Source organism: Macaca thibetana, chromosome 1 (genome assembly GCF_024542745.1).
Source record: "Macaca thibetana thibetana isolate TM-01 chromosome 1, ASM2454274v1, whole genome shotgun sequence".
NCBI classification, from domain to species: domain Eukaryota; kingdom Metazoa; phylum Chordata; class Mammalia; order Primates; family Cercopithecidae; genus Macaca; species Macaca thibetana.
Genome location: NC_065578.1, coordinates 41,749,345 through 41,974,479, shown reverse-complemented (window position 1 = coordinate 41,974,479; position 225,135 = coordinate 41,749,345). Strand labels below are relative to the sequence as shown.

Here is a 225,135-nt window from a genome sequence, read left to right as displayed (position 1 = left end):
CAGAGGTGCAGGAAAAAATGCCACGGAGAGAAGAAAGTCTCCAGATGCACTTTGTAACAATTTGAAGCATTTGAGAAGCCTCCTGACCAGAACTTGGGGGAGGGTGTGAATCCTGCTTGCAGACTCCACGGGTTTGGGAAGAACTCAAGCCCTTGTCTTTCACACCTGGGAGGCAGGTAGCCTGGGGCAAGTTCCCAGCCCTGCTTACCCATTGCCTGGAAACAGACTCAGTGCCATTAGCGGGGCATAGTGGGAGTGAGACCGGCCCTTTGGATTGTGTGGGAGCTGGATGAGGCTTGTGACTGCGCTTTCCCCCACTTCCTGGACAACCTGCGTGACTCAGCAGAGGCAGCCATAATCCTCCTAGGAATATAGCTCCATTGACCTGGGAACCTCACTCCCATCCCCCACAGAAGCCACAGCAAAGCCCACCCAAGGAGAGTCTGAGCTCAGACATCCCTAGCCCTGCCTGCACCTGATGGTCCTTCCCTACCCACCCTGGTAGCTGAAGACAAAGGACATATACTCTTGAGAGTTCTAGGGCCCCACCCACCACCAGTTCCTCTTCATACTACCACAGCTGATGCTCTCTAGAAAGCACTACCTCCCAGCAGAAGGCCAGCCAGCACAAAAATAGAGCATTAAGCCACAAAAGCTAAGAACCCTCACAGTCTATTTCACCACCCTGCCACCTCCACTGGAACAGGAGCTGTATCCAGAGCTGAGAGACCCAAAGATGGTTCACATCACAGGACTCTGTGAAGACAACTCCTGGTATTACCACAGAGCCTGGTAGACTTGCTGGGTGACTAGACCCAGAAGAGAGATGACAATCACTACAGCTCGGCTCTCAGGAAACCACATCCATACGGAAGCGGGGAGAGTACTACATCAAAGGAACACCCCATTGGACAAAAGAATCTGAACAACTGCCTCTAGCCCTAGACCTTCCCTTTGACAGAGCCTACCCAAATGAGAAGGAACCATAAAAGCAACCCTGATAATATGACAAAACAAGACTCTTAAACACCCCCCAAAAGTCACACTAGCTCACCAGCAATGAATCCAAACCAAAAAGAAATCCTTGATTTACCTGAAAAAGAATTCAGGAGGTTAGTTATTAAGCTAATCAGGGAGGCACCAGAGAAAGGTGAAGCCCTATGCAAGGAAATCCAAAAAAACGATACAAGAAATGAAGACAGAAATATTCAAGAAAATAGATAGCATAAAGAAAAAACAATCAAAACTTCAGGAAACACTGGACACACTTAGAGAAATGCAAAATGCTCTGTAAAGTCTCAGCAATAAAATTGAACAAGTAGAAGAAAGAAATTCAGAGCTCAAAGACAAGTTCTTCAAATTAATCCAATCCAACAAAGACAAAGAAAAAAGAATAAGAAAACATGAATAAAGCCTTCAAGAAGTCTGGGATTATGTTAAACCACCAAACCTAAGAATAGTTGGTGTTCCTGAGGAAGAAGAGAAATCTAAAAGTTTGGAAAACATATTTGGCGGAATAATCAAGGAAAACTTCCCCAGCCTTGCTAAAGACCTAGACATCCAAATACAGGAAGTGCAAAGAACAACTGGGAAGTTCATTGCAAAAATATCGTCACCTGGGCACATTGTCATCAGGTTATCTAAAGTTAAGATGAAGGAAAAAATCCTAAGAGCTGTGAGACAAAAGCACCAGGTAACCTATAAAGGAAAACTTATCAGATTAACAGCAGATTTCTCAGCAGAAACCCTATAAGTTAGAAAGGATTGGGGCCCTATCTTCAGCCTCCTCAAACAAAACACTTATCAGCCAAGAATTTTGCATCCAGCAAAACTAAGCACCATACAGAAGGACAGATACAGTCTTTTTTAGACAAATGCTGAGAGAATTTGCCATTACCAAGCCACCACTACAAGAACTGCTCAAAGGAGCTCTAAATCTTGAAAAAAATCCTGGAAACACATGAAAACAAAACCTCTTTAAAGCATAAATCTCACAGGACCTATAAAACAACAACAAGAAGGTACACAGGCAACAAATAGCATGATGAATGGAATGGTACCTCACATCGCAATACTAATATTGAATGTAAATGGCCTAAATGCTCCACTTAAAAGATACAGAACTGCAGAATGGATAAGAATTAACCAACCAAGTATCTGCTACCTTCAAGAGACTCACCTAACATATAAGGACTCACATAAACTTAAAGTAAATGGGTGGAAAAAGGCATTTCATGCAAATGGACACCAAAAGCGAGCAGGGGTAGCTATTCTTATGTCAGACAAAACAAACTTTAAAGCAACAGCAGTTTAAAAAAGACAAAGAGAGACATTATATAATGGTAAAAAGCCTTATCCAACAGGAAAATATCACAATTCTAAACATATATGCACCTAACACTGGGGCTCCCAAATTTGTAAAACAATTACTAATAGACCTAAGAAATGACATAGACACCAACACAATAATAGTAGGGGCCTTCAATACTCCACTGACAGCACTAGATAGGTCAAGACAGAAAGTCAACAAAAAATCAATGAATTTAAACTATACCTTGGAACAAATGTACTTAACAGATATATACAGAATATTCCATCCAACAACCCCAGAATACACATCCTATACAACAGTGCATGGACCTTTCTTCAAGATAGACCATATAATAGGCCACAAAAGGAGCCTCAATAAATTTAAGAAAATTGAAATTATATTAAGCACTCTCTCAGACCACAGTGGAATAAAACTGGAAATCATTTCCTAAAGAAACCCTCAAAACCATGCAAATACATTGAAATTAAATACACTGCTCCTGAATGATCACTGGGTCAGAAACAAAATCAAGATGGAAATTTAAAAATTCTTTGAACTGGGCCGGGCGCGGTGGCTCAAGCCTGTAATCCCAGCACTTTGGGAGGCCGAGACGGGCGGATCACGAGGTCAGGAGATCGAGACCATCCTGGCTAACACGGTGAAACCCCCTCTCTACTAAAAAATACAAAAAACTAGCTGGGCGAGGTGGTGGGCGCCTGTAGTCCCAGCTACTCAGGAGGCTGAGGCAGGAGAATGGCGTAAACCCAGGAGGCGGAGCTTGCAGTGAGCTGAGATCCGGCCACTGCACTCCAGCCTGGGCGACAGAGCGAGACTCCATCTCAAAAAAAAAAAAAAAAAATTCTTTGAACTGAACAACAATAATGACACAACCTATTAAAACCTCTGGGATACAGTAAAGGCAGTGCTAAGAGGAAAGTTCATAGCCCTAAATGCCTACATCAAAAAGACTGAAAGAGCACAAACTGACATTCTAAGGTCACACTTCAAGGAACTAGAGAAACAAGAACAAACCAAACCCAAATTCAGTAGAAGAAAGGAAATAACCAAGATCAGAGCAGAATTAAATGAAATTGAAACAAAAAAAATACAAAAAATAAATGAAACAAGAAAATGGTTCTTTGAAAAGATAAATAAAATTGACAGATCATTAGTAAGATTAACCAAGAAAAGAAGAGAGAAAATCCAAACAACCTCAATAAGAAATGAAATGGGAGATACTACAACTGACACCACAGAAATACAAAAGATCATTCAAGGCTACTATGAACACCTTTATGCACATAAACTAGAAAACCTAGAAGAGATGGATAAATTCCTGGAAAAATACAACCCTCCTAGCTAAATCAGAAAGAATTAGATACCCTGAACAGACCAATCACAAGCAGCAAGATTAAAGTGGTAATTAGAAAGTTACCAACAACGAGGAGTGGAGCAAGATGGCTGAATAGGAACAGCTCCAGTCTCCAGCTCCCAGCGGCAGCAACAGAGAAGACGGGTGATTTCTGCATTTTCAACTGAGGTACCAGGTTCATCTCACTAGGGAGTGCTGGACAATCGGTGCTGGTCAGCTGCTGCAGCCCGACCAGTGAGAGCTGAAGCAGGGCGAGGCATCGCTTCACCTGGGAAGTGCAAGGGGGAAGGGAATCCCTTTTCCTAGCCAGGGGAACTGAGACACACAACACCTGGAAAATCGGGTAACTCCCATCCCAATACTGTGCTTTTCCAAGGGTCTTAGCAAACAGCACACCAGGAGATTATATCCCACACCTGGCCGGGAGGGTCCCATGCCCATGGAGCCTCCCTTGTTGCTAGCACAGTAGTCTGCTATCTAAAGGCAAGGCAACAGTGAGGCTGGGGGAGGGGCGCCCACCATTGCTGAGGCTTAAGTAGGTAAACAAAGCCCCTGGGAAGCTCAAACTGGGTGAAGCCCACAGCAGCTCAAGGAGGCCTGCCTGTCTCTGTGGACTCCACCTCTGGGGACAGGGCACAGCTAAACAAACAAACAAAAAAAGCAGCAGAAACCTCTGCAGACGCAAACGACCCTGTCTGACAGCTTTGAAGAGAGCAGTGGATCTCCCAATTTGGAGACTGAGATCTGAGAATGGACAGACTGCCTGCTCAAGTGGGTCCCTGACCCCTGAGTAGCCTAACTGGGAGACATCCCCCACTAGGGGCAGACCGATACCCCACACCTCACACAGCGGGGTACACCCCTGAGATGAAGCTTCCAAAGCAAAAATCAGACAGGTACACTCGCTATTCAGCAATATTCTATCTTCTGCAGCCTCTGCTGCTGATACCCAGGCAAACAGGGTCTGGAGTGGACCTCAAGCAATCTCCAACAGACCTACAGCTGAGGGTCCTGACTGTTAGAAGGAAAACTAACAAACAGGAAGGACACCCACACCAAAACCCCATCAGTACGTCACCATCATGAAAGACGAAAGGCAGATAAAACCACAAAGATGGGGAAAAAGCAGGGCAGAAAAGCTGGAAATACAAAAAATAAGAGCACATCTCCCCCTCCAAAGGAACGCAGCTCATTGCCAGCAATGGATCAAAGCTGGACAGAGAATGACTTCAATGAGTTGAGAGAAGAAGGCTTCAGTCCATCAAACTTCTCAGAGCTAAAGGAGGAATTACATATCCAGCGCAAAGAAACTAAAAATCTTGAAAAAAGAATGGAAGAATGGATAACTAGAATAATCAATGCAGAGAAGGCCATAAACGAACTGACAGATAAAAACCATGACACGAGAAATACGTGACAAATGCACAAGCTTCAGTAACCGACTCGATCAACTGGAAGAAAGAGTATCAGCGATTGAGGATCAAATGAATGAAATGAAGTGAGAAGAGAAGTCTAAAGAAAAAAGAGGAAAAAGAAATGAACAAAGCCTTCAAGAAGTATGGGATTATGTGAAAAGACCAAATCTACGTCTGATTGGGGTGCCTGGAAGTGAGGGGGAAAATGGAACCAAGTTGGAAAACACTCTTCAGGATATCATCCAGGAGAACTTCCCCAACCTAGTAAGGCAGGCCAACATTCAAATTCAGGAAATACAGAGAACGCCACAAAGATACTCCTCAAGAAGAGTAACTCCAAGACACATAATTATCAGATTCACCAAAGTTGAAATGAAGGAAAAACTGTTAAGGGCAGCCAGAGAGAAAGGTCGGGTTACCCACAAAGGGAAGCCCATCAGACTAAGAGCAGCTCTCTCAGCAGAAACTCTACAAGCCAGAAGAGAGTGGGGCCCAATATTCAACATTCTTAAAGAAAAGAATTTTCAACCCAGAATTTCATATCCAGCCAAACTAAGTTTCATAAGTGAAGGAGAAATAAAATCCTTTACAGATAAGCAAATGCTTAGAGATTTTGTCACCACCAGGCCTGCCTTACAAGAGACCCTGAAGGAAGCACTAAACATGGAAAGGAACAACCAGTACCAGCCATTGCAAAAACATGCCAAAATGTAGAGACCACCAATGCTAGGAAGAAACTGCATCAACTAACGAGCAAAATAACCAGTTAATATCATAATGACAGGATCAAGTTCACACATAACAATATTAACCTTAAATGTAAATGGACTAAATGGTCCAATTAAAAGACACAGACTGGCAAACTGGATAAAGAGTCAAGACCCATCAGTTTGCTGTATTCAGGAGACCCATCTCACATGCAGAGACACACACAGGCTCAAAATAAAGGGATGGAGGAAGATCTACTATGCAAATGGAGAACAAAAAAAGCAGGGCTTGCAATCCTAGTCTCTGATAAAACAGACTTTAAACCATCAAAGATCAAAAGAGACAGAACGCCATTACATAATGGTAAAGGGATCAATTCAACAGGAAGAGCTAACTCTCCTAAATATATATGCACCCAATACAGGAGCACCCAGATTCACAAAGCAAGTCCTTAAAGACTTACAAAGAGACTTAGACTCCCATACAATAATAATGGGAGACTTCAACACCCCACTGTCAACATTAGACAGATCAACGAGACAGAAAGTTAACAAGGATATCCAGGAATTGAACTCATCTCTGCACCAAGCAGACCTAATAGACATCTACAGAACTCTCCACCCCAAATCAACAGAATATACATTCTTCTCAGCACCACATCACATTTATTCCAAAATTGACCACATAATTGGAAGTAAAGCACTCCTCAGCAAATGTACAAGAACAGAAATTATAACAAACTGTCTCTCAGACCACAGTGCAATCAAACTAGAACTCAGGACTAAGAAACTCAATCAAAACCGCTCAACTACATGGAAACTGAACAACCTGCTCCTGAATGACTACTGGGTACATAACGAAATGAAGACAGAAATAAAGATGTTCTTTGAAACCAATGAGAACAAAGACACAACATACCAGAATCTCTGGGACACATTTAAAGTGGTGTGTAGAGGGAAATTTATAGCACTAAATGCCCACAAGAGAAAGCAGGAAAGATCTAAAATTGACACTCTAACATCACAATTAAAAGAACTAGAGGGCCGGGCGCGGTGGCTCAAGCCTGTAATCCCAGCACTTTGGGAGGCCGAGGCGGGCGGATCACAAGGTCAGGAGATCGAGACCACAGTGAAACCCCGTCTCTACTAAAAATACAAAAAATTAGCCGGGCGCGGTGGCGGGCGCCTGTAGTCCCAGCTACTCAGGAGGCTGAGGCAGGAGAATGGCGGGAACCCGGGAGGCGGAGCTTGCAGTGAGCCGAGATCGCGCCACTGCACTCCAGCCTGGGCAACAGCGTGAGACTCCATCTCAAAAAAAAAAAAAAAAAAAAAAAAAAAGAACTAGAGAAGCAAGAGCAAACACATGCAAAAGCTAGCAGAAGGCAAGAAATAACTAAGATCAGAGCAGAACTGAAGGAGATAGAGACACAAAAAACCCTCCAAACAATCAATGAATCCAGGAGTTGGTTTTTTGAAAAGATCAACAAAATTGATAGACCGCTAGGAAGACTAATAAAGAAGAAAAGGGAGAAGAATCAAATAGACGCAATAAAAAATGATAAAGGGGATATCACCACTGACCCCACAGAAATACAAACTACCATCAGAGAATACTATAAACACCTCTACACAAATAAACTAGAAAATCTAGAAAAAATGGATAATTTCCTGGACACTTACACTCTCCCAAGACTAAACCAGGAAGAAGTTGAATCCCTGAATAGACCAATAGCAGGCTCTGAAATTGAGGCAATAATTAATAGCCTACCAACCAAAAAAAGTCCAGGACCAGATGGATTCACAGCTGAATTCTACCAAAGGTACAAGGATGAGCTGGTACCATTCCTTCCGAAACTATTCCAATCAATAGAAAAAGAGGGGATCCTCCCTAACTCATTTTATGAGGCCAACATCATCCTGATACCAAAGCCTGGCAGAGACACAACAAAAAAAGAGAATTTTAGACCAATATCCCTGATGAACATCAATGCAAAAATCCTCAATAAAATACTGGCAAACCAAATTGAGCAGCACATCAAAAAGCTTATCCACCATGATCAAGTGGGCTTCATCCCTGGGATGCAAGGCTGGTTCAACATACGCAAATCAATAAACGTAATCCAGCATATAAACAGAACCAAAGACAAAAACAACATGATTATCTCAATAGATGCAGAAAAGGCCTTCCACAAAATTCAACAGCCCATTCATGCTAGAAACTCTCAATAAATTCGGTATTGATGGAACGTATCTCTAAATAATAAGAGCTATTTATGACAAACCCACAGCCAATATCATACTGAATGGGCAAAAACTGGAAGCATTCCCTCTGAAAACTGGCACAAGACAAGGATGCCCTCTCTCACCACTCCTATTCAACATAGTGTTGGAAGTTCTGGCTAGGGCAATCAGGCAAGAGAAAGAAATCAAGGGTATTCAGTTAGGAAAAGAAGAAGTCAAATTGTCCCTGTTTGCAGATGACATGATTGTATATTTAGAAAACCCTATCATCTCAGCCCAAAATCTCCTTAAGCTGATAAGCAACTTCAGCAAAGTCTCAGGATACAAAATTAATGTGCAAAAATCACGAGCATTCTTATACACCAGTAACAGACAAACAGAGAGCCAAATCATGAATGAACTTCCATTCACAATTGCTTCAAAGAGAATAAAATACCTAGGAATCCAACTTACAAGGGATGTAAAGGACCTCTTCAAGGAGAACTACACACCACTGCTCAGTGAAATAAAAGAGGACACAAACAAATGGAAGAACATACCATACTCATGGATAGAAAGAATCAATATCGTGAAAATGGCCATACTGCCCAAAGTAATTTATAGATTCAATGCCATCCCCATCAAGCTACCAATGAGTTTCTTCACAGAATTGGAAAAAACTGCTTTAAAGTTCATATGGAACCAAAAAAGAGCCCACATTGCCAAGACAATCCTAAGTCAAAAGAACAAAGATGGAGGCATCATGCTACCTGACTTCAAACTATACTACAAGGCTACAGTAACCAAAACAGCATGGTACTGGTACCAAAACAGAGATATAGACCAATGGAATAGAACAGAGTCCTCAGAAATAATACCACACATCTACAGCCATCTGATCTTTGACAAACCTGACAAAAACAAGAAATGGGGAAAGGATTCCCTATTTAATAAATGGTGCTGGGAAAATTGGCTAGCCATAAGTAGAAAGCTGAAACTGGATCCTTTCCTTACTCCTTATATGAAAATTAATTCAAGATGGATTAGAGACTTAAATGTTAGACCTAATACCATAAAAACCCTAGAAGAAAACCTAGGTAAATACCATTCAGGACATAGGCATGGGCAAGGACTTCATGTCTAAAACACCAAAAGCAATGGCAACAAAAGCCAAAATTGATAAATGGGATCTAATTAAACTAAAGAGCTTCTGCACAGCAAAAGAAACTACCATCAGAGTGAACAGGCAACCTACAGAATGGGAGAAAATTTTTGCTATCTACTCATCTGACAAAGGGCTAATATCCAGAACCTACAAAGAACTCAAACAAATTTACAAGAAAAAAACAAACAACCCCATCAAAAAGTGGGCAAGGGATATGAACAGACATTTCTCAAAAGAAGACATGCATACAGCCAACAGACACATGAAAAAATACTCATCATCACTGGCCATCAGAGAAATGCAAATAAAACCACAATGAGATACCATCTCACACCAGTTAGAATGGCAATCATTAAAAAGTCAGGAAACAACAGGTGCTGGAGAGGATGTGGAGAAATAGGAACACTTTTACACTGTTGGTGGGATTGTAAACTAGTTCAACCATTATGGAAAACAGTATGGTGATTCCTCAAGGATCTAGAACTAGAAGTACCATATGACCCAGCCATCCCACTACTGGGTATATACCCAAAGGATTATAAATCATGCTGCTATAAAGACACATGCACACATATGTTCATTGCAGCACTATTCACAATAGCAAAGACTTGGAATCAACCCAAATGTCCCTCAGTGACAGACTGGATTAAGAAAATGTGGCACATATACACCATGGAATACTATGCAGCCATAAAAAAGGATGAGTTTGTGTCCTTTGTAGGGACATGGATGCAGCTGGAAACCATCATTCTCAGCAAACTATTGCAAGAACAGAAAACCAAACACCGCATATTCTCACTCATAGGTGGGAACTGAACAATGAGATCACTTGGACTCGGGAAGGGGAACATCACACACCAGGGCCTATTATGGGGAGCGGGGAGAGGGGAGGGATTGCATTGGGAGTTATACCAGATGTAAAGGACGAGTTGATGGGTGCTGACGAGTTGATGGGTGCAGCACACCAACATGCCACAAGTATACATATGTAACAAACCTGCACGTTATGCACATGTACCCTAGAACTTAAAGTAAAAAAAAAAAAAAAAAAAAAGTTAACAACAACAAAAAAGTACAAGACCAGACAAATTCACAGCAGAATTCTACCAGACATTTAAAGAAGAATTGATACCAATCCTTTTGACACTATTCCACAAGATAGAGAAAGAAGGAACCCTCCCTAATTCTTTCTATGCAGCCCGCATCACCCTAATACCAAGACCAAGAAAGGACATAACCAAAAAAGAAAACTGCAGACTGATATCCCTGATTAACATATACGCTAAAATCCTTAACAAAATACTAGCTAACTGAATCCAACCACATATCAAAAAGATAATCCACCATGATCAGGTGGGTTTCATATCAGGGATGCAAGGATGGTTTAACATAGGGAGGTCAATAAATGTGATACATCACATAAACAGAATTAAAAACAAAAATCACATGATCATCTCAATAGAGGCAGAAAAAGCATTTGACAAAATCCAGGATCCATTTATGATTAAAACTCTCAGCAAATCCATTTATGATTAAAAAATCAGCATACAAGGGACATACCTCAACGTAATAAAAACCATCTATGACAAACCCACAGCCAACATAATACTGAATGGGGAAAAGTTGAAAGCATTCCCTCTGAGAACTGGAATAAGATAAGGATGCCCACTCTCACTATTTCTCTTCAACATAGTACTGGTAGTCCTAGCCAGAACAATCAGACAAGAGAAAGAAGAAAGAAAGGGCATCCAAATTGGTAAAGAGGAAGTCAAACTGTCACCATTTGCTGACGATATGATTGTTTACCTCAAGAACCCAAAGACCCCTGCAGAAAGCTCCTTGAACTCATTAAAGAATTCAGCAAAGTTTCCGGATACAAGGTTAATGTACACAAATCAGTACCTCCTCTATACACCAACAGCAACCAAGCAGAGAACCAAATCAAGAACTCAATTCCTTTTACAATAGCTGCAAAAATAAATAAATAAATAAAATACTTAGGAATATACATAACCAAGGAAGCAAAAGACCTCTACAAGGAAAACTACAAACACTGCTAAAAGAAATCATAAATAACACAAACAAGTGGAAACACATCCCATGCTCATGGATGGGTAGAATCAATATTGTGAAAATGACCATACTGCCAAAAGGAATCTACAAATTCTATGCAATTCCCATCAAAATACCACCATCATTCTTCACAGAATTATAAAAAAAATTCTAAAATTAATGTGGAACCAATAAAGAGCCCACATTAGACAAAGCAAGACTAAGCAAAAAGAACAAATCTGGAGGCATCACACTCCCTGATTTCAAACTATACTATAAGGCCATAGTCACCAAAATAGCATAGTACTGGTATAAAAATAGGCACATAGACCAATGGAACAGAATAGAGAACTCAAAAATAAACCCAAATACTTACAGCCAACTGATCTTCAACAAAGCAAACAAACACATAAAGTGGGAAAAGGATACCCTTTTCAACACATGGCATGGGGATAACTAGCTAGCCACAAGCAGGAGAATGAAACTGGATCTTCATATCTCTCCTTATACAAAAATCAACCCACGATGGATTAAGGACTTAAATCTAAGACCTGACACTAGAAAAATACTAGAAGATAACATTGGAAAAACCCTTCTGAACATCGGCTTAGGCAAGGATTTCATGACCAAGAACCCAAAAGCAAATGCAATAAAAACAAAGATAAATAGCTGGAACTGAATTAAACTAACGAGCTTTTGCATGGCAAAAGGAACAGTCAGCAGAATAAACAGACAACCCACAGAGTGGGAAAAAATTTTAACAATCTATGCATTTGACAAAGGACTAATATCCAGAATCTACAACGAACTCAAACAAATCAGCAAGAAATAAAACAAACAATCCCATCAAAAAGTGGGCTAAGGACATGAATAGACAATTCTCAAAAGAAGATATACAAATGCCCAACAAACATGAAAAAATGCTTGACATCACTAACAATCAGGGTAATGCAAATCAAAACCACAAGGTGATATCACCTTACTCCTGCAAGAATGGCCATAATCAAAAAATAAAAAACAGTAGATGTTGGCATGGATGAGATGATCAGGGAACATTTCTACACTGCTAGTGGGAATGTAAACTAGTACAACCACTACGGAAAACAGTATGGAAATTCCTTAAAGAACTAAAAGCAGAACTACCATTTGATCCAGCAATCCCACTACTGGTTATTTACACAGAGGAAAAGAAGTCATTACATGAAAAAGATAACTTGCACACACATGTTTATAGCAGCACAATTCACAATTGCGAAATCGTGGAACAAACCCAAATGCCCATCAATCGATGAGTGAATAAAGAAACTGTGGCATATATATGCAATGGAATACTACTCACCCATAAAAAGGAATGAATTAACAGCATTTGCAGCGATCTGGATGAGATTGGAGACTGTTATTCTAAGTGAAATAACTTAGGAATGGAAAACCAAACATTGTATGCTCTCACTGATATGTGGGAGCTAAGCTGTGAGGATGCAAAGGCATAAGAATGATACAATGGACTTTGGGGACTTGGGGAGAAGGGTGGGAGGGGGCAAGGGATAAAAGACAACAAATAGGGTGCAGTGTATACTGCTCGGGTGATGGGTGCACCAAAATCTCACAAATCATCATTAAAGAACTTACTCATGTAACCAAACACCACCTGTACCCCAATAACCTATGGAACAAATTTTTTAAAATTATAAATTTAAAAAAAGCAAAAAATTTCCATCCCTGATAAGCAAATCCTTCCCAAGTACTCAACTAAAAATTATTATGTATATTAAACATGCAAATTTATTAGGTCTAATTGTCAAATATTCTAATACTATTTATAACCCTAATTAAATTTTCATACACCTCACAGGTCTAATTGATCAAATTAAGTTAATCTATTGGATTCTTCAATATGCCATATTATATTAAAATTACACTTTAAGTACCATACTCCCACACATATGAACTTATTATAAACACAAAATTATTAACATAATAGGTTTGATTTATTTATCATCTCTATTTTTAATTCTAAGCCTTTTCAGGTTTGAAAAGTCACTTACTGAGTTCTAGCATCTCCAGGGAGTTCAGATTACTAGGTCAAGAATTCACAACCATGATAGAGTTACCAACTCAGGGGGCCAAGCTGAGGTGACTGGCTCAACAGTTCATGGCTGTGAGATAGTTACCTTGTCAGGAAAACTGAGGTTGACATCTTAAACAAGTTGAAGCTATAGAGTTGAAAATTTGTTAACACAATAAGGTGATTATTGGTTAGAGATTTGACATTGGGGAGCAGGATCTGAGCTTTGCAGGCTTCCAGAATGATTCTACCTGAGCTACATCTGGATACAGTGAGCCGTTTTCATAGTCACCATGACAACAGGGGCCTTCTAGTCCATATCCTTCTACAGGATTCAAATTATACCCTTCTGTAATTCATCTGGTCAAAGTTTGCAACCTAACTCAGGTTGCAAGAATAGAAACTTCTACCACAATTTGAGTAGATATGTGAGCCTCTTACGATTTTTTTTTTTTAATTTTTATTTTTTTGAGACAAAGTCTCACTCTGTTGCCCAGGATGGAATGCTTTCAGCTCAGTGCAACCTCCACCTCCTGGGTTCAAGTGATTCTTCTGCCTCAGCCTCCCAAGTAGCTGGGTTTACGGATGCATGCCACCTAACCCAGTTAATTTTTGTATTTTTAGTAGAGATGGGTTTTCGCCATGTTGGCCAGGCTGGTCTCGATCTCCTGACCTCAGGTGATTCGCCTGCCTCGGCCTCCCAAAGGACTGGGATTACAGGCGTGAGCCACCGTGCCTGGCCATCTTATGATATTTTAATGTAGTTTTTTTTTTAACAACTACGTGGGTGACCTTTCCACCCATCTCCCAAAATTCTGCTGTAATTGGTCTGGGTACAGTCTAGGCATCAGGAGTTTTCAAATCTCCTCTGGTGGCTCTAATATACAGCCAAGGTTGAGAATCACTGATATGCCTTCTCCTTCAGCTCTAAAGACATATTAATTTTATTCCATCAGAGCTTGAATATCTCTCATACCTTGCTTTGTCTGCCACAAAATTGTGTTGATGACAGTAAGTTATAATATGGGATAGTGGTTGAAACTTCAGGCCCTAGAAACAAACCATTTAGGTTTGATCTTGAGTGAATTTCTTACCTTCTCTGTGCCTTAGTGTCACTAATTGTAAAATGGGAATAATGATTGTACTATCATAAACAGTAATGGTGAATGCTGCAGCTCCCAGAACAACAGCCACAATATCAGGAGCAGAAGCGGCAGTGAGGGCACGTCACCTGCAGATATTTTATGCATGGGGTTTGTAAGAAAGAGATAACTGTCACTACTCGCTTGACCTTTCTGACAGTCCGTATGGTGTAGTGTGCAATTATTTTCAGCAAGGGTACTATATTTATGGAGACCACTGCAGATATGAACATAGCAAGCCTCTGAAACAGGAAGAAGCAACTGCTACAGAGCTAACTACAATGTCATCCCTTGCTGCTTCCTCAAGTCTCTCATCGATAGTTGGACCACTTGTTGAAAAGAATACAGGCAAAGCTGAGTCAAGAAATTCAAACTTTGCAACTGTATGAGCAGGTTCAGAGGACTGGGTGAATACTATTGAGTTTGTTCCTGGGCAACTCTACTGTGGCTGTACTGCGCCTTCCTGCACTGAAGCTCCCCTGCAGGGCTCAGTGACCAAGAAAGAATCAGAGAAAAAGCAGACTGCCCCGTGGAAACAAAGAAGCAGCTGTGCCTCTATGCTGCAAATGCTGTTAGAGAACTTAGCTCTACCTTAGGAGGAGGACTGGGGAGGCATTTTCAAGCGATTCAAGCAGAAGACAAAGAGATAATGTCATAAAAGAAAAGATTATCTTGAGTTTCTACAGTCAAGAAAGTTTCTAGGTTTTAGATCTGTTGAACAGTTGTTTCTCCTGTCAACTTTAGCCAAGTCAGTTTAGGTTAATAAATCATGCGGTTGGGCTGGGCTCGGTGGCTCATGCCTGTAATCCCAGCACTTTGGGAGGCCGAGGCAGGCGGATCACCTGAGGTCAGGAGTTCAAGACCAGCCTGGCCCACATGGCGAAACCCCGTCTCTACTAAAAGTACAAAGAAATTAGCTGGGCATGGTGATGTGTGCCTGTAATCCCAGCTACTCCGGAGGCTGAGGTGGGAGAATTGCTTGAACCCGGGAGGCGGAGGTTGCAGTGAGCCGAGATCATGCCACTGCACTGCAGCTTGAGCGACAGAGCAGGACTCTGTCTCAAAAATAAATGAATAAATAAATAAATAAATAAATCATGGAGTTACACATCTATTTTATCTCTGTGTTGAAATCAATAGCCTTGTTGTCTGGAATGAACCCAAATGTTCATTCCCCTAGTCCTCTGTATAATTTGGCTTGGATCAGAGTAATTGTAGTGGCTGATTGCTTACATTGTTTTCGTTGCCTGTGCCATTGCCTCAGATGAAGTAATGAGACTAGGCTGGGAAGCCAAAAGCACTGATGGAGTTTCTAATTTTGAAAAATCCTTATGTTTCTGGAATAAGCTATACTTTGACTGTGAATGCATTATTTTTAAATTTAATACTGGACTTAAAAATTAATACTTTATTAAAATTTTTGCATCCACATCATAAATAAGATTGTCCATTTTATTGCCCTTAAATGTTTTTGGTATCAATATTATTTCAACCTCTTAAAAATGTGCTGAAAATTTTTTTCCCCTTTGGAACGACATGTATAAGATAAGAATCATCAGTTCCTTTGAAAGTTTAGCAAAAGCTCACTAGTAAAATGGTCTGGCTTGTGGGTGGATCATGAGGTCAGGAGTTCAAGACCAGCCTAGCCAACGTAGTGAAACCCCATCTGTACTAAAAATACAAAAAATTAGCCGGGCGTGGTGGTGGGCGCCTTTAATCCCAGCTACTCAGGAGGCTGAGGCAGGAGAATGGCTTGAACCCGGGAAGCGGATGTTGCAGTGAGCCGAGATCATACCATTGCACTCCAGCCTGGGTGACAGAGCGAGACTCCGTCTCAAAAAAAAAAAAAAGATCTGGCTGTAGTGCCTTTAATGATAATAAATAATTTGCAGCATTCCCCTAAAAAGAATACAATAAAATTCATACTCTATAAAACTATAGAGCAGTAAAAATCAAAGAATACATGTGACAACATAGATAAATCTCAAAACTGTAATATTGGACATTTCAGTTTTTTCCAGTTACTTTTGTTATTTTTTGTTTGTTTTGTCATTATGCACAATGCCACTATACACAGTCTTCTACATGTTTCTTGGTGCCCACATGCAAGAGTTTCCCTAGGGAATGTACCTTGTAGTAGAATTGCTACATTGTAGGGTACAAGCATGTTCAACTTTTTTTTTTTTTTTTTTTTTTTTTTTTTTTGAGACGGAGTCTCGCTCTGTCACCCAGGCTGGAGTGCAGTGGCCGGATCTCAGCTCACTGCAAGCTCCGCCTCCCGGGTTCACACCATTCTCCTGCCTCAGCCTCCCGAGTAGCTGGGACTACAGGCGCCTGCCATCTCGCCCGGCTAAGTTTTTGTATTTTTAGTAGAGACGGGGTTTCACTGTGTTACCCAGGATGGTCTCGATCTCCTGACCTCGTAATCCGCCCGTCTCGGCCTCCCAAAGTGCTGGGATTACAGGCTTGAGCCACCATGCCCGGCCGCATGTTGAACTTTTTAAGGTAATGCCATACGATTTCCTATAGGAATTTTCCAATTTATACCAATATTAGGAACATATGAAAGTTCCTATTATGCCATATTCTAGTTAACGTTTGGTATTATCCAACTTTTATATTTGGCGGTTGTGAAATTGGATTTTACTGTGGTCTCCACACACATTTCCCTGACTTTGAATGAACCTGAACATTTTAAAATATGTTTACATATTGTTTATGCTTTTTCTTGAGTGGAAATACTACTACTTTTTGTCCATTTTGCTAACTGAATTGTCTCTTCTTATTGACTTACAGAAATTATTTACATATTCTACATATCACATCTTACTTAGCTTTATGTGTTGCAATTATTCTCTCATTTTGTAGCTTATCTTTTTACTCTTTTTTTCTTTCTTTCTTTCTTTTTTTTTTTTTTGAGACAGAGTCTTGCCCTGTTGCCCAGGCTGGAGTGCAATGGCATAATCTCGGCTCACTGCAACCTCCACCTCCCAGGTTCAAGTGATTCTCCTGCCTCAGCCTCCTGAGTAGCTGGGATTACAGACGTGTGCCACCATGCCTGGCTAATTTTTGTACTTTTAGTAGAGGCAGGGTTTCATGATGTCATCCAGGCTGGTCTCGAACTCTTGACCTCAGGTTATCTGCCCACCTCAGCCTCCCAAAGTGCTGGGATTACAGGTGTGAGCCACTGCGCCCGGCCCTTTTCACTCTTTTTATGTGAAATGTTTAATGTTAATGTAGTCAAATTTATTGATTTTCTTTCTTTTAGTTTGTCCATTTTGACCAAATTAAGAAATATTTTCCTATCCAGTAGTCAAAAAGATAATCTTCTACATTGTCTTGTATAATCATTTTTCTGTTTATATATAGGTTTCAAATACTCTAGGAATTGACTTTTGTGTATGTTGTAAGATAGGGATCCGTTTTATCTTTCCCCTTATAATCAAACATCCACACGCCATTTACTTTAGAAGGTCTGTCAATTGTCTCTTGTAAAATTTTTAATTTTGAAATAATTTTAGGTTCACAGGTGGTTGCAAAGATAGTACAAGGAGTCCCTGTATACCCTTCAACCAGTTTCCCCCAATGGTTGCATCTGACATAATTAAGGTACACTATCAAAACCAGGAATAACACATGGATACAATGTATGTCTGTAGTTCTATATCATTTCATCACATGTGTATATTTGTGTAACCACCACAACAATCAAGATACAGAACACTCATATTATTATAAAGATCTCCCTGTGCTACTGTTTATATTCACACATACCCAATTGTCTTTTTATTCTGTTAGAAGTATCTTTCAAAGACCAGAAGTTTTGAATTGAAAAAGAAAACAAACAACCCAATAAAAAATGGAAAAAAATAGGTAAACAGACACTTCACCAAATAAGATATATGGATGCAAATAACCACATAAAAATATTTTCAACATCATTGGCCACTAGGGAAACAAACATGAAAACCACAATGGTATACTTTGGAAAACAGTTTGATGGTTTTTTAAAAAGGTAAGCATATACTTATCACTTGAGCCAGTCATTTCTAGTTAATTACCTACCCAAGAGAAATGAAAGCATATTGATGGCAACTGCAGCCCATCTAGAGTGGCCACTGCAAAGTCGCTGGCTTTGCAATGGAGGAGACCCAGCTGGAACTGCATGCCCCAAAGAGCTGGGAGCTGGAAACAGGCGGGAGCCCCACCTTTTTCCAAGCTGGCAGGGTGGGAGCCCTGCCATCCCAGGCACAGCTGCAGCCACCCAACTGTGGCTATGGATCCAGGCATCCCTGCACTCTCGGGGCCCAGGAAGCCTCCCTACCCCTGCAGGCTTGGAAGCACCTGCTCCCCCTGCCTGGCCTCTCCCTGCATTCACTGCCTGCTCTGACTTTGGAACAAAGTTGAGGCCAAGCCTGGGCACTGTCACAACCCAGCAGGGTGTGGGAGTGCACTCAGGGTGCTGTTGACATACCAGCGCCCTGCTGCCTCGGCCACCTCCAGACTTTGAGGTTGAGGGAGTTCTGAGGGCATCTAGGCAGAGGTCTGCAGGCACCCCTCAGCACAAACAGCCTGGGCACTGTGGATGACATGACTGATGGTGGCAGGAGACTGACAGGCTCCTGGGCAGGCCCCTGGTGAAGCCTCATCTTCATGCCAGAAACGTCCTAAAGCATGGGAACTGGGCTGTCAGTTCTGGATGGAGTCTGCGGCCTGGAGTGAGAACTTATGGTGCTTTTTCTGGGCCCACCCATGGCCACCCATGGATCAATAAGCACACACTTTCTCCCTTCTGAAGCCCATAAAAAACCCAGCCTCAGCCAGGCTCAGACTCATGCAGATGTTGGGACAATCTGCCTGCAGATAGGAGCTACCCACTCTGGGTCTCCTCTCCTCTGAGGGCTGCAGACTTGACAGGACAAACTGCCTGTGGATAGGAGCTACCTACTTTGGGTCTCCTGAGAGCTATACTGTTGGTCAGTAAAGCACCTTTTCACCTTGCTCACCTTCCAGTTGTCTGCATACCTCATTCTTCCTGGATGCAGGACAAGAACTTGGGACCTGCAAAATGGTGGGGCTGAAAAAGCTGTAACACAAACAGGGTTGAAACACATCCTACCCCCTCCCACTGGCTTGCCACATTGCAAGTGATGAGAAGGAGAGAAGAGCTGCGATCCTTCAGGGAGTCCAAACCTAAGGGCTCTCCGAGTCAGGGCTGTGACACCCTCTTTGGGGCTCTGTGGTTCCTGGCATCTCCAAGCTTCCTGGAGCCACCGCATTCCCTGGAGCCCATAGTGGAAGTCGCTTGCAGTATGCCTGGTTCAGCCACAGCCTCACATGGAACCGGCACCTGTGCCAGCGCCTGGAGCTGCCCACCCACAGCAGCTGGCATGCCTGGCTGTGTGCAGTGGCTGGACCCCATGCACTTCTCTCATGCACCTCTCATGCACCTGGCTCGCCCTTGGCAGGCATGGGATCTGGGCCAGTAGCACGAACTGAGCACAGCCTGTCAAGTTGAGTGGACAGAATGAACCTAGCAAAACTTGGGCAAAGGTGCCACTGGCCACAGAGGCTTCTGACTGGAAAAGTGACACCCTAGGGATCCTGTGACAATTTGGCTATACAAAGAATTGTACAGAAATATTCATAGCAGCTTTATTTGTAATAATCCCAAACTGGACACACTCAAAATGTCCATCAAGAGGTGAATGGATAAACATATAAATGTATGGCCATCCAATGAAATAAAATTCAACAATAAAAATGGATATTTATATACACTAAATCATGCATGAATCTCAAAATAATGCTGAGTGAAAGAAGGTAGACCAATCGAAACAAGAATACGTACTGCATGATCCCATTTATATAAAATTCTAGAAAATGTAAGCTAATCTACAGTGACAAAAGCAGATTCAATGTTCACCTGGAAGCCAGTGGACAGTGAAGAGGGATGAGGGAAAGGGATCACAAAGGGCATGAAGAAACTTTTGGGTGTGATGGATGTGTTCATTATCCTGATGTGGTGATGGCTTTTATAGGTGCAAACCTATGTCAAAACTTATCAAATTGTGTCAGCTGTGCCTCAATAAAGCTGTCATAAAAGAACCCATCAACGATTTCTTTCTTTTTTTTTTGAGACGGAGTCTTGCTCTGTCGCCCAGGCTGGAGTGCAGTGGCGCAATCTCGGCTCACTGCACGCTCTGCCTCCCGGGTTCACGCCATTCTCCTGCCTCAGCCTCCCGAGTAGCTGGGACTACAGGCGCCCACCACCTCGCCCAGCTAATTTTTTGTATTCTTAGTAGAGACGGGGTTTCACTGTGTTAGCCAGGATGGTCTCGATCTCCTGACCTCGTGATCCACCTGCCTCGGCCTCCCAAAGTGCTGGGATTACAGGCGTGAGCCATGGAGCCTGGCCAAAGATTTATTTCCTGCTAATGACACATATCCATCATGAATTGGCTAGGAGTATTGTCCTCATCCTCAGTCTGGGACCTGGGCTGATGGAGAAGGTACTACCTAGAACAATCCTGGTTGCCATAGCAGTGGAAAAAGAGCACTGTTGCAAAATACACACTGATTCTTAGAGCTTCCACTCAAAGAAACAAGGCTACACCTAACTTTTGAGGTGCTTATAACTTTGGAAATATATATTACTAGTGAATTGTAACTCCTCATTATGTGGCCATTTTTGTCCCTAATAATGCTTTTTTCCTTATAGTCTATATTTTCTACACACTAAATTTCTTTTAATTGGTAATTCCTTGGGATTTTAAAAATTATTGTACTTTCAACCTTTCTGTGTGCTTACATTTTAGGTTTACTTCTTATAAATAACATATAACAGGATTTGAGGGGTTTTTTTCTTTCTTTCATTCTTTTTTTCTGTAGCGACAGGGTCTCACTCTGTTGCCCAGGTTGAAGTGCAGTGGCATGATTATAGCATACCGCAGCCTCAAACTCCTGTAAGATGATCCTCCTGCCTCAGCTTCCTGAGTAGCTCAGATTACAAGGGATGTTGCCCAGGTTGGCCTGGAACTCCTGGCCTCAATAAATCCTCCTGCCCCAGTTTCCCAAAGTGCTGGGGTTACAGGAGTAAGCCACAGGGGTTTTCTCAACTAATCTGAAAAAGTTTTGTCTTTTAACTGGTTAGTTCATTTCATTTCACATTTATTTGGACAAATATTTCTATTTGTCCTATTTTTCTTTGGTATTGATTTGTTTTTATTAATTCAGGTTTTCCCCTTTGCTAACTGGAATTCAATTTATTGCTTTAGTGCCTTCCTTACCATTTTCACAGGCATGCTTAATCTCAAAAATTAATATATTAATATTATCATATTAATATTATATATTATATTAATATTATATATTATTATAGTAATATTATTTCCCTTTACCTGAATAATTTCAGAATTTTAAATGCCTTACTGCAAACATCTTCTTCTAATTATTTCAATACATAAACCAGATCAATACCATTCAATACAAGCCCACAAAAGCAAGCAAAGTGTTTTGGTTTTCTTTTTCTCCTAGATCACTTTTTCACTAAGGTGTAGCTCATTGAGGATATCATCTTTGTCCAGAGATCTCAGTTACAAAGGACATGAACAGACACTTCAAAAGAAGACATACATGTGGCCAAAAAGCATACGAAAAAATGCTCAACATCATTAATCGTTAGAGAAATGTAAATCAAAACCACAATGAGATACCATCTCACACCAGTCAGAATAGCTATTATTAAAAAGCAATAATAATAATAATAATAATAATAATAGATGCTGGGAAGGCTGCAGACAAAAGGGAATGCTTACACACTGCTGTTGGGAATGTAAATTGGGTCAGCCACTGTGGAAAGTGGTTTGGCTATTTCTCAAAGAACTTAAAACAGAAGTACCATTTGACCTAGCAATCCTATTAATGAATATATAATCAAAGGAATATATTGTTCAACCATAAAATACACATGCATGCATATGTTCATCACAGCACTATTCATAATAACAAAGACCTGGAATTAACCTAAGTGCCCACCCATGGTAGACTGGATTTCTTTATGTGGTATATATACACCACGGAATACTACTGAGGCATAAAAAAGAACAAGATCGTGTCTTTTCCAGCAACATGGATAGAGGTGGAGGCCATTATCCTTAGCAAACCAAGCAGGAATAGAAAACCAAATACCACATGTTCACATGTTCTCACTAATAAGTGGGAGCTAAATATTGAGTACACATGGACACAAAGAAGGAAACAATAGACACACCAGGGCCTGCTTGAGAGTAGCGGGTGGGAGGAAGATGATGATTGAAAAACCACCTACTGAGTACTATGCTTATTACCTGAATGATGAAATAATCCATACAGCAAACCCCTACAACACACAATTTACCTATATAACAAACCTGCACATGTACCCCATAACTACAAGTTTTTTTTTTAAGTTCTTTATAAACTGGAAAGTTCTATGCCAATAATAGGCATTATAATTAGATTTAGCCACAAAATACATGCACATTGTTTTCATTAAAATTTACTTGTATCATCAAAAAATAAATAAATACAAACTGAATCTCTGTAAACTAAAGAAAAAAAGTTGCATGCACCTAAGTGGATATTTGCTGTGTTTTATGTAGCAATTGCACAACTGTAGGTGCTTTATAAACAGTTTTTTAGTCCACGGAATTACCAGAATTGGAAATTCATTTTTGTTTTTCTCCTTCTTCTTCCTCTACATAGAAATATGTTTTTCTATGTTTAATTTTTTTGTCTATAGCTAGTTTGATTTTTCTCTTTTCTTTTTTCTGACCACAAAGATCCAGAAGATATCTGCAACTGGTTTGAAAGTTATATTTTTATACTTTTGGAGGTTTCCCCTAACTTACCTACACTCACATTTATACTTCTTTTTCTTCTGGTTGCCTAAAGCTCATGGTATCTAAATCTTTACTCCAGACACATTAAGAATCTTGGCATGCATTTACCTCTCTCTGTGTCTGTCTCTTCATTACCTCCCTGACACTTTGAAATCATTGGAAGCTTTAACTCTAGATTGTTAGGGATGTATCTTTTTAAAATAGCATTTAATTATTTAGATAACAAAGAACATTTCTAATTTCCTTATACCATTTATCCCATCTATCTATTCTTCAGTTTAATGGCTGCTATCTGGAGGACAACTGAAACAATAGCACTGGGTAAAAAAGCAATATCCTTGGTCTAATCCAAGACACAGACTTATTTCCCATTACATAACTGAGAAGTGTAAAGGGTGCTTTTCAAAAGTTTTGGGCAGTCTTGGTTTTGCTCTTTGAGACTCCTGAACCCCTATCATCTCTTTCTTTCCAAATCTGTGCATTCTAGGGCATAAACAGTCAAGCCAATTACTGCCTTAGCTCATTTCTTTATTTTTATTTTTTTGTGGTAAAAAAATACATAAAATAAATTTACCCTCTCAATTTTTTTTTTTTTTTTTTGAGATGGATTTTCATTCTTTTCGCCCAGGCTGGAGTGCAGTGGCACAATCTCGGCTCATTGCAACCTCTGCCTCCTGGGTTCAAGTGATTATCCTGCCTCGGCCTCCCAAGTAGCTGGGATTACAAGCGCCCACCACCATGCCCAGCTAATTTTTGCATTTTTAGTAGAGACAGGGTTTCGCCATGTTGGCCAGGCTGGTCTCGAACTCCTGACCTCAGGTGATCCACCTGCCTCAACCTCCCAAAGTGCTGGGATTATAGGCGTGAGCCACCGCACCCGGTCTACCCTCTCAATTTTTAAGTGTACACTACAGTCTTGTTAACTATGTGCACATTGTTATATGACAGATCTTCAGAACATGCTCACCTCATATGTCTGAAACTCTATACCCATGGAATAATAACTTCCTATTTCCCTCACCCTATAGACTCTCAACTACCATTCTGCTTTCTGTTTCTATGAGTTTGATTGTGTTAGATACCTCATTTGAGTAAAATCATGCAGTGTTGCAGCGTTTGCTTTTTGTGATTGGCTTATTTCCCTTAGCATAATGTCCCAAAATTTCATCCACGTTGCAGTATATGACAGGATTTCATTCTTTTCAAAGGCTGCATAATCTTCTATTGTATGTGTATTAGAGTTCTCTAGAGGGACAGAACTAATAGGATAGATGTATATATAAAGGGGAGTTTATTAAGGAATATTAGCTCACACAATCACAAGGTCCCACAATAGGCCATCTGCAAGCTGAGGAGCAAGGAAGCCAGTCTGAGTCCCAAAGCTGAAGAACTTGGAGTCTGATGTTCAAGGGCAGGAAGCATCCAGCATAGGAAAAAGATGTAGGCTGGGAGGCTAAGCCAGTCTAGTCTGTTCATGTTCTGCCTGCTTTTTATTCCAGCCATGCTGGCATCTGATTAGATTGTGCCCACCCAGATTAAGGGTGGATCTGCCTTTCCCAGTCAACTGACTCAAATGTTAATCTCCTTTGGCAACACCCTCACAGACACACCCAGGAACAATATTTTGCATCCTTCAGTCCAATAAAGTTGACACTCAGTATTAACCATCACAAATCCGTCCCTTGTCAACTTGAACCCATACACATCTCCTGAGATCATACATAATCTTCAAATAAATAAAAAAAAACCATAATCTTCAAATAAAGATATAATTACACCTAACATAATACAACTGTCCTTTGGGCACCAATCCCCAACCCAAATGCTATTACATAAAATTAACAAAACTTAAATGCTGATATGAAGTAAATAAATCTTGTATCACATGATAAAGGAAAAAAGGGAATAAAAATGAAGAATATTTTCTTAGTACAAGTGTATACATGCACAAACATGTTTTTAACAAAATAAGAAGTACTCATGACAACTACAGTCATTTCTGTAGCTGGTCGCATGGTCATAGCTGGTATTGATGACTACCTTCTTCTACTACCCATTCCTTATTCCCTTTGCCTTCAGCATGCACCTTAGCAGGTCATAGTTTTTTGCCTGGTGGAGTAACCCAAATCTTCATTCCTGAAGAGTCTGGGCCATTTGTAGTCCTGCCTGGATTGGGCTGTTGTAGTTTCCCATTGACCTGAGTCACAGGGCATGGTAATACTAAGAGACACCCTGATGGATTTCCTGTATTTCATGCATACTCTTCCTTACTTCCATGGTAGAGTAGCAGACTGATTTCATCTTGATAGTCTGGGTCAATCACCCCAGCCAACACTGTAACTCTCTTCTTAGCCTGTCGGCTTAAATGTAGGAGGAACCCAAAGTATTCAGGGGGCAATCTTAATTTCCAGTTTAATGGAACTGTTGTTGTGTCTCCTGCCGGCAGCATTCCTCCCTCTGGAACTAAGACTGCTAGGCTTGTAGAACATAATGTCACAGGAACAGAAAGCAACAATTTTGCTAGTGGGTCACTAGGGGTGATGATAAGTTGTGCCACTTCCACTTCCACCCCTTGGTTCCTGGACTCATGATCCTGGCTATGGGAGAAACAGTACCATATATTGAACACTGATTCAGAGCACACACAGCCTTGCAAAGTATAGTCACCTAGTTGGTGTTGTAATTGTGACTTCAAAAGGCCATTCCACTGTTCTGTCAATCCAGCTGATTCAGTATGATGGAGAACATGGTAAGACGAGTGAATTCAATGAGCATGAGCCCACTGCCGCACATCTTTAGCTGTAAAGTGAGTGCTTTGGTCAGAGGCAATGCTATGTGGAATACCATAATGGTGAATAAAGCATTCCGTGAGTCCATGAATGGTAGTCTGGGCAGAAGCATTGCATGCAAGACAGGCAAACCCATATCTGGAATAAGTGTCTATTCCAGTGAGGACAAATCTCTGCCCTTTCCGTGATGGAAGAGGTCCAATATAATCAACCTGCCCCCAGGTAGCTGGCTGATCACCCCAAGGAATGGTGCCATATCAAGGGCTCAGTGTTGGTCTCTGCTGCTGGCAATTGGGCACTCAGCAGTGGCTGTAGCCAAGTTAGCCTTGGTAAGTGGAAGTCCATGTTGCTGAGCCTATGTGTAACCTCCATCCCTACCACCATGGCCACTTTGTTCATGGGCCCATTGGACAATGACAGGGGTGGCTGGGGAAAGAGGCTGAGTATGTCCTCAGAACAGGTCATCGTATCCACTTATGAAAATCCTCCTCTGCTGAGGTCACCCATTGGTGAGCACTCACATGGGATACAAATATCTTCACAGTTTTTGACTACTCAGAGAAGTCCTCCACATACCTCTTCCCCAAATTTCTTTATCACCGGTTTTCCAATCATGCTTTTTCCAAGTCCCTGACCATCCAACCAAACCATTGGCTACAGTCCATGAATCAGTACATAGTCGCATATCTGGCCATTTTTCCTTCCATGCAAAGTGCACAACCAGATGCACTGCTCAAAGTTATGCCCACTGGGAAGATTTTCCTTCACCGCTGCCCTTCAGGAATGTCTTAGAAAGGGGCTGTACTGCTGCAGCTATCCACTTTCAGGTGGTGTCTGTGTATCATGCAGAACCATCTGTGAACCAAGCCCCAGTCTTCTCTTCCTCTGTCAACTGATCATAGGGAACTCCCCATAAGGCCATCAGTGCAGGCTGGGGGAAAGAAGGCAGGGTGGCAGAAGTGGAGACCATGGGCATTTGAGACACTTCTTCATGTAACTTACTGGTACCTTCAGGACCTGCGCGACCTTGATCACATATATACTACTTCCATTTGATGATGGAATGCTGCTGTGCATGCCCCCACTTTATGCCTAGACAGGTCAGAAAGCACCCAGTTCATGATAGGTAGTTCAGGTTGCATGGTGACTTGACCCATAGTCAAATGTTCAGTTTCCACCAAAGCCCAGTAACAGGACAAGAGCTGTCTCTCAAAAGGACAGAAGTTATCTGCAGAAGATGGCAGGGCCTTGCTCCAAAATCGTAGAGGTCTCCACTGTGATTCACCTATGGGCTCCTGCCAAAGGCTCCAAATAGCATCTCTATCTGCCACTGACATCTCAAGCACCATTGGATCTGCTGGGTCTTATGGTCCAAGTGGCAGAGCAGCTTGTACAGCAGCCTGGATCTGTTGCAGAACCTTCTCTGTTCTGGACCCCAATATAAACTGGCAGCCTTTTGGGTCACTGAATAAATGGACCAGAGTAACACACCCATGTGAGGAATGTGTTGCCTCCATAATCCAAATAGGCCCAGTAGGCATTGTGCCTCTTTCTTAGTTGCAGGAGGGACCAAATGCAGCAACTTATTCTTCACCTTAGAAGGAATATCTTGACAGGCTTCACACCACTGAACCCCTAGAAATCTTACTGAGATAGAAGGTCCCCGAATTTTAGTCAGATTTATTTCCCATCCTCTGGCACACAAATGTCTCACCAATAAGGCCAGTGTGTTTGCTACTTCTCACTCACTGGATCCAATCAGCATAATGATATCAATGTAATGGACTAGTGTGATATCTTGTGGAAAAGAAAATCGATCAAAGTCTCTCCAAACAAGATTATGACACGAAGCCGGAGACTTGATATACCACTGAGGTAGGACACTAAAGGTATGTTGCTGGCCCTGCCAACTGAAGGCAAATTGTTTCTCATGGGCCTTATGGACAGGTATGGAGAAAAAGCATTTGCCAAATCAATGGCTGCATATCAGGTACCAGGAGACATGTTAATTTGCTCAAGCAATGAAACCATATCTGGTATAGCAGCTGCAATTGGAGTCATAACTTGGTTAAGCTTATGATAATCCACTGTCATTCTCCAAGATCCATCTGTCCTCTGCACAAGTCAAATAAGAGAGTTAAACGAGGATGTGGTGGGAATCACCACTCCTGCATCTTTCAAGTCCTTGATGGTGAAACTAATCTCTACAGATTAGTTTCTAATCTGTGGAGCTCGAATGGCTTCCATTAGAATCCACAGATTCCATTTCTAATCTGTGGAGCTCTAATGGCTCTAATGGCAGCTCTAATGGCTTCCATTTGGCCTTTCCCACCATAATAGCCCTCACCCTACCAGTCAGGGAGCAAATGTGGGGGTTCTGCCAGCTGCTAAGTATGTCTATGCCAATTATGCATTCTGGCACTGGAGAAACAACCACAGGCTACATCTTTCTTCTATGTTGGATGCTTCCTGCCCTCAAACACTGGACCCAGGTTCTTCAGTTTTAGGACTTGGACTGGCTCTCCTCGCTCCTCAGCTTGCAGACAGCCTATTGTGGGACCTTGTGATTATGTATGTAAAAAGTATAAATGTGAGTGTAGGTAAGTTAGGGGAAACCTCCAGAAGCATAAAATAGAACTTTCAAACCAACTGTAGATACCTTCTGGATCTTTGTGGTCAGAAAAAAGAAAAGAGAAAAAAAAAAAGAGAGAAAAATCAAACCAGCTACAGATAAAAGTTAATAGATAAAGTTAAACATAGAAAAACATATTTCTATGTAAAGGAAGAAGGAAAAAAATAGAAAAATGAATTTCCAGTTCTGATATTACCTTGTTGATTTTCTGTCCAGATGATCTGTCTAATGTTGACAGTGGGGTGTTGGAGTCCCCATCTATTATTGTATTGTGGTCTCTCTTTAGCTCTAATACACTTTACATATCTGGGTGTTCTGGTGTTGCATGCATATATATTCACAATCTTCTTTCTGAATTGATCCCTTTAACATTATATAATGACCTTTGTCTCTGTTTTTTACTTAAAGTGTATTTTGTCTGATAAAAGTATACCTATTCTCACGTGCTTTTGGTTTCCGTTTGTGTAGAATATCTTTTCCCATCCCTTCACTTTCAGTCTATTACATGTTTAAAGGTGAAGTGACTTTCTTGTAAGCAGCATATAGTTCGGTCTTTTTTTTTTTTCTAATCCATCCAGCTTTTCTATATGTTTTAACTGAAGAATTTGAAACATTTATATTCAGGGTTGCTATTGATAGGTGAGGATTTACTCTCATCATTTTGTAATTGTTTTCTGATTGTTTTATATATCATTTGCTCCTTTCTTATTGTTTATTCTTGCAATTTGGTGGTTTTCTGCAGTGATAATGTTTGAATCTTTTTTTTATTTGTATATTAACTCTACCAGTGAGTTTTATACCTTTCTGTGTTTTCGTAAGTGTTGATACCATCTTTTTGCTTGCAGATGTAGGAGTCCCTTAAGCATTTCTTTTAGGACCAGTCTAGTGGTGATGAAGCCCCTCAATTTTTGCTTACCTGAGAAAAACTTTATTTCTCCATTTCTGAAGGATACCTTTGGTGGGTATTCTTGTCTAGTAGTTTTGTTTTATTTTTTTTCCTTTAGCACTTTGAATATATGCGTCCTTTCTCTCCTGGTTTGTAAGGTTTATGCTGTTGTTACTGTGATGGGAATTCCCTTATATATACTACTTAATGCTTTTCTCTTGTTGTTTTTAGAATTCTCTTTGTCTTTGACTTTTGACAGTTTTATAATATGTCTCAGAAAGGACATTTTGTGGTTGAATCTATCTGGAGACTTTTGAGCTTTCCATATCTGGTTGTTCATATTTCTCTCTCAAGACTTGAGACATTTCCAGTGATTATTTCATTAAGTAGGTTTTCTATGCCTTTGCCAGCTCTTCTTCTGGAATACCAAAAACACAAATGTTTATTTTCTTGATGGTATCCTATATGTCATATAGGCTCCTTTCTCTTTCTTTCTTTCTCTTCTTTCTTTTCTTTCTTTCTTTCTTTCTTTCTTTCTTTCTTTCTTTCTTTCTTTCTTTCTTTCTTTCTTTCTCTTTCTTTCTTTCTTTCTTTCTTTCTCTTTCTTTCTTTTTCTTTCTGTCTCTCTCTCTCTCTCGCCTTTCTTTCTTTCTTTTTTTTTTTTTTGATTGAGTCTCACTCTGTCACCCAGGCTGGAGTGCAGTGGCACACGATCTTAGCTCACTGTTACCTCTGCTTCCTGGATTCAAGCAATTCTTGTGCCTCAGCCTCTCAAGTAGCTGGGATTACAGGCATGCACCATCATGCCCAGCTAATTTTTTTGTATTTTTAGTAGAGATGAGGTTTCGCCATGTTGGCCAGGCAGGTCTCGAACTTTTGGCCTCAAGTGATCCACCCACGTTGGCCTCCCAAAGTACTGGGATTACAGGCATGAGCCACTGCGCCCGGCTTCCTGAGTTTCCTTAACATCATTATTTTGAATCCCTTTTAAGGCATTTCATAGACTTCCTTTTCTTTGGGGTCTATTATTGAATAATTATTGTGTTCCTTTGGAGGTGTCATGTTTCCTTGTCTTTTTTGTTTGTTTGTTTCTTGTGTCTCTATGTTGATATCTATGCATCTAGTATAATAGTCACTTCTTCCAATTTTATGAAGTAGCTTTCATAGGGGAAGACTTTTTCCTGTAGATGTATCTATAGTATCAATTGGGTAGGGTTTTTCAGTTTTGGTTCTGAGTGAGCATTATAGTGTAGTGTCTGTATGATTCCTACAGCTGTAATCAGTGTCACCAGTATTTCCAAGTTCCTCATTGACTTAGGCTGCAGTTGTTTGTGAAGGCTGTGGTGAAGCTTTGCTGTAGATATGGATTCTGGGTGGGCCAGTCCTCAGATACCCAGGCAGTGCATGCGAGTATCAGTAGTGGCAGCAGTGACCCTAAACGGATTGTCCTCTGGTCCCTGGACAGCATGCACAGGTGTTGGTGGGCCGGTCCTTGGCCCCAAGATGGCATGTGCACTGGCACCAACGGTGGCAGTGGTAGCAGCAGCCCCAAGCAGTTCAGTCCTTGGGCCCCCAGGCAGTGTATGGCCCCTCTGCTAAAGGGGGCAGAGTTGCTGTCAGTGATGGTGGCCCTGGGCAGGCAGCTCTCAGACTCTCAGTGGCATGAACTTTGGCTCCTTATGTCCTGGGGGCAATCTACCTGATGTGCTGGGCTGTCTGTTCCCTGGGGTGTAGGGTACTGAGTGGTCTCAGGTGCCAGGAACATGGCCACATCACTGGTTCTAGCTGGTGTCAGGACACTGCAGTCCTCTGAGACTTATTCCAGAGGAAAGTCTCAGCTGGCTGGAATTCAAGAAGGAGCTAAAATGAAATGGGCTTAGCTTAACAGAAAACCAGGAAGGACAGACTAGTTCCTTTCACTGCTAAGAAAGAGAAAGACCCTTCTCAGAAAAGGAATGGAGTGAAAGTCCTAAATGAAACAAGGAGCTCTACAGAATTACAAGTACCAGTCCCTTGGGAGCTCTCCAAATGTTCCAGAAGTTCATCAGTTACAGTTTAGGTTTTCCTACCCTGGCACTGGTTTCCACACAGGTTTCTGTTCTGGTATGTTGTGATTCTCTGTATCTACCTGTCTCTCCAGTTTCAGGGGCAATGATTTGCCCTGTGACCTCACATCTTTTATGGATCTTATGGATCTAAGTAGAGCTGTTGATCTTTTAGTTTGTTCAGCTTTTACTTATTGCTAAAACAGAGGGGTGACTTCTAAGCTCCTTACACGTGGAACTAGAAACCAGAATTATTTTTATTCATTCAGCTGCACTATGTCTTTTAATTGCAGAGATTAATCCACTTAAATTTAAAGTAATTACTGATAGGAAAGAACTTATCATTGCCACTTTATTATTATTTCTGTCTGTCTCGTAGTTACTTTGTCTCTCTTTTCTTCTCTTGGTGCCCTTCCTTTTGTGTTTCACTGATTTTTGTGTGTGTTGACTTGCTTTGATTCTTTTCTCATTTTTTTCTGTGCATCTTCTATGGATATTTTCTTCATGGCTACCATGAGGTTTACATAAATATCTTATAGTTATAACAATCTCTTTTAAGCTAATAACAATTTCAATTACATTAAACTTTACTCCTTTACCTCTCCCCCACTTTATCAATGTCACAAATTACATCTTTTTATATTTTGTATGCATCAAAAGCAGTTTGAGTTTTTGTGTTTTTCTCTCTTAAATTATATACCAGTTATTAAGGGATTTACATACCAACATTACAGTATTACAGTATTCTGTATTTATCTATGGATATACCTTTACTAGTGAGTTGTGTATTTTTGTACATGTTTGTGTTGCTGTCTAGCATCCTTTAGTTTAAATCTGAGGACTCATCCTAACATTTCCTGTAAGGCAGGTGTTGTGGGGATGAATTCCCTAAGCTTTTGCTTATCTTAGTAAGCTTTTCTTTTTTTTTTTTTTTTTTTTTTTTTTTTTTTTTTTTTTTTAGCATTGTCTTGCCATCACCCAGGTTGGAAGGCAGTAGCATGATCATAGCTCACTCTAACCTCAAATTCCTGGGCTTACGTGATCTTCCCACCTCAAACTCTTGAGTAGCTAGGAATACAGGCTCATGCCATCACACCAGCTGTGTGTGTGGGGGTGTGTGTGTGTGTAGAGATAGGGTCTTGCTATGTTGTCCAGGTTATTCTCAAACTCCTGACTTCAAGCAATCCTCCTGCCTTAGCCTCCCAAAGTGCTAGGATTATAGGCATGAGTAACCATACCCGCCTCTCTTTCATTTTTGAAGGACAGTTTTGCTGGATGTAGTATTCTTGTTTGGCAGGGTGTGTGTGTGTGTGTGTTTGTTTCTTTCAGCACTTTAACTACACCATCACATTCCCTCTTGCCTATAAGGTTTCTGCTGAGAAACTCCCTGATAATTTTATAAAGTTACCTTGTATGCGATGACTTGCTTTTTTCTTGCTAGCTTCAAGACTTTGTCTTTAACTGCTGACAGTTTGATTGTAATGTGTGTTCTTTATTGTGGGCCTCTTTGGTTCATCTTAATTGGAGTTCTTTGAGTTTCTTGGGATTGGATGTCCATTTCATTCCTCAGATTTTGGAAATTTGGGTCATTATTTCTTCAATTACATTCTCAATCCCTTTCTCTCCCTCTTCTTCTGGAACTCACATAATGTGTATACTGATCCACTAGATGGTATCCCATAAATCCCTTGGGATTTTAAAATTTTTCTTCATTCTTTTTTTTCTTTTTGTTCCTCTGACTCACTAAGTTCAATCTGTCTTCAAGTTACCTGATTCTTCCTTCTGCTTAAGTCTGCTGTTGAACCCCTGTAGTGAATTTTTCAATTCAGTTATTGTATTCTTCGGTTTCAGAATTTGTTTGGTTCTTTGTTTCTGTCTCTATTGACATTCTCATTTCATTCACATATTGTTTTTCTGATTTTTCACAGACTGGCTTCATACAGAGAAAGACCTTCAATAAGGTCTTGGCTTCAATAAGTAGCCAAGGTAGATTCTGGGAACCTCCAAATCCTTTCGGTGGGGATGTTACTTCTCTGGGCTCATGCTTGTAATTTCTCAATTACAGACCTTTGCCAGTTTGTTGTTACTTTCAGAAGTGCATAATTTCCTGTTCTTTCTAGTGTCTGTCTGAGGTACTGCAGGTTCTCTGGTAGTACTGCAGCAAGTCCCCCTGCTCTCCTTTGTGCTCAGTGGCCCCCAGGCATTCAAATTATGTTGGCTCCCCATTAGCATCCCAAATTAGGTGACAAATACCAGTCCCTTAGGCAGTTCTCCCAAAAGGCAGAATACTAACACATATTCTGCTCTTCTCCTTCCTTCCCAAGAGAGAAGCCACAAATTGGGAGCCTTCTCTCAATTGTGCTGAGTGTGTTGACCTCTGTCTCTGGCACTACAGGCCCTCCAGTTGTTGCAGCAAGATGTACTTCCCAACCCTATTCTCCCTTGCTTTCAGTGGCCCCCAGGCATCTAGAGTATTCCAGTTCCGTTAGTACATCAAGTTACACAAGAAAAGAAACCAGTCCACTGGCAGCCCTCCAAAAGGCCAGAACATTAGATGTATGTTCTGCTCTTCTCTTCCTCCCAAGGAAGAACCTGTGACCCAAGCTGAGCTGTGCTGGTTTGAGGAAGGGACAATCATAGATAAAGTGAAATGGCTCCTTACCTGTTTCAGTGTGGTTCTTTTTGGCTTCGTGCTTGCCTGGGGTAGTAAAACCTAATTGGTTTTTAGAATTCTACCAAAATAAAGGTATTTGGGTCTGTATATTAAGTCAGTGTTTCTGTGGGGGAAATGGAGGCTGACACCTACCTCCTATTTCCCCATCTTGCTGATATCACCATCTCATCTCTTTCTTACGTGACATTTCATTTAATCCAAAACATTAATTGTAAGACACACTGCAATTTTGGAGTAATTATTGCAATGTGGAAGAAAAAGATCTATGGTGATGGTAAGACACCATCTATATAGTAAGATGCAGGCTGGGCACAGTGGCTCGTGCCTGTAATCCCAGCACTTTGGAAGACTGAGGCAGGAGGATCTCCTGAGCCCAGGAGTTCAACACCAGCCTGGGCACCACAGTGAGTGTTACATGCAGCCATGTGAAGAGACCATCAAACAGGCTTTGTGTGAGCAACGAGGCTGTTTATTAACTTGGATGCAAGTGGGTTGAGTCAGCAAAGGGAGATGGGGTGGGGAAGTTTTACAGGATTTGGGTAGGTAGTGGAAAATTACAGTTAAAGGTGGTTATCTCTTGTGGGCAGGAGCAGGGGTCACAAAGTGCTTGGTGGGGAGCTCCTGAGACTCATTGTCCAGGGCAGGAATGTCACAAGGTTGATTCATTAGTTAGGGTGGGGCAGGAACAAATTGCAATGGTGGAATGTCATCTGTTAAGGCAGGAACTGGTTGTTTCACTTCTTTTGTGATTTTTCAGTTGCTCCAGGCCATCTGGATGTATACGTGCAGGTCACAGAGGTTATGATGGCTTAGTTTGGGCTCAGAGGCCTGACATTCCTGTCTTCCTCCACTGTAAGAGTTACCCAAAGCTCGGCGTCCGTGATGGTCCAGGGTGCTTTTGAGATGATCAGGCAGCATCACTCTTCAGCTGTTAAGCCAAGGAGACCTGGGAAGGAGTCAGCCAGACAGCCTTGGGTTTTTGCTCCAGCAGGTCTAGGAGCAGCTGTAATCTGAGTTGGATAGTCTGACTTCCAGTGGGGTCCCGCACAGACAGGACAAGGCTTAGGAGGAATCCTGGGCTGCAGGCCTTCCAAGGCCCAGTGGCCAGGCTTCTGTCATTTGAAGCAAGGTCCATAAGGAGGTTTTGAAGGAGTGCCTGGGGGCTGCAGTTTTGTTGTTTTGAGGTTTTTGTGTACTGTAGGCATGGCTGGGGTTTGTCTTACAGTGAAGGCAAACAGTTGCAGCTCTGAAATATGTTGTCGTCGCTTGGCTGTCTCTTCTCTATTGTAAAACACCTTGAAGGTGAGGTTAATTAAGTCTTGTTGTGGGGTTTGAGGGCTGGAATCTAGTTTTTGGGGTTTTTTCCTGTCAGGAGCGGACTGGGTAATAAAATGCATATTAAGAGTAAGCTGGCCGGGCACGGTGGTTCATGCCTGTAATCCCAGCACTTTGGGAGGCCGAGGTGAGTGGATCACGAGGTCAGGTGATCGAGACCATCCTGGTTAACACAGTGAAACCCCGTCTCTACTAAAAATACAAAAAATTAGCCAGGCGTGGTGGTGGGCACCTGTAGTCCCAGCTACTTAGGAGGCTGAGGCAGAAGAATGGCGGGAACCTGGGAGGTTGAGCTTGCAGTGAGCCAAGATTGCGCCACTGCACTCCAGCCTGGGTGACAGAGTGAGACTCCGTCTCAAAAAAAAAAAAGAGTAAGATGGCCTTCTGGCCCTTCTGGGTCCAGGGCTGTAAAGCGTCTGCGGGTAGCCACCAAGCGGGCCATGAACTGAGCTGGGTTTTCATCCTTACCTTGAGTGGCTTAAGTTTGTCATAATTAACAACTTTGTATGCTGTCCTTTTTAAGCCCCTCAACTAGGCAAGAGACCATGTAATCTTGTCTAGATATATCTTGGGAGCCCGTTTGGTATCCCCATTGGGGATCCTCCTGGGGAACTGCCCTGGTGCCTTCTTGGAGGCCTGGCTAATGATGCCGGCAGTTGTCAGCATGAGATTGGGCTAGGGTATAAACTCTTTCTCACTCATCTGGGGAAAGGGTAGAAGTCACTCCAGGTTAAATTGTAGGACAGAGTTAAATATTAGAATTCCTGTAATATTTAGTGGGGTCTGATGAGAAAGAGCCTAAATGCTGGCTGATCTGGGAGAGGTCCAATAGGGAAAAAGGCACATGTACCCTGACTATGCCTTCAGCTCCAGTCACCTCTCCAAGAGGAAATTGTTGGGCAGGTGGGGGAGAGCTAGTCGCAGAATGAACCTGTAAGCTGACCAGGTGTGAGGAGGGGTGGTAATAGAAGGGTTATAGGGTTGGGGAGCAGAGGCTGCGGAAGAATTGTAACCCAATTCAGCCTGGTGAGGAGCAGCCAGGGAAGGAGGAGAGACGTCAGAGGGGTCACTGGAAAAGGAGAATTTGGAGGACTCTGAACTTGGGATGGAGACTGAAGAAGCAGATGGGAGAGAAAGAAGGAAAATCTGGGACAAGTTGCATTGGGAGCAGAGACTAGGGAGGGAGGGAAGTGTAAAACAGGCCTGGACGTAAGGCATCTCAGACCATTTGCCCAATTTTCGACAAAAATTATCTAGGTCTTTTTTTTTTTTTTTTGAGGCGGAGTCTCGCTCTGTCGCCCAGGCTGGAGTGCAGTGGCGCAATCTCGGCTCACTGCAAGCTCCGCCTCCCGGGTTCCCGCCATTCTCCTGCCTCAGCCTCCCGAGTAGCTGGGACTACAGGCGCCGCCACCACGCCCGGCTAATTTTTTTGTATTTTTAGTGGAGACAGGGTTTCATTGTGTTAGCCAGGATGGTCTCGATCTCCTGACCTCGTGATCCGCCCGTCTCGGCCTCCCAAAGTGCTGGGATTACAGGCTTGAGCCACCGCGCCCGGCCCTAGGTCTTAAAGGATAGACAGATTGAAAGTGCCATTCTCTGGCCACTTGCAACTATTGTCAAGTTTGTATTGGGGTCAAGCAGTATTACAGAAGAAAATAAGATGTTTAGGTTTTAGGTCACGTGTTAGTCAAAGGGGCTTTAGGTTTTTAAGAACACAGGCTAAGGGGGAAGAGGGAGGAATGGATGGCGGAAGGTTGCCCATAGTGGAGAAGGTAACTTTAAAGAGGAAGGTAGAGACACGGAGAAATGGAGGTGGGCACCTACCAGGCTTCCAGTAGGCATCCCTGACTGAGTCCTGGGCTGTAATGTGAGTGAGCAGGGAAAGCAGGCGTCCCTGCAGTTGACCTGCTACCAAGGGAGTGTGGGTGAATGATCAAGGAAGGTGTCCCCGTGGAGATCAGACACCAGTGGAATGTGGGTGAATGATCAAGGCAGGCGTCCCCGCTATGATCAGACACCAAGGGAAGACTGTCTTCCCAAATCCATGACCGACATCAGAGTTTTTGAGTTCATGGATGAAATGTGTCTCCTTTGTCTCTACTAGAGAGGAAAAAGAACTGGAATTGGAAGGATAGGGAGATTTAAGGGTAGCAAGAGAAGCTGGAGAAGAGAGTGAAGAAGACAGCTTACCCAATTTGAAACTGGTGAGATGTTCCTTGGGCTGGTCTCAGGACCCGAGGTCATAAGTGGATCTCCTCATTGAGGGAGGGTGAGGACAGGGGGGCAGTCTCCCAAAGGAGCTCTCGACCCGGGTTTTTCGGCATCAAATGTTATGCACGTCAGTGTGAAGAGACCACCTAACCAGGCTTTGTATGAGCAACAAGGCTGTTTATTTTCACTTGGGTGCAAGTGGGCTGAGTCCAAAAAGAGAATTAGCAAAGGGAGATAGGGGTGGGGTAGTTTTACAGGATTTGGGTAGGTAGTGGAAAATTACAGTTAAAGGTGGTTATCTCTTGTGGGCAGGGGTGGGGGTCACAAGGTGCTCAGTGGGGAGCTCCTGAGACTCACTGTCCAGGGCAGGACTGTCACAAGGTTGATTCATTAGTTAGGGTGGGGCAGGAACAAATCACAATGGTGGAATGTTATCAGTTAAGGCAGGAACTGACTGCTTCAATTCTTTTGTGATTTTTCAGTTGCTCCAGGCCATCTGGATGTAAACGTGCAGGTCACAGGGGTTATGATGGCTTAGCTTGGGCTCAGAGGCCTGACAGTGAGACCCCCATCTCTAACAAAAATAATTAGCCAGGTGCAGCGGCATACATCTGTGGTCCCAGCTACTGGGGTGGTTGAGGTAGGAGGATTGCTTGAGCTCAGGAAGCGGAGGCTGCAGTGAGCTGTGATCACACTACTGCACTCCAGCCTGGGCAAGAGGGAGACCTTATCTCAGAATATCAAACAACAAACAATGATGCACCATAGTCTTATTGTGGCAATCCAGAGAGAGGGTGGGGAGGTGAGCAGAAATGACAGAATAGGAAGCTACTGACATGTCTTAATGTAACTCCTCACTAAGATTCTCAATCTCTTGCAAGGATTCTAAACTTACCAAAAGAGCTGACTTCTGTGACAGGACTAATGGGGACAAAATAGAAAAGGTTTATACAGATCACAGGAATCTCAGGCAAGAGACTATGAGGTCATAAACCCCAGGAATCTGCAGAAATGGTGTGGAAGGTTTGAAATTTCCCATTCTGTGGAATTGGCAATGCTCTGAGGCAATCATACAGAACTCTCTGTGGATCAGGAGGGTCCTAATTGGCACCTGGTTTACACACTGAGCATGTTTCCAAATCACTCATCCCTCTTTAGTTTATCCTCCACACTAGCCCAAGTGCTTTTCCTAAATAAATGATGAATGTTATCATGTCATTCCCAAGCTTTAAAATTCCTTATTGTACACAGTCCAAAATTTCTTAACCTGGCATCCAACACAAGGACCTCCTCTCCTCCTCACACAGGGCACACTATCAAACATTTCATTATTTCCTAAAACACTAAGCCTTCCCTTCCATCTGAAATAACCTTTACCTTTCCTCTCTTTTCTCTGCTATAAACAACTATTCATTCAGACCAAATTCAATCATATCCTTTCAGATGAAAGGAGTGCAGTGGCGCCACTTCAGTTCACTGCAAGCTTCGCCTCCCGGGTTCACACCATTCTCCTGTCTCAACCTCCCCAGTAGCTGGGACTACAGGTGCCTGCCACCACACCTGGCTAACTTTTCATATTTTTAGTAGAGATGGGGTTTCACCGTATTAGCCAGGATGGTCTCGATCTCCTAACTTTATGATCTGCCCGCCTCGGCTTCCCAAGTGCTGGGATTACAGGAGTGAGCCACCGTGCCCAGCCAGGAAGGACTATGTCTTACCCACTTCTGGGCCCCACTGTCCACTACAGGCCAGGTTAAGGTACTCCCCCGGCTTCTACAGCATCCTGGGTACGACTGTAATGACACCTATCATCCTGCATTGCAACTCTGGATTTGTGTGGCAATCTCCTGCACTAGAAATCAGGGGCCACATTGTCTTCAGTGTCAGTATTACAAGTGACTAAGAGGGAAGTAGGAAAAGAGGGAGAGGAAGAGAAGAAAGAATAGATGGAGTGAGGGAGAAAGGGAAAAAATAAGGGCAATGAAGGAGAAAATAAAGTTTAAAAGGAAGTTAGACAGTGAATAAATGGACTAGTCAGGACTCAAAAGCATTGACTCACACAAAAAAATCTTAGCATATAAGTTACGGTCAAAAAAGGGCAAGTGAGCTGGGCACAGTGGCTCACATCTGTAATCCCAGCACTTTGGGAGGCTGAGGCAAGTGGATCACCTGAGGTCAGGACCAGCCTGGCCAACATGGCAAAACCCCGTCTCTATTAAAAATACAAAAATTAGCCAGGTGTTGTGGCACATACCTGTAATCCCAGCTACTCGGGAGGTTGAGGCAGGAGAATTGCTTGAATCCGGGAGGCAGAGGCTGCAGTGAGCCAAGATCACACCACTGTCCGCCAGCCTGGGAAACAGAGTGAGACTCCATCTCAAAAAAAAAAAAAAAAAAAAAAAAGGGACAAGTGAAATCGGCTGGGGAGTTATGTTCCAAGATCAAAGCAGGGGCCTGGTACATTGGTCATAGGCCCAAATGGCAGCAGACACTCTTATAAAATCACAGCGGGGACTGGGCACGGTGGCTCACGCCTGTAATCCCAGCACTTTGGGAGGCCGAGACGGGCGGATCACCTGAGGTCGGGAGTTTGAGATCAGCCTGACCAACATAGGGAAACCCCACCTCTACTAAAAATACAAAATTAGCCAGGTGTGGTGGCACATGCCTGTAATCTCAGCTACTCGGGAGGCTGAGGCAGGAGAATTGTTTGAACCTGGGAAGTGGAGGTTGCGGTAAGCTGAGAACGCGCCATTGCACTCCAGCTTCGGCAGTAAGAACAAAACTCTGTCTCAAAAACAAAAAACAAAAAACGTCACAGTGGTCGTCACAAAGTCTCCAAGTCAGAAAGGAGTCAGACCAAGCTTCCCAGACTGAGAGGGGATCTGTAGACCTAGCTTGATGGTGGGTATAATGAAGAGCTTGGCTTTGGGATCAGACATACCTGAATTAAGTCCAACTCTGCCAATAGGTCTGGTCATTTAACCTCACAGAATTTTCTTGCCTTGAACATGGGGACATTACTACCTTAAAGGATAGTATGAAGATTAGAGATAAGAGGTGTACAATAATTGGCACTTAGTAGGGTTTAGAAGATAGTGATCTTTATTATTAGGGTGGGTGCCAACTCACGTTTGGGTGACTATATGTTTAAAATATATTGTGTGGAGATTTTCAAGGAATCGGAAAACGTGTATGAAATAAAAGTGCTTGGTAAACAATAAAGTACCCTATAAATATAAAGGAATCATTTGGGAAGTCTTTTGTAGTTGGACAAAATACAGGACTTGAATTTGGGCAGCAGTTCAGGTCCTACACTCTACATTTACTTGCTCTGTAACCTTGGGCAAGTCACTTTCTCCATCAGCCTAGTTCTACATATGGCAAATGCAGGTCATTGTTAGTTGCTGTGAGAATTCAATGAGTGTAAAGTTCCTAGCACATCTCTTCCTGGTGAATGGCAGGGTCCCCATGTTAGGCAAGGTTATGGGTGATGTCAGTTCCAAGCCTGGTGCCAGAATCACACTCTGCCAACTGGCTACAAATGAAGAGGGCCCCTCACTCTGGAAGAGTAGGGCCCCAAATTCACAAGAGAGGTAGACAGAGGTCTTTTGTATTTGTTAGAGGAAGGGTTCTTTTGTATTTGTTAGAGGAAAACTGGGTGAACACTAAACTTCGATGTAGAAAACACTGAAATCTGCCATGTGGAGCCGGGCCTAAACCAGGAGGACAGGAAACCAGACAGAATCCGTGCTAAGCTGTTTCAGCCTTGGGGACTAAACTATTGCTACTAAAAGCAAAGACTCTCATTATGGGTTTTAAGATTTCTCTCACCTTATCCCACCCTTCACCCCCTACTCCCTGTCACTGCCATTCTTCCTACGCACAGAGTAAGTGCTCAATCAATAACATTGAGGGCCAGGTGTGGTGGTGTGCACCTGCAGTCCCAGCTACTCGGGACACTGAGGTGGGAGGATCACTTGAGCCCAGGAGATCAAGGCTGCAGTGAGCTGTCATCACACCACTGCACTCCAGCCCAGGCAACAGAGCAAGATCCTGTCTCAAGATAAAATAAAGTTGACCTCAAAATAAAGTTGAAAAGGTTCTCATGCTTGGTACTGACTTGCCATAGAGCAAATGGTCCAAGGCCATACTAAGAGGCCACACTGGCTCCTACCTCCAGGCAAGTCTCCTAAGTGGCTCCTCCTTCAGAAGCTAAAAGGTAAATCTGGTGAAAAGAGCAACAGCTGGCAGTCAGGGAGGCCCAAGTTTGAACTCTGCTCCACAACATACTTGCTGTTATGACTTCACAGCAAGTGACTTTATCTTTACTCACTTCCATGTCCTCTTCTTATTCCTTTGAGGGTTGCTGTAACAACTACATGAGATAAAGAATCTAAATGTGACTGATGGAAACAATTGCATGTAGTGGATGCTCAATTAATGTTAGTTCCTTTCCTTTCCCCCTTCTCTTCAAAGGCCCCAGAAACTCAGTCGGCTTTCTTTTGCTTTCCAGAGCATCTACCCATCTGTCTTTCTTAGAATTCAACTCCCTTGCAGAGTGGGTTCAGTGGGACAATCTCCCCAGCTCCCCACTTCCCCAAATAAGTACACGGGTCCTTTTCATTGAAGGGTTTTACTGCTAATCACTCTGGGGAAAACAGAGGCAGGTTGGGGAGGTTGGGGGAGGGATAACAAGTAACAAACACTGGGGAGTGTGAAGGTCCCTGGGTCATGGCTCCCTGAGGGTTTCCCTTTCATTTCTAAGGCAGGACCTCAGATCTCTTCTCCAGACCAAGGAGGCCCCTTCCATTGAGAAGGTCACTCCTCCCAGCCCAGAGATCTAGAAGCAAAGTTGGGGCACAATAGGTGGGAACTAGCAGGACACTGCAGTGCACTCCTACCTAAGCAAGTTCACAGACAATTTGGAGAACCTTCAGATAGTGACACCCATCTCATAGGTACTTCCTCAAAGGCCAGGGGACTGCTGCCTTAATGACACGAGCATGTTCTGAGCCTACCCTATTTCTCTTTCACCCCAAGAAAGTGAAGCCAAGACTGGGTCCTCTGACTTTTCAGCACGAGAAATTGGCCCGGAAAGAGGCAAGGGTTTTTACTCCAGAGTCCCTTATCAGGACTTCCTGAGATCCTGACTTCAGAGGCAATACAAAACCATTCTCCAAAGTGGGATGAAGGGCTTGAGGTCAAGGTAGCAGCAGCAGATGCTCAAGATCTTCCTCCAATAGGTTGGGGTCTCTCGCTCTCTCTCCTTCACTCTAAATGGGGCTCTCCTTCAGCTGGAATCTTTCCCAGCCTGCTCGCCCAAGTGAGTTTTCTGGTGGCGGATGAGATTCGAGCTCCGGGAGAAGTGTTTCCCGCACACAGTACACCGGTAGGGCTTCTCCCCTCTGTGGGTCCTCTGGTGAGCTCCAAAGTTGGAGATATCACTGAAGGTCCGCCCGCACTCAGTGCACTCATAAGGTCTCTCACCTGTGTGGGTGCGGTGATGCACGCCAAAGCTGGAGCTGTTGCTGAAGCTCTTCCCACACTCACAGCAGATGTAGGGCGCTGGCTCCAGGTGGGTCCGGTGATGCACAGCTAGTGTGGCGCTCTGGCTGAAGCTCTTGCCACAGATGTCACAGCGGTATGGCCGCTTGCCTAGGTGATCTTGCTGGTGTGTGGTGAGGTCTGAGCGCCGCCGAAAGCTCTCCTGACACTTGGGGCATTTGTAGTGTTTCTCTTCCAGGTGGATCCGCTCGTGCCGGATGCGGTTGGAGCTTCTCGAGAAGCTCTTGCCACATTCAGAACACTTGTAAGGCTTCTCACCAGTGTGGATCCGCTGGTGTGTTCTCAGGTTGGAGGTATTATTGAAGGTTTTGCCACACTGGGCACATATAAAGGGTTTCTCATCTGCCTCATGCCTTGGATGAGCAATGGGATCCCCTGGCTCTCGAGCCGGGACAGTGACTTTCTGCCATGGTTTTTTTGGATGAGTTTCTTGCAGTTCATCCGACAGGCTCTCTTGCCCATGCTCCTTCTCCCCAGGTGGGATCCAAGAACCCTCTGAGTCATCCACTCTCCAAGGCTTACCCCCTTCCCCTTCCTCAGGCAGGTGTGGTTCTGGACTCTGCTCCTTCTCACTGCCCATCTCTGAACCCTGAGAATGAACACAAATGGCCAACACCTTTATTCTTTGGGTTGGGCCAGATCATAGGGAATCTTTTGTTCAGTTTGAAGGGTATACACCTTCCCCATGGGACCATCCACTAGAAATAACTTCAATCAACTGGAATACTTGGATAGAACACCTTTACTTGCTACCTTTTAAGTGACAAACTTTCAGAGATATTTAAAGCTACCCACCAGAGCAAAAAGAAGGTACCGGCTTTGTCCACCACCACCAGATGATATTTTGTGCCATTTGAATAATGTCACTCTTGATATCACTAAGCAACGACAATCCAGACTATAATTCATGGGCAAGTAAAAGAGCTTTCATTTTGGGATAAGTGCAATTTTTCTGCCTAACTGTAAGTTAACTCTAACTCTTTTTATGTTTAATCCTTTTTGAAAAGCCTTCCTTACAAGTATCCATCTATTTGCCAGATTTCAAAATGAACAAAACAAAACCTCTAAATCTTGAGGCTCTCCTAGGTGACAAGCCCAGCTTTGCCTTTTCTTGAGATTTCTGCCACTGTACCCCTCTCCAGACCACAGCAGAATCTAGCAAGTAAACATCTGGGTTAATACCTGGGACCTCCAGGACCTACTGTGGGGCCTGGGCTGTGTTTCTTCTGATCAGTCAGTGCCCTCCACTACATTCTCAAACACCACACAAAGCCCCACCCACTGCCCCCCCCGCACACGCATGCATGCACACAAGCAAGCAGAATCACACATACACACTCACACCATACACAAAGCCACATTCTCATGTGACACAGTCATACTCACATACCAGACACACTCACATTCTCATACCACACACAACAGCCACACAACTACACACCACACACCTACACACCACACACAACCATACATTATCACACCACACACACACTACACACACATTTAGCCACATGCCACAGCCACACACATAGTTACATATATGTCTACACACATATACCCACACACCACACACAAGCACACACTCACATACCAAGTACACACAAAGATAAACACAGACACAGACACACAAACCACACTCCCCACACTCCACCCCAAAACTAAACACATAAGAGTGCCCAGTATAGGCCTTGATTTGTGCAAACATCAGTAAATGTGTGCTAAGCCTCACAGACTCCTTTAGGTTCCTACAGCCAAGGACAGGGAAAGAGTTGGGGTGAAAAGTACCTCTGATGAGAGTGATAGCATTTCCTCCAGGCCTTGAAGAAATAACGACATTTCAGCAGAGTGGGCTGGTGAACAGAGTGACATGAACAAAGGGATGAGGGAGGGAAGCACAAACTATCACAGGACACTGATGATAGAAAATGAAAGACTGATAATTCCTTCAAGTCTGCAAGTATTTCTGGAAAAAAACACAGAATGAAGAAAGAGGTACTGACTACATTTAGGGCTGGATTACAACTGTGACACATACTAACTCTACTACTCTCTGCAAATTATTCAACCACTCTGAGCTTAAACTCCCTCATCACTAAAATTGTGATACCTACCCACACTACAAGACTTTATATTAGAAAAAAATGCCTGTAATACTCAGCAGAGTGTGTGACACATGCTGTCAATCAGCAAATAGCAGCTGCTGTTACAACTGTTGAAGACATTATATCCAGGCCCTGTGAAGAACACAAGAAAAAGATCTTTTAAACGATCTCATTAAGAAAAAACTTTTAACTTAAAAATAGCATAAAACTGTATATAACCTTCTAAAATGTGAAATACAGACAGACCCTCAACTCTTTAAGAACCAGAGATTGACAAGCTTTTTCTGTAAAAGGCCAGATAATATTTAGTAAATATTTATGGCCATGGGATATTTATGGCCATGGGATATTTATGGCCATGTAACTATTCAATTCTGCCACTGTATCACGAATCATTAAAGCAGCCATAGATAAGACATAAAGGAGTGTGGCTGTGTTCCAATAAAACTTTATTTAAAACAGGAAGTGAGCTGTAATTTACCAATCCCTGTTAGTGCTCCTTGAAGAATTTAGATAATCAATATGAAAAATAATTGACTTGCTTTACTTCCAAAAACGCAAGTAAACATGAGAAACTATTCCGTGATACTTAGACACTGTTTCCTGACCATCCTTTAAAAAATTTAAGTCACTCCCACACTCCCAGTCCCCCTGCCCCATAGCATATCTTACCTTCTGACATTTTCTTTATGTCAATTATTTATTGTCTGCTTCCCTAAAACATAAGTTCCATGAGAGCTGATGTCTTTGTGTTTTTTTGGGGGGTTTTTTTTTTTTTTTCAATTTACCAATGTAACCAAAACTCCTAGAGTAGTGGCAGCCATACACAGTAGATCCTTCATAAGTATTTGTTGAATGAGCTGAATAAAACACCAGCTCTGTCTTCAGAACCCAATTCATGGTTACTTGTGTCTATTCTCACCCACTTTTCCTCAGCAATCTCCTGATTCCTGCCTTTCTCCTTTATGCACTCACAGAATCTTGTGCTTGCCTTATAGTGGTTTGCAATTACTTACTTACATGTCTGTTTCTACTAGCAGTTTATAAGCAACTTGAGGAAAGGGACTGGGTCATATTAGTAATCTCCTTCTGCAGCATAAAGCTGGGTGCTCAAATGTCTTTGAATGTATAAGTGACAGAATGTGATCTTAATTTATGCCACCATCCCATCCCCCACCCCCTGCCCTGCTCCCATCTGACCCACGGCTACAGTATCTCTATGCTATGAGCTATTTGGCCTCCATTCCAAAATTGCTATTCTGAGAACCTATAATTTACCAAGCTCCAGCTCTACCCAGGGCTGGATGCTAGGTCAATGTAAGAGCAAAAGGATTTAGGATTATGATTACCACTCACAGTTTGTGATACAGTGTAGTGACACAGACCATGAACTGCAGAAATTGTCTTACAATGCAGAAGGTTAAGTTCAGGGGACAGGGGCAGGAACTGGGCCTTAGTCACCTTTGTACCCACTCCTCAGTGTCTAACACAGCACTGGCACATTATTAACATTTTTCAAAGCTCATATCAAGTGCTAAGCTGTGAACTAAGCACCATACATGAATCATCTAATTTCACTTCACATCATCCTTATTTTAGAGATGAGAAAGCTGAGGCTCAGAGAAATTAAGTACCTTGACCAAGGGCCCACAGCAAGTAAGTGGCAGAACTGGGGCCTATGCCCATCACTTCAAAGCCAGTGCTTTTAACCATTATACCAGTACTGAAGGAGAAAAGGAGAGAAGACGGGAAGGAAGGAAATAAATAAAAACAGTACCGCTGAAGTTCACATGACACAGGTGTATCTCCCTGATGAGATCAGGGTTGAGCAGTTTCATGGAATAGTAGGTATTTGATCTAAGACTTGCAGGATGGGTAAGACTGGGACGCGCAGAGATAGAAAGCCAATTGCCTACTGAGACGAGAATGAAGCTGAAGTACAGAGGCACTGTCACATCACACTGCAGAGATTTTGGGGGAAAAGAGGTCTATTGGGCTTTGTCTTCCCGGGGGCTCAGCTGCACAGGGAGAAGCATAGGTGGAAGGGGCTGAGAAGTGGAGAAGGGGCCAGGTCTAAGAAGTAAGAGCCAAGAAGATGGGGCTAGTGATCACAGATGATGACGGTGAAGGGGCTAGGTTAAAGGGAAGGAGCTAAGCCATAGTGCGGTATGGAGGGCCAAAGTTACAGGTCTTTGGGGCCAAGTCAAGGGCTGCGGGGAGGAAGGGGAGAGAGGAGTTGTGAAAGACCAAGGGCAAAGTGTTGACGAACAGGGTAATTGTACAGGGAAGCTAGATAACGGGTCAAAGATAGAGGAGGACCAAGGAAGCCAGAGGGTAGCAGGAGCTGGTCAGGGAAGAGGGAGCAAAGACTGCCAGAAGTGTCATAGGGCCAGGGCCCAAGAGGCTGGGTTGTGTGTTGTGGGGCGGGGAGAAGCCAATGGCGGAGGCCCAAGGGGACAAGGGCTGCTTTCAGAGATTGCCGGCGGGCTTGGGGCCGGAGGGGTGGGAGAGGAGGAAGGGCTGATTCTAAACGTATGGTCAGTGGCAAGAGTGCCGTATACTCAAACCCAACAGAAGGGCCGGGGAATAGGGTGGGGACAGCCACCTGGCTGCGTCGTCCGGGGACCAGGGCCGAGGGTCGGGGCGGAGGGACCACAAGGCCCCTTGGCTTCCCACTCGGTCCAGGGAGCAAAGCAGCAGCCTCCAACTTCTCGGTGAGAGTGAAGTGGCCGTGTACAGAGTTTCCCGCGAAGTCGTGTCCGCCTCCCCCCCGCGACCTCGGGCCCAACCCGGACCCACCTCACTCCCGCTGCTCGGTCAGGGACAGCACCGCCTCCGTAGGCAAGGGAAGGCGCTGGGGCCGGAGCCGGAACCCAGGAAGGATCCTCCCTACTACTCCAGGATTGGTTTCTTAAGATAATCCTTTATTTCCATTGGCTACTATAACTGCCACAACGCAAGCGACCTAGCGGGACCGCCAATAAGCTTTGACCTCCGGCGTGGCATGCTGGGAGTTGTAGTCCTAAGGAAGCGCGTAGACTCGGAGAAAACTTGCGAAGTTTAGAACGCAGCTGAAGAGATTGGGTTCTGTCCTAAGGTGGGATTTCTTTCCGTGCTCGCGCGTTCAACCCCAAGTCTCAGGGCCACTCGTCTGGGAAGTTGTAGAATCTGTATAGCTAACCTACACAACCTCCAAGGGGGCACGTACTCAGAGTTCCTTCTTTACTTTGAGTTGGTAACCCTTGACCGTCCTGTAGACATCCAACGAAGCCAAGAGTATGGCACCGCACTCAAGGTTTAATAACTTAAAATCAAAGGAGGGTAGAGCTGGAAGGGAGTTTAAAGATAAAATAACCCATTCTCCTTATCGGAGAAGCGAAAAGTACCCGTCCAAGGAGCAACCTCCAGGTCTGCCAGCGTCCCTAAGTAGGGATTTTCCCGCGTTCTGCATGCATCCCTAATTAAGCCTGACACTTATTCATCAATCCAGACACAACAAGATCACCAAAGTATCCAGGACTATGTCATTTTTTTCAGGTTTTATTTTTTTAAATAATAAAAGGCTAATGGAATACGTAGACTAACTGCAGGCTTCTCATAGCTGCACAATGTTTCAGTGCACAGAACAAGGAGCATTGCCTTCAGAGCTAGATAAATCAAGTATAAAACCCCGCTCTACCACTTAGCCATTTGGAGTACCAACTTCCTCCCCCATAAAATCCCTGGCAGAATTACTGTAAGGATATTTTATATACATACATATATACTCATGCATGTGTATGTGTGTATACATATACACATACATATATATGTATATATGTTGTATATAGTTGTAAGGTTATATGTACGTATAATACATATATTGAGGTTATTTCTTGATGACATTAACATTCAAATCAGTAGACTGATATGTATATATATATACATGTATAATACACATACGTATGTGTATATACATATACACATATACACATTAATATATACATGTGTATATACATGCATACATGTGAATATGTATACATACATATGTGTATCTGTGCATACATATACACATGCATACATGTTACATATATACATATGCACCTATATAATAGATATGTATATATCCACATACATATATACATGTGTATATGTATGTATGTAAGTATTCTGCCTCCACAAGCTGACAATGTGAGTTAGTTTTAAGACTGGGATATTCAGGAACGCATGTTTGGAACTGAATGTGGGTGAGTGAAATATGTGTACCTGATGAACACTATTTGTTTATAAATTGATAAAATAAAATACTAGAGAGCAGACTCGGGAATAAAACTATGGCTTTAGTGTGAATGGTGGCTAAACCTTGCCTTGGGGGACTCAAAGCTCTTTGAAAACCAATCTCTTACCTTCCCCACAACTCTTCATTCGCAATGAAAATAACAGCATACCAAAACACAAATACCAAACTTTTATTTTAAAACTGTAGAAAAGCAAACAATTCCACTGAGTCACTGTGATAGTTAATCTTATGTACCAACTTAACTGGGTCACAAGATGCCCAGTTATTTGGTCAAACATTATTCTGAGTGTTCCTGTGAGGGTGTTTCTCAATGACATTAACATTCAAATCAGTAGACTGAGTAATGCAGACTGTCCTCCCAAATGTGGGTGGGCCTCATGGAATCAGTTAAAGGCCTGAATAGAACAAAAGAGCTAACTCTGCCCTGACTAAGAGAATTCTTCCTGCCTAATAGCCTTTGGACAGGGCCATCAGCATTTTTTCCCTGCCTTCAGACTTGAATTAAACATCAGCTCTTCCTTGGTGTCAAGCCTGCTGCCATCAGACTGGAACTAAACCATCAGCTCTCATGGGACTCCATCTTGCTGACTTACCCTGCAGATCTTGGGATTTAACCACCTCCATAATCATGTGAGCCAATTCCTTATAATAACCACCGCCCCCCTGCCCCAATATATATTGATTCTGTTTCTCTGGAAAACCTTGACTAATACAGGAACTAACAGAGAACTTCTGACAAACAGAAAGATACAGTTTCTGTTGGATAGAACTCTGTATTCATCTGCAAACTGATAACCAACATCTCCACAATTAGGCCACAGATCTCATTATGTGGTGTGACTTAAAAGTGACTAGGCTTCTGCAATACGCACCCAAAAATCAAGGTCATTATTCCATCCTCACACCTAGTCTACCAACTTCCTATTTGAAGTCAATACTCTCCAACCTAAGAGGCTGTTTGCTACACAGTCAAGTATTCCAGTACAATGGTCTTGTGGGGAAAAAGAAAGCTTCTACGTTGGTGGTTAAAACTGCCACTTTTTCTAGTTGGGCCTCTCTGAATCTCAGAAAGGGCTGGCACAACAGATTGATTCATGAGACAGTCACAACAGACTCAACAGACTGAGCCTCTGAAGGTCTGGGCCAAAGTCGGAGGGCAGAGGTCTGAGCTCTCTGCAGCTGTGCTTCCCAGTAACCTGATTGCTCCTGAGGCTTTTCAGGATTATAGCAACTGTGTTTAAAGTCCCTGTACCTAGTTATCATCAACAGGCAGATTAGCTTTTGAAATCATGTACATTAGCTCTGGATATCACCAAACTACGTTATAAACAGCATTGAGAGAGTAGAAAAGGATGTGTTTTACTCCTCCCCCAACTCATTCCTGAAGAAAGAGGGAAAGAGTGAGTGGTCTAAAACATGCTTGCTTTTAGAAAGCTGACTTTGGGGGCCAGAGGCCAGAAATGAGAGAGAGAAAGAGAGAAAAGCAGCCCTTGATGGGATAAGAAGTCAGGGACTGGGGGCCATAACTTCTTGACTAAAGCTTGAGGGCAGGATGAGGCAGAGAAAGTGTCTTCTAAATAACCCCTGGAGTAGAGAACTCTTTCCCCTGAACCTGTGCTATATCTTGGTAACACATATTCAACATCTCCACCTACACCTAAACTGATTGGTTTCCAGGAATCCTCCCTTCAGGTCACTGGAAACTTCAATTCCTTAGAAGAAAGGCAAGCTTCAGAACTGAGTTCTGGGAGAAAAGTGGTACAAATAGAAACCACAAAAGGGTCTGGATTGGGTTAAGGAGAAGAGACGTTCCAGAATCATGGGGTTGGACCAGGCGACTGAAGTCCAGGGTGCTGGGCTGGATGGTGATGGGAGCAGGTAATGTGGCATATCCCTAAAAAGAAGGAACCTTGAGCCCCTGAAGGGCTGGGCCAAGGTCAGAGGGCAAGGACAGGATTATATCCTTTGGCTCTGGGCCCTTCGGGGGTAGTAAGGAAGAGTTCACCTTCAGGGACACATCTCCATTAGCATGGCCTTTCCCTTCTGGCTTGGGGACAATTGATTCCTCTGATTTGTGTAGTTCTGAACAAATGACTAGAGGTGCCGTGTTTTTTCCTCCATCGTGAAGGCAAGGTTCAAAGAAAGGGCGAAGGGGGCCAGAGAAACTGTGGGTGAAAGTAAAGATGTGGGACTTGTCGGTCACATTATAGAAAGAGATGACTCCTGCTTCATAGTCCAGGAAAATCCCCACACACCGTGGAGGCTCTTTAAGGCGGAAGGAGGTCTGCGGCGATGTGAGAGCTTCATACTCATTCCCACGACTCCGTCGCAGAAGCCAGTGTCCGTTGGCAGGTGAGGCAGTAACCTTCCCCTTCCTGCTCACTGACTCACTACATACCCCAAGAATCCATTTGGTCTTGTCTCCCACATACACCTCCCAGTAGTGGCAGCCAGTTGTGAAGTACTCAGAGCCTAGGATGCTGACGACGAAATCAAATCTCTGGGGGTTGTCAGGTACAGGCTGCCTTCTGTCTCCAAGCCGTACACATCTTTGGTCATCAGAAAGGATGAGTTTGGGATGTGCTGTTTCTGGGTCCAGGGTCACTGCCACTGCAAGAGACATAGACAGGTGAGGCTTGGAAGCCTAGGTCTTAAGGGATGTGGGGATAGCTTTGGAGGGAAAAAAAATATTTAGGTCTGCCATCACTGTCATTAGCCCATTTTAGTTCACGGATTCCCGCCCCCACCGTGTGTACTGGAATCAAATAATTTTCTCTTTCAAAGAACAGGTCTCCTGGTCGATTACTAGGTAATAGAAGAAAAAGTTCTTCTTCATCTGTCTGTGAAGCTGCCTTAATCCTTAGGGAATAACTACCTGCTGTGAGTTAAGTGTGTCCCTCAGAAGTTCATGTGTTGGAACCTTAATCCCTCATTGCTGCAGTGTTCAGAGGTAGGGCTTAGTGGGAGGTGTTTGGGTCCCTCACAAAGGGATTAATACAGTTTTCACAAGGCTGGGTTTATTTCTCTGGAGAGTGGGTTGTGATAAAGCAGATCAGGCACTTTGTCTCCTCTCTGCTTTTGCAGGCACTCACTGCCCTTCTGTTTTTCCAGAAGCAGCTATCACCATACTATGAAGTAGCACAAGGCCTTCACCAGATGCAGTCACCCAATCTTGGACCATCCAGCCCCGAGAACCATAGGCTAAATAAACCTCTTTCCTAGGTAAATTAGCCAGTCTCAAGTATTCTGTTACAGCAACAGAAAATAGAGTAAGACACTACCTTTGTCTTTGATGTTCCAAAAGAATCAAATGTGTGATGATAAATATAGGGTTTGATGTTAGGTCCTATAGCCACATAGCATATTTGAATCCCAGCTCTGCCACATGCTAGTTATGTGACCTTGGGCTTGTTATTCATCTCTGAACCTTAGTTTCCTCATCTGTAAAATGGAAATAGTAACAGAACCTGTGTTGTAGAGCTATTGCGCAGACTTGATGAACTAATGAGATAGTGCCTCATTCCTACAGTGAGTACATGATGTTCATTTTGTCACTTAAAATTATTACTTATAATTATCTGCTTTATTTTTATTTTATTTTATTTTATTTTATTTTATTTTAGGCAGGGTCTCACTATGTTGCCCAGGATGGAATGCAGTAGGTATTCATGGGCCTGCAGTCATAACACACTACAGCATTGAATTCCTGGCCTCAGGTGAACCTCCCACTGCAGCCTCCCAAATAGGTAAGACTAAATTATTATTTTTAAATGTTAATATAGAGAGAAGGATTCTTCCTTAAAATTGTGGATTATGAGTGTCACAGTGAGTCTCCTTCCTTCCCGAAATACAGCAAACAGGCTCTTTTTGGAGAGTTAAGTCCATACGCAGTTGAGGTGGTGGCAATAAGCCAGACTGTAAATGTGAGACAGAAGGGTTTGTATGTTCCCAGAATGCCAGCCAAGGTGACCTGGAGTTCTTTCCAGTGGCCAACTCATAATTCGTTGTACTGTGCCTGAAGGAAGATGGTGTGAACAAGAGAAGGATAAAAGCCTAGAAAATTGATAAAGATCCCAAAGCAGTGAAAAAAAAACAGATCCCATTTGAACAGCAGCAAAAAATGCAAACTATTTAGGAATAAATTGAAAGAGAGGTGCAAATCTTTTCATAATGTATATTGTTGGGGCATCTGCTCAACCCATTCCCTTCTTCTCTGAGAATCTTAATCACCACCCCTAAGCAAATTGGTCTGCAGAGAAAGAAGAAAAAGCATATGTGTAGAAAGTGGTGGAAGCAGTGGCTATTTATCTGGTTGTGGGACAGGAAGGACTTCCCAAACCTGAAAGCATGTACACAGGAAAAGATGAATGCATTTGACTACGTAAAAATAAAACACTCATGCATCAGAAAAATACTATAAGGAAATGCAAATGAAAAATAATTGGTGACAAATATGACAGAGAGCTAATATACTTTATCTAGAAAGAGTCCTCACAAATAAAAAAATAGCCCAAATAGAACAGGAACAGAAAGTCACACAAAGAAGAAATACAAATAACCGATAAACATAGGAAAAATCTCAAAAATCACAGAAAACCCTTAAGAAGACCAAACCTAATATTTATCAGCGCTCTAAAAGAGGGGATACTTTCTAAATCTAAGTACGACCTAAAATCGGTCACAAAGATTTTTTTAATTTGATAGGCAGATATACAGATTTGATTTAAAAAATGTTAAATTACATGCATTCCAGAGGAATGAAACAAAATCTAAGGTTACAAAGCCATAGGGAGGATGTGCTCTGAAATGTGGATCTATTTGATTGGTATAACTTACCAAAATGCAACCGGGCTCTTCTCCAGCCTGAAAAATGAGAAAAGGGGATCATTAAAACACTGGAGACATTAAGAACTCCTATAGGGTGGTGGTCAAACGTGGAGGAAGTGCATCTCACCTGAGTTTGCTGCAGCTCTTTTCAGCTCTATGAAAGAAGAAACAAGGGGAATGAGCTATCACTGGAAATATTAGGGCAACAAGAGATAAGTTGGTACGGAAGTTATAAGAACATGGGAAACTTACTCAGTTCACTCCGGAGTTTCTCTAAAGAATGAAAACAATTTGGCAAATCAGAAGGAGGGCCTCTATATAGAGGCCCTCCCATAATGCTACAGTCCCATCCCCACCACGGGCAGATAGATACTCAATAGCCATACCCTGGAACTTCCCCAGAAGATTTGCAAGAGCAATAGATCCCAGCTGTGGACCATGGGAGTATCCCCAGAGATACTGCAGAGGATCAGCAAATTCCTATGTGAGCCAAACCTTATCTGCAGGCTAAATAAGTAACACATCTCACACCTACAGGTAATGACAACATAAATTTATGTAGATGTTGTAGGAAATATTACTTCATTTAAGACTATCACTGAGTATTGGACTTTGTGAGCATGTATATTTTCTCAATATAATAATGCATAGATATGTCACATGTCTACAGATTTATTTTTATTTTTATTTTTATTTTTATTTTGAGACAGAGTTTCACTCTCGTTGCTCAGACTGGAATGCAATGGTGCAATCTCGGCTCACTGCAACCTCTGCCTCCTGGGTTCAAGTGATTCTCCTGCCCCAGCCTCCCAAGTAGCTGGGATTACAGGCGTGCACCACCACATTCAGCCAATTTTGTATTTTTAATAGAGACAGGGTTTCACCATGTTGTCAAGCTGGTCTCTAACTCCTGACCTCAAGTGGTCCACCTGCCTTGGCCTCCCAAAGTGTTGGGATTACAGGCGTGAGCCACTGCACCTGGCCAGATTTTTTTTTAATGCTAAAAAGAGGTCCTCACACATGAAATGATGGAGAAGTACTGCTCCACCATATTCAGTTTAATGAGGATCCCGTCCTCTTGGACCCCATCTAAGGAAATTTCATGCCTGGGTGATAAAAGGGACTTCCAGATGGCTTCACCTATGGGAGGTGCATCTATCTCTTCTTGGTGAAACATTTTTCAATTTAAAGACTAAATAACAGTTGTGTAGGAAAGAGGAACAGAGAACACTTGAGAAAAGAGACCTTGGAGAGCCAAGAAAGCCCCAGTCCCCATGGCTTGAATTACCCTTACCCCCTCCCTTCTGCCCCAGGAAGTGAAACTGAGATGCTCATCCTAAAGCAAAGGTGTCAGCAGAAGGAGCTTGTGCCATAGATGAGGAGCAGAACTTACTGAGAGCTTTATGGAGTTTTCCTAAAAACCAGAAAGAGAGAGAGGAGTGAGTGATCAGATCCTGCCTCTTTTTCCTCGGGCTGTGGAAGCCTCATCACTCCACCCCAGAAGATTAAAATGATGGTGACGCTTCTATGTCCCTAGTCCCAGCTCCGTGTCCCAGAGTTCAGACCCAGAAATCTGATGGTGCTGGTGACACTCCCCCAGTGACCCAGCCTGCCCGGGACTTTGGTTCCTCCTTCCCCTTCCCCTCCTTTTCATCTGTCTGGTTTCATTTCTGCTGTCTGCATGAGTGTTTCTATAGGTTTGTAACTGGTACATGAGTGTATGCACTGCTGTCCTTTTATAGCCCACCGTTTCTGGTATCTAAATGTAAAACTGGCCAAAGGCCTAGCATGAACTTGTTAATATGGCTTTATTATTCTCTACAGTAACTCCCCTGTGGTTATAAATTTCACAAATTGGAGGTCCCAGAGGATTTGGGGATATATGTGTATGAGACATATGTTTCCGGGGAGTACTTGCGGCTTCTCTGGAGGGCCACATGGCCCACATTTCCCCCTACCCTGCCGGACAATTGAAGTTATACATCCTGAGTCCACCACCAGTTCCCGTGCTAAGGGCCCGGCATGTATTAGGCATTAGGCATTAGGCATTGGAGAAATGCAGCCGAATATGACACGGCTCCTAAGTAGCTTATGGTTTATTGTCACTATGTCCACTACTAACAGCTTCCACTTACTGTCTTCTGTGCTTATACTGAAGTAGGCACTCAATCCTCAACAATGTGAGGTGCCTAGAATTATTATTGCCATTTTATAGGGGGGTGGTCTGAGGCTCAAAGGGACACAAAATTTGCCCAAGGTCTTTCAACTAGTAAGTGACCAAGGAGGTGGGATTCAATCTAAGTCTGTCTGACTTCTGAGTCGGAGGCCCTCGCCCTCACCCCACATTGTTCCCTCCCTACTTGAGCAGAACAGCCAGTGTCTGCCAGATACATGCCACACTTGTACCGGGTTGGAGGAGATGTAAGGAGGGAAGAGAGGAGATGCTGAAATAATTGAATCTGGAGTCATCTGAGCCAGTGACTTGTCTTCCCAGATAGACTTCAACAAGGTGTCCAACTTTGACCCTCAGTGGCCCACAGTAAATGTCCAATTAATGAAGACAAAATGGCAATAAGGAAAAGGAGTTCCAGGCACTGTGACAGATTTCTTTTTTTTTTTTTTTTTTTTAAGGTTGCCTGTTTTAACACTGAAAACAATCAAGTAAGAGGAAGTTATCTGCATTTTGATGATGAGGAAACCAAAACCCAGAGCAGTAAAGTGACTTATTCAAGGCCAGTAAGTGGCAAACCAATGATCTGAGGTGTCACTGACCCCAGAGCCTGCAACCCTTCCTCTGTATCATACCACCTCTCTCTGTGCAAAGGTTGTGTGGATTCTTGAAATTCCCATACATCCCATATGACCACATTAATATACTTTTCAATAATAAGTAGACTTCTTTTTAAAATGATTGGCGGAAAGGCTAATGAAGGGAGTTTATGGTAATTTAGGCCTATGAATTTTGACCCGGACACCTTCTCACCCACTGCCACCAGCTCCACAGCCCCTTGAGATTGCAAACTAAATTCCAGTAATATCAATGGAGGGTATATGTGTGCATGTGTGTATAGTATTATAGTAATAGAGTTATAATAATGACTGTCAACATTTACATAGAAAATAAAGAATGTGTTTTTTGTTCCCTACCCCTTACTCTTTATATATCGTTACCTTTTTCTTTAGCATGCTCTGAAAGAAGATTGTCTAGAGGAAGAAAGGAAAAGATAATGAGATTTTTTGCCACTGCCTTGAGGGTCCCTGGTTCCTGTTGCATTTACCTGCCCTTGGACGTGTCCACCTCTATCTTCACCTCCACCTCCCTGATCTGGTCTCTAATCAACTCTCATCTGCACAACAGAAATGGCAGCCCAAATTGTCTCCCACATCCTGTCTTACTCCCACTGGTCTCTACTAAACACTGCAGCCAGGGAGAATTGTTCAGTTTTTTGTTTTTTTTTTGAGATGGAGTCTCACTCTGTCGCCCAGGCTGGAGTGCAGTGGCACCATCTCGGCTCACTGCAAGCTCTGCCTCCCAGGTTCACCATTCTCCTGCCTCAGCCTCCCAAGTAGCTGGGACTACAGGTGTCCGCCACCATGCCCGGCTAATTTTTTTGTATTTTTAGTAGAGACAAGGTTTCACCATGTTAGCCAGGATGGTCTCAATCTCCTGACCTCGTGATCTGCCCGTCTCGGCCTCCCAAAGTGCTGGGATTACAGGCGTGAGCCACTGTGCCCAGCCAGTTAAAAAAAAAAACCCAGAGTCTTCCTCTGCGGCCCAGGCTGGAATGCAGTGGCACGATCTCAACTCACTGCAACCTCCGTCTCTGGGGTTCAAGCAATTCTCCTGTCTCAGTCTCCTGAGTAGCTGGGATTACAGGCATGTACCACCTTGCTCCACTAATTTTTGTATTTTTAATAGAGACAGGTTTCGCCATGTTAGTCAGGCCGGGCCTGAACTCCTGACCACAGTCGATCCACGCTCTTCAGCCTCCCAAAGTGCTGAGATTACAGACATGAGCCACCGCACCCAGCCAAGTTTTTCAAAGCACAATTCCATCTGGATATCCCCATTCGTTGCTTTACCACTGCTCTTCTGAGAATGACTAAAATCCTGAATGTGGCCCACCAGGCCTTAGGAGGCCCAGCCCCGCCTAGCTCCCCAGCCTCACCCCTGCCACTTTCCCCTCCCTCCTACACCTCCTCAGCTCCCCAGTGAGTGCTGCTTTCCCCGACCATGCTTCTCTCTGAAGCTGTTCTTTCTGCGGTGGATGGTTTTCCACTCCCTCTTCACTCATGACTTCTAGTCATTCAGGACAAACTTCACACCCTCAACCCTCAAGCTTGGTTAGCTCGTTCTGGTCATAGCCTTCACAGAACCAGGAGCTTTCTTGTGTAGCATTTGTACACATTATTTGTGTAACTATTTAATTCATCTCATCTCCCTGACTACACTGAAAGCTCCAGGAGGGCAAAAACTCTGTCTGCTTTTACTCACTATTTTATCCCCAGAATCTAGTATTGTCCAGGGCATTTAGCAGATAATTATCAAGTATTTGTTGAACAAATAAAAGCTTCCCTCATGTTCAACCTACTCAACTCCCACAGAATAAGATCAAGCAATGAGCTCACAGGCAAAATTCATTAAACATACAGGAAGGCAAGCTATTACAAGTAAGAGGCAGTAAACACTCAAGCCTGTAATCCCAGCACTTTGGGAGGCTGAGACGGGCGGATCACAAGGTCAGGAGATCGAGACCATCCTGGCTAACACGGTGAAACCCCGTCTCTACTAAAAAATACAAAAAGCTAGCCGGGCGAGGTGGCGGGCGCCTGTAGTCCCAGCTACTCGGGAGGCTGAGGCAGGAGAATGGTGTGAACCCGGGAGGCGGAGCTTGCAGTGAGCTGAGATCCGGCCACTGCACTCCAGCCCGGGTGACAGAGCGAGACTCCGTCAAAAAAAAAAAAAAAAAAAAAAAAAAAAAGAGGCAGTAAACACTGGAAGCAATGGATTTAGACATTGCCACCATCACCAAGGATAGCAGATAATGGAATTTTCAGGAACAGAATCCAGGTTAGTGAGTATGGGGGTACAGAAATTAACAACAAAATAAACATTTCCCCTGCCCCCAGCCAAGAACACTTACCCACCTCCGTCACATGTTCATAGAGAAGTTTCTCTAAAAGGGAGAGAGAAATGTCAGTTCAGCTTAGGAAGGCCTTTTTCTAACAGGCACAAGTGTCCCAAGATGCACCAAGCTGCCTGAGTAGGACTGACTCCTTGTCACTACAGGTAAGCCGGCATTTGAAAGGATTACAGAGTCTTCAAACCATCAGATAAGGGGAGGAGTGTTGGATTATGTGACTGTGACTTTCAAAGTCCCTTGCAGCCCTGAGAGCCTGTGAAATGTGACCATTTTTTATGAGAGTCTTATCCAATGGATATAATTGGATTTCTTTATTAAAAGGCTGTAATTAATTTCTTAATCAGAAGGCTGGCATAGTCGGTTATTTTCTAATTTTTCAAAGGATGAGAATTTACAGCTCTGCCCAGGGGCCTTTCTGCAGTTTATTGAACTCCCTTTGCAATGTGTGTCCCCAGGGCACGGCTCTACCAGCTTTCTCCCAGCCAGCTTGCAGGGTCCCCAACCTATGGACAAGTGTCATGTCTACATCTACTTCCGTCTGGCCCTTTCCCAGAGCAGTCACAGTCCCACTTCCCACCAGCCTGAGCTCCCTTACCACTTAATTACCTTTTGATCTTCTTTGCTTCCAGATAAGGCAAAGGCACGCAATGATGAGAAGTACCAGGACAGGCAGGATCACAGCCAGAGCCACTGCTGAGGGGGAGAGACTCCCCACAGATGGGGCTGAAACAGAAACCACCAACGACTGACATCGGGGAGATGTCCAAGAGTTTCTGGCACGTCTCAGATGGCAGGCGGCTCCGGCACATCCCAACTGTCTCCATCACCTCTAGGGAGAGACCTCCAGCCAAGAGGCTCTTTGCTTCTCGTGATAACTCAAGCCCTGGATGGCATTAAAGATAACTGAGGCTGGGAATGGTGGCTCACACTTGTAATACCAGCACTTTGGGAGGCAGAGGCAGGAGGATCATCTGAGATCAGGAGTTCAAGACTAGCTGGCCAATGTGGGGAAACTCCGTGTCTACTAAAAATACAAAAATTAGCCAGGTGTGGGGACCAGGTGTGGTGGCTCATGCCTGTAATCCCAGCACTTTGGGAGGCCAAGGCGGGCAGATCACAAGGTCATGAGATCCTGGCTAACACAGTGAAACCCCGTCTCTACTAAAAATACAAAAAATTAGCCAGGCATGGTGGCGGGCGCCTGTAGTCCCAGCTACTTGGGAGGCTGAGGCAGGAGAATGGTGTGAATCCGGGAGGCGGAGCTTGCAGTGAGCCGAGATGGCGCCACTGTACTCCAGCCTGGGCGACAGAGCAAGACTCTGTCTCAAAAAGAGAAAAAATTAGCCAGGTGTGGTGGCGGGCGCCTGTAGTCCCAGCTACTTGGGAGGCTGAGGCAGGAGAATGGTGTGAATCCGGGAGGCGGAGCTTGCAGTGAGCCGAGATGGCACCACTGTACTCCAGCCTGGGCGACAGAGCAAGACTCTGTCTCAAAAAAAGAAAAAATTAGCCAGGTGTGGTGGCGGGCGCCTGTAATCCCAGCTACTCAGGAGGCTGAGGCAGGAGAATCCCTTGAACCCGGGAGGCAGAGGTTGCAGTGAGCCAAGGTCACGCCATTGCACTCCAGCCTGGGTGACAAGAGTGAATTTCCGTCTCAAGAAAAAAAAAAAGATAACTGAGATGTTCATCTCTCGGGAATGGTTTCGATGGTCCTGCCTCAAGATGATGACTTAAACAAACTTCTTGACCACAATCTCGTCCTGCCCTATAATTCCATGGAAAAAGAAGCCAGGGACTTCAGAAGACTGAAGGCATTCTCCTCACTACGCACCTGCAGTCCTCCCAGGAGCGCCTGCCTGTTTACGCCTGTCAATACCCACTCTGCGCTAGAAGAGCAGGCGGCAACCTCTTTGTTTGCCCTGAGCACTGTGACAGGGGCAAAGCAATTTCTACCATGCTACAGCAGTAGGCCTGAAGCCTAGGCAGGAGAGAAAGGGGAAAAGAAAGAAGAAATAGAGAAGAAATGAGCAGAAGCGGGCTATGGGTAGAAGTGGTTAAGAGCCTAAGCCGAGGGTGTGTCCTTGCTCAATGCTGTGTGACCTGAAGCAGGAGACTGAGCCCCTCCAAGCCCAGTGTCCCTCATCTGTAAAAGGTGTGCATGACAGGACTCCTTATCTCTGAAGTTTGGAGAGATTTAAAGAGATCAGTCATATAAAGCACTCAGCCTCCTAAGTAGCTGGGATTACACACACATGCCACCATGCCCTATTTTTTTGGTAGAGACAGGGTTTTGCCATGTTGGCCAGGCTGGTCTCCAGTTTGTTTCAAGGATCATTGAAAGGTTCAGGCCAGGTGTGGTGAGTCACACCTGTAATCCTAGCACTTTGGGAGGCTGAAGCAGGAGGATCACTACAGCTCAGGAGTTTGAGACCAGCCTGGGCAACATAGTGAGACCTCATCTTTATTATAAATAAAAAAGAAAAAATAAATAAAAGGTTTGAACCCTTTGATCCATTAATTCTACTTCCAGAAGCACATTCTAAAAAAAAAAAAAATCAAAATCACTTTCCAAAATATGCTCAAAGATGTTCATTGCACTTTTAATTATAATATGAGGAAAATTTGGAAAGCATCCAGATGCCCCAAAACAGGGCTTTGATTAATTTTATTATTCTATAGCCACATGGTAAAATACTATGCAGCCCTTAAAATCATATTACTTAGGGACATGGGCAAAAAAACACAAATGCTCATGACATTGTAAGTGGAAAAAAATCCTGGGCACAAGAATACACATGCATAAACATATACATGCTCAGAGATACATATACACAATAAAGTCTTGCAAGAAAGATACAAAAATGTTAGCAGCCGTCCTCTCTAATTTAAGCTATTAATAGGCCATTTTTCAGTTTCCTTTAAATATTTTGGATTTTTTTCAAATTTTCTACAATATACATGCTTTATTCCTAGAATATAAAAAACTGAAAATTCCTCAAAAAGTTCCTACTAGGGTAGGAGTTTCCTCTGGAACCACCAGCACCTTCAAACCTGTTTCTGCCCCAGCTTTTACTTGCTATGACCGCGGCTGTGGTCTTCTCTTGGCCAAAGGCCATTTTGCGGATGGTTCAGGACACATTCCCCGGTGTGCTGTCCCTGACTCTGCTAGACACCGCTGTTTGGAAGAGCCCAGGTTTTCCAGAGAGTGGGCCTCTGACAGGGATGGAAGTACCCTGCCTTGAGGTTCTCTCCACTTGGCCCAGGGCTCTGGGAACCATCCCACCTATCTACACATCAGCAGGGCCTCCGCCAGGGTGTGGTCCCAGCCAGAGCCCTCTTCCCCCATAACCTCCTGTGATGAACAGGGGCAGCTGTTAATGAAACTTGAATGTCTGTCCTCTCTCCACCCTCTCCCCACACTCCTCCTAGTAGGATAAGCCAGTCTCTAGCTTTATTCTCAGACATTTAAAAATTCACCCATAGCAATAACTGTATCACATGATTCAGATGCCTTTGGGCATCTCAGTCCCCTTTTAAAAATTACTTTTCAGTCGGGCATGGTGGCTCATGCCTGTAATCCCAGCATTTTGAGAGGTCGAGGCGGGTGGATCACCTGAGGTTGGGAGTTTGAGACCAGCCTCACCAACATGGAGAAACCCCGTCTCCACTAAAAATACAAAAATTAGCCAGTCGTGGTGGCGCATGCCTGTAATCCCAGCTACTCAGGAGGCTGAGGCAGGAGAATCGCTTGAACCTGGGAGGCGGAGGTTGTGGTGAGTCGAGATTGCACTCCAGCCTGGGCAACGAGAGCGAAACTCCGTCTCCAAAAAAAAAAAAGAAAGAAAAAAGAAAAATTAGCCGGCCGTGGTGGCAGGCACCGGTAATCCCAGCTAACTCAGAAGGCTAAGGCAGGAGAATCACTTGAACCCAGGAAGCGAAGTTGCAGTGAGCCAAGATTGTGCCAATGCACTCCACCCTGGGCAAAAAGAGCGAAACTCCATCTCAAAAAAAAAAAAAATTACTTTTCACCCCAAAGGACTCCAACTTTGGAAAGTCTGTCTACCAACTACTGAGTGTTTTAAAGTAATTGATTCATCCCCACTTCATAGTGTGCAACTTCAAATTAGGACCAAAAGATAATCAGCATGTGACCATGTGAAGCCAGTGTCATTCAAGCAAATGCAAAGACATGTTTTGGGTTGGGTTGAGTTGGGTTTGGGTTGGTAGACTGATTTTTTAAAATATTGATAGACTGATTTTTGGTAGACTGATTTTCAGTAGGCTATTTTTTAAAAAAATATTGAAGCTAGTTTGAGAACACTCTCAACTGGGTGCAGTGGCTTATGCCTGTAATGTCAACACTTTGGGAGGCCAAGCGGGGAGGATTGCTGGATTGGAAAGCAGTCTAGGAAACATAGGGAGACCCTGTCTCTACTAAAAGTAAAAAAAAAATTAGCCAGGCATAGTAGTATACCTGTAGTCCCAGCTACTTGGGAGGCTGAGATGGCAGGATTACTTGAGCCCAGGTGGTCGAGGCTACAGTGACCTATGATTGCACCACTGCACTCCAGCCTGGGCAACAGAGCAAGGCCCTGTCTCAAAACAAACAAACAGAAAAAAAAAAGAGACAGAGAGAGACAAACACTGTCTTTCCCTTCCTAACCCTTTACGTTCTCAGGAACCCCAGGAGAGGACCCATTAAGTAAATCCTTGTCACAGCAGGGGATCTGTCCCTTGAAGACATTTCCTTACAGCCATGTAATGAGTTCCTTTATAGTGGAGCATACAAAGATGACCCAGGGAGGAAAAGCTATTATCTGATCCTCCAAGCCCTATTTAACCAGGACCTGCATTGTACAGTGTTTTCCAAAGTCTGAGTTCCTTCCTTATCAGAAATGCCTGGGCCAGCTTCACCGCTTCAGCTGAGATCAATGGACATGGCTGGGTAAGGCTGAGCCGTCCTGGCAAGTAAAAACTACATTGCAAATGGAAAAAAAGTCTAGACATGGAGAGACAAAGTAGGTCCTGACTGGGCTTGTCCAACTGCCACAAATGACCCTAGGCACCTCAAACCCATTCTAACCTGCAACCTGCAGGATCACGGTGTCCTCTTTACTCAGATTTCCAACCTGGATCATACATCGGTAAGACCCTTGGTCCTCAAGGCGCACGTCAAGGATCTGCAGAGTGACACTTCCCTCTTGGGCATCTCTCACCAGCACCGTCCTCCCCTTATATTCCGGCATCACATCTTCATCCTGGTCCTTCCCATCCCGGAACATGTGAACAACCTGGGAGCGCTGCGGGAATGGGGACCGCAGCCACCTCACCTCCTTGGGCACCGTCCCAGGCCAGAGGGAGAGAGGACAGAGCAGCTCGGCTGTGCCCCCTAGTAAGGCCACGTGGAACTTGCTGGCATCCCCTGCACGGCCTGGACAAAGAAAGAGACAAGGCCAACTGGGAGGGAGGGCAGGAGAAAGCTTGGGAAAGGATGAGGAAGCGGGTATCCCGGGGACTGACAGAGCCCAGGAAGGACTCTGGAAAGGATTGCCAGGGCCGGGGGAACAGAACCCCAAAAGACGTAATGTTTCCAACCAAGCTTCTTTATTCTGGGGATGCCAACGTCACATGTACCAGGCAGGGAAAGAGGATCAGAAACTCCTACCTGACACATGCACAGACAGCCGGAGGAAGAGGAGAGGAATGAGGCAGCCAGAGAGCCAGGAGCCGGCAGAACTCGCCATCTCCATCCGAACTAGGACAGACAGAGGGAGACAGCACAGGCGGGCTGATGGGCTTGGCGTGACAGAGGGTATAACCCAGGAGCCGAGGCCGAGACGGTATTGCTGGTGCTCTGGGATCACAAAGGCAGGGGCTCCAGTCCCAGCACTGCTACTTACCTTCTTGTGATATTGTGACCGAACTTCTCTGAGACTGTGTTTCTTCATCTCCAAAATGGGTATAAGAACTGTGCCTCCTTGTGGGATTATGGTGAGGGTTGAAAGAGGTGAATGCTCACACGGAGGCTGGCGTGTTAAGTCTCTAAATGCCGTGAGTGAGGATGACGGTGCAGATGAGATGCATGAGGATCCAGAACTTATACCCAGAACTAACCAAAGAAACACCAGTAATGGCCTCTTTTTACAGTTAGTGTCCAAGGCCAGGCTTGGGAAGTGCCTGTTTCAAGCCAATCTTTGCCCAAGATGCAGCCTGGAGGTTTCCCTGGACAGCCTTTTCAAGTTTGACTCTTGACAAATAACAGATCAAGGCAGTGAGGCCCCTCCATGTCATCCTGAAGGCATTAATCGTACAAATTCAGGGTCTGGCACTAGAAAGACCTGGGTTCAAATCTTAGCTCTGCCTATTACTAGCTCTGTGTCCCTAGGAAGGTTGCATAACATCTCTGGGCCTCGGGTTCTTAATCTATAAAGGGGAACTGTCCTCACAGATGAGTGTGAGGGTTCAAAGAGATACTGCCTGCCAAGCACTGGCCACAAATGCCTGGCAGAACAAGTGCTCATAAGTGTGTAGTTGTTGTTATTACTACTAACTAAGTGAGGAAAATTATCCCTAGCAGGTTCAGATGACTGCGTGCATGAATCACAGGGAGACCCTAAAGGATTTCCTCCTGTAAAGCTCTTTCCCCACCTATTTGCTACTGCCTGAAATTGCTTTAGCAGGAAACAGAATCTCTCATGCCACAAGTGAGGATAAAGTTTAAAATGTAAATGCTCTAGGAAAAGGCAACTCATCTCTTAAATTCTCTCCAAGGTTCAAATCCTTTCCAAAGAGGAGGCTTTTGTATAAGTCAGCAGGCCCAGTCCCTGAAGGTCATGGAAAAGGTCATGGCACACAGAGGACGTGTCAAAGGGAGATTGGGAAACTGAAGATGAAGCTAGTATTGAACACATTCTCATTTTGAAAACCCAATTCTGTTTTCTCACGGCAAAAAGCACACTGGTTTAGGGTTGTTCTTGTCTTTCTTTAAATCATATTTTATACAACATACCCCTCTAATCAAATGACAACATAGTACTAGGCCATAGTGAGGTTAGGATCACATTAGGACACATTTTTTTGTGACTGTCCCACCCACTTTCCTATTGGTTACTAGCCACTCAAAAACTGGACAAGAGAAGTGGAGTAAATGAGAACAGCTCTCTATTTTATCAAGTATGGTTGAAGGTGGAAGTAGGGCCCAGGATTCCCTGGAGTTATTCCCAAAACCCCTCAACTTTCTAGTGACTCTGAAGCACACCCTGCCTGGGTAGACATGCCCAGAGTGACACAGAGCTCCAAGCTAACCCAAGGCTGCCTGAAATCAAATAGGAGGAGACCTCTATGGACCCATATTCTAAGATTCAGACAATCTATGAAGTGGTTAAGAGGGTAAGCTCTAGGCTGGGCATGGTAGCTCAAGCCTATAACCCTGCACTTTTGGGAGGCCAAGGCAGGAGGATCACTTGAGCTCAGGAGTTACAGGCTAGCCTGGGCAACATAGTGAGACTCCATCTCTACAAAAAATGGAAGAAAATTAGCTTGGCATGGTGGCACGCACTTGTAGTCCTAGCTACTCAGGAGGTTGAAGTGGGAGAATTACTTGAGCCTGGGAGGTTGAGGCTGCAGTAAGCTGTGATTGTATCACTGCACTCCAACCTGGGTGACAGAGCAAGACCTTGTCTCAAAAACAATAAATAAATAAATAAAAAGAATGAGCTCTAGAGTCAGCCTGGGTTCAATTCCTGGCTCCGCCATTTCCTAGCTGGTGGCCTTAGACAGGTTAATTTACTTCTCCAAACCTCCTCTTGCTCGCACATGAAATGGAGTTAATAATAGTACCTACCTCATAGATAGGGTTATAGTAGGGATCAAAGAAAACACATGTAAAATGATTTGCACCAGATGCTGGAAATAAAAACCAAATGAAGTCCTTCTGTTAGATTGTCACTCTATGTAAGACGTGCTACCAGGTCCTTTATTTCATATTTTCTTACACAGATGTAAGAACCATCTGGTCACCATACTGACCTCTAGGATTTATTCTTCTAATCTAGTTTGCCAGGATGGCCCCTTCCTCCATCTCTTCTAACACATAATATATCAATATTATGGTAGTCAACATAGTATTAATGGCTGTGAATTAACACTAAATCATAAATATGTTTCCAAATGATGATATTGCTCTAAATCAATAACAGTTCTTATTTATTGCATTTGTTGGTTCTCTCTATATATTGTCTTCAGTACTGACAACGTCTCAGAAAAGTAGGTATTATTCTGTTTTACACTTAGAACAGGAAAGGCAATCATACACACTTCAGGGTACTGTGCAAGTGAATTGCCAGGATCCTTTCTGGAAGCAGATCGAATGTAAAACATTAACAGATGCATGAATAACATTCATTCATAATGAATAAACAGATGAATGAATGCATGCCTGCATAGCCCTGTATCATGAGTCACAAAATGAGCAAATGACCACCTCACTTTACAGAGTGATTATCATGGAACCCCTTTACAAAGACATTTTCCCCAACAAATATAAAATACGATTTCACTTCCTAAAGTTCAATGTATATGCCACAGTTTGGGGCTTTTTCTGTCTTACTTATTGTAGGAAAATCTGGAAATGATCCAAAACAAAGACAAAAATTTCAAATCATCTGTAATTCCTCCACCCAAAGATAATGTTTCTACAAATATTATTTCTATGCATGTACATAACATTTTGTAAAAAAAAAAAAAAAAAAACCATGACTGGGCACAATGGCTTACGCCTATAATCCCAGCACTTTGAGAGGCAGCGGTGGGAAGATTGCTCGAGCCCAGGAGTTTGAGACCAGCCTGGGCAACATGGCAAACCCCTATTGCTACAAACAATACAAAAAGAAATCAGCTGGCTATGGTGTGTGTGCCTGTGGTCCCAGCTACTTGGGAGGCTGAGGTAGGAGGATCACCTGAGCGCAGGAGGTTGAGGCTGCAGTAAGCCATGATCGTACCCCTGCACTCCAGTCTGGATGAGAGAGCAAGACCCTGTCTTAAATAAATAAGTAAATACTTATACACTGTTTTGATACCTGATATTTTCACCAATTTCACATAATGCAACATTATGTGCATTTCCCAAAGCAATCAAATCTTCTTTCCATGACTTTAGGATTCCATCATGGACACAGAATTTTAGAAATTAGGATATAAGATGTAAAAGCTTTAAAATAATTCTATATTGTGTATATTTAGGTTGCTTTCCAATACATGGCTATTATAAACATTGCTATAAGTGGCAGTGGATTGAGGGCTAGAATCAGAGGGCTTAGTCCTAGTCTTGGCTTGGTCCCTTACCGCTCTGTGACTTTGTAACTTTTTTTTTTTTTTGAGACGGAGTTTCGCTCTGCCGCCAGGCTGAAGTGCAGTGGCACGATCTCAGATCACTGCAACCTCCGCCTCCCAGGTTCAAGCAATTCTCCTGCTTCAGCCTCCCGAGTACCTGGGACTACAGGCGTGCGCCACCACGCCCAGCTAATTTTTGTATTTTTAGTAGAGATTGGGTTTCACCATGTTGGCCAGGATGGTCTGAAACTCCTGACCTCATGATCTGCCCACCTCGGCCTTCCAAAGTGCTGGGATTACAGACATGAGCCACCGCGCCCAGCTGTGACTTTGTAACTTTAAGCAAGTCACTTAGATTCTTAGGCCTTGAGTTTCCCATCTTTAAAATGGGAAGACTTTTCATCTGCACTGACAAATTGCCCTCCAGAAAGTCATATCAATTTACCAAAGTATCATATGAAATTTCTTGTTTTCCTACAACCTTACCATCACTGGATATTATCATTAAAAAAAAAATTTTGCAAATTTGATGAGTAACAAAATGCCATCTTTTTTTTTTTTAATTTGATAGTGTTTCATCTCAATTTATATTTCTTTGATTACTCACCTGTTATTTGGACTTTGTCAATTACCTGTCTATGTAATTTGTTCTTTTTTCTATTAGGACATTTATCTCTTAATGGCTTGCAAAATTCTTCATACACTAACCATTTTTTTTTCCACTACACATGTTGGAAACATTTTCCCCTAGGCAGTTATTTACATTTGAAGTTTGAAACAGTTTAATTTTTAAAACTTCTAAATCAGAAAAAAGATTGTAACAATGTTCTCTTGACAATCCCAAGCAGTTTAATAGGACCCTGCAAATCTGCAAATGATCAGTCTAAAAGCATACAGCACAGGGTCCAGCAAATAGTAAGAGCTAAATAAATGTTGGCTGTAGTTTAATAATGATGACAGGCCGGGCGCGGTGGCTCAAGCCTGTAATCCCAGCACTTTGGGAGGCTGAGATGGGCGGATCACGAGGTCAGGAGATCGAGACCATCCTGGCTAACACGGTGAAACCCCGTCTCTACTAAGAAATACAAAAAATAGCCGGGCGAGGTGGCAGCGCCTGTAGTCCCAGCTACTCGGGAGGCTGAGGCCGGAGAATGGCGTGAACCCGGGAGGCGGAGCTTGCAGTGAGCTGAGATCCGGCCACTGCACTCCAGCCTGGGCTACAGAGCGAGACTCCGTCTCAAAAAAAAAAAAAAAAAAAAAAAAATAATAATAATAATAATAATGATGACAATACTACTTAAATAAGAGTCCTTCAACAAAACCCGTCCAGCTCTCTTGTCACTTGTCTCCTGTGTTTCTTTAGTGATAGCTAACAGCTCCCTTCAAAATGTTCTTGTGTGTAGGGAGAAAAGGGGATTATTTCTCTACTGAACCTGAGGATCCTGAGAAAGTTAAAGGACTAAAAAGCATGAAGAGAGAGGGGAGAACTCACCACCTTCTGGATCAGGGATGTTTGTTCCTCTCACAGGCAAAGCTGGAGTTTGCAAGCTGGGAACTCTCCTTCCCCATGCAGCGAGACCAGGGAGCAGGCAGGTGCATCAGGAAGGCCTAGGGATGTGGGCCAGGAAAAGTTCATATTTTATGAAATGTGAGAGGCCAGGGCTCTCTCTGCCCCCACAGAACTCCCTTCTAGCTGTCCCTGTAAACCAGCAAGCCACACCCTGTCTGTCTGCCTCTGATAAAAGAACAGAGCAAAGAGGAGGCTCCCAGAAGTGAGGGAACCACTGAGTATGACTGACTGGGTATAAGGGACTTTTGCCCCTCTGCTCCCTTTTCCTCCAATGCTGCCAATAGTAATTCCCTTTGATGCATTTTGATCCTATCACATTCTTTCTGAAAACCTTCCCCTTTACTTTTCAAATCAGAGTAAATTGGAAGATTGGTTTCAAAGACATCCACCAATTAGCCACCTTCTTTAACTCACTGTCTTTATCTCCAGCTACACCCTGACATGTGCCTTCTGACAAGCAAGCTTGTTGTTTTTCAACATGTGATAAACGCTTCCCGCCTGTCTTGCTTTCATAATATCCTTAACTATATATTCATAATCTCCATAATTATATCACTAACAATACCTTATACATTTTTATGTCGTGTGAACTTTATAAAGATGGAGCCCATTGTACATAATTCCCAATGATTCCCTTTTTATTCAACATTAGCTTTTGGGTCTAGCAGACATCTGTGGTGGCCCACAACACCTCGGAGATATAAACAACAGTGAGAGGAGTCAAGACAAAATGCTCCAGCCTTGCACCTTCAGCTCTGAGCTGTATTCGATGTGATTCCTCCGAGTGTTCCCAATGGGATTGAGCACAGTGGTTCAGAGTGGTAAGTAATTCCATACTGCACCTTTTATTGACTTTTCTTCCTTTTTTGCTCACTCCCATTTCTGTTTCCTGAATACACTCTTGAACTGAAGGACTTGTCTCACACCTCACACTCTGTTCTGGGGGTGTACAAATTAAGACACTGAAATTAATCCAGGTTGTTTCACCTGGATAGTCATTCACTGCTATATAGTAGACCATTATATAAATCTACCAACAGTTTCTCTTGTCCCTTAATGATAGAAATGTGGGTTGTTTCCAGGCTTTTGCTTTTATAAACAGTACTGCCCTGCACATTCTTGATAGATATTTCCTGCTCATATATGCAAGAATTTCTCTAGAGCACCAGTTCTTAATGTGTGGTCCACGAACCCTGGAAGTCCCTGAGGCCCTATCAGCCAGGTTAAAACTACATTCATCACAATAAAGATGTTATTTGCCTTCTTCATGGTGTTGACATCTTCAAGGACACTGCAAAAGCAATAGTGGGTAAAACAGCTAGCACAAATCAGCAAGTGGCACCAAACTGTAGTAGAAGTTACACATTTTATTAAACCTCAACTCTTAGATACACATTTTTTTAATACTTTGTGTGACAAAATGGGAAGGATGCGTAAACAGTTACGCTGCATATCAAGCTATGATGACTTTCTCGAGGAAAAAACCTTAAGTGATTGTGAGCTGAAGTAATCACTTGACTCATGGAGCACCATTCTTACCTGAAAGTACAGCTGAAAGACAAAGTAGCATTATTCAGCCTTGGGTATTGGGCAGGCATTTTCTCCAGATGAGTCAAGTGCACCTGTCACTTCAAGAAAAGCAATTGACAGTGTTTGTTGTCAATGAGAAAATTCAATCTTTTGAGCAAAAATTAGAATTTTGGAAAATTTTTATGTGCTGTTATGGGCTTGATACCCTCACGATAGCAAAAGACTTTTCTGATGAGATTGGTATTGATATTAAGAAATGTGATTTTCTGGCCGGGCGCAGTGGCTCACGCCTGTAATCCCAGCACTTTGGGAGGCTGAGGCGCGGATCACGAGGTCAGGAGATTGAGACCATCCTGGCTAATACAGTGAAACCTCGTCTCTACTAAAAATACAAAAAATTAGCTGGGCTTGGTGGCACATGTCTGTAGTCCCAGCTACTCGGGAGGCTGAGGCAGGAGAATGGCGTGAAACTGGGAGGCAGAGCTTGCAGTGAGCCGAGATCGTGCCACTGCACTCCAGCCTGGGTGACAGAGCGAGACTCTGTCTCAAAATAAATAAATAAATGTGATTTTTTGATGTTGCATAATGAAATGTGTCAACATTTAGAAGATCTGCATAACTCAGCGACCCAGCAATTTCCAAATGATCAATGGGTGTGTTGACAAAACCCTGCATGGGTAAAACATTCATTCAAAATGCAAGAAAAAACTGTGAGTGTTGCTGTAATAGAGTATAAAAAGGTCATTGCTATGGTTTCAGATTTCATGTCATAACTAAGCTTTAAAAAACTTCCACTTGCTGAGTTTTGGTGTCTTATCAAAGAATATCCACGATTATCTGAAAAAGCTATTGAAATGCTCCTTTTCCAATTGCGTACACTTCAACCACAAAACATACTGCAGCAGATTGAAAGATATAGCTGGCTTGAGAATATAACTGTCTTCTATTAAGCCAGACATCTAAAATATTTATAGCCATTAAAAAGAATAAAATCCCATCATTCAAAGTGACATGGATGGAACTAGAAAACATTACGTTAAGTGAAATAAGCCAGGCACAAAAAGTTAAACACCACACGTTCTCACTCATAGTTAGATGTTAAAAAAAAAAAAGAAAAACTTAATCTCATAGAAGTGAAAAGCAGAATAGAGGTTACTAGAGGCTGGAGAGGGAAGGGGAGGATAGGGAGAGATTTCTTCAATAACACAAAATTACAGCTAGGTAGGAGGAACAACTTCTAGTGTTTTGTAGCACTGTAGGATGACCATAGTTAGCAATAATATATTATGTAGTTTCAAATAAAGAAGAAAGGATATTGAATGTCCCCAAAACACAGAAATGATAAATGTTTGAGATGATGAATACGATAATGACCCTGATCTGATCTACACATTGTATATATCAAAATATTACTCTGTACCCCATAAATATGTACCATATGTGTCAATTAAAAATTAATTAGGGCAGGGCATGGTGGCTCATGCCTGTAATCCCAGCAGTTTGGGAGGCTGAGCTAGGCGGGTCACCTGAGGTCAGGAATTCAAGACCATCCTGGCCAACATTGCGAAATCCTGTCTCTACTAAAAATACAAAAATTACCCAGGCATGGTGGCACACGCTTATAATCCCAGCTACTCAGGAGGCTGAGGCACAAGAATTGCTTGAACCTGGGAGGTGGAGGTTGCAGTGAGTCGAGATCACACCACCACACTCCAGCCTGGGCAATATAGAGTGAGACTCCGTCTTAAAAAAAAAAAAAAATTAATTAGTTAATTTTTTAAAAACGATTTATATAAAGCAGTGCTACTCTTCTCAGTAATATTTTTGTATCAAAAAAGTTGCTTTAGTGCTACTCTTCTCAGTAATATTTTTGTATCAAAAAAGTTGCTTTTCATAAATACATGTTTTGTTGATTGTAATTTGTGTGTTATTTTTATTTTTAAAAGAAGTAATAATTATATTTAATTTTTCTCAGTTTTCACTTTTTTTTTTTTTTTTTTAGAGCTAGGGTCTAGCTCTGTTGCCCAGGCTGGAGTGCAAAGGCATAATCATAGCTTACTGCAGCCTTGAACTCCTAGGCTTAAGTGATCCTCTTGCCTCAGTCTCCCTAGTAGCTAGGACTACAGGTGCATGCCACCAAGCCCAGCTATTTTTAAAAATGTTTTTATAGAGATGAGGTCTCACTGTGTTGCCCAGGCTGGTCTCAAACTCCTGGCCTAAAGTAATCCTCGCACCTTGGCCTCCTGAAATGCTGGATTACAGGCGTGAGCCACCACACCTAGTCATGTTTTAATTTTTAACATGGAAAATTTCAAAAAATATAACTCATAAACTGAAGCTCTCTGAGGTCCTCAATACGTTTGCGTTCCTAAGAATATATACCTAGAAGTGGTATTGCCAGGTTATAGATGATACTAAATTGTTTTCCAAAGTAATTGTACCAATTTATAACTTGTCATAATTAATATTTTTACTGCTTTCTCAAGAAGCATTTTATCAGTCTAAATCACATCATAAAATGAGTTTCTTATCTGAAATGTGATTTTTAGACTTCTAACTCTATGAGTGAGAAAAATAGCTGCAGACATAGATAAAGATATCACTCTTAACCATAATCCCAGAATCTAGTAATAATCACTATAATTTTTTTGGTCTGTATGCTTCCTGACTTAAAGAGGGAGACAGAGCTCTGGATTTCCAGTTAAATAAACATGGCTCATTGAACACAAATGCTTATCTCTGTTACCTCCCAAAATGAACTAAAATGACAATCTTGGAGTGCAAAAGGAAAAGCCTATAAGGACAAACTGTGCAATAGAGATGTCAATACATGTTTTTAATGAAGGAAAGCAGAGGGCTGACTAGTAACAGATCTAGGAAAAACTGAATTCTAACCCAGGTGCCTGCAGAGCGAGGCAGGATTGGGGGAAACATCAGGTAAAGGGTTCCTGACATCAACCCTTGACATCAGCAAGAAGAAAGCTGATTCTCAACTGCGAACCTTCCAGGCTTGAGATGGGAGGGACCAGGGCCTGGCTCTACCTTATGGGGTTGTTGTAAGGATTCAATTAGCTAAAGCATGCAAAATACTTAAACATGCAAAATACTTAAAATAGGGGCTGATACTCAATGGTATCTGTTATTGTCTGAGTTTTCCTCCAACTTGAAAGCCAGAGATCAAAATAAACAACAGAGACAATCTAGGAAACAGAAGAAAACAGCAGAAAATTACAACTGGAATCCTCAGAAATATGAAATAAGAGAAGATCCTGAATCCACAACATAAGAGCAAGAGGCTACCCAAAAGGAAAGTCAGGGATCAAAGAAAAACTCTTGGAAATTAACATTTTTGTAGCAGAAATGAAAAAATTCAATAGAAGAACCAGGAAATAAAGCTCAGGAAAATCTCTTGTAAAGCAGAATAAACAAAACCAGGAAATGGAACATGAAGAAAAATTTAAAAACAGGGAAACTGACTGGGTGTGGCAGCTCATGCCTGTAATCCAAGCACTTTGGGAGGCTGAGAGACAGGAGGATCACTTGAAACCAGAAGTTCAAGACCAGCCTGACCAACATAGGGAGACCCTGTCTCTATTTGTTAAAAAAAAAAAAAAAAAAAGAGAAACTGATCACAGAGAAAGTTTCCCAGAATTGAAGACTATGTTTCCTCATTGAAAGGGGCCACTGAGTGCTTGGCATAATGAATGAAAAATACTTACAAGATGGTTTATTATGAACGTTCAGAACATCAAGGATAAAGGAGAAAAATATCCTAAAAGCTTCCAAAAACAAATTAACAAACAAAATATACGGGAAGTAACAGAAGTCAGAATAAATTAGTCTCCTCAAGAGTAGCCACATGAGAAGCTAGATGACAATGAATCAATGCCGTTAAACTTCTGAGGGAAAATAATTTCCAACGTGGAAATCTGTCACTCAAGGATGAAAGAAAATAAAGTCATTTTTAGACAAGCAAGGACTCAAAAATTCACCTTCCATGAATCCCTTCTGGGGAGTTAGTGGAGAATGTACTCCTCCAAAATGAGAGAATAAACCAAGAACAGAAAAACATAAGCTCCAGTGAACAGGGCATTTGGCACAGAAGAAACAAGAAGAGAATCCCCAGAATGTGGTTAGGTTCCTAATCCCAGGATGAGAGCTGTGAAGCAAGGCCAAGCAGAGGAGTTTGGAGCAGAGAATGAGTCTAAGGAGGGATGTTGCCAAGAAAAAAATAAAAAAGACACTGGTAAATGACCTGGTTCATGTGACCAGACCAAGAGATATTTTATAGCTCTAATGGAGAGTTTGTGAAAGAGTTAAAAATAGATGCATAGACAGCTGGGTATAGTGCCTCACATCTGTAGTGCCAGCTACCCAGGGGCTGAAGTGGGAGGATCCCTTGAGCCCATCTCTAAAAATAAAAAATAAACAATGGATGCATAGATCATTAAGCAAATAAAAAATAGACAATTTTTGACTCTAGAAAAAATGTTATTCAATGAAGTGAATATAATCTTAGTATGGTATACACTTCAACTGTAAAAATATTCTAGTTATATTACTATAAACTCTTGCTAGTCATTCAACAAACCAAGAAATTCTGCAGACTGGCCAAGAGTCCACTGGTAGACACAAAAGAGACAGACAAAGCATAAACTCATGGAAAGAACAGAGAGGGGACTTTGATAAGTAGTGTTGGGAACAGGCCCCTCAAAATCTGGCCATAAACTGGCCCCAAAACTGGCCATAAACAAAATCTCTGCAGCAATGTAACATGTTCATAAGGGCCCTAACACCCACGCTGGAAGGTTGTGGGTTTACGGGAATGAGGGCAAGCAACACCTGGCCAGCCCAGGGCAGAAAACCCCTTAAAGGCATTCTTAAGCCACAAACAGTAGCATGAGCGATCTGTGCCTTAAGGGCATGTTCCTGCTGCAGTTAACTAGCTCAACCTATTCCTTTAATTCAGCCCATCCCTCCGTTTCCCATAAGGGATACTTTTAGTTAATTTAATATCTATAGAAACAATGCTAATGACTGGTTTGCTGTTAATAAGTATGTGGGTAAATCTCTGTTGGGGCTGTCAGCTCTGAAGGCTGTGAGACCCCTGATTTCCCACTTCACACCTCTATATTTCTGTGTGTGTGTCCTTAATTCGTCTAGCACTGCTGGGTTAGGGTCTCCCCGACTGAGCTGATCTCGGCAAGTGGCATCCATTCATAGGGCCTCGAATCCAGGTCGAAGGGTCGCTGGAGCACCGGTTGGAACGGAAAACTAGCTGGAGGACACCCGAGTACTCTTAAAGCAATCCCCGTGGTGAGTAAGAAGGGGAGCTCGGAAGCGTCAGGGTAACAATGCGACAGGTATGGGGTCTGGTTCGTTTCACCTTGGAACTTTTTCACACTGATAATGAGGAGGAACAAGAGTATAGCAAAGTAACAGAAGAGGTTACAGAGCATGTTTATTTGCCAGCTAAAGCTAAAGCAGCAAAGGAAGGAGAGGTTCATCCCTACCCTTCTGCACCCCCCTCCTTATTATTTTGAAGAAAATGACCCTCCAGATCTTTTTTTCCGGAGGACGCCGGGCAAAAAGTAGTTGCCCAAGTGACTATTTGAGCAGTGCCTCGAGCGACGGTTCTTAGTTCTATGCAGGCAGGAATCCCGCAAGCTAGACTAGACGGTGATTTAGAGGCTTGGCAGTTCCCTGTTACACCCCACAGATCAACAGGGAAATATTATAGCTACATTTTAGCCTTTTCCTTTTAAATTACTCAAAGAATTAAAACAAGCAGTAAGTCAGTATGGATCAGGTTCTCCTTTTGTAATGGGACTGTTAAAGAATGTTACTGTTTCCAGTCAGATGATTCCTACTGACTGGGATGCTCTTACTTGAGCTTGTCTAACTCCTGCTCAGTTCTTACAATTTAAAACTTGGTGGGCAGATGAAGCTTCCATTCAGGCTGCTCGCAATGCCCAGACCCAATCTCAAATTAATATAACTGCAGACCAACTTTTGGGGGTTGGCGGCTAGGCTGGTTTAGATGCATAACTGGTCATGCAGGATGATGCCATAGAACAGTTTAGAGGAGTGTGCGTTAGAGCTTGGGAAAAAATCACTTCAGGTGGGGAACAATACCCTTCCTTTAGTGCTATAAAACAGGGACCTAGAGAACCATAGGTTGATTTTATAGCTCGGTTACAGGAGTCTCTTAAAAAGATGATTGCAGATTCGGCTGCTCAGGATACAGTGCTGCAGTTATTAGCTTTTGACAATGCTAATCCCGATTGCCAGGCTGCTCTGCAACCTATCAGAGGGAAAGCACATTTAGTTGATTATATCAAGGCCTGTGATGGTATGGGAGGTAATCTGCATAAAGCTACTTTGTCGGCACAGGCAATGGCAGGACTGAGAGTGGATAAAGGAAATACTCCATTTCTTGGAGCTTGTTTTAACTGTGGAAAGCATGGTCATACTAAAAAAAAACGTAGAAAAAATCAGCAAGTCAGGCTGCCAGATAGGGGAAAAAAGAAAACTCTTAAGCCTGAAATATGTCCAAAATGTTAAAAAGTAAAACACTGAGCTAATCATATCACTCTAAGTTTGATAAAGAAGGGAACCCGATTTCGGGAAATGCCATGAGGGGCCTGTTCCGGGCCCCGTTCTAAACCAGGGCATTTCCAGCTCAGGCCATTCCCTCGCCCCTGTACAATGTCTGTCCCCTGCCACAGCCGGTAGTGCCACAGTAGATTAAGGCTGCACAAAGGCTGTGAGCCTTCTGCCTGGGGAACCCCTGTAAAAGGTCCCAGTAGGAGTCTGTGGACCCTTGCCAGCAGGTACAATAGGATTACTTTTAGGAAGGTCTACTTTGAGTTTAAAAGGGGTACAAATACATACAGGAATCATTGATTCTGATTACAATGGGGAAATTCAAATTGCTATATCTACTTCTGTTCCCTGGAAAGCAGAGCCAGGAGAGCACATAGCACAGCACCTGATTGTGCCGTATGTGGGAATGGGAAAAAGTGAAATTAAACGAACAGGAGGATTTGGAAGCACAGATAAACAAGGCAAAGCAGCTTATTGGGTAAATCAAATTACTGATAAACGTCCTACCCGTGAAATAACTATTCAAGGAAAGAAATTTAAAGGTTTGATAGATACAGGAGCGGATATTTCAATAATGTCTCTACCACACTGGCTGTCCGCATGACCAATTCAACCCGCTCAATTTAACATAGTTGGAGTTGGTAAAGCCCCTGAAATATATCAAAGTAGTTACATTTTGCATTGTGAGAGGCCCGATGGACAACCTGGGACTATTCAACCAATTATAACTTCTGTACCTATAAATTTATGGGGAAGAGATTTATTACAACAATGGGGAGCACAAGTTCTAATTTTGGAACAATTACATAGCCCTCATAGTCAACATATGATGCATCAAATGGAGTATGTCCCTGGTATGGGACTAGAAAAAAATTTGCAAGGTTTGAAAGAACCGCTTCAAGAGGAAAAACAAAGTTCCCAGCAAAGATTAAGAAATAATTTTTAATGGCGGCCATTGTTAAGCCTCTAGAACCTATACCTTTAAAATGGTTAACAGATAAGACAATTTGGATAGAACAATGGCCGCTAAGTAAAGAAAAACTGGAGGCTTTAGAGAAATTAGTTGCTGAACAATTGGAAAATGGGCACATAGCTCCAACATTTTCCCCCTGAATTCTCCAGTTTCCCTAATTAAGAAAAAGTCAGGTAAATGGAGAATGTTAACTGATTTAAGAGCCATCAATTCGGTTATACAATCTGTGGGAGCATTACAGCCAGGATTGCCTTCTACTGCTGTAATTCCAAAACATTGGCCTTTAATAGTTAAATTGGCCTAAATAAATTTTAAAAACTCTTTCTTTAGCTGAGCAAGACTGTGAACGGTTTGCATTTACAATACCCGCAGTAAACAACCTGCAACCCACTAAGCGTTTTCATTGTTTTACAGATGGATCTAGTAATGGTAAAACTTCTTATTCTGGCTCGAAAAGTAAAGTTTTCCAGACGTCCTACATTCAGCTCAAAAAGCGGAGCTTGTAGCTGTAATTGAGGTATTGACTGCTTTTGATATGCCTATTAATGTGATTTCTGATTCTTCATACGTGGTTAATTACACAGTTAATTGTGTAATTCACACAGTTAATAGAAAATGCTCAGTTACGATTTCATACAAACAATTGATGACTTTATTTACCCAATTGCCAACAGCAGTTAGGAGTAGAATGCGTCCTTTTTACATTACTCACATTAGCGCTCATACACCTCTTCCAGGACCTTTGACTGAAGGGAATCAAATGGCTGATCACCTAGTTGCTAATGCAATATCTAATGCTAGACACTTTCACAATTTAACCCATGTTATTGCCTCTGCTCTCAAACGCAGATACAGCATTACAGCATTACCTGGAAAGAAGCTAAAGCTATTATCCAGAGATGCCCAACTTGACAAATTGTACATTCCTCATCTTTTACAGGAGGAGTTAATCCTCAAGGACTGGAACCTAACTCTATTTGGCAAATGGATGTCACGTATGTTCCCTCGTTTAGGAGACTAGCTTATGTACATGTATGTGTGGACACCTTTTCTCACTTTGTCTGGGCTACATGCCAAACAGGAGAGTCTTCTGCCTGTGTTAAATGTCATCTTTTGCAGTGTTTTGCAGTGATGGGCATTCCAGCTTCTATTAAAACAGATAATGCCCCAGGCTATACTAGCCAAGCTCTAGCTACATTTTTCTCTATGTGGAATATTAAACACATTACTGGTGTCCCATACAATTCTCAAGGACAAGCCATAGTGGAAAGAATGAATCTCTCCCTGAAACAGCAGTTGCAAAAGCAGAAAGGGAGAGACAGAGAATATGGAAACCCACAGATGTAACTGAACCTAGCATTATTAACTTTAAATTTTTTGAATCCGCCCGAAGGCCAGATGTTATCAGCAGCTGAACAGCATCTACAGAAAGCAGCTGCAAAGACAGAAACAGAACAACTGATTTGGTGGAGAGATCCAATAATAAAAAGTTAGGAAATAGGTAAAATAATAACTTAGGGTAGAGGTTATGCTTGTATTTCTCCAGGCCAAAATCAACAGCCGATTTGGATACCATCAAGACACCTGAAACCTTATTATGAGCCAGATGCTGAGGAAGAGACTCCGGGAGGATCCCGAGTACCCCCCAGTTGCAGCCATGTCGAGACTGGAGCTGAGGAGGAACCCAACTGTCACGAGCAACACCCGTCGAACACAGCCACCCACCTGGGGACAGATCAAGAAGCTGTCACAGATGGTGGAAGAAAACCTGAGGAAAGCAGGACAACCAGTCACAATGAATAATTTAATGGTAGCTATGATAGCAGTTATCACCACTGCTGTGAGTATTCCTTCAATAACAGTTGGTAATAATGCCTGGATACAACCACTATGACACAGTTACACATGCTTTCTGATCTCAGGATTTACCATAATAAATCTGCTCCTATAATTGAGGCATACCACGCTCAAAAACCTATTTGTGAACAGGATTGGACCCAGTTTGAAGAAATGAACGTACTTGTCTAGGAAGATTGCTTTGCAGCACGGGCAGAGGTGCTGCACAACGATTCCTATGGAATCATTATTAATTGGTCCCCCAAGGGGATGTTTAGCTTGAATTGCACCTCTCAGTCTGCGTGCCACAGTCATACTATGTTCAGATGATCTGAACAAAACGGTCAGATGGTAGAAATGATAAGAAGTATGGCAAATGTTCCTATTATCTGGAACCATGGCGATATAGTGGCACCTCAACCTCAAATGATATGGCCCGCTCTAGGAGCTTAACATAAGGATTTAAAATGAAAAGAACAAATATTTAAAGCATCCCAGGCACACCTGACCTTAATTCCAGGAACTGGAGTGCTTAAAGGAGTTGAAAATGGATAAAAATACTTGGAAGCTCTGTGATTTCAGTGATGATTGTGTTTTTAATTTACGTTGTCTTTGTATAGTCTGCAGATGCGGATCCCAACTCCTGCGAGAAGTAGGACTTTGTCACTGTGACAAAGTTGCCCTTGCTTTTATCCCTTTGCAAATCAAAGAAGGGAGACATGTTGGGAACAGGCCCGCAAAAATCTGGCCATAAACTGGCCCCAAAACTGGCCATAAACAAAATCTCTGCAGCAATGTAACATGTTCATAATGGCCCTAACGCCCACGCTGGAAGGTTGTGGGTTTACGGGAATGAGAGCAAGGAACACCTGGCCAGCCCAGGGCGGAAAGCCCCTTAAAGGCATTCTTAAGCCGCAAACAATAGCATGAGCGATCTGTGCCTTAAGGGCATGTTCCTGCTGCAGTTAACTAGCTCAACCTATTCCTTTAATTCAGCCCATCCCTCCGTTTCCCATAAGGGATACTTTTAGTTAATTTAATATCTATAGAAACAAAGCTAGTGACTGGTTTGCTGTTAATAAATATGTGGGTAAATCTCTGTTTGAGGCTGCCAGCTCTGAAGGCTGTGAGACCCCTGATTTCCCACGTCACACCTCTATATTTCTGTGTGTGTGTCTTTAATTCCTCTAGTGCCACTGGGTTAGGGTCTCCCCAACTGAGCTGGTCTCGGCAGTTCAGCCTCAACTTTCACTCCCTCCTGGCTCCAACCTTCACCTTCCTGATAAAGAATGAATCCCAAACTAGTATCTCCAGTTCTGTGCTTTTCTGGAGTCTTGTAATTGCTCAGTGGACAATTCTTGCCTATTGCCACTTGAAGCATAACCTATCTCTTTCTCTCTCTAGGTCCCTCTCTGTGCGCACACGTGCACACACACACACACATACACACACACTCCTAACTTATCCTCTTTCTCATCCTTTCCCAAACCAACTTATCAACTTTTCCACTTTCAGCAGTGCCTCAATGGCACCACTACTTTTCCAGTCTTCCATGTGGCTTTTCCACTCCTCCATTCCCTATAGCTGGTCTGTTTTTAGCTGGCTTTTTAAAGGCTTCTAAAGGTCCTGCCCTGTCTCCAGCTGTAATCTAGTTCATAGCTTATATGAACATTATAAACTATACCATGTGACACAAATGTGAAATACCAGTACTACATCAAGATTTCTGAAATAGACTCTGGCTTGGTTATTTATTAATAATAATCGAATCAGCATTTGTATAGGGTTTTTAAAAAGACATTTATTATACTTTCCTCTGATTGCTAAAGTATGAACGTTTACTGTAGAAATTCTGGGAAAGCTGGGCGCAATTGCTCACATCTGTAATCCCAGCACTCTGGGAGGCTGAGGCAGGAGTATCACTTGAGCTCAGGATTTCCAGATCACCCTGGGAAACATAGTGAGACCCCGTCTCTACAAAAAAATTAAAAACATTAGCCAGGCATGATGGTGTGTACCTGTAGTCCCAGACACTTTGGAAGCTGAAGTGGGAGAATTGCTTGAGCCCAGGTTACAGTGACTCATGATCACACCACTGCACTCCAGCCTGAGTGACAGAGCAAGACCCCATCTATTTTTTAAATATTAAATAAATAAAAAATAAACATTTTGCAGCAGATCTCTAGAACTTTTTCACCTTACAAACCTAAAATTCTACGTCCTTTAACAATTCCTCTTTTCCCTCTCTCCTAGCCACTGGCAGTCACCATTCTACTTTCTGTTTCTTAGACTTTGACTGCTTTAGATACTTCATATGAATGGAAACATGCAGTATTTGTCTTTTTGGGGGGTTGTGTTTTAAGGCTTTTGATACCTAGTACTAAACTGACCTCCAGAAAGGCTGTCAACGATTTACAGTTTGACTGGAAGTGTGTGTCCATCTGGGCTGAGTTCATTGCTTGCTTAGCATCTATCAATTGTTTCAATTCTTGCCATTTTGATAGAGGAACAAATAGTGGACCCAAACATGGTTTTACTTTGGATAAGGCCATTGTCCTATGAATCCTGGCTGAAATACTTGCTCCAGCACTTAGGAGCTGTGTGACCCGGGACAACTCACTAAACTTTTCAGTGCTTCTGTTCCCTTATGTGTAAATGGAGATAATAATATACACATATACATTCTAGACATTTATTATGAGGAGTTAATAAATGTGAAGCTGTAAGAACAGTGCCTGGAATATAGTATGCCCAAATGTAAGGTAGCTATTGTCATTTTTGTCAATCCTTGCTAATGTGATACATTGAAAATGACAGTCAGCTATTTTAATTTACATCTCCTCCGTAATCAGTTGAACGTGAATATTCTCTGTATTTATACTGGCTATTGGTACTTCTGTCAAGATTTCCTTTTTCAAAGCACTGCGGCAAACGGGATCTCATTTGATCCTCCCAATAAACTCATGAATGAAGAAGGTGGCAATCACCAATCCCCACTTTTCGAATTAAGAAATTGAGGCTCGGAATTCGAATTCTGAGCAATTCCAATTCCAGGATTCAGATCTCACCCTCTAAAACCTAGCAGCTGTTGCATAAAATATAACGGTGAAAAAGCTTTTGTTAGCAGTAACCACCACCCACCCACCCCGCCCTGGCTCCGCCCCTTCCCCGCCCCTCCCTCTACGTGATTTTCCAGCTATCCTCTCCGCGCACGCGCAGCCGTTCCTGCGGGCGGAAGCCTCCTGGCACTCGGCCCTCCGCCCCTCCCCCCGGCGCGCGGCCCCGCCCAGGACGAGGGGCGGCGGGCGCGCAGTGCTGGGTCCAGTGGTGGAGAGAAGGCGAGGATTACCCCCCGGAGGCGTTGTCTGCGACTCGGCGGAGGCTCCGACTTCCAGCGGGCCGGTCGGGAAAGGTACCGACTCCCGAGCCCCTCTGTCGGCGGCTCCAGCGGCCGCCATTTTCCTCCAGAAGAGCGAAGAGGGCGGGAGGCGGGGGCCGTCCCCCGGGGCCGGGCGGGCCGGGGCGGAGTCGGGGGCCGGGCGGCGGAGGGCGGGCCCGGGCGGCGGTGGGGCCCGGCCCCCAGGCTCCAGGAGCGGCTGCTGCGGCACAGTTAGGCCGGCCGCGGTGGGAAAACCGTGGGCGTCCCCTGGACCTCAGCATCCCATTAGGACGGTTCCGCGGTGGGTGCCGCAGGCCGCAGAGTGGGCAGAGCTTTCACAGGGGTCTTCGCATTCCACCCGCACACAGCAGCTCCTGGAGGGAGGCCAGGAAGACACTATTAACCCATTTTGCAGACAGAAAACTAAGGCTCAGAGTGGGGAGGAGACTTGCCCAGGGACACCCAGCGAGGTTGTGGCGTTGGGACTGGGTTCCTACTCCGCCACATCCAGCGCCCTTGCTACCAGACCCCTCTGCCTCACCTGGCAAAGGATGGGGCGGAGCTAAAGGATTAGTTAGAGGAATGACTGGCAGGTTTTGTTTTGTTTTTTTTTAAGATCTGCCTTTTTCTGTACCACCCAGATCAGAGCCTCCTAAGAAATACCCAGAAGTCAAGCCATGGATCCACCTGCACGTAAAGAAAAAACCAAAGTTAAAGAACCTGTCAGCAGAGTTGAGAAGGCCAAACAGAAATCAGCCCAGCAGGAGCTGAAGCAGAGACAAAGAGCAGAGGTGAGATTAAGGCGGAGGCTCTGTATGCCTGTAGTCTGCTGGAGATGATGCTGGAGTAGAGAAATAGCAGAAAGAACTGACAGCGAGCCCTACTTGCCTCCAGGCAGGATGGGTGTTCTCCCAGATTTAGAGGGGAAAACACTGAGGTTCAGAATGGTGAGGTGGCAGGCCAGAATCACATGCCAAGTTAGTGTCAGAACCCCAGCCTGGTGCGGAGCTTTTGTGGTAGAGACCCAAGGGAAGGAAGAAAGGAAAAAAAAAGTGGTATGTAAGGGGAAAGAAGGAGTCAGAATGAGAGAGAGCACGCAAGTGTCAGACACCCCAGTACAGATGTTCTGGATTTGGTGCAGAAAGTAGCTACTCATGCCAGGTAGAGGCCCAAGCCATTGTGTTCCTTTGTTCTCTCAACGATTACAATCAATTTGAGAATAAAAAGCTTTAAACTTTACACTGCCAATATTGAGCCACATACAAACATAAGTATTTTATTTTAGTATTTAATGTCAGGGAAAAGCTTGCTGGTCTCTTTTTCCCTCTTTGTTTTGTTTATTTATCTGTCTGTTTTGTCCATTTCCTGTCTTACATCCTTTTACCTTTCCATGGACAACTACTTTTTTTCATACTTTTACATTCAAATATGTTAATAGAGATCCTTGAACAATATACAATAGTATTTTAAATTTTTACATTAATAAAATTCCTGCATTTTATTTTGCATTTTGCTTACATTGTTTTTTTAAGAACTGTTCATGCTAATATAAGAATCTAGTTTATTCTCATTAATTTTTATAGTAGTCTATTTTATGCATCCATTTTAGTATATTTATTCATTCTTACAGGGATGCACATTTAAATTATAGTATTTTTTACTATTACAAACATTGCTGTAGTGAAAAGCTTTTAGGTGTCTCCTTTGGCACTTGCCTTAGAATTTCTATAGGGTATTTAACTAGAAAAATTACTGGGTACATTCTCAATTTTACTAGACATTGCCACATTGCTTTTTTTTTTTTTGAGATGGAGTCTCACTCTGTGACCCAGGCCAGAGTGCAGTGGCGCAATCTTGGCTCACTGCAACCTCTGCCTCCCAGGTTGAAGCAATTCTTCTGCCTCAGCCTCCCAAGTAGCTGGGATTACAGGCATGTGCCACCACGCCTGGCTAATTTTTGTATTTTTAGTAGAGATGAGGTTTCACCACGTTGGCCAGGCTGGTCTGGAACTCCTGACCTCAAGTGAGCTGCTCACCTCGGCCTCCCAAAGTGCTGGGATTACAGGTGTGAGCCACGGCGCCTGGCCTGCCAAATTGCTTTCAAAGGAATTGTATACATTTGCACTCCCACTAGCAGTGGAAGAGGATTCTCATTCCTCATTTTTTTCCTAACACTTGATACTGTCAATTTTTTTTTTTTGAGATGGAGTCCTCACTCTGTCGCCCAGGCTGGAGTGCAGTGGTGTGATCTTGGCTCACTGCAAACTCTGCGTCCTGGATTCATGCCATTCTCCTGCCTCAGCATCCCGAGTAGCTAGGACTACAGGTGCCTACCACCACGCCCGGCTAATTTTTTTTGTATTTTTGAGGTGGGGTGTCACCATGTTAGCCTGGATGATCTAAATCTCCTGACCTCGTGATCGCCCACCTCGGCTTCCCAAAGTGCTGGGATTACAGGCGTGAGCCACCGTGCCCGGCCGATATTGTTAACTTTTAATTTTTGTTAATCTGATTGATTCATTAAATATTGGCCAGGTGCAGTGGCTCACGCCTGTAATCCCAGCACTTGGTGAGGCTGAGGTGGACGGATCACAAGGTCAAGAGATTGAGACCATCCTGGCCAACATGGTGAAACCTAGTCTCTACTAAAAATACAAAAATTAGCTGGGCGTGGTGGCGCACACCTGTAGTCCCAGCTACTTGGGAGGCTGAGGCAGAATTGCTTGAATCCAGGAGACGGAGGTTGCCAAGATCGCGCCACTGCAGTCTAGCCTGGGCGACAGAGCTTGACTCTGTCTCAAAAAAAAAAAAAAAAAAATTGAACTGCTAGTATGTGCCAGGCACTGTGCTAGGAATTTGAGTCACATGATGATAAAGCAGAAAAGAATCCCTGCCTTCATGGATCTTGCATTCCAGCAAGGGGAGGTAGTAAACATAATAAGTAAACTTACTAGTGCATTTGAAGTTAATATGTAAACTGAAATCTACCTTTGGGTTAAGGCAGACCACTTGAGAGCTGTCGTCCTTTACCTTCCCATTCCCACCTGGATCCAAGTCCCCAGATGATGTGACTGCATTGTGCTTTGGTGAACAATATAAGGGTTGCTATAAGGAACAGCCCTGAAGCGGGAGAACAGAAGCTACAGATAAGAAAACCATTGATCAGAGAAATGGTGATATAGCCAAGGGAGCTCTCACTGGAAGAACAGACCTATCTACACTTCTGTGTAAGACAAATGCTCTGGGAAATGGAGAACCAGTTGCCAGCCCATATGTGGTTACCTCACACCAATCAAAAGTGACTGTGGAGAGCACCCCCAATTTGGAAAACCAAATGAAAATGGAGTATCTGTTCAGAATGAAAATTTTGAAGAAATTATAAATTTACCCATTGGTTCGAAACCATCCAGATTAGATGTCACCAACAGTAAGAGCCCAGAAATTCCTTTGAATCCAATTTTGGCCTTTGACGATGAAGGGATGCTTGGGTCCCTGTCTCAGGTAGATGGTGTTCAAACACATAGACTGCAGAAGTTAAATCAGTATTTTTTATGAAGAACCAAAGTCAAAATTTAATGAGAATTTCTACAATTAATGGAATTCCTTTCATGCTGTAAAAAAGCATCCCCTCTTCCAATTTTCTAAAGATTTCTTGACCATTATTTTGAACAGACTTATTAAAACTAGCTAAAGACAACAGACAGGATAGCTTTTCTAATAATTTTCATCAGTAGAAAAAAAAATACTCCTCATTCTTCAGTACTTTAAAATGGCTTTTTCCAATGTGCTCCTTGTTAGCAAATTAGTATTTTTCTGCATTCTTTAAAAGACAAGAGCATTTGGCTATAAAATGACTGACTAGGTATCAGGGAAAACCCCACCCCCAATATTTAATGTGGGTTCTTTTCTATTTCCCTAAGAGTCTCGACTGGTCTGAGAAATAAAAGGAAAGAGTACAAAAGAGAAATTTTAAAGCTGGGTGTCCGGGGGAGACATCACGTATCAGCAGGTTCCGTGATGCTCCCTGAGCTGTAAAACCAGCAAGTTTTTATTAGTGATTTTCAAAAGGGGAAGGAGTGTGCGAATAGGGTGTGGGTCACAGAGATCACATACTTCACAAGGTAATAAAATATCACAAAGCAGGTGGAGGCAGGGCGAGATCACAAGACCACAGGATGGGGTGAAATTAAAATTGCTAATAAAGTTTTGGGCACGCATTGTCATTGATAACATCTTAATCAGGAGACAGGGTTTGAGAGCAGACAACCTGTCTGACCAAAATTTATTAGGTGGGAACTTCCTCGTCCTAATAAGCCTGGGAGCGCTACAGAAGACGGGGCTTATTTCATCCCTTCGCTTTATCTGTAAAAGACGGCCACCTCCAAGGGGGCCGTTCGTAGACCTCCCCTCAGGGGTGCATTCTCTTTCTCAGGGATGTTCCTTGCTGAGAAAAAGAATTCAGCGATATTTCTCCTATTTGCTTTTGAAAGAAGAGAAATATGACTCTGTTCCATCCAGCTCACCGGCAGTCAGAGTCCAAGGCCATCTCCCTTGTTTCCTGAACATTGCTGTTATCCTGTTCTCTTTTCAAGGTGCCCAGATTCCATATTGTTCAAACACACGTGCTCTACAAACAATTTGTGCAGTTAACGCAATCATCACAGGGTCCTGAGGTGACATACATCCTCCTCAGCTTACGAAGATGACCGGATTAAGAGATTAAAGTAAAGACAGGCATAGGAAATCACAAGGGTATTGATTGGGGAAGTGATAAGTGTCTGTGAAATCTTCACAATTTATGTTCAGAGATTGCAGTAAAGACGGGCATAAGAAATTATAAAAGTATTAATTTGGGGAACTAATAAATGTCCATGAAATCTTCACAATTTATATTCTTCTGCCATGGCTTCAGCTGATCGTTCCGTTCAGGGTCCCTGACTTCCCGCAACAACTAGGATTGACTAGGCATCATTTTTTTTTTTTCACATAAATAGTTTGGTCTTAAAGCTTAACAGCTTAAAATTGGCAAAAAAAAAAACACTTGCCTTTTACCATGTAATACTTGAAAAGTAAGTACCTCTTTGCTACAAGTAGAATGAATAGGGGAAAGTTTAAGCCTGTTTTTAAAAAAATATTATTGTAAAGAGCTCTATTTGTAGAAGCAAATTATAGGCAGATTACCAGGTTCTTATAAATACAAACTTGTACATGGACATTCTGCAAACCCAGCTGTCACATTTCTTGCAACTCCTTTTGCAAAAGGATACTAAGAGGTTTTAAAATGTGAAAAACATTATTTTTTCAGAGCAAGAAAATAATTTACTGTTGTCTTAAATAATGTATAAAGTTTTTCAGATAAACTAATCAAATAAATTAGAACAACGTGACAACATTGCAAATTTGTTATTAGATGCATTCCTTCTAATGGTACCAGGGGAGGATGTTATTGATGAATCAAGTCTGTTTCTGAAGTCTGTATGTTGCTGCTGTCCCCAGTGATGGTGGGACTTACCTCTGCTCTACCTGATTACAAATTATGTTGGGGGAAATAAAGATTTAATATTTCATTAAATAAAAAAAACAATTTGGTTTTGCTCATTTAAGAGCAATGAGAAAATGGTGGCATGTTGACTGTGTTTGGCTGCAGGGCACGGACCGTCATGGAAGTCCTCGCTCCACAGGGCATACACCAGCTTTTCACCTTTCATTCTTATTCACTTTTGCTGCTGAGCCTAGCTGTACAAATTTGTGCTTTCATTTGCTAATGTAAATTCAATTTATTTTACCATTTTAGAGACTACTAATGATTAAATGTAGGAGAGGGCACACATGTTTTTATGTGGAGTGTTAAAAGATAAATTTTTACCACTCTAATGTGCTGGATTTATTAAAAGAGATTAGGTAGACTGCTAGGTTGAATGAGAGACTTCCTCTATTGTACTCTTTTTTTTTTTTTTTTTTTTTTTTTTAATCCAAGCATATGGTCTTTAGTAACAGCTTGTTAACTTGTTAAAACATTAATTTGGGGGTTTTTCCCTATTCTTAGTTGTCTATGTACACATAGTAATTATGTTAAAATCCATTTAAAAAAACCAGCCCTGTGAAACTGTCCTCTGTGCATATTGTAAGGATAGATGTTGAGGACATTGTTCATGTCCTTATTGACACCCTTCTGTAAAGTTCTACAGGTTAAATTTATTTGTCTGACTTCAAATCTCAGCTCCTCCATAAATCCCAGTTCTTTCCATGTGACATTGGACAAGATACTTAACCTCTCTGAACCCCCAGTTCATCAATTCCTCCTTGGTAAAATGAGGATATCATCTACCTCAGAAGACCATTAAAAGGAATGGAAATACCATGTGTAAAGCCTATAGCGCAGTACTTGGCTTAGGAAGCATTTGATAAATGGCAGTGATTATGATCAGGAATAATCTTGTGTTTCCAAGCAGGCAGCCTGCTTTTATTGTGTGGATTCTAAGTTGAACAACTGCTAAGTTCCTGTTGACCTGCTGAAATGCAACTTTGCTGCACTCAAGCAGCAGCTGGCTCCGTGGAGCTCTTGAGATGTGCCAGGACTGGGCCAAGCTACACATGCATAGCCACATCTAGTCCTTACACCAGGGCTCCAAAACAGGAGTTATTGTGACTCCCATTTAACCTTGGTTAATCCGATATGTAAAATATATGACCTTGTGAGGTAGGCAGTATTATCCTCACTTTAAAGTGATGTGAGTAGAGTCCTGTAGTTAATGAGGGGCAGGCCTGTGGTCTAAACATCTTCTGACCTTTGTCTGTTGCTTTGCCTTGCCCCCTACAGCTGCCTTGCTGTTTTTTTCTGTTGGGTTGGTTGGTGTTTTTGTTTTGTTTTGAGATGGAGTCTCTCTCTGTCACCCAGGCTGGAGTGCAGTGGCACGATCTTGATTCAGTGCAACCTCCACCTCCCAGGTTCAAGCAGTTCTCTTGTATCAGCCTCCCGAGTAGCTGGGATTACAGGCACCTGCCACCATATTTTTAGTAGAGATGGGTTTTCACCATGTTGGTCAGGCTGGTCTCGAACTCCTGACCTCAAGTGATCCCCACTCCTCAGCCTCCCAAAGTGCTGGGATTACACGTTTGAGTGACCGCACCCATCCTGTTTTTTTGTTGTTGTTTTTTGTTTTTTGTTTTTGTTTTTGTTTTTTTTGAGACGGAGTCTCGCTCTGTCGCCCCAGCTGGAGTGCAGTGGCCGGATCTCAGCTCACTGCAAGCTCCGCCTCCCGGGTTTACGCCATTCTCCTGCCTCAGCCTCCCGAGTAGCTGGGACTACAGGCGCCCGCCACCTCGCCCGGCTAGTTTTTTTTTTGTATTTTTTAGTAGAGAGGGGGTTTCACCGGGTTAGCCAGGATGGTCTCGATCTCCTGACCTCGTGATCCGCCCGTCTCGGCCTCCCAAAGTGCTGGGATTACAGGCTTGAGCCACCGCTCCTGGCCTGTTGTTTTTGTTTTAATCTTTATTGCCTGGAATGTAATGCAACAAGACCCTTTGTGGGGAGGAAGAGAAAGTTTCTATTCAATTCTGCAGATGCCAGATTCCAGAAAGTTAGATGTGAAGGAGAGATGTGGGAGGTGAATGGGAATGGAAGGCGCATTGGCAGTGGAAGCACCGTTTGACACTGTTGGGGTCTGTTTCCTTCTTGACTGAAAGTCATTCTTTGGCCTGGATACTCTGACCCATTGTGAGTCTCCTCTTTCTCCTGCCATCTTGCCTCCTTGATCTGAAGGTCTCTGAGAAGCTATTTAATATGCCTATCAGTCCCTAGCACAGTAATGTGCAGATTACAAATGCTAGTAAATAATGAAGCAAGTGGAGGTTTTAAAACATATATATATGTGAATCCGGGCATGGTGGCTCATGCCTGTAATCCCAGCACTTTGGGAGCCCGAGGCGGGTGGATCACAAGGTCAGGAGATCAAGACCATCCTGGCCAACATGGTGAAACCCGTCTCTACTAAAATACAAAAAATTAGCCAGGCATGGTGGTGCACGCCTGTAGTCCTAGCTACTCAGGAGGCTGAGGCAAGGGAATCGCTTGAACCCTGAGGTGGAGGTTGCAGTGAGCCAAGATCGCATCATTGCACTCCAGCCTGATGACAGAGCAAGACTCCGCTCACGCGCGCGCACACACACACACACACACGCAAATTATATATATTTAATATATAAATATATATAATACATATTTAATATATAAATAGATATACATATTTAATATATATAATACATATTTAATATTTACATATATATTTGTATATATATGTGTGTGTTAAAAGTATATTTATATAACGTGTGTGTGCAGCTTCATAAAACACCCAACTATAGAACATGACCAGTAACTGGGAAGCTTTGCGTACCCCTTTTCTGTTCATGTACCTCACCCTTCCCACCAGCGGTACCCTCCTTGCTGTATTTTATGCTAATCATTCTTGCTGTTCTATGTTAATTTACTGTCTATGTACTTCCAAATAATATTTTGTAGTGTAACAATATATTGTTTTGCATGTTTCTGAACTTTCATATTATGTTACTGTGACTGGTTCTCTTCACTCGGCTTTTTTTTAACCATTCAATTTTTTTTTTTTTTTTTTTTTTTTTTGAGACGGAGTCTCACTCTGTCGCCCAGGCTGGAGTGCAGTGGCCGGATCTCAGCTCACTGCAAGCTCCACCTCCCGGGTTTACGCCATTCTCCTGCCTCAGCCTCCCGAGTAGCTGGGACTATAGGCGCCTGCCACCTCGCCCGGCTAGTTTTTTGTATTTTTTAGTAGAGATGGGGTTTCATCATGTTAGCCAGGATGGTCTCGATTTCCTGACCTCGTGATCCTCCCGTCTCGGCCTCCCAAAGTGCTGGGATTACAGGCTTGAGCCACCGCGCCCGGCCTAACCATTCAATTTTATTTATTTTTATTATGGTAAAATGTACATAAAATTTACCAGTTTTATCAGCCGCATTCTGTGTTGCAATAATTATTTGCGGTAGTGTTGTAACAGTTTTCATCACTCTGCAGAATTCCATTTTTGTTACAGATGACGGGATCATTCAAGCTTTCTAGTCAGTTTGGATCATTTTACTTTTCCTAGGAACTTGTTTCATTTAGGTTGTCAAATGTGTTGACACGGAGTTCATAATGTTTCATTTTAATTTCTGTTATGTCAGTAGTTAAGTCTTCTTTCTAGTTCCTAATAATGTTTATTTGTGCCCACTCCCTTTTTTTTTTTTTGAGAAGGAGTCTCGCTCTGTCGCCCAGGCTGGAGTGCAGTGATGTGATCTTGGCTTACTGCAAGCTCCGCCTCCCGGGTTCATGCCATTCTCCTGCCTCAGGCTCCTGGGTAGCTGGGACTACAGGTGCCCGCCACCATGCCCGGCTAATTTTTTGTAATTTTAGTAGAGACGGAGTTTCACCGTGTTAGCCAGGATAGTCTCGAACTCCTGACCTCAAGTGATCCCCACTCCTCGGCCTCCCAAAGTGCTGGGATATTTTTTTTTTTTTTTTAATATATAGCCTACATATATATAAGCTATATATATATAGCTATACACTATATAGCTATATATACTAAGTGTATATATACTATATATATACTTGCAAACCTCTGACATGACAGATCTCCTGACCTCGTGATCCGCCCGTCTTGGCCTCCCGAAGTGCTGGGATTACAGGCGTGAGCCACCGTGCCTGGCTGCCCACTCCCTTTTTATGTTGATCTGTCATGTCAGAAGTTTGCAAGGTTTTTTTTTAGTGTTTTCAAATAACCATCTTGCAGTCTTGGTGATCCTCTCTATTGTAGGTTTGGTTGCTTTTTCATTCGTTTCTGCTCTTATTTTGTATTTTCTATTTGTCCCACTTCTAAGTTTCATTTTTTCCCCCTTCCTTGTCTTTTCAGTTAATCAAGTTATAGCTCCTCTACACATGTACACATTCTCGCTCTTTCATTTTTTTCTTCTACAAATTAGGAAGTTCTGTGATCTGTTTCTGTTCTTTAGTGGGTGGATTAAGGATAAAGAAAGGTGAGGAATAAGGTGTAGTTACCCTGCCTTTTACCTGAGGATGTCTCTTGCCATCTTCTTTCCATCACCACTGCCTGCTGTAGGCGATATTCCCATGACCTCCTTTCTGGACTGTTGTAACAGATGTCTCCTAAAGCACAGATAGAATTACGTTGCTTGTAGCTGGGCACAGTGACTCACGCCTGTAATCCCAGCACTTTGGGAGGCCGAGGTAGGAGGATCACATGAGGCCAGGAGTTGGAGACCAGTCTGGCTAACATGATAAAACCTCGTCTCTACTAAAAACACAAAAATTAGCTGGGTTTGGTGGCGGTCACCTGTAATCCCAGCTACTTGGGAGGCTCATGCTGGAGAATTGCTTGAACTTGGGAGGCAGAGGTTGCAGTGAGCTGAGATCACACCACTGCACTCCAGCCTGGGCAACAGAGCAAAACTGTGTCTGAACTAGATATATGTATAGCTTATATATAAGCTATATATACATACATATATAGTATATAGATAAACTATATATACATATATCGTATATAGATAAGCTATACATACATATATGTATAGGCTATATGTGTATATATACATATACATATATCGGCTATATACATGTATATAGATAGGAATATATACATAGTATATAGATTATATACATATACTATATATAGATTATATACATATATGCTGTATAGTATAGATAAGCTATATATACTACATAGTACATATATAGCTTATATATGTATATATAGCTTATCTATAGTATATATAGTATATATGTATATATAAGCGATACATACGTATATATACTATATGTAGCCTATAGCATATATAGCCTATATATAGTATATGTAGCCTATGTATAATGTATATATGTATATATGGATAAGCTATACATATATGTATAGATGTGTATATATACTATAGTATATACTTATATATAGTATATACTTATACTACTAATAGTATATATACTATATATACTATATAGCCTATGTATAGTATAGGCTATATATATACTATATAGTATAGGCTATATATAGTATATACTATATGTACTATATAGCCTATGTATAGCCTATACTATATATAGCCTACACTATACATATAGTATATATATAGCCTATACTATACATAGGCTATATAGTATATATAGTATATATACTATTAGTAGTATATACTTTGGGAGGCTGAGGTGGGAAGATCTGTCATGTCAGAGGTTTGCAAGTATATATATAGTATATATACACTTAGTATATATAGCTATATAGTGTATAGCTATATATATATAGCTTATATATACTATATGTAGGCTATATATTGTATATATACTATTATATATATACACACACACTGGGAGGCTAGGACGGGAGGATCTGTCAGGTCAGAGGTTTGCAAGTATACTATATACTCTTAGTATATATAGCTATAGAGTATATATAGCTTATATATTATATATACTCTACTTATATAAGCTATATATACTAAACATAGTGTATATATACACACTATATATATATTCACATTGTTCCCCTGCACACTTATCTTTGCTGGCTCTCCAGAATCTGCCAGGTAAAATCCAGATTCCTTGATATGGCATTTAAGACCCCAACATAATTTTCTTGCTTTCTTCAGCTCCCCAACCCCTACTCTATAATATCCTTCATATTGGCATACTTGAAGTTTCCAGAACAGACCCTATACTTTTCCATTACATTTATTTACACATAATATCCTCCCCCACCACCTATCATGTCCCATGATCGATTTTAAGCTGAGATGGCCCATTTTGCAGCCTTACAGAACTAGACCAGAAGATATTTGTGGATAAATCTGATCTTCCTATATGTAACTTCTGCTTCACTGGTTCCTCAATCTGAATTGGCCACATGCTTGCTGAAAAGACTTGTTTTCTTCTTAAGGGATCTTACTAATCCCTTAAAGACCAAATCAAGTCACCTGCATCCTGCTGCATTCTTGATTCTCTAGATGGAACTAATATCTAACTTTCCTATTCCCAGATCACTGTCCCTGCATTACCACTACTGGTGAGATTCTGGTATTTTCAGAAGGCACCACCTGTTATGTCAGAAGATGCGTTGTGCAGCTGCTTCCATTGCTAACAGATGTATCTCTTTCTCTCATTCAGATCTATGCCCTCAACAGAGTCATGACAGAACTGGAGCAGCAGCAGTTTGATGAGTTCTGTAAACAGATGCAGCCTCCTGGAGAATGAGCTCCCCAGGTTCAAACCAGATGGGACCCTGAGATTTTTGTTTGACAGGGTGTTGCCAGTTTTAAGCTGAGATGGCCCATTTGGAGCCTTACAGAACTAGGCCAGAAGACATTTGTGGATAAATCTGAACTCACTTCCTATGTGTAACTTCTACTTCACTGGTTCCTCCAATCTGAATTGGCCGCATGCTTGCTGAAGAGACTTGTTTTCTTCTTCTAAGACAGTGGTTTTTGTTTTTTGTTTTTTTTTTTTTTAAAAAAAACAAAACACACAAAAAAACCTTTTTCTATTTGAGAAAAATCAGTGTTTCTCATGAACTATATCTTCTCCAAAAATACAAATAAAATACTAATAAAATGTTCATTTACTGATACTTTAGCAAGTGCCTAGCCATAGAAAATGGAATACAAAGTAATGTAGTAGGTAAGAAAAGTTGAGGTGAGCAGAAGGCACCCTCTCTCCTTCAGGAGCTTGGCAGAGAGGAGAGAAAGAACACGACTGCTTCCAGTTTTCATTCTTCCTGGAGCTAAAACTTTGCAGACCCTGCTGATCTCTAGTTTATAGGCACACAGATATAAATATGTGACCCCTTTACTCCCAGATGAGTCACTACTCAGGGTTAGAGGCCTGAAGCTAGGATTTCCTCACCGGTGATTGTGGAGAGCTAGCAGCAGGCTTTCATCAACAGCAAGAGGGGAGTGCAGGTGCTTTTTGTTTTTTGTTTTGTTGTCTGCCTTATCAGACCTAGAAACGAATTTATGATGGAAATATTCAGACGTCCCTCAGAAACCAACCACCACCCCTCCGCCATTCAACTGCCATTTTTAGGTGTAGAAATGTAAGGTGGTTTCTGCTTCTGACATTTGTATCAAGAATGGTAGTTCATACCTGAATGCTTAGTAGAGTTATTTTAATGCTGAGCAAAAGAAGAGATTGTTCTTCTAGGATATTTCATTTCCAGAAATTCCTTGGGAGTAGGGGGAGCAGGACTTAAGAGAGCTGAAAAAATACCACTCAGATGGGGCAAAGAGGCAGACACTGCCACCTCCTTTCCTCTAAGCTGGAAATGCTGGAAACACCTCGAGCTGTCCCTGTCTCCTCTGTCTCCCTGTGCTGCCTCTGGAGTCACTGAGAATACTTTTCCCATTGCTCTGGCATATTTCAGGAGTAAACTGGGGAGTTAATGGGATGTTAAACTTTCTGCCACTGTGGAGAATGTGTTTTTAGAGCCCAAGTTATAATTAAGGATAATCTCTACATAGATTATCTCCACAAATGGTAATTAGGTTCTGTGGCATCCTGCTAAATTTTTTTGAATGGAGTTTTGTGTTGTCAGATAAGTAGGGGGTTGGAGGGAGCTGTCCCTATAAATACACAGAAATACTGTCATATGCTTAAAAAAAAAAAGCCGTTTTGGAGCCAAATGACCTGGGGTACCCAACTACCAGTTAACCTCTCTGAACTGCAGTTTTCCCATCTACACAATGGAATGATATTTCCTTCCTGTCAGGAGTGTTGTTGAGAAATAATGTATGTAATAGATACTCAGTGTCTTAGTCCACTTTGTGCTGTTACAGCAATACCTTAGATTGGGTTTGTGTTTTTGTGGGGTTTTTTGTTTTGTTTTGTTTTGTTTTGTTTGTTTTTTGTTTTTTTTGAGACAGGGTCTGGCTCTGTTGCCCAGGCTAGAGTGCAGTGGCATGATCTCGACTCACTGCAACCTCTGCATCTTTGCTTTCTGGCTCAAGCCATCCTCCCACCTCAGCCTCCTGGGTAGCTGGGACTACAGGCATGCACCACCATACCTGCTAATTTTGTATTTTTTTGTAGAGACAGGGTCTGACTTTGTTGCCCAGGCTGGACTCAAACTCCTGAGCTCAAGTGATCCACCCGCCTCAGCCTCCCAAAGTACTGGGATTACAGGGATGACCCAACATGCCTGGCCTAGATTGGGTAATTTATGAAGAACAGAGATTGGTTTCTTATACTTCTAGAAGCTGGGATGTCCAGTGCGGAGGGGCCTGCATCTGCTGAGGGCCGTCTTGCTACATCATCCTGTGGCTGAAGGTGAAAGGGCAAGGGAGGGAGAAGGAGGCCAAACTTCATCCTTTTATTAGGAACCCACTCCCAAGATAACTAGCCTACTCCAGCAATAAGACATCATTACTCATTCATGATGGCAAAGCCCTCATAACCTAATCATCTCTTGACGTTTCCACCTCTTAACACTGTTGCATTGGGGATTATTTCTAACACATGAACTTTGGGGGACACATTCAAACCATAGCACTCAGAAAATGTTACTTCCCTTTCCAGCCACCTTTCAGATTGTTTCATGGGAAATGTTTTCAGATTTCACATAACCAGGAAAGACATGATCATTGTGTGGAAAGATTCTTAGTTGGGAACTGCTTGTATTAACATCACTCAGCCTTGGGTATATTCTTGTCCTGGAGAAACACTCTAGTATGGCACAGTTTTTCAAACTGCAAGTGGTTGTAAAATCAGTTTAGTAAATTATGACCAGCTTTTCTTTTCAATGAAATAATAAATTAGAAAATACCACATGTGGGGCCAGGCACGGTGGCTCATGCCTGTAATCACAGCATGTTGGGAGGCCAAGGAGGGCAGATCACGAGGTCAGGAAATCGAGACCATTCTGGCTAACACGGTGAAACCCTGTCTCTACTAAAAATACAAAAAAAAAATTAGCCGGGCATAGTGGCAGGTTCCTGTAATCCCAGCTACTCAGGAGGCTGAGGCAGGAGAATGGTGTGAACCCGGGAGGTGGAGTTTGCAGTAAGTGGAGATCACGCCACTGCACTCCAGCCTGGGCGACAGAGCAAGACTCAAAAAAAAAAAAACTACCACATGTGGTAAGGATATTGTTTGGTGAAACTTTTGTTTTAGGGTTACATACACATGAATGTGTATACTGCATTTGATGTAAAAATTATTCCTTACTGTGGGTTGTGGTAAAAAAAAAAAACAAAAAATCGAGATACAAGAGGATATCTGAACCAAGACAGCAATGGGTCATCTTTGTATTCCCCTTCCCTTTTTTTCTCCCCCACCTCTTTGAGTCAGGGTCTTGCTCTATCACCCAGGCTGGAGTGCAAGTGGTACAGTCACAGCTCACTGCATCCTTGAACTCCTGGGCTCAAGCAATCCTCCTACCTCAGCCTCCCAAGTAACTAGGACTACAGATGTGTACCACCACACCCAGCTAATTTTTAAAAATATTTTTGTAAAGATGGGGACTCGCCACACTGCCTAGGCTGGTCTTAAACTCCCGGCCTCCCAAATGCTGGGATTATAGGCATAAGCCACCATACCTGGCCTTTTATTCACATTTTAGAAAGAAAAAGATTTATTTTCTACTGCTAAGAAATACCAGGGTAAGGGGTCCAGAAGTCACTGTGTCCATAATTGGAATAACATTGAATGCTAAGGGTGTTATAAACATAGTCAAAGAAAACTAGGAACACATCATCTCTGCTTACCTGCCCAGAATTCCTTCATCCTGATGTGGTCCCTCCCCAATTTCTCAGAGGTACAGAGATATTTTTGAAGCCTTACATCTAAAACCAATAATGACAAGATTGACTTTGGAAGTCAAGCTGCCTGGGTTTGACGCTAAGATCCACTAGTTGGTGATTGTGTGGGCAAGTGTTAATCTCCCTAAGTCAATGATTTTTTTTTTTTTAAATGAGACAGAGTCTTGCTCTGTCACCCAGGTTAGAGTGCAGTGGCACTATCTTGGCTCTGCCTTCTGCGTTCAAGCAATTCTCCTGCCTCAGCCTCATGAGCAGCTAGGATTACAGGCACCCGCCACCATGCCTGATTAATTTTTGTATTTTTAATAGAGATAGGGTTTCACTATGTTGGTCAGGCTGGTCTCGAACTCCTGACCTCAAGTGATCCGCCCACTTCAACCTCCCAAAGTGCTGGGATTACAGGCATGAGCCACTGTGCCTGGCCCCTAAGTCAATAATTCTTAAGTTTTTTGGTCTCAGGGCTTTTTTATACACTAAAACTTGTTGTATAGATCATATTTGCTTTATTAGAAATTAAAAGTTTAAAAAATATTTACTAATTCATTTAAAAGTGATAACCCTTATAGGATAACATAAATAACATTTTTGTGAAAAAAATTTCAAAAATCATCATTTAGTGAGAAGAGTGGCATTGTTTCACATTTTTGCAAATCTCTAATATCCAGCATAATGGAAAAAAGCTGAATTCTCATACCTGCTTCTGTATACTGGATTCTCATCTTGTTTTAGTTGAAATATATGAAGAAAATGTGGCCTCATATTGATATGTAGTTAGAAAAGGGAGGGGTATTTTAATAGCCTTTTATGATCATTGCAGATAAGCTTTACTACTATACCAAAACTCAGCGAGTGGTGGTTTCTTAAAGGTTAGTTGCAATGTAGAATCTGATAACATGTTAGTGATCTTTTTGTACTCTGTTACATTAAAATCCTTTGGTCTTTGAATCTTTCCCTATGAACAGATCTTTCACCCATGCATGATGTTGTAACATCATGCACTGATCATTTAGAAAATATTGGTTCGCTGAGGTATGCGAATTTTCTAAATGTTACCGCAGCATTACACAACATCAGAAATATTTATTCATTAATATCCACACTGATCTCACCAGAAAAGTCTTGAGTATTGGAAAAGTGTCAAATGCCCAGTGACGGAGTTTGGATACAAGTTTTCTAAAATTCTGCTTTTCACTTGGAAGTTAAAATTTTATCCTTGGCAACAAAAACTATTTCTTGAAGCAACAGGCTGTCTCCCTTTATATTTTCAGAAAGACAAGTCTGAGCAACCCCAGTTTGTCAATCGTCCTTTGGTGTTTCATAAGAAGCGAGTTCAGCTCAAACTCAAAGCAGTGCTTTTCCTCCAGAAAAACATCATCACTGCAGTATGCAGCAGGAATGTTCTATGTGTGCTTTCCATTTCATTCCACAGAATATTAAAAAGATGTGTACTCGGCCAGGCGCGGTGGCTCACACCTGTAATCCCGGCACTTTGGGAGGCCAAGGCAGGTGGATCACCTGAGGTCAGGAGTTCAAGACCAGCCTGATCAGCATGGTAAAACCCTGTCTCTACTAAAAATACAAAAAATTAGCGGGGTGTGGTGGCAGGTGCCTGTAATCCCAGCTACTTGGGAGGCTGAGGCAGGAGAATCACTTGAACCCAGGAGGCAGAGGTTGCAGTGAGCCAAGATCACGTCATTGCACTCCAGCCTGCGTGACAAGAGCAAACTCCGCCTCAAAAAAAAAAAAAAAAAAAAAAAATTTACTCAAGGGTAAAAGTTTAATAAAATTAATACTTTTTACTACTCATCATGACATTCTTGAGTTTTTTGTTTTTTACTGTGAGCCTGCAGCAGTGAAAAGTACAGTAACTAGCAGTACCGTTTAGGACCACTCCCTTGATCCAAACCAGAATGCTGGGCATGTTGCACACCATTGCTTTGCTCCATTGGCAAAAATGTCAACAGAGTGACATTTTAGTCCCAGTTTTAGGATTAAGAAAACACGGTGGCTCACGCCTGTAATCCCAGTACTTTGGGAGGCCGGGTGGATCACAAGGTCAGGAGATTGAGACCATCTTGGCTAATACGGTGAAACCCCATCTCTACTAAAAATACAAAAAAAAAAAAAAGAGAAAAATTCCGGGCGTGGTGGTGGGCACCTGTAGTCCTAGCTACCTGGGAGGCTGAGGCAGGAGAATGGCGTGAACCTGGGAGGCGGAGCTTGCAGTGAACTGAGCTCATGCCACTGCACTCCAACCTGGGCAACAGAGTGAAACTCCCATCTCAAAAAAAAAAAAAAAAAAAAAAAAAAAAAAAACAGTTTTGACCCTGAAAGGGTCTCAGGAACCCTAGGGATCCACAGACCACACTTTGAGAACTGCTGACCTAAAACCTGTGGTCACCTACCTCATTGGATTGTTTAGGGGATTATGTAAAATAGTAAAATTCAAGGAATGGTTCCTGACATATAGCAAGTTATATGGTATATATAGTAAACGTTATACATTTACTGTACATAGTAAATGTTAACTATTACTACTATTATAAATTGAAATATGTATATATGGGAAGAGAAGAAGGCTAGAGGGGACAGAAAGCCATCTAACATTTATTTAACATATTTTATATGTCATTCATTATTCTAGGTGTTTTACGTTCATCCACATAAAACATCACGGTTGTTCAATCCACAAAAGAACCCTGAAAGGAAGTAAATCCTCCATTTTACAGATAAGAAAATAGGCTTAGAGAGATTAAACGTTTTATTCAAGGTCACAGGGCTAAAAGAGTAGCAGAATTCTCAGTCACTTGATTCTGCTTATCAGACACAGGAGTAGGACTTCAGGTTAGGAAGAAGGGACTAGAAGCTGACCAGGAGGGAGATCTACACTCTCAAGTTTAGGACAAAGAGAACTGCCTAAACCCTGCTGGCTTCATGTATTCATTTGAGAAGTGTGGATTTTAAAGTCTCAGCCTTCTCCCTTGTTCCTAAGAGGAAGCCCAAGAAGAGACATTCTGTTTTAGAAAACCACTGTCTGAGGAAGTGAAGGCATTGAATGAGTAGCCTTAGTATCTGACACCCTGAAGCCCATATGGAAGTATAACCATACTCTCAGAGAGGTGCAAGGAAGCATAGATCCCTCTGTTAACCAGCTGTCAGCTGACCTATAACTATCCTAGTGTCATTAACCTACACAAAAACTGGAGGTAATTAAGTATGAATTATTGCTGTTACAATCAAGCCATAATTTACACATCCAAATGGGTATTTTACTTTTCAAAGCTGTCCTCCTGGGGGTCTGTGTATTTAACTCTGCTGCTTCACTTAAAATGGACATGGAAATTCTCTTTCAGAATTGCATCTTCTTCCTTTCAACATAGTTTCAAATTTTAGAAGCAGCCACAAGTCGTTTGAATTCAAATATGATACCTAATTTGATTTAAGAATAGAACATAATTGGCTAATCTCAAATGTTAGGTTTTTGGAAAGAATTTAGTCAGTTCAGAATAAAACATGTTTTTCGCTTTTTGGTGTTGTTGAGCACCTATTTATTCAGGCATTGTTACAGCTGCTTGGTCCTTAAGAATTTATGTGAAGACCATTTTCAAACTGGAGTTCCTAAAATGCTTTGATTAAGGGGAGCATCAGATTGAAATGAATGTACAGCATTGAAGGACATTGTATTGAGATGTCTAAGCCCGTGTATATTTGTAAAATTCTTACCACATTATAGTAACCTTGTATGTAACTTACTAGAATCCACAACTAAATCAATTCATATACAAAGTGAACATTTCTGAGTGTCAGGCACTATGGCAGATAGCAAAAATACAAAACCTAAACTGAAGGAGACATAAAGTCATGGAGCACGGGCAAATCCATCTAACTAGGAGCATATGAATGATTTAACAGGAAGGCACTATCTATTCTGTTACAGCCAAATCTTACTTTGGGTTTTTATTTTTAAACATCTAATTTGAGAATAGATGTATATTTACCACATGCATTGTTCTGGAAACTTAAAAAAGTTATATCCAGAGTAGAAGGTGTTCCAGCACAGTCTCTGAGGGTGGAGCAGAACCAGCCATCAATCCTTTTTTCCACCCTCTGGGAGGTGGAATGTCTGTCTACACTGGGGGTTCAGTGGACCTAAGTTCTCGGTGAGGTACAACTTTGCCATACAGTACTGTTTATTTCTATTTGATTTGGATTTTAGAATATGAAGTGGCATCTGAATTGCTAGAATTTAGTAGTTTCTAGCGTAGGAAAGAAAATCCACACGAGATCCTGCAAGCCAGATGATGCCCAGTGTATCTAATTGCTAAACAAAGCAAAAGGCAACAGCTTTGAACTATTAAAATACAGAATGTTTAAGTTACAAAATCCTACACACATTCAAACTGGGCAACAAGAGAGTCCTGTGATTAGCTCTACTCTCAGAGCCAGAGTCTGCAAGAGTAAGAAATGCTTCAGGAAGTCCCACCAGGCAGGGCTGAGGCCAAGGCCAATACCAGTTCTGAAGGCTGTCACTCCTTTCCAAGGGGTAGACCTTAGTAACACAGTCACCCCGTTGGTAGCGGAGCTGGAACTCAAACCCAGCCCACACTGAGCTTGAGGCGGGGGGATATTCTGTTCTACATGAACAAGTTCTACATAAACAAGTATTGTCCCCAAGGGAGTCAGAACCCTGAATAAACAGAAAGAAGGGAAGGTCACTGACCCTACTTTGGGTTTCTCACTTCACGGCAAGAGACATACCATATATCTAGTATAGGACAACACAGGTATACGCAAAGCTTTAGTGCAGCTACACAAGGCTTGACCCGATATGCTGACACAAACCCCACAGAGGCCGGCAGGAGCTGGTAGAGCTGCTTAGCTTCCTCAGCGCTGTGGCGAAACACAGGCTGCCTTGCCCCACAGAGCATCTGGAAAGAAGATGTATGAGAGCGACCACATCAGGCAGTAAAAAGCAGACAGAGACAGTGGGGAGAAAAACAGCATGATGACACCTGGAAGAAGAAAAAGTGCAGACACTCAATTTCTAGAAAGCTGTCTTCTATGCTTTCTACCCTCTGCTCTCCCGTCCCCACCCTCCCATTCTTTATTTTTCACCCACAGTGCCTAAGAAACAAAAAGAGACAGGAGCCCTGTCTTCAAGTTCAGTTTAATAGAGATAGGTAAGTAACTAGAGAAGTATAGCCCAATGCAGTCTCAGGTTCCATTGTGTCAAATTCACATCAGAAGTTCCAGCCAAGAATAAATCTGAATTGCCTTGGTTAGGGAAAACAAAACAAAACAAGATAAAAACCGAAAAACTCTTGTCAGGAAAAAAAAACTTCCTCATTGTTTGAAATTTAACATGTGACAATGACCAATGCAATATGGTATGTATGCAGAAAAGAGTTTACATGCAGGCCCGAGACTGCTATCCTCATGGAATTTAACATGTGATAATGACCAATGCAATATGGTATGTATGCAGAAAAGAGTTTACATGCAGGCCCGAGACTGCTATCCTCATGGAATTTAACATGTGATAATGACCAATGCAATATGGTATGTATGCAGAAAAGAGTTTACATGCAGGCCTGAGACTGCTATCCTCAGAAAGGCCTTCTTGCAAGGCTGGCCCTTGGCTGATGGCTGGAAACTTGAATAGTAAACAGTTCCCCAGACCAACATAAAACTTTCCCCAACTGATAAGAGTGTCTCACTGTTCCTGGACTGTCCATATAAGCACAGTGGTAACACCTGCTTTCCTTCTGGGAGTCTGGAATTTTCATATGTGGTAGGCACAGGGTGCTGACGTGACCATCCCCCAGTAAAATCTTGGGCACTGAGTCTCTGATCAGTTTCCCTGGTAGACAACACTTTATTGTATTATCACAATTCAGTGCTGAGGAATTAAGTGCATCTCGTGTGACTCTACTGGGAGCGGACTCTCTGAAGCTTGCACCTGGTTTCCCCTGAACTTTGTCCCATGCACCTTTTCCCTTTGCTGAGTTTGCTTTGTATCCTTTTGCGGAAATCAATCTTAGCCATGAGTACAACAACAAGCTGAGTCCTGTGAGTCTTCTCAGAGGTGGTCTTGGGGACTCCCAACACAATTTGCCTCTCAGATTCGCCACCAAAAGACAAAAGAGCACTCACGTTTGTGGAATATCTATTTTGCACTAGACATTCTGCTGGATACGTATATTTTTTTCATTTACACTTCACAATAATCCCATGGTTTAGAACTAAGTCTGTTTTTCATAAGAAGAAACAGAAGTAACCCATGCAAGGTCCTGATTCAAACCCACTTCTGTTTGACTCTTAAAAACTAGACACACTGCCTCAGGGAGCTCAAAAAGAGGACAAAGAGAGTATGAGCCAATGGTATTTCCATGGGAATGATCACCATGTATCCTGTAAGAGAAATCAGAACATATGATCTGATAGAAGACCGCTTCTAGGAGTAAGAAGCAGTTAACGATACGCATGGGCATTTTGGAATACTGCATTTCAAGAATAGTCATTGATCTGTTGAGGCAAAAAGACAATCGTGAAAACCAGAGTTGTCTTGGAAAGTACCTGCCCAGTGCATTGGCTCATGCCTGTAATCTCAGCACTTTGGGCGGCCAAGGCAGGAGGATTGCTTGAGTCCAGGAATTTGAGATCAGCCTGGACAAAAGAGTGAGACCCCATCTCTACCGTATATATATGATACTGGGGTACTCTCTGTAAAAAAAAAAAAAAAAAAAGTATATCCTAAGGTCTCAGAGTGCTGGTCACAGGCCAGTTCTCAGACGTACGAAGCTCTGTGGGGTAGAAGGGACCTCAGTCTAAGAAGGCAACTGGCTGCACTCCAAATAAAACGAATGTCCACAGCAGCCATTTTGAAATCTACCCAGTAGGGCTGTGGTATTAACTGTTGTCAAAATCTGTAAGGTGCAGTTTCCTCCTTTACTCACACAGCAGGACAATCTGAGGAAGGCTGAGGCCAAGTATGTGGTTTACTTTGAGACAAGGGGGATCAGTAGTATCCACAGGAGTGAAGAACACTAAGAAATACTACTGTTATGAGATAGGAGAAGGGGAGGTGGAGGAGAAGAACGAGGCTAGAAATGGACACATCTGTACCAAAGGATTTATATTTATTATCTCATTTAATCTCAGTAATCCTGCAAAGTAGGGATTAGTGGCTTCGTTTTACAGATGAAGAAAATTGAGCTCAAAACAGTGAGGTATTAGCCCAAGTTCATACAACTAATATGTGCTAGAGTTAGAGCTTGGGCTCAGGTCTTCCTGAGAAGCTTCCAAACCCAGAAGCTTCTCACCACTGTTCTGCCTCTGCCACCTAAGGCATAGGAGGAGCCAGCTCCTGGAACTTGGATAGGGCTGTTGGTGCTAATGTTACAAAAGGTATAAACCTTAAGAGAAAGGTCAGGATGAAACCGAAGACCCTATAAACTAGAGTGGACTCACACGGGAATAAAGGAAGGAACTCTGTATCCCCATAGATGTTTGTCTTGTTTACAGGAGCATATTTTAAGAGAAGAAAAGCTGATATTCCTTGAAGGAAGCCCTAAATCAGGGGAAGCTCTAGGGAGACTTCTGCAAGGTGCCAGTGTGACCAGGAACTCAGGGCCTGGAACCCAGTGCTCAGTTACTTCAACCCCAACCCTAAGAGTCATCCATGTCTCCTCCTCCTTCCTCAATGTCAATTCTATTTCCAACATTTATCTCAAATCCATTCACTTCTCTTTATCTCCACTGCCACCATCACCTCTCATCTGAACAAAAAGTTTGTTTTCCTACTTACATTCTCAGGCCTACAATCTATTCTCCACATTGCAGTCAAAGTGATCATTGAAAACTGCTGCTCCAGCCATGCCAGTTCCCTGCATAAATCCCTTTAGAAGCTCCTCATTTGCCTTTGGTCTCAAATCCCAAATCCTGCCAGGTCTGCTCACCTCATGGCCTCAGTCTTTGTCACTGGCTATCTCAGCAAGTTTCAGCCACATTGCTCCACTAATGTGTCCAGCCCCTGTGGCCTCAAAGCCATCACAACTGTTCCTCTTCCTGAACCTCCTGAACCTCCCCATCCCCACCTGGCCACTCCTCTTGTAGGTCTCACTTAAATGACACCTGCTTAAGGATCCTTTCCTTCCCTTCAGATCATCCCAGCCTGAAGTAGGTCACCCTCTGACACTCTCTCAGAGCACCATGCACTTGTGTAATACATATAGTAAAACTCTATGTTTCTAGTTATTTCTGCCATCATTTGTTTGGTATCTGTCTCCCCTGTGATCAGGCTCTAGATTCAGAGGCAGGGACTGTTTGCCTAGTTTACCAATTTGATTTCCAGTACCTGGCACACGGGGGGTGCTTCCTAAATCTCTTTTGAACTTATTAACATTTAGCAAATAGATACTGAGCACCTACCATGTGATTGACACACTTCTAGGCACTGGGGATTATATTAATAGCATGAATAAAAGAGAGTCCTCTATTGGGGGGTTGGTTTAGTGTTTATAGACAATAAGAAAACTAGTAAGTATGTCAGATGATCATCAGTTCTATGGGGAAAAATAAAGCCGAACAAGGGAGATAGAAAAATGCTGGGGTGAGGTACAGTGGCAATAAGCAACAGTGATAACAAACGGGCCATAGTGACATTTTCACTCACCTCCCATATAAACCAATTTTTTCCAGTTCTCAGACTCCAGGATTTTGTCATATGGATAGTAGCTCTGGTCCATCATGAAGAGAATCATGAGTGAGGCCATGCAGCAGAGGATGAACCTGTTGCCTTTGGTCAGAAGAGAGGTGGAAGCCAAGATGCAGGAAGCATAGGGGCAGGGTAGACCCTTGTATGTGGAGGGGACTCCTGCCGGGAAGAACACTGGAGATTAGCTGCTTCCCTCTGCTCTAAAGATACCAAAATGAAGCAGGCCCCTCTCTCTTTGGGTATTCCCCTACCCAGGATACAATATTCCCTTAAACCCAAAGGCAGTGGCAGGCTGAAAATCATTTATTCACAAAGATGATGCATGGGTTTTACATTGGGTTTCCAAGGGAAAGCAGACAGCCAGCTAGGACCAGGGTGTGCCCTGGCTCCTAGGAAGTCTCTGCTTTGAGACCTGCTAGTCTAAGTCCTGTGCTGTATCTGCTCTCCCTCACTTTGTGACCTTAGGCAAGATAATTTCTCTCACTGGAGCATGGTTTCTCCATCTGTTTTCAGGAACTAGAATATACCTCCAGTTCTAGTCCAAGAATCAGTGTGCTCCATCCAAATGTCACAGGTCATGCATTGAGAAAGAGGTACAGCTGCTCCAAGAAACAAAAGCCCTTGCCTCCCAGCCCAGGGCTCTGCCAATGCAGCCTGCAGCCTTCAATGAGCATGAGGCATGGGGCATGCAAGGAGGAAGGAAGAGGAGCTCCAAAAAAGGAGTCAGTAACTGCACCCCAGGCTTCTGGCATCTGACAGATGCCAGTTCTGTGCTCCCCTGCCCTCTGTTCTAAGGCAACCTTGATTCCACTCACCAGGTGAATAAAAGCACAAGTGGAAAGAAGCAGCTGACACATAGATGATGGCCAGGATCCCACTCAGAAGTCCATCCACGCCTAGGAGCAGAGCAGAGGCCAGGCCGAAGGTGGTGAAGACGGCAAAGTCATTCAGCTCAGCTCCTGCCCCAGAGGGCCCAAAGTTAGAAGAACTTATACTCCCATGTCTTGCACCTTAGTCCCCCTCTAGTAGGGGAGCTGGGGTAGTGACAAGAGGGGTCCTGAGGTCCCAGAAAGCAACAGCTGCTCCCCTGGGGGGCAGTCTGTAGATCAAAGACCAGGATTTCCTCCTGGCTCTGCCTTGTGCTGGCCAGTGGCCCTGGGCAAGTATTTCCCTCTCAGATCTTAGTTTTCCTATCCTTTAACATGCAAGGGTTGGGCTACAATCAGATACAAACTGATAAGCTATGGGACTTTTTTCAAGCTAAATCTTACATGGAAGCATTTTACTGTATTTTAAACCAGCTGCTCTGCTGGTTTAATTTTCATCTCCTCTCTGCCAACCTCCTCTCACCCCACCCCTACCCACTTCCACTCCAATACCTGGATGGGTCCAGAACAGGGAAGCAGGGCAGATGAGAAAACTGAAAGCCAGGACAAGGACTGCCCAAAGGTCAGTAAGTGAGCCAGCAGAGGAGCTGGAGCTGGACTGCGGGGCTCTCGAACTCCTGCTCCAGGGCTGCTGCTGCTGCTCTCGGGGGGGTGTGAACAGGGGTGGATGCCTGAGGAAGGCCTGCGGGATGTTAGAGGATGGACGAAGGGGTGACCCCAGATGGATGCTACTGGGGACAAGGATTAGGGGCCTGGGGCCTGAACTCACCCCATTTGGAGCAGATGTTGATGTGGCTGGTCATTGCCCTGACTGCCATGTCCAACAGGAAGCTGACCAGGAGCATCCAGGAGGCATAGTGGCGTTTCCTAAAGTGCAGGCCAGCAAGCCCGAATGGGGAAGCACTTTCGCAGTCTCCACTGGAGACTCTCCCCCACCCCCCATTAGTATATTAGTATACACTAATATACTTCCTACATACCTCCCACACTTGCACACACACACACATCCCTTCATGTCCCCCACACTCACATCCTTTCTGATATATGCTGCTTTTCACACCACACATGCACACATACACGCCTACATCCCTCACAAACTCAATCTACAGTCTTAAAGAGGTGCCCCAAACCCCCTAGAACATCACTGAGATCCCTTCCAACTCTAACTTCCAGGCATTTTTGATGGCATAGGGGACCTAGGTTCTAGCCCAGCCTCTGCCACCATCTCTCTATGAATTATTAGCTAAATCACTACCCCATCTCTAGGCTTGTTCCCCCATCTGTAAAATGAGGAGTGTGTGCTAAATGATTTGTTTAATAGATACAAACCTATTCAGATGACCTGTTTCTCCTTGTGTGAGTTTTGGTAACTTATGTCTTTTTTTTTTTTTTTTTTTTTTTTTTGAGACAGAGTCTAGCTCTGTTGCCCAGGCTGGATGCAGGGGTGCGATCTCGGCTCACTGCAAGCTCTGCATCCAGGGTTCACGCCATTCTCTTGCCTCAGCCTCCCAAATAGCTGGGACTACAGGTGCCCGCCACCACGCCCGGCTAATTTTTTTGTATTTTTAGTAGAGACAGGGTTTCACCATGTTAGTCAGGATGGCCTCGATCTCCTGACCTCGTGATCCACCCGCCTCGGTCTCCTAAAGTGCTGCGATTACAGGCGTGAGCCACTGTGCCTGGCAACTTATGTCTTTTAAGGGATTGATTATTTTCAGCTACGATATCAAATTTGTGGGCAGAGGCTTGTTCATAGCATTCCTTTATTATACTTTTAATGTCTGTGGAATCAGTAGTAATGACCCTTGTTTTATTTCTGATATTGGTAATTTCTGTCTTTTCATTTTTTTAACTTGGTTAGCTTGGCTAGAGGTTTATCGATTTTATTGATCTCAAAGAACCAGCTTTTGGTTTCATTGATTTTTCTCTATTAATTTCTTGTTTTCAATTTCTTTGATTGCCACTCTAATTTTTATTTTATTTTTTGAGATGGAGTCCCTCTGCTGCCCAGGCTGGAATGCAGTGGTGCGATCTCCGCTCACTGCAACCTCTGCCTCCCAGGTTCAAGCGATTCTCCTGCCTCAGCCTCCCAAGTAGCTGGGATTACAGGTATGTGCCACCACACCCGGCTAATTTTTGTATTTTTAGTAGAGATGGTGTTTCACCATGTTGGCCAGGCTGGTCTTGAACTCCTGACCTCAAGTGATCCACCTGCTTCAGCTTCCCAAAGTGCTGGAACTACAGGCATGAGCCACTGCACCCGGCCTAATTTTTACTTTTTACTTTTTATGCTTACTTTGGATTTATTTGCTTTTCTTTTTCTAGTTTCCTAAGGTTAAAGCTTAAATTATGGATTTTAAATCTTTCTTTTTTGAATATATGCATTCAATGAAATAAATTTCCCTCAAAGCAAAGCACTGCTTTCCCTGCATCCTATAAGTTTTGATAAATCGTGTTTTCATTTTTTTAGTTCAAAACATTTTTAATGTTTCGTGAGACTTCTTCTTTTATCCATGTGTCATTTAGAAGTGTGTTGTTTAATCTTCATATATTTCAGGATTTTTCAGCTGTCTTTCTGTTACTGACTTCTAGTTCATTTCCATGTGGGCTGAGAGTATGCTTCTTTTAAATTTGTTAAGGTATGTTTTATGGCCCAGAATGTGATCTGTCCAAGTGAGCTGGAGAAGAATGTGTACTCTGCATGGTTGGATGAAGTACTCTATAGATGTCCATTTTATCCAGGTGACCAATGGTGTTGCTGACTTCAACTATGTCTTTGCTGATTTTCTGCCTGCTGGATCTGTCAGTTTCTGATAGAGGGGTGTGGAAATCTCCAACCTTGATAGTGGACTCATCAACTGTCCTTGCAGTTCTATTAGTTTTTGTCTCATGTATTTTGATGCTTTAAATTATTTCCATGAGCTCTTTCAGATCCCACATTCTTGATTCTGTGCCTCCATCCAGCACCTGTCCCCAGGTCCCTCTAAAAGCTGCCACCACAGCTCCAAGCAAACCTGCCCTGAGAGGCCCATTCTCAAGTCTGCACCCGGATTGCAATGCTTAGGCAGCCCAGGAGAAGCAAAGGGCCTGACCTAGACCTCAGCTGTCTCCAAACAACCACAGCATTTCCTTTGTTTAGACCCAGTCCTATGTATCTAAAGGGGACTGAAGCTAAATAAAAATACTCAGGGCACCATTATGGCAAAAAAACAACACTCCCAGATAATTAAGCTGAACTAAGAAGATAGAAGTTTTCTGGGCTGGGCACAGTGGCTCACGTTTGTAATCCCAGCACTTTGGGAGGCCTAGGCAGGTGGATCACTTGAGCCCAGGTGTTTGAGACCAGCCTGGGCAATATAGTGAGACCTCATCCCAAAAAAAAAAAAAGAAAAGTTTCTTTAAAAAAGAGATTTTCTGCTGTAGGTGTGCCCTACTTTATTATACTCGAAAAACCAAGATTTTAGAGAATCACAAAAATTTCCAGCTGCAAGGGAGCTTAAACATCATCAGGTAAAGTCATCTTATCTTATGGATGAGAAATAAATCCAAAGAGAAGTCACTTGCTGATGGTTATAGACAATCGAGTAGATTAGGAGGATGTTACCTGCATCATAAAGGATTTATCTTTAAAGGACTGATATCCCGAAAACATCGAAATGGGATTCAACTTACAGAAATAGAATTTGCTTACAACGTTTTAGGGGAACATATGCATGTCTCGGACCTTCCAGAACAGTGCTAATTTCAAATATTCTGCCAGGTCGTATGATCTAAGAATTAGAAAATATGAACTGTGGCCTACCCAAAGATTGTATAAAGGCCACCAGAACAGAATCTCTTGACTTTCTCATAAAAACCATTCTAGACTGCCACAGCTGGAATGAACTGGTACAGTTGAGTCTGGGATCTTGGCCCTTTGACTCCTAAGCCACTGCACTTTCCCCGGGTACACTGTGGATTCCTGTGCCTCAGTGCCTGCTCTCTAGACTCTCCCTCTCCTTCCCTCATGCCATTGGCTCCAGCTCTTGGCTAAGAGCTTGCTGGGCCCCAGACCTACCTGCTGAAGCTGAAGATGATGGAGAAGAGCCCCAGGACCATGTTGGCCAGAGATAAGGCATTGGTAACATCCTTCCAGGAAACCTCATTTATCTGGGAATGGCTCTGGTCATGGCTCAGGAAGAAACTGGTACCCTTACCTGGGGCCCAAGAGAGAGGGGCAAAGGGTTCCCAAGGTCAAGGAGTCCCAGAAGAGGCTCCCAGGGACCTGTTCCACTAGACCTCATCCCAAAATGGCACCCTCCCTACATTCAGTTTCACTGGCTGGACTAGACTAAGGGAGACAGGAGGTAGATGAAGGAGACTCAGGAGGTGAAGACAAAGGTGCTGAGGATCCAGCGTCTTGGAAAAGCTCAATAGCAGAGTGGGTGAACCAACACAAGCATAGTTTCCACTCCCTCTCTGGCTGCACCTTTGCCCTGCAGCGCAGACATCCCTCCAGTCCATATGCCGACCATCCTGGAGCCCCATGGCCCAGAATGCAGGGGATATGGGCCCTTCTCCCATCTGAGAGGTGGGCCCTTGTCACTGACCAAGGGTTGGCCTGAGAGAGAAGAAGTGCCAGGAAGCCCTGTTGTCCCACAGTCCAAGCTCACTCCTCCTGAAGCACAGGGCTGCAGCCGAGGTGCCTTAAGGTCCTGGTTCTGACAGGCCCCAATCAGAACAGCAGGCCTACTTCCCACAAGGGAAGAGATGACAGATTAAAAATGAATGTGTAGCCGGACACGGTGGCTCATGCCTGTAATCCCAGCACTTTGGGAGGCCAAGGCAGGTGGATCACCTGAGGCCAGAAATTCGAGACCAGCCTGGCCAACATGTTGAAACCCCGTCTCTACTAAAAATACAAAAATTAGCTGAGTATGGTGGTGCATGCCTGTAATTCCAGCTACTCAGGAGGCTGAGGCAGGAGAATCGCTTGAACCTGGGAAGCAGAGGTTGCAGTGAGCCGAGATTATGCCATTGCACTCCAGCCTGGGCAACAGAGCAAGACTCTGTCTCAAAAAAAAAAAAAAAAAAAAGAATGTGTACAACACTGAATAGTTCACAAAGATCGTTTCACCATGTTCTCATTCCCGTGTCTCCTTCTCAGAGCCTGACAACCTCAGGAGATGGTGCTAGAATTCTCCCCTATTTTATGAATGAGGAAACTACGGTTAAAAGAAAGGAAGGTATTTGCTCAAAGTCACACAGTAAGTAGAACCAAATCCCATCTGATTCTAAATCTGGTGTTTCTTCTGCTGGAAGCATAGATTTTAGCAGGAGGAGGTATATGGGATGTGGCAGTGAGGGAGCTCGATGGCCAGGTCTGCGAGACAGCAGCAGCCTCCCTGTGTGTGCGGCACCGTCCACCCTAGGTCCCACAGCGCTCCCAGTCTCTCCCAGTCTCTCCCACAACAGGGAATTGGCTGGTCCTGCCCATCTTCACAGCCTGTCTTATCTCTGCTTTTACTCTAAGACCACATTTGTACACCTTACACATAATCTGCTTGTGCAACTGAGTCTCTTGGAGAAAGAGCCCCATTCCTCCTCAAAACTGAGAAGCCCCACTGGTTGGGGCAAATGTATCAGCCACAAATAGATCCTGCACTTGAGTAAAATAAACAAGCTTCAAGGTGTTCCCAGATCTGTCTTCTCATTTAATCCTCACCCATTTCAGAGGTGAGGATTAATCTCACCTCCAGCTCTGCCTCCATCCAGCCCCTCTGTTCAGCCCCAGGCCCATCTGGTCTGGACAAGAGCTGAGACAAACCGTGGTCCTTTCTCATTAACCTGCCACAAAGATGCCAGCAGCTGGGAGGGCTGACTTGGAGTTTGGGACTAGAGTTTATCAGGACAGCACTGCTGGGCTCACTGCCTCAGTGGGCCAGCCTCACTCACCAAAGGGGATCAGTAGCTACGTGGCCACAGCCATTGGGATTCCTAAGACCTTCTTATGCCAGAGTCCCTCCAAACCTACGACAGGAAGCAATGCAAGCCAGGGAAATCTGGGAGGGGAAGGGGACAAAGGACTTGCTGCATACTCCCTCCCCGTGAACCTGCTGTAGTGGTCTCTCCTGGGTCTCTGGGCTGACCCCAGCAAGATCAAACATCCCAGTGTCTGCTGCTCAGAGTCAGCAGGTGCCCAGGGTCTGTCTACCAGCTGTCAAGCATTGCTGCTGCCTCTGTGCTACTTCACAGCTGGTTAATTTTTAATTAATGGTCAATTGTCTACTATATTATCTCTTTCGTTATCTCCTTCATTCACAAACCACTTTCACATTTAGGATTTCCACTGGCCCTGTGAGCACTGTCAGGCAAGGGTTCTAATCCCTACTTTCCAGGTAAAGCAAGGAAGACTCAAGAGATGGGAACAACCTAGCTCAAGGTCACACCAGAAGTGGCAGAACAAAACTTACAATTTTGCCTTAAGTGTTCTTTCCCCTGTACTCTGCTGTCTACCAACCAATAGGACTGAGCATTGTATTGGTTATATGCTGTGCCTGAGTTGGGTGCTGGTAGAAACCTTGGTCCCTGCCATCACAGAGTTTACAACCTATCCAAGGAAACGAGTCTTTTGCATACATGTGGAGACTTAGACTCTATTCATAGTGGTACCTTATCTTACAGATGGGGAAACTGAGGTTTCAGGAGAGTTAAGTGACTTGTCCAGTAAATGGTGGAGCCAGGATTTGATTTGGGTCTCCTCTTTCCCAATTAAATGTTGTTTGCAGCAGAATGCACAAGTCCCAGGCGTGAAAGGATGTGGAACTGAGAATAAGGGCTATAGAAGACAACAGAAATAAGGAGCCACCCGCCATTCATTCAGCAAATGTTTGGCCAGGGGCAAGATGTGGTGCCTGGTGCTTGGGACACAGAGAAGATTAAGACCAAGGGACACAGTTTAGCCACAGTACCTAACTCTGCACAGAAAAGAGGCGACCAGGCTACTAAGGGAGCACTGAAAAGGGGCTCAGCCTGCCAGGAGGTGAGAAGGCTCCCAGGAGGGGTGAGGGCTGAGGCTTGGCATAGCACCAGACTGCAGGTGATCTGGTCACTCCCCAGCTTTTTGAATGCCCTCAGGATGGAGTCCAACTCCTGTGTTTGGTATGCCAGCTCTGCTCAGCTCTCCCAGCTTCCTCTCAGTCCTCCCCACCCTTCTCAGACCCTCTCTTTGGCCTTGGGTTGGGTAGTGCTCCTCTTTGGGAAGCCCCTCTGACATCCCCCACCCCGCCCCGAGCATGTTAGGTGTCCCTCATCTGTATGGTTTCATCTTCTTGTGCTTACCATGTGATACTTGGCACTCTGTTTTGGCAGAGTTTTGGCACCGCCTACCCTGGGGTTCCTATAGGGGATGCAATTTGAGTGCTGGCCGAGGTCCCTGTGCCCAGTATGAGGCCTGACAATAGAAGTTGTTCTGTGTTTGTTAAATTAACATCACAGGTCACTCTGGTGCTTCCCTGAGGCCCTCTGGTTGCACCAAATTTATTGACCCCCCATCTAACCCTGCCCAATGTGGCCTCCAAGAAGCCTTCTCAGATGAACGCCCAACAGTCCAGCCCCTTCCACATACCCAGCAACTACCCAGTTCTTATGATCTTCTACTTACTCATTTTTAAAATGCTGTTTATTTATTGCTGATGGCTGCTCTGTGTCAGGCCTTGTGTCGGGGGGGATGGGGAGAAGAACAAGAGCCAGGCTGCACCCTCCAGCAACTCAGAGTCTGGAAGAGGAGGCAGCTGTGTGTAGGGACAAGTGTAATGTTGGACAAGGGGATGTGCCAGCTGTTGTGGAGAGACTAAGTCTGGGGTGGGGCAGAGGAAGGTTCCAGTCCTGTGGTGACATTTTTCAGGGTCTCTAAGGATGAACAAAGAATTAGGAGGGGCATTCTTGGCCCAGGGTATGAGCCGCAGGTGCGGAAGCACGATGAGGAGGCTGGATCCCTGGATCCTGGAAGAGAGGGGTGACCAGAGGTAACACTGGCAGGTAGGCTGCAGGGGGTGGTCGTGCAGACGTGACCTTGAGTGGCAGCCCGTGGCGGGCACTGTGCTGTTCAGTAAGGGAGCAGAGTCTTGGTCAGACACGGGCAGGGAGTGCAGGGCGGCTTTGAGGGGACAAACTACAGAAAAGGAAACCGGCCAGGAGACGGGAGGGGGTGAAGGGGGGAGAGAGGCGGGGCGGGGGAGCGTGGACGTGAGGAGGAGAAAAGCAGGGCTGTGACAGCGGGGCTGGAGAGGAGGGGAGAGTTGAGTATGGCTCTGAGGTTTCTGAGTGGTGGGGCGGCGCCTCCGCGGAGTGAAATCATCCAGGCGGACTCTCCAGCAGGTGACACGCGTGGCAGACACGGCAACGCCGCTCATGCCAGTTCCAGACCCTCTCCCCTCCCAGCCCCCGCTCCTTTCCTGGAGGCTGGAAACCGTCCCCGGCCTCTGGGGACGGGACGTGGTCCCCTGGCCCACTCTGGCTGTCCCAAGGCTGCCCAGGCCTGGCTCCAGCCGCTACCACACCGGGAAGATGGAGCTGGGCTGCTCGCCAACAGCACCCGGGCAGCGGCGCTTCTTGTCCCTTCCACGCGGCCGCGGAGGCTCACCTGGGGGCTCACCCTGGGGACAAGGCATTCCTACATGAGATGGGGGTCCGCCCTCCTGCCCCGTTTCCTGTGCAGTGCAGGGGGCCAGCCCTGAAGAGGAGAGCCTCTTGCTCCCACCCTGGCTCTTAGCTCACAATCCCCAGAGCAGGGGAGGGGTTGCGGGTCTGTAGTCAGGGAGAAGGGCCTCAGTTTCCAGGGGAGCCCAGGTCTTGTAGTAGGGGCGGCGGGGAATGGAGGAGTCCCGGGGGAGGGGACGTCTTCTCTACCTGAGTGAGGCTGGGAAGGCTTCATGGTGGAGACAGCGGCCCCGGCGCGTGGGCCTGGAGTGGGGCGGGAAGTGCGCTGGAGAGGCGAGGCTGTGCTGGGATGCTGGACCCAGCCTCTGCGGGGCCCCTAGAGGGTAAGCTCCACGCGGGCAGGGCTGCTTGTACGTTTGCTTCGCTGCTGTTCGCTGTGCCTATAAGAAGGGCATAGGCACATAGGAATACTATTTGGATGAATGACAAGCTAAGGAATTTGCACTCAATTCCTGAAGAAAAGTTTTTAAGTAGGAAGGTGACATGGTCAGGTTGTTTCAGGAAGACTAAGCTGGCAGCCATTGCGGAGGAAGGATCTGCAATCCTGCGGGCCAGGAGGCAGATGAGCAACAGACGGGATGGGAAGAAGGAGCCCCCTCAGGAGCCCATGTGAGATGGACTCCCAGGGGTGAGAGCGGCGAGAGGGAGGGCGTAAGAGCTTCTCAGAGGTGACTATCTTTGGCAGTTAGGCTGACAGAGTGTTACACAAAGAAACTTTTTGGTATTGGGTAAGGATTTCAGGCACCAGTTCTCAGATACGGCCCCATCCTCACCAGCCCACCGGAAGCAACAATAGAGCAGGGATCACTGTGAGGACCCCACAGGAGAATATAAAAGGGCAAGGGAGCTAGGAGGTCAAGTGACACTTTGCCTCTCCTTGCAGCCAGCCCGGGAAAGAGGAGTGTAAGACCGAGCATGTTCTGAGGGGAACACCAGGCAGCAAGTACTGGGCTACATGTTGTACAGACATTCTCATCATCTCACTGGAACTTGCCCGCTACCCTGAGGTTAGTGTTAGCATTCCCATCCTACAGAAGAGGAAATAGGGGATCAGACAGCTGATTCTACTGGAGAATACACCATTAATAATTAGTGGAGCCGAGACCTGAAAACAGCGATACCAAAGTCAGACCTAGGGTGTGTGAGGAACCGGGTGGAGGTGACAAAAGGTGTGCTACACACCCCAGCCTGAGTCAGGCCAGCTTCCTTTGATCATCTATGTGTTTCTCTTCATTGCTCCCTGCCATGTGGCCCATTAAAGTGGCAAATTAGCCTGGCGCGGTGGCTCACACCTATAATCCCAGCACTTTGGGAGGCTGAGGCAGGCAGATCACGAGATCAGATCAAGACCATCCTAGCCAACATGGTGAAACCCCCCCTCTACTAGAAATTTAAAAAAAAAAAAATTAGCCAGGCATGGTGGTGCATGCCTGTAGTCCCAGCTACTTGGGAGGCTGAGGCAGGAGAATTGCTTGAACCCAGGAGGCGGAGGCTGCAGTGAGCCGAGATTGCATCACTGCACTCTAGCCTGGGCGACAAAGCGAGATTCCATCTCGAAAAAAAAAAAAAAAAAAGAGTGGCAAATTAAAAATTGTAGCATAATTATTATACCAGCTTACCTTTAAACCAAGTTTACATTCCAGCGCTAACACTTACCAGATGTATAAATGTGAACAAGTTACTTTTTCTGAACCTGTTTCCTAATCTGTAAAATGGGATTGTTGTCAGAATTAAATGAGATTATATGCTTGGCACAGAGTAGAAGCTCAATTATTAGCATTATTAATCTAAGGATATGATCATATATCTATTAGCCTGGACATCCCCAAAGTTTCCTTCAGGAGAGGGGAAGGAAGCAGGGTAGCTGAGAAAGATACCCCCTACCAGAAGTTTCTAGCTTTCCTCATTCTGGATCTCACAGGAAGTACAGAACAGGAACAGTAAGTTAGGCTACTTACACTTGTGCTAATACGGTAGCCAGCAGCCACAAGTGGCTACTGAACATTTGAAAGGTGGCTAGTCCGAATTGAGATGTGCTGTAAGTATAAAATACACACCAAAGTTTGAATACTTAGTTTAAAAAAGAATGTAAAATAATTTTTTTTTAGTAAATTGTTGAAATGCTAATAGTTTGGATATGCTGGGTTAGATAAAATATATTTTATTTATTTATTGAGACAGGGTCTCACTCTGTCACTCAGGTTGGAATGCAGTGACATGATCATAGCTCAAAGCAGCCTTGACCTTCTGGGCTCAAGCAATCCTCCCACCTCAGCCTCCCAAGAAGCTGGGACCACAGGTACACGCCACCATGCCTGGCTAATGTTTGTATTTTTTGTAGAGATGAGATCTCCCTATGTTGGCCAGGCTGGTCTTGAACTCTTAGGCTCAAGCGATCCTCCTGCCTCAGAGTCCCAAACTGCTGATATTATAGGCATGAGCCACTGCACCCTGTGATAAAATGTATTCTTAAAGTTAATTTCACTTTTTACTTTTTCATGTAGCTACTGGAAAAATTTAGATCACACATGTGGCTCACATTATACTTCTATTAACTGCATTGACTTGGATCCTTTGCAGGATATAGGTACAGAGCTACAGATGTCCATCCATTGATTTACTTGATTTATTCTTTTTCTTTTTGAGGTGGAGTCTCACTGTGTCGCCCAGGCTGGAGTGCAGTGGTGCAATCTTGGCTCATTGCAACCTCCGCCTCCCAGGTTCAAGCAATTCTTGTACCTCAGCCTCCTGAGTAGCCAGCATTACAGGTGCCTGCCACTACACTTGACTAATTTTTATATTTTTAGTAGAGATGGGGGTTTCACCATGGTGGCCAGGCTGGTCTCAAACTCCTGACCTCAAGTGATCTGCCTGCCTTGGCCTCCCAAAGTGCTGGGATGACAGGCATGAGCTACCATGCCTGGCCCACTTACTTATTCATTGTTAAGAGTATTTATCATGCGCCAGGCACTATTTTAGATGCTAGAAACAGCAGTAAACAAGACAGACAGTCTCTGTCCTCACAGAACTTATAATCACAGAACTTATAAACAGAAGCAAAACACACATCATTTCTGGTTGTGCTAAGTGCTGTGGAAAACAAAGCAGAATCAGAACCACTTTAATGTGAGAAGGGTTGGTATTTCTGATAGGGTAATCAGGGAAGTGGTATTTCAGCAAGGACCTAAAGGATGAGAAGACACAAACCTGCAAAGATCTTGGAGGCAATGCTCCAAACAGATGAGACAGCAAATGCCAATGAGCAGCAATGAGCTTGGTGTGTGGGAAGAACAGCAAGGTCAGCAAAGCAGGAACATGCTGAGTCCTGAGAGTGGCAGATCACATAGAATCTAGGGAAGAAATGAGAAACTCTGGGATTTTTTTTTTAACAGAGGTGCAATCTGGTTTGTAGTTTTAAAAGATGATGTTGACAATCTCTGTGGAAGCAGGGAGACAAGTTAGGAGATTACTGCATTGTCCAGGCTGGACATGTTGGTGGCTTGGACTAAGGGGGAAAGGGGTGAGGTGAAGAGAAGCAGTCACATTTGGGATACATTTTGAAGGCAGAGCTGGGACTGCTGACTGGTATGAGGAGAACAAGAAGAACCAAGAATGACTTGGGTTCTTGGCTGCTACAACAATGTGAGACAGGTGCTGATAGAGAGAGGCCTGGTGGTGAAACAGGTTTTGGGGATGAACTCAAGAGTTTAGATTTGGACACATTAAATTTGTAATGACTACAAGTCAAGTGGAGACAGCAAGTAAGGCTGTTGGGCAAACAAGTGTGCATGAAACTTGGGGACTGATGAGGGCTGTAGGTATGTATGCGAGTCAGTAGTGTGTGGACAGCATTTAAAGCCTGGGGAATGGATTAGACCACTTAGTAGAGATAAAAAGGAGAGGGCCACAGACTTGGCCTCAGAATGTAGATGTCAGGAAGAGGAGGATCAGGACACAGAAAAGGTACAGTCAGTGAAGTAGAGAAAAGCAGGAGATGATAATATTACAAATCAAAATGAAAAAAAAAAGCTTTCAAGTACGGACTGCTCCACTCAATCAAATGCTGTTTAAGACTACAGAAATGAAAATTTTCCAGGCACGTTGTAGCTCCTTCCTCCCAAGCTCCAGCTCCTTAAAGGAATGAATGAACCCTATCTTCTGATGGGGGTTCTATATCCAGGCTTTAATGCCAGAGATATGGGCTCAATTGCTTGTAAGTTGTATAAGTTGTATGACCTTAAATAAGTTACTTCTCTATACCTTGATATACATCCTCTACATACCTATCACTAAACGCCCAAGTGAACTACTCCGGTAGTGTCTCACATAAACATCTCATTCTGCTTAAGGCCAGGAATTTGAGACTAGTCTGGGCAACATGGTGAGTCCTCATCTCTATAAAATTTTTTTTTAATTAGCTGGACATATTGGTGCATACCTGTATTTCTAGCTACTTGGGAGGCTAAGGCAGGAGGATCGTTTGAGCCCAGGGATTCAAGGCTGCAGTAAGCTATGATTGAGCCAGTGCTCTCTAGCCTGAGTAACACAGTGAGACTGTCTCAAAAAAAAACAAAAACAAAAACAAAAACAAAAAAACCTTACTTTATCACTTTTGTGATTTAACTTCTTTATACCTCTATACCGAGATCCTTTATGACTGTCTTAATTGGCCCAAACAGGATTAAGGTTATGGTCAGACTCAAACAGGACTGTGTCTGAATCTGACCTCTACCACTTCCCATCTGTATAACCATGGGCCAGTTTCAGAATCTCTGAGATGCTCCTGCTCTGTAACATAAGAATACTATATACCTCATTGATGGTGGGTTATGTGAAGATTAAAAGAGATAATGGATACACTTAGCAGAATAAAGGCTCACTAGACAGTACTTATCATCTTTGTGTCTGTAACACTAATACTCTTCATGTTTGTGGACTGATAACTTGAGAAAGTAAGATACAAGCCAGCTCTCCTTTCCTCCTTCCAGAGCACTAGGGTGGAGAAAGGGAGCTACAGTCAACTGTTACTCACACCCAGTAACTTTGGAAGGGCCAACTAGGTGGATTATCAATATCACAGAATATCACTGATTATTCTGGAAAATGACAGGGATGTCCTCCTCCTCCTGCAAATTTTGTTGAGTGGATCCCCACTATTCATTGCAGATACTCAAGCCAGAAATGCTTGAATTCAAGCATCATCTAAGAGTCTTTCCTCTCATCCCTCTGACATTTTATTAACAAGATGGCAATTGATTGTACTTTCAATGTGCCATGCTTCATCAAATGTAAGATGCTATCTGTTTTGATCTTTTTATGTAGCTCTAAGAAAGAAAAAATGCCACTTAAACTGTGACATGCCACTGACTTTTAGAAGTGTCCAGGTTTGAGATACCAAAATGTGGGGGGAAAAAGTACACCTTGCAATTGGTGAAATACAGGCCCTCTCATTCTACCACTGCTTAGTTCAGACTCCCATCATCCCTTGCCTTGATTAGGGATGGAAGCTCCTGTCTTCCCTCTACCCAGCCTCTGCTGCCAAAATGATGTTTCTAATGGCCAATATTACCAACCTACCCAAATCCTTCCATTAGTTCTTCTCCCATAGCCCCCGGTCCATATTCTCCTGTTTAACTGGCTGCAATTCCTCACATGTCGTATCACTTCTAGTCAATGTCCCTTCCATGTTATTTTTTGTCTGGAATGTTTTTTCCTTCCCCTCTTCATCTATCTCCTAGCTTTTAGACACAAGGATTTTCTAGCCGGGACATATCTCACTCCACCCCTCCTTGTGGCCAGGACTGCTTTGGTTGATATGGCTTAAATGGATGTCTCTGTCTTCATTCACAAATAAACTCCATCCAAAAATGAACCCTACCCCAACCCCCAAAAGACAAACTTCCTATGAAAGGGCAATTGGAGCCTCCAGAAAGTTCTAACTTGTATGGTTTTCAACACCAAGCAAGCATTAGCTCCTCCAAGAGTCTTCCCAAATTCTCCAAGCTCAATAAGGAACCCCTCCCTGGAGCTCCATAATATTCCACACGTACTTCTATCACACCCCTTCTTAGAGCATCTTGGAGTTGTTAACTTGTTTCCTTCTCTACCATACTGTGAGCTCCTTGGAAATAGTGATTCAGCTCTATTATTCCCCAGAACCTGGAACCTAGAAGGTACTTCATACTAATGAAATTATCAGGTGAACAGATGGATGGGTAAATGAAAAGTGATTACTGTATATAATCACTGGGTCCTAGTTTCCCATTCTCAGGTGCCCCAAATCACCTCACATTGCCACTAGCCCTTCCCAAGTGTGGTAACTGGCTTAACCAGGAAAGAGCAATGACACCCCTTGGTGGTCAGTGCAGGGAGTACATCTTACTGAACAAAAGGAAGTTTCTCTCTTTTCAATCACTGCTGTCCCGCTGTTGAGGTTAGGAAATGTCAAGAGCGAGGGAGATTTGCATTTTCAAATGATCAAGCTGATGACTGCATGCAGAATAGATTGGAGAGGGGATAGAGGAGGAAGCAGGGATGCCAGCTGGGAGGCTGTCTTGTTAGAGTTGAGAGTGAAGTGCAGATCTGTGACTTTGACACCATCACACTTAACCACTTTGTAATATTGCCTTTTTTACCTAGAACTTTCCTTTCTTCTTCTCAACTGAGCCCTGTGGCAGATAGATTCTAGGATCTGTTCAATGATTCAGTGATGTCTGCCTTCTGGTATACATGCCTTTGTATAACTCCCTCCCTTGAATATGGGCTGGCCTAGTGACTTGCTTCCAACCAACAGATTACAGCAAAGGTGATGAAATGTCACTTCTGTGATCAGACTACATGAGACTGTAACTTCCATCTGGCTAGCAGACTCTAATCCTTGCTTACTTTGCTTAAGAAAGCTGCCATGTTGTAGAGGCTCGTGTGGCAAGAAGTGAGGGCAACCTCCAGCCAACAGTCAGCTAGTGGAATCCCTGAAGCCAGCAACCCTTGAGGGTTGTCAACAAGCCTGATGTGGTGGCTCAAGCACCAGCACTTTGGGAGGCTGAGGCAGGTGGATCATGAGGTCAAGACATCGAGACCTTCTGGCCAACATGGTGAAACCCTGTCTCTACTAAAAATTAAAAAATCAGCTGGGCATGGTGGCGTGTGCTTGTAATCCCAGCTATTTGGCAGGAGAATCGCTTGAACCAGGAGGCAGAGGTTGCGGTAAGCTGAGATTGAGCCACTACACTCAGGCCTGGCAACACAGTGAGACTCTGTCTCAAAAAACAAAATAAAACAAAAAAAAAAAGAAAAGAAATTCTGCTAACAATCTAAGTGAGCTTGGGAGCAGATCCTCCCCCAGTCAGGCCTTCAAATGAGAACAGCCCTGACCAATAACTTGATTTCAGCCTTACAGGGTTTCAGAGAAACCATGAAGCAGAGGACCCAATGAAATGGTGCCTGAACTCCTAACCTATAAGCTCTGAAATAAATGGGTGTTGCTTTAAACCATTAAGTTTGTAGTAATTTGTTTATCTGATAACTAATGAAGTACCTATTCAAAATTGTCATCATGATGCAGATGAGAACCTTCTGAAAACCTGGGAAACTTTCTGTAGTCAGACTCCACTACTGTACCACTAATGTCTCTTCCCTCCGACTCTGCAGCACCCCAGCAAAAGACCTCTGCAGCTGAGTCCAAAGAACATTCCCATGTGAACTGAGCGACCAAGTGTCATCTGAGTGAGCTTGTTAGATTCTAGCCCCATCCTGTGTGAGGCCTTAGGTGGACCATTTACAGCTCACAAGAAATCCAGTTTATGAGGAGAGACCATGAATAATGGGGGGGAGGGTATTACCAAGCAGATCAGTATAAGGAACATCCATTCCCAGAGAGAAACTTGGGCCATTGTCAGTTCAAGGACATATCTCTCTGTCCTTTTACAGCATACCGCAATAGATTACAGCCATGCTAAATCATCCATAAACGAGCTAATTCCACCGAACAGACAGGAAAGAAGGTAGAGTCCTACAACAGCCTAGTCGGAATAAGAACTACAGTAATTTTGCCAAAGGCCCTTAAGTTCTTGAATAATTCTTGTCAAAATGAATTTCAATCTGAGTTAACTCACAGTCAACAATTTGGCTGTTTTTCTTGTTTCTCACTCTACTGCCATACTCTCTTCCACAGTATTTTTTAAGTAGCCATTTAAATGGGTTTGTTCTGCTGCAGGTGGCTGAGCCTGGGAGCTCCTCCTTGGGAGACTACACAATGGATTCTATAATGATTAGTGGCAGCATCCAACGTCTCTTCCAAGTCTAAAATTTGTGAGTTTCAAAGTTGACACTCCCCAAACCTGGCCTTTGCTGCTGCCTCAGATTCTCATTCACTCTAGCAAGGCAGAGAGAGCAAAAGGGGCAAGACAAACCTCATCAACAGCACAGAAATCCCAGAATCACACACTCTCTGGTCCAGCCAAGCCAAGTGGTTTTTTTTTTTTTTGGGGGGGGGGGTTTAATCACCCTCCATTACCCAACATTCTCGTTCCCAGATGAATTTTAAACTGGAGTTGCACCAACTGTGAGACAGCCTCAACCCCAATGTTAAATACTACCAGTTACTAAAAAAAAAAAAAAAAAAAAAGACTGAAAACAGTTCTCTCTGGAAAACGATCCACCAACCTTTTTATGGGAAGAAGAAAGTCTTCTCTAACACTTTAACTTAAGGGAAGAAGTGATGGAGAGGAAGAAGGAAAGTACATTGGCCAATACTCTGAAACTGACTGACTTGGGTATCTGTGGTCCAGAGAGGATCCCGAAAGACAGTGACTCTGTCTCAATGATTATTACCATCCCAATTAAAAGTCAAAATGACAGCATTTACATTCACACAGGGTCTCTTTCCAGGAAGTTTGTGATTCACCTACATGTCCTCAATTCTCAAGATAACAATGGGGTCAACAAGGAGGTGACAGCCAGGTCCTGTGAGAGCTGTTTGTCAGAGCCCACTCTCAGTGAGTCAGTCCCTGGAAGTTGGGTTCAGTGCATGGAGGCAGGGCCACTGACTGGCTTAGCAACTTGTCCATCATGCTGATTTTAGCATCTTGCTTCTCAATGTCCTCATACGGAGTCCAGGACAAGTCATGCTGTAGCTTGTAGGCACCAAGGAAGTCATGTGGACAACTTGTCCCCCATTCCTAGAGAAGGCAAAGGAGGCAGTTCCCATCAGGGTGGGTTGTGAACAAACTGAGCTCATTTCCTAATTATGCCACAATCTCTTTTTTGGCTTTTCACTTCATACCAGTCAGAACAATCTTTGGAAAGCAGTTACCTTACACATCAGATCCCTCCCTTGAGAAAATGAGTGAAATAATTTAAGCACAGGTATATTTTTTATAGTCATGTCTGGGCTCACATCACCCCCAGTTTTCTAAGAAACCATATACCAATCCACATGTCTACATTTTCACATATATACCAAGAATTTCTCAGAGGCTGGAGTAGATTTTTGGGCAAACAATCTATGTTCTTACCTTTGGAGAAATGATGGAAAAATACTGCTGACCACTCTCCCGTTTATAGAGGTAGTAAATGTTGCCAGGTTTTTTCACCATATTACAAGCTACATGGTGCAGGTCAGCATCTCTGTGAGCATCTTCCAGTACCTATGAATCACAGATATGTAACGAATTAGGTATTGGAGATAACAGGCACCCATATTCAGTGATCATCCCAATTAAAATTTGGAAACCATTCAATGCTTAGGATCTTGGTCCCCAATAGCAATGAATCACTTTTAAGATCCAGATTACTCTGAAGAAACAAAAATTAGACTATGCTGCTATGCTGTAAAAAAGGCTTTTAAAAATTATATTTCGGGCCGGGCGCGGTGGCTCAAGCCTGTAATCCCAGCACTTTGGGAGGCCGAGACGGGCGGATCACAAGGTCAGGAGATCGAGACCATCCTGGCTAACACGGTGAAACCCCGTCTCTACTAAAAGTACAAAAAAAACTAGCCGGGCGAGGTGGCGGGCGCCTGTAGTCCCAGCTACTCGGGAGGCTGAGGTTGGAGAATGGCGTAAACCCAGGAGGCGGAGCTTGTAGTGAGCCGAGTTCGCGCCACTGCACCCCAGCCTGGGTGACAGAGCAAAGACTCCGTCTCAAAAAAAAAAAAAAAAAATTATATTTCAAGCCAGGCACAGTGATTCATGCCTGTAATCCTAGCACTTTGGGAGGCCATGGCAGGCGGATCACTTGAGCTCAGGAGACCAGCTTGGGCAACATGGCAAAACCCTATCTCTACTAAAAATACAAAAAATTAGCCAGGTGTGGTGGCATATGCCTGTACTCCCAACTACTTGGGAGGCTGAGGCAAGAGGATCACTTGAGCCCAGGGGGCAGAGGTTACAGTGAGCCGAGACTGCACCACTGCAGTCCAGCCTGGGTGATACAGTGATACCCTATCTTAAAAAAAAAAAAAAAAAAAAAGGTATTTCAAAACGTTGAGCAATAATGACTCCAGGTAATTTTTAAGTTTCTTTCCTATTTTTCTGTGCTAAGTACATTTCTTTTTTTTTTTTTTTTTTTTTTTTTGAGACTGAGTCTCACTCTGTCTCCCACGCTGGAGTGCTGTGGCCGGATCTCGGCTCACTGCAAGCTCCGCCTCCCGGGTTCACGCCATTCTCCTGCCTCAGCCTCCCGAGTAGCTGGGACTACAGGCGCCCGCCACCTCGCCCGGCTAGTTTTTTGTATTTTTTAGTAGAGATGGAGTTTCACCGTGTTAGCCAGGATGGTCTCGATCTCCTGACCTCGTGATCCGCCCGTCTCGGCCTCCCAAAGTGCTGGGATTACAGGCTTGAGCCACCGCGCCCAGCCAGTACATTTCTTTTATAAATGAAAACATATTCCCCTGTTAAAATGCTTTACCTCATGAAACCTTCTCCTGGAAAAAACAAAACAAGGGAGGCCTAATTCGTTACATATCTGTGATTCATAGGTACTGGAAGATGCTCACAGAGATGCTGACCTGTACCACGTAGCTTGTAATATGGTGAAAAAACCTGGCAACATTTATTTGGGAGGCTGAGACGGGAGAATCGCTCGAACCCGGGAGGCAGAGGCTGAAGTAAGCTGAGACCACGCCACTACACTCCAGCCTGGGCCACAAGAGCAAAACTCTGTCTCAAAAACAAACAAACAAACAAACAAAAACTTATACTTAACCTCTTAAGCTTATTCCTTCTATTTTACTCAACACCTACCTCTACATTTCTAGGAGGCACTAAAGACATAAAAAGTCACAATGATTATAAACAAGTTCAGCCAATCCTGAGAACTAAAGAAAGAAAATGAAAGCCTGTCTAACAGTCATTCCTTACCTTCCTGGCTTGTTCCTGCAAATGTTGGATTTGCTCAGCTATGACTGTCAGCTTGTTGGTGGCATTTGCTCGGATGAATTCATCAGCCTACAGGTGAGAGAAAACTAAACTGTGGGTTGAAAGAGGAAAAGACTTCTATGATGTTCTTTTTTGGATCCCAGTGAAGAGGTTTATGCTAATATTTTGCTTCTGCCTAAAATATTTTTCCCATTCTCTCCACTGCCCCACAGCCTCCCACTCATCCTGAGGCCCCACTCAGATAGCACTGTCATGAGAAGGCCACCCTGACATGACTCCACACCACAGTTACATGCTCTCTTCTATTTCCCATAGCTTTCTACCCTTTCACTATGAACTGCAGTTACACTGAACTTCTTTGGTTCTCCAACATGCCTTCTCTCTTTCTCTCTCTCTCTCTCCGGCTACCAAATATATTGAATATACCCTCTCCTCCAACCAGTCCATTTTTCCTCCTGCTCTTTACCTAACAAACACCACACACTTCTCAGGTCTCCATTTTCTCATGTTTAAACCCTTGTGAAATCAGGGATGGATTTTAAATAATTAAAAGACACTTGTGATCTGGCCCTTATCATCTGCTAAGGTAGAAATCTAGATACACACAGAAAGTATTCGGGTTTTTCTATGTGACCCCCACACCCCCAGAACTGAGAAAGTATGTGTTAATCTGACCATTTCCTCAGTTATTTACATCACAACTACTTAAATTTTAACTTATATGTGCATTTCTAATTATTACTTAAAACGTATTTTAAAAGACTGCATTATGATGTGGACCTGAAACAGAGTTATAATGTGCACACAAGACTGCCTGTCATGTGCCACAAAGTGCAACTAAAGGCAATGGAAATTTTTTTTCTTCAGACAGAGTTTTCGCCCTTACTGTCCAGGCTGGAGCTCAATGGCGCGATCTTGGCTCACTGCAACCTGTGCCTCCTGGAGTCAAGTGATTCTCTAACCTCAGCCACCCGAGTAGCTGGGATTATAGATGCCCACCACCATGCCCAGCTAATTTTTGTATTTTTAGTAGAGGCAGGGTTTCACCATGTTGTCCAGGCTGGTCTCGAACTTCTGACCTCAGGTGATCCACCCACCTCGGCCTCCCAAAGCGCTAGGATTACAGGTGTGAGCCACTGCGCCCAGCCAGGACATTTCTTAAAATAGATCAAATTCTCAAAGTTAGGAGAGACTAATGTGATCAATTCATGTGCTGGGAAGGATTACCACTCAGGCAATAGAAATCTGTCAAAAATTTCCAGCTTACTTTTACGAAGAGCTGATTATACACAATTAAGGTAAAGAAATGAGGAAATTAAACTAGAACTTGAACTAAAAAATATTAAAGAGAATTTGTTGGTTAGTTGAGGAGTCTTACGGCAAAATTCAGGTATAAACCAGTGTTATGAGTGAACAGAAACCATACAAGTAAACTGAGTCATTTATCTGTCCCACAGATGTATATTAGGCAGCTACTGTGTGTCAGACACCACACTAGGCACTGGGTGTACTGGTTAACAGGAAAGAGAAATCCCTGCCTTTAAGATGGCAAGTCAAGTCTAATATAGTTTAACAGAAATATGAGGCAAGTCGCATATAAAATTTTAAATTTAAATTTTCTAGTAGCCACGTTAACAGTAAATTAATTCTAACAATACTTTTTTTTTTTTTTTTTTTGAGGCAGAGTCTCGGTCTGTCACAGACGCTGGAGTGCAGTGGTGCAGTGGCTCACTGCAACCTCCACCTCCTGGGTTCAAGCGAATCTCATACCTCAGCCTCCTGAGTAGCTGGCACCACAGGCATGCGTCACCATGCCCGGCTAATTTTTGTATTTTTAGTAGAGATGGGGTCTGGCCATGTTTGCCAGGCTGGCCTTGAACTCCTGGCCTCAAGTAAGACGCCTGCCTCAGCCTCCCAAAGTGCTGAGATTACAGGCATGAGCCCCCGTGCTCCAGCTAACACATTTTATTTAACCTAATATATCAAAAACATGTTCATTTTAACATGTAATCACTATTTTTAAGTTGTTAATGAAATATTTTGCATTTTTTGTTTGTTTTTGTTTCTTTTTTTGGTCCTTTGCAGTCTAATCCATATTTTGCATTTGATATTAAGCCTTCAAAATATAGTGTTTATTTTGTACTCACAACACATCTCAATTTGGATGCTAAATTTTCATCAGAAATACTTCATCTGCATTTAGACTTAATAAAATTTATATGTGAAAAAGTTGATTCACATACTCAAATTGTTCCAATATACTTGAGTTCCAATACTTGAAGTAATTATTGTTTTTAAATTCAAATGAATTAAAATAAAATAAAATATAAAATTTGGTTCCTCAACCACACTAACAACATAAGTGCTTAACAGACATAATGTTGCTAGTGGGTACCATATTTTAAAGCACAGCTCCACTGAGTAATAGATACCAAAAAGTAAACATGATTAAAGTTAATATTATATGTACACATAATAACAATGCACTATTATGAAGGAAATAATCACAATTATGTGGTAGAAGCAGGTTAAAGATAACAAATAAGTAGAAAAGCTACTTCATTTTTATGAAGTTTAATAATAGGGAGTGGTGGGGAATTGGAAAGTATATGTAGCCTAGAACTATTTGAATTCAATTTAATAATACTGTCATTTGGATGGGGTAGGGTAAGGCCTTTTTCAGACAAGAAGGCCTCACTAAGGATGTAACATTAGACTTGGGTCTAAATGAAAGGAGAGGACCGACCATGAGAAAAGCTGGGAAAAAAAAAGTTTGCAGGCATTTGAGACCAATGCAGTTGAAGAGTAGTTAGTGATAGGCAATGTGTAGAACGGGGTTAAAAAAGAGAGCAGAGACCAGATCTTGCCGTCTTGTAGCCCACGGTAAAAGAATTTGCATTTTGTTCCAAGAATGAAAGCCCAGGCATGGTGGCTCACACCTGTAATCCCAGCACTTTGGGAGGCCGTGGCTGGTGGATCACAGGAGGTTGGGAGCTTGAGACCAGCTTGACCAACATGGAGAAACCCTGTCTCTACTAAAAATACAAAATTAGCCAGGCGTGGTGGCACATGTCTATAATCCCAGCTACTTGGGAGGCTGAGGCAGGACACTTGCTTGAACCCAGGAGGCAGAGGTAGATGTGAGCCAAGACAGCATCATTGCACTCCAGCCTGGGCAACAAGAGTGAAACTCTGTCTCAAAAAAAAAAAAAAAAAAAAAAAAAAAAAAAGACAGAAAGAAAAGAGGAGCCATATATGGCCAAAGAGACAGTAGGTATTTCCAGAGCTAAGGTAGTTCCAGGTTAGGGGTAGCCTTATAATAACCCTCCCTTTTCTTAAGGTGCTAGCAGTAAATCTCGTAAACAAAATTTGAATTTATATTTTGAAGAGTTAATATAAAATGCAAAATATGGATTAGGCTGAGGTCCAAAAAAAGGAAAAAAGAAACAAAAAATGCAAAATATTTCATGAACAACTTAAAAACAAAAAAGCCTCATAAAAAATGAAGAGAAGAGTACCTACAACTACTAAGCACTAACCCTAGCCTCAACTACTCTGAGGCCCTTTACATTCATCTCATTTACTTCTCACAACACCTTTATGAAGTTGGAGATGATAACCTCACTTTCTCATTTTAGCAATTAAGACTCACAGACATGAGGCAACCTGTCCAAGGTTTCACAGATAATAAACAGCAAAGGATCTGAACACAGGTCAGTCTGATTCCAAAATTCATGCCTTAATACCAGGCCTCCTGAGCTTTCTGAACACACACCAATACCCGGGTGAGTCCTGCTAAAAAAAATAACTTCTTCTTTTTTTTTTTTTTTTTTTTTGAGATGGAGTCTCACTCTGTTGCCCAGGCTGGAGTACAGTGGCACAATCTCCACTCACTGCAACCTCTGCCTCCCGGGTTCAAGTGATTCTCCTGCCTCAGCCTCCTGAGTAGCTGGGATTACAGGCGCCTACCACCACGCCCAGCTACTTTTTTGTATTTTTAGTAGAGACGGGGTTTCACTATGTTGGCCAGGCTGGTCTTGAATTCCTGATCTCGTGATCTGCCCACCTCGGCCTCCCAAAGTGCTGTGATTACAAACGTGAGCCACTGGACCTGCCCCCTCCGTTCCTTTTTTTTTTTTTTTTTTTTTTTAAAGACTCGCTGTGTCGCCCAGGCTGGAGTGCAGTGGTGTGATCTTGGCTCACTGTAACCTCTGCCTCCCAGGTTCAAGCAATTCTCCTGCCTCAGCCTCTAGAGTAGCTTCAGACTACGGGCACACACCGCCATGCCCAGATAATTTTTTGTATTTTACTAGAGACAGGGTTTCACCATGTTGCCCAGGCTGGTCTCCAACTCCTGAGCTCAGGCAATCCTCCTGCCTCAGCCTCCCAAAGTGCTAGGATTACAGGTGTGAGTCGCCACACCCAGCCTCATTTTTTTTTTTTGAGTCTCACTCTGTCCCTGATTCTGGAGTGCAGTGGTGCAATCTCGACTTACTGCAACCTCTATGTACTGGGCTCAAGCGATTCTCATGCCTCAGCCTCCCGAGTAGCTGGGACTAAAGACGTGAGCCACCACACCTTTTAGTAGACACGGGGTTTCACCATGTTGGCCAGGCTGGTCTCGAACTCCTGACTTCAAATGATCCACCCACCTTGGCCTCCCAAAGTGCTGGGATTACAGATGTGAGCCATGGCACCTAGCCAAAAAGTACATTTTAGATAGTAAATATGTTTGATTCAATTTGTTTGTCTCTAAAGTTGTTTTTTTCTTCAGCTTCTCAAATACAGATTGTATTGGGGAAACAGAGGCAGCATAATAATGCATCCTCTGTATTTCACAAGATTATAGGATGAAAGGCAAAAACTGTTCTTTATTCCATCTGTTCAGGCCATTATAATAAACATGATAGTCATTCGACAGCACATGAGTATGTTGTGTGCACAAGATTCTATCCCTATCAACCTCCCTCCCAATAATAGTGATCTGATTAGCATATTCTCTTAATCCATAAAAGTTGCACTTTGCTCCCCAGTTCTTTAAAAAGAAGAAAGTACAAGTTTTGAATTAAAACAGCTTTCCTATGTATCTGAATTTTTCTTAATTAAAAAAAAAAAAACGGATTCGAAGGATTTCTAGGATCATTGGGAAAAAAAAGACGTGAGGGAATTTGAGCACATTAAATAATTTTGAGCAAAGCAAAGACCTTAGAACATAATCAAGGCTAAATCTGATAGTGTATACAGGGATAAGGGGCCATCATAATCTTTAAAACAGCAGGACCCTCCATCTGTGCACACTGAAGAGGGTGTATAACTGGAAGTCTTGACAAGAGATAAGAAGGAATCTGGTTTTTCATTGAATAATGACAAAGCTTTAGATCTTGGAGCTCTCCTACTTCAAACCTTTCACTTTACAGATAAAATAGTTGAGGTCCAGAGAGAAGTAATCTGCCTGAAGTCGCACTGCAAGTTTGTATCAAAAGTGGGATTAATAGTCACGTGTCCAAACTTCCAGTGTTTTTTCCATTATTTCACATTTCCTCCTTATTTGACTTATTTTGGCCATCCATATAAAAGCACTGGGCTTGAGAATACTATGTTTAATAAGGACTAAACTCGGAGTCCTTGCCCTGCTAGATGTTTAAACTCTCAGTTAACAAAGATCTTATGGGAAGCAGCTTTAAAAAAGCGGACCTTGAAACTTCTGGGGAACTTTTCTTTGTCAAATGGGAAGATAACTCTGTACTGCCTACCTCACAAGGCTGTCCTAAAGTGCAAATGAAATAATGAACGCTAATGTGTTGTGTAAACCTTCCCACGAAGGGAGATTATGGGCACTCAAGTTGCCGTTAGAGGAGCTTTTGGTCACAGAAGGTCATTCGAGTCAGGCCACCGACTCACAATGACAGTCGGCTTTACTCGTCTGTAAAATGGAGACAAGAGCAATTGCCACCCCCACCCTAGGTGGTAGTGAGGTCTGAGCCGAAAGACGCAGAGCACAACGTGAATGAAGACGGTTATTCGCTGCCCCGGTCGCGCCTCCTCACCTTCTGCACCTGCTCTGCGAGCGCCACGAGGTCTAAGGGGTCCCCGGCCCGGTGGGTGTGGTAGGGGCTCACCAGGGCCAGGCCGCCGGGGGTCGGGGTGAGCTCCACCAGGGCTCCTGCGACACACAGCCAGGAACAGGCCGTGAGCTCCCGCCCTCGGCCTCCCGCGGAGCCCCGAGACCGGCTGCCTCGCTGGGGCTGACTTCCCCTTGCTGACTCCCGCCCCGCATACCTCCCTGGCCTGCAGCTGGCTGCGGTCCTTGGCTTTCAAGGACCCCCTCGGTCCTCCCGAGCGCTGCGGCGTCCTCCATGACAGCGACTTATCCTCCCCACTCCCTGGGCGGTGCGAGTCGGGAGAGCCTGCGCATAAAGGTGCGTGGGCGGAGCTTCCGTATTTCTTGTCCACTGGGCTTCAGAGCGACTGAGCAAAGCCTGAGCTCGGAGGCGGGGCTCCGGCTGACGCGCCGGGATTCGCTGAGGGCCGGTGGGGGTATCTGGGTTGACTGAAAGGAAAAGAGGCGGTGCAAGCCTCGTGGGCATGCGCCGCCCGGCTTGGGAGGTGGGGCTTCGCCCGGGGGCGGGCCTTCTCCGGGGGTGGGACTCCGGCCTCTGTGTTGGGTGGCTATCGGTCCCGTTAGGTCTGAGGAGACGATGGCGGCACGCGTGTTGAAGCTGCTGACCACACTGCTGGCTGTCGTGGCCGCTGCCTCCCAAGCCGAGGTCGAGTCCGAGGCAGGATGGGGCGTGGTGACTCCTGATCTGCTCTTCGCGGAGGGGACCGCAGCCTATGCGCGCGGGGACTGGCCCGGGGTGGTCCTGAGCATGGAACGGGCGCTGCGCTCCCGGGCCGCCCTCCGCGCCCTTCGCCTGCGCTGCCGCACCCGGTGTGCCGCCGACTTCCCGTGGGAGCTGGACCCTGAATCGCTCCCCAGCCCGGCCCAGGCCTCGGGCGCCGCAGCCCTGCGCGACCTGAGCTTCTTCGGGGGCCTCCTGCGCCGCGCCGCCTGCCTGCGCGGCTGCCTCGGGCCGCCGGCCGCCCACTCGCTCAGCGAAGAGATGGAGCTGGAGTTCCGCAAGCGGAGCCCCTACAACTACCTGCAGGTCGCCTACTTCAAGGTGCAGACCAGCCCGGAGCCGGGCGGCCGGGGTCCTTCTGGGGAGAGGAATGTTGCAGGGGACCTGGGGAGCCAGGGGGATCGGGGAAGTGTCCGCAGGGAGGGGAAAGTGGCCTCCTGGCTGGGGAGCTCTCCTCGGAGCCGGGGAGAGCTGCTCCCTGGCAGGAGACCTTCCTCGCCCAGTTCGCATGGGCAGTTGCTAACCCCAGAGGTCCAGCCTGGGGTTAGGGCACAGGCCAAGCAAAACTCATGGCCATTTTGTTCCCTGGGAAATCTCCTGCAGGGAATTAAAGCGGTAGTTTGGGTCTCCCATCCTAATGTCATTTTAAGTGTCCGACTGAGAAGCTAGTAGCGGTCTACAATATGTTCCTTCCGGTTGGTTTTCCAGTGGTGCTTTTCCTGCTGTTTGATTCAGCAGCTCTGTTTCAGGATGTGAGGTTGCCACGTCGCCAGCAGGGGCTGTCTGGCCCTGCCTGTCGGGGGGACCCTCTGGCTAGTCTGTCAGGTTTACAAAGAACATGAGTATTTTTAGGAATGCCAGAATGCCATGTTTTCAAGTGTACACTTGGGCTTGGAGCGTTCCAGGCTTGTTTGGTGGTGGTGATGGTGACGATGATGATGATAATGATGATGATGATGATGATGATAGCCAGCACGTACTTCAGGCAGTATTTTAAGCAGTTTGCCTTTATTAACGCATTTGCCCTAATCTTCACAATATCCTGTCAGGTAGATGCTGTTATTAGTCCCGCTGTATTGGGGGTGGGGGGAGAAAGAGCTGTGCATTATATCTGTTATATCTGTAGTTTAAAAGACCTTCGATTCGACCTAAAGAGAGACTGAGAGACTCTTGGGGACCTCAGATTTCCACCCCTCCACAACATTCTGCCTACACAGTTCCCTTCATTTTTCCTAGTTACTCGGAAGAGCGCTGGACTTGAAATCAAAATAATTGCATTATGTCTTTGGTTATGTCGCTTCATCATAGCACTTTCTAAAATTATTTGACAAGCATGTATTACATGCCTACTGCATTCCAGTTCTTGTACAGGTACTTAAATGCTCGACTAACATCTTTGCTTTGTCTTGCTTTGATGTTAAGAGTTACTGTAGTAAGGGATACTGCAAGGGCATATACTTAGGGCTGTGGGAGCACAAAGGAGGGAGACTCTAGCTTTATCTCAGAGAAATTAGACTTCAAAGAAGAGGTAATATTGAAGCCCGTCCTAAGTGTTGTCAGGGGGAGAGGAAGGAAGGCTCCTCCAGATAGAGGGAAAAGTAGAACCAAAGCATGATGTATTCAGGAAAAAAAATGAATTGTTGTGATTGCAATGTCGAGGTGTGTGTGGGGAGTAGTAGGAGAAGAGGCTAGAATGGTCACTGAGGCCAAATTTGGAAGAGAATTCTGCGGACTGCAGGGAGCCATCCTCAGATTTGGGTTTTAAAACACTCATTCTGGAAACCATGGTGAATGAGCCTTGGAAGAAGGAGAAACTGGTGGCACATGATTAGGAGACAGGCATTTGTCCACAAGAGAGGAGGTTAAGTACCTCAGTGCTTAGGGAGTAAAGAAGACTGGGGGTGGAGAGAGGAGTGAGGACATGAGGGAGAACAGAGACAGGCAGGAGCAGTGCTGAAAGATACAAGAGATAGAGTAATTCCGTAAAAGGGACAGACCTGAGAAAATTTCTAATTTTACAGTTAAAGAAACTGAGGTACAGAGATGGGGAGTTATTTACCTTGGGTCACCTAACCAGGGCTGACTCCTTTAGTGTGCCTTTACTAGTACCAGTGATAAGGAAATAAGTTTTCTTAGCATATTAATCATACCATCTAAAATTTATGGAGCACTTGATCTGTGCCCAGCACCATGTATTACAGGCTGCATGTATTATTATCTCTTTGAACTCTCAACAATGCTAGGAGATAGCTACAGAATGCTATCTCCAGATGATAGATTAGGGAAACTGAGTTTAGAAAGTAAACTTTAAATATCTTGTCTACTGCCCAGCCAGTCAGTGAGTCATTAAGCCCAGATTTGCTGCTGGCCGGTCTCTTTTCTTTTTCTTTTTTTTGAGACAGAGTCTTGCTCTGTTGCCAGGCTGGAGTGCAGTAGCGATCTTGGCTCACTGCAACCTCTGACTTCCTGGTTCAAATGATTCTTCTGCCTCAGCCTGTCGAGTAGCTGGGATTACAGGCACATGCCATCACACCCGGCTAATTTTTGTATTTTTAGTAGAGACGGGGTTTCACCATATTGGCCAGGATGGTCTCGATCTCCTGACCTCGTGATCCGTCCTCCTCGGCCTCCCAAAGTGCTGGGATTACAGGCATGAGCCACCACGGCTGGCCCTCTTTTCTTTTTTTTTTTTTTTTTGAGACGGAGTTTCGCTCTCATTACCCAAGCTTGAGTGCAATGGTGCGATCTCAGCTCACTGCAACCTCTGCCTCCTGGGTTCAAGCAATTGTCCTGCCTCAGCCTCCTGAGTAGCTGGGATTACAGGCGCATGCCACCACGCCCAGCTATTTTTTGTATTTTTAGTAGAGACGGGGTTTCACCATGTTGGTCAGGCTGGTCTCAAACTCCTGACCTCATGATCCGCCCACCTCAGCCTCCCAAAGTGCTGGGATTACAGGCATGAGCCCCTGTGCCTGGCCATGACCGGTCTCTTTGATACCAGTGTCCACACAGTTAATTACTAGATCATCAGTGATTTATTTGGTTGGATTCTATATATGAAACCTGTGTTACTTTGATATGCTGGAGTCCATTGCTGTGGGTATTGTTGTAGTCTGTAGCCTATTTCTTTCTCCCCCTTGGATTGCTTTTTTTTTTTTTTTTTTTGAAACGGAGTCTCACTCTGTCACCCAGGCTGGAGTGCAGTGTGGCGATCTCAGCTCGCTGTAACCTCCACCTCTCTGGTTCAAGTGATTCTCCTACCTCAGCCTCCCAAGTAGCTGGGATTACAGGTGTGCGCCACAACACCCAGCTAATTTTTGTATTTTTAGTAGAGATGGGGTTTCATCATGTTGGCCAGGCTGGTCTCAAACTCCTGACCTCAAGTGATCTGCCCCCCTTGGCCTCCCAAAGTGCTGGGATTACAGGCGCAAACTGCCGCCCCCGACCAACCCCTCAGATTTCTTAGACCTATTTGTTTGAACCTCATGAGCCCTGAGCTTTGAGTCAGAAAGTACATGTCTGGACTTAGTAAAGGACCTTAGAATTTTTAGCCATCCACATTTTCCCTAAATGTCTCAAGAATGCTTCATTTTATTTTATGCAAAAAAAAAAAAAAAAAAAAAAAAAAAATTCTAGGAAAATTCTTAGGCATAGTCTGTTAGCTGCTCTTTTTTCTCTACCCCTAAATCCTTGAAGCCACAGAATTTTTTCAGGTCAGGCATTACATTTGAATCATGAAATATATATATGTATTCTTTTTTTTTTTTTTTTTTTGAGTCAGGATCCTGCTCTGTCACCCAAGCTGGAATGCTGTGGTACCATCTCGGCTCACTGTAACCTCTGCCTCCCAGGCCCAAGCGATCCTCCCACCTTAGCCTGCAGAATAGCTGGGACTACAGACATACAGTACCATGTAATTTTTGTATTTTTTGTAAAGACAGGGTTTCACCATGTTGCCCAGTCTGGTCTTGAACACCTGAGCTCAAGTGATCCACCTGCCTCGGCCTCTAAAAATGCTGGGATTACCGATGTGAGCCACCGCGCCCAGCATGAAAACATATCATATGGGCAGTCAGTCTTTCACAGCACTCCCCATACAATATGACCTTTGTTTTAAAATACAACATTGCTACTTCCTATAATCTGGGGAACCCCTAAATCTGACTTGGGAAAGAGCTACAAATCTGCCCAGGGCACTGTGCTCCTAATCTCTGGTGGGTAGTTCCTGCAATAGGTGTGCTTCTTGGGGCTGGCAGGGCTGGGCATGCTGAGTGGAGGGCTCGGGGAGCAGGGATTTCCTGTTTATGTAGACTGCTCATGTGGACACAAACATTCAGAGTTTGGATGTGAGCATTACCTTCTCATGCTTCGTTCTTAGATCAACAAGTTGGAGAAAGCTGTCGCTGCAGCACACACCTTCTTCATGGGCAATCCTGAGCACATGGAGATGCGGCAGAACCTAGACTATTACCAAACCATGTCTGGAGTAAAGGAGGCCGACTTCAAGGATCTTGAGACTCAACCCCATATGGTGAAAAAAAACTTTATCCCCTTCTTTCTCTCTTTCTTTTTAAGTTTATTTTAGAGACAGAGTCTTGCTCTGTCACCCAGGCTAGAGTGCAGTGGCTTGATCATAGCTCACTGTAACCTCAAATTCCTGGACTCAAGAGACTCTCCAGTCTCGGCCTCCTGAGTAGTTGGGACTACAGGCATGCATTCTTTCGTTTTTTTTAAATGACATTGCTAAGGTTGTTTTCTAATTACATTACAGAAGTAATAAATGTTCATTGTATAGCATTGTAGAAATGTAGATAAGTATAAAACAAAAAGTAATCATTTGTAATACTGCCACCTTAAGAAAACCAGTTTAGATAGTCTTCCGTATATAATTTTTTTCATCTAATTTGGTGTTATATTGTGTATGCATTTTTTATCATCTTTTTTTATTTTTATTTTTTTGAGACAGGGTCTCACTTTGTTGTCCAGGCTGCAGTGCAGTGGTGTGATCATGGCTCACTGCAGCCTTGACCTCCTGGGCTCAAGTGATCCACCCGCCTCAGCCTCCCAAATAGCTGGAACTACAGGTATGCACTACCACACCCACCTATTGTTTTTATTTTTTGTAGAGATGGGGTCTCACTGTGTTGCCCAGGCTGATTTCAAACTCCTGGGCTCAAGCGATCCTACCACCTTGGCCTCCCAAACTGCTGGCATTACAGGTGTGAGTCACCATGCCCAGCCCTGTCATCATTTTTTAGCTAACATTAGTATCAGCCTTTTCTCATGTCTTCAGTTTTATTTGAAAACATAATTGTTTATGGCTGCATGATAGTCCATCTTATGCGGAGACTATATTCATTCACTAGTCACATTTTTTTGGTCATGTACATTTTTGATTTTCACTACAATAAATGTTACAGTAGCCCTCAATGTTCTTATTCTGTTTGTTTAGCAGGAAAAGTCTATTCCAAAGGAGAGATTGTCTGTGATGATACAGCATTTTATAGAGAGCTTATGGTTCCTTACATTTTAATTATGAACCAAGAATGTTAGAAACAATGTAAGAATGACTTTTAGGCTGGGCACAGTGGCTCACACCTATAATCCCAGTACTTTGGGAGGCCGAGGCGGGTGGAACACTTAAGGTCAGGAGTTTGAGACCAGCCTGGCCAATATGGTGAAACCCCATCTCTACTAAAAATACAAAAATTAGCCAGGCATGGTGGCGCACGCTTGTAATCCCAGCTACTCAAGGTGAAGGCAAGAGAATAGCTTGAACCTGGAAGGCGGAGGTTGCAGTGAGCTGAGATTGTGCCACTGCACTCCAGCCTGGGTGACAAAGCAAGAGTCAAAAAAAAGAAAAGAAAAGAATGACTTTTAAAGGTAAATTGTGGCCGGGTTCAGTGGCTCACACCTGTCATCCCAGCACTCTGGGAGGCCAAGGCGGGCAGATCACAAGGTCAGGAGATCGAGACCATCCTGCCCAACATGGTGAATCCCTGTTTCTACTAAAAATACACAAATTAGCTGAGCATGGTAGTGTGTGCCTATAGTCCCAGCTACTCAGGAGCCTGAGGCAGGAGAATCACTTGAACTGGGAGGCGGACGTTGCAGTGAGCTGACATTGCGCCACTGCACTCCAGCCTGGGTGACAGAGTGAGACTCCATCACAAAAAAAAAAAAAAAAAAGTTAAGTTATGTCGGCCAGGCATGGTGGCTCATACCTGTAATCCCAGCACTTTGGGAGGCCATGGTGAGTGGATCACTTGAGGCCAGAAGTTCAAGACCAGCCTGGCCAACATGGTGACATTCTGTCTCTACTAAAAATACAAAAATTAACCAGGTGTTGTGGTGCATGCCTGTAATCCCAGCTTCTCAGGAGGCTGAGGTGCTAGAATCACTTGAACCCAGGAAGTGGAGGATGCAGGGAGCCAAGATCACGCCACTGCCCTCCAGCCTGGGCTGTCTGTCTCAGAAAAAAAAAAAAAAGACTCTGTCTCAAAACAAAACAAAACAAATGTAAGTTGTGTTTATTTGAAAACTGTTAGCCCTACAAAAAAGCGCAAGAATCTGGCACAGGCGCGGTGGCTTACGCCTGTAAGCACTTTGGGAGGCCAAGGCCTGTGGATCACCTGAGGTCAGGAGTTCGAGACCAGCCAGACCAACATGAAGAAACCCTGTCTCTACTAAAAATACAAAATTAGCCGGGCATGGTGGTGCATGCCTGTAATCCCAGCTACTCTGGAGGCTGAGGCAGGAGAATTGCTTGAACCCCAGAGGCAGAGGATGCGGTGAGCCAAGATTGCACCATTGCGCTCCAGCCTGGGCAACAAGAGTGAAACTCTGTCTCAAAAAAAAAGTGCAAGAATCTGTTACTAATTTGGTGGGGGGCCGGGGGAGGGAAGAAAAGTAAAAGAAAATCATAATGAACTCCCAGATATCTTTCATCCAGATTAAGAGTTAGATGTTTTTTGGCCAGGCATGGTGGCTCCCACCTATAATCCCAGCACTTTAGGAGGCCAAGGTGGGAGGATTGCTTGAGCTTAGGAGTTCGAGACCAGCCTGGCCAACATGGTGAAACCCCATCTTTACTAAAATACAAAAATTAGCTGGGCACGGTGGTACGTGCCTGTAATCCCAGCTACTAGGTAGGCTGAGGCAAGAGAATCGTTTGAACCCAGGAAGAGGAGGTTGCAGTGAGCTGAGATTGTGCCACTGCACTCCAGCCTGGGCAACAGAGTGAGACTCTGTCTCGAAAAAAGCTAAATGTTTTCAAATTTCCGGAGGAACATGTAAAGACCATTTACAAAAGGCCTTCATTATATAGTGGCACCCAGGTCACCCCTTTCCATCCGTAACCTGAGGAACAGGAAATTAGGACCCCCGTGAAGATGGCTGAGGTCAAGGAGAGTGGGTTCCTCCTCTGTGGCCTGCGTTTGAGTGCTCCTTCTTCCCAGTAGCAAGAATTTCGACTGGGAGTGCGACTCTACTCAGAGGAACAGCCACAGGAAGCCGTGCCCCACCTAGAGGCAGCGCTGCACGAGTACTTTGTGGCCTATGAGGAGTGCCATGCCCTCTGCGAAGGGCCCTATGACTACGATGGCTACAACTACCTTGAGTACAACGCTGACCTCTTCCAGGCCATCACAGGTGGGTGCAGTTCAGAACCAGACCTTCAACCAGGCCTCCTGGGACTCTAAGGTCACCATCTGATAATATAAATGGAGAATCTTCACCCTCATCCCTCAATTTATTAAATCTGAGAAGCCGATGAAAAATTGCTTCCATTTGAATGCGTTCATTTTAACCAGAATTTGAGTCCTAAAGAGTGACCTCATAGTTATTCCGCCTCTTTGATTCCTTTCAGATCATTATATCCAGGTCCTCAGCTGTAAGCAGAACTGCGTCACTGAGCTTGCTTCCCACCCAAGTCGAGAGAAGCCCTTTGAAGACTTCCTCCCATCCCATTATAATTATCTGCAGTTTGCCTACTATAACAGTAAGGCCTGCTTTCCTTCCTCTTTCTCTGCTGGCTAACTAAGAAGCTAAAGGCAAGGTGGACAGGGATTACAGCCACTTACTTCCTCAAGGTGTTTGGCTTCTTTCAGTAGCTATGGGAGGCACCATGCCAAGTGATCCTTGGGTAGTTTATTATAAGCAACTGGCCTAGGAAGCCAATACCAGCAACCCAAAAAGCTGGGGGAGGGAGACTTAGGACCTCATCTCTTGTGCCTTCTATAACTTGTAATCTATTTTTGCTTTCGAATTAAAGTTAATAGCGAAAGTAAGGGTGTGCCACTGTTTAGCTCAGAGGACATTTGCCAGCCCTCTCCCTGATATAGCACTGATGCTTTTGTGGGGCTGCCAATTAATACCCAGAAAACCAACTGTTTGCAGAGTTCCCACTGTGTGCTAAGCATTACAAACATATTGATGAGTGTACAATATTTACAGTTGAGTTGAGGTGACTAACAAATATCAACAAGAACTATTCTGCCAAAGAGACAGTCTGCTATTGTAATCTTCCCCGTCTTCTGAAAATCTATAGAAAAAAGAAGGTAGGAAGACAGAGAAATTGATCTAATGATTGAGTGTATTGAGGCAGAATATTAAGGAGTATTTGAATTATTTGTGCATCTTTAAAGATGTGGGCATGCAGAGAATTCTGATTCTTTTCTCTTTCATTGTTAGGCAGCCCTGAGGACACTGACCACCTCACCTTAAAATTAATCACACATTCTATGTGTATTCCATAACTTCTGCCCCTGAAATCAGGCCATCATGTTAAGTAGCAGGCACCACCTTGTCATGTTGCCATTGCCTAAGCTTTGCGGAGACTGAGCACCAAGTGGTCCCTGGTGCCAGGATTTGATCCTTTCCTTTTGACCCTTTCCTCTCAGCCATTCTTCTTTCCACTTTGCAGTTGGGAATTATACACAGGCTGTTGAATGTGCCAAGACCTATCTTCTCTTCTTCCCCAATGACGAGGTGATGAACCAAAATTTGGCCTATTATGCAGCTATGCTTGGAGAAGAACACGCCAGATCCATTGGCCCCCGTGAGGTGAGAAACTTCCTTCTGTTATGACAGCTGCCAGCTGAACTCCTGAATGCAGACCTGAGGGCAGAAGAGTGGGGTAGCAGAGGGGAGTCGGTGCTGCGCGTGCGGGGCAGGAGCCAGGTGTCAGTGTCGGGGTCAGATGTGAGTTCACCCACTCGGCTTGTTATTCAGAGGAGAAAGGAGCACAGCACAGGAGGGAGTGTGGGGAGTACACAGGAGCCTCAATTAGCGTTATCTGGGCCCAGAAGTCTGTTCTCTGAGTCCTGTAGAACTGCGCGGCGGGCATGTTCTTTCCCCTCTTGGCACCCCTAACTTGGACACTCGATATTGTTTGGCCAAGATCTATCATTTTTCACTTAATGCTGGGTTATTTGTTTTTTGTTTTTTTTTCCTGTTCACCTGTTTTCTGTCTCCATTTTCTTTCCCATCTCTTCTTCTTCCTGCCATTGTTTGTTCTCTCTCCCATCTTTCAGCGTTTTCCTTGTCTCACTCCAAAACCGGGAGAAATATCTGTAAAACACAAAGGCTGCTGCGCTGAAGGGAAACACCCAGGCTCTTCCTTCCCAGCCCTGGGGAGTCTGAGAGGCTCCAGTAGAAACAGCCTCTTGCTGTCCCTCCCGTGTGTGTTGTCTTTGTAGTTGTCCTCTTTGGCCACTAGATGGTGACCATCTGGCTTTAAGATGGCACTTTCAGTCTCTTTCGTCTTGCTTGGTTAATACCTTTTCCCTGCCTTATGGCCATTAAGGGGAGCCTGAGGGGAGTGAGGGGAAATAAACCCATGTGGCCAATCTCGCATTTGTAACTAGAAGTCCCCTTTTGGAAAGATGGTAACTAACATTTGTTGAGCCCCTGTCCAGGTGAAGCTCTGTGCAGGGTGGGCTGTATCCATCATCCCATTTAATCATCACAGCTGCCCTGCAAGGTGGGCAGTCTTCTTCCCACTTTAGGGATGAGGACTGTTAGCATCTGAGAGAGGAAGCAACTTGTGCAGTGGCTTGTGGCCAGTCAGTGATGACCGGAATCTGTTCCCTGCTTGGCCCCAGTGCAGGCACAGCTCCAGACACATGGCTGACACTCAGTAAATGAGCGTGGAATGAATAAAGGATGGAAGTGGGGTTTGCTTCATAGCAGCCTTATAGGGTAATTGGAGAGGATTAAATGAGATAACATAGCACTCGGTGACAGAAGCCAGTAATGTAAACTCCTGAGGAGAAAGCGTCTCTCTTCCTCTTAGGTAAATATAGTAGATGACATAGGATTCATTGACTCCTTTAATTCCTCCTTGAACTGCTTCATGTTTTATTTCAACTGATGATGTCTTCTTTTTCTCTTCCTTCCTCCTCCTGCTGCTTGGAGATTAGCAGGGCACCTAGGGAAAGATGTGACCCTGGAAGGTACTCAGTTTCCTTGCCCTGGGTAAGCCTTGCCCGGGAGTCCACGTGGGAAGGCCAGAGTGCCAGGCCCTCCCACTGCAGCTGCTCATTCTCAGGGAGGGGTGTGGCCTGGTTAGGGTCTGAGAGGAGGCAGGTGGCAGAACAGAAAGCACATGGGCTTTAGGACTGTAAAGACCCGGCTCTGTCTGTCCAAATGCACATTCTGCTATGAAAAAAAAAAAAAAAAAAGATAACAGAAGACCTGGGTTTGACTGTAGGTCCCTGCTCTCCCATGTCCTGTAGTGTCACCTTAGACAGTGGTACATCTCTGTGCCTCAGATGCTTCCTCTGTAGAATGAGCATACTAGTATCAACCTCAGATGTGGCTATAAAGATTAAATGAATAACATGTCAGTTGCCTAATGCCTGATTCCTTTTCCTGCTTTGTGGACTCCTGTAGAAGTCAAGAAAGAATTCTCCTTCTTTGAAGAATATTTCTACTTCTAAGAATCATCAGATTTTCTGTCCTAGAGACTAATGGGGGTTGGGATGGGGGAGGAGCAGGGCTTTTTCCCTTAAGTAAAGCCTGGTTATTCCGGTACCTCAGAGGTACTATTGCTTGTGCCAGGCAGAGGAACCCTTGGACACAGAAATTAGACTTTTGTCCCAAACTGAGGAACAGACAGAGAGCATTGGTAGGGAGAAGGAGGCCTCAGGTCACATGGGAGCGTCAGTGTGGGGTGCCAGGGAGGGGAACCCCCAGAGGTTAAAAGCCAGGGCTGAGTTCTGGGGGACTTGTTTGCCTTTGTACCCGCAGAGTGCCAAAGAGTACCGACAGCGAAGCCTTCTGGAGAAAGAGCTGCTCTTCTTCGCTTATGATGTTTTTGGAATCCCCTTTGTGGATCCGGTGAGCTAGGGTACAGGAGCTGGAAGGGCGCAGGGACAGAGTGAGCGGGGGAGACGAATGGGGACGAGGGGAACACTGTGCAATTCTGACAGAAAATTGTTGGAGGCTGAGCCTAGCCTGGGATCTGTGCAAGGCAGGGATGAGAGACAGATGAAAGGGGAACACTGGGCAGCTAGAAGTGACTTAGATGTGGAAACCTCCCATTTTGTCTCCTGAAAGGAAAAGGGTGATGAGCTGGATTACTTCTGTGGGCCTATTTTATGCATTGAGACACCTGGAAGATTAAGTAGATCATCTTACCTTTTTCATTTCTTCCGGACCTACTTAGGATTCATGGACTCCGGAAGAGGTGATTCCCAAGAGATTGCAAGAGAAACAGAAGTGAGGACCTTGAAGAAACTACATGGTTGGATCAGTGTGATGAAGCACTTGAGGCTTCCTGAGCCTAGGCAGATCTGAACTCCTGGCAAGGGGTGGGCAGGTCCAGTTTGGGAAGTTGGGGTGGAGCCCAGGGCTGGCCTTCGAATGCAGTCCTCAGAGCGGCTGTGCCCATAGGTCAGAACGGGAAACAGCCGTACGCATCTCCCAGGAGATTGGGAACCTTATGAAAGAAATTGAGACCCTAGTGGAAGAGAAGACCAAGGAGTCATTGGATGTGAGCAGACTGACCCGGGAAGGTGAGAGGACAGAGATAGGGGCATGTCTGACTGTCTTCAGGGAGCCAGGCAGGTCACCTCACGTTTGCCAGGCAGCGCTGCACCCCAGCATTACAGAACTCATCATGAGCCAGCCTCAGGGTCCCAGTTCAGTGGGCATCCTTCCTAACTCACCAGCGGGACTTTCAACTGGAAAGAGCACTGAGAATTGTCCTTTGGTTCAGAAATCAGACTCCAGGATGTAGTGGTGCACACCTGTAATCCCAGCTACTCGGCAGGCTGAGGCAGGAGGATCGCTTGACCCCCGGAGTTTGAATCCAGCCTGGGCAATATAGCAAGACCTCATCTTTAAAAAAAATAAAAAAGAAAGAAGACTCCTGTGTCACAGAAACACGAGTGACTAGTGTTGTCCACTTCTATAGGTATTAACTCATCCTGTCTCCCCAAACTCTTTTCTCCCAGTTTTCACCATTCGTCCTGTTACCGAGACTCAACGCCTTCAGGCCTCCTTTGACTCCTCTTCCTCCTGTGCCCGTCCCCTGCAAGCTGCTGGGAAGGCCTACTGATTGTGGCTCTGCTCTGCAGTGCTGCTTCTCAGCTCTCTCCCCAGCCTTTTCTGTTTTTCATTGCCTCAGGTCTCCTTCAGGGCCTGGCACCTCCTATCTGTACCCACCCTCTCCTCGCCTGGCCTGTCCTTCCCTCTGCCTGCTCATGGTAGCTAGGCCAGTCTTCCACACACCGGCCTCTGACCCATCCTCCGTGCCTGCCCCTTAACTGAATGTTCTACTGTTGTCCTGTTTACACCTTCTCTTCACACAGGACTGCACCTTGTTCCATAAGCCTGCCTGCTGCCCACCAGTCTGTGTTTATGCCTGGCTCTCCTAGTATGCTTCCCACCATCCCTGCCCATGAGGGCATCTGAGATACACCCTGCAAAGCCTTTCTTTTTCCTTTTTGGAGGCGGAGTCTCGCTCTGTTGCCAGACTGGAGTGCAGTGGTGCAATCTTCGCTCATTGCAACCTCCACATCCCGGGATCATCAAACAATTCTCCTGCCTCAGCCTCCTGAGTAGCTGGGATTACAGGCATGTGGCACCATGCCTGACTCATTTTTTTGTGTTTTTAGTAGATACAGGGTTTCACCATGTTGGCCAGGCTGGTCTCAAACTCCTGACCTTGTGATCCACCTCGGCCTCCCAAAGTGCTGGGATTACAGGTGTGAGCCACCATGCCCAGCCGTAAAGCCTTTCTTAACCTCCCAGATGATTGGAGTGCCCTCCTTTCTTTTGAACTTCTTAGGGCATTTACGATCTGTTTTGTGCTAGTTATTTGCATAATTGTTAGAGAACAGGTACTGCTTCTAGGATTCATCTCTCACCCTGTCTGGCACAGTTCCTGGTACACACTGAAGCCTCAGTTATCGAGTGGAGTTGAACTGAGTCTCTAGTATTAGTATGTCCCTAGCACAGAGAAACACCGTGAGAACTGTAAGAGAGAAATGTTGACCTTTGCCCTATAGTTGCTTAAATTAACAGAGGTTAATTAAACAAGATTAGTGTATGAAAATAATTTGTCCAGCATTCCTTTGTTTTCAGACCACTTTCACTTTGTTATTTCTCTTGATTCTTACAATTGTCTGAGAGATGGGTCATGCAGATTGCAAGATCCTTATTTTATTTTATTTTATTTATTTATTTATTTATTTATTTTTTTTTTTGAGGCGGAGTCTCGCTCTGTCGCCCAGGCTGGAGTGCAGTGGCCGGATCTCAGCTCACTGCAAGCTCCGCCTCCCGGGTTTACGCCATTCTCCTGCCTCAGCCTCCCGAGTAGCTGGGACTACAGGCGCCCGCCACCTCGCCCGGCTAGTTTTTTTTTTTGTATTTTTTAGTAGAGACGGGGTTTCACCGTGTTAGCCAGGATGGTCTCGATCTCCTGACCTCGTGATCCGCCCGTCTCGGCCCCAAAGTGCTGGGATTACAGGCTTGAGCCACCGCGCCCGGCCTAAGATCCTTATTTTAAATGAAAATGATGATATCATGGTAGCCAAACTTTTGAGGACTTACCATCTGCCAAATGTCGTGCTAAGTGTTTAACTTGCCTTCCTTGTTCTTAACATTATACTGGCATCAAACATATAAGGTAGATGCTGTTTGACCGATGAGAACATTTTAATTAATTAAAATTAACCTCAGGGAGGTTAAGTAACTTGCCAAGGTCACACAGCTAATCAATGGAGGATCTAGGAGTCAAAGTCAGTTCTTCCTCATTCTCGAGCTCATGTTTTAGGATTGTGTTTCTGATGTTTCCTCAACAGTGTGTCATGGCCCAAGAGCTAGCAGCTATTTGGTCATGGAGCTGGGACTGGGAATCTCATCTTTCAGCTCTATGTTCTGTCCTCTGGACTATTCTGCCTTTGAAAATGACCTAGCGGGAGATTTTGCTGGTGAAAAGGAAACAGCTGGAATTTCTGTTTATGACAAGGAGGCAATATCTAATGGAGAGTCTTTGGTCAGAGCTGCTGCTAGATTTAGCTAAAGTTTTGTCATTGCTTTGCAGGTGGCCCCCTGCTGTATGAAGGCATCAGTCTCACCATGAACTCCAGACTCCTGAATGGTTCCCAGCGGGTGGTGATGGACGGTGTAATCTCTGACCATGAATGTCAGGAGCTGCAGAGACTGACCAACGTAAGGGAAGCCCAGTGACTGCACTTTCCCCTGAGGGTCCAGCTTCCCCCCATCAAGTGCCCCTTGGGTGGTAGCCTTCACCTTCCTCTTGCTGGCTGCAGTTGACCACCTCTTCTCAAGCCCTCAGCTGTCGTGGCTAACATCACCTTGTGTTTTGGGCCTTGTAGGTGGCAGCAACCTCAGGAGATGGCTACCGGGGTCAAACCTCCCCACATACTCCCAATGAAAAGTTCTATGGTGTCACTGTCTTCAAAGCCCTCAAGGTAAGATCAACACTTGGCATTCTAGAGTGTGGAGAAAGCGGTGGGAAAGGGGGAAGCTCAGGCTTTGAGGAGGAGTTGGGGCTGGTGCCAGGAAAGGTGAAGAGGGTCCACCTGCCAACATTCCTGTTGCCAGGAAGTGAAGATGAGTTATGTTGAGTGAGGTTCTCTTTCGAATCCTCGCTGTTCGACCGAGTGTAATAAAAGCAAAGTGAGCAGTTAAGACTGCTGGCCAAAGCTATGAGAATGCTTTCCGAAGAAAGGCTGATTTCAGAGGGCTGTGCTTCTGTGCAGGATGCACAGAGTGCTCATAGAGAGAGGAAGGAGAGGAGGAAGAGGAATATGGTAGAGGTATTGGGCATGGGCAGCAGAGGCTGCAGCTTCAGTGGGGGTGCGGGGATGTGAGATGGGCCTAGTCCTCATTGTCTCTGGCAGCCCAAAGAGGGGCGTTGTATTTGTCCGTTTTCACACTGCTGATAAAGACATACCCAAGACTGGGCAATTTACAAAAGAAAGAGGTTTAACTGGACTCTTACAGTTCCATGTGGCTGGGGTAGCCTCACAGTCATGGTGGAAGGCAAGGAGGAGCAAGTCACGTCTTACATGGATGGCAGCAGGCAAAAGGAGAACTTCTGCAGGCAAACTCCCATTTTTTTAAAGCCATCAGATCTCGTGAGATTTACTCACTGTTATGAGAATGGCACGGGAAAGATCCACCCCCATGATTCAGTCATCTCCCACTGGGTCCCTTCCACAACACATGGGAATTATGGGAGCTACAAGATAAGATTTGGGTGGGGACACAGAGCCAAACCATATCAGGCGTTCAGGGCAGCTGACCACCTGTTTCCTTGGCAGCTGGGGCAAGAAGGCAAAGTTCCTCTGCAGAGTGCCCACCTGTACTACAACGTGACGGAGAAGGTGCGGCGCATCATGGAGTCCTACTTCCGCCTGGACACGCCCCTCTACTTCTCCTACTCTCATCTGGTGTGCCGCACTGCCATCGAAGGTGGGACTCATCACCCCCGCAGGCTCCCACACATGCTGCATCTCAGCTCTGTGCTGGATGCTGAGGACACAGAGAATAGGATGCGATCCCTTTTCTCCAGTTGGGGAACCAATGTAAACAAATGAGTGGCATCCCAGTGTGATGCATGCCACAGTAGCATGGAGGAAGTTACAGTCAACCTACCTGGCTATCAAGAAGGCTTCCCAGAGGGAAACGGGGTGCAGCCAGAAAGGTGGCCTCCCCTCACTCGTCACGCAACGCACGTTCATGGGGAAGCTGGCGCTAAACCATTCACAGAGGACCTGCTTCCCGGTCGGGATTTCATACAGAGCTGAGCAGCTCCCTCGCTGCCACCTGTTGAAAGTCAGCCCTCAACAGAAGGGTTTGTTAAAAGCAAAAATAATAACAACAGCAAAAAGAAGGCTTCCCGAGGAAGCGATGGGAGTTTTGCAGGATGAATACGATTACGGAGTACACTGGGTGGTGGGATGGTGTTTGCACAGGATTGGAGGCATTGTGCAGCCCGGTAGTCAGGGGAACTAAGAAAGCTGCCAAATGGAGAGCTACCTTCAAGGATTTTTTATCCTTTAGCTCAACCATAGCTATGTGGCAGGTTCTCTTTTACTAATTGTTAAATACCAAATTTGTGAGAGAGCTGCGTGATTTACAAGTGAGAGTGGCCTGGAGCTTACGCCTCATTCCCTCACCCACCCACATTCCCTCTGCATGTCTGAGAAGGCGAGAGGTTCGGCCAGTGCTGCAAGGATCCCATGTGGCCCAGAGCCGGCTCTGTCATACTGGAGCCTTCAGCAGGCCCCTGGCACTGACGGCCATTGGTAGGTGGCACAGATCAGACAGCTTTCCTCTGCCTCAGGATGTTTGGAATTCTGTCAGAATCTGGGCACACCCAAAGGGACCAGTCAGACACACAACTGGGTGTGTCACAAGCCCCCGGTGGGAGAGCACAGGCACAGGCCCCAGGAGGCCAGAGAGGCCTCATCAAGCAGTGAAGGACGTGGTGAGGCCTTGACTTTTAAAAGATTCATTTTGCTGCTGTGTGTGCGGAGAGATTTCAAACCAAAAAGGGAAGCTGGTCGGCAGTGACCTCCGTGGACAAGGGTAAAGCCCTAAACTCAGGAAGTGGCAGTGGGAGGAGGGAGAAGCGAGGCCCTGGGAAGGTGCAGGAGGTGGATGGACAGGACCTAGTGACTGGCTGGACAAGTGGGAATGGAGAAGGAGGCACCCACCACGATGTGATGGTGCCTACACAAAGGTTTACATTGGGGAAAGATGTGGTCTGCCTGGTATTTGACAGTGAGCCCAGTCTGTTCCCTTTTGTGACCTTCTCCCTGCATGGTTTCTCCACTCACCCCACCCCAGAGCCCCCCTGAAGTTCATGCTTTCCCTTTGCTAGGCAGCTCTGCCCCACTTCCTCCCACTCAGTCCCATCTTCTGCCGTCCTGAGGGAAGGCTGACCACTCTTTCCTGCATCCCTCCCACCTCCTGACCCCTCATTCTCGCTTCCCTGGGCCTTTGTATTTTGTAAAGTGCAGCTACAAACAAGGGTTGTGCCATTCTGCCCAGGATCTGCCCTTGGTTGGAGCCCTTCATTCCTGCTTGCCACACCCTGCTCACTTCTGCCAAGAACTGTCCTAGGAAGCCTGCAGACTTGTCCTGGCCCCTAGGCTTGTGGCTTAGCCAAAGACACCCCCCTAGTTCACTGGGCATTCCATAGACTCAGACACATTTTGGGAAGCACCTCCCCTGCCAAGAAGAGAGCTGTGCCATCTCCCGAGGTGCTGCCGTGCTAACGTGTGACATTGGCCCCAGAGGTCCAGGCGGAGAGGAAGGATGATAGTCATCCAGTCCACGTAGACAACTGCATCCTGAATGCTGAGACCCTCGTGTGTGTCAAAGAGCCCCCAGCCTACACCTTCCGGGACTACAGGTGAGTGTGGGGCAGGTGCGGGGTGAGGAAGTCTGTGCCCTCCTCAGAGGCCCCACAGTGCCCTGCACTCTACTACCCCACCCTAGCACACACACATACTGGTTTGGGCTAGCTGTTCCCAGAGTCCAATCCTGTATCCCCAAACCTGCTGGATAAGAAGATAGGCAAAGAGGGAATCATAGCGTGGTGTGACAAGAACAGTAGTGTGAGTGGACTTGGTACAGAAGCACCCTGAGAAGGGCACAGGGGACTCTGAGGCGAGGGTGGAGAGTGGAAAGGTGGAGTTTGTGCGGCATCAGTGTAGGTTCTTAAAAGTCTTCCCTCCCACACGAAACCACCGTCCTGCTGCTGGTTGAGAGCACCTGGAGGCAAAGACTCTGGGGAGAGGGAGGTGGGGAAGGGCCGTGTTGAGATGTCTCTGCCTTTCCCAGCGCCATCCTTTACCTCAATGGAGACTTCGATGGCGGAAACTTTTATTTCACTGAACTGGATGCCAAGACCGTGACGGTGAGTGCTCCTTTGTCCTTGTCCCTGGGAGATAAAAAGTCCATTTTCTACAGCTGATGTTCCCAAAGTGCGGTGGACAAAAATAACCAACTGGACTTCCCAGTGGGCAGTACCCTTCCCCCAGCCAGAGGGGCTTTGAGACGTGTCCATCACTCCTCTCGCCGGTCACCCTTTCTCTTTAGTTCTGGCCTTAGGGAAGCCAACCTGAAGAGCTGCCCTCGGTCCTGAGCCATAATGAGCCCATGTTTCTTCTGAGAGTGGACTACAGTCTTTGTCCTGTGCAACCCCCCCTTCCCTTTCTGTCCCCCTTAGGCAGAGGTGCAACCTCAGTGTGGAAGGGCCGTGGGATTCTCTTCAGGCACTGAAAACCCACATGGAGTGAAGGCTGTCACCAGGGGGCAGCGCTGTGCCATCGCCCTGTGGTTCACCCTGGACCCTCGACACAGCGAGCGGGTGAGAGCAGCCGGTGCTGCAGTGACCCATTCCCAGAGTGCCCTGGCTTTGCCTCTCCCTTCCCCCAATCCCATTGCCAGTGGCCGAGACACGAAAGGAGCACTTGGGACACCAGCTCCAATGCCCTGTCATTATGGTCACATTGCCTTGTCCTCCCTGGGCCTGCTGTGAACGCGATCCAGGTGGGGAAAGGGGTCAAGACAGGGAGCGATGCTGAGTTCTTGCTTCCGTCCTTGGGCCCCACTTCAGCTGTCCTTGTCCAGAGAGTAGGACCTGCTGGGAAGGAGATGAGCCTGGGGCCATTAAGGAACCTTCCTTGTCCCCTGGGAAGTAGCAGCTGAAAGATAGCGAGTGCCTGGTCCGGAGGCCTCTCTGAATGGACAGGGGTTTGTCCTTGCAGGACAGGGTGCAGGCAGATGACCTGGTGAAGATGCTTTTCAGCCCAGAAGAGATGGACCTCTCCCAGGAGCAGCCCCTGGATGCCCAGCAGGGCCCCCCTGAACCTGCACAAGAGTCTCTCTCAGGCAGCGAATCAAAGCCCAAGGATGAGCTATGACAGCATCCAGGTCAGATAGATGGGTGACTAGACCCACGGAGAGGAACTCTCCCGCGCTCTGAGCTGGCCAGTCCCTCAGGGCTGTGGAGCAGTGAGCCTACGTCTGCCACTCAGCCGAGGGGACCCTGCTCACAGCCTTCTACATGGTGCTACTGCTCTTGGAGTGGACATGACCAGACACCGCACCCCCTGGACCTGGCTGAGGGCTCAGGACACAGGCCCAGACACCCCAAGGGGCCTCCACAGGCTGCTGCATGACAGCAATACAGTATTTAAGTGTCTGTGTAGACAACCAAAGAATAAATGATTCATGGTGTTTTTTACTTGGTTTGTTCAGACAGTGGAAATTTGCCCAGAGACAAAAATTCTGTCCCAGAGGTCTCACTTGATAAAAATTGCTCTAGGCAGGACCCAGTGGCAGGTGCAGGACGAGAAGGCCTGGCTTGGCACCTGGCTCAGCCACTTGCTGTGCAGCCACAGGCCAGACACTTAACCTTCAGCACCTCAGGGTTGTCATCTGTATAATGGGGATCATAGTCCTCCCTCTGCTCACCTTCTGGGGCAGCTGTATGGCCCAGATGCAGTATCGGATGTGACAACACTTGTAAATGGTAAAGCTCTGGGTGAATGGTTGGGATTATGGTTAATCCTCTTCTGGCAGGGAACAGTGGTCAGCAGTGCCCTGGCACGTCGCCCCCATGTCAGCCACATGCTTTGTGCTCTGCTGTCTGTCCTCCGTGTCCTGTATCTCAGCCTCCCTGTGCAGAACGACACACTCTAGGAAACACTGGAAATGGAGATTTAGCTCCTCTGGCTACATCCCTGGTACTAGGTCCAGAGCTTTTACTGTGCTTGAGATGCTACAGGGCATTGAGTGTAGGAACCTGCACCTGAGTGTTCACTTCTTCCATCAACCAATGTATATTTACTGAGCACCAGCTAAGTGCCTGGTCCTGGGAACATGGTAGTGAACAAAACAAGTCCCCACCTTCATACAGCTTGTATTTTGTAGGAGAGACAGATAACACGTGTAAAGTGTGTGTGTGTGTGTGTGTAACCCTTTGAGGTAGAAAATAAAACAAGTCGGCCCAAGGTGGAGGAAAAACAAGGAAGTCAGTGGCAGTGTAGATTGGGCAAGAAAGAGTGTAGTGACATTAGCCAGGAGAGGTGTCGTGCGCCTGTAGTCCCAGCTACTCAGGAGGCTGAGGCAGGAGGATCGCTTGAGCCTGGAAGTTCGAGGCTGCAGTGAGCTGTGATCGCCCCACTGCACTCCAGCCTGCTCAAAAAAGCAAGATCCCAGCTCTAAAGACAAATAAAAAGGAGAGTGGTGGATTGTCAGGGGTGTCTGGGGCCTATTTTTAAAGTAGAGCCAACAGGCATTGCTGATGGATTGGATGTGAGGTGTGAGAAAAGGCATCAAGAAGCAGCTAGGCCAGGCTCAGTAGTTCACGCCTATAATCCCAGCAGATTGGGAGGCCAAGGCAGGTGGATCACTTGAGCTCAGAAGTTCAAGACCAGCCTGGTCAACATAGGGTGACCCTGCCTCTAAAAAAATTTTTAAAAGCCAGGCATGGTGATGCACACCTGTGGTCCCAACTACTAAGGAGGCTGAGGTAGGAGGATCACGAGCCCAGGAGGTCAAGCCTGCTCCACTGCACTCCAGCCTGAGTGACAGAGCAAGACCATGCCTCAAAGAAAGAACAAGGCTGGTCGTTGTGGCTCACGCCTGTAATCCCAGCACTTTGGGAGGCCGAGGAAAGTGGATCACCCAAGGTAAGTAGGTTGAAACCAGCCTGGCCAACATGGTGAAACCCGTCTCTACTAAAAATACAAAAATTAGCTGGGCTTCATGGCAGGTGCCTGTAATCCCAGCTACTTGGGAGGCTGAGGCAGGAGAATCGCTTAAACTTGGCAAGTGGAGGTTGCAGTGAGTCAAGATCACGCCACTGTACTCCAGCCTGGGTGCCAGAGCGAGACTCTATCTCAAAAAAAAAAAAAAAACAGCCAGGCACGGTGGCTCACGCCTGTAATCCCAGAACTTTGGGAGGCCAAGGCGGGTGGATCACCCAAGGTCAGGAGTTTGAGACCAGACTGGCCAATATGGCAAAACCCCATCTCTACTAAAAATACAAAAATTAGCTGGGTGTGGTGGCAGGTGTCTGTAATCCCAGCTACTCAAGTGGCTGAGGTGAAATAATCACTTGAACCCAGGAGACGGAGGTTGCAGTGAGCCAAGATTGCACCATTGCACTACAGCCTGGGCAACAAGCGTGAAACTCCATCTCAAATAAATAAATACGAACAAAAACAAAAGTTCCAATTAAAAAAAAAAGGTTATTGGGCTGAGCACAGTGACGCACGCTTGTAATCCCAACATGTTGGGAGGCCAAGTCAGGAGGATCACTTAAGCCCAGGAGTTCAAGACCAGCCTTGGCAACATGGGAAAACCGTATCTCTATTAAAAAAGAAAAATTGATTTTTAGGAAACGATTATTTTTTGAGCTGGGAGATAGCACTGCGTGTTAGTTGGCTGATGGGAATGATCCAGTCAAAATAGTCACTCCTCCTTTTATCATGGTTGATCCCCGCTGTCCTATTTGGGTGACTCACTCGGCATACAGAGAGGACCACATTAGTGCAAAGAGCATGAACTTTACTCACACACTGAGCTGGGTGACACCCCCACTTCCACCACATGGAGCTGTGTGACCTCCAGCAAGTTAGGGAACCTGCGTGTGTTTCCTCACCAGCGGAATGGAATCACAGTCCTTCCCAGGATGGTTGAGCAAGGGAATGCTCACAAAGCAACCAGCACAAAACGCTTAGCCCATGGTAGACATCAACATTACAGGAGACTACATCAGCCTGATTCTGGTTTTCCAGAAGTTTCCACATCAAGGCAGATGACCTTTACAGTTTCAGCTTATGCTAACCAGATACAGGCAGCAGCCTCTTAACTGAGCTCACAAAAGGCCAGATGTTTTCAAGGCAGCAGGCCCAAGAGAAGTATATATAATTAGAGTGGGGCGAGTCCTCCTGGAAGCATGGGGCGATGGCAGCCTGGCTGAGATGCGACTGTGATGTAGGTCTGTGTTTGGTAAGGCACGTGCAAGGGCGAGAAGAAAGGAGAGAGCCCATGGGAGGGTTGGAGGGGACGAGAAGCAACTCCTCAAACTCGGTGAAGATTCAGATATGGAAGACGCCACTAGTCTCTGGTGCCCCAGGCATCTAGCAGAGCTCTCAGGAGGGGCATCAAGAGACAGATCCTGTACTCAGTGTGGTTAGCACAGGAGATAAGACAAATGGGACGGCCACATGTGTCACAGAGGCGCTAGGCCCGGGCGAGAGAGTGGAACACAAAAACGTGTCTGCTAACACAGTCTCAAGGTGCTCAGGGACCTCAGGAAGGAGGTAAATGATGTGCTAAGTGCAGCGAATGAAAAGATGCCAAGAGTATGATGGGATTGCAGATCAGGATGCTTAGCCGTGCCTGGGCAGGCAGAATCGTTGGGGGTGGCCACACAGCTGGCTGTATTGCTTTCTAGCTGTGTGCCCTGAGGCAAGTAGTCTCCATTCCAAGCTTATAGTTCCGGGAATCTCAGACTCTGAGTTGGCAGGGTGATAAGAACTCCAAAATTTCAAATGATGATTGCAGAGAAGGTGCTAGATTGCTAAAGACTGAATCAGACCCTCCTAACTGGCAGTGAGAGAAGGCGGTGGAAAGGTCTCCGATTTTTCACAGGGAAGGAGGCAAAAACATTGAATCCTCATACCAATCAGTCAGTGATCACCACATACCTAGCGAGGCCGGCTCTCAGGCACTGTTGCAGAGGAAGTGGCAGTGGGTCTTCAGCCACAGGCAGTCTGCCCACTCCCAGGGTGCGAAGGCTGGAGGGGCAGACGGTGCGGGGAGTCTTTTTGGAACAGAGTTTTAATTAGCCACAGTTCTGCAGGCGTTTTACGATTTCAAACGGCATTTCTCACCTATCATCTGATCCTTGTAAACTCCCTCATGCATCAGACAGGGCAAGTGTTATTATCCCTACTTTTCAGTGGAGAAACCAGGTCCAGGGAAGCCGAGGACTTGGCTGTCACATAGCTTTTCAGTGGCAGGGGTAAAGCTAGCACTGTAGGCTTCTCGTAGCCTGAGTGAAAGCACAGTGTGGTGTGCCACCCCAGGGCAGTTTCAGTGAGCTCTTAATGGAGGCTGGGCTGGGTCCCTGAGCCTTCCTGTTCTCCCCGCATGCCTGGGAGTCACTGGACTGCAAGGGGGGCACCAGGAGTGGTAGGTGCCCTAGGTGGAGAAGCTGTGCCAGGTTACGGAGTGCCACTCCAGAAGCAGAATCTGAATTCCAAAAGGCTTTGGAACAAGAATGAGGGAAGGCCATCAGGGTAGGAGAGACTCAAAGCCTCAAATAACAAAGAGAAGGGATAAACAGAAGCGCTTCAGAGGAAGAGGAGAGCCCTGTTCTGGATCACGAAGAGGCTCTGGGAACGCCCAGGATGGAGGAGCATGCAGGCCTCCTGCTGGCTCTGGGGCCCTGTGGACCGTGGCTCCCTTTCCCTCTTTGGCTCTCAAATTGTCAATGGAGGGGGCCGCAGCCCATGGTCTCTGAGGCGTGTTTCTGACTGGCCTCTGGGCTCCTGACCCAGGTCCCCCTGAAACCAGAATGACCCCTGGATCTTCCCTACAGAGAGCACTCCCGCAGATGGCAGGGAAAAGGCGCCAAGGCCCAGCGTGGGGAGAAGGAGGGCTTTGCCTTTGGAGAAGCATATGAGGAGCAGCTACCCAGCACCAGGCCCCTGCCCTCCGCAGACATCGCTTACCTTAACAGACCACCACAACTCCATGCAGCAAACCTCCCATTTAGAGTGAGGACCCTGAGGCACCACAGTCATTCAGGTCACCCCTGGGGAGTATCTTGTCACTGCCCGCAGCCCCCTTCAATCTGGACCCGGTGCCTCCCTCAAAAAGGGAGGAGTGTGGGAGAGAGACCGTGAGGGCAAGCACCACACAGTTTCAAGCGGAAAACTCTTCCTGCTGCTTCCTGGCTGGGGGTCTATCACCTCCCTCCGCCGTGGTCTCCTTACTGTTAGGAGGCCTGCTGCCTGCAACGGTGGCCCGCATGCTTAAATTAATGCACTGGTCGCAGGGTGCCCATTGCGGCCCCAGCAGGATGGAGGAGGCTCCCCTCGATCCTACTGTCTTGTCATTGTGGCAGAGGAATTTGAGCTCAGGACTTACTTCTTTGCCACTGTCCTAGACCCCATTTGCTCTTTCGGACCCGTAGGTCATGCAGGAAGCAGGTCTGAGAGCATGTGGCTCTGACCCTCCCAGCACAGAGAGCCTCAGAGGGTCGCAGTGTGGGCCACCACAGGCCAAGCAGTGCCCACCCTTGACCCTCAGACGGCAGACCACTCCCCCAGCTCTGGCCAGAGTTGCAGGCCATACCAGAGGCCTACGCCCTGGGCGGGCACCCTGGGCGGGCACACAGGGCTGCCATTGTCTGCTCAGCGCCTGGCACCCTCTCGTTTGCATAGCCACGTGAAGAATGCGAGGGAGCAGGCTGGGGACTTGTCCCTTCAGAGGGGGGTTGGGCTGTAGGGGAGGAAGCCAGCAGGGGTCTGCAGCAGGACCCTGCCTTCCCGCAATGTAGTCCAGGAAAGGTGGGTGGGCTACTGGGGACAGAGGGGGCGGCCGGGGGCTGGCAGGAGTGGGAGCAGGGTTGTGACATTCCTCCTGCACCCACGCAGCAGTGGGGCCCAATTGAACGTGAGGGGATTGCTAATGAGGTGGAAGAGAGTTAAACATTCCCCTACTCCTGAGGACGGAGAGACTGGGAGAGAGAAGAGGGAGGTGGGGGTGCTCGGAGGGGGCAGCCTGAACCCCAGGAATGTGCAGAGGCCACTGCTCTGCACCAGGCTGCTCTAGAGCTGGGGGCCAGGGCCCAGTGTTCCAGTCCCAGCGGGAGCTACTAAGCCAGGCAGCAAGGGGATTAAGGGACTGAGCAATCCGCCTTCCTTCAGGCTGATGCCAGAAGGTCGGGGCTGTCTCCCCAGCTCCCCAGCAGGCCCCTTGCTGGCCGGCAGCCAGCGCTGGCCCAGCCTTGATAGGGCCCCTTTTCTGTCCCCCTCAGATCTCAAAAAGACCCCACAGTACTTATTTCCTGGTCTGGCCTCCCTGATTTTTGGCACACACAGCTCCCAGGTACCCATGACCCCTCTTCCCAACACCCCACCCCTAGCTCAGCCTCCCCACATCTAGCTTCAGAGCCCCTGCCAAAAAGTTATCTGTGACGTCTAACTCTAGTTTTACCTGCTGCAAACTGGCATCCCTTTCCCTTCTGTCCTAAAGTCAAAGGGCAGAAAACCCCAAGAGTTACATCAGCCTTGCAAGAGCGAAGCCCATCCTCCCAGGGCTGGTGTTTGGGTGAGCGATTATCTGAATTTTAGGGCACCCAAATCAGGTTCCTAAAGGGGTTTCCCTGGGGGGAAAGGCCCTGAGGGCAGCTGGGTCATTCCTCTCAGCCCCTCCCTTCCCTATCCCTGGGGAACGGGGCGGGGCAGGGACACCACCTGGGCCATGGGCCGGCCCTCCGCCCCCAGGGGGCTGGGCATGAGCTTTGCTGGGGACCCTGCTCTGGCTTAGGCGGCTGCTGTGGGCGGGCCCTGGCCTTTTCCAGCCCCTGGGCCTCCCCCTGCATTCTGGAGTCCAGAGCCACTGCCTTTGCTCCAGCCGCTGCCGCCCCACCACCTCTCCTTCTCTGCCTCTGACCCTCCTTCTCACTGCTCCCCCTGCCCAATTGCTCCTCCCACCTGGCCATGACCACAGCCCCTGCTGGGACCCTGGCCCAGCTCTGAGTCCCGGGACCCTCGGTCCCCTCCCCCAGGCCATGGCCAACTCAGGCCTCCAGCTCCTGGGCTACTTCTTGGCCCTGGGTGGCTGGGTGGGCATCATTGCTAGCACAGCCCTGCCGCAGTGGAAGCAGTCTTCCTACGCAGGCGACGCCATCATCACCGCCGTGGGCCTCTATGAAGGGCTCTGGATGTCCTGCGCCTCCCAGAGCACCGGGCAAGTGCAGTGCAAGCTCTACGACTCGCTGCTCGCCCTGGACGGTAGGCCTGAGGCCGGCGGGGTGGGAGGTGGGAGGTGGGAGGTGGGAACAGCAGAGGGGTCTGGAGCAAGCTTTCCTCACAGTCTGCTGTCTGCACTGGGCTCCATCCTCCAGCCCCCACTCTACAATTCCCCACTACTGCCCTGTGCCCATCGACAGTCCAGGCCAGCCTGCTGCCCTGCAGGAGGGGAGGGCTCTAGGGTCTGGCAGCTGTGGGTCCAGATTCCTGCTCTGTCACTGTAACTTTGAACCAGTCACCAAACCTCTTCCCATTGTGATGTTCTCGTCTCCAAAGGGGAATACTAATACCTGTGGCACTCTGAAATGCTCAGTTAAGACCCTTCACCCACTTCTCCCCACACTCAGCAGACAGACACACACTGTACAATGCACACCTGCTCCCCAGTCCTGCTCCCAGGCCTGTGTGCCAGCATATGGGTGCACACACACGCATGCGAACACACATGCACACGCAGGCACACAAACACACACGCACGTGCACATGCGTGCACCGACAGGTGCGTCTGCATGCAGTCCCTATCCTTCTGGGGTGTGGAGTTGAGCCTGACAGGCACCGCCGAAGCTCTAACTCTGGGGTGGAGGTGATCCACCTGCAATCCGCCCAGGACCCCCCAGGGCAATCTGCTCCCCATGGGAGCTGGGAGCAGAGCGGCCATCAACCAGCCCCATTGTGCCAGTTCAGGCTGGTGAGTTCAGGCAGGTCGTCTAGCCTCGCTGAGGGACCCAGGTCTCCTGAACGCCCCCCAGGGCCCAGGCCGGACCCACGCACCCATGAAGAGGCAAGCTTCTAGCTGCCATGGGCAGAGGGGAAAGTGACTGTTGTCTGAATGGCTGCTGGGGAGGGGTTGCTGCGGGGCTCAGGCTGAGTTGAGCTAGGCCTCAGATGCCCCCAGCTCTTCCATCTACCAAAGCTGAGGGGACCCTGGAGCTGCCCTCAGCTGCTTGGGAGGATGGGTCAAGCCCAAGAGGGAGTCCCCAGGCCAGAAAGCAACAGCAGAGTGAATCATACCACCAGAAAAGCCTGCAAGGGCAAGCGGACTCTCACCCCCACACCCGTCCTCCTGACGCAGGCTGTCACTCCTCACTAACCCACACCTGCCAGCAGTTGGTCTGATCCCCAGGCCAGCTCCTACTCAAGCCTCTGTCAAGCTGGGCTCCTTCCACCAACCCCAGGTGCCGACCCAACCCCCATCCCCGCCAGCCCGACTCAGTGTCACCCTGCCCACCTTAGGTCACATCCAATCAGCGCGGGCCCTGATGGTGGTGGCCGTGCTCCTGGGCTTCGTGGCCATGGTCCTCAGCGTAGTTGGCATGAAGTGCACACGGGTGGGAGACAGCAACCCCATTGCCAAGGGCCGTGTCGCCATCGCCGGGGGAGCCCTCTTCATCCTGGCAGGTGAGTGCCCCTCACTCCTCCACAATCACAGCCATGGCAGGTAGCCCCAGCCCCAGTGGCCTCGGGGGACCAGAGCAGAGCTGAGCGCCCCTCTGCTTTGTCCTTAGGCCTCTGCACTTTGACTGCCGTCTCGTGGTATGCCACCCTGGTGACCCAGGAGTTCTTCAACCCAAGCACGCCTGTCAATGCCAGGTGGGTGCCAGGGCTTGGGTCTTTTGCTTCACCTCCTCTGGGACCACTGACCTTTGTCCACTGGATCACCTGGCGGGGGAAGTGGGGGACAGGGTCCAGCTGCTGTCCCAGAAGCTTTAAATGGGGGCACCAGGAGTAGTGTGCTGGGGCCTCCATAGGGGCGGGAAGCCTTTGATGGGCCCCCAGGTGCAGCAAGGACTCTCTAAGGACCTAAGTGCCCTGACTCTGGGTTTCAATCCCACCTCTGGCCAGGTGCAGTGGCTCACGCCTGTAATCCCAGCACTTTGGGAGGCCAAGGTGGGTGGATCACCTGAGGTCAGGAGTTCAAGACCAGCCTGGCCAACATGGTGAAACCCCATCTTTACTAAAAATACAAAAATTATCTGGGCGTGGTGGCGGGCGCCTGTAATCTCAGCTACTTGGGAGGCAGAGGAGGCAAGAGAATAGCTTGAACCCGGGAGGCGAAAGTTGCACTGCACTCCAGTCTGAGTGACAGAGTGAGATGCTGTCTCAAAAAAATCAAACGATCAATCAATCAATCCCAGCTTTGCATGCACTGTGTCACCTGGGCAAGTTACTTAATCTTTCTGTGCCTAGTTTCCTCCTCTGTAAAATAGGGCTAGAAACTGAGCACCAGTTCACGCATGGTTGTCTGTATCCAGCAAGACGCAGGTGAGGGTGTGGCATTTCTGCTGGTGGCAGCAGGGCTGAGATGACTTCCTGGAGGAGGCAGCAGTTATTCTGAGCCAGGAAGAAACTTGAGAATAAGGGCAGATCGTGGAGGGCCTTGCAACCATAGGAAGATTTTGTTCCTCATCCGAGTGGAGGCAGCGGCAGTCCCTCTGGCTGTGATGTGCAGAATGGTGGGGAGGGAGTGACACCAGGAAGGCGGCTGTCCCAAAGGTCTGAGCAGAGGGTTTGGGGCACCAGGGAGGGTGCAGTAGAGAGCAGGCTGATATTCAGGAGATAACCAGGACTTGTAAGGCTGTGGGCATGGGAACAGAAGGGGATGCTCTGCAAAGAGGACCTTGGCTCCTCCCTCACTTCTCAACCTAGCCAGGAGCAGAGAATGGGACAGTCTCAAACCTAGACATCCCAGTGGGCTTTGGGCCTTGGAGTGGAGAGAGGATGAGAAAAGATGCCTGGGCTCTTGCAATCGGGAGGGATCCCTGGAGGAGGCAGAGATGTGGAGAGGGGAGGGAGGAGATCTCAGGTACAAGGTTTGTTCCCTGGGCGGCAGCTGCAGCCACAAAATCTGCCAAGCAAGGTCCAGCTTAGGCATGTCAGGATAGGACTCGGCCCCTGATCCCTTCAACAGTCCCCAATGCCACTTGGGCTGCCAGGCCCTGTGCTGGGTCCTGGGGACACTAATGGCTCTGTCTGCCCTCAAGGGGCTTCCCAGGGGGCCGGACAAGCAAGGGGCTGAGGCCTCCTGAAGAAAGCATGGCAGTGGAGTCACGCAAGGGGCAGTGTGAACACAGAGGATGTCAAGGAAAGACCCCACGAGGAGGAGGCATCTGAACTGGGCTCTGAAGGCAGAGAAGGAACTGGGGAGGCACAGGAGTGGCGGGCTGGGGGGCTTGATGCCCCAGGAGGGGGTGCCTTGTGCAAAGGCACTAAGGCAGTGAGACCCAGGATCGGGGCTGGACTGGCCAGCAGGGCCTGGGTGTGGAGAGCCCAGAGTGCCTTCTCCAGAGGGCAGCGGGAGCAGTCCTGGCTGGGAGTTCTGTGGGCCCGACTGTGACTGGGAAGAAAGATGGCAGGGATTGCCCCACTCCTTCCGCGCAGACCTCTCAGGCCCTCCCATGCCCCCTCCACTGGCCAGATCAGGAAATGAGCCCAAGGTTGCCCAGAGCAGGAGCTGGAGGCCAAGCCTCTGGCCTTCACGCCCACCCTGGCCGGGTCACCCTGTGTGATGTGGATCTTCTGGGCTGGCGGGAGGCAGAAAGGAAGAGCATTCACCTCAGTTTATCTGGACACATGGAAGAGGTCGTGCGGCTCCAGCCTCCAGCTCCACACACTCTGCCCTTCCTCTGCCAGGGCAGGGACTGGGAACAACCTGAGGCAGCAGCCGCACCTGATGCCATTCTCCCTACCCCTTGCAGGTATGAATTTGGCCCAGCCCTGTTTGTGGGCTGGGCCTCAGCTGGCCTGGCCGTGCTGGGGGGCTCCTTCCTCTGCTGCACGTGCCCGGAGCCAGAGAGACCCAACAGCAGCCCGCAGCCCTATCGGCCTGGACCCTCTGCTGCTGCCCGAGAGTACGTCTGAGCTCCTCCTGCCCTGGCCAGCCCCCCGCCCGGTGGCCCCCTCGTCCAGCATCCAGCCAGCCTCGCAGCACCCTGGGCAGGGCCACTGGGCCATAGGATGGGCATAGGTGCTCTGAGTAGCTTGTCCTCAACTCAAGCACCCACCTTGCAATCCGAGACCCAGATCCTCAGAGAGACCAGAGGCAGGACCCAGCCCCCAGGCACACACACGGATGCAGGTCCAGGCACGGTCCTGTCTGCACAGCCTGGTGGGCACCAGCATGCATCCCTGGAGACAGGCCCTCAGGCACCAGCCCGGCTGTTTACTCACTGAAGAGCCGCGTGGGTGTCTGCTACGTGCTGGGCCCTGGAGTTACAGCAGTGGCCAAGAAGTACCTTAGTACCCAGGTCCTTGGGGTGAGCAGAAACCTTCACCCTCCCCAGTCCCATGGGCTCCTCACAGCAACCCCACAAGGGCAGTGCCGGGATGCTGAACGTTCACACGAGGACAGGGAGGGTCTGAGTTTAGGTCTCAGGTTCTTCCAGTGCACCCAGGGCTGGGGGCTATCCACACAGATGGCTAGGTCGGACCATGGCGCCCCCGCCCCCGGGAATGGGCCCCAGGCAGGGCTGCTGTGAGGGCCAAGGTCTTGCCATGCTGGCCAGTACCCATGTCCGGGCCTGAATGCACAGCCCCTGTCCCCGACCCCACAGCTCACTCCACTAACCAGCTCTCTCTCTTTTGACTTTCAGACCAGTTGTTAAATTGCCCGCCTCCGCCAAGGGCCCCCTGGGTGTGTAATGTCCAGTCCCCAGCCAGGCTCTGTCCCCTGCCATACCTAGACTCTGTGTTTCATATTTTTTGGAAAGAGAAGTGAACATCCAGCCCCAATCATGGTGTCATTCAGTCTGTCCTCGGCGTGGCTTGGACGGGACCTGGGTCAGAGTGGTCAGTGCTGACCCCTGGGGCTCTTGGGCAGAAAGATGAGGAGACAGAGGTCCAGGGTGGGTTACACAGCACATCCAAGGCTGAGCAGGAGACAATTCAGGGCTCCTACCGCCTGTCTAGGGAACCCCCTCCCAAGCCTGGCCTTGGCCTTGGCTCAAGGTCCTCCTTGATGGGAGACCCCACCCACTCCTGGAGGCTGCCCCTGAGGCCTGGCCCAGCTCTGGGAGCAGGCCCCTGGGTCACGGAGCCCCTGGTGTGGAAAGAGGCCCCAAGGTAGTAAACCCTGCCCCTGTTACTGTGCTCCAGAGACCTCCTAAGGGAAGGGACAGTTCCTGGAAGGCCCTCCAGCTGGATGCTGGGGATCAGAGATAGATGAGGGAACACAGTGTAGGAGCTCCCTATGTAGAAAAGGGAATGTGGGGAGGGCGTTAGGAGCTTGCGGGCATCAGGACTGTCCTGAGCAAGGTCTGCAGCCCCCAGCTCTGCTCACCCCGAATCCTGCCCCTTGTTTCCACACCTACCATTCCTCCTCTCCTGATCCCCAGCATCCAGCTGAGGTCCAAGGTCTTTTCCTAGAACCAGAGTGGGGAGGGGACAGCCTGAGGCTGCCCAGAGACTGTGGCTGGAACTGCTTGCTGCACCTAGCAGTACTGTCAGAGTTAGAAGGGCTTTTGGTCTTGAAGTCCAGGTACCATCCCCACTTAGTATAGAGGGGGAAGGGCTGGAGAGGAATGTAGGGAAACCAGCCCAGGTCAGTCCCAAGGCCAGAGTCCTTTGTCCTACATCTCCCCGAACCAAAGTGTGCCAGCCCCGCCCCTCATGCTCAGACCTCTCCCACTCCAAACCCTCTCCGGTGTATCCAAGTCTCTTTGGCCACTGCATAGCAGGCTTCTGGGGAGAGCATCCCTCACAGAACCTCCCCTTCCCTGCTATGCACCTTCCTTGGCCAGCCCCATTCTGGCCTCCTCCACCACCTGCCTTGTGACCACATCTCCCACCAAGTCCCCAGATCTCAAGAATGCCGCTCGGCTTCTCCTTCGAGCTTGACTCTGAGAGGGAAAGTGATGGAAACCAAGTCGGATGAGATGACTGCCATGTACACTGCAGTCGAGGGCAGGGGCAGGAGGAATGACACAAATGGCAGGGAGCTGCTGGGGGACTGACCCCTCAGCGCCTGGCCTGGCCGGCCCTGCACATCCACCGGGGCACCACAGGAGCTTGTCCAGTCTCTGGTCAGAGGGTGTGGCCACCCGACCCTAAATAGGCTCCCCAGAGTCCTGCCCCCCTAATCATGAATGATAACTGCAAGAGTTTTCCTCTGGGTGCTTGAAGCTACAGTGCAATGGTTCCCAACCCTGAGTGCACATTCGAGTCACCTGGGGGCGACGCCCAGGCTCCAACCGCAGACACTCTGATTTCATTGGTCTAGGTGGACCTGCCATCAGAGGTCAGGTAGCTCCTCAGGGGACTGTAGTGTGTGGTCAGCACTGAGGGCTCCTCTATGAGGCCTCAAGCCCAGGTCTCTGTGAGGCCCGCAGACGGAGAAAAGAACCCACAAGAAAAGAGGTGGAGTCCAGGCGTGGTGGCTCATGCTAGTAATCCCAGCACTTTGGGAGGCCAAGGTGGGTAGATACCTGAGGTCAGGAGTTCGAGACCAGCCTGGCCGACATGGTGAAACCCTGTCTCTACTAAAAATACAAAAATTAGCTAGCTGTGGTGGTGGGCACCTGTAATCTCAGCTACTTGGGAGGCTAAGGCAGGAAAATCGCTTGAACTCGGGAGGTGGAGGTTGCAGTGAGCCGAGATCACGCCACTGCACTCCAGGCTGGGCGACAGAGCGAGACTCCATCTCAAAAGAAAAAAAAAAGAAGAAGAAGAAGAAGAAAAAAAAGAGATGGGTAGAGGAAGCCCCAGCTCACTCCTGCCTTTCCCGATACCAGGCTGTTCTGTGACATGCCCACATCTTTCCAGTCAATTCCCCTTTCGGCTGAAAAAACATTGAGTTTGAGTCCTGTCCCACACAGCCAGAAGAGCCCTGCCTAACAGGATTTGGAACCTGGAAACTCAGCGCAGCCTTGCAGAGTCCTGTTGTATGGTGCCAGCGGAGCAGGGATGGGATCATCCTCCTATTCTAGGCTGGGTGTTGGGCAATCCTTGCTATTTGGTCATGAAGCAGCTGGCCAGGAAACCACATGTCATTCTCTCTTGAGCTTCAGGGTCCAATGGAGAATGCTGGGATAGAGTGTGCTGGCTCCTTCTTGTGGGTTTCAGGGACAGACTGCAAGAGAGACAAGATACGTGCAAGTGGCGGGGGGCGGTGGGGGCGCTGGAGGGGGTGCCTGACGGCAGAGTAGGAACAAGCTTCAGTCTGTTCCTTTGTTAGGGGAAGCCCTTTCTGCCTATAGCCAGGGATTGGAGAGGCAGAGGGTCAGAGAACCACACACCTCACTGAATTGAACAACCAATTAATACACTGATTTAAAATGTTGTGAGATCCTGGCAATGGGAAGATATCTGGGAAGAAACTAGAGGAATTTGAAGCTAAAAGACTTTGAGATGCCTGGTCCCACAGGCTTCTCCTGAAGCAAACCCACTCCCATATCTACAAGGCCACCTGAGCTGCCAACCAGAGGCAGGGCCGATAATCCAGGCTTCATGTCCAGGCTGTTGTTTACTGTCCTAACCTTAAGGCTACAGGACTGGGGAGAGACCCAGGAAGGTAGGGCTCAGACTCAAAAGGCATGATTCTAAAGCTTTTGCCTTATTCTAGAGCATTGTGTACTAGCAAACAGAGTCCCCTCACCCCGAGAAGGAAATTGGCAGGTCATAAAATACAGTTGTAGGATGAATATACCCATGTACTCAGCCCCAGGGCCAAGGAGCACAGCAACATAAGGTGTTCAGCAAAAAGGAGTGAACCTGAGCCACCGGAGGAGCTGACCAGGAAAATCAGCTACTGCTTGGGAAGAGGCTCAAAAACCGTGCAGCTGAGAATACAGCCTATGGACTGACTATTAGATTATGAAGGAGTTATTGCCGGGCGCGATGGCTCACACCTGTAATCCCAGCACTTTGGGAGGCCGAGGTGGGCGGATCACGAGGTCAGGAGATCGACCATCCTGGCTAACACGGTGAAACCCCGTCTCTACTAAAAACACAAAAAATTAGCTGGGCGAGGTGGTGGGCGCCTGTAGTCCCAGCTACTTGGGAGGCTGAGGCAGGAGAATGGCGTGAACCCGGGAGGAGGAGCTTGCAGTGAGCCGAGATCGTACCACTGCACTCCAGTCTGGGCAACAGAGTGAGACTCCGTCTCAAAAAAAAAAAAAAAAAAAAAACAGATTATCAAGGAGTTATTGTTAATTTTGTGTTACAAGTATTGTTAGTTTTGTGTGGTAATGATACTGTTTTTTTGTTTGTTTGTTTCTTATTATTCTTATCTGGTAGAGGTGCATGCTGAAATGATATAATGGTTGCATTTGCTTTCAAATAACAAAGAAAAAGTTCAGAGGCAGCGAAAGTTATAAAAAAAGATTGGTGAATCCCAGTGGTACTTACGGGTTCTCCTTGTGTATGTTCATAAATTAAAAAAATAAAAAGTTTAAAAATACCTCTAAGGTTTGCTGGTTTTATCACGTAATGGAATCCTCCTGACCAGGGGAGTAAGAATGATGGACACCCCAGAGATTTGCTACTCAAAGCACAGTCCTCAGATGGCAGCAACGCATCACCTGGAATCATTAGAAATGCAGATTTGCAGGCCCCGCCCCAGACCCCGTGACTCAGACGTGGCATTTTAACAAGCTCTCCAGGTGATTGAGACACAGTGAAGTTTGAGAAACACTGATGCAGCTGGTGAGAGCTGTGTGGTGCTTCTCCTTTTTGAGGGGAGAGTTTCAACGGACCTTATCCTGTTTTCCTCCATCATTTGCATATTAGGTATATTGAAAGTGGTTCATTTTATGATTTTTGTCTAGAGCTGGCAAATTATGAGGAGCTACAACTAAGCATGATCCAGGCCAGGTGGGTGGCTCACACCTGTAATCCCAGCACTTTGGGAGGCCGAGGTAAGAGGATTGTTTGAGGCCAGAAGTTTGAGACTAGCCTGTGCAACAACCCTGTTTCAGTTATTTAAAATTTAAAAACATTTATTTAAAAAACAAAAGTTAGCCAGGTGTGGTGGTGTGCACCTGTAATCCCAGCACTTTGGGAGGCCAAGGCGGGTGGATCACCTGAGGTCAGGAGTTCGAGACCAGCCTGGCCAACGTAGTGAAACCTCGTCTCTATTGAAAATACGAAAATTAGCCAGGCATGCTGGCAGGTGGCTATAATCCCAGCTGCTCGGAAGGCTGAGGCAGGAGAATTGTTGGAACCTGGGAGGCGGAGGTTGCAGTTAGCTGAGATCATGACATTGCATTCCAGCCTGGGTGACAGAGCGAGACTCTGTGTCAAAACAAAACAAAACAAAATAGATACAGGCAAAATTTCAAATGAAGACAGGCAACACCCAAAGTAGTACTTCCCAATTTTTTCTTCTCATCAAACACATAAAAATATATTTTGTTCAGCTTATGAAAATACTGCAGGCAATTTCATTCTGGCCAACCCTCCTGTTGAAAACAACTAAAAATGGGTGAAGTGTAAAAAATTCTTCAAGGCATCAAAGAGCTGACAAGGATCCTATGGAATCACCAAGTCAAAGCCTCAGGAGCTTTTCCTCTCCCTCTCAGCCACATGGTGGCCCACGAGGTCACCACAACGCTGAGGAGTGGTTGGCTGGCATGGCTGGAGATTAGTTACATATAAGGGGATTAAACAAACATGTAAATATACTGAAGAAAATGGGAGCCAGGCTTCCAAAGATGGAAAGGGGGAAAACTAGAGTAAATTCTGTGGTGTTGGATTCAAATTGGGGGCATCTGGATGAACTTGTGGTTTTTAACATATGTAGATACATAATGAAATAAATACAGGGGTGTGTGTGTGTGTGTGTGTGCACGTGTGATGCATATACATGCATGTATCTATGAGCCGTACCCCCTAGGAAGGCCTAGCAGTAAAGATACCCCAGTAGCAATGGGCACACCTAAGCCACTAAGCCATAGCTTGGTTTCTGAATACCATTCTCCACTAAAAGTTATCAGGCTCCAAGGAAAAATGACTGATTTCAGAACTGGAGTAGAGAAAGTACAAAAGAAACTTGGAGCATCTTGGTATTCCAGAAGCAAAAAGTGCTCAAGAATGATAATAGTATGTCTAAAGGATCCAGAAGCTGGATTAAAGGTGGTCCCACTTGCTTTATCTGGGACAATTTGAGCATCAAAATAAATAATAATAATGAATAATGGGTTTCAACTCACTGGATACAAATAAGAATCTACTAGTCCTTACCAATTTGAAAAAGTGGGGGAAAAGAAAAAGTTCTACCATACAGTAAAATGACTATATGAATAACTTATTAACAAATAAGTAAAAATCATGACTTTATAGTGATGAAACATAGCAGACATATCTTTTTTTTTTAAGACAGAGTTTCACTCTCGTTGCCCAGGCTGGAGTGCAATTGCGTGATCTCGGCTCACCGCAACCTCTGCCTCCCAGGTTCAAGCAATTTTCCTGCCTCAGATTCTTGAGTAGCTGGGATTACAGGCATGTGCCACCACGCCCAGATAATTTCATATTTTTAGTAGAGACAGGGTTTCTCCATGTTGGTCAGGCTGGTCTCGAACTCCCGACCTCAGGTGATCTGCCCGCCTCGGCCTCCCGAAGTCCTGGGATTACAGGTGTGAGCCACCAGGCCTGGCCAACACATATCTTAATCAAGTGATAAGAGTTACCACCAGGAATGGGACAAATCGAAACAGATGCCCCTTGCTGGAGTGCATGGAGAAGAACACAGCACAGCGTCATTTGCACGATATTCCTGCTATAGGTGCATAACCCGAATCAATCATGAAGAGACAGAAAAACACAATTAGGACTGTTTTATAAAATCACTGGCCTGTACCCTTCAAAACTGTCAAAGCTAAGAACCACAGGGAAAGACTGAGGAGATATTACAGCAAAATGCGGTGAGTCATCCTGGATTGGATTCTGGACCTATAAAGGACATGTTGGGATGACCAGTGAAACTGGAATGATAGCTGTGGTTTAGATGGTAGTATAACAGCAAAGTTAATGTCCTGAGCTTGACAGTTACCCTGTGGTTTTGTAGAACAGTGTCCTTGTTTTTTTAGGAAATATAAGAGGATAAAGAGGCATCAGAAAAAAAATAGGCAGAGATGCACAAGAAGAGTTATATGAAATATTTGCAGTATAATACTAATCGAACAATCTAAGTGAAGGACGTACGGGAATTCTTTGAACTGTTCTGGCAACTTTTCTCTCTGTTTGAAATTATTTCAAGATTAAAAGTAAAAGCTGGGCATGGTGGCTCAGGCCTGTAATCCCAGCACTTTGGGAGGCCAAGTTGGGCGGATCACCTGAGGTCAGGAGTTCGAAACCATTCTGACATACATGGAGAAACCCCATCTCTACTCAAAATACAAAATTATCCAGGCGTGGTGGTGCATGCCTATAATCCCAGCTACTCGGGGGCTGAGGCAGGAGAATCGCTTGAACCCAGGAAGCGAAGGTTGCGGTGAGCCTAGATTGTGCCATTGCACCCCAGCCTGGGCAACAAAAGCGAAACTCCGTCTCAAAAAAAAAAAAAAAAAAAAAGGTGTAAGGCGGAGTTACTCTTGCCTCACACTCACCCCAGGGCAGAGGTAGGGAAAATCCTTGACAAGTTGTAACCATAAGCCAACTTGCTTGTGGATGTGAAGCCCAAATTCACATCACCTGAGTGGCCTCCAAAAAGTTAAGCTATTCAAAATTTTGAAAAATTGTTTGTGGGCTGGTGATGTCCCTGTGTGCTCAACAGAAGCAAATGCAGGCTGGGCATGGTGGCTCATGCCTGTAAGCCCCGCACTTTGGGAGACTGAAGCAGGAGGATCACTTGAGGCCGGGAGTTTGAGACCAGCCTGGACAACATAGAGAGACCCCATCACTTAAAAAAAAAAAAAAAGAAGAAGAAGAAGAAGGAGAAGGAGAAGAAGAAGAGAGAAAAAAAGAAGTAGCGAGGAGTGGTGGTACATGCCTGTAGTCCCAGCTACTTGGGAGGCTGAGGTCAGAGGCTCACTTTAACTCAGGAGTTCAAGGCTGCAATGAGATATGATTGTCACTACACTCTAGCCTGGGTGACAGAGCGAGATCCTGTCTTTATTCTTTTTTTTTTTCTTTTTTTTTTTGAGACAAAGTCTTTCCCTGTGGCTCAGGCTAGAGAGGAGTGGTGTGATTTTGGCTCACCGCAGCCTCGACCTCCTGGGCTCAAGCCATCCTCCCATCTTATCCTCCCAAATGACTGGGACTAAAAGCACACACCACCACACCTGACTAATTTTCAATATTTTTTGAGCCTAGGATTGCATTATTTTCCTTTAGTAATATTTTATTTTCTTTGGCCAGGTGCCTAAGGGCACCAGCCATCCAGAATCACTTCTATCTAAGTTCAGGACTAAAGATTTCTGGGTCTTCAGTCAGGTTACAATCCACGTGAGTGTCAGGTTAAGGTACCACTATGGCACATTCATTCAGGGTCCCCAACTCAAAGCATTGGGTAGTCTAATAAAGGTTACCAGACTGTGTCTAGATGTTTTCCTCTATCACTGTACAATTGCCTCTCCCAGATAAGCACACACTTGTGCTTCCAAATCAACACTCAGTCTCTCCGTTGCCTCTAAGAGATTAGCAAATAATTCTAGGGCAAAAGCAATCCTGAGCATCAGACTCACTTTCCTACATTACTATGTTCTCCTGGACCCAAGCCTGGAAATCTCTCAGGATTTTTGTATATTTTGCATCTAGAAAGATTTTTTTAAAGTATTTTGTATAGTTTTCTTAGCTGTCTTCAGCAGAAGAGCTGTTCCAACATTACCAAAAGTGGAGGTCAAGAGTAATCTTTTCAAAATGCCGTCATGTAACCACAGGATGCATTTCAAAATTCTTGCACAAGTAGAACATTATTGTTTATTATTTTCTCTTCTGTGACACGGTTGTTCATTACAATCCAAATTAACAAAAGAATTACTAGATATTAACATATCACAAAATTGGTTTAAAATTATATCAACTTATTACTTGAGAGTTTTAAAAGTAAATATGTATTTCAAAAATTGTATAATGAGCACATGAAGCCTACTTTAAGCAATGTTTACAAAAATGGGAAAGAAAGTGATATACAAATGACAAATTCTCCTTAAATGGCCTGTATGATTATTCTGAGATGGAGCCTCACTCTGTTGCCCAGGCTGCAGTATAGTGGTAGGATCTCAGCTCACTGCAACCTCCACCTCCCGGGTTCGAGCGATTCTCCTGCCTCAGCCTCCTGAGTAGCTGGGATTACAGGCGCACATCACTATGCCTGGCTAGTTTTGTATTTTTAGTAGAGATGGGGTTTTGCCATCATGGTCAGGCTGGTCTTGAACTCCTGACGTCAAGTGATCCACCTGCCTCAGATTCCCAAAGTGCTGGGATTACAGATGTGAGCCACCGCACCCGGCCGTGTTTCTATTGCTATAAACTAGTTTGCATTTTCTACTACTTGATATAAATGGCATCATAGACTACATACTTTTTATGGTCTGGCTTCTTTCACTCAGATAATTATTTCGATATTTGGCCTTTTTGTTGTGTGTTTATTCTTTATCACTAAGTAATATCCCATTGTATGAACCTATACATTCATCTTTTGATAAATATTTGAGTTATTTCCAGTTTGGAGCTATTATTACAATTAAAGTGGCTACAATATATACAAGCCTTTATGTGGGCAAATGCTTTCATTTCATTTGGGTATATTCCTAAGAGTGGAATGGCAGGGAGAATGTTTAGATTTTTAAGAGAATGCCAAACTATTTTTCCAAAGTAGTTGTATCGTTTTATATTCCCATCTTTTAGAGAGCTAATTCATTTTATGCATTCTTTGCATTTTTCTTTTCTTTTCTTTTTTCTTTTTCTTTTTTTTTTTTTTTTAAGACAGGGTCTTGCTTTGTGGACCAGGATAGAGTGCGGTGGTGAAATCTTGGCTCACTGCAGCCTTGACTTCCCGGGCTCATGCGATCCTCCCATCTCAGCCTCCTGAGTAGCTGGGACTACAGGTGCACACTGCCTGGCTACAATGCCTGGCTAAGTTTTGTAATTTTTGTAATTTTTGTAGAGGCGAGGTTTTCATCATGTTGCCCAGGCTGGTCTCAAACTCCTGAGCTCAAGCCATCCACCCACTTCTGTCTCCCCAAAGTGGTGGGATTACAGGCGTGAGCCACCGTAACCAGCCTATCTCCACTCTAATCTTTATTGTTTCTTTCCTTCTGCTAGCTTTGAGTTTAATTTGTCTTCTTTTTCTAGTTCTCTAAATTGCAAAATTAGGTAGTTGATTTGAGATCTTTCCTGTTGTTTTTTAATGTGTTTTTTTATGGCTATAAATATCTCCTTTAGCATTGCTCTCACTGGTTTTCATAAGTTTTGGTATGTTGAGTTTTTGTTTTTCATTTATCTGTAAGTATTTTCTTTTCTCTTTTTTGAGACAGGGTCTTGCTCTGTCACCCAGGCTGGAGTGCAGCTGCATGACTGTGGCTTACTGCAGCCTTGACCTCCCAGGCTTTTTTTTTGAGATGGGGTCTCCCTCTTGTTGCCCAGGCTGGAGTGCAACGGTATGATCTTGGCTAACTGCAACCTCCGCCTCCCAGGTTCAAGCGATTCTCCTGCCTCAGCCTCCCTAGTAGCTGGGATTACAGGTGCACACCACTACGCCTGGCTAATTTTTGTATTTTTAGTAGAGATGGGGTTTCACTATGTTGGCCAGGCTGGTCTCAAACTCCTGACCTCATGTGATCTGCCTGCCTTGGCCTCTTAAAGTGCTGGGATTAAAGGCGTGAGCCACTGCAGCCGGCCCTCCCAGGTGTAAGTAATCCTCTCACCTCAGCCTCCCAACTAGTTGTGACTACAGGTGTGTGCAATCATGCCTGGCTAATTTTTTTTATTTTTTGTAGTAATGGGGTCTCACTATGTTGCCCAGGCTGATCTCAAACTCCTAGGCTTAAGCGATCCTCCTGCCTCTGACTCCCAAAGTGCTGGGATTGCAGAGGTGAAACATGTGCCTGGCTTCTCCAAGGATTTTCTGATTTCCCTTGTGACTTATTTGATCCACTGGTTCTTACTAAACAATACACTCATATTGTTTAATTTCTACGAATTTGTAATTTTTCTAGTTTTTCTTCTATTATTTCTTTCTAACTTCATACTTTGTGGTCAGAGAAGACACTTGATATGATAGCTATCATTTTTAGTTTATTGAAGCTTAAGTTTTAGCCTAACCTATGATCTATCCTGAATAATATCCCATGTGCACCTGAGAAGAATGTGTATTTCACTGTCATTGTGTAGAGTGTTTGGAACGTATGTTAGATCTAGTTGGTGTATTATGTTGTTCAAGTCCTCTATTTTCTTACTTATCTTCTCTCTAGTTCTATTCATTACTGCAAGTGGAAAATTGAAGACTTTATCATTCTAGAAGTGTTTCTCCCTTCAACTCTGTCAATGTTTGCTTCATCTATTTTGATGATGTTATTAGGTACCTAAGTGTTCATAATTGTTATATCTTTTGCTATATTAAGTGTTTTGTTAATATATACATATATAGTGTCCTTTGGCTCTCATAACTGTTTTTGATTTTAAGTCTATTTTATCTTAAATGAATATAGTATAGCCACCCCTGACTTCTTTTGTTATCATTTTCGTGGGTTTTTTTTTCTTTTTTTGAGACAGTCTCACTCTGTCACCCAGGCTGGAGTGCAGTGGTGCAATCTCAGCTCACTGCCACCTCGGCCCCCTGGGTTCAAGTGATTCTCCTGCCTCAGCCTCCCAAGTAGCTGGGATTACAGGTATCCACCACCATGCCCAGCTAGTTTTTGTATTTTTAGTAGAGATGGGGTTTTGCCATGTTGGCCAGGCTGGTCTTAAACTCCTGACCTCAGGTGATCTGCCTGCCTCAGCCTCCCAAAGTGCTGGGATTACAGGCGTGAGCCACTGTGCCCCACCTGGTTACTATTTTCATGAAATATATTTTTTCATCCTTTCACTGTTTTGTTTTGTTTAGAGGCTGGGTCTCACGATGTTGCCCAGGCTATATTTGAAATCCTGGGCTCAAGTGATCCTCCTGCGTCAACCTCCCAAGTAGCTGGAACTACAGGCAAATGCCACTGTGCCCAGCCTTCCTTTCATTTTCAACCTATTTTTTAAACACCCCCACCCCCTGCTTTCCCCCCAACATTTTTTTTTTTTTAGACAGTCAGTCTTGCTGCAGTATTGCTCGGGGTTAGAGTGCAGTGGCATAATCACAGCTCACTGTAGTCTCGACCTCCCAGGCTCAAGTGATGCTCCCACCTGAGCCTCCTGAGTAACTGGAACCATAGGCATGTGCCACCATGCCCAGCTAAGTTTTAAACATTTGTTGTAGGGCCAGGATCTTGCTATGTTTCCAGGCTGGTCTCGAACTCCTGGACTCAAGTGATCCTCCTGTCTCAGCTGGCCTCCCAAAGCATTGGGATTATAGGAATGAGCCACCGTGCCCAGCCAGGATTGTTGATTGACAGTTGTTTTCTTTTCCCTTTTTAGCACTTTAATTATATCAGCTCAGTACCTTCTGGCATCCAAAGTTTCTGGTGAGAAATCTGCTATAATTCTTATTGAGGGTTTCTTATATGTGACAAGTCACTTCTTTCTTGCTGCTTTCAGGTTCTTTGTCTTTAGTTTTTGACAGTTTGATTATAAAGTGTCTCACTATGGGTCTCTTTCAGTTCGTTCTACTTTAAGCTCATTGAGATTCTTGGATTTTTTTTTTTTTTTTTTTTTTTTTGAGATGGAGTCTTGCTCTGTTGCCCAGGCTGGAGTGTAGTGGCACAATCACGCGCACTGCAACCTCCGCCTCCGGGGTTCAAGCCATTCTCCTGCCTCAGCCTCCCAAGTAGCTGGGATTACAGGAACGCACCACCAAGCCTGGCTAATTTTTTTATTTTTAGTAGAGATGGGGTTTCACCATGTTGGCCAGGCTGGTCTCAAACTCCTGACCTCAGGTAATCTGCCCACCTCAGCCTCCCAAAGTACTTGGATTACAGGCGTGAGCCACTGCACCCAGTCTCTGATTCTTGGATGTTTATATTCATGTCTTTCATTAAATTTGGGTATCTTTTGGCTATTTCTTCAAATATTTTCTCTGCCTCTTGGTTTTCCTTTTTTGTTGTTGTTGTTGGGGTGGGGCGGGGATGGAGTTTCGCTCTGTTGCCCAGGCTGGAGTGCAGTAGTGTGATTCTTTTTCTTCTCCTTCTGGAATTCTCACAATCTATGTTGGTTTGCTTGAAGGTGTCCCATAGGTCCCTTGGGCTCTGTTCACTGCTCTTCAGTCTTTTGTCCTTTCTGTTCCTCAGACTTAGTAACTGTCCTATCTTCAAATTATCTGCTTTTTCCTTCTGCCTGCTCAAGTCTGCCTTTGAATTTCTCTAGTCAATTTTTTTCTTTTTTCTTTCTCTGGAGATGGGGTCTCCCTACGTTGCCCAGGCTGGTCTTGAACTTCTGGGCTCACATGACTCTCCTGCCTCAGTCTGTCAAGTGCTACGATTACAGGCATGAGCCACCATGCCCAGGTGCTACTCAGTTTTTTCTTTCAGTTATTGTACTTTTCAGCTCCAGAATTTGTTTTTTGGTTTTCTTTTTTTTTTTTTTTGAGATGGAGTTTCACCCTTTTTTGCCCAGGCTGGAGTGCAATGGCACGATCTTAGCTCACCACAACCTCTGCCTCCTGGGTTCAAGCAATTCTCCTGCCTCACCCTCCCGAGTAGCTAGGATTACAGGAATGCACCACCAGGTCCGGCTAATTTTGTATTTTTAGTAGAGACGGGGTTTCTCCATGTTGGTCAGGCTGGTCGGGAACTCCCAACCTCACTTGGTCCGCCCGCCTCAGCCTCCCAAAGTGCTGGGATTACAGGTATGAGCCACTGCGCCCGGACTGTTTTTTGGTTTTCTATCTCTACTTGATATTTCCATTTTTTTCATACATTACTTTCTTGACTTTCTCCATGTATTTCTTTTAGTTCTTTGAGCATCTTTAAGACAGTTATTATAAAGTCTTTGTCTAGTAAATCGGTTATGTGGTCTTTCTCAGGGATGGTTTTTGTTGGTTTATTTTTTCCTTTCAATGAACGGTTCAAACTTTCCCATTTTTTTTTTTTTTGTATCCTTATACTCTTTTTTATTGAAAACTGAACATTTGAGTCTAATAATGTTAACTCTGGAAATCAGATTCTCCCCCTTGCCCAGGGTGTGCTGGTTTTGGTTTGTTTGTATTGCTTTTGGCTGTCTCTATATCAAAGATCAGCATGAGGTTTAACTTCAGGTATTTCCAGGTCTTTTGGTACCCTGCACTCTTCCCTGGGATGTGCAGTGACTTTCTAATTTCCCCTGTATATGCTTTTTGAGGTTTTAGTCTTCGATGTCTGGATCCCAGGAGGGGAAAAGATAATGAAGGGGGAAGGACCCAGATTATGATAAGAAGTCCCTTTCGATTCCCTGGAAGCCGCTTCAGCTGGAGGGGAGGGGTTTGCAATAGCAGGAGAGGTGCAACAGCGGCTGCTCACCTCTGTGTCTGCACCTCCTTGATCAGTGATGAGAACACAGTTCCCTGATATTTGGAGGACTTGGTCCTTATTGTCCACCCTGGCTCCTGCAAACTGTTTGCAGGGTCCTCCTGGAACACATGCACAGCTTCCTGCCATGGGGCTGGGGGAGAAGGGGATAGGTAGCTGCAGCTGAGCTGGGAGTTGAAATGGATTGGAATTAACTGCAATTTCACATCCATGGCTCCTCTGGAAGTTACAAGACTTCAACAGACTCCAAAATAATTACATCAAACAGATTCTGTCACTGTATCTAATGTCCGTGTTGTGGGGGCAGGGCAAAATGCTGTTGCTTCCTACTCATCCATCTTCCCAGAATCCTCTTGCCTTCTTACTTTTTAATTTTTATTTATCTTTTTTTGAGACAGTGTCTTGCTCTGTCACCCAGGCTGGAGTGCAGTTGCTCCATCTCAGCTCACTGCAATCTCTGCTTCCCAGGTTCAAGCAATTCTCCTGCCTCAGCCTCCCGAGTAGCTGGAACTACAGGCGTGCACCACCACGTCCAGCTAATTTTTCTATTTTTAGTAGAGATGGGTTTTCACCATGTTGACCAGGCTGGTCTCGAACTTCTGACCTCAAGTGATTTGCCCTGCCTCAGCCTCCCAAATTGCTTCCAAAAGCATGGTGGCTCACACCTGCTTACTTTTTAAATGATGCTTCTTATGAATTCAGGTTTTCTTACTCCAAGTTGCTTTCCAAGTTTCTCTCATGTGAGGACCCCATGAGAAGGGGGTGAAGGTGGCTTTCTGCAATCCATGTCAGAAGAGGACCCTCACCAGAACCAAACCTCCTTACTTTTTAAATGATGCTTCTTATGATAGTCTGGGTCCTCCAAACAGTAGACCCCTAAGTGGGATTAAATATGTAAGAATTTTATTAGGGAAATATTTGTGAGAGAAAATGGAGAGGCAGCTGGGAGAGCCATCCCACGGTGATGAGAGCCCGGCCCAGGATGCTGGGTGGAAGCATCCTAGATCACCACATAGTCTAAGAAAAGCTTGGCATGAGCATCAGGGGAGTCCTTGAGGCAACGTCAGCTGTGAGTCCCATGTCTCCCAGGAAAAGGCTTGTTTTAGAATCCCTGCCACACTCAGCCATCAGCTTGGGAGCATTTGGTAAGCAGAGCCTCAGGGCAAATAAGGTGGCAAATTTTAGAGCAAAGCAACTTGGGCCCTTGGTTAATTACATTCCTTGTAGTTGGACGTCTACAAGCCACTTTCTTGTGGCAACTACATTTTTACAGTTTACAACTTTTATACCTATTATCTCAGTTTATCCTTATATTATTCCCGTAATAATAACAGAAAACTTATTTGTTTCTTTGAGACAGAGTTTTACCCTGTTGCCCAGGCTGGAGTACAGTGGTGCAATCTTGGTTCACTGCAGCCTTGACTTCCCAGGCTGAAGCCATCCTCCTGCCTCAGCCTCCCAAGTAGCTGGGACTACAGGCATGTGCCATTACACCCGGCAAAATAAATATTTTTTTTCTTTTTTTTGAGACGGAGTCTCGCTCTGTCGCCCAGGCCGGAGTGCAGTGGCATGGTCTCAGCTCACCACAACCTTCGCCTCCTGGGTTCAAGTGATTCTCCTGCCTCAGCCTCCTGAATAGCTGGGATTACAGGTAAATGCCACCACTTGCATTTTTAGTAGAGACGGGGTTTCTCCATGTTGATCAGGCTGGTCTCGAACTCCTGACCTCATGATCCACCTGCCTTGGTCTCCCAAAGTGCTGGATTACAGGTGTGAGCCACCATGCCCAGTCAAAAAAAAAATTTTTTTTAGGAGATTGGGTCTCACTGTGTTGCTCAGGCTGATCTCAAACTCCTGGGCTCAAATGATCCTCCTGTCTCAGCCTCTCAAATTGCTGAGATTACAGGCATGAGCCACTGTACCCGGCCTGCTAAGACTTACTGAGCACTAACAAAATGTGATTTCATTGGTTCTTGTTTCATCCTGATAACTTTAGGAAGTGAGTACTATTTATACTTCTTTTTTTTTTTTTAATTAGTTGTTTAATTTTCTCCCACATCCTGGAGTCCGGAGGCAAGTGGCTTCTGGTATTGGTAAAGGAGGTGATCAATGTTAGGACTTAAGACGAAGTTTCACTGGCAGGACTAGAACTCAGGTTTTCTTACTTCGAGTTGCTTTCCAAGATTCTCTCATGTGAAGACCCCACGAGAAGGGGGTGAAGGTGGCGTTCTGCAATCCATGTCAGAAGAGGACCCTCACCAGAACCAAATCTACTGTCACCCTGACCTGGACTTGCCAGTCTCCAGAACCGTGAGAAATACATATCTACTGCTTAAGCCACTTAGTCTATGGTAATTTGTTACAGCAGCCCAAGCAGGCTAAGACATGGTTCCACGGTCCCTTTCTAGCAGCAGCCCTCGTTTCCTTCACTCAGCTGCCAAGCCTCTTCATGTTCATTCATAATTATTAATTTCAGCATACGTATTGAGCTTTTGTTCTGTACTCTTTTAGCCCCATTGTAGTTGCAGGGATATAGCAGTAGTGAACAAAACAGACAGAAATTCCTACCTTTATGTACCTTACCTCCTATCAGAGGAAGATAGTAAGCAAACAAGTTAATGCAGCCAGCTGATGACATGCACCATGGAGGAAAATCAGGAAGGCCAGGAATTGGGGGCTGGCCATGGGAAGGGGTGGCCATCTTAAACAGGTAGGCAGGGGAGGCCCTGCTGATCAAGGACCTAAAGAACTGAGGGAGAAAACCACTTACTTATCCAGTAGAACATTCTTCCAGTCAGAAGGGAACAGCAGGTGTGAATGCCTCGAGGTGGGAGAGTGCCAGGAAAAGGAAGCCTGTGAGGTTGGGTGGAGGAAACCAGGCGAGAGAGTAGATGGCATGGGGCAGTTGGGGGCACATTGTGGAGGCTCCTGGAGGATGCTGGCTTCTGCTCAAAAGTGAGACTGGAAGTCTCTGAAGGATTTTGAGCAGGGTGTCTCAAGGCCTGACACAGGTGTTAGGGTAGGAAGATGGTAGCAGGGAGGCTACCACAGCCTGGACCCAAGTGGTCAGAGGTAAGTGGTCAGATTCTAGCTGTTTCAAAGTCAGAATCAATGGAATTTGCAGACTCATTGGATGTAGAATGTGAGGGAAAGTGAGAAGTCAAGGATGACTGAGGGTTTTGGCACAGACCTGTTAAGGATGGACCAGCCATTGTGGAGATGCGGAAGGCTGTGGGAGCAGCAGGTGCACTGTAGCTGCCCTATGCACCCCTCACCTGCTGCAGTCTGAGGGTTGCCTCTGCATTCCACTCCTCTCACCAGTCATCTCCTGGTTGCTAAGGCCAGTAAACACTTTTCAACCCCTACCTTCTGGGACCTATTGGCTTTGATGCTGTGAGCCATTTCCTATTTTGCTCCCCAGTTTTCTGTGATGCCCCCTTTCTGGATTTGCCACACCTTTTTTCTAGCCATCGCTTCTATGTCCTTGACCTTGTTCCAAAAGTTTGTGTCTCCATCTTCATCTCTCCACAAATGCCCCTAAAGTGATATGATTTTACCCATGATCACAGCTTCCAATAGCTACCTGATGAGTGTCACTCTGCCTCGGCCTATGCCTCCCTCCTTAGCTTCCGGCACACTCCCCATGGATGCCCCCATAGGTCCTCAAACTCCATGTATCTCAACTGAGCTATCAGACTCCTCTCTTCTTTATGCATGTTTTTATTCCAGCGAATGCCAGTATCTGCATCAACATTCTGCAGCCATCCCTGCATTCAGCTAGTTACCTCCATCTGCCAACTCCATTTCTGAAAACATCTCACATTTGAGCCCCTCTTTCTTACCCTGTATTTCTGGTCGAGGTCTCATTACTCATCTGGACTTTGGGACTTAACCTGTCATGCATTACAACTGACCGTGTGCCTCAGTCTCAACTAGGCGTCCAAACTTCCCCAGTCAGCTGTCACTGCCTGCCTGTTAATTCTCATTAGCTCTCTGTATCTCCTAATCTAACTCAATATAGCTCCCTTCCCAACCTTCTTTGGGGCCTGCTGGAATTTAGGCACTGCCTCTTGTCTGAATGTTCTTATTCAGCTTTTTACTCTCTCTCTAATCATACTTACCTCCACAACCTTCTTCCCTTGGAGCCCTTTCAATGGAGTCTGTTTTTTCTTTCTCCTATGTCCCAAATACCATGGTGTCTGGTGGTGGGCTAAGTCTCCTCTGTTACAGTATTGCCACTTCTTCTTCTTCTTCTTTTTTTTTTTTTTTAAAGACAAGGTCTCACTCTGTCACCCAAGCTGCAGTGCAGTGGCTCAATCATGGCTCATTGGAGCCCCAACCCCCTGGGATCAAATGATCTTCGACCTCAGCCTCCAGAGCAGCTGGGACTAAAGGCGTGCACCACCATATTTGGCTAGTTTTTAATTTTTTTTCGAGATGGCGTTCTTACTTTGTTGCCCAGACTGGTCTCAAACTCCTGAGCTCACATGTTTCTCCTGCCTCAGCATCCCAAAGTACTGGGATTACAGGTATGAGCCAGCACTGCCACTTCTAAACAATTTTTCCTCTAAGTCCTCAAAAACTCCTTTGAAGCCATGGACAAAATTCATTTAGTCCAATGAGTTTCTGGATTAAACTCATTATCCAGAAGCATTCCTTGAAGATTTAATTCCTGTACTACCTCATTGTCCTTTCCACACCCACTAACTACTTCCACCATCATTTGTGACAATTTCAACATGCACACAAAAGATCCATTAAACACTGTGGTCTGACTCCATATTCAGTCGGCTTGCCATTCTTCCTCCTCCATCTCCCATCTACATATCCACAACCTAAGGTTTGTCATTACAAGTAACTGCAACATACCCCATTCCAGCCTAGGACCACCACCTCATATCCTTCCAGTTCACTTAATAAGTACAGTCATCTACCACATAAAAGTGTTTCAGTCAATGACGGACTGCATATATGATGGTGGTCCCGTAAGATTATGATAGAGCTGATTCAGTAATTGAGCATGCCGTTCAGGTGCCTGGAAGTTGTCTGGCCCAGTCCACCACCATTAGCATATGAATACTCCTCTTGGGGTCTGAAGTTGTGCTGACGCAACCTGCCGATACCACCACAATTGGCAACCACCTGCACATACCACCAGCAGGCCAAGAGACTGGCCCGTCCAACCTCTTATAGCTACCACCAGCACTAGCATGAACCATCTGGGTTGCTCCACCACTGCTACTGCCATCACCCACATCACATCAGCTGCCAAGGGGCCTGAGAACCTGCCTGGGTACCCAGACCACAGCTGCCATTACCAGCATCTGAGCGAGCCCCCTGGAGGCCCAAGCATCAGTCTGTCTGGATTCACTGACACTGGTGCCAGCGTAAGCTGCCCAAAGACCCAAGGACAGGCATGCCCAGCCCACCATTGCCACCACTAGGGACTGAAGAGTGGCCCATCTGGCATCCTACTCCCCAACAACTTTCCCATAGCCTCCACTAATAACCATACTCTATGCCACGAGGGAAATCACAGATACCACTGAAGCTGTTTACAGTGGAAGAAATATATCCTACTGCATGCGCCCCAAATCAAAATCAAAGTGCCCTACTCAACCAACACCATAGACACATCTTCAGAAAAAGGACTTCCCCTACAAAAGTAATGTCAAAAAATTGAGGGTGGGCACAGTGGCTCACACCTATAATCCCAGCACTTTGGGAGGCCCAGGTAGGCAGATTGCTTGAGGCCAGGAGTTTGAGACCAGTCTGGCCAACATGGCAAAACCCATCTCTACTAAAAATACAAAAATTAGCTGAGTGTGGTGGTGCACACCTGTAATCTCAGCTACTCAGGAGGCTGAGGCATGAGAATCACTTGAACCTGGGAGGCGGAGGTTGCAGCAAGCCATCACACCACTGCACTCCAGCCTGGGTGATAGAGTGAGACTCTGTCTTAAAAAAAAGAAAGAAGCAACTATTATACCAGATGTATAGATATTAACATAAAGACATAGGAAACATGTATAGATATTAACATAAAGACATAGGAAACAAGAAAGAGCAAGGAAATATGATGCCTCCAAAGAAGCACAGTAATTCTCCAGCAACAGATTCCAATAAAAAATTCACAAAAGCCTAGATAAAGAATTCAAATTACTGATTTAAAGAAACTTAGTGAGATACAAGATAAACAATACAGAGAGAATAGAAAAAAAAAAAATCAGGATATGAATGAGAAATTTACCAAAGAGAGAGGTTTTTTTTGAAAGCACCAAACAGACGCCAGGTACAGTGGCTCATGCTTGTAATCCCAGCACTTTGGGATGCCAAGGTGGGTGGATCACCTGAGGTCAGGATTTTGAGACCAGCCTGACCAACATGGTGAAACTCTGACTCTACTAAAAATACAAAATTACCTGGGCATGGTGGTGCATGCCTGTAATCCCAGCTACCTGGGAGGCTGAGGCAGAACCATCACTTGAACCTGAGAGGTGGCAGCTGCATGAGCCAAGATTGCACCATTGCACTTTAGCCTGGGAAACAAGAGCAAAACTCTGTCTCAAAAAAAAAAAAAAAAAAAAAAAAGCACCAAACAAATTTTGGAACAAAAGAATTAATTGAATGAAATACAAAACACATTTGAAAACTTTAACAATGGACTACTACATCAAGCAGAAGAAAGAATCTCAGAACTTAAAAGACAGGTCTTCTGAAATAATCTAGTCAGACAAAAAAGAAATGAATTAAAAAGAAGGCCGGGCACAGTGGCTCATGGCCATAATCCCAGCACTTTGGGAGGCCAAGGTAGGAAGATTGCTTAAGCCCAGGAGGTCAAGGTCAGCCTGGGCAGTAAAGTGAGACCCTGCCTCAATAAAAAGTTAGCTGGGCATGGTAGCTCCAGCTACACAGGAGGATGAGGCAGGAGAATCTCTTGAGTCCAGAAGGTCAAGACTTAAGTGAGCCATGTTCATGCTACTACACTCCAGCCTGGGCAAGAGTGAGACTGTTACAATCAGTCAGTCAAAGAGAAAAGCCTTCACGACATTTGTAACGACAAAAAGTGACAGAATATTTGAATTATCAGTGTCCCTGAGGGCAAACAGAGAATGAAAGGGTTAGAAAACCTATTTAATTAAATATTAGATGAAAAATATCCAAGTCTAGCAAGAGACCTAGACATCCAGATCCAGGTAACCCAAAGATCCCCAAACAGATATAGTACAAAAAGGTCTTGTTCACAGCACACATTATAGTCAAAACTATCTAAAGCCAAAACAAAAGAGAGTATACTAAAAACAGCAAGAGAAAAGCAGAGGCACCTATAAAAGAACCCTCATCAGACTAACAGCAGAATTCTCAACAGAAACCATATAGGCCAGGAGAGAATGGGATGAAATATTCAAAGTGCTGAAAGAAAAAAAATGCCATGCAATGATATTACATGCAGCAAAATTATCCTTCACAAATGAAGGAGAAATAAAGTCTTTTCTAGAGAAGCAAATGCTGAGGGAATTTACCACCACTAGACCAGCCCTATATAAAATGCTCAAGGGAGTCCTAAACTTGTAAGAGAAAAGACAACATTTACCATCATTAAAGTGCACTAAAGTATAAAACTCACTGGTAAGTTAAATATGCAAATGAGGAAGGACTCAAATGGTACCACTATAACACTAAACCACAATGACAATGAGAAAAAAAGGAACAAATATACAAAGCAATCAGAAAACAATTAACAATATGACAATAACAAAATATGACATAGCAATAATCTTGAATGTAAATGGGTTAAATTTTGCACTTAAAACACAGACTGGCTGAATGGATAAAGAAACATGATCCAACTCTACGCTGCCTACAAGAAACCCACTTTTCCTGCAAAGACACGTATAGACTCAAAATAAAGGGATGGAAAAAACACTCCATTCAACTAGAAACCAAAAGCAAACAGGAGCTTTGATATAAGCTATACTTGTATCAAATAAAAAACAGACATTAAGTCAAAACAGTAAAAAGAGACAAAGAAGGTAACTATATAATGACAAAGGGATCAATCCAGCAAGAGGATATAACAATTCTAAATATGTATGCACCCAAAACTGGGGCACTGAGACTCACAAAGTAAATATTACTAGATCTAAAGGCAGACTCCACTACAATAAAAGCTGGGAACTTCAAAACTCCACACTTAGCTTAAGGCAGATCATCTCAGGAGAAAATCAATAAAGAAATACTGAATTTAAACTGGACCCTAGAGCAAATAAACCTCGGGAGAAAATCAATAAAGAAATACTGAAGGCCGGGAGCAGTGGCTCACGCCTGTAATCCCGGCACTTTGGGAAGCTGAGGCAGGTGGATCACCTGAGGTCGGGAGTTCAAGACCAGCCTGACCAACATGGAGAAACCCCATCTCTACTAAAAAATACAAAATTAGGTGGTGCATGCCTATAATCCCAGCTACTTAGGAGGCTGAGGCAGCAGAATCACTGGAACCCGGGAGATGGAGGTTGCAGTGAGCCACGATCACGCCATTGCACTCCAGCCTGGGCAACAAGAGTGAAACTGTCTCAAAAAAAAAAAAAAAAAGAAAAAGAAAAAGAAAAAGAAATAATTGAATTTAAACTGGACCCTAGAGCAAATAAACCAAAGAGACATTTACAGAGCATTTTAACTACAGAATAGACATTCTTCTCATCAGCACACGGAACATTCTGCAGGACAGACCATATGTTCGACCACAAAACAAATCTCAACAAATTTTTAAAAAACAGAAATCATATCAAATATCTTCTCAGACAACAATGGAATAAAACTATGAATCAACACCAAGAACTTTAGAAACTTTATGAATACATGGAAATCAAACAATATGCTTTTGAACTACCATTGGATCAATGAAGAAATTAAGATGGAAATAAAAAAATTTCTTGAAAGAAATGAAAACAGAAACACAACACACCAAAACCTGTTGGATATGTACAACAAAAGTACTACTAAGAGGAAAACTAAGAGCAATAAATGCCTACATCAAAAGTAGAAAGATTCCAAGTAAACAATCTAAAGATGCACCCCAAGAAAGTGAAAGAGCAAGAACAAACCAAACCCCAAATGAGCAGAAGCAGTTAAGATCAGAGAACTAAATGAACTAAAGACTGTAAAAAAAAAAAAAAAATACAAAGGATTAAGAAAAAAAAAGTTGGTTCTTCAAAAAGATAAATAAAATTAAAACACCTCTAGCTAGACTAAGCTAGAAAAGAGAAGACCTAAATAAACAAAATCAGAAATGAGAAGGAGACATTACAATTGATACCACAGAAATACAAAAGATCAGACTATTATGAACAACAATATATTAACAAACTGGAAAACCTAGAGGAAATGGGTAAATTCCTGGAAACACGCAACCTACCAAAACTGAATCAGGAAAAACAGAAAACCTGTAGAGACCAATGAGTAATGAGGTTGAATCAGTAATTAAAAGTCTCCCTACTGGCCGGGTGCCAGGGCTCACACCTGTCGTCCCAGCACTTTGGGAGGCCGAGGGGGGGCAGATCACCTGAGGTCAGGAGTTCAAGACTAGCCTGGCCAACATGGTGAAACCCCACCTCTACTAAAAGTACAAAAATTAGACGGGCGTGGTAGCAGATGCCTGTAATCCCAGCTACTCGGGAGGCTAAGGCAGGAGAATTGCTTGAACCTGGAAGACAGAGGTTGCAGTGAGCCAAGACTGCACCACCGCACTCCAGCCTGGGCTACAGAGCGAGACACCATCTCAAACAACAACAACAACAACAAAAGTCTCCCTAAGAAGAAAAGCCCAGGACCTCATGGAGATGTAGCCAAATTCTACCAAATATATGAAAACAACTAATACCAATCCTCTGGAAAGTATTATAGAAAGTTAAAGGGAGGCAACTCTCCCTAACTCATTCCACAAGGCCAGCAGTACCCTGATTCCAAAACCAGAGAAGCACACAACAAAAAAACTACAGACCAGTATCTCTGATGAACACATATATAAAAATCCTCAATAAAATATTAGCAAACTAACTCCAACAGCACATCAAAAAGATAATACACAAAGACCAAGTGGTATTACACCAGGAATTCAAGGATGGTTCGATATATGGGAATTGGCCAGGCATGGTGGCTCACGCCTGTAAGCCCAGCACTTTGGGAGGCTGACGTGGGTGGATTTAAGGTCAGGAGTTTGAGACCAGCCTGGCCAACATGGTGAAACCCCGCCTCTATTAAAAATACAAAAATTAGCCTGGCGTGGTGGCAGGTGCCTATAATCCCAGCTACTCAAGAGGTTGAGGCAGGAGAATTGCTTGAACCCTGGAGTTGGAGGTTGCAGTGAGCAGAGATCATGACACTGCGCTCCAGCCTGGGCGACAAAGACTGTGTCTCAAAAAAAAAAAAAAAAAAAAAAAAAAAAAAAAGGGAAATCAATAAATGTGATTATTACATCAAAAGAATGAAGGGCAAAACCCATTTATCTCATAAGACACAGAAAAAGCACTGGATAGGCCGGGTGTGGTGGCTCATGCCTGTCATCACAGCACTCTGGGAGGCAGAGGCGGGCGGATCATGAGATCAGGAGTTCGAGACCAGCCTGGCCAACATGGTGAAACCCCATCTCTACTAAAAATACAAAAAGTAGCCAGGTGTGGTAGCATGCGCCTGTAGTTCCAGCTACTTGGGAGGCTGAGGCAGGAGAATCACTTGAACCTGGGAGGCAGAGGTTTCAGTGAGCCGAGATCGCGCCTCTGCACTCCAGTCTGGCGACAGAATGAGACCTCGTCTTATAAAAAAAAAACAACAAAAAAAGCATTTGATAAAATTCAACATCCCTTCATGATAAAAACTCCAAACAAACTAGGAACAGAAGGAACTTATCTCAAAATAATAAAGGCCATATACGACAAACCCCATAGCCAACATGATACTGTATGGTGAAAAGCTGAAAGTCTTATTTTAAAAATTTTCTAATTTATTTTCCACAGCATTTGACAGGAAATTTTGTTTCTTTAAATTTCCTTTTTTTAGTAGAGACGGGCTCACTCCGTTGACCAGGGTGGTCTTGAACTCCTGGCCTCAAGTGATCTTCCTGCCTCAGCCTCCCGAAGTGCTGGGATTACATGTGTGTGCTACTTCACCTGGCCAACCTTTTCCTCTATCTCGAAGAAGGCAAGGATGCCTACATTCACCATTCCTACTCAGTACAGTAGTGAAAGTCCTAGCCAGTGAAATCAGGTAAGAGTAAGAAATAAAAGGCATCCGAATTGGAAAAGAAGTCTAATTGTCCCTCTATGCTGATGATATAATCTTATATCTAGAAAAACCTAAAGCCTCCATCAAAAACTCCCAGACTTAATAAACTTGTAAGAATCCATAGCGTTTCTATACACCAATAATGAGTTAGCTGAGAAAGAACTCAAGAAGGTAATCCCACTTACAACAGCTATAAAAAAAAATACCTAGAAATAACCAAGGAGGCAAAAAATCTCTACAAACAAAACTACAAAACACTGAAAAAAGACATTGAAGAGGACACAAATGGAGACATCACATTCTCATGGATCAGAATACTGTTAACAATACTGCCCAAAACAATCTATAGATTCAATGCAATATCTATCAAAATATCAATGTCATTTTACACAGAATTAGAAAAAACAATCCTAAAATTCATGTGGAACTACAAAAGAGTCTGAATAGCCAAAGCAATCCTGAGCAAAAAACAAACAAACAAACAAAAAAAACCTGGAGGCATCACTTTACTTGACTTCAAAATATATTAGAAGGCTGGCCGCGTGCAGTGGCTCACGCCTGTAATCCCAGCACCTTGGTAGGCCAAGGGGGGCGGATCACGATGTCAGGAGATCGAGACCATCCTGGCTAATTTGGTGAAACCCCATCTCTACTAAAAATACAAAAAATTAGTCAGGTGTGGTGGCGGGCACCTGTAGTGCCAGCTACTCGGGAGGCTGAGGCAGGAGAACAGTGTCTCTACAAAAATTAAAAGGATTGCTTGAGCCTGGGAGGTGGAGGCTGCAGTGAGCCGTGATCATGCTACTGCACTCCAGCCTGAGTGATGGAGTGAGACTTTGTTTCTTAAAAAAAAAAAAAAAAAAAAAAAAAAAAAACCATTGGTCCAAGCAAAGATTTCATGGCTAAGGATGCAAAAGCACAACTGTAATAAAAATAGACAAATGGGGACCATATTAAACTAAAAAGCTTCTACACAACAAAGGGAAACAACAGAGTGAAGAGAAAACCTACTGAATGGGAGAAAATATGTAAACTATTCATTTGACAAGGGACTAATATCCAGAGTATACAAGGAACTCAAATAATAATAATAAAAAAATCCCATTAAAAAGTGGGCTAAGGACATGAAAAGACATTTCTCACATGAAAATATTCAAACGGCCAACAGGTATATGGAAAAATGCTCAAGACCACTAGACACCAGGGAAATGCAAATCAAATCCATAATGAGATATGATCTTACCCTAGTAAGAATGGTGATTATTAAAATATCAAAAAATAACAGATGCTGGTGAGGATGCACAGAAAAGGGAATTCTTATACACTGTTCGTAGGAATATAAACTGGTACAACCACTGTGGAAAACAGTATGGAGATTCCTCAAAAATTATGAATAGAACTACCATAGAATATAGCAATCACAATGTTGGGTATTTACCCAAAGGAATAAGGGTCTGTATATCAAAGGGATGCCTCCATTTGCACATTTAGCATAGCACTATTGACAATAGCAGCAGTCAGGCGTGGTGACTCACACCTATAATCCCAGCACTTTGGGAGGCCAAGGAGGGAGGACTCCTTGAGTTCTGGAGTTCAAGACCAGCTTAGGCAACATAGGGAGAACTCATCTCTACAAAAAATTTAAAAAATAGCCAGGTGTGGTGGCACACACCTGTAGTCACAGCTACTCAGGAGGTTGAGTTGGGAAGGTTGCTTAAGCCCCATGAGTTTGAGTCTGCTGCAGTGAGCTGGGCTGGTGCCACTACACTCCAGCCTGGGAAACAGAATGAGACATTGTCTTAAAAAATAATAATGTAAAACAGAACCAAAAGGGAGTCTATCTAAGCGACCATTGCCAGATGAATAAAATGTGGTATATATACACAACGGAATACTATTTGGCCATTAAAAAAGAATGAAATCGGCTAGTCGTGGTGGCTCACGCCTGCAATCCCAGTACTTTGGGAGGCCGAGGCAGGCGGATCATGAGGTCAGGAGATTGAGACCATCCTGGCTAACACGGTGAAACCCCATCTCTACTAAACATACAAAAAAATTAGCCAGGCGTGGTGGTGGGCGCCTGTAGTGCCAGCTAGCTACTCGGGAGGCTGAGGCAGAATGGCGTGAACCCAGGAGGCAGAGCGTGCAGTGAGCCAAGATAGCGCCACTGCACTCCAGCCTGGGCGACAGAGCGAGACTCAGTCTCAAAAAAAAAAAGAATGAAATCATGTCATTTGCAGCAACATAAATGGAAATGGAGGCATGTTACATTAAGTACTGTCAGGCACAGAAAGACAGATGTCACATGTTCCTACTCTTATGTGGGACCTAAAAAAAATTAATCCCAGGCCAGGCATGGTGGCTCATGCCTGTAATCCCACCACTTTGGGAGGCTGAGGTGGGTGCATCACCTGAGGTCAGGAGTTTGAGACCAGCCTGGCCAACATGGTGAAATCCCGTCTCTACTAAAAACACAAAATTAGCTGGCGTGGTGGTGGGCACCTGTAGTCCCAGCTACTTGGGAGGTTGAGGCAGGAGAATCACTTGAACCCAGGAGGCAGAGGTTGGAGTGGGCCGAGATCGCGCCACTGTACTCCAGCCTGGGCAACAGAGCAAGATTCCGTTTCAAAAAAAAAAAAAAAAAAATGACCCCACAGAGATAGAGAATACATACTAGAGGCTGGGAAGGGTGTCAGGGTGGGTAAAGAGAGGTTGATTAGTGGGTAGTTAGAATAAGCCCCAATATTCTATAGCACAGTAGGGTGACTATGTATTGTATATTAGTAACAATGTACTCTAATTTCAACATAGCTAGAAGACAGAACTTGAAGTGTTACCAATATGTACAAATGATACTCAAGGTGTACCTCAAGGTGACATACCCCCTGACCTGATCATCACATTCTATTCATGTAACAAATACTCACATGTACACATGTAAAATACTTCCTATCAATAAAAGATACTGAGTTGAAAAATTCCTACTGCCCAGTGATGTCCTCGCCATAGGAATGTCATAGGGCAACATGTTACTCGTGTTTGTACTGATGCTGGTATAAACAAATTTACGGCACTACCAGTCACATAAAGTAAAGCACATACAATTATATACAGCTTGTAATAATAAATGACTGTTAATGGTTTATGTATTTACTACGTGACACTTTAATAATGTTTGCCTAATATGTTTTTTAAAAGTTAATGTTTAACTGTTAGCCCCAGACAGGTCCTTCAGGAGGTATTCCAGAAGGCACTGTTATCATTGTTATCAAAGGAGATGAAAATTCCATTCATGTTACTGCCCCTGAAGACCTTTCAGTGGGACAAGTGTGTAGGTAAAAGACAGTGATATGGAGAATCACAAGTTTACCTAAATAACAAACCAGCAAACGTCCCCCTGAACCTACAAGGTAAAATTTTAAAGAAAGCTTACAGATAAGGATGTATTTTCAGACAGTTGTAGTTTTAAGTTAAGAGTCAAAAAGTTGTTAAAAATTAGTTTGCGGCCGGGTGCGGTGGCTCACACCTGTAATCCCAGCACTTTGGGAGGCCGAAGTGGGTGGATCATGAGGTCGGGAGTTTGAGACCAGCCTGACCAACATGGTGAAACCGTCTCTACTAAAAATACAAAACTTAGCTGGGCGTGGCGGCAGGTGCCTGTAGTCCCAGCTACTAAGAAGGCTGAGGCAGGAGAATCGGTTGAACCTGGGAGGCCTCTGCCATTGCACTCCAGCCTGGGTCACAGTGAGACTCCATCCCCTAATACCCCCCCCCCAAAAAAAAAAAAAAAAAAGAAGAAAGCAATTAGTTTGTAAGGTAAAAGTTAAATGGAAAACACCTTTTATAAGTGCTTTTTGTAGCGTAAGTGTACAGTAATGTCCTAGCCCTCCACGTTTACTCACCAATCACCCAGAGTAACTTTTAGTCTTGCAAGTTCAACCTATGGTTAAGTACCCTGTACAGGTGTTTCTTTTGAAACATTTATATGGCCTTTTTCCTCTACCTTTTCTCATTTTTCATTTTTTTTTTAAAGAATCTTGCTTTGTTGCCCAGGTTGGATGGAATGCAGTGGTACAATCATGGCTCTGCAGCCTTGAACTCCTGGGCTCAAGCGACCCTCCTTAGCCTTCCAAGTAGCTGGGACTACAGGCATGTGCCACCATATCTGGCTAATTTTGAAACTTTCGTAGAGATGGGGTCTTGCTATTTTACCCAGGTTGGTCTCAAATTCCTGGTCTCCCAAGATGCTGGGATTACAGGCATGAGGTACCATGTCCAGCCTTCTGTACCTCTTCTACGCTTAGACACACAAATATTTACCACTGTGTTATAACTGCCTGTATTCAGCAGTTAAATGCTGTACAGGTTTGCAGCCTAGGAGCAATAGGCTATACCATATAGGTTTGTATACACACTCAATACCTTTGCTCTTTCCTTCCTTTGTTGAATTCACCTGGCAAAGCCCTAGTTAAATTCAACTCTCCACCTGCTGGCAATTCTGCATGTCCCTCGTATATTTGTTTTCCCATTCCCAAGACAACTACTTCACATCTTTTTAAATCTTCAACATCCCTTCAGGCCCCTTTCTGTTTGCTTTCCAAGACACGCCAGAATAACCCTGGCTTCATCTATTTATTTATATTATTATTAGTTTTTTGAGACAGAGTCTTGCTCTGTCACCAGGCTGGAGTGCAGGGGCGCAATCTAGGATCACTGCAACCTCCACCTCCCAGGTTCAAGCAATTCTCCTGCCTCAGTCTCTTGAGTAGCTGGGACCACAGGTGCCTGCCACCATGCCCAGCTAATTTTTGTATTTTTAGGAGATGGGGTTTCACCATGTAGGCCAGGATGGTATCGATCTCGACCTCGTGATCCACCCACCTCCGCCTCCCAAAGTGCTGGGATTACATGTGTGAGCCACCACGCCTGGCCTAGTAACCCTAAGACTTTAAAAGTGAAATACATTTAATCACTGGATAAACTGACAAGTCTTAATATCCATAAACAAGGAAAAAAAAATCCATTGTCATTTGATTGTTCTACTCCCTTCCATGAAGATCCATAAATTCACTCCTAACTACCTTTGATAGTATCACGAGAATATGTGTCATTATTTTCTAGACATTACTATACAGAAACACAACTAGCCAATTATAAACACTCAAATTTGACTACAAGATCTTTTGGATTTTCTGTGTGGCTAGCATCACCTATGCATGACAATTATTTCTCCCAAATCCTTTTTTTTTTTTTTTTTAACTGTACTGCCCTAGGTCTTCCAGTGCAACGTTCAACAGAAACTATGACACAGTCGCTTTTTTCCTCACTTCCTGCTCTCCTGTGTTCACTCTGCTCCAAATGGCACCTCCCTTCTGAAGACAAAAACAAACAAAAAAAACCAGGTTATCTCACAATTGCTAAGGCTGGGGAACCAGGCTCAGTGAATATAAAAACCCAAGAGGCAGAGAGGAGGAAATCATCCCTGCTGTTGTATCACCAAAGCACAGCGACCACCCTCGCTAGCAAAATGAGTTTGCATAGCTTCCTAGCAATGTCTCTAGGTCTCATGTTGGTGCATCTGATTGGCAGAACAGGTTCTAAACCTTTATCTTGGCTACAAGTTTTCTGGGTAGTTTTTGAGATGTACAGGCTCTGTAGTTCCTTACAAATAATCCTTAAGTACTCAAAGTACTGGGCAACAGAACACAAGACAATATCTAAAAACGTGTACGTAGTTCTGTTTCCAACACTAGCACACAAGATTGTACTCCCCCAAAACTGTCCTCCTCAACGTGTTTTCAAAAATCTCATTCTAACATTATTGGTATTTAATCAGTTGTTGGTCTTCCTATTTCTATGATATCCTAATACAGATGCTCTTCAATTTATGATGAGGCAATATTCCCATAAACCACAAGTCAGAAAATCATTAGGTTGAAACTAAATTTAATGTTGGCAACACGGCAGTCGACTTACGATGGTTTCATTGATGATTTTTCAACTCTGTGATGCCATGAAAACAATGTTTATTCAGTAGAAACTGCAACCCCACTAAATCCCCTAAGTTGAACCACTGTAAGTCAGGGACTGTGTGCATGTAAGTAACAGTTTAGATGCTACCAACAGTTTTTAAGTCTCAGGTCCATTGCACTCTTGCCAACACTGGGTATTATTTTCATAAACACCGGCAAGAAATGGGCTAACAAACTCACTTCTGCAGTACAGATATTTACATTAACTAGGGTTAAAAAAATTTTTGAGTAGTCTCTTATCAAGTCCTCTGTGAAGAGTTAGTCCCAAGCAGGAGATGACTTCCACAGCACTGCAGGATTCCTGATGTGCCACTCTGGCCTACTCCCGACTCCTGTCTATTTCTCCTGGGCCCTGAAAGCTGGCCAGGATGATCTGGAGTGTTTCTGGACAGCAGTCACTATCAACTACATGACTATTTCACAAAGCAAGCCAAAGAACATCTAACAAAACATTTAGAAAACAACAGCCAGAGTCCGGGTGCCGTGGCTCACGCCTGTAAACCCAGCACTTTGGGAGGCTGAGGCAGGCAGATCACAAGGTCAAGAGATTGAGACCATCCTGGCTAACACAGTGAAACCCCATCTCTACTAAAAATACAAAAATTAGCTGGGCGTGGTGGCACACGCCTGCAGTCCCAGCTACTTAGGAGGCTGAGGCAGGAGAATCGCTTAAACCCGGAGGCAGAGGTTGCAGTGAGCCGAGATCGCGCCACTGCACTCCAGCCTGGTGACAGAACACGACTCAAGTCTCAAAAACAGAAAAGAACAGCCAGACTAGGCTTAGGCTATAAGGTGTTGAGAACCACATAATTATAAGTTCACCAACCTCCATGTTCCTAAGCAGTTTTCCCATGGGTTTTATATTATTTGTTTCCATCTCTAGGACATAAGCAGCTGAACCACACCAGGCATTGTGACAGGTTCTCCTAACACTTTAAAGTTGACATCTTCAATTGGCACACTGAAATAAATTCTCCGAACGTGACAAAACTAAGTGGAGCAGGATGAGAGTCTGGTTGGTCTAGGTTAGAGCAATGCCCTTTTAAACACTGCCTTACAGCCAAAGGAACCCACACAAAAAAAGCCTTCCTTACAAATGAGCTAATCCTTCAATGAAAAATAGCCAGGTTATCAAGAGTATGTATTTTCTAATTTTTATTATGGGCCCACAGGCATGCCACTTTAAGGATTAGAGATTTTAAAGACATTTTACCTGAGGGAATTGCCAGTGAGCATCATCTATTTGTAGACTGGGTCAAGCTGAGGGTCCTATAAATAGCTAAGAACTTAAACTAAAGCAAAACTAGACAAATTTACACAAAGACAATTATTTAAGACCTTTATTAACAGGTGCTTGCAGTTTGTTGACTTTTTTGAAAAAATCAAGTTGTAAACTTTTATTACAAATTAAAAATGAAGTTCTTAAAAATCTCAACTTGACCAGATATGAAACAATTTAAAAACCTTTAAAGGCGTATTGAGAAAAACCAGGCTTTTTTAAAAAACACGTTTGTTATTACCAAAAAGAGACGTCTTTAGGTAAAAATAATAAAAACCCCATGCTGCATAGATAATGCAGATAGTTCTATTTATCTGGTCAACGGGCAAAAAGCAAGCACTTAAGGTCTTCAGCTCCAATCTTTTGTTCATTTCTTATTGCTGGAATTTCATATTTCTTCTTGTTGGATGACTAAACTGTAAAGAAAAAAATAAAGATGATCATGTAGAATTCATGGTAATCTTCATTTAGTGTAGTACATGCTCTAGCTTACATTACTTGTGTATTGGGAGACATTAACAGATCTTTTGCCATCCAGCAAATAGCAAAGGGGAAAAAACCAAGAGCACTACTGGTTGAATGCTAATTTCGGAGGGAAGGACAATCACACACCTCTCGATATCATGTAAAATGCTGAATGAAAAGGAATCCCTTAATTTTGGAATTAAGGGTAACAAAAACAAGTGAGCTAATAAGCCAAAGTAACAAGAACAAAAATGTATCATGTGGTCTGCCAGAGAATTACTACTATTAATCTATAGGCAGTTTAAATACACCATGATAAACCATGAGTCATTCTCCTAGGAGTTTTTAGACACAAAACACTCTCATCTTTTTCCCGGAACAACATAAACCAACAAAAAACAATTAGAAATGATTAAAAGATTATATCGATGTTGCCACTTTCAGTGGGTTAATTCTAATAGCTATCCTACTTCTTTTTTGAAATAATGCATAAATAATAATGTAATTAACTTATTTCTCAGCTAGCAAAACTTTCCTCCGTTTACTAGTGACATCATAAAATTCATTCAGAAAAGTTGATAGAAAGCGCTAACAGTTCAAAATACTCAAGAAAATACAGGTCTCCAGTGTCAGAATTGAGAACTAGCTGAGGGGTGGCCAAATATGACTATGATATTCAATATTCCTAAAATGAAATATTAGGTAATTAAGAACAGGGCAGAACACATTATAAATAACATGGCTTTATCTGATGGAACTGAGATTTTCCCCTTCTTGTATTAATAAAATGAAATGGTCACCACTCACAATTGTCATAAATGATGGCCATCCAAGCTTGCTTACCCGGATGATGGTAGAGATGGTAAGCCGGCATTTACTCAGCCCCGCCCTGCTCAGCCTCGGGAGCGGACGAATTCTCAGCTGGTGGATCGGCTGCTTTTGTCTCTTTGCCATCTTGTGGTTTAGGGTTTTCTGGGCGTCTGCGTCGGTAATTGAAGTTGCGGCGGTACCGACGTTGAGGTGGCTGCTGACCTTGGGTCTCATCTCCTTGATTTTCTTTATCTTCTTCATTGCCGTCCTCTCTAGGCTGTCTTTGGCGAGGAGGGCCCCTGCAATGAACAGTGTCAAATTTAAGAATGATAAAACCTTCTCTCTTCAACACACCTACCAGTGTTACCAGTTGGTTCACAACTAACTCACCATGTCTGGCCCATTCTCTGTATCAAGCGGTCTGTAGGCAATTTGTGTAAGGAGATTTTTTTTTTTGGGGGGGGGGGGGGGGGGGGGTGTGGGTGTCGGCGGGTTGGGAGTCTTGCTTTGTTGCCCAGGCTAAAGTGCCATGGCATGATGACAGCTCACTGTGGCCTCTATCTTCCAGGCTCAAGTGATCTTCCCATCTCAGACTCCTGAGTAGCTAGGACTATAGGCAAGCCCTCATGCCTCATTAATGTCTGATTTTTAGTAGAGATATCTTGCTATGTTTCCCAGGCTGGTCTTCAATTCCCGAGCTCAAGCTATCTTCCCTCCTTGGCCTCCCAAAAAGTGCTGGGATTAAAGGCTTGAGTCTTTTAATCACCAAGATAAAGATACTAAATTTTGGGATTTTCTTTCCCCCAGTGCTCAGAAACGATGGATTCCTGGCCTTTCCTTCACCCATACCCTGAGCACTCCAGAAAGCCCCAGGCCTTTAGTATCTATCAGTTATCATGGGAATAAATTCACATTTACCTTTGTACATTCTAAAACTCTTTCCCCACATCTTTTGGAACTCATGATGAATCTTCAACAAAATTGTTCTGACTTTTCTCTGTAACCCTCCAGTGGTGACTGTTCTAACCTTATTGTGGCTTCTAAATCAACTCTCCTAGCTTCTAAAAACTGTAGGCGTTTCATCTTATTTTGGATTCTGCTCCATTTACTATCTTTTTCTTATTGCAGTTATTATTAAGGTTCGAGGATAACAGCTTCTAATAACCTGGGCTTTCAGACCGACCTCCCAGTCCAGCTGTTTTCTACCTGGGTTTTCTCAGTTATACCACCCACCTTTCCAATTATGTACCTTCTGATTTTTCCTAGTTAATTCCTTATCGTTTTCTCATTCTTCATCTAGGACCTGTAATACAGCGATCCTATCACCTGTTCATCTCACTCCAAGGTTGGGCACAGTGGCTTACACCTGTAATCCTAACACTTGGGGAGGATCACTTGAGGGCAGTTCAAGACTGCTTGAGTAACACAGTGCAACTCCATCTCTACAACACAATTTTTAAAAACCCCTCATGTTCCCCTTTTCTCCCCTCTTTATCCAAGTATAAAGTCCACCATTAATCATATGACCAATCCCTACCCCAGGGTCTAAGTCTGGATAAACCAATGCCAGAGAAACCCAACTCTCTGCCCAATCTGAGCCTGATGCTCAAATGGCTAGAAACACAGAGCCAAGCTGGGTGAACTCACTTCTAATTTATGATTGTTATCCTATTACTTACAAATTTACCATCTCTATTTTCTCTGCTACAGGGTTCTTTGCCCCAAACTTTTCAAACTTCCTCTTCTTTTGACTCAATTGAGCAAACAAAGGCTTCCATGTCTTCCCATTAAACATGTTTGCCCATGTATTCTTGTTTCTTACACATGAAAACATCAGGTTTCTAACAACAGGTCAACATTTTCACCTGTGGGCAAAACCCAACTCTCTCTGAGGAAGAAAACATTCCAGCAGTCACTTTCCTGCCATCAACCGTTATCCTCGATTGCATTTCAGCCTATAAATATTATTTCTCAAAAAAACTCTCCCTTTTTCACTCCCCATTTTCCCCTGCTACCTGTCTCCTTTTCAGCAAAACTTGTACTACACTCTGTCTTAAGACTTCTCTTTCAATTTGCTCTTGAACCCACACCAGCCAGGATTTTACCACACCACTCCATGCATTAGGCGCAGCATGTTTCATTTACTCTCATTTGAACAAAAGATTCCTGCACAGTTTGGAAAGTCTAGCATTCATTAATAACTTCAAAGCAATTATATGTTACTTCTGCTAACTATCTGGCAGGATTGAGCATTCTAAACATGGAAACACGTAGACATTAAGTCTAACTTAAACGAAATGGCAAAAACCTTTGCACTGGAGGGGTAACAATGGATAAAGATACCTTTCTAAGAGACAAGTCAATCTCAAGCTTCTTGTTTGTCAATATAAAAACAATTTGCTCAACAGTGAACTGAAGCACTGAATACAAACACAAAATTATACTATTTTTAAGGACATCTATGAAACTAGTTTGGCAAAACATTTAAGCTCTTCAGTGTAACAAAAAGGTAAACCAAAGATTCTGCTGCTGGAACCCATGGACTTAATACATGAGAGCCTATTTTAGACCTACTTTGAAAAATAAAAACCCATCTATCTTCAACATCCAGCATCTGGCTAACACAATCTCCTGGCAGAAAACTGAATCAGAGATCTTCAATTCTAGTAGTGATCAGTTAGGATCCCAGCTCTTTTAACTGAAAACTCAGGACAGGACATATATTAACACAAGAAATATGATGACATCAGCTGCTCTTGCAAAACTCTCAATGTACACGTGCTGATAAGTATGTAATACAACCTCAACTAGATTCCCTAGTTCCTAAAACTACACTAAGTGCTCCGACTTTTGTAAAATTTAAAAACCTATATACAGAAACCCCCTCAAAATATACTCACAGTATATTTTGGATATGTTGGATACTTCTAGAATAATAAACTTGACACTTAAAAATTTGGGGATTTAAAAGTTGTGATTTAAGTGATCAGTTAAGATGCATTATTACTGTATTGGTTTGATTCTTCAGAGGTACCTGTCAGATTTTAGGGATCACCTATGAACAATTAATACTTCAATAGCAAACCCTCACAGAAAGAACGATTACACCATTCTATCCTACCACCGTGGGACTGGGAACGCTGCCTTAAAGCACACCACAGCATGGACTAAAATATGCTTGGCTCACGGAATTTTTCCTCCATTACTCTAATAATGACATCTATTAATAAGATTTCTAATACCCATTCAAGCAGATAGATTAGTTGTCTAATGATAGACCAGATTTTTCCTCCCAGAATGTAAATTCTTCATGGAGCAATTTCATTTTGCAACTTTGAGATGACATCCCAACTCCAAAAAAAGGGGGGGTACATACCTAAACTAAGAAGTAATTAGTGGAAGATTATGTATGCCATTTCAAGTGGTTAACACTTACTGCTGATTCTTCACTAATGCCATGGTACAATTCAGATACTCCTAATGCTTTCCTTTCTCCCTACCAAGGAGGCAGGTTTAAAAGACGTGGTTTAAAATATTATCTTACCTGTTCAAGGATAGAAAATTTGAAATTCCATACCCTCATCATTTAAAAAAAAAAATTTTATGTATAAAGCTGACCTCATCTATATGAGCTGTTTTTAACAGGTTCACCTCTTAGGCATCTGATGAAAGGAAACGTGAAGTGTTAACAGAAAAATGAGTCCAAAAGTCTGCGGGAGAGGCATGATATTGCTGAGTTCTAACAGAGGTTTATGTGGACCATACCTGCGGAATCGTGGTCTATATCCCCGATACATATTCTGCCTCACTGGTCTACCTTGTTCTCCTGCACCCTGGTTGTCAGCACCCTGAAAAAGATAATGGAAATCAAGGCTACTGGGTCAGTAACATAATAACCTTACCAGGAAATCCAGAGTTAAAAAACAAACAAAAAATCAGACCATCTAGTAACTGTGACTACACTATAAATTAATCCTGTTAGTTCTTACTAGGAATCAAAGGTGCTTTCCATATGATTAACAGCTCTAAACAGTCCTACCAGAACTTATCACATTGCTGTTGCTGATGGTGAAACTTACCTCCATCACTTCTCCCTGCACAGGAGGGTTGGAATACTGTGGTCGACGCCCATAGGGTCTCCGCATGTAGTAAGGTGGGAACCTTCGCCTGCGGTAGGGCCGGCGTTGTTGGGCCTGGCCTTCGGGAGCACTCTCCGATCCCTCGTTCTTTTCCCCACTCTCACTATTCTGGTAATTTTGCTGGTAATTGCGTGGAGGACCCCTACGACGTGGATAGCGTCTATAATGGTTACGGTCTGCTGCATATTTACTGCCTTGAACTGGAACACCACCAGGACCTGTAACATTTGCTGCCTCCGCACCCTACAAAAGCCATTACATATTGATAGTGACAAAGGAAATCAGAACACTTTCAACAAATTTCAAACAAAGCAAAAAACAAAGTTAAGGAAAACAAAAAGGGGGGTGGGTGACTGCGTGGCCAGGGGTGCACAGAAATGACTAAATATCAGTTCCTCACTGTTCTGAAGAGACTGCCCTCTAACTGCAGCCAGAACATTAGGCTTGATGCACCTGTGTTCATGAGGTCACCTGAACACATCCATCCACATTAGAGCCACCATCCTAACAGATGAGACTTCCAAAATATTTCCATACTGAAGTCAAACCTTTACACAAAAAGCATCCTCACCTTTTCTCCTTCAACAACATCAAACTCCACAGTCTCTCCATCTCCTACACTGCGAAGGTACTTCCTGGGGTTATTCTTCTTTATGGCAGTCTAGTAATATCACATTCCAAAAACAGATTAACAGGGGAGAATAATGTGCTTTTTCATTTAAAATGTACCAGAGTCAATATTATTTTAGCTTGGATATACACTTAAGATTTGCTTTAAATAAGACCAAATCATCAATAAATTTAGGAAAGCAGGGACCACGCTATCCCCAACTTCAACAAAAACACTCCAATCATACAAGGCCCCAGCATTTTACCACTATTTACAAAACTAAAACAAGTAATTTAACACTCAAGACAGACACAACATTTTAAAAACTGCTTTTTGCAAAAGCATTATATGTAATTTTGAACAAATGAGGATATCCATCTATCCCCTAAAGACTGCACTTAATAGTAGAAGGTGGCCCCACATGGGTCAGTTTAGATGACAGGCGAGTTGGGTTTTGCATGCTTCACAGCTGACCAAACCAACTTTGCCCCTGTGTTACCATATCAAACTCAATTACAAATGTCAACCCAAATCCCTTCCAATCTGATAATACGTCAGTGGAAATGCAATTCACGTGTATTAACTATGTCATTCTTTATATGATCTGACTGCATGGAATTGTTACTTATCACCTCTCCAGCATTCAATAACTCTTGTATTAGAGACTTGTTGCTTCTACTTCTCAGACTGTTAGGAGAAGGGAGGAAGAGTAACATCTCACGTTTCTATGAAATTTTTTTGCAATATTCTTTCACTTACTACCTATTCAATCTCATTATGAGACAGGACATGTGAAAGCATTGTTAATCCCATTTTACAGATAATGTAACAGGCTTTAAAGTTAGGTGACTTGCCCAAGGTCACACAGTTAGTAAGGAGACTTTCTAAACCCAGGTATTGGGTCTCCAAATTCCATGTTCACTCCAAATCCCAGCTATATCCATTACAGGATCACTCACGCATTTCCACTGCAGAGGAGACAGGACAACCAATGAATCTGAGGCCAATTAAGTGAAGCTGCCCAGAACTGCAGTCTCCTTGATACACCACTAAGACCTGAGCAGCCAAAGTCCCAGGAAACAACTACATGTTGAAACCACTTCCAAAAAAATGAAAGCTATTGGTGGCACCTTGAGAATCAGTACAACCGGGTGAGTTGAGTCAAATAATTGATCTCATCTGTCATTTAAACTGTCACATAGTTTTCATACCTTTCATATATAGCCAACTATCAATTACCTGCAGTCATAGGGGATAGCAGAAGTACGGATAATTAAAATCCCAACTCTTTATTTTTATCAACATCTCCAACCCCTGCCCCAACCCCAACCCTTAAGGGTTGCCAACAGGCAACAAGACTGATAAACTTTGCTGTCTCTTGTTCCTAAGTCTACATATTCTTTTGAATATGTAGAAGGGGAATAAGGAACAGGTGAGCTGTGTTCACCCAAACAAGAATACCAATTTTATAAAACATTTGCTTTAAAATAACATTTGTCTGAAGTAGTCCTGTATTTATCTACATTTAGAATTTTAAATGTTTCCATAATTAAAATTGACCCTGAACTACCTGATTGGGTTGTGGATGTACTAGAAATTGATACAGCTTCCTCCTTGCCATCGAATGCTGTGTAGGACATTTCAGTGAGCTACAAAGCACCAACCTATGACAGCCCTTCCTATGAAACATGCTGCCATACAAGCTAGTATCTTAATTAAATGTGAGTATGGAAATTGACTTTAGGTCTTTTGATTTCTGGACTATAGTACAAAAAAGTAGTTATGGTCTCTAACTTTAATACAAGTTGACAATATTTCAAAAGTCTTCAGGAGAAAACTGATAGCACAAACATATTTTTTCCTACCCATTTTGTATCTGTAAGAATAAGTACATTCAATGTAGCTTATACCTAAATTTGAGGTATTAATAGACACTTGACAGTGGTTTACATTAACAATCTTAATTCCCGAATGTACAAACATTTTCCTTAAATGATACTTGAGGAGAAAGTTCAGTATGTAGTACTCATCCTATGTTAACAGTTTTTTCTTTCCAAAACACTGGAAGCCAATCTAAAAAATTATTTAATGAGTAGCTGCCAATCTTGTCACACTTCCCCTCACTTAACCTTAAACTAGTGAGAATTTTTTCATTTTCCAAGCCAGCCAAAACTCTCCAAAGGTTAAACAAACGAACAAAACAAAAAAACCCAATACCCATTCAAAGTGATTTAAAATAAGTAGAAGGCTCTTTACGCTACTTTTCAAGTATTCACTTCAATTACTATGTTTTGCAGGTCTGTCTTATTTACCCTTGATTATGGAGATTTGTCCCTACAGGCAGATCTAAAAGCCTCTGAAAACTTCTTGCCAAAGTTTCTGTGTATTTGCAGCAACATTATTTGTTCAACTTTAGAATCATGGAGTAATTTGTTCATCTGAAATTAGGTATAAATAGTTAGTGCAGTGAGTTTGACTCAACATTTGAGAAAGCCACAGCTGTTGACAAAATTCCAATTTGAAATGTCTAGGATAATTAAGTCAACTCTAACACATTTCAATGTATACATTTTAAGCATGCTACTACTCCTGTAGTAAGTAAATAAACTGGTGGCTGGACTTAACCTTTTATAAGGAACAAAAGTTGAAAACATATCTAACCTTTTCTTCTCACAATCCTTGAATCAGAAGTGCAAATATCTACACAAGCACTCACCTGGTGTACAAATACATCTTCCTTGGTGTCATTCCTGCAAGACAGAACCAAGTTGAACACGTTAGAAAATGAAATACATCTCATGTTGTCAAAGATTAATTTTCCCAGAGACTCTCTGGCTGCCAATTAGCTACCAGGAAATTTGGCGAAAATAAAAAAACACAAGCCACCATGCTCTCTGCTTTAAAGACTTAAGCAGTTGCAAACAGTTGTAGCCTCATTACCTGTAAGATAAGCAAAAAAAAAAAAAAAAAAGTCTAAGAAATTAAAGTGTGACCTACTGAGCCATAATTAAGAGGGTAGCAGTGACTAGCAACATATATTCTGCCCCTCCTTATCCTATTAAACATTAACTGTTCTAGCACACCCTCCTCTTACCTCTAGAGCATGGTTATCAACAGAAGTAGTAATTACACTCTCACCTTATCCTTCAATCATTTCCTCTTCACCATCCCCTACTACCAACTTTCCTTGAGATCATAAAAACGAGTAGAACCTCCTCCCCTAGCAATAGAATGTACAATGCAAAGAGTGAAACCTAATGTGAACTGTGGCCTTTGGGTGATAAGGTATGTTTGAATGTAGGAAAGGCCCAGTTAGTTGTAAAAGCTACTCCACAAGCCCACACCAGGACTGATGAAGGTTTAGACCACAGAGCCATATATGAGAAGACATTTGAGATCTCTTTTTGAGGCAAAATGAGAAAGACTTTGTGGATAACTGAAGTCAGAAGTGAGGGGAAAGTAGAGAATAATCTCACTTTTTAGCCTGCAGACTGGGATTAAAGTGGTAATACTAGGAGCAAGAACCACCACTGGAGAAGGGAACAGATTTCCAGGCCTGTAGTGACCTGCCTGCTTCTGTGGAGAATTTTTCATTATTGATAATGCTACTCATGGTATCCGGGTAATACATCATTTCTTTATCGATACATTTTGTGGTGGCACTGACTGTTTGTTATGCCTTCTAATGCAGTTACAACAGGTATTCATTCACATACCAATATCATCATACCCTGCAATAAAAAGAATTATAAGTAGTTATGGGGCAAGACCCCGTATTTACAAAAAATAAAAAATTAGCTGGGGCCCAAGCCCAGGAAATGAGGGTGCAGTGAGCTATCATCATGCCGCTACACTCCACCCTGTGCAACAGAGCAAGACCCTGTCTCTAAACAGAGAAAGTACAAGGCTGCCATTACACACACGGTAATGTCACTCCTGCAAAAACAGGGAGGTGTTTTGTGGGTACATAGATAGATATCTGAAATCAACATAGTTCACTGACCAATGTCATGACAGTAAAAAGAGTACTCCAAAAAAAAAACAAAAACAAAAAAAACTGAAGGCCGGGCGCGGTGGCTCAAGCCTGTAATCCCAGCACTTTGGGAGGCCGAGACGGGCGGATCACGAGGTCAGGAGATCGAGACCATCTTGGCTAACACGGTGAAACCCCGTCTCTACTAAAAAATACAAAAAACTAGCCGGGCGAGGTGGCGGGCGCCTCTAGTTCCAGCTACTCGGGAGGCTGAGGCAGGAGAACGGGCGTGAACCCGGGAGGCGGAGCTTGCAGTGAGCTGAGATCTGGCCACTGCACTCCAGCCTGGGCGACAGAGCGGGACTCCGTCTCAAAAAAAAAAAAAAAAAAAAAAAAAAAAAAAGTACTCCAAAAGGAACACTTAGCCACGGTCTTAAGCTCAAGATATTTATTGAAAACGTCCTCAATTGCAATAAAAACATTATACCATTTAAAAAAAGTGATTTGTTGAACCAGTGATTTAAATGTATTGATCTGCTTTGAATTTGCAACCAGCCAGAATCTCTAGTTTAAATCAGCAGTTATAACAAAGCAGAGCCTCAAATATTAGACAGTTGCAGAGCAGCTTTCTGGGTGCAGGTGTCACTGCTCTGCCAGCTATCACTCCTCTTTTCTGTTCAGTTTTTCTCTCAGGTGTTTGCTGGGAAATTAACACTGGAACTGACCCTTTTCTGGCAGTGAATATAAGCTCTAGCTCCTCCATCTACTATAAAGAAATGTCTTCAAGATGTACAAATAAGGAATATTCTGAAAATAAAAATTATATAGTAGTAAAGATAATTCAGAAAGAAAAAGCTACCTGTTAGAATTTCCAGTCTAAATGGCACAGAGTAGTTAGGGAGAAAAGAGTTTGGAGAAAGAGAAACTATGACTACAGATGAGAGGTGTGAACAAGCTGTCAAGTTCCTACCGGCTTAAGCTGGGGCAATCAGGCCCTGAACTCCAAATCTGGATAAAATATTTTTTTGTATTCTTCTTGGGTACCTGCATAGTCTGACACACACATATGTCCAATTAGACTCGCAGGTCACAGGTGTGCCCTGCATTGTTTTCTTTTTAATTAGAAATAAAAAGTATTAGTTTAAATGTGATTCTGGGCCAGGTGCGGTGGCTCATGCCTGTAATCTCAGCACTTTGGGAGGCCGAGGTGGGCAGATCACGAGGTCAGGAGATCCAGACCATCCTAACACGGTGAAACCCTGTCTCTACTAAAAATACAAAAAAAAAAAAAAAAAAAAAAAAAAAAAAAAAAAGTGATTCTGGTGCTGGTACCCTGTACATATGTAACAATACAGGACCCGCAAAATGGATTTTGCTTCTGGTGAATCTTATTTATTGGGTTAGTATATGACTATAGTATTTCCCATTTGTATTATTATATTGGGGAAAACATTTTAATCACTTTCTATTGTTAAGAAAATGGAAAACAAATATGTTGTTAAAAATGGAAACGTGATATCTGCATTATTAAACCCCTTTGCAGAACTTAAAAAAAAAAAAAAAAAGGAAAGAAAACAGTATTCAATTTTTTTTTTTTTTTTTGACATGGCATCTCACTTTGTTGTCCAGGCTGGAGTGCAGTGGCGATCTTGGCTCACTGCAACCTCCGCCTTCCGGGTTCAAGTTCTTGCACTTCAGCTATGAGTAGCTGGGATTACAGGTGTGCACCACCACACCCTGCTAGACTTTTAGTCTTGATTCAACTATTAACAGCTGTGTAACCTAGGAACGCTGCCTCATTGGCTTTTTTACCTGCAAAATGAGAAAAACTACACTAAACAATAACTTACATTACTAAGGTAGGGACTCAACTCTTAGTATCAGGCATTTATATTCACTAATACTAGCCAGTTTTTTAAATTAAAATCTAATTGCTACCACTCCTATGGTACAGCCTATCCAGATTGGTAAGGGTCTTAAAAATAGACAAAATGCAACTCAAAATGGGAAAACAAAGGCAAAAAACTTTAACTTCCCTGGAAAACTTTTTAATAACTCAAAAGACAATTACAGTTTGCCTGATAACTCTCCATGCCATAGGAACTAGGAATTCCAGCATTTGCTTTTCATGGCCCAATCCATCCAAACTCCAGGACTCTACTCCAGCATGTTCACCATGTTTGACCACCCTCCCACTCCTAAAAGACAACTATCTTTATCCTAGCTGTATATCTACATTAAAAAAAGCTAAATTTTAGAAAACTTTTTTGCCAATCCACAGTATTGCCTTAAATAAGACTTATTATTCATAACTTTATCCATAACTAAATGCTCTTACACTACTACTTTGTTGCAGATTACCAGACCAAGTTAGTCTAACACCTTAATTCACCTAACTGCATATACCAATTTACAATCCTATGGTTATAAAAACTCCAGGATTTAGCATCTATATGCTTCATAACCTAAAGCAACCAGATACCAATTTCCAAGCCTTACAGATGACTGTAAGATAACAACTCCCCTTATCTTTGTATTTCTTCTCTATTAAACTCCCTTCACACCCAACAGACTCACTTTTTCCCACATATTGTCTGTGATTCTGCCTTAGGACAGACTGTATGTTTGTTTCCAAGGGCCAAGATTGGAGGGTAGCAAACTCAGTAATTGCAGCCCCAGGACTACGGGGACAGGAAGGTAATACAGCCTATCCTTGAATAACTCAACATCTATGACGGTGGATGGAAGTTTGAGGTGCCAACCTGCTGCACAGTTGAAATGTGCCTATAACTTTTGACTCTTCCAAAATGTAATGGCTTACTCATGACTGGAAAGCCTTACTGGTAACACAAATCATTAACGAACGCATTTTCTATCTTATATGTATCATATACTGTATTCTTGCAATAAAGCTAAAGAAAATGCTAAGAAAGTTGTAAGAGAAAATACATGTACAGTACTGTACTTAACACAGTAAGTGTACATCTGTCTGAAAGGTAATTCCAGCTGTAGACCTCATCTACAGCACATATCAAGCAACTCAACTTCTTACAACGCCATGACTTTTCTCAGCTTCACTACTGCCACTCTGCATGGGTCCCAAGGTGTCATTCAAGACTTACAGTATTGCACTAAACCACAATACCTCAATTCTACAAGTTCTTTTCACTGACACACAATTTACTAGAGAGACAACTGTTCATGTGAAGATGATTAGTGTCACACGGCATTTTAAGGGGCTCAATGCAGTAGCAGTGAATGTCGTGCAGTTATGATTTAACACTGCCTGAATCTTTATATTTGTTTATATTTCTCAACTGCAAATGGCCAAGTTAACTTTCTAATGGATTTGTGTACATTTTATGGTAGTAAATAATAAAACAGACTAGTATCTACACATTTTTGGTATTCATAACATACTCAACTTTTCCTTATTTTGGGGGATACTTCTTGGCTATGTGGCTCATCTGAAGTTTTCAGGTTGTTGCAAATCTCCAAACATTTTTCCAATATATTTATATATGAAAATAAATCTGTGTAAGTGGACCTGTGCGGTTCAAACTCACGTTGTTCACGAGTCAAACTGTATACTAGTTCTCTATCTTAGATTTCAAGAGTAAAGGATTCTACTTTGGGAGGACACGGGAGTGGGACCTACAGGTATCAGTGACTTGGTGAACACGGATGACTTCTTGCCAGCTTAAGATCAATGGCTAATCTAACCAGCATATGAATCTCTCTTAATGTCGCCTGCATACATGTCATTGATGTTTGTCTTTAGGGTTCCAGTTTGGAACCTTCGACGTCTCTCCCTTAGTAGCACCTGCAGAAAAGTCTTTAAGCCTTTCCTAGTGCCAAAACATTTTGTCAGTTATGTTACAGTCTACCCATGACTTATATGGCTTAGCAATGGATCTACCCTGATCGAGTTAAGACCAGTGTGACTTTAACAGCCCAAGAGATTTTCGGTAATGACATCCTTCCAAAGGTTTCCACTTTTATTAAGAACCACACATTTGGGAGGCTGAAGCTGGAAGATCACCTGAGCCCAGAGCCCAGGAGTGCAAGAACTGTATGGGCAACATAGAGAGATTCCACCTCAACCAACCACCCACCCACCACACATTAAGTACTTTACACTGCCCCCTTAAAAAAAAAAAAAAATAGCACCCTTGAGAGGCCCCGCGCAGTGGCTCACACCTGTAATCGCAGCACTTTGCGAAGCCGAGGCGGGTGGATCACCTGAGGTCAGAAGTTTGAGACCACCCTGGCCAACACGGAGAAACCCTGTCTCTACTAAAGATACAAGATTAGCCTGTGTGGTGGCGTGTGCCTGTAATCCCAGCTACTTGGGAGGCTGAGGCAGGAGAATTGCTTGAACCCGGGAAGTGGAGCTTGCAGTGAGATCACACTATTGCACTCCAGCCTGGGAAACAAGAGCGAAACTCCATCTCAAAAAAAAAAAAAAAAAATCACCCTTTAAAAAGGCAATATTCATTCTTACCTTGCAGGCCACATAAAGATTAAGTAAGATAAGGTGCAATGTTCTCTCCTTCAATTCTTCGCCTCCCAGTATCAGGAATTAAGCAAGTCCTTTTATTTGTAAAGCTGACCTACATGCTAAAACTAGAACTTTTTAACAATCCCAAACTTCACAAAGTAGATAGTGAAAGGCAGAAAGCTTTTCAAATCCAGGAACTACCAAGTCAGCACACAAGAGCCCCAGTGACATACTTGGATCATTTAAGAATCTTTCAATGGCTAAAAATAATCACCCTAAGAAATTATCTGTAACTACGTGGACAACCACCAAATTGAAAATGGCTAGGGTCTATTTCAGAGACAGCATAACAGCAGTTGGTGAACACTAACTCCAGAATGAAAAAACAGTTCCAATCCTGCCTGCCACTTATCACCTATGCTTATGGGGGCAAGTAACAACTTCTTTGTGCCTCAGAGTGACAGTACCTACACCTCAAAAGTTTTTAAAGATTAAGGGAATTGGCTCATTTTAAGCACTTACTATAGACCCTAGTATAAATACTTGTTAGCTGTATCTATTTTCACCAACATGTGAAGGAAGTCACCTATCAGTTATGTACATATGGAATCCCCACAAGGCAGCCCCCACTCCAAAGGGAGACTTAAACCTGATAGGCGTGACTAAAGAGAGCTAAACCTTTCCCTGGCTTGGTTTATTACATCTTCCCAGACCATGGGTAATCAACTCAAATGCACACACAGAGGCCAGGCGTGAAGCGAAGTCAGCAACCTAAGACAACTATGCATGACAGACTGTTGTTAAAAAAAAAAAAAAAAAAAAGTATACTCCCCCCAAACGTGGTGACAATATGGCAGGTGGTTTTTACTATGTGGAAATACAGCCCCCAAAGCTAGCTAAAGTTCAGATCTTAACAATATAATAATCTGGATTACTTGGTGTCATCTCCTGAATTACAAATGTTAGTAATTAATCCCAATTCCTTTAAAAAATACTGTGCTGTCTAATCAAAGCATCTGGGAGTAGTCTTAGAAAGGTCACAAATTTGTGACCTTTGCTCCAAATTCTTTCTTCACCTCAAAACATAAAGAATTATTAATTTAGACATTCTAAGTACTCTGGAAACAGAAAAATATTCCTATTCTGGTCACCATAAACTGTTGCCAATTCATGGTAATCTTTGGTGAATATGGATCAATTCTCAACCACTAATAACATTCAACAGTAATATAGGAGAAGCATAATAAACCCCTCTAAGTCACATTCTCCAATTATGTTTTGTAGACAGAGTTCACAAAAGAATAACTCAATGAATTTCTTAGAATATCTAGATTACACAGTCTAACAAAATAAAGCCAAAACTTCTACTATTCTTAAAAGCTCTATTCTCATGTTACTTAGCACCTTCTTCACAATATAACCAATCAGGGAGAAGCCCTTTAATGAATTAATTCTAACAAGGTTGTAACAATTCATCAGGTGGTAATTCAGGCTGGAATAAACACATTTACAATGAAATTGCGTCTTTAAAGGCAGAAAATTTACATACAATGTTGTAATTATAAAAATACCGTACAATCCTAGAACATATAATCCAGCGCATCCAAAAACAGCAATTAAAAGTCGTCATAATAGTCATCCCAAACACTGCACTCTCTCCTTTATACAGAAAACAGCACGTTATGTGTCAGTCAGTCTGCCTCCCTCATAAGAGCCAGGTGCCTCCAGCCAAGTCCATTCGTTCTACTACAGGAACTACATATAGAACCAACTGCTAGCTTCCAAACTGATTTAACACATACATTTTCCTTAATTAAAGCAAATCTTCCCTGTATTTAATTGGAGTCAGATTTTACAGCATCTTATTAAAAAATCCCAGAATAATTAAAACAACCAGTTCAGAAGCATAAAGAATATTTTAACCAGTTAATCTGACAAAATAATCGAGGTTAGGATAGTCCAAAGGACCATCAAAAGCCAATTCATAACTTGCCCTGGAGGATGACCAATTGAGTTGATTCCAATTCAGAACAGAGATATTCAATGAATAGTATCTCATGGACTAAATACTTATAAAGTGTAAAGATAATACTCTTATTTTGGACAAAACTATTGATTTCAAAAAATGTCATAACCTATGCCCACTTTAAAAAAAATGCAGCGAAACAAGGCACATGCTAAAACTTCTTAAACACATACAAAAACTGCGATCTATCTGCTGAAAAGGATGCATATTTGCACACCAGAGTTACCATTACATTGGGTCAAGGGTTAAAAGCAGTGATTTTGAAGGTATGGCCCGAAGACCATTATCATTCCTGTTAAAAATGTACCCAGACCTAATGAATCCAAAGCTCAGAAGAAATACACCACTTAAATCACACCCTTCCAAGGTAAGCACACTTAAATTTGAAAACCACTGGTTTAAGAGTTACAGTAGTAAGGACAGTCAGTAAGACACAAATACAAACTAAAACACTAATAAATTCAGACAGATCAGTTAAAAAGCTATCAGTTTACCAATCATATATAAGCATTCCCTTTCTTCTTTGCTAGTAAGCTTTTATCAAAAAATTAATGAAAACCGTGGTTTCAGCCAGCCAGGAAGGCAAACAGTATAGAACAAGTTGGAAAATCCTAAGATTCTGGAAGAAACAAAATGTTTTCCCACAATTGCAAAAGTAGAGAATAGATCATCAAATGCTTATCTCTTACTTTGAGTATTTCCACAATACTCTATGATTGATTAATGAACAGTTTTTCATCAGGCCATGAATCTGTCCTTAAGCTTGATTTTGCCCATTTGTTGTCCATTCCACGTTGTTCTTTTAAACATCTGCTTAGGTCTTCTACAGTAAGTAAGCAAGAGAATGCTGAGATGGCACTTAAGTACCATACCTGTGAGGCCAAGATTGCTACTGGCATACCCAGTGCTCTACACCCATGTAACTGCACTACTAGCCTTGGCAGCCATCTTGAAAATGATGCCCGGCTCACAAGGAAGCCCATGGAATACTGTGCGTCTACTGCACGTTACCACCACCACTGCCACAAACAACCCGAAGGGTAAGTCCTAAAGACGTATCTGCAGCTTTACCTTCAAACAGGAAGAACAATGTCAAGTTACTAGTGACTATGGCCACTCTAATAAGCTACAGCCAGGGATCTAGCAGAAATTGACTTCATCAGCATGATTTTAGGACAAGGAAGAATGAAAAATAAGAACTGAAGGAAAAAAACCATTTTCTTGCAGATATATTATCTATGAACAAATAAAAACAGTTCTCTCTGGTCAAAGCTGTGCTAATATAGAATTTATCTCAGGTATTAAAATGAAACGTGAAACAAAGGCAATACAACCTCTCGGTAAAGATGACAAAACCTCATATACTTGACACGTCAAATCCTCTTACCCCCAAAATGTTAACAAGGCGTAAATATCCGATGTCAGTGGATCACATTCTCAAATACCGAGTTCAATAAAGTAGAAAAGGATGACAAGAATAAAAATCTACTGGACCGTACTTTCCCGTTTACCCTGTTAAGGAATGGCTCATTCACTCCGCTTGCCTTTTAAATTGCTTTGTGCTGTGACGAAGCCCTTGAAGTTAGCTTCAAATTAATATTTAGCTGCAAAACAAAGGCATTCTCTAAACCCAAATCCCTCCAGTCGTCAAGGAAAACAAACAAACAAAAAATCACATTAATACACCAGAGGTAGTAAACGCCTTTCAGAAGAGGACTGTGGATTGGCACAGCAAGCAGCAAGCAAGAAGGTAGGATGGAGGCTTCAGAGCCCAGCAGCTCACCTGTTGATGAAACCATATCCGTTCCTTACATTGAACCATTTTACTGTTCCCAAAACCTTCGTTGCTGGAAAAGAAAACAAAGCAAAACAAGCCACGATTACCAGCTATCCTTTTCCAAACCCGTCTCGCTTCGGCATCCGGTCCCTCGCACGCTGCCCGCCGCGGCCACCTGACAGCCCTTTCTCTCCACCGCCTGGGTGCGGGTCCGCGCCGGGGCCACGCCGCCGCCGCCGCACACGTGGGTGAGTCTGAAGCGCGGGGCGCTCCCGGGCAGGCCCGGGGCGCGGGCCCAGGATGGGTGTGTTCGCAGGCCGCGGACGGAGAGCACGTGAGGGAAGGGGAAGCCGCTCCGGACTGCGTAGGCGGTGCGCCGCGCCCTCCGAGCACACGCGGAAGGGAGCTGGGTGGGGGAGACGCGAACAACGGCGTGCGGGCCCGAGCGCACGAGGCCAGTCGGCGGGGAGGGGACCCCGTCGCACACGCGGTCGGCGGCGCGCGGCCGCAGGAGGAGGGGCGCGCGGCCGCGCGGGGTCCACAGGGGGCGCGGGAGGCAGTGTGCGCGCGCCTGCCGGGCGGGCCCCCGCAAGAGCGAGTGGGGGGGGCGGGGGGAGGGGCGGCCGCGCGCCGCGGAGTCGGTCCCCACCGGCCGCGCGCCCGCCGGCTCGCCCAGCCCCGGCTAACGGTTCCGCTGCCAGGCTGCCCGAGGGCCCCACCCCCGTCCCTGTCCGGTCCTCACCGATGACCTTCTTGTCCCCGCCGGCAGGCGCCGCCGATGTGAGGCCGCCCGGGCCACCGCTCCCTGCGCCGCTGCCCGTAGTGCCGGGCTTGGTGTCGGCGGCGCTGAGGGCGGGGGGGGCGGGGGGGGGGGCGGCGGGCGGCTGCTGGGTCTCGGCCTCGCTGCTCATGGTTGCGGTGATGGTGACTGGGGCCGGCTGCGGCAGCTGCGGCTCCTCCCGGGGTGTGATGGTAACTAGGCCGGCGGCGGCGGTGGGGCTGCTCAGGGCTCTCTGGGGTCCGCTCTCCGCTCCCGCTACCGATCGAACTAGCGAGAATGGCGGGACAGGCGGGATAAGCCCTACGATCGACCCGCCCTAGGCGTTGTTCACTGGCCGGTGGTACTGTCAATCTGCCCACCTGACCTCAGTCCCTGGCTTCTATTGACTAACATTTTATCAGTCCTCCACTCTCATTGGCTGTCTGGCGGCTAATTCAGCCGACCTACAACCGTTCCTGCCTCCGCCGGCCGCCATAGAGACCGGAACTAGAATTAGAGTAGTCGGCCACGAAAACCATAGAGTACCTGAGAGGACGGGCAGAGGGAACGTGACTTCCACGAGGCAGTCGCCGGGCTGGCGGGCCCGACGTTCAGGGTTGTGTCTCGGCTGAAAAAAAGGCACGCCCGAACGCTGGGCAGGGATTACCCGGCCGGACCCGGGATTGGAAGGGGGCTCGACGACGCCTTACCTCCCCGTGAAGAAAAGGCTTCCCTCCCTCCCTGCACCAAATACGGTCCCTGTGATCTGAGAACATTACGGCGGGCATAGAGTCGTCTTTTCTTTAATGGCCGTGTACTCGCGGCACAGCCGAGGGTTTCTGGAATTGCCTTAAACGTATGCGTTTGAAGAGCGTACGCTTTTGTCGGAGCAGTCACCTTGGAGGGACCACGCAGGCTCTGGCAGCCCGGGCTCAGCATGTTTAGGGCGAGGGTGTGCTCCGTGGGGACCTGCCTTCTGATCCGTTTTACCAGGCATATATTTTTAAAAATGTGTCTTCCTTTTCAAGTGTTAACGTGTTTTTCTACTGGCCACAAATCAGATTTAATTCAACTCACATTTATTGAACAAGCTAGCGTCCTATGTTTTTTTTCATTTAATTCGTACAACAGCCATGTGATAGAGGAATTACTATCCACGTTTCACAAACGATAAAATTGAGGCTGCCACCTGATGTTACTGAAGTCCTCCACCCACCTTCTTTCGTTCTTTTTTAAGCGTCTACTATCGGCTGGGGATGGAATAGTTCGCGAGTCAGTTTCTGCCTTCTGATGGAGGCAGAAATTTAAACAGCCAACACGGTAAATACTCCAGAGCTGCAGAAGCACGAAGTATTTTGGGAGTAGAAGCAGGGAGAAGGTGGAGGGCTGACTTTCTGCGCACAGGGTACAGGCGAGAAGAGGTGGGATCTCGGGAAATGCAGTCAAGTAGTTCAGTAAGACTCGAATGTGACATTGGGTTGCAGAGGTGGGCAGAGTCACTTAGGTATATTTAATTGGAAATATATCCTGAGGGGAAGAGTGAGAAGAGCAATTTTAGAGTCGTAAGTAGGGAGGGGCATCTTTTTAAAAATGGCTGCGGAGTGGAGAATGGGTTGCAGAGGGGCAAGGAATGGAAGTAGAGAAAGCAGTTAGGAGGCTAGTGCAGTATCCCTTACCCCTACCAATGCCGTCTAGGCCTGTCAGTTCCACCTCCTAAAGGCCTTCTTGAGTCAGTCCTGAACTCTCTAAATGTCAATTCAGAGTCTTCATTCCTACTGCCACTACTGTAGGCCATCATCGCCAATTGCTTAGAGCAAGGGGTAGGAACTTTTTCTGTGAGAACCAAATAATAATACAAGCTTGGCCGACAATATGGTTCTGACTTACTACTCAGGTTTGGAGCTTGAAAACAGCCCTAATTTTTACATGACACGAATCTTTACATATTTTCAACTATTTAAACATTTTAAAAACGATTCGTATTCTTAGCTCATGAGCCACAGAAAAACGGAGTGTAGTTGGCTGATCCCTAGTATAGAGCAGTGCTGTTGGCTACTAACCACACCTCTCTACCTCTGTCTTACTCTAATATTCCTCACCACAACAGCCAGAAAGTTCTTTTGAGAACATCTGTCTGATCATGACACTGTCTTACTTAAAATCTTCCATTGACTACCATTACCCTTAGGGTAGTCCAGATTCCTTAATGTGGTTTACTGGACTCTATGATTTCAAAGAAGTCTTAGAGTCTTCTCTTGTATTCCCTGTCCAACCTTCCAGGTGCTTGTAACTACTGGCTGCAGGATACTGCAGGAGCAGAGGTAGCAAACAGCTGAATTCTGTGACAATAGAACTTGGTTAAAAGTGTTGCTTCAGTGTATCAGATGACAAGGGAGATGGTGAAATATTACAAGGCCCTACAGAATAGACACTTGCAACTCTCTAGCCAAGTAAACACGCTTCAGAGGGCACTGTAGAGAAAGGACTCATGTAGTGGAGTCCTTTAGCCACTGTTTCCTTTGGAGTATCACATAAAATTCTGCATGTAACACCCTTCCTTTCCTCCTTCCTCTTTGCCTGCTTAATTCATCCTCTAGGTCTTCGCTCAGATGCTCCTAGGTTAAGAATCTCTCCCATCCTAACATACTGTATTGCTCTAATTAAATGTTCCCCACCAGACTGTGACTTCCTTGGGCATCTTAGTTCCTGACACATAATACCTTAAAATATTTGTTAAATGAGCGACATGGTGTAGAAAATGAATTGAAAAAGGTACTGGCAACAGAAAGGTAATCTGCGCAGCTGTGCCAGTAATCCAGGTGAAAAAGACTTTCAGCAGCAATGTGTACGGAGAGTGGGTGGATTCCACAGCCTCTGTTCATGTGTTCCAGCTCCAGATGACTTTTGAATGTTAAAATATTGCCTCAAAAGGCAGTTTTGCCAACACTGAGGACATTTAAAAGCATGCCCTATAGGCTTGAGAGCTTTTCTCCAGTTACAAAGACACTTAGAAAATATTGCAGCAGCACCTCTACGAATAAATGAACAATCTCACTATGGAACTGCTTTGAAGGGATGGCTTCTCAGGCAAAAATACAAATTGTGTAACATCTGTCTTTTCAATGTTACTTTAAAAAGTATCATTACTTACTCATCCAGTTACTTCATTCAGCTCTCTTCGGGCTCAGTGAGCCTGAGGATGAGCTGTTTCAGAAAGTAGTTTGCAGCCAGGCATGGTGGCTCATGCCTCAGCACTTTGGGAGGCTGAGGCAGGTGGATCACTTGAAGTCAGGAGTTTGAGACCAGCCCGGCCAACATGGCAAAACTCCATCTCTGCTAAAAATACAAAAATGATCTGGGCATGGTGGCATGTGCCTGTAATCCCAGCTACTCAGGAGTTTGAGGAGGGAGAATCGCTTGAACCCGGGAGGTGGAGGTTGCAGTGAGCTGGGATTGTGCCACTGCACTCCAGCCTGGGTGACGGAGTGAAACTATGTCTCAAAAAATAATTTTCTTGTAGCCACCTCTCTACAAGCATCAACAATTCATGACAAATTTCATTTCCTGTTCCAAAGTAGGAGAGCGCCACTCCAGAGCTTTGCTGGTCTCCCTGCTATCCTGGGAGCTCACACCACCCAGGTATCCGTGGTGACCACGGTACAGACAACTCCAGGGCCTGCCTTTAAGTGATGTGATGGGCAAGGGATTCATCCCAAGAATCTCTGCAAAATAACTTTTACCTTGTCCCCCATCTGTAACAGACTGTGGCCTAAGAACATAGTTCCCTCTTCCTAGAAAGCACCTGCCACCTTGTTGATCTGGCAAATTAAAGCCTGTCACTACTTACCTCAAACGTCACTTCTTCCAAGAAGCCTTTGTCCCCCTTTTTTCCCCTCTTCCTCTCATACCACTATCATTCATGCAACAAATATTTATTCAGCATCTATTAGATTCCAGAAGTTCACTTCCAGGTACTGGGGACACAGCAGTTAAAAACAAAACAGGCCGGGCGTGGTGGCTCACGCCTGTAATCCCAGCACTTTGGGAGGCCGAGGCGGGCAGATCATGAGATCAGGAGATTGAGACCATCCTGGCTAACACGGTGAAACCCTGTCTCTACTAAAAATACAAAAAACTAGCCGGGCGAGGTGGTGGGCGCCTGTAGTCCCAGCCACTCGGGAGGCTGAGGCAGGAGAATGGCGTGAACCCGGGAGGCGGAGCTAGCAGTGAGCTGAGATTGCGCCACTGCACTCTAGCCTGGGCAACAGAGCGAGACTCCGTCTCAAAAACACAAAGCAAAACAAGAAAAAGATCGGCTGGGCACGGTGGCTCACGCCTGTAATCCCAACACTTTGGGAGGCCAAGGCGGGTGGATCATGAGGTCAGGATATCGAGACCATCCTGGCTAACACAGTGAAATCCCGTCTCTACTAAAAATACAAAAAATTAGCCGGGTGTGGTGGCATGTGCCTGTAGTCCCAGCTACTTGGTAGGCTGAGGCAGGAGAATTGCTTGAACCCGGGAAGCAGAGGTTGCAGTGAGCCAAGATCGTGCCACTGCACTCCAGCCTGAGCGACAGAGTGAGATTCTGTCTCAAAAAAAAAAAAAAAAAAAAAAAAAAAAAAAGACCAAATGTCATGCCCTGCCCTCATACGGGCTCACATTCTAATACCACCTTGCATTGAAACTGTCCCTGTCTCCTATCACAAGTATGAGCCACAACTTACTCAGCTCCAGGGCCTAGGACAGAGACTGGCATAGAATGTAGGTGCCAGATGTAACAGAGTGTAGCTGAACAGCCCATCACAAGAATGTGAGCTCTGGATCACAGCTGTTCATCCTCCTTCCCATCTCTTTACAATCCCACCCTATATAGTTACTTAAAAATTTCTCCTCCACTAGATGAGTCCTTTCTCTACAATGTCCTCTGAAGTATGTTTCCTTGGCTAGAGAGTTGCAAGTGTCTATACTGTAGGGCCCTTATCACCATCTCCCTTGTCATCTGACACACTGAAACAACACTTTT

The 225,135-nt window shown here is 44.6% G+C and overlaps 8 protein-coding genes, 2 long non-coding RNA genes and 1 pseudogene across 23 annotated transcripts; 6 read left to right on the top strand and 5 right to left on the bottom strand.

The window, feature by feature from the left end:
- The first annotated feature begins 13,944 nt into the window (after window positions 1-13,944).
- On the top strand, window positions 13,945-15,264 carry LOC126960932 (E3 ubiquitin-protein ligase makorin-1-like; annotated as a pseudogene).
- Window positions 15,265-42,523: 27,259 nt separating this feature from the next.
- ZNF691 (zinc finger protein 691) lies at window positions 42,524-48,457 on the bottom strand. 4 transcript variants are annotated; one of them, XM_050799701.1, is made up of 4 exons: window positions 48,373-48,457; window positions 45,583-45,705; window positions 45,257-45,434; window positions 42,524-44,060 (listed from the first exon to the last, which is right to left on the bottom strand). In XM_050799701.1, exons 3-4 carry the CDS (start codon window positions 45,338-45,340, stop codon window positions 43,197-43,199), a joined length of 948 nt encoding a protein of 315 aa, XP_050655658.1. In that variant the 5' UTR covers window positions 45,341-45,434; window positions 45,583-45,705; window positions 48,373-48,457; the 3' UTR covers window positions 42,524-43,196. The 4 variants fall into 4 exon arrangements, with proteins under 4 accessions (XP_050655658.1, XP_050655667.1, XP_050655642.1 ...); XM_050799710.1 differs by lacking the exon at window positions 45,583-45,705 and having other exon boundaries at window positions 45,257-45,321; window positions 48,373-48,419; XM_050799685.1 differs by lacking the exons at window positions 45,583-45,705; window positions 48,373-48,457 and adding an exon at window positions 44,267-44,369 and having other exon boundaries at window positions 45,257-45,576.
- A 1,540-nt stretch (window positions 48,458-49,997) lies between these two features.
- Window positions 49,998-73,979, bottom strand: ERMAP (erythroblast membrane associated protein (Scianna blood group)). Of its 7 annotated transcripts, XM_050798902.1 has the most exons (12): window positions 70,643-73,979; window positions 67,664-67,725; window positions 65,486-65,575; window positions 64,904-65,251; window positions 60,430-60,546; window positions 59,824-59,856; window positions 57,851-57,883; window positions 56,073-56,093; window positions 54,932-54,952; window positions 54,807-54,833; window positions 54,689-54,715; window positions 49,998-52,462 (listed from the first exon to the last, which is right to left on the bottom strand). In XM_050798902.1, exons 3-12 carry the CDS (start codon window positions 65,568-65,570, stop codon window positions 51,747-51,749), a joined length of 1,428 nt encoding a protein of 475 aa, XP_050654859.1. In that variant the 5' UTR covers window positions 65,571-65,575; window positions 67,664-67,725; window positions 70,643-73,979; the 3' UTR covers window positions 49,998-51,746. The 7 variants fall into 7 exon arrangements, with proteins under 7 accessions (XP_050654859.1, XP_050654819.1, XP_050654833.1 ...); XM_050798862.1 differs by having other exon boundaries at window positions 65,486-67,725; XM_050798876.1 differs by lacking the exon at window positions 67,664-67,725.
- LOC126961258 (uncharacterized) lies at window positions 52,397-63,991 on the top strand. The gene is made up of 6 exons (XR_007728241.1): window positions 52,397-52,802; window positions 52,964-53,074; window positions 53,476-53,598; window positions 57,311-57,415; window positions 59,910-59,969; window positions 60,453-63,991. It is a non-coding gene; the product is annotated as an uncharacterized LOC126961258 (long non-coding RNA).
- Window positions 73,980-76,598: 2,619 nt separating the features above from the next.
- On the top strand, window positions 76,599-83,268 carry LOC126961254 (uncharacterized). Its single transcript, XR_007728237.1, has 3 exons — window positions 76,599-77,566; window positions 80,244-80,346; window positions 80,770-83,268. It is a non-coding gene; the product is annotated as an uncharacterized LOC126961254 (long non-coding RNA).
- Window positions 83,269-84,872: 1,604 nt separating this feature from the next.
- Window positions 84,873-97,674, top strand: SVBP (small vasohibin binding protein). Its single transcript, XM_050801357.1, has 3 exons — window positions 84,873-85,077; window positions 85,686-85,835; window positions 97,227-97,674. Exons 2-3 carry the CDS (start codon window positions 85,722-85,724, stop codon window positions 97,311-97,313), a joined length of 201 nt encoding a protein of 66 aa, XP_050657314.1. The 5' UTR covers window positions 84,873-85,077; window positions 85,686-85,721; the 3' UTR covers window positions 97,314-97,674.
- Window positions 97,675-105,282: 7,608 nt separating this feature from the next.
- Window positions 105,283-119,191, bottom strand: TMEM269 (transmembrane protein 269). 2 transcript variants are annotated; one of them, XM_050800458.1, is made up of 6 exons: window positions 119,097-119,191; window positions 114,531-114,669; window positions 111,243-111,340; window positions 110,402-110,482; window positions 109,545-109,745; window positions 105,283-105,882 (listed from the first exon to the last, which is right to left on the bottom strand). In XM_050800458.1, exons 1-6 carry the CDS (start codon window positions 119,122-119,124, stop codon window positions 105,755-105,757), a joined length of 675 nt encoding a protein of 224 aa, XP_050656415.1. In that variant the 5' UTR covers window positions 119,125-119,191; the 3' UTR covers window positions 105,283-105,754. The 2 variants fall into 2 exon arrangements, with proteins under 2 accessions (XP_050656415.1, XP_050656411.1); XM_050800454.1 differs by having other exon boundaries at window positions 105,287-105,882; window positions 110,402-110,545; window positions 119,097-119,190.
- Window positions 119,192-128,034: 8,843 nt separating this feature from the next.
- On the bottom strand, window positions 128,035-136,976 carry C1H1orf50 (chromosome 1 C1orf50 homolog). Its single transcript, XM_050800730.1, has 5 exons — window positions 136,831-136,976; window positions 136,599-136,714; window positions 130,534-130,620; window positions 128,689-128,820; window positions 128,035-128,352 (listed from the first exon to the last, which is right to left on the bottom strand). The coding sequence occupies exons 1-5, from the start codon at window positions 136,907-136,909 to the stop codon at window positions 128,167-128,169; spliced, it is 600 nt and encodes a 199-aa protein (XP_050656687.1). The 5' UTR covers window positions 136,910-136,976; the 3' UTR covers window positions 128,035-128,166.
- Window positions 136,977-137,142: 166 nt separating this feature from the next.
- P3H1 (prolyl 3-hydroxylase 1) lies at window positions 137,143-157,128 on the top strand. Its single transcript, XM_050798259.1, has 15 exons — window positions 137,143-137,714; window positions 141,772-141,924; window positions 144,854-145,043; window positions 145,261-145,392; window positions 146,317-146,456; window positions 148,644-148,733; window positions 149,062-149,114; window positions 149,289-149,410; window positions 151,945-152,072; window positions 152,240-152,335; window positions 153,191-153,341; window positions 155,172-155,289; window positions 155,721-155,796; window positions 156,109-156,249; window positions 156,650-157,128. The coding sequence occupies exons 1-15, from the start codon at window positions 137,250-137,252 to the stop codon at window positions 156,803-156,805; spliced, it is 2,211 nt and encodes a 736-aa protein (XP_050654216.1). The 5' UTR covers window positions 137,143-137,249; the 3' UTR covers window positions 156,806-157,128.
- Window positions 157,129-163,445: 6,317 nt separating this feature from the next.
- On the top strand, window positions 163,446-168,667 carry CLDN19 (claudin 19). 2 transcript variants are annotated; one of them, XM_050801302.1, is made up of 5 exons: window positions 163,446-163,921; window positions 165,173-165,337; window positions 165,445-165,529; window positions 167,635-167,787; window positions 168,529-168,667. In XM_050801302.1, the coding sequence occupies exons 1-5, from the start codon at window positions 163,699-163,701 to the stop codon at window positions 168,575-168,577; spliced, it is 675 nt and encodes a 224-aa protein (XP_050657259.1). In that variant the 5' UTR covers window positions 163,446-163,698; the 3' UTR covers window positions 168,578-168,667. The 2 variants fall into 2 exon arrangements, with proteins under 2 accessions (XP_050657259.1, XP_050657266.1); XM_050801309.1 differs by lacking the exons at window positions 165,445-165,529; window positions 168,529-168,667 and having other exon boundaries at window positions 167,635-167,903.
- An 18,029-nt stretch (window positions 168,668-186,696) lies between these two features.
- YBX1 (Y-box binding protein 1) lies at window positions 186,697-220,623 on the bottom strand. Of its 3 annotated transcripts, XM_050800170.1 has the most exons (8): window positions 220,092-220,623; window positions 219,356-219,419; window positions 209,789-209,822; window positions 207,034-207,123; window positions 206,403-206,705; window positions 206,089-206,171; window positions 202,357-202,622; window positions 186,697-201,464 (listed from the first exon to the last, which is right to left on the bottom strand). In XM_050800170.1, exons 1-7 carry the CDS (start codon window positions 220,258-220,260, stop codon window positions 202,388-202,390), a joined length of 978 nt encoding a protein of 325 aa, XP_050656127.1. In that variant the 5' UTR covers window positions 220,261-220,623; the 3' UTR covers window positions 186,697-201,464; window positions 202,357-202,387. The 3 variants fall into 3 exon arrangements, with proteins under 3 accessions (XP_050656127.1, XP_050656128.1, XP_050656129.1); XM_050800171.1 differs by lacking the exon at window positions 207,034-207,123; XM_050800172.1 differs by lacking the exons at window positions 219,356-219,419; window positions 220,092-220,623 and adding an exon at window positions 219,457-219,832.
- Window positions 220,624-225,135: the final 4,512 nt, after the last annotated feature.

Coding starts and splice junctions, on each gene's coding strand:
- ZNF691 (XM_050799685.1), bottom strand. CDS start 45,504: ATGTGTCACAGTTGTAATCCAGCCCTAAATGTAGTCAGTACCTCTTTC. Junction 44,370..45,256: donor TGCTATCACTCTCATCAGAG/GTACTTTTCACC, acceptor CATGAATTATAG/TCTGGATTGTCGTTGCTTAG. Junction 44,061..44,266: donor GGTACCTTCTTTTTGCTCTG/GTGGGTAGCTTT, acceptor GTTCATTCTCAG/GGTTCAGAGATGGGCAGTGA.
- ERMAP (XM_050798862.1), bottom strand. CDS start 65,768: ATGAAGAAACACAGTCTCAGAGAAGTTCGGTCACAATATCACAAGAAG. Junction 65,252..65,485: donor GCTGTCTGTGCATGTGTCAG/GTAGGAGTTTCT, acceptor TTCTTTGTCCAG/GCCGTGCAGGGGATGCCAGC. Junction 56,094..57,850: donor AGAGCATGCTAAAGAAAAAG/GTAACGATATAT, acceptor TCTGGTTTTTAG/GAAAACTCCATAAAGCTCTC.
- SVBP (XM_050801357.1), top strand. CDS start 85,722: ATGGATCCACCTGCACGTAAAGAAAAAACCAAAGTTAAAGAACCTGTC. Junction 85,836..97,226: donor AGCAGAGACAAAGAGCAGAG/GTGAGATTAAGG, acceptor TCTCTCATTCAG/ATCTATGCCCTCAACAGAGT.
- TMEM269 (XM_050800454.1), bottom strand. CDS start 119,124: ATGCCTTGTCCCCAGGGTGAGCCCCCAG. Junction 110,546..111,242: donor CAACATCTGCTCCAAATGGG/GTGAGTTCAGGC, acceptor CCTCTGGGGCAG/GAGCTGAGCTGAATGACTTT. Junction 105,883..109,544: donor AAAATTGGTTTATATGGGAG/GTGAGTGAAAAT, acceptor TTCTTCTTCCAG/GTGTCATCATGCTGTTTTTC.
- C1H1orf50 (XM_050800730.1), bottom strand. CDS start 136,909: ATGGAGGACGCCGCAGCGCTCGGGAGGACCGAGGGGGTCCTTGAAAGC. Junction 130,621..136,598: donor TCGCAGAGCAGGTGCAGAAG/GTGAGGAGGCGC, acceptor TCTCACCTGTAG/GCTGATGAATTCATCCGAGC. Junction 128,821..130,533: donor TGCAGGAACAAGCCAGGAAG/GTAAGGAATGAC, acceptor TGTGATTCATAG/GTACTGGAAGATGCTCACAG.
- P3H1 (XM_050798259.1), top strand. CDS start 137,250: ATGGCGGCACGCGTGTTGAAGCTGCTGACCACACTGCTGGCTGTCGTG. Junction 145,393..146,316: donor GCAGTTTGCCTACTATAACA/GTAAGGCCTGCT, acceptor TCCACTTTGCAG/TTGGGAATTATACACAGGCT. Junction 152,336..153,190: donor CTGTCTTCAAAGCCCTCAAG/GTAAGATCAACA, acceptor TTTCCTTGGCAG/CTGGGGCAAGAAGGCAAAGT.
- CLDN19 (XM_050801302.1), top strand. CDS start 163,699: ATGGCCAACTCAGGCCTCCAGCTCCTGGGCTACTTCTTGGCCCTGGGT. Junction 163,922..165,172: donor CTCGCTGCTCGCCCTGGACG/GTAGGCCTGAGG, acceptor TGCCCACCTTAG/GTCACATCCAATCAGCGCGG. Junction 167,788..168,528: donor CCCTCTGCTGCTGCCCGAGA/GTACGTCTGAGC, acceptor TTTGACTTTCAG/ACCAGTTGTTAAATTGCCCG.
- YBX1 (XM_050800170.1), bottom strand. CDS start 220,260: ATGAGCAGCGAGGCCGAGACCCAGCAGCCGCCCGCCGCCCCCCCCCCC. Junction 206,706..207,033: donor ATGTTGTTGAAGGAGAAAAG/GTGAGGATGCTT, acceptor TGGCTTTTGTAG/GGTGCGGAGGCAGCAAATGT. Junction 202,623..206,088: donor TATAGACCACGATTCCGCAG/GTATGGTCCACA, acceptor TGTTCATTGCAG/GGGCCCTCCTCGCCAAAGAC.